This window comes from Chrysemys picta, chromosome 7 (genome assembly GCF_011386835.1).
Source record: "Chrysemys picta bellii isolate R12L10 chromosome 7, ASM1138683v2, whole genome shotgun sequence".
Lineage (NCBI taxonomy): Eukaryota > Metazoa > Chordata > Testudines > Emydidae > Chrysemys > Chrysemys picta.
Window position 1 is genome coordinate 53,063,289 of NC_088797.1, and position 209,867 is coordinate 53,273,155.

At 52.5% G+C, this 209,867-nt stretch overlaps 4 protein-coding genes across 23 annotated transcripts; 2 read left to right on the top strand and 2 right to left on the bottom strand.

Annotated features, from left to right (window-relative positions):
- Nucleotides 1-15,602: 15,602 nt before the first annotated feature.
- LOC135972864 (uncharacterized) lies at nucleotides 15,603-17,533 on the bottom strand. Its single transcript, XM_065553174.1, has 2 exons — nucleotides 16,845-17,533; nucleotides 15,603-16,234 (listed from the first exon to the last, which is right to left on the bottom strand). The coding sequence occupies exons 1-2, from the start codon at nucleotides 17,383-17,385 to the stop codon at nucleotides 15,732-15,734; spliced, it is 1,044 nt and encodes a 347-aa protein (XP_065409246.1). The 5' UTR covers nucleotides 17,386-17,533; the 3' UTR covers nucleotides 15,603-15,731.
- Nucleotides 17,534-43,179: 25,646 nt separating this feature from the next.
- GMPPB (GDP-mannose pyrophosphorylase B) lies at nucleotides 43,180-70,302 on the top strand. Of its 3 annotated transcripts, XM_065553173.1 has the most exons (12): nucleotides 43,180-45,454; nucleotides 45,536-45,616; nucleotides 45,878-45,926; nucleotides 46,189-46,331; nucleotides 47,975-48,133; nucleotides 48,545-48,623; nucleotides 48,896-49,023; nucleotides 61,164-61,346; nucleotides 62,014-65,788; nucleotides 68,841-69,144; nucleotides 69,252-69,394; nucleotides 69,506-70,302. In XM_065553173.1, exons 1-9 carry the CDS (start codon nucleotides 45,326-45,328, stop codon nucleotides 62,143-62,145), a joined length of 1,083 nt encoding a protein of 360 aa, XP_065409245.1. In that variant the 5' UTR covers nucleotides 43,180-45,325; the 3' UTR covers nucleotides 62,146-65,788; nucleotides 68,841-69,144; nucleotides 69,252-69,394; nucleotides 69,506-70,302. The 3 variants fall into 3 exon arrangements, with proteins under 3 accessions (XP_065409245.1, XP_023967381.1, XP_005279714.1); XM_024111613.3 differs by lacking the exons at nucleotides 61,164-61,346; nucleotides 62,014-65,788; nucleotides 68,841-69,144; XM_005279657.5 differs by lacking the exons at nucleotides 61,164-61,346; nucleotides 68,841-69,144; nucleotides 69,252-69,394; nucleotides 69,506-70,302 and having other exon boundaries at nucleotides 62,014-62,445.
- Nucleotides 57,585-201,579, bottom strand: RNF123 (ring finger protein 123). 18 transcript variants are annotated; one of them, XM_065553156.1, is made up of 41 exons: nucleotides 201,441-201,579; nucleotides 193,815-193,955; nucleotides 192,885-192,969; nucleotides 190,432-190,511; nucleotides 189,370-189,467; nucleotides 187,848-187,902; nucleotides 187,416-187,501; nucleotides 186,361-186,447; nucleotides 184,100-184,167; nucleotides 179,700-179,825; nucleotides 178,860-178,974; nucleotides 166,327-166,431; nucleotides 165,089-165,214; nucleotides 162,224-162,316; nucleotides 150,339-150,412; nucleotides 149,666-149,783; nucleotides 147,100-147,199; nucleotides 146,693-146,754; nucleotides 145,644-145,715; nucleotides 144,162-144,282; nucleotides 142,149-142,250; nucleotides 132,624-132,730; nucleotides 132,038-132,230; nucleotides 131,685-131,795; nucleotides 130,832-130,977; nucleotides 129,163-129,246; nucleotides 128,210-128,317; nucleotides 126,324-126,501; nucleotides 124,723-124,797; nucleotides 123,947-124,034; nucleotides 123,527-123,614; nucleotides 123,233-123,317; nucleotides 119,460-119,599; nucleotides 119,086-119,274; nucleotides 116,178-116,253; nucleotides 114,857-114,941; nucleotides 74,332-74,474; nucleotides 64,789-64,883; nucleotides 64,020-64,105; nucleotides 63,452-63,622; nucleotides 57,585-57,819 (listed from the first exon to the last, which is right to left on the bottom strand). In XM_065553156.1, the coding sequence occupies exons 2-40, from the start codon at nucleotides 193,894-193,896 to the stop codon at nucleotides 63,523-63,525; spliced, it is 4,032 nt and encodes a 1,343-aa protein (XP_065409228.1). In that variant the 5' UTR covers nucleotides 193,897-193,955; nucleotides 201,441-201,579; the 3' UTR covers nucleotides 57,585-57,819; nucleotides 63,452-63,522. The 18 variants fall into 18 exon arrangements, with proteins under 18 accessions (XP_065409228.1, XP_065409232.1, XP_065409230.1 ...); XM_065553160.1 differs by lacking the exon at nucleotides 131,685-131,795 and having other exon boundaries at nucleotides 119,086-119,265; nucleotides 130,832-130,974; XM_065553158.1 differs by lacking the exon at nucleotides 131,685-131,795 and having other exon boundaries at nucleotides 130,832-130,974.
- On the top strand, nucleotides 89,114-93,177 carry AMIGO3 (adhesion molecule with Ig like domain 3). Its single transcript, XM_042845356.2, has one exon. The coding sequence runs from the start codon at nucleotides 89,992-89,994 to the stop codon at nucleotides 91,519-91,521; it is 1,530 nt and encodes a 509-aa protein (XP_042701290.1). The 5' UTR covers nucleotides 89,114-89,991; the 3' UTR covers nucleotides 91,522-93,177.
- Nucleotides 201,580-209,867: the final 8,288 nt, after the last annotated feature.

Sequence of the window (209,867 nt, forward strand, 5' to 3'; positions counted from 1 at the left end):
CCTTCCACACCATGCACTTCCCGCAGTGAGTCCACCCGGGCAGGGCTCCTGAGGAAGCCAGAGAGCCCTGGACCCCAACTCCACAGTCAGACGTGACTCTCGGCCAGACAGCAAAACAGAAGGTTTATTAGTCGACAGGAACACAACGTAGAACAGAGCTTGCTAGCACAGAAATCCGTGACTTTCAGCCAAGTCCGTTTTGGGAATCCTGGGCCAGATGCCCTGGATTTCCCCTCTTCCAGTCTCCAGCTACCTGACCTCAGAAAACTCCCTGTTGCTCCTCCCCTTTCTCATTGTCTCGCTTCCTAGACAAAATGTGTCACCTGGTTCCATCCCCCCTCCTGCGTCTCAGGTTACATAGGTGCAAACAACTGGGCAGCTTCACCTGCCCTGAGGGCCTCTGCAAAAATCACACACCCAATTTCCACCACATAAGTATTGGTACAGTACACTGGGAAACTAAGGTACACACAGTATTAGTATAGGACAGTAAGACTCACATGCAACATAACAAGATGAAGAAAACCCCACTTTATCACATCTCTCCCCCCTCCGAGACCGAACTGAGCGGGGCCATTTTAACCAGTGGCCTGGGGAAGTTCTGGTCCCCTGCTCCGGGACAAAGCATGGGCTAGAACGTTGACACTCCCCTTAAAATGGACCACCTCCATCTCATAATCCTGAAGCTGGAGACTCCACCTCAGGAGCTTGGCATTGGCCCCTTTCATCTGGTGCAGCCACATCAGGAGAGAATGGTCAGTGTACACGGTGAAGCGCTGCCCAAATAGATATAGCTGCAGCTTTTTAAGGGCCTGCCAGACATTCCTTTTTTATGGCTGCATAGCTTCCTGCTTAGGTACAACCTGCATTAGCACTGCACCCAACCCTGTGTTTGAGGCGTTGGTGAACACCAAAAAGGGCTTGTCAGAGTCTGGGTTTACCAGCACCGGGCCCTTGACTAGAGTCTCCTTCAGAGCACAGAGAGCCCTCTGGCACTGCTTGATCCAGACCACCTTATCTGGCTAATCCTTCTTATATAGCTCAGTGATGGGGGCGGCTATGGAGCTAAAGTAGGGCACGACCCTCTGGTAGTAGCATGCCATCCCACTGAAAGCCTGGACCTGCTTCTTAGTCTGGGGAGCGGTCCAATCTCTGATCACCTCCACCTTGGCTGGCTCTGGATTTAGGCAGCCGTTCCCCACCTTATGGCCCAGGTGTGACATCGCTGACATCCCCACCTTGTGCTTGCCAGCTTTTATAGTCAGACCTGCATCCCGGAGCTGGTCCAGCACTTGTTTAACCTGGGACACATGGTCTTCCCAGGTCTGTCTAAAAACACAGATATCAATATACACCAGGGCAAAATTCTCCATCTCCTTGAGTAACTGGTCCACCAGGTGCTGGAAGGTGGCAGCTGACCCCTTTAGGTCAAAAAGTAGGACCAGGAACTCATATAACCCCAGAGGGGTGATAAAAGCAGATTTCAGCCAGGCATCCAGAGCCAAAGGAACTTGCCAGTAGCCCTTGGTGAGATCCATAATAGTGAGATAACGAGGGCCCCCCCAGCTTGTCTAAGAGCTCGTGAGGCCTAGGCATGGGGTAGGCATCAAATTTGGTGATGGCATTAACCTCCCGTAATCCCCACAAAACCGGATTAGTCGATCCTTCTTGGGGACCAACACCACGGAAGAGGCCCAAGGGCTGGAGGATAGCTGGATCACCCCTAAAGCCAGCATGTCCTTGACCTCTCTCTCCAGGTCCTGGGCTGTTTTTCCAGTGACCCTGAAAGGGGAGCATCTTACTGGAGGGTCGGCTCCTGTCTCCACCTGGAGGACAGCCGGGTTAGTGAGCCCAGGACGGTTGGAGAACAGCTGCTGCTAGGAACACAGTACCCCTTGGATCTCTGCCTGCTGTGCAAGGGTTTGCTGGTCAGGGAGGGGAATTGATTCCAGCGAAGGGTCGGCCCCTGTCTCAGGGAATAGATCCACCAAGGGATCATCTCCCTGCTCCTCCCACTGGCCACACACGGCCAGTACCAAATTCTCCATGTCAAAATACGGCTTCATCATGTTGACACGGTACACCTGGTGGCTGTGAGCCCAATTAGACAGTTCGATTACATAGTTCACCTCATTCAGCTGCTTGATGACCTTAAAGGGCCCATCCAGGGCAGCTTGTAGTTTGTTCTTTCTCACGGGAATGAGAACCATCCACTGGTCCCCAGTGGCATAGGAGCGGGCATGTGCTGAGCGGTCATACCAGACCTTCTTCTGCCCTTGGGCCCTGGCTAGATTCGTCCTGGCCAAGTCCACGAGCTCAGTGAGCTTTTCCCGGAAAGTCAGGATATACTCCACCACTGATTCTCCCCTTGGGGAGGCCTTCCCCTCCCATTCTATCCCTCATCAAGTCCAGGGGTTCCCTCACTTTCCTCCCATACAGCAACTTGAAAGGAGAGAACCTGGTTGATTCCTGGGGCACTTCCCAGTACGCGAACAACAGGTGGGGTAACTACTTGTCCCAGTCCTATGGGTGCCGGTGTGATTAAGTGGGGATTTTCCCTTATTATGTTGTATGTGAGCCTTACTGTTTTGCATGAATGCTGTGTGTGCCACAGTTTCCCTGTGTATTGCACCAATGTCTAGCTGGTGGGAATAACAGTGTGTGACTTTTGCGGGTGGCTGATTCAGCTACCTGCACGGATGCTATGACTGTGGGGAGCTGAGAGAGCACAGGCTTGTGAATCTGTGACCACTTGGGAACAGCATGGGGATGGCCTATAACCACCTCCTTAAGAAGGACATTGTAGAGCTGAGCAGAGAGAGAGCTGCGCATTGGAAAGCTCACTAAGGCACAGCTGATTGCTCAGTTGGAAGAGGAGGATCGCTCTAAGGAGCCTGTTCCTGACCCAGCTGGGGCCGCAAGAGAGGCTGGGAGCAACTGGGTGTCCCAGAGACCCATGTTCCTGACCAGCCGGGGGTCTCCACTGGGTTCCCCGGCGGTGAATCTGAGACCGATGGAAGGAGTCAGAGGACCGTGAGAGACAAGGAAGGCATTAAGCAGAACAGCAGGAGAGCCAGCAGCAGCATGAACTGGCGATGGTTGAGCTGAGAGGCAGAAGACTCCGTCCAGGGATGAGTGGGGATGGACCTCAGGGCACCAATTCCACAAGGAACCTCAATACTAAATTGCTGCCCCAGGTTAAGGAGGGGGAAGATCTAGATGCCTGTCTCGCAGCCTTTGGGAAGGCTGGCAATCGGAACCAGGCTGGCCCTGTGGAAAGGCTCCGGTGTCTAGCCCCCTTCCTGGGTCACATGGCCATGGAGCTGTTCAGCCAGATGAGCGGGGTGGCAGACAGGCTCCCACTCCTGGCCCCAGCACATATTTCTACATGGACTCTTCTGGGCTCAGGCCCCTCGAACCCCCAGTGAGAGCGGAAGATAGTGGTCAATGGGGAGACATTCGTGGGGTGGCGAGATCCTGGGACAGAAAGAATCGGGTGGTGCAGCCTCACCAGATGCTGAGGGGCTGTGTGATCTGGGTGAAGGTCCCAGGAATGAAGCCTTTCGCCCTGCCTTTGTCCTAGATCCTGTGCACACACAGGAAGGGTTGGGCTGGCTGGTAGTTGGGGTTCTCCAAGATATCAGTGTGACGGGTTGGATCACAGAAATCCCCTTGGGTTGCCAACTGAGGTGCCAGAGTACTTCTGCCCCTGCTTTCCCTGCCAGCTTGGGACTCCAGCACCGTCTTGTTGAGCCAGACACACCAATCCACTCCAACGCAGACCCAGGGTCTGAACCACATGCCCCAAAACTGCAAATTTAACTGAATGCAATTTACAGAAGTGATCTTGTCTTTGACACTCAGATGACCAACTCCCAATGGGGTCCAAATCCCAAATAAATCCGTTTTATAAGCTTTGTACAGGGTAAACTCATAAATTGTTTGCCCTCTATAACACTGATAGAGAGTTATGCCCAGCTGTTTGCGCGCGCCCCCCCCCCCCCCTCCCGGTTATTAATACATACTCTGGGTTAATTAATAAGTAAAAAAGTGATTTTAGTAAATACAGAAAGTAGGATTTAAGGGTTCCAAGTAGTAATAGGCAGAACAAAGTGAATTACCAAGAAAAATAAAATAAAACACGCAAGCCTAAGCCTAGTATAGTAATAAACTGAATACAGATTAAAATCTCACCCTCAGAGCTGTTTTCAATAAATTTCTTTCACAGACTGGATGCCTTCCTAATCTGGGCACAATCCTTTCCTCTGGTCCAGCCCTTGTTCCAGCTCAGGTGGTAGCTAGGGGATTTCTCATGATGGCTCCCTAATTTGTTCTGTTCCACCCACTTATACGTCTTTTGCATAAGGCAGGAATCCTTTGTCCCTCTCTGGGTTCCCACTCCCTCTTTCTCAATGGAAAAAGCACCAGGTTAAAGATGGATTCCAGTTCAGGTGACATGAGCATATGTCTTCATTACCCACTTGCCAGCACACAGGTATACAGGAAGACTTGCAAGTAAACAGAGCCATCTACAGTCAATTATCCTGGTTAATGGGAGCCCTCAAGATTCCAAACCACTATTAATGGCCCACACTTTGAGGGCCTATTGTAATTATGCAGAGTTATTTCATATTTCTAGTTTCAGGTAGAAGAGTTGATACATTTATACAAATAGGATAAACACACTCAGTAGATTATAAACTTTGTAATGATATCCTACAAGAGACTTTTTGCATGAAGCATATTTTAGTTGCATTATGTTCACACTCATCAGCATACTTTCATAAAATCATATAGAGTGTAACGTCACAATCGACTGTGACCTCCTGTTGGGGATTGACTGTCTATATTTGGGACAGGATCCAGGCCCTGCTCCTGTAATGACCGAGGATTTGAATTTGAATCCAGGGAACCAATTAGCTGAGATTGAACCAGTCAGTGAAAATGGAAATGATCTGGCTGGCAGGGACAAAGGAGCTGCTAAGCTCAGGATACTTGCCTGTCTGTAACCAGAGCCCTGGAGCTGAGTGGGACAGAGAGATGCTCCCCGCTCCCCTGCACACGGAGGTGGCTCACGCTGGCTCTGCTGCTGTGAGCATAGCAGCGGGCTTGCTGTCTGCCATCACTGGGACAGCAGGGGCAAAGCTGAGCCCAGGGGGATCGGTAACCCCAGCTGAGTGTGGAGAACCACTGCCAGAGAGGGACAGCTGCCAACCAGGGCTGCCTTGTCCAGAGGTGCAAAAGGCCAGGGACACGGGTAAAGCAGCCTTGAGACACCAGCCTGTCATAGAGGAGCCTTTTCAGAAGGTGGCCCTGACTTGGGGATGGACGAATGTCTGGTGCCTGCCCATGCTAGGCCTGATGAGATCCTAGACTAGTTGGTAGGGACTCAGTACCCCATGACCAGGGATTTCACCAAAAGCTATTGGTGCCTTTCAATCCAGATGCCAGATTGAAACCTGTTTTTGTCACCCCTTTGGGGCTGTACAAGTCCCTGGTCCTACCTTTCAGCCTCAAGGAGGCACTGGTCACCTACCAGCGCCAGGTGGATCAGTTACTGAGGGGGATGGAGAGTTTTACCCTAGTGGACATTGATGATATTTGTGCCGTTAGCCAGACCTGGGACAACCATGTGTCCCAGGTAAAGTGGGGGCTGAGTTGCCTCCGGGATACAGGGCTGACTGTAAAAGCTGGGACGTTCAAAGTGGGGATGGCAGAGGGGTTGTACCTAGACCACAAGGTGGGGAGCGGCTGCCTAAAGCCAGAGCCGACCAAGGTGGGGGCAATCAGAGACTGGCCTGCTCCCCAGACTAAGAAACTGGCCCAGGCCTTTATTGGGATGGTGGGGCACTATCGGAGGTTTGTGCCCCACTTTAGCTCTGTGTCAGCTGTCATCACTGAGCTATGCAAGAAAGATAAGCCAGACAAGCTGGTCTGGTCTGGGCAGTGCCAGAGGGCTCTCTGCACACTGAAGGAGGATCTGGTCAAGGGCCTGGTACTGCAAAACCCAGACTTTGACAAGCCCTTTATGGTGTTCACCAATGCCCATGGGCTGGGTGCGGTGCCGAGGGGAAGAAACCACCCATCATGTACCTGAGCAGGAAGCTGCTGCCCCGGGAGCAGATCGATGCAGCCATAGAGAAGGAATGCCTGGCCGTGGAGTGAGCTCTTAAAATGCTGCAGCCGGATCTATTTGAGCGGCGCTTCACTGTGTACACGTGGCTACACCAGATGAGAGGGGCCAATGCCGAGCTCCTGAGGTGGAGTCTGTCCTTCCAGGATTATGAGATGGAGGTTGTCCATGGTAAGGGGAGTGCGCCTTGGGAGGCATCCCAAACTTGTGTAACAGGGCCTTTTTGAACAGTTCATAGTGCCCTGCCTCCACATTCGGCTGTACATCCCTACAGCTTTGGGGGTCCAGTAAAGGGGTGAGAAACCGGAGCTTGTCTGCAGGGTCAACTCTGTGCAGCCCATAGGCCTTCTCAAAAGTCATCAGGAATTCATCTATGTCCTCCCCTTCCTTAAGTTGGGACAGGATGCTCTTATCAAAGTTCCATGTAGTCCTGGGTCCCCCCTCACTCACTGCAGCAGGGAGCTTGGCCGTGAGGATCCCCTGCTGGTCATGGGGGTCACGGTGTCCCTGGGGTTCGCCTGGTGGCTTCTAGCCCCTCCCCAGCCATAGGTAGGAGGGGCCTAGGAGTGCCCTCAACAGCACTCTGACCACTCCCAGCCGGGACAGACAGACACCAGTACTGGCACTGCATCTGCCAGGCTGCTTTCCTCAGGGACAGGGATCAGCTCCTCTGCGAGATCCTCCTGCTCCAGCTGAGCAATCAGCTGTGCTTTGATGATCTTCCCTTTGTGAAGCCCCTGCTCCTTGCACAGCTCTACAAGGTCCCTCTTAAGGGGATGGTTATACATCTCCCTGCTGTTCCCAAGTTGTTGTGGACTCGCCGGCCTGCGTGCTCTCAGGTCCCCACCATTTCCAGGAAGAACTCCTTCTGTGCCAGCCTTTCTCCAGGTCACCACCTCTCTCCCAGGGTCAAGCCACAGACTCCTCTGCCCCTAAAACCACTTGCTGCAGTCCCCATCGGGACCCCATTACTGCAACAATCCTTCTCGCTGGTCACACACTCCCAGGGGTTAAGCATAGCTCCTCTGCCTCCTGAAACCATTGAGTATATTAGCTTTTTGTACATCCTCTGTTACTAGGTTGCCTCCCTCATTCAGTAAGTGGCCCACACTTTCCTTGACTTTCTTCTTGTTGCTAACATACTTGAAGAAACCCTTCTTGTTACCCTTAACATCTCTTGCTAGCTGAAACTCCAAGTGTGATTTGGCCTTCCTGATTTCACTCCTGCATGCCTGAGCAATATTTTTATACTCCTCCCTGGTCATTTGTCCAATCTTCCACTTCTTGTAAGCTTCTTTTTTGCGTTTAAGGTCAGCAAGGATTTCACTGTTAAGCCAAGCTGGTCGCCTGTCATATTTACTATTCTTTCTACACATTGGGATGTTTTTTTCCTGCAACCTCAATAAGGATTCTTTAAAATACAGCCAGCTCTCCTGGACCCCTTTGCCCTTCATGTTATTCTCCCAGGGGATCCTGCCCATCAGTTCCCTGAGGGAGTCAAAGTCTGCTTTTCTGAAGTCCAGGGTCCATATTCTGCTGCTCTCCTTTCTTCCTTGTGTCAGGATCCTGAACTGGACCATCTCATGGTCACTGCCTCCCAGGTTCCCATCCACTTTTGCTTCCCCTACTAATTCTTCCCTGTTTGTGAGCAGCAGGTCTAGAAGAGCTCTGCCCCTAGTTGGTTCCTCCAGCACTTGCACCAGGAAATTGTCCCCTACAATTTCCAAAAACTTCCTGGATTGTCTGTGCACTGCTGTATTGCTCTCCCAGCAGATAACAGGGTGATTAAAGTCTCCCATGAGAACCAGGGCCTGCGATCTAGTAACATTTGCTAGTTGCCGGAAGAAAGCCTTGTCCACCTCATCCCCTGGGTCTGGTAGTCTATAGCAGACTCCCACCACAACATCACCCTTGTTGCTCACACTTCTAAACTTAATCCAGAGAGACTCAGGTTTTTCTGCAGTTTCATACCGGAGCTCTGAGCAGTCATACTCCTCTCTTACTTACAATGCAACTCCCGCACCTTTTCTGCCCTGCCTGTCCTTCCTGAACAGTTTGTATCCATCCATGACAGTACTCCAATCATGTGAGTTATCCCACCAAGTCTCTGTTATTCCAATGACATCATAGTTCCTTGACTGGGCCAGGACTTCTAGTTCTCCCTGCTTGTTTCCCAGGCTTCTTGCATTTGTGTATAGGCACTTAAGATAACTAGCTGATTGTCCCGCTTTCTCGGTCTGAGACAGGAGTCCTCCCTCTTGCACTCTCCTGCTCGTGCTTCCTCACGGTATCCCAATTCCCCACTTACCTCAGGGCTTTGGTCTCCTTTCCCCCGGTGAACCTAGTTTAAAGCCCTCCTCACTAGGTTAAGCCAGCCTGCTTGCGAAGATGTTCTTCCCTCTCTTCGTTTGGTGGAGCCTGTCTCTGCCTAGCACGCCCCCTTCTTGGAACACCATCCCATGGTCGAAGAATCCAAAGCCTTCTCTCCAACACCACCTGCGTAGCCATTCGTTGACTTCCACAATTCGACAGTCTCTTTAAAAGTTGTGGTAATCTGTATCTGAACTGTTTAATGGATAAATTAGCCTGTGCTAATTGCCATGATGTTTGGGAGAAGGGAGGTTAAGCCTATTGTTTTCTCAGGCCAAAAGCATATATGTATAAAAACCCTGGGACACAATCCTCCTTCATCTCAAGAAGATCTGCTTTGGGTTTCAAGAAGGGGAAACCCTGAGCCATAAGGATTGAGATCCCCAGTCACTGACTGGAGTCACCCTGAATATGGACATTGGACTATAATCTGTGGGCTATTTCTAAAAGGACTTTTGGCAACTACAAACTCATCTCTGCTATGTATTTGTATATTGATCTTTTAACCAACACACACACACTCTCTCTCTCTCTCTCTCTCTCTCTCTCTCTTTTTTTAATAAATTTTAGTTTAGTTAATAAAAATTGGCTATAAGCGTGTATTTTGGGTAAGATCTAAGTTCTAATTGAACCTGGGTGTGTGGCTGATCCTTTGGGGTTGGAAGAACCTTTTATTTTATATGATGAGATGAGATTTTCATTAATCATCATCATATCTGACAGGTGTGTCTGGACAGAGGCCTGAGGCTGGGTACTTTAAGGAAACTGCTTTATTTGGACTTCAGAGTAACCAGTGAGGTACTATAGAAGCTGTTTTGTACTGGCTCGGTAAATCTAAGTATTGGAATATCCACCAGTGTTTGGGGTTTGTCTGCCCCGTTCTGTTTGCAGTTCACCCTAATTGAGTGACCTCAGCTGGCTCCCATGGGCGGCATTGTCACACATGACTCTCAGCCAGCCAGTAAAACAGAAGGTTTATTAGTCGACAGGAACACAGCATAGATCAGCGCTTACTTGCACAGAAATCAGTGCCTTTCAGCCAAGTCCATCTTGGGAATCCTGGGCCAAACGCTCTGGATTCCCCCTCTTCCAGTCCCCCCATGCAGACTGCCAGCTTCCAGCGACCCGACCTCAGACACTCCCTGTTGCTCTGATACCAGTGAGCTCTGTGTTCGTGGGGAACCAGGGTGCAGTATCTAGCCTGTCTGACTCATGAAAGACACCCCCACACACAACAGTCCCTGCTTGAACCAAAACCGACCAGAGAAAAGGCTTGCAGAAATCAGTGAAGGGCATTGGGAGACACATCTAGGCCCCTCCTGACAAGGGTGACAACATTAAGACATCTCCATTAGCATACAGAATGGAGAACAAAGATTACCGCACGGAACTCTGGGACCAGAAAAGCAGGGAAGCACTGCATCATGGGGGAATCTCTGCTCCAGATGTTAATGAACCTATGCCTGCACACACCCAGCTCAGCAGTTATCAGATTAATTCTAATAATGAATCCTTGATTGATATCCAAAATGCTGAAGCAGCCTAATTGCATTGTGAGCTCCCTGGAAGAAAACACCACCCATAGCCAAGAGTGATCAGCTCCTATTGTCTAGCCTAAAGAAAACTCTGGGGTCATCAGTTTACCCATAAACAAATCTAGTGTTCTCTCTTGAACCGTTGTATTTTCTCTACAAAAACCCCTACCTATGCCCACCTAACACTTGCGCGTTATAGCGCAATAAAGCCGCCAAGAGCGCTCTACCTCACTCCCCGTCCACACTGGCAAGGCACGTAAAGCACTCTGACTCCATGACTGGAGCGCTCCTGGTACTCTACCTCCCCGAGAGGAATAATGTTCGTTATGCTCTCGCTGGAGCACTGCGGTGCCAGTGTGGACACCTAATGCGCTCTGATTGGCCTCTGGAAGTGTCCCACAATGCCTGTTCTAGCCACTCTGGTCATCACTTTTGAACTCTGCTGCCCTGTCCTCAAGTGACCAAGCGTCAGACCCACCCTTTAAATTCCCTGGGAATTTTGAAAATCCCCTTCCTGCTTGCTCAGCTAGGCGTGGAGTGCTCTCAGCACATTTTTCCATGTGGACACGCCTCCACGCGCCAGGTGATCCCCAGTATGGAGCAATGGCGAGGTGCTTGACCTCATCAGTGTTTGGGGGGAGGAAGCTGTGCAGTCCCAGCTGCGCTCCAGCCGTAGGAATTACGTTACCTTTGAGCACATATCAAGGGCCATGATGGACAGGGGCCATGACCGGGATGCGGTGCAGTGTCGTGTTAAAGTAAAGGAGCTGCAGAATGCCTACCGCAAAGCCCACGAGGCAAACCGCCGCTCCGGTGCTGCCCCTGCAACCTGCAAATTCTACAAAGAGCTGGACGCGATACTTGGGGGCAATCCCACCTCCACTGCAACGACCACCATGGACACTTCCGAGTCCAGCACAGCAATGGGGGGGCAGAGGAGGAGGAGGAAAGCGTGAGCGATAGTGGTGAGGCGGGGGGAGACACCCCGGAATCCCTAGATGCATGCAGACAGGAGCTCTTCTCGAGCCAGGAGGAAGGCACCCAGTCGCAGCATCCAGTGCTTGGGGAAGGACAAGCAAGAGAGGACGTTCCTGGTAAGCGGCTTTCTTTTGGGGAAGGAAGTTTTTAGGTACGGGCTCTTTGGGCAAGGAGGGGGGAGCATTTCTGCCCACAGGCAAGCTGCATATGGGCCGGGGCAGAAGCCGCATTGTAGTAGAAGACCCTCCCTTGCTTCCCTGGTCACCCTCAGCAGCGAGATAACTTCCAGGACTAACACCTGTGGCGAATGTTGGGACAGTGTTCAGTGTAGGTGCCCCCTGCAGCTATTGGCTCTCCCCAAGGCACAGAAACCCAGAGGACAGTGCAGCCATGAAACAATCAGTCCCCATGGACCCTGTGCTTACTCACCATTTCTGGGGCTCCCGTAGGTTATGTGCGCTCATTTTGGGACAGGCAAAGTATGTTTTTGTGATTGCCCTCCTTAAGTGCGGGGGAATCATTGCTCTGTCTGGTGTGTACAATGCTGCTTCTGTTAAGTGTTGCATTTTGCCTGTATAGGTGCAACCTTGAGATCTCAGCCATCATTCTTATCACCGGACTTAAGAAGAGGCCGCGTAAAAGCAAAGAAGACATGCTGCAAGAAGTCATGCAGCAGTCCTCGAAAGGCACAGAAGTGGAGGGAGAGCGAAAGGAGGATCCGCCAGGAAAACGTGACACACCAGCGGCAAAGCATGGAACGGCTGATTAGCATAATGGAGCGGCAAACGGAATCTATCCAGGCATTCATCGCCATGCAGGTGGAACACTACTGCGTTCACGGCCCCCCCCCCCCCGCAACCCTTGTCCCAAAACTCTTCCCCTTGTGCCCCCATGTCCCCTCCAACCCACTTTCCCCAACATCCGGGTTCTTACCACCCCCAGCTGCCTCCTACACCCGTAGCTTCACCACCCACCCACGAAAACTACGACCCTCATTCACTGCATTCAACCCTCCTCAACATGCCTTATAGCCATCCTGAAGTGCAGCACTCAGTGCACAGCATGCCAGACAGGATTCAAGAGTATGAAATCAGGACATACTCAAGCCTATGAGTGAACCAGTCCCCACCCCACCCCCTTTCCCTTTTGGTATTTCTGCGTTACTTTGTTTTTTTTTTCTTTTTTCAATAAATGAATTTTCTTTTCAATAAATGGAGTTTTTTACTTTGACAACATACTTTATTAGTGCATAATGCAAAATATACCTTAGCCCAGGAAAGCAACAAGCACTGCAAGTTAGTGTACCAAACACAGCCACTGCACTTAACTCCCGTGCAGAGCACCAGCCATTACTGGTGGCTTTCAGCCTCAAATTGCTCCCTCAAGGCATCCCTAATCCTTGCAGCCCCACGCTGGGCCCCTCTAATAGCCCTGCTCTCTGGCTGTGCAAATTCAGCCTCCAGGTGTTGAACGTCTGAGGCTCATGCCTTGAGTGAAGCTTTCACCCTTCCCTTCACAAATATTATGGAGGGTACAGCACACGGATATAACCGTGGGAATGCTGTCTTCGGCCAAGTCCAACTTCCCATAAAAAGAGTGCCAGCAGCCCTTCAAACGGCCAAAAGCACACGCCACAGTCATTCGGCACCTGCTCAGCCTGTAGTTGAACCGTTCCTGGCTGCTGTTCAGGCTCCCTGTGTATGGTTTCATGAGCCATGGCATAAATGGTAAGCAGGGTCTCCAAGGATCACAATGGGCATTTCGACTTCCCCTACGGTGATCCTCTGGTCTGGGAAAAAAGTCCCGACTTGCAGCTTCTTGAAGAGGCCAGCGTTCCGAAAGATGCGTGCGTCATGCACCTTTCCGGGCCAGCCTGCGTTAATGTCAATGAAATGACCACGGTGATCCACAAGCGCCTGGAGAACCATGGAGAAATACCCCTTTCGGTTAACGTACTCGGAGGCTAGGTGGGCTGGTGCAAGAATAGGCATATACATCCCATCTAAGCCCAGGGTTTTCAGTTTAATCTTTGGGGGGACCATTCTGTGTGACAGTTGTTTGTGTTTCTCCCTGATGCACAGCCACCTTTCTTGATTTTAATTCCCTGTACCTGTACGCCATGTCGTCACTCGGCCCGCCCTCCCTCCTTCCCCTAGTCCATCAGATACTACGTTTGCGCCACAGCTCATAGAGCCGAAAAGCGCCTTTCGCGCCTTTTCTTTGAATTCTGGGTTGAGATCTCAATGCCCGGATGATGCAAAACAGTGTCGCGGGCGGTTCTGGGTACATGTCGTCAGGCCCCTCCCCCCTCGTCACAGCAACGGCAGACAATAGATTCGCGCCTTTTTACCTGGGTTGCCTGTGCAGACAACATACCACGGCAAGCATGGAGCCCGCTCAGCTCAGCTGAGCTCACCGTCACCATATGTCCTCTGGGTGCCGGCAGACGTGGGACTGCATTGCTACACAGCAGCAGCTGCTAACTGCCTTTTGGCGGTAGACGGTGTAGCATGAGTGATAGCCATGGGGCTGGCAGCCGTAGGGCTGCATTGCACCAGCCCCTTGCCAGGAGATGGTATATTGTGACTGGTACCCATCGTCGTCGTACTGGTGTGGCTGTCAATCATGGCCACCTGGGCAGACATGCTACTGTTTCGATGATGATGGTTACCAGTCGTAATATACTATTTTCTGCCAATTGCCCAATATTGTCTGCTAAGCACCCAGAAGAGGCCGAGGGCAATGCTGGGTGCTGGCGGACGTGGGTCTGGCAGATGTGGGGCTGCATTGCTACACAGCAGCAGCCCCTTGCCTTTTGGCAGATGATGGTATATTATGATTGGTACCCATCGTCATCATACTGGAGAGGCTATCACTCATGCTGCACCGTCGGCTGCCAGCTTAAGATGTAAAAAATAGATTTGTTCTGTATTCATTTGCTTCCCCTTCCTCCATGAAATCAATGGCCTGCTAAGCCCACGGTTTTCAGTTTAATCTTTGGGGGGACCATTCTGTGTGACAGTTGTTTGTGTTTCTCCCTGTTCCTGTACCTGTACACCATGTCGTCACTCGGCTCTCCCTCCCTCCCTCCCTCCTTCTCCTGGTCCATCAGATACTACTTTCGCGCCTTTTTTCAGACCAGGCGCTATAGCTAGCACTGGGATCATGGAGCCCGCTCAGATCACCGCGGCAATTATGAGCACTATGAACACCACGCGCATTGTCCTGGAGTATATGCAGAGCCAGGACATGCCAAGGCGAAACCCGGACCAGGCGAGGAGGCGATTGCAGCGCGGCGACGAGAGTGATGAGGAAATTGACATGGACATAGACCTCTCACAAGGCACAGGCCCCAGCAATGTGGAAATCATGGTGTCACTGGGGCAGGTTCATTCCGTGGAAGGCCGATTCTGGGCCCGGGAAACAAGCACAGACTGGTGGGACCGCATCGTGCTGCAGGTATGGGACGATTCCCAGTGGCTGCGAAACTTTCGCATGCGTAAGGGCACTTTCATGGAACTTTGTGACTTGCTTTCCCCTGCCCTGAAACGGCAGGATACCAGGATGAGAGCAGCCCTCACAGTTGAGAAGCGAGTGGCGATAGCCCTGTGGAAGCTTGCAACGCCAGACAGCTACCGGTCAGTCGGGAATCAATTTGGAGTGGGCAAATCTACGGTGGGGGCTGCTGTGATCCAATTTGCCAGGGCAATGAAAGACCTGGTGATAGCAAGGGTAGTGACTCTGGGCAACGTGCAGTCAATAGTGGATGGTTTTGCTGAAATGGGATTCCCAAACTGTGGCGGGGCCATAGGCGGAACCCATATCCCTATCTTGTCACCGGAGCACCAAGCCACCGACTACGTAAACCGCAAGGGGTACTTTTCAATGCTGCTGCAAGCCCTGGTGGATCACAAGGGACGTTTCACCAACATCAACGTGGGATGGCTGGGAAAGGTACATGATGCTTGCGTCTTCAGGAACTCTGCTCTGTTTCGAAAGCTGGAGGAAGGGACTTTCTTCCCGGATCAGAAAGTGACCATTGGTGATGTTGAAATGCCTATCGTGATCCTTGGGGACCCAGCCTACCCCTTAATGCCATGGCTCATGAAGCCGTACACAGGCAGCCTGGACAGGAGTCAGGACCTGTTCAACTACAGGCTGAGCAAGTGACGAATGGTGGTGGAATGTGCATTTGGACGTTTAAAAGCACGCTGGCGCAGCTTACTGACTCGCTCAGACCTCAGCGAAAAGAATATCCCCATTGTTATTGCTGCTTGCTGTGCGCTCCACAATATCTGTGAGAGTAAGGGGGAGACATTTATGGCGGGGTGGGAGGTTGAGGCAACTCGCCTGGCCGCTGATTACGCGCAGCCAGACACCAGGGCGGTTAGAGGAGCACAGCAGGGCACGGTGCGCATCAGAGAAGCTTTGAAAACGAGTTTTGTGACTGGCCAGGCTACTGTGTGAAACTTCTGTTTGTTTCTCCTTGATGAACCCTCCAAACCCCCCCCCCCGACCCAGTTCACTCTACTTCCCTGTAAACCAACCACCCCACCCCACCCTCCCCTCCCGCTTGCAGAGGCAATAAAGTCATTGTTTTTTCACATTCATGCATTTTTTATTAGTTCCTCACAGAAGTAGGGGGATAATTGCCAAGGTAGCCTGGGATGGGTGGGGGAGGAGGGATGGAAAAGGACACACTGCATTTTAAAACTTTAACTCTTATTGAAGGCCAGCCTTCTGATGCTTGGGCGATCATCTGGGGTGGAGTGACTGGGTGGACGGAGGCCCCCCCACCGTGTTCTTGGGCGTCTTGGTGAGGAGGCTATGGAACTTGGGGAGGAGGGCTGTTGGTTACACAGGGGCTGTAGCAGCGGTCTCTGCTCCTGCTGCTTTTCCTGCATATCAACCATACGCTCGAGCATATCAGTTTGATGCTCCAGCAGACGGAGCATTGCCTCTTGCCGTCTGTCTGCAAGCTGACGCCACCTATCGTCTTCAGCCCGCCACTTGCTCTGTTCATCCCGCGATTCAGCCCGCCACCTCTCCTCTCGTTCATATTGGGCTTTTCTCATCTCCGACACTGACTGCCTCCACGCATTCTGCTGTGCTCTATCAGCGTGGGCGGACATCTGCAGCTCCGTGAACATATCGTCCCTCGTCCTACGTTTTCTCTTTCTAATGTTCACGAGCCTCTGCGAAGGAGAAACATTTGCAGCTGGTGGAGGAGAAGGGAGAGGTGGTTAAAAAAGACACATTTTAGAGAACAATGGGTACACTCTTTCATTACAAGGTCGCATATTTCGGCTTGCAGGCAGCCATGGTAGGCCACAGTGTTTTGGCTTTTTTAACCTTCTTAACATGCGGTAAAGGTTGCAAACAGCAGCGCATTTCCCATATCAAGGATGAATTGGGTTGTCCATTTAAAATGGGGTTTCAATGTAAAAGGAGGGGGCTGCGGTTTCCCGGTTAACATGCGGCACAAACACAAGTAAACCACCACCACCACCACCCCCCCCCCACACACACACACAATTCTCTGGGATGATCACTTCACCCCTCCCCCCACCGCGTGGTTAACAGCGGGGAACATTTCTGGTCAGAAGAGCAGGAACGGGCGCCTCTGAATGTCCCCTTAATAAAATCACCCCATTTCAACCAGGAGAGCTTTCTGGAGATGTCCCTGGAGGATTTCCGCTCCATCCCCATACACGTTAACAGACTTTTCCAGTAGATGTACTGGCCGCGATTGCCAGGGCAAAGTAATCATTAAACACGCTTGCTTTTTTTTTTGTAATGTTTACAAATAGTTACAAAGTTACACTCACCAGAGGTCTCCTGTGTGCCCTGAGGGTCTTGGGTGAGTTCGGGGGTTACTGGTTCCAGGTCCAGGGTCACAAACATATCCTGGCTGTTGGGGAAACCGGTTTCTCCGCTTCCTTGCTGCTGTGAGCTACCTACAGTACCTCCATCGTCATCTTCCTCGTTCCCCGAACCGTCTTCCCTGTGTGTTTCTCCAGTGAGAGAGTCATAGCACACGGTTGGGGTAGTGGTGGCTGCACCCCCTAGGATCGCATGCAGCTCCGCGTAGTAGCGGCAAGTTTGCGGCTCTGCCCCGGACCTTCCGTTTGCTTCTCTGGCTTTGTGGTAAGCTTGCCGTAGCTCCTTAATTTTCACGCGGCACTGCTGTGTGTCCCTGTTATGGCCTCGGTCCTTCATGGCCTTGGAGATCTTTTCTAATACTTTTCCATTTCTTTTACTGCTACGGAGTTCAGCTATCACTGCTTCATCTCCCCATATGGCGAGCAGATCTCGTACCTCCCGTTCGGTCCATGCTGGAGCTCTTTTGCGATCCTGGGAGGACTCCATCACGGTTACCTGTGCTGATGAGCTCTGCGTGGTCACCTGTGCTCTCCATGCTGGGCAAACAGGAAATGAAATTCAAACCTTCGCGGGTCTTTTCCTGTCTACCTGGTCAGTGCATCTGAGTTGAGAGTGCTGTCCAGAGCGGTCACAATGAAGCACTGTGGGATAGCTCCCAGAGGCCAATAACGTCGAATTCCGTCCACACTACCCCAATTCCGACCCGCAAAGGCCGGTTTTATCGCTAATCCCCTCGTCGGAGGTGGTGTAAAGAAACCGGTTTAAAGGACCCTTTAAATCGAAAGAAAGGGCTTCGTTGTGTGGACGTGTCCAGGCTTAATTCGGTTTAACGCTGCTAAAGTCGACCTAAACCTGTAGTGTAGACCAGGCCTCAGTGTTAGTTTCCCAAACCCAAAAGCGGCGTTCCACGGTGGAGAGCATGTCCGTGAACGAGACAAGCAATTTCATGTCTTATGTGTTACGTGACTCGATATCATCGTCGGACTCCTCACTGTCACTTTGGATCTTAAGCAGTAACTTGCATGTTCCGCAGCAGTCCGGGCTCCATTCCCACAGACCGAAAGAGAAGACAAAGCGCGCTCTGCACAGAAACCGTTGAAAGATGGCGCCAAATGTGGACAGAAACACAGGGATTGCTGGGGTGCAAAGTGATGCATCACAGGGTGTTGGGACAGGATCCAGAATGCCCCAGACCCCACGCCCCCTTCCCGCAAGCCACAGCGCCAGAATGGGAAGAGGTGCTCGGTGGGATAGCCGCCAATAATGCACCGCTCCAAATGCCGCTTCAAGTGCCGTGACTGTGGAATGCTTTCCCTGGTGCACTCTACGAAGGCTGGTTTAACCCAAAGCGCTCTACAGCTGCAAGTGTAGCCATGGCCTAAGTGTTCTGATGCATAGACCCAAACTCTGCATCAGTTCCATTGGGACTCCATCTCCTGACTGATCATGCTGGGGGCTCTGCTTGTCTCCAGCACTCAGGACCCTGAGCTACCACCATCATCTGGCAACCCCGACCAATTCAAGATTCAGGGAGCAGTGAGATCCTCTTCTTTCTCTCACTTTGTTTTCTTTCTATATTAGGTATTAACCTTTAATAATATATGTTGGTTTAGCCCTTCTTGTGTAGTGATCACTGTTATTCAATAAATAAGTTTTATGGTTAAGCTGGTTGCTTCTCTCTCTCTCTGAACTTTACTCTTTTGTGTTTTTAGCTTCCCCCATTTACGCTACAGCAATGCTTCTTTTACCTAAGCTAAAGATCCCTGCAGCGCCCAAAATACTGTGGGGTTTGCTCATCAAGTAGTTTACTGTCAGTACAATTGTGATGTGAGAGTGGGGATAGGGACATGCTGAATCTCTGACACATAAGAGTGGCAGCTTGAAAGTGCTGCTTGACCCAGTCCATTGAGCCCTGGGGCATAGAAGGGGATCAGATTGAAAGCGCTGATTGACCCGGTCCTCTCAGGGTGTGTGTGTGTGTGTGTGTGTGTGTGTGTGTGTGTGTGTGTGTGTGTTCGTTCATTTGTTTCTGGGGCTGGAGAAACCCAACCCTAGGGAACCTAGGTCCCACAGGATAGCTCCATTGGGAGGGGACTTGCAGCAGGGAGAAGTAGAGCTCCATATGAAAACACCCATGAGCCAAGCAAAACATTGATAGAATTACAGACCCCTCCCCCCCCAAACAGTAACCCAAATAAAGGAGTATACCCCAAAGTAATGGGCACATCTGATAACAAAAACGCGGGAAATACATGAGCCTAATCACATGGTAATTGTTGAGTAATTGCTGTGGAGTAGGGAAGCTGAGGCACGGATCTGAGAAAGCTTTCTTTCTTTTCCTTTTTCAGACCAAGCTCCTTTAGCAAGGTCTGTCTCTCATACACTATTTGGTAACCTTCTGTTAAGAATCGTGCTTAGAATACCTGTAGAACTGTGTAATAAGGAAATAGAGATGGCTGAAAAAGACCTTTTTGCTGCTCGCTTCAGACAGGAGAAAACCAACAGGTTAGAGAGATGGGTAATGAAGAAGGGGAAATGCCCTTGGGAAAGGGGGTGTTTTAAGGGTGTGAATCCCTGACTGAAGCTAGTCTGAGCTTTGAATATTGCACAACCTTTAAGCCACGTGGGAGTGCAAAGGATGCAGCTGCTGCATAGACATTATTTTATGCATGTCTGGACATGGTTGAAATGGTAAAGAGAGGGCAGGAACTAGAGCTTGAGAAAAAAACAGTTACAACAGCATTTGAATAAATGTGAGACAGACGGTGTGAATTGATAGCAGAAAAGCTCAGAATGGTGACCGTACTTAAGGATATTCAAGAGGAGAGAGACAAGGCAAGCAGGAATGCAGAACAGTATAGGAAAGAGTTAACACACACAAAAGTTCTGTTAGAAGAAGCAAGAGCTGCAACTCGCTTCTTGGCAGAAGAGAACATGGAAGCAAAGGCAGCAGCAGACCATCAGGAGTGTGAGGCAAAGATTAGTAAATTGCATGCGCAACTTAGTGCCCATAAGGAGGTGGTAGTAACTGTAAGGTTAAGAGAGGATTGTGATTTGGAGCCCCCTGGGAAAATAAAGATACCCCCTGATGCTGTCCCCAAAAATCCATTTAACCCCGATTGGCCACACATGCATAATGTTGTCCCTGTTTCCACAAGGGAGGTTAAACACAGTTGCAGGAGCCGATCTTCCCACAACAGAGCTGGCCACGGACGTAGTAAGGTGGTCTCCTAGTTAAGCCAAGGCTATTGCTGAGAGACTGGGGCCCCTGAACCGTAACACAGACGTTGCATGGCTGGCCAGTGTTTGGCAAATGTACCCCTCTGCCAATGGCATGGACTTAACCCAATTGGCTCAGTTATGTGCCTCACCTTGTGATGCAGAGGCTCTAGACATAGGCATAGATTCTTGGGAACGGACTGCCACTGGACCCCGGGAATGGATGATGAGTGCTCTTAAAATATTACTGCCTGTATCTTCCTTTAAAAAACTGTATATATAATGGAAGAGCAGAAACCAGGAGAGGCCCCAGAAGCTTACCTAAAAAGACAGGTCAGCAAAAGGACTACCTCAGAGCCCGTGCAGGCTATCACATTTACAAATAATGGTCCTCGCTCTGCCAGGTGCCCTCCCAATCCTAATTCCCCTACCTCCCACAACCCTGGGGAGCGCCGACCCAAGAAGACCCTTAGGGTACGTCTTTACTTACCGGAGGGTCCGGCGGCAGGCAATCGATGTTCTGGGATAGATTTATCGCGTCTGGTTAAGACGCGATAAATCGATCCCGGATCGAGCCCGGAAGTGCTCGCCGTCGACGCCGGTACTCCAGCTCGCCAAGAGGAGTACGCGGCATCGACGGGGGAGCCTTCCTGCCGCGTCTGGACCCGCGGTAAGTTCGGACTAAGGTACTTCGAATTCAGCTACGTTATTAACGTAGCTGAATTTGCGTACCTTAGTCCGAAGTGGGGGCTTAGTGGGGACCAGGCCTTAGGAACATGATTTGGAAGGAGCTGGTGAATTTAGGGGAGGATAAGGGAAAATATGATCGCCAGCCCCTCAGCATCCTGATTAATGCTTTGTCTCAGGTCATGCGGAAAATGGGAGTTAATGCAGTGAGCTCCCACACAACCCACTGCCCCGGTATGGAATGCATCCCCCACTCCCACTCCCTGTCAAAGCCAGATCCCTGTCCCCTCCTCTGAGTGGAGTCTCTGGGAGTCTGACGATCAGTAGGGGTGCCCGGTTCCCCACGGGACTCTCCAGCAGATCGCAAGATGTCAGTACGACGCATGGAGGAGACCCATTGTGAGGGCTATAGTGGGGAACCCAGGGATGTTAGCCCAATTGATAGCGGACAGGATCTCCGAAGGGAGACCCACCACTAAACAGGTTCAGCTCAGCGGGTATGAGGGAGAAACTGTCTCCAATGATTTGTCTCTTGGGAGTGGCGATTTGCCTGTTAAAAAAGCCATCCCAATCTCCCAGTGTTTGTCTGTGAACAGCTATGTGGTCTGTGACAAGGGGGAGGGAAGGTCAAACTGTTTGTCTAGTCAGAAAAGCAGTTTAACTGCTGGGGGAGAAAATGTCTCCAGTGTTCTGTCTCTGGAGCAGGCAGAAAGTACCTCTCAGTTTACGCTGACTGAGGATTTGTCAGTTGTGCCAGATGTGGTTCTGAACTCAACTAAAACCCAGGAAGGAAGTATTCCTAAGCCTGTGTCTGTTGGGGATAATGACTTGCCCATGAAGGGAGCTACCCCAATCTCCAAACGCTTGTCTGGGAGCAAAGGCGGGGAAATGCCAAACGTTGTGTATGTTAAGAATGGCAGTTTATCTGCTGGGGGAGAGTTTGTCTCCAATCTTCTGTCTGAGAAGCAGATAGAATTTGCGTCTCAGCTTATGCTGATTGAGGATATGTCAGTTGTCTCAGAAGTCATTCTGGACTCAACTGAAACCCAGAAAGATGCTCAGCAAGATGTTTGTGTAGATCAACCTGTGATGGGTTAGATCACAGAACACCCTCCCCCCCCGCGCTTGGGAGCTGCCACTGGATGTGCCAAGACTACTTCTGCCCCTGCTTTCCTGCCCTGTCAGCTTAGGACTTCAGTGCCCTGCCTGGTTTGAGCCAGACTCACTAGTCTGCTGCAAACCCAGACCCAGGACTGAACCATGTCCCTAAGCTGCACACTTTACTGAAAGCAGCTTACAGACGTGTTCCTGCCTTTAACACTCAGCTGCCCCAATGGGGGGTCTAAACCCAAATAAATCCATTTTACTCATAACTCATAAATTGTTCACCCTCTATAACACTGATAGATATGCACAGCTGTTTGCCCACCCAAGTGAGTGGGTTAATTAATAAGTAAAAAGGAATTTTACTAAATATAGAAAGTAGGATTTAAGTGGTTCAGACACTTGGTAACAGACAGAAAAAAGTAAGTCACCAAGCAACATAAAATAAAAACGCAACTCTATGTCTAATCAAACTGAATACAGATAATCTCACCCTTAGAGATGCTTCAGTAAGTTTTTTTCTTCAGACTGGACACTTCCAGGCCTGGGCACAATTCTTTCCCCTGGTACAGCTCTTGTTCCAGCTCAGGTGGCAGCTAGGGGATTCCTCATGATGGCTCTCCCCTCTGTTTTGTTCCACACATTTATATATCTGTAACCCTTCTGCCCCTCTGAGTTGGCAGCAACAAGGGACAGGTTCAGTATCTAGGGGTTCCGTTTCAATAATGCAATGCAACGGTGGCTCGAGCCCCCACCCAGTGACCTGGGACAATTACATACCACCCCCCCGGGCACCTCTAGGAGGCAATACTTCCCCTCTCGCAAGCATGGCGTCTGAGTGTAGCAAAAAGCCTTTTAATAAAGGAGGGAAACAATGAGGCATTATGTTGGGGAAACACCACAAACAGGATTCATAATACAAACCATGAGCAAAAGACCCACCTCCAAGTAAGTTTGGCAGTGTCCTTTTCCCCTCAGGGTCTTAAGTCCAATCACCCCAAAGTCCAACAACCCAAACGTCTCTGTCCCTGGTCAGTGCCGCCCCAGTGTTCAAAAGTTTATCTGCAGAGTTTTACCGCCCCCCCAGCCTGGGTGGAAATGGGGGGGGGCACATGGGGTGTTAAGGGGCACCTTATGTGGTCCGGGGTCGACTGCCCCACCTCTCCGTGGAGTTCTGCTGCAGCCTTCACCACAAATGGCTCCGCTCCACCAGCCATCCCGTGAGCCACTCCAACTGTCCCACAAACTGCTCCGCTCTGCTAGCCACTTAGCAATATATCTTCAGGCTCCCCCACTAGTTAACACAGCACTCAGTGATCTCAGCTCACTAATTTTAGCTTTTAGTGATTTCAGCTTATAGTAGGTGCCCCAGTGTTGGTGCACCATTAGCCCAAAGTGAATTCAGCTCAGCAGTCTCTAGCTAGACTCTTAATGGAATCAAAATCCTTCCTTGCAATTAACTGGGTTTTGGAACCCATGTCCCTTGTCTAGCGAGTACTACTTAGCTGATGGTGAGACCCTCTGTCATAAAACAGTTTCATTGTCCTTGATTCACATAATCAAGGTAACAACACTTTATTCCTCCTACCCCAATAACAGAGAAACTGGGGCTCACACAGCAGCCAAAGTGACCATTTTCGGCTGCCCTGGGCTCATGCTAGGTGGGGTGGGTGTGACTATGTAAACAAGATCATCCCCTGAAGTTCTTTTCCACACTCGCCACAATTCACCCCCAGATATCAGGGTAGAGCTCATCCTGATTCTGCTTACATATCTTTTGCATAAGGCGGGAATCTTTTGTCCCTCTGGGTCCCCCCCCCTCCGCTTTTCTCAATGGAAAAGCACCAGGTTAAAGATGCATTTCAGTTCAGGTGACATTATCACATATCACTGTAAGACTTCATTACCCCTTACCAGCACACACGTATACAGGAAGACTTACTGGTAAAACAGAGCCATCTGCAGTCAATTGTCCTGGTTAATGGGAGTCATCAAGATTCCAAACCACCATTAATGGCCCACACTTTGCATAATTACAATTGGCCCTCAGAGTTATATTTCATATTTCTAGGTTCAGATACAAGAGTGGTACATTTATACAAATAGGATGATCACACTCAGTAGATTATAAGCTTTGTAATATTACCTTACAAGAGATCTTTTGCATGAAGCATATTCCAGTTACATTATATTCACTCATTAGCATATATTTATAAAATCATATAGAGTGCAACGTCACAAAACCCCTAGTTAAAAAGGGAAAAGACAAAATTTCTGGGGAAAATGAAATGTTGCCTAAAAGTGCTCCTGAAGGAATAAAATCTCATGCTAGCTTTTGCAAGCAGTTTGCTGTAACTGAAGGGTGTGGAAGTGAGTTAGCTCAGAATGAGTCATTGCCTGTAGCAAGCAACAGTGTAGGTGCTGAGAAATTTGGTTCAGTTTCTAGCTGCCAAAGTTTCTCAACTGTGTATAAATCCACTGACTTTGTTTTAGAAAGCTCCGGGGTGGAAGCCATACTAAAATCAACACTAAACGAACACTGCCTCTGTCACTGCTAAGCAGCTCTTTACACACACCTGCAATGGCTGCTGCTCTACTGTGAATCAGGCTAGCCTGAGTGTTTGTCATGTAGAAATCCTTAATGGGAAAAGTGGGAAACCCTGGCAGAAATGGTTTCATTCTGCACAGCTCAAAGAATGGAAGGATAAACCACCTGCCCCTCAAGACTGTTTTCTCCATCCTGTCGGCCACCCTTCTTGGCCGGCTTTGAGCCGTTGGAAAATATGCATCGAGGGGGCTGGTCAGTGCCTACTCTGATGTTAAGACGGGAAAAGTCCAGAAAAGTCCTTGACTTATTATGGCCACCCTTACGTAGGTCACTACTTCATGTTCACCCTGTAATATTGGTCCCAGAGTCTCCCAGTATGTACGGGGGGAGTGTGGGAAGTTTTTCCTCTCTTCTCTGTCCCCTCACAGGTGCCGTACATGAGACATGACATCCACCCTGGTGCACCAGCACCCTGCTGTTCTTAAGTGGCTGGAGTCTGATGCTGTCCAGGCTCTATGCTGTACTTGTGAGCCTTCTGAACCTCTGGAGGTGCTTGCCAGCTGGAGCCAAGGATGCAAAATAGCTGTGCCACATGCATGGATTCTATGGAAATGGGAGCAACCCCCTGGCCCTGCAGAGTCACTACCAGTATGAACAGGACAAGCACACCCAGTGACAGCCTCCTGGGTGGTGAAAGGTGCAGGGTAGCCCTGGTTTCCTCTGCTGTTTGGGGAATAACCTACGTGTCATCATTGTCATTGGAACTCAGACATCTCTGTTACCCAGAGATGAACTGCAGTTGTCTCGGATCACGCCAGCAGGCAAAAATATCACATGATTCCTCGTAAACTGGGAACTGCTGAACTGGACTTTATCTGGACATGACCTGACTCAGCAAGGTCTCCCAGACTGGGTGATTCCATTACAGGGCACATACTGTGACAAGCTCATGCCAGCAATTTGGTTCAAATTCTATGAGCATATTGCATTTCAGGGGGATTTCATTTGTACAGAGTAGAATTGGGCCAACAACAAAAAACAATTTTAAATTTCAACCTCTGATCACAAATCTTGCTCCCCTCTGACGTTTAAGAGACCAAATTTCAGGACCCCATGTGTTGAAATTGAATCAACAAGAACATTTGGTTCTTCAACCTCAGACTTCTCTAGAGGAGGTTCAAATTCATTTAGAAGGCATGAATATCTCTCACATAGCACTTGCATGTGCTCCCTTGATTGGAACTAGCCATAAGGGTTGGGCTGAATGAGTAACCTGGGAATAAGTCTCATTGTTGCTTCGATGTTATCCAGGAAGAGGGGTCTGTTATTGTCTATGTTGGTAAAGCATGTGTGTGTGTAAAGACAAGATGTAATGTTGTATTGATTAATGGACATTGGGTCCAACCCATGGTGCCTGACGTTAATCGCAGTTTCTGTAATGTAACAACCATTATTAGTTGTGATATTAAGTTCACTGTGCCTATATGGACTGAACAATATTTGAAAGCCTACCCTGAGTTCTACAAGGAGGTTCCCCCATTTCACTGGGAATGGGTCTCACTGCCATTAAGGGACTATTAACTCATCCCTCTTTACAAGCTGAGCTGCAAAGGTTCAGAACTTTGGGGGAGAATGGCAAACTCAAGATTCAACACCACAATCAGGAGATCTCTAGGCTTGCTGACACAGTTAAAAACACAGGCCATCATGCCTGGTGGGAGACTTTGCTTGGGTGGAGCCCCTCTGCAACAGGTCTTTTGAATATCATGCTTCACCCCATTGTGGTGATCATTGGTTTCCAAATTATAATAGCCATTGATATGGTTCTGCTGGTTTGTTGGATACGACAGATGCAGCGGCTGCAATCGATGGAAGATCAGACCCAGTACCACGGAGTAAGGATGTGATGGGGACAGTCGCTCAACACAAGCACCCCATCAGCGGGAGGACATGATACCAGTCAGCTCTGTGTTCTTGGGGAACCAGGGTGCAGTATCTAGCCTGTCTGACTCATGAAAGACACTCCCCACACCAGTCTCTCCTTGAACCAAAACTGATCAGAGAAAAGGCTTGCAGAGAGCAGTGAAGGGTGTTTGGAGACACACCTAGACCCCTCCTGACAAGGGTGACAACATTAAGACATCTCCATTTGCATAAAGAATGGAGAACAGAGACATCTCCCCTAGCCTCTAGTCCTAGCCCAGTGCTGAATCTGTGACACATAAGGGTGGCAGCTTGAAAGTGCTGCTTGACCCAGTCCGTTGAGCCCAGGAGCATATAAGGGGGTCAACTTGAAAGTGCTGATTGACCTGCAAGGCCGGCTTTAGGAAGTGCGGGGCCCGCTTCAAATACCCAGTGGCGGTCTGGGTCTTTGGCGGCACTTCAGCGGCGGGTCCTTCACACGCTCCGGATCTTCCACGGCAGTGAAGGACCCGCCAACAAAATGCCACCGAGGACCCGGAGCAAGTGAAGGACCCGCCACCGAAGTGCCGCCACAGACCCGGACCATCACCGGGTGAGTAAAAATTAAAAAGCTAGGTGCTCTTCTTTAAGGCGCGGGGCCCTCTTAGGTGCAGGCATGGGGCCCTCTTAGGTGCAGGGCCCGATTCGGGGGAATTGGCCTAAAGCCGGCCCTGTTGACCCAGTCCGCTCAGACTTGCTCTGTTAATGTATGTGTGGGTGTGCATGTGTTCATCCAGTTCTGGGGCTGGAGGAATCCAGCCCTTGGGAACCTAGGTCCTGCAGGATAGCCCCATTGGGAGGGGACTTGCATAAGGGAGAAGTAGAGTTCCATATTAAAACACACATGACACAAGCAGTACATTGAACAGGAGTACTTGTGGCACCTTAGAGACTAACAAATTTATTAGAGCATAAGCTTTCGTGGACTACAGCCCACGTCTTCGGATGCATATAGAGTGAAACATATATTGAGGAGATATATATATACACACATATGTATATATGTATATATGCGTGTATATATATATACCCTCAATATATGTTTCACTCTATATGCATCCAAAGAAGTGGGCTGTAGTCCACGAAAGCTTATGCTCTCATAAATTTGTTAGTCTCTAAGGTGCCACAAGTACTCCTCTTCTTTTTGCAGATACAGAATAACACGGCTGCTACTCTGAAGCAGTACATTGATAGAATTACAGAAACACAACCCCGCCCCGCCCCGCCCGCCCCCCGCAGAAGGGTAACCCAAATAAATGAGCATACCCCAAAGTAATGGGCAAATCTGGTAACACTCCTCTTTGCTTCCCGGACAAAAGGTGTCACCTGGTCCCATCCCCCCTCCTGGGTCTCAGGTTACATACGTGTAAACAGCTGGGCAGCTTCACCTCAACAAAAATCACATACCCAATTCCCACCACGTAAATATTGGTACAGTACACTGGGAAACTAAGGTACACACAGTAAGACTCACATGCAATATAACAAGATGAATAAAACCCCACTTTGTCACATCTCTCCTCCTCCGAGACCGAACTGAGTGGGGCCAATTTAGCCAGTGGCCTGAGGAAGTTCAGGCCCCACTCTCCGGGACAAAGCATCGGCAAGAACGTTGGCACTCCCCTTAACATGAATCACCTCCATCTCATAATCCTGAAGCTGGAGACTCCACCTCAGGAGCTTGGCATTGGCCCCTTTCATCTGGTGCATCAATGTCAGGGGCGAATGGTTGGTGTACACGGTGTGGAAACAGGGTTAAACGACTTAAATATAGGCCTCTCAGTTCTACGAAACAGAGCAACTGTCATGCTAAGTCTTAGCCTAATATCGCGGGACCTGTAGAAGCAGAGCTCACGTCAGAAACGGGTGGGACGACAGCAGAGTAGAGGCAGCGTGACCCAGCCTTGAGATAGCAATGTTTTGAGAACAGAAGTGAGAAAATACAGGAATGGGCAGGACATAACATAAACAAACTGCAGATGTTTTTAATTAATGCATATCACTAAAATGTATAAATGCTTGTGTGATATTGCTTGTACTTTGAAGAAACTGAGGCAGAGATGCCCTCTGTCAGCTGTGTTCTTCCCTTGCAATTGCATGTCCTGAATAAAGATGTCTCTGATTTTTTCCCTCCAACCTGAGACTGGAGTTCGTTTTGTCCACAAGGGTGAAGCGCCGCCCAAATAGATATGCCTGCAACTTTTTTTTACGGGCCCGATGGCATTTCTTTTTTATGGCTGCATAGTTCCGCTCCTGAGGCAGCAGCTTCCTGCTCAGGTACACAATGGGCTGTCTCACACCCTTTCCGTCAACCTACATTAGCACTGCACCCAGCCCTGTGTCTGAGGCATTGGTGAACACCATAAAGGGCTTTTCACCAGGTGCTGGAAGGTGGCAGGTGCCCCCTTTAGGTCAAAAAGTAGGACCAGGAACTCACATAACCCCAGTGGGGTGATAAAAGCAGATTTCAGCCAGGCAGCCAGCGCCAAAGGTACTTACCAGTAGCCCTTGGTGAGAGCCATAGTAGTGAGATAACGAAACCCCCCACCCCAGCTTGTCTAACAGCTCGGGAGGCCTAGGCATGGGGTAGGCATCAAATTTCGTGATGGCATTAACCTCCGGTAATCCCCACAACACCGAATTAGTCGATCCTTCTTGGGGACCAACACCACGGAAGAAGCCCAAGGGCTGGAGGATAGCTGGATCACCCCTAAAGCCAGCATGTCCTTGACCTCTCTCTCCAGGTCCTGGGATGTTTTTCCAGTGACCCTGAAAGGGGAGCATCTTACAGGAGGATCGGCTCCTGTCTCCACCTGGAGGACAGCCGGGTTAGTGAGCCCAGGCCGGTTGGAGAACAGCTGGTGGTAGGAACACAGTGCGCCTTGGATCGCTGCCTGCTGTGCAAGGGTTTGCTGGTCAGGGAGGGGAATTGATTCCAGCGAAGGGTCGGCCCCTGAATAGATCCACCAAGGGATCATCTCCCTGCTCCTCCCACCGGCCACACACGGCCAGTACCAAATGATCCATGTCAAAATACGGCTTCATCATGTTGACATGGTACACCCGGTGGCTGTGAGCCCAATTAGACAGTTCCACTACATAGTTCACCTCATTCAGCTGCTTCATGACCTTAAAGGGCCCATAGCAGGCAGCTTGTAGTTTTTTCTTTCTCACGGGAATGAGAACCATCCACTGGTCCCCAGTGGCATAGGAGCGGGCATGTGCTGAGCGGTCGTACCAGACCTTCTTCTGCCCTTGGGCCCTGGCTAGATTCGCCCTGGCCAAGTCCACGAGCTCAGTGAGCTTTTCCCGGAAAGTCAGGACATACTCCACCACTGATTCTCCCCTTGAGGAGGCCTTCCCCTCCCATTCTATCCCTCATCAAGTCCAGGGGTTCCCTCACTCTCCTCCCATACCGCAACTTGAAAGGAGAGAACTTGGTTGATTCCTGGGGCATTTCCCAGTACGCGAACAACAGGTGGGGTAACTACTTGTCCCAGTCCTATGGGTGCCGGTGTGATTAAGTGGGGATTTTCCCTATTAAGTTGTATGTGAGCCTTACTGTTTTGCATGAATGCTGTGTGTGCCTCAGTTTCCCTGTGTATTGCACCAATGTCTAGCTGGTGGGAATAACAGTGTCTGACTTTTGAGGGTGTCTGAGTCAGCTGCCTGCACGGATGCTATGACTGCCCCCTTCGTAACCTGATACCCAGGAGAGGGATTCAACCGGGTGACTCTTGGCCAAGGAAGTGAGAGAGAGAGGCCGGAGGAGGAGCAACGAGCAGGGCACGGGCAAGGCAGCTGGAAGCAAGTTGGTCTTGACTGCCGTGGGGCGCAGGGGGAGGACCAGAGCTCTGGCTCTGGGCTCCCCTCCCCGCAAGATGGACTTGTCTGAAAGTCACTGAGTTCCATGCTAACAAGTTCTGTTCTACGCTGTGTTCCTGTTTGTTTTACCAGCTTGCCGAGAGTCAGGTCTGACTGCGGAGTTGGAGTGCAGGGCCCTCTGCCTTTCCAGGAGCCCCGTTTGGGCAGACTTGCTGCAGGAAGCACACAGTGTGGAAGGGGATGCTGAATGCTCCGAGGTCAGACCCAGGAAAGTCGAAGCTGTGTAAGCTTCCTGCCCTTGAGACACTATGTTCAAAGAGAGGAGGCATGCTCCCCCAGAATCCTGACTGCCTTCATATGGAGGAGTTCCAGAGCATCGCCCCAGTGACTCCGTGACAACTGCTGGCAGTGGTGGGATAAACTGCACCCCCGAGGGCAGAGCATCCTGCAGTAAGTGACTCGGGAGCACTAAAACAAAGGGGGATTAGCGAGAGACAGGCATGCTGAAGGCTCCAAGAGGTGAGGTTCCAGGAGGCGGAGGAGCCTATGGCTTAACCTCGCGAGAGAGTGGACACCGCCCCCCCCCGAGAAGGGCTGTCACACTGAAGGGGTTCCTCCCAGGAATCGTGGGGAGCTGAGAGACCACAGGCTTGTGAGTCTACGACCACTTGGGAACAGCATGGAGATGGCCTATAACCACCTCCTACAAAAAAGGACATTGTAGAGCTGAGCAGAGAGAGAGAGATGCGCATTGGAAAGCTCACTAAGGCACAGCTGATTGCTCAGTTGGAAGAGGAGGATCGTTCTAAGGAGCCTGACCCAGCTGGAGCCGCAAGAGAGGCTGGGAGCAGCTGGGTGTCCCAGAGACCCATGTTCTTGACCAGCCGGGGGTCTCCACTGGGTTCCCCGTCGGTGAATCTGAGACCGATGGAAGGAGTCAGAGGACCGTGAGAGACAAGGAAGGCATTAAGCAGAACAGCAGGAGAGACAGCAGCAGCATGAACTGGCGATGGTTGAGCTGAGAGGCAGAAGACTCCGTCCAGGGATGAGTGGGGATGGACCTCAGGGCACCAATTCCACAAGGAACCTCAATACCAAATTGCTGCCCCAGGTTAAAGAGGGGAAAGATCTAGATGCCTGTCTCGCAGCCTTTGGGAAGGCTGGCAATCGGAACCAGGCTGGCCCTGCGGAAAGGCTCCAGTGTCTAGCCACCTTCCTGGGTCACTTGGCCATGGAGCTGTTCAGCCACATGAGCGGGGTGGCAGACAGGCTCCCACTCCTGGCCCCAGCACATATTTCTACATGGACTCTTCTGGGCTCAGGCCCCTCGACACCCCCCCCCCCCCGCAGTGAGAGCGGAAGGTAGTGGTCAATGGGGAGACATTCGTGGGGTGGCGAGATCCTGGGACAGAGAGAATCGGGTGGTGCAGCCTCACCAGATGCTGAGGGGGCTGTGTGATCTGGGTAAAGGTCCCAGGAATGAAGCCTCTCGCCCTGCCTTTGGCCTAGATCCTGTGCTCACAGAGGAGGGGTTGGGCTGGCTGGTAGTTGGGGTTCTCCAAGACATCAGTGTGACGGGTTGGATCACAGAAACCCCCTTGGGGTTGCCAACTTAGGTGCCAAGACTACTTCGGCCCCCGCTTTCCCTGCCAGCTTGGGACTCCAGCATCCTGTCTTATTGAGCCAGACACACCAATCCACTCCAACGCAGAGCCAGGGTCTGAACCACATGCCCCGAAACTGCAAATTTAACTGAATGCAATTTACAGAAGTGATCTTGTCTTTGACACTCAGATGACCAACTCTCAATGGGGTCCAAACCCCACATAATTCCGTTTTATAAGCTTTATACAGGGTAAACTCAGAAATTGTTTGCCCTGATAACACTGATAGACAGATATGCACAGCTGTTTGCGCCTCCCCCAACCCGGTTATTAGGACACACTCTGGGTTAATTAATAAGTAAAAAGTGATTTTATTGAATACAGAAAGTAGGATTTAAGTGGTTCCAAGCAGTAACAGGCAGAACAAAGTCAATTACCAAGCAAAATAAAATAAAACTCTAAGCCTAGTATAGTAATAAAACTGAATACGGATAAAATCTCACCCTCAGAACTGTTCGCAAAAAATTTATTTCACAGACTGGATGCCTTCCAAATCTGGGCACAATCCTTTCCTCTGGTCCAGCCCGTATTCCAGCTCAGGTGGTAGCAAGGGGATTTCTCATGATGGCTCCCTAATTTGTTCTGTTCCACCCACTTATACGTCTTTTACATAAGGCAAGAATCCTTTTTCCCTCTCTGGGTTCCCACTTCCTCTTTCTCAATGGAAAAGCACCAGGTTAAAGATGGATTCCAGTTCAGGTGACATGAGTGTATGTCTTCATTACCCACTTGCCAGCACACAGGTATACAGGAATACTTGCAAGTAAAACAAAGCCAACTACAGTCAATTATCCTGTTTAATGACAGCCATCAAGATTCCAAACCACTATTAATGGCCCACACTTTGAGGGCCTATTGTAATTATGCAGAGTTATATTTCATATTTCTAGTTTCAGATAGAAGAGTGATACATTTATACAAATAGGATAAACACACTCAGTAGATTATAAGCTTTGTAATGATACCCTACAAGAGACTTTTTGCATGAAGCATATTTTAGTTGCATTATGTTCACACTCATCAGCATACTTTCATAAAATCATATAGAGTGCAACGTCACAATCGGCTGTGACCTACTGTTGGAGGATGACTGTGTCTATTTGGGACAGGATCCAGGCCCTGCTCCTGTAATGACCGAGGATTTGAATTTTAATCCAGGGAACCAATCATGAGTGGTGCAGAGAAAGTGAATGAGGACAAGTTATTTATTTGTTCCCATAATATAAGAACTGGGGCCACCAAATGAAATTAATGGGCAGCATCCTTAAAACAAATCAAAGGAAGTATTTCTTCACACAGCGCACAGTCAACCTGTGGAACTCCTTGCCTGAGGAGGTCGTGAAGACTAGGACTATAACAGGTTTAAAAGTGAACTAGATAAATTCATGGAGATTAAGTCCATTAATGGCTATTAGCTAGGATGGGTAAGGAATGGTGTCCCTAGCCTCTGTTTGTCAGAGGGTGGAGCTGGATGGCAGGAGAGCGATCAAGTGATCACTACCTGTTAGATTCACTCCCTCTGGGGCACCTGGTATTGGGCACTGTCGGTAGACAGGATACTGGGCTGATGGGTCTGACCCAGTACGGCTATTCCTATGTTCTTAAACTCCTAGCCTCCCCCCCCCCCGCCCCAGTCCTGCCCTCGCACGGCTCCACCAGGCTAGAGAATCCCCTCGCCTCTGCCCACAGCCTGCCCTGGCACGGCACCCCTGCGTTAGAGAAACACCTCGCCTCCCCCATCCCAGCACAGTGATCTGTTAGATCACTCTAATCCTTGACTCTGGGAACCAGACTTACCCTGCTCTGCTGTGAGAACCCCCACTTCTGGGCTGTTCACACACAGCCTCTGGCATGTAAGCTGCTCCCAGCTACTTGCAACCGAATTACACTAACCAATATCTCCTAGGAACCGCCGTCTTGTAGTGTCCAGTTATGCCCGCTGGACGCTGCAAGCTTATAAGTGTTGGTCAATTTATCAAAGAAATTTATATACTCCAGGCTTGTTATCCGAAGACGAGTCTCTGACATGCTTCAAACCAAACGCACTGCTTCAGATAGAATAAAACAAACTACAAAAGATAGATTTTAAGTGATTATAGGTCAAAGCACAAGTCAGATTTGGTCAAATGAAATAAAAGCAAAATGGATTTTAAGCTGATTTTAACACTTTCACACCTGCCTCCTTAGTTCACTGCACGACAGTTAGGGTATGTCTACACTACGGGATTAATCCGAATTTATATAATTCGAATTTGGGAAACAGATTGTATAAAGTCGAAATCAGTGACTATTTCAAAGGCAGTTTGTGTTATAGTTCTCTTGGCATCCAGCCATTAAGGCCATGCGGCATCATGCCTCAATTTCCTCATCACCCAAGAAACCAGGTTTGTTATGGTGTCTCTGCTGTGGTAAGCTTTAAGTCTGTTTACAGGTATTAACTGAAAAGTAGCATTATCATAAGGTTTAACATCCATGGCAAAATTCTTAGCACCAAAACTTAACATTGATACCAAAATGTTTATCACAGATCTGCATTTGCAAGTATCTTTATAATACCATGCCCTTTGTTCAGATATTCTAGTTTGAGGTTAGTTTGTTCATTACAACATGTCCTTTGACCAGGGGCGGCTCTAGGCACCAGCAAATCAAGCACGTGCTTGGGGCAGCCCATTTGCAGGGGCGGCAGGGATCCAGCATGGGAGCTGAGAACCAACAGGGGGCCCTGGGAGCTGTAGTTCCTTGGTTAGCTCCTTGCCTATAGAGCCAGCCCTGGAGCAGGGAAAGAACTACATTTCCCAGCATTCCCTTGGCCACTACCAACAGGAAAGAGGGGGAGGGAGTGAGGTAGCTGAGACCTCATGCGGCAGTGAATGGAGAGCTGCACTCTGAAGGGTAGGGATACCATATTTTAACATTCAAAAAATAGGACACTCCCCGGGGAGGGAGGGTAGCCCCACCCTGCCCCCATCTACTCCCTCTGACTGCCCCCCACAGAAACCCCAACCCATCCAACTCCTCCTGCTCCCTGTCCCCTGATCACCCCCTCCCGGGACCCCTGCCCCAACTGCGCCCCAGGATCCCACCCCCTATCTAAGCTTCCCTTCTCCTTGTCCCCAACTGGTCCCTCCTGAGACCCTCCCCCAACTTCCCCCCAGGACCCCCACCCCCTACCTGTCCCCTGACAAACTCCCGGGACTCCCATGCTTATCCAACCGCTGCCTGTCCCCTGACTGCCCCCGCAAACTCCTGACCCATCTAACCCCCCCCTTCTCCCTGCCTCTGACTGCCCCCCGAACCTCCGCCCCATCCACCCCTCCTGCCCCCTTACTGTGCCACTCAGACCAGCGTGTCTGGCTCCATGCAGCGCTAGACCCACTGCTGCATATATGCTGCCGTGCTCCCCCGCAGAGCCACAGCCCTCTCCCCCCACCCCCCAGCACCTGCCTTCCAGATTTGAACACCTCAAAATTCAGGAGTGCTCAAGCTCAGTTTGGGCGGGTGTTACTTCATTTCTCCCAAATCAAATATACTGATCCACTGTAACTTGCTGTAGAAAAAGTAGGATAAAATTGAGCAAGAAATGCTTCCCAGTGGTTATTAGGACTGGAATTGGTATTTTCAACAGCCATTGCCTTTTTTGTTTGTTTGTTTGTTTAAAAGGAAGACAGTGATATTGCATTGGCAAATTCCCCATAGAAAGAAAGAGAGGAACAAAAGAATAATAAAAGGCACCTCAACTTTTCTTCATTTATGTAGGACAGTCTTATAATATGCATCCAGATAGCCTCCAATCACACAAGCTGAAAATTGTTCCACTTTACTGCAGTTCTGTAACCATATGGGAACCAATCCTGTCTGTGTTCTGTGCACATCTAAAATTCCTGCTGAATGACCTGCCATGGGAGCGAGTTACCAGTGACCCAGGGCTGCAGCGGAAGGAGGGTGCACGTGGGGGGTGGAAGAGAGCCCAGGGCTGGGGCGGCAGGGGGGGGTCCAGCGAGGAGCCCAAGGCTGGGACGGGGGGCAGCCAAAATTTTTTTTGCTTGGGGCGGCAAAAAACCTAGAGCCGGCCCTGCCTTTGACGCTCTCCCATGTAATCAGTCACTGACTTTTCTTTCCCTCCAGTGTTCCCCTGTGTGGGGGCTCTTAATTTAATCATGTTTCTATAATGGAACCAGATTGCTGGCACTTAATATTAAAAAAATCGTAGAGCAGTTTTTAAAGTAAGGGCCGGGAGAAAGCCGACAGGTGCGGAGGAGCACATGGTTTGGACATCCCTTAGGGGACGATCTATTAATCTCTATGTCCTAGTCAGGACAAGAGGAAGGAAAATGATAAAATACACGTAGGGTCTGATCAGAAACAGTCCAATAAAAAAAGAGTCCCATTCAATTACATCATGTAATGGCACACAGCTAAAAGGAGAAAAGTTTTTGAAGTGCTTACTGTATATACTCATTTGTAAGTCAAATATTTTTGGTAAAAAAGTAATGCATCAAAGAGCAGGGGTTGGCTTATAAACGGGTCTACACCAAAATTTGATGATTTTAAACTCTATAAAATCATTGAATTGACTATCTAATACATTGTCGTTTTGTTTACCTGGAGCGTCTACAAGCATGAAGCCCCTCAGCTCCCTGTGGCCACAGGTCTCCGTTCCCAGCCAATGGGAGCTGTGGGAAGTGGCGCGCAGCTCCCATTGTCTGGGAACAGCGAACTGTGGCCACAGGGAACTGAGGGGCTCCATGCCTGCAGACGCTCCAAGTAAACAAAACATCAGCAGCTTACCCTGATGGGCCAGGAGCAAAAGTTTGCCAACCCCTGAAATAAAGGGTCATACAGTTTTTGCTATTTTTACCTAACCATCTTTGGGGGAGTCAGCTTATAAACGAACGAGCTAATGAACGAGTATATACGGTATATACCAATGCTAGAAGTCTAAATAATAAAATGGGTGAACTAGAGTGCCGGGTATTGATATAATAGACATCACAGAAACTTGGGGAATGAGGATAATCAGTGGGATACAGTAATACCAGGGTATAAAATATATTCGAAGGAAAGAACAGGTCGTGTTGGTGGGGGAATGGTAAAAATCGTAAATGAATAAAACTGTACCATAGAATCTCTATGGATAGAAATTCCTTGCTCTAATAATAAGAATATTAGCGACCACCTGACCAGGACTGTGATAGTGACTGTGAAATGCTCAGGGAGATTAGAGAGGCTATTAAAATAAAAAAAACTCAATAATGGGTGATTTAAATTATCCTCATATTAACTGGGTACATGTCACCTCAGGACTGGATGCATAGAGAAAGTTTCTTGACAACTTAAATGACTGCTTCTGGTCCTGGAACCTACCAGAGGAGAGGCAATTCTTTATTTAGTCCTAAATGGAGCACAGCATCTGGTCCAAGGGGTGATTTTAGCTGGACCGCTTGCTAATAGTGACCAAAATAGAATTAAATGTAATATCCCTGTGGCATAAAAAACATGACAGTGAACCAACATTGTAACATTTAATTTCAGAAAGGGGAACTACACAAAAATGAGGAGAAAGTTAAACAGAAATTAAAGATACAGTGCCAAAAGTGAAATCTCTGCAAGCTGCGTGGGAACTGTCATAACTATAAAGGGAAGGGTAACAGCTCTCCTGTGTACAGTATTCTAAAATCCCTCCTGGCCAGAGACTCCAAAATCCTTTTACCTGTAAAGGGTTAAGAAGCTCAGGTAACCTGGCTGACACCTGACCCAAAGGACCAATAAGGGGACAAGATACTTTCAAATCTTGGGAGAGGGGGGGGAAGGCTTTTGTTTGTGCTCTTTGTTTGGGAAGTTGTTCACTCTTGGGACTGAGAGGGACCAGACATCAATTCAGGTTCTCCACATCTTTCTAAACAAGTCTCTCATATTTCAAACTTGTAAGTAAACAGCCAGACAAGGCGTGTTAGTTTTTACTTTGTTTTCTCAACTTGTAAATGTACCTTTTACTAGAGTGTTTATCTCTGTTTGTTGTACTTTGAACCTGAGGCTAGAGGGGGTCCTCTGAGTTCTTTAAGTTTGATTACCCTGTAAAGTTATTTTCCATACTGATTTTACAGAGATGATTTTTACCTTTTTTCTTTAATTAAAAGCCTTCTTTTTAAGAACCTGATTGATTTCTCCTTGTTTTAAGATCCAAGAGGTTGGATCTTGATCCACCAGGAGTTGGTGGGAGGAAGGAGGGGAATGGTTAATTTCTCCTTGGTTTAAGATCCAAGTGGTTTGGATCTGTATTCACCAGGGAATGGGTGAAGAGTTTCTCAAGGCTTCCCAGGGAAGGGAATCCACTTGGGAATGGTGGCAGCAGACCAGATCTAAGCTGGTAGTTAACCGTAGCAGTTTTGATGCAGGCCTCCACATTTGTACCCTAAAGTTCAGAGTGGGGAAGCAGCCTTGACAGGAACTGTCCCAGATTGAGGTATCATTAGAGGCGGTTTTGGAACAAATGGATAAATTAAACAGCAATAAGTCACCAGGACCAGATGATATTCACCCAAGAGTTCTGAAGGAACTCAAATGTAAAATTGCAGAACTACTAACCTATAATTTAAATCAGCTTCTGTACAAGATTACTGGAGGATAGCGAATGTGACGCCAATTTTTAAAAAGAGCTCCAGCGGTGATCCCAGCAATTACAGGCCGGTAAACCTGACTTCAGTACTGGGCAAACTGGTTGAAACTATAATAAAAAACAATATTGTCAGACATATAGATGAACATAATTTGTTGAAGAAGAGTCAACATGATTTTAGCGACAAAAAGTCCTGTGTCACCTTATAGACTAACAAACGTATTGATGCATCCGACAAAGTGGGTATTCACCCTCAAAAGTTTATGCGTCTGTTAGTCTATAAGGTGACACAGGACTCTTTGTCGCTTTTTACAGATCTAGACTAACACGGCTACCCCTCTGATATTTGATAACATGGTTTTAGTAAAGGGAAATCATGCCTCACCAATCTACTAGAATTCTTTGAGCGGGTCAACAAGCATGTGGATCAAGGGGATCCAGTGGATATAGTGTACTTAGATTTTCAGAAAGCCTTTGACAAGGTCCCTCACCAAAGGCTCTTACACAAAGTAAGCTGCCATGGGTTAAGAGGGAAGGTGCTCTCATGGATTGGTAACTGGTTAAAAGATAGGAAACAAAGGGTAGGTATAAATGGTCAGTTTTCAGAATGGAGAGAGGTAAATAGTGGTGTCCCCCAGGGGTCTGTTCTGGGACCAGTCCTATTCAATATATTCATAAATAATCTGGAAAAAGGGGTAAACAATGAGGTGGCAAAATTTGCAGATGATACAAAATTACTAAAGATAGTTAAGACCCAGGCAGACTGCGAAGAGGTTTTCCAACTACAAAAGGATCTCTCAAAACCGGGTGACTGGGCAACAAAATGGCAAATGACATTCAATGTTGATAAATGCAAAGTATAGCACATTGGAAAGTATAATCTCAACTATACATATAAAATGATGGGGTCTAAATTAGCTGTTACCACTCAAGAAAGTGATTTTGGAGTCATTGTAGATAGTTCTCCAAAAACATCAATGTGCAGCAGCAGTCAAAAAAAACAAACAGAATGCTGGGACTAATTAAGAAAGGATAGATAATAGGACAGAAAATATCGTGTTGCTTCTATATAAATCCATGGTATGCCCACATCTTGAATTTTGTGTGCAGATGTGGTCGCCCCATCTCAAAAAAGATATATTGGAATTGGACTAGGTTCAGAAAAGGGCAACAAAAATGATTAGGATATGGAACAGCTTCCGTATGAGGAGAGATTAATAAGACAGGGACTTTTCAGCTTGGAAAAGAGATGGCTAAGGGGATATATGATTGAGGTCTATAAAATCATTGGTGTAGAGAAAGTAGCTAAGGAAGTGTTGTTTACTACATCGCATAACACAAGAACTAGGGGTCACCAAATGAAATTAATAGGCGGCAGGTTTAAAACAAATAAAAGGAAGTATTTCTTCACACAACGCACAGTCAACCTGTGGAACTCCTTGCCAGAGGATGCGGTGAAGGCCAAGACCCTAACAGGGTTCAAAAAAGAACTAGATAAATTCATGGAGGATAGGTCCATCAATGGCTATTAGTCAGGATGGGCAGGAATGGTGTTCCTAGCCTCTGTTTGCCAGAAGCTGGGAATGAGCGACAGGGGATGGATCACGTGATGATTACCTGTTCTGTTCATTCCCTCTGGAGCACCTGCACTGGCCACTGTCAGAAGACAGGATACTGGGCTAGAGGGACCTTTGGTCTGACCCACTAGGCCCATTCTTACGTTCTTATGAATTTTGGTGCCTCAGGATCTGGCAAAATAGGTGTTGAGGGGGATCCTGCACATTGGCTGGCCCTTTGGGGAGCGGTCTCCCAACACCAGGACTGTACATATGCAGAAAATCCAGCTCCCCTTTTGGGGTAACCCTGTGTTTCCCCCTCCCAGCACTGAGTCTTTCCATGCTCCCTAGAACTCTGTGATCTGTGTTCTCTGGGCTAGGTATGTTTGCCCTTTGATCAGATGCACCTGTTCCCAGCAGCTTTTCCATAACTGCTCTCTGTCTCTCCCCAGCCTGGAGGAAAACACCCCCTTCTCTGTCATTTGTTCTCACAAACTACCACCTGGCAATTTCCTGGTATCAGCTCTGCTATCCCTGGCGTTGAAGCTGCATCTTGATGTAAAGAGACACAGTTACTTTCCAAAAACTTATCAGAAATAGCATCCTGAAAAACTGGGACCTGGATTGGGGTACCCTCCATCACCCCTCCAGGAAGTCAGTCACACAGTACCCTCTCAAACACTGGGTCATGGGCTGAGTGCCTGGGTGCACAGATGCTGACTCAGCCACTCTGTCCTGGGCATCCTCTCCCAAATGACCAGTGAGGAGACATTCCTGTACCCCCACTATTCCTTCCCCAGTTTCCTCCTCTAGGCCTCCTCCTAAGACACATTTCTCTGTGCTCCCTAAGAAGGGTTCTATCCCTTGTTCAGCTAAAAAACTCTACCAGCTAACAACTGTGACAGTTTCCTTAATCACTGACACCACCTCTCCCGCCCCTGTGGGCATGTTGCCTTCTGCTGGAAAGGAGCTAGTCTCAGCCCCTCCCATACTTGGAAACACACTGCTTCCCTGTGTTACAGAGTCACAGGAATCCTCACCCACCTCAGTGGTTTCTGAGGTTCCCTGCCCCTTCTCTGGGCCACATTTCTCTGTGCTCCTTAAATCCAGTTTTATCTCTGGTTCAGCTGCGACCTGCTGGCAGCTAACAACCTGGACAGTCCTCTCCCTGGCAGGCATTACACTCCCATCCCTTCCTGATGTGGTGTTACCTCCTGCTGCAGTGCAGGAGTTGGTCTCTACCACCCTCCCACCTGGAAGCATGTGGCTTCTCCCTGCTGCAGAAGAATCAAGGAGACTCTCTCCCATTCTCTCAGCAGTTCCTGAGACCTTACCCTTTCCCTCGGGGGTCCTGGCATAGAACTCCCTACTGCTGCAGGCAAATACTTTAACCTGAGCTACACAGAAAAAATAATTATCAAGGAGCAGGTTGACTAGGAGGTGTTCCATTACCCCCCCAGTCAAAAAACTTTCCAAACCTTCCCACACCACATGGATTTTAGCTAGTGGCATGAGAAATCTGCTTTCACCCACCCCCACAATCTCTGCCATTTGGCCAGGTAGCATACTGGCCTTTGGGACCACACTCTGCTTAACCAGAGAGATCTGGGTCCCTGTAACCCTCTGCCTCAAGTATTCCCTGCCATTAATTTGGACAACCTTAACAAGCTCCATATCTGGTTCTGCAGAGGCTAATCGCACAAAAACAATATGATAGGTTTCGATTGCTTGGGGGGTTTCTGTGCTGAGGACAGCAGAACTAACGAGCTATTGGATTCCTCCTAGCACAGGGCATATATTCCTCAGGTGATAAATGGAATTATACTGATAGCACCTTTTGGGCTCTTCTGCTTTTACAGGGGATTTGGGACAGGAGTTACCAGTAGAGGGATGTTTTTGGGTAAGAGAATGTTTAGGCTCCCAACCCCCTTCTCTCTTCTCAGGGGCAAAATGGGATCTACCCTTCCCACCAGTTTTAAACCCCTCTTTCTGTGGCCTGCCCTCAATAGACGCCCGAGTCTGTTCAGAGCCATCAGCTAAAAAAGCCATCTCAACCACAGTCTTTACATCTTGGTCCCATAGACACTGCTTTACTTCAGCTGTACATATGCTTAAGAAATGCTCTTAAGCAACAAGATCAAGCATTTCTTTAAAACTTGCCCTCTTTACCCCTCACCCATTTTCCCAACAAAGCTTTCATGTTGTTTACATATTCCTCATTACTCATCCTAATAACCCTTTTAAGATTCCTAAATTTAATTCTATATGATTAGGGGGTAATCTGAAAACTTCGAAAAATAGTATCTTTAAATTGACAATAGTCTAAAGCAGTGGTCCCCAGCCTTTTCTGTGGGGTGGGCGCCAGATGACTAGCCGCCAAGGACCATGGCTGCCGGACAAGCAGCTGCTGAAATGCCGCCATGAAGCGGCAATGTCAAGAGGCATCGCCACCGAAATGCCGCCGTGAAGCAGCGTCATCAAGAGGCGTGGCCACCAAAATTCAGCGGCATTTCAGTGGTAGCACTTCTTGACGTTGCCACTTCTCGGCGGCCAGTACATGGGCGCACATGGATGCCCCAGCAGGCGCCATGGTGCCCGCAGGCACCGTGTTGGGGACCCCTGGTCTAAAGCATCCTCAATAGGCATTCCATTTAATACATTTCAAGATTTACCAGTTAATTTTGCAATCAGAGAAGGAACGCTCTTATCATCACGGATTTCATGTATTACACACAGCCTTTCAAAGGTAGTCAGATATTCAGTAATATCATCATCCTCACTGTATGCAGGACACAAGTGTTCCCATTTGCGGATTTCTGGAGTGATGGAAGTCGTTCGGACCAGGGGGTTCTGGTTCTGCTTCTCTAGCAGGTCCAGCTGGTCTTTTCTTTCTCCTCTCTCTTTCTTCTGTAACCCTTCTGTGAGGCCGAGTTGACAGCAGCAAGGGCCGGGTTCAGGACATAGGGGGTCCCTTTCAACAATACAATGCAAAACCAGCTCGAGCCCCGACCCAGTGACCTGGGAAAATTACACAGACACCTCTGGGTGCCTCAAAGAGGCAATACTTCCCCTCTCGCAAGCACAGAGTCTCGGTGTAGCAAAAATCTTTAATAACATGAGGTAAACAACACAGCATTAAATTGGGAAAATACCATACCTAGGGTTCATAAACACAAACCATGAACCCGAAGACCCACCCCCCAAGCAGATTGGACCATGTCCCTTCCCTTTGGTTCTTGAGTCCAATAACCCAGTCACCCCCCCCCCCCAGTTTCTGCCCTTAGTCAATGCAGCCCCTCCAAAGTACAGAAGTTCCTCCGCTGAGTCTACCTCCCAGCATAGGTGGAAGGGGGGGGTATTGTTGGTGTCATTAGGCATAACCCTAGGTAACTCAGGAGGGTGGAAGACCTCGAGTGTCAATGAAGCCTTCCTGCACTAGGCCTAAATGAACCAAAGTCCTTCCATGTTTAAACTCTAATCGACCTTAAAAGCCAGATGCAGAAATTGGAATGTGTAACAGCCAGTTATCAGGTGCAGCACCGCTCATACCGATGCTAAGCGGTAATAATGAGGCCTGCATACTTCTGGCTGAAAGGCAAAATAACAAATCAAAGGAAAGGGACAAGATAATAATTCAAAGAGAAGTTAAAACAAGCTGGACTTATAGCCGTCAAGATGATTTAACTGCTTAAATGTAATTGCTTGCTACTTGCTTAATGTAAACTATTATAGGAGGAAGGGGGGGAAGGGGGAAAGAAGGGAAAAGCTTAGCTGCAAAATGTATAAAAAGAGAAAAGCTGCTTATGATGGTGTGCTTGATCTGAGACGTGCCCGTCTCCTTGCACCGCTTTGAGATCTCAAATAAACTTTGACTGCTTCTCCACCCTGTTGTGTTCATTGGCGCGAAGCACATGGGGCAACAAACCCCGCTGTTGCTTTCCTTGGGCACTCTGTGCTGGCAACAGTCTGGGGCACCTTATGTGCTCCGTTGCTCATGTTGACGGTCAATTGGCATGCCTCTCCGTGGGGTTCTGCTGAAGTCTTCACCACAAGCCGCTCCTCTCTGCCAGCCGTCCCGTTAGCCACTCACCAATATATCTTCAGGCTCCCCCGCTACTTAACACAGCGCTCAGGGATTTCAGCTCTTAGTAAGTTTAGCTCTTTAGTGATTTCAGCTGGTAGTAGGGGAGCCTCAGTGCTGGTGCACCACTAGCCCAAAGTAGGTCTAATACTTAGACCTGGGTATTGTGATTTCAGCTCTGCAGCATGTAACAATATTCCTAATGAAGTCAAAATTAGCTCTGTTATTACACAGTGGAGAGAGGAGGAGTCAAAGTGGCATTTAGGGCCCTCAGAAGGGGCCTACACTACCAGATACAAATACCTGTCCCCAGCCTCTCTCAATTCACTGGATTTTGGAACCCATGTCCCTTGTCTAGCAAGAGCTACTTAGTTGACTGCAAGTCCCTCCATCATAAAGTGCCAACTACAGTTCTACTGTCCTTCCCACAGCAGCTAAAGTGACCATTTGGGCCAACAGTCCCATCAGGCTAGGCAGGGTGGGTGTGCCCATGCAAACAAGATCAGCCCCTGAAGTCCTTTTCCACAGCTCACCACCAGATGTCAGGGTAGAGCCCATTCTGACTCTGCTTACACTTCCATAGCTCTTCTGTGTGCAGCCTGCTCTCTAGCCCTGCCCTGGCACAGCCATCCTGTGCTAGAGAAATACCTCACCTCCTGCACCCTATCCTGGCACACTGCCACCAGGGCCGGAGGCTAGAGCGGGGCCGAGGCCTGGAGGCTGCCCCCTGGAGCTGCTTGGCGGGGTGCCGCCTGCCCTATCTACGAGCAGCACGGGACACCGCTCTGACGGAACCAGCCAGCACCAGTACGCGAGAGGCGGGCTCCTGAGATGTGATTGTTCCTGCGCCAGACCGTCGCCCCCCGCGCGGGAGTCGCTGCTGTGACGTCTGCGGTTACTATGGCAATGCCGTTGCGTGCTGTGTGATTGGCCGGCGGGGTGGAGGGACACGTCTGCCGCTCGGATTGGTGCGCGGCCCAGCCTGGGCTTCCCCCGCCTGAGGGGCGCGGCGGAGCCGGACAGGTGATGAGGCCTGTGAATGAGCGCGGGCTGGGCCGGGCAGTCGGAGTGACGGTCGGACAGGGGGCGGGACCCGGAAAGGGAGCGGAGCAGGTTCTGACCCCCCGCGCGCCGGCCTGACGTGGCGGCTTCCCGCACAGGGCGATGAAGGCGCTGATCCTGGTGGGCGGCTACGGCACCCGGCTGCGGCCGTTGACGCTCAGCACCCCGAAGCCGCTGGTGGAGTTCTGCAACAAGCCCATATTGCTGCACCAGCTGGAGGCTCTGCGCCAGGTAGGGTCGGCCCGGGCCCCGAACCCCGCCCCGGCGGCTCCCAGGCCCCCGCCGCTAACGCACTTTCCCCTTCCCCGGCAGGCGGGCGTCGATCACGTGATCCTGGCTGTCAGCTACATGTCTGAGGTGCTGGAGGGGGCGATGCGGGAGCAGGAACAGCGGGTGAGACCGGGCCGCGGGGGAGCTATCGGGTCACAGCGCGGGGCGGGGGCTACGTGGGCGGGTTAGGGGCGGGGCTGGGCGGGTGGGAGCATGTGGAAGGGGCGGGGGTTGGTTAGCTAGGTGGGGGAGGGGTGGGGCTATGTGTGGGGACAAGGGGGTCATGTGGGAGGGGCAGAGCAGCATGGCATTGGGGTCATGTTGGGAGGCAGCAAATGGGGTGCAGTGCATCCTCCTGACCCTGGATTCTGTTATCTTTCTCAGCTAGACATTCGCATCTCCCTGTCCCATGAGAAGGAGCCACTGGGCACAGGTGAGTCTGTGTCCATCCCACATGCTCAGTTGGCCCCCTACAGGGTTGGCCGAGGGGCCTGACTACCTGCTCATGCAGTTTACAGGGATGGGGTGAGGCTTCTCATTCCAACGCCACCCCTGCTTGCATAAAACTGAAGCTAAGCGGCTGGCTCAGCACAGGGTAGAGCCTGTGCTTGCTGGCAGCTGTTGTATCCACCTTGGGGAGCAGCAGGTGGCCTTTCCCCCCTGCCAGCTCTCTCTGAGCCATGTTCCCTCCACAGCGGGGCCCCTGGCGCTGGCCCGGGAGCTGCTGACTGAGAGCTCGGAGCCTTTCTTCGTCCTTAATAGCGACGTGATCTGCGACTTCCCCTTCACAGACATGGTGCGCTTCCACAAGCACCACGGCAAGGAGGGCTCCATCGTGGTGAGTGCCTAGGGCTGGCTCCAGGGGGTCGGAACAGGACTGGCTCCTGCCACCCCCTACTGACTTGGCGTACTACACTGCACTTGTTCCTGGGTTTTTATGGGCACAGTCAGGAGTACTAGATTCTGTGTAAAAATGGGGGGCTATGCCCCTCACCCCCAGACCCCCTCCCTGGCCCTGCTTGAAGCTGGAGCTGGGCCGGGATAAGAGCTGCCCAGGCCGCTGTGGGGATCCCAGGACCCTCCACCTGCCCTGGGTGGGGGGCCAGGGGGCCCAAGAGCAGCCCCCAGCCTGTATTCCTGCCCCTAGAGGTGCGCCACCCAGACTAGGTGGAGGGTCTGAGGTTCCCCACAGTTGCCCAGGCTCCCTGGGCAGCTGTTACCATGGCCTGGCTCTGGCTTCTGGCCTGGCCAGGGAGTGAGCATGGGGCAGGGCTCCTTGGTGAAATGTGAGGGGCTAAGGCCCACCTCAGTTCCCCCCCTGGGAAGAGGCTGGTGCTACTGGCAGGGGCAACGCTTTGTGGTGGGGGGGACTGATCACCTTATTAGCTCCCCGGGCATGAAGCACAGCCCTGCCGCTGCCTCTATGACCCTTCCCCAGGGGCGGCAAGTTGTATGGGGGGGGCCTGGCTCCACCAATGTTTGGGGCTGGGTCTCTGCCCCCACCCCCGCTTGCCACCCCCCGCGCACCTCCCCCGAGCGTCCCGGCCTGCCCTGGGCTGCTGGTGGCTGCTCCGCACTGCGCTTCCTCGCTGGCCGCAGCCAGCTACAAGGGAGTGGTGCCGGGGGCAGGCTGAGGGGGCTGCTGTGCCGGAGGAAGGGAGGAGGCACATGACAGCCCCCCTCCTGGCAGGCAACTCTGAGTTGACTCCAGGGTGGGCGGGGGGACTTATCCTGGCTGGACCTTCTGAGCAACAGCTTGGGGGAGCTTGGGTGTGTCGGGCTGAGTTGGGTGAGTATTGGGCTGGGGAGGGGGCCCCCTCCCTCAGAGCCTGCTGCTGCCGGCAGGGAGAGGGCTGGGGGAAGTCCTCTCTGGCCCCCTGCTCTAGCCCCGGGGCAGCCTGCCTGCTGCACCCCAAACTACTCATCCCCGGCCCAGCTCCGCACCCCAACCCTCTCTCCCAGCCTAAAGCCTGCACGCAGCACCCAAACCCCCTCCCAGAGCCCGCACCCAACACCCAAACCTCCTCCTGCACCCCCTCCTACACCCCAACCTCCTGCCCTGCCCAAAGCCTGCCCCCAGCAGCCAAACTCCATCCTAGAGCCCGCACTCCTCCTGCACCCAAGCTTCCTCCTAGAGCCTGCATCCCAAACCCTCTCCTGCACCCAAACTCTCTCCCAAAGCCTTAGGCAGATGTGCGTGTTGGGGTGGGGCGGCGGACTTGGTCCCTTTCTGGGCACCACCAAAAGTTATACAAACCTGCTGCTCCTGCCCTCGCCGTGCCTCCGAAATGGTCCCTTATGTTGTTTGGCAGCTGGCAGAAATGGGACTTCTGGCAGTGCAATCCTGGCCAAGTCCTTGCCCCATGTCTCAGTTTCCCTGTCTGTAAAAAGGGGCCTGGCAGTGACTGGCCTGGCAGAACCCACCTGGTCTTCCCTCAGTCATTCCACAGGGAGGTGTCTTGCAGTAACTTTGCCCTGCAGGTGACAAAGGTGGAGGAGCCCTCCAAGTACGGGGTGGTGGTGTGCGAAGCTGAGACAGGACGCATCCACCGGTTCGTGGAGAAACCCCAGGTGTTTGTCTCAAATAAGATAAATGCCGGCATGTACATCTTCAACCCCAGCCTCTTGCACAGGATCCAGGTAGGGAGCTGGCCAGCTGTGGGCCCAGCCTTCAGCAGGGAGAGCGATGGCTGGGGGTGGGAGGGAGGGATGCATGTCTCCTGGTCCGCACCTCCTCCCTCCCCGGGTTTGTGTGCATGTGTAGCAGAGGGCAGGTGGAGGCTGAGTGTTGGGCTGGGGGTTTTCCAGGAGACAGAGGAGGCTGTGGAAGGGGAGGGATTCCCAGCAGTTGGGGCACTGAGCTGGAGTTGGAGCCAGGGGGGATGGAGGCAGAGATCAGGTCCATCCAGGAGCACTCATGACCATCTGTAATCTCTAGGCTGCATGTAGATTTAACAGCCACGTGCTTGCAGGGCATTGTGGGAACTGGGAGGCTGTGCACTCAGGGTTGGAGGAGATGCCCCTGACTGGGCCCTGTGTGTCTGTCTGTAGCTGCGGCCCACCTCCATAGAGAAGGAGATTTTCCCGGTGATGGCTCAGGATGCGGAGCTCTATGCTATGGAGCTGCAGGGTAAGGGACCCCGCTGAGACCCCTTCCCAGCCCCGGAGTAAAGGGGACATCCATCTCCCCACCCTCTGCTCCCCCTCTCTGCCCCAGCACAAAGGAATCCTCCTGCCCCAAGTCTGTGTGCCTCTTGTGCCGGTGGCATCAAGTGGGTATATGAGCTGCCTCCTCTGGGCTCATCCAGGAGGATGTGGGGGAATCTCCTGTGCTTATTGCGGGGGCTTGGCCTGTCCCTGTTGCCCTCCCCGTAGGCTGAGAGTGCTGCTCTGTCCCTGCAGGCTTCTGGATGGACATTGGGCAGCCCAAGGACTTTTTGACGGGCATGTGCATGTTCCTGCAGTCGCTGAAGGTCCAGCACCCAGAGAGGCTGCACGCGGGCCCTGGCTTTGTGGGGAACGTGCTGGTGGTGAGTGCCTATGCTTCTCTGCCCAGCGGTGTGCTTGGGCTGCTGCTTCCTTCCTGACATGAGTGGGTGTAGATGCACCCCCAGTGTGACACCCCGTGGTGGACTTGCAGTACTCCGGTCACCCTGCTGCTGGCCTCCCCCCGTTCCCTGGGAGCTGAGCTGGCTCATGTGGCTCCTGTAGCGGGCCGTGGGCTTTGGCTTGCTGAGCCCTGCTGCTGTCTGCTAGGAAATTCAGACTCGGGACACTAACTAGCACTGGCCTCCAACCTGTGCACCCCATGTGGGACCCCAGCAGGCCTGCTATGGCCAGCCCACCCAGGTCCCTCATCCCATTGGGCCTGGACCCTCCCAGAGAGTGTGGGCTGCCTGGACCCTGTCTGAGGAAGCTGAGATAGGGGCCTTGCTGTTCTGACAACAGCCTGGGCTAGTCCTGGCCAAGGGGCTATCTAGGCTCAGGCTTTCCAGCCCAAGGAAAGGGGCTGACTGTAATTCTCTCCCTTGGGCAGTGCCTAAGGCCCAGCCCACAGCGAGGGAGTGAAAAGAACAGAACGTAAGAACGGCCACACTAGGTCAGACCAAAGGTCTAGCTACTCCAGTGTCCTGTCTTCCGACAATGGCCAATGCCAGGTGCTTCAGAGGGGGTGAGCAGAAAAAGATGGTTACTCACCGTTGTAACTGTTGTTCTTCGAGATGTGTTGCTCATATCCATTCCATTAGGTGTGCGCGCGCCGCGTGCACGATCGTCGGAAAATTTTCTACCCTAGCAACACCGGCGGGTCGGCTGTGGAGCCCCCTAGAGTGGCGCCTTCATGGCGCTGAATATATACCCCAGCCGACCCGGCGCCCCCTCAGTTCCTTCTTGCCGGCTACTCCGACAGTGGGGAAGGGGGGCGGGTTTGGAATGGATATGAGCAACACATCTCGAAGAACAACAGTTACAACGGTGAGTAACCGTCTTTTCTTCTTCGAGTGCTTGCTCATATCCATTCCATTAGGTGACTCCCAAGCCCAACTTAGGTGGTGGGGTCGGAGTGAGACATTGCTGTGTGCAAAACCGCTGATCCGAAGGCAGCATCGTCCCTGGACTGCTGCACTAGTGCATAGTGAGCTGTAAACGTGTGGACTGATGACCAAACCGCCGCTCTACAAATGTCCTGGATCGGAACTTGCGCCAGGAAAGCAGTCGAGGAAGCTTGGGCCCTCGTGGAGTGAGCGGTGAGGTGCGGTGCTGAGACACCTGCCAGGTCATAGCAAGTCCGGATGCAAGACGTAATCCAGGAGGATAGGCGTTGTGAGGAGACCGGTGAGCCTTTCATTCGGTCGGCCACTGCAACGAAGAGTTGCGTCGTCTTTCTAAATTGCCTTGTGCGGTCAATATAGAAGGCCAGGGCCCTGCGTACGTCCAGAGAATGCAAACGTTGATCCTGGCGAGTAGCATGTGGTTTAGGGTGAAAGACCGGGAGAAATATATCCTGGTTGATATGAAAAGGAGAAACCACCTTAGGGAGAAAGGCAGGATGTGGACGAAGCTGCACTTTATCCTTATGGAAAACTGTGTAAGGGGGCTCGGATGTAAGCGCCCTGAGTTCAGAAACGCGCCTTGCTGAGGTGATGGCTACGAGGAAGGCTGTCTTCCAGGATAGGTACAAAAGTGAACAGGTGGCCAGTGGCTCGAATGGAGGACCTGTGAGCTTGGAGAGAACCAGGTTGAGGTCCCACGTCGGAACGGGTTGATGTTGTTGTGGGTACATCCGGTCTAAGCCCTTGAGGAATCTAACGACCATCGGGTTAGAGAATACCGAGGACGCGAGTTCCCCTGGGTGAAAGGCTGATATAGCGGCCAGGTGAACTCTAATTGAAGATATCGCCAACCCCTGCTGTTTTAGGGAGAGGAGATATTCCAATATGAGAGGAATAGGTGCCTGTAACGGGGACGTGGCTCGTTGTTCGCACCAACAGGAGAACCGCTTCCACTTGGCCAAGTATGTGGTCCGTGTTGAGGGCTTCCTACTGCTCAGCAGAATCTGTTGGACCGAGTGCGAGCATTGTTGCTCTGCCTGGGTGAACCATGGAGCAACCACGCCGTGAGGTGGAGTGATTGCAGGTCGGGGTGACGCAGCCGGCCGTGGTCCTGAGAGATGAGATCTGGACATAATGGAAGCGGGATCGGTGTCTGAACCGAGAGTTCCAACAGCGTGGTGTACCAATGTTGTCTCGGCCACGCTGGAGCGATCAGAATAACCTGTGCCTGGTCTCTGCGCAATTTGAGCAGTACTTTGTGGACCAGAGGAAACGGAGGGAAGGCATAAAACAGGTGGTCTTTCCAGGGAAGGAGCTCGACCTTGCAGGGAGCAGAACACGTGGCACTTCCTGTTGTCTCGAGATGCAAACAGGTCTATCTGGGGAAACCCCCACTTCTGGAAAACGGAATGTATGATGTCCGGACGGATAGACCACTCGTGCGTTTGAAAGGACCTGCTGAGTCGGTCCGCTAAAGTGTTCTGGACTCCAGGGAGGAACGATGCCGTGAGATGGATTGAGTGGGCGATGCAGAAGTCCCACAGGCGAATGGCCTCTTGGCATAGAATTGACGAATGTGCTCCTCCTTGCTTGTTGATGTAAAACATGGCCGTGGTGTTGTCGATGAGAACTAACACACAGCGGCCACGTAGGAGATTGAGAAATGCCTGGCACGCCAGGCGCACCGCCATCAGTTCCCGAACATTGATGTGCAGGGCTAGCTGAGGTGCAGTCCACAGGCCCTGGGTATGGTGCTCGTTGAGATGGGCGCCCCAACCCAGAGATGAAGCGTCTGTGACCAGGTGCAGAGAGGGTTGTGGGGCGTGAAACGGCATCCCCTCGCAAACTACATTGTGATCTAGCCACCATGTGAGGGAGGTCAGGACCGAGTTCGGGACCGTGACCACCATGTTCAGGCTGTCCCGATGTGGGCGGTATATCGATGACACCCAGGTCTGGAGTGGGTGAAGCCGAAGTCTGGCATGCTTGGTTACGTACGTGCAGGAAGCCATATGACCCAGCAGGGTAAGGCACGACCTCACCGTGGTAGTTGGGAAGGCCTTGAGCCCTTGAATGAGGCTCGTGATGGTGCAAAAGCGGTTGTCTGGCAGGATGGCTTGTGCACGTCTGGAGTCTAGGACTGCGCCGATGAATTCTATTCTCTGGGTAGGTTCTAGAGTGGATTTGTCCTTGTTGAGTAGGATGCCCAACTCGTTGAATGTGTGCACTATTATGTGGACGTGAGCTCGAACTTGCTCTTTGGTGCGACCGCGTACCAGCCAGTCGTCTAGGTACGGGAACACCTGTATCCCTTGCCGACGAAGGTACGCTGCCACGACAGCCATACATTTCGTGAACACTCTTGGGGCCGAGGATAGGCCGAAGGGAAGGACTGCAAATTGGTAGTGCACCTTGCTTACCACGAATCGCAGGAAGCGTCTGTGAGGCGGGTAAATTGCAATATGAAAGTATGCGTCTTTCATGTCGAGGGCGGCGAACCAGTCTCCAGGATCGAGGGAAGGGATAATGGCCCCCAAAGAGACCATGCGGAACTTCAACTTTACTACGAATTTGTTGAGTCCGCGCAAGTCCAAGATGGGTCGCAGACCTCCTTTGGACTTGGGAATGAGGAAGTAACGGGAATAAAATCCCCTGCCCCTTAACTCCACTGGAACCTCCTCTATGGCCCCCATAGCAAGGAGCGTAGAAACCTCCTGTATAAGAAGTTGCTCGTGAGAAGGGTCCCTGAAGAGGGAAGGGGGGGAGGAGGGGGGGATTGAAGAAAACTGGATAGCGTATCCCCTCTCCACCGTGCGAAGGACCCAACGGTCCGAAGTTATAAGGGACCAAGCACGGTGGAAATGGGAAAGGCGATCCCGAAAGGAGGGGGCTGGATCCTGGGGGATGACTGGGGCGCCGTCCTCGACCGCACCTTCAAAAGTTCTGCCTGGGGCCTGAAGGTGGTCTAGGTGGCCCCTGGTTCTGACCGGGTTGAGGGCCGGTCCACCTTCTTCTACCACCTCGCCCTCGCCTCCGGGCCGAGTCCTGTCTCTGACGAGGTGGGGGGGGGGGTAGAAGCGCTGAGGCTGAGGCCTAAATGGCCTGCGCTGAGGGCCCGCAACATGCATCCCCAGGGAACGCATGATTGTCCTGGAGTCCTTGAGGCTCTGCATGCGAGAGTCCGTCTTCTCCGAGAACAACCCCTGTCCTTCGAAGGGCAGATCCTGCAGGGTTTGCTGCAGTTCCTGAGGCAAACCCGAAACCTGGAGCCAGGAGATCCTCCGCATAGCGATACCTGAGGCCAGGGTTCTCACAGCAGAGTCCGCTATGTCCAAGGAGGCCTGTAAGGAGGTCCGAGCCACCTTCTTACCCTCCTCTACCAGGGCTCCAAACTCCTCCCTGGACTCTTGGGGAACCAATTCCTTGAACTTCCCCCTAGAGTTCCAGGAGTTAAAGTTGTAGCGGCTCAAGAGCGCCTGCTGGTTAGCCGCTCTAAGTTGCAGCCCTCCGGCTGAATAGACTTTACGGCCAAACAAATCGAGGCGCTTAGCCTCCTTTGATTTGGGCGCTGCGGCCTGCTGACCGTGGCGCTCCCTTGCGTTCACTGATGCCACCACCAGTGAACACGGCTGGGGGTGGGTATACAAGTACCCGTAGTCTTTGGAAGGAACAAAGTATTTCCTTTCCACCCCTCTCGCTGTGGGTGGGATAGAGGCAGGAGTTTGCCATATCGTAGTTGCATTCGCCTGGATCGTGCGAATCAGGGGTAACGCCACCCTCGATGGGGCATCCGCCGCGAGGATATTCACGATGGGGTCCTGCACCTCCACTATCTCCTCCGCCTGCAGGTCCATATTACGGGCCACCCTACGTAGGAGATCCTGGTGAGCCCGAAGATCTATTGGAGGTGGACCTGTGCACGATGTGCCCGCCACTGCCTCATCCGGAGAGGAAGAGGAAGATGCCTCCGGTGGTACAGGATCCAAGGGAGGGTCCTGGTCTCCCTGCTCCTGGGCCGGAGCATCACCTGCGCTTGGGTCCAGGACGTCAGGTGGTGCGGACACGGAAGCCTCCATGCCCCCTGGCGGAGGCCGAGAGATGGTGGACTCCGGGGCCCTTCTAACGGAGTGGCCCGAGCGAGAGGTCGAAGCTATTGGAGCCCCTTGCGCCTGATGGTACGCCCACGGGGTCCAGAACGACCAGTGAGATGGGCCATGAGTATGGTCCTCTATCTCCTGCCAATGGCCTAAGTCCTGTTCCTCGGCTTGCCCCTGAGGGGGGTATGCCGATCTCGATAGGTCCTCAGAGGAGCGAGACACAGATCTCGATGGCCATGGCGGTGCCGAGTGCGTCGAGACGAATCCCGTGGGCTGCGGTGCCGCACGGTGCCGGTCCGGAGATGTTCTATCTCCACGCGGTGCCGGCGACCGGTGCCGGGACCGCGACCGGTGCCGATGACCTCGCCGGTGCCGGGAGTCGGATCTGGACCTCGACGATGACCTGGAGTAGGCCCGGTGCCGGGAGCGGCCTCTCGACGTCGAGCGTCGATCGTAGCGGTGCCGAGAACTACGTCTCGATGTTGATCGGTGCCGACGATCATAGCGGTGCCGAGACGTAGAGCGGTGCCGCGACGAAGATCTTGGCCGCGAGTACGACCGGTGCCGAGGTGATATTCGGCGCCGGGACTGCGAGCGGCGTGGGGACCTGCTTCGGGACCTGGACCGGTGCCGTGGTTCCAGCCCTTGCGATGGAGGGCGCATCAAGGCAGGTTTCCCCCTAGACTGGACCGGACGAGTCAACGGTGCCGGCGGTTGAGGCGGTGCCGGCTCCGTGAGAGCTATTAAGTCTCTCGCCGCCGCGAAGGTCTCTGGAGTCGACGGGAGGCACTGTATCACCGCCGGTCTCGGTGGAGACGCTATCTGCACCGGACTCAACGGCCTCGGAGCCGGAGTCGACGGTGCTGGAGGCACCTGTTTCCGGTGCTCCACAGGCGGACGCGGCTCTACCCCCGGCACTGGGGGAGCCAGCGTCTTCGGCACGGAGGTCCCCGTCTTATGGGCTTTTTTATGCCCCGGGGATAATGACCGGCGCCGAGGCACTTGTTGTGCTTGCGGTGCCGACGAGGTCCGGTGCCGGGGAGGCTTGTCCGACGCCACTCGCGTGGTCGGAATGGCCGGTGCCGCCGGGGCACTGCGCACCGAGGTGCTAGGTGCCGGGGCCTGACTCGTTGATGGAGCGTCCGGGGTAAGTGCCGCCTCCATAAGGAGTTGCCGGAGCCGAAAGTCCTGCTCCTTCTTGGTCCTTGGTCTGAAGGCCTTACAGATCTTGCACTTATCTGTTTGATGGGACTCTCCCAGGCACTTCAGACAGGAGTCGTGCGGGTCGCTCGTGGGCATAGGCTTAGCGCAGGAGGCGCACTGCTTGAAGCCGGGAGCGTTGGGCATGAGCCCGGCCCCGCGGCCGGGGGAGAAAGGGGGAGACAACCCCCTTAATCCCCTTGAACTATTATAACAACTAGTAACAAATGAACAATTTTTTAAAAACTATTTAACTATAAACAACTAGAACTATAACTAATAACTGTGAATAACTAACTAAGCTAGGGAGAGTGGAGAACAGCTATGCCGCGCTCCACAGTTCCAACGACCGTCAGGGGCGGTAAGAAGGAACTGAGGGGGCGCCGGGTCGGCTGGGGTATATATTCAGCGCCATGAAGGCGCCACTCTAGGGGGCTCCACAGCCGACCCGCCGGTGTTGCTAGGGTAGAAAATTTTCCGACGATCGTGCACGCGGCGCGCGCACACCTAATGGAATGGATATGAGCAAGCACTCGAAGAAGAAAGGGCTGTTATCAAGTGATCCATCCCGTTGTCCAGTCCCAGCTTCTGGCAATCAGAGGCTAGGGACACCTGGTGCTTGGGTTGCATCACTGACCATCTTGGCTAATAGCCACTGATGAACCAATCCTCCAAGAACTGATCTCATTCTTTTTTGGAACTCAGTTATAGTTTTGGCCTTGCCAGGGGATGTTGTGAATGAGTTTCCCCAGGTTGACTGTGCATTGCGTGAAGAATGTTTGTTTTAAACCTGCTGTCTATTCATTTCATTGGGTGACCCCTGGTTCTTGTGTTATGTGAAGGGGTAAATAACACTTCCATATCCACCTTTTCCACACCAGCCATGATTTTATAAACCTCCATCATATCATCCCTTAGAGGTCTCTTTTGCAAGCTGATCAGTCCCAGTCTTTTTAATCTGTTCCTATGGAAGCTGTTCCATACCCCTAATAATTTTTGTTGCCCTTCTCTGAACCTTTTCCAATTCTAATATATCTTTTTTGACATGGGGCAACCAGAATACACATACTGTTCAAAGTGTGGACGTACCATGGCTTCATATAGTGGCATATATTTCTGACTTATTATCTATCCCTTTTCTAATGATTCCCAACATTCTGTTCACTTTCTTGACTGCCGCTGCACATTGAGTGGATGTTTTCAGAGAACTATCCACAGTGACTCCAACATCTCTTTCTTGAGTGGGAACAGCTAACTTAGACCCCATTATTTTGTATGTATAGTTGGGATTATGTTTTCCAATGTGCATTACTTTGCATTTGTCAACATTTAATTTCATCTGCCATTTTGTTGTCCAGTCACCCAGTTGTAGGAGATCCCTTTGTAACTCTTTGCAGTCTGCTTTGTACTTAACTATCTTAAATAATTTTGCATCATCTATAAACTTTGCCACCTCACTGTTTACCCCTTTTCCAGATAATTTACAAATATATTGACTAGCACTGGTCCCAGTACAGATTTTCAGGGGACCCTGCTATTTACCTCTGCCCACTGTGAAAACTGACATTAATTCCTTCTCTGTTTCCTGTTAACTAATTATTGATCAATGAGGACCTTCCCTCTTATCCCATGACAACTTATTTTCCTTAAGAGCCTTTGGTGAGGGACCTTGTCAAAGGCTTTCTGAAAGTCCAAGTGCTCCTTTGGCACCTTGATGACCTAGTGGCCCACTGATTGTTTGGAAGGCTTCCTGCTTCTGATGAGCTTAAAGGATTTTTTACTGGCAGTTTTTCTCTTTTGCTAATTACTTTTCAAATTCTTTTTTCAGCTGTCTAACTCATTAATTCCTTCTTAAGCACCTGGCATTGGCCACTGTTTACAGACAGGATACTAGGTTAAATGAACCGTTGGTCTGATTCAGTATGGTTGTTCTTATGTTAATTATAATTTTATACTTCACTTGCCAGAGTTTAGGCTCCTATTTTCCTCAGTAGGATTTGACTTCTAATTTATAAAGCATGCCTTTTTGCCTCTAACCACCTCTTTTACTCTGTTGGTTAGCCATGTAGTATTTTTTTGTTCCTCTTACTACAGTAACTCCTCGCTTAATGTTGTAGTTATGTTCCTGAAAAATGCAACTTTAAGCAAATCCAATTTCCTCATAAGAATTAATGTAAATAAGGGGGGTTAGGTTCCAGGGAAATTTTTCACCAGACAAAAAAGTATATACACACATACACAGTATAAGTTTTAAACAAACAATTTAATACTGTACACAGAGCAATGGTGATTGTGAAGCTTGGTTGAGGTGGTGAAGTCAGAGGATGAGATATTTCCCAGGGAATGCCTTTCTGTTAAATGATGAACTAGCACTTGGCTGAGCCCTCAAGGGTTAACACGTTGTTAATGTAGCCTCACACTCTACAAGGCAGCACAGATGGAGGGAGGGGAGACAGCATGGCAGACAGAGACACATACCCTGTGTGTGGAAAAGAGAGAGAGAGATGTGCATTGCCCCATTAATTATGCTGACCCCACTCTAAGTACATTGCCTTTTTAAGTATATCAGCAAGTTGAGACAGCAGCTGCGGCCAGCACGCTCTCTCCGTCCTGTTCCCACCCTGCTCTACATGGAGAAGGGGTAAGCGGGGGTCAGGAGCAAGGGGAAGGGGAACACCCTGACGTTAGCGTCCCTTCTTTCCCCCCCCCCCGCCCCCACACAGGAAGCAGGAGGCTCCCGGGAGCAGCTCCAAGGTAGAGGGCAGGAGCAGCACATGGCAGTGAGGGGAGGGACAGCTGAACTGCTGGCAATTGATAGCCTGCTGGGCAGCTGCCGCACAGGGAACTTACGGGAGAGGGGAGCTGATGGGGGGGCTGCCGGTCCACCCTGGTTCCAAGCCCCCACCAGCTAGCTCCAATGGGCTACTCTTTCTGCAAGCGGTGGACAAAGCAGGCGGCTGCCAAACAACATAAGGGACCATTGCGCAACTTTAAACGAGCATGTTCCCTAATTGATCAGCAACAAAACAACGTTAACCGGGATGACTTTAAGTGAGGAGTTACTGTATTTTTTTTATTTGTGGTATACATTTAAGCCTCTAATATGGTGCTTTAAAGCGTTTCCATGCAGTTTGCAGGCATTTTACTACTGAGATTGTTAGTTTTAATTTCTGTTTAACTAGCTTCCTCATTTTTGTGTAATTCCCCCTTTTTTTAAAGTTAAATGCTACTATGATGAGTTCCTTTGATATTTCCCCCCACCCCCCAGATGTTAAATTTAATTACATTATTGACACTCTCTCACCAAGCGGTTCAACTATATTCACTTCTAATCTCTGTCACTATCCTGGTCAGGTGGTATATTCCTACTGCTATATTCTTATTATTCAAGCATGGAATTTCTATCCACAGCAAATCTGTGGTGCTGTTTGATTAGTTTAAGATTTTTACAAGTTTCACTCTGTTTTCTTTCACACTCCTCCACTAGCATGACCTGCTCTGTCATTACAACATATATAGGATCTTGGTATTACTGTGTCCCATTGGTTATCATCATTTAACACTAGGCACTCAAGTTCTCCCATCTTAGTATTTAGACTTCTTGCATTTGTATACAAGCACATATAAAACTGGTCAATATTTGGTTGTCTGCCTTTGTGATATAATTGAATGGGACTCTTTCATTTGACTGTTTCTCTTCAGTTCCTACTTGCACTTTATCAACTTTTGTACTCGCCTCTTTACTAGGGCATAGAGAATCCTCATTAGTAGATCCTCCCCTAAGGGATGTGGCTGCCTAAACCACGCACTCCTCTGCACCTGTCAGCTTTCCCTCAGCCCTTAGATTAAAAACTCCTTTGCAACCTTTTTAATTTGACATGCCAGCAATCTGGTTCTGTTTGGGTTAGGTGGAGCCCCTCCCTCTGGTATTGGCTTCTTCTTTCCTTAATAAACCTAAGCCCCTCTTCCTAACACCATTGTCTCATCTACGCAATGAGACCTTGCAGTTCTGCCTGTCTGGACCTGCACATGGAATTGTAAGCATTTCAGTGTAATAGAGCAGTTCCCTATTCCTGGACTCTAGCCTCTTACCTAGCAGTCTACATTTGGCCCCCAGGACCTCACCTGCCTTCCCCTATGTCACTGGTACCTAGATGTAGCATGACCACTGGCCCCTCCCAAGCACTGCAAATACATCTGACTAGATGTCTTGAGAGCTGCAACCTTTGCACCTGGCAGGTAATTCACCAGGCGGTTCTCACAAACCAACCTGTTTTTCTAATAATTGAATCCCCCATTACTATTAGCTGTCTCTTCCTAATTAGTGGAGTCCTCTTCCCTGGAAGGGTGTCCTCAGTGTAAGATGAGGGTCCTAAGTAAGGGTTTATTGCCTTCCACTCCAGCTTGATGCTCTCTTTCCCTGAGACCTTCATCCTCCTCAGAAGCCCCGAGGCTGTCAGACCAAGGGTGGGCCCGCTCTGCTGTGTCCCAGAAAGTCTTGACGTTGTACCGTTCTGTCTCCCTTAGCTCCGTCGGTTCAGCTACTCTAGTCTCTGAGGGCCAGGAGCTGCTTGCAGCCATGTGCCCATGAGGCAGGTAATCATCCATCCTACATTCAGTGCAATAAACTGGAGAGCCCCTGCTCTGCTGCTGGACTTGTTCTCTTGCCTGCAGTATTTGTACTCTTGGAGCCTGTGGTGGGAGAGGGGAGTCTTTCTTGGCCTAACTTTAGGGAATAGAAAGTGTATCTGGCTCTCTCACTCACTCTAACCTCCCCTCGTTGCTTTGGCACTGGCTTTTCAACCCCTGTCTACCCGAGTAGCTGTGCCTTCTGGTTAAGGGTTCAAGACTTAGGGATCAAAGCTCTCAGCTAACCTCAGCACATGGTCCTCAACCAGCCCACACTATACACTTCAGTCAAACAGGCCCATAGCAAGTACACACCATACTCATCCCAAGGGTCAGGGAGAGCTCTGTGGAGTGCTACAAACTTGCAGCCTTGCTGGCTGAGCAGGTCCCAGAAAGGTGAGGGATGGTTATAAAGAGTAGCCCTAGAGCTGTGCTGTCATTGGGGTCCTGAGGAGGCCTCTGACCCACAGCACTCTGAGCGTGGCTGAGCACTGCAGCTCCCCCCCCAAACAGTCTGTATGGGCTGGCCCCTTCTGAGGGCACAGGCAATTGCAAGCATCTGTAACAGCACTTCCCTTAGAGGTAGCTACCCCCTCTCATGCAGGACTCTGTGACAAGGCGTGGTTATGTAGGGACAGGATGACCCTGGGATTGCCTATTGGGAAGGGGGGAGCCTGGGGTGGAGGCTCCTCTCTCTCGCCTACCTGCAACAGTGTGGGTTACAGTGAGCTCAGCAACTGACCTGAGGAGCAGGCCCTTGCTGGGCTACCAGGTCTGGCATCTGTGCCTAAGTACTGGCGGATGCAGCATTTTTGGGGGTGCAGGCAGGCTCTCATCTCTGTGGGAGAGCTATGGGGCCTCCTCTAGCAGAGCAGGCTGGGAGTGTGACTCCTTTGGGCTGGTATCTCCTAGCACAGGGCTGCCTTGAACCAGGGAGCTCCCTGCTGCTGGGTGAGGGTCCCCTATGCTGATAGTGAATCAGCTAGGACTTGGGTCCATGGCTCTCCTTGCTTAGCCATCTGCTCTGTTCTCAAAGGGCAGCCCCTCCAGCCAGCCATTCATCTGAAGGCATACATGTCAGGCCTTGGCCAGACACCCCTAGCACCATGAGGGCTGGAGCAGTGGGGATTGGTGCCAGGGCAGGCAGCTGCCCCTGTAGTGTGGGCCCACACCCACCTCGCTCTTCCTTTCCAGGACCCAAGTGCTCAGATCGGTGAGAACTGCACAATTGGCCCCAATGTCACCATTGGGGCTGGGGTGGTGGTGGAGGATGGGGTACGGATCAAGCGCTGCACCATCCTGAAAGGCTCCCGTATCCGCTCTCACTCCTGGCTAGAGTCCTGCATTGTTGGCTGGCTGTCGTCTGTTGGCCAGTGGGTGAGTTACCTAGTAGACAGGCGCATGCCTGCAGCAGGGCCCAGCAGCCAGGGGGCTGGCTGTGTCTCTATCACAGACACTTGCTGGTTAGTTGACTCTACACATGGCTGCTAGTGCTCCCTGGTGAGTCATGGCTGTGACCATTTTCTTTTGGGGGGCATTGGAGGGGCCCACGCCTGGCTGGCTTGGGGGTGCCAAGGCCCACAGTGGCAGCAATGCCCAGGACACAGTCCCTTCCTGCACAAGAACAGAGGTGGCAGCTGGCATCTGTATCCTCACCTCCACCTCTGGGATGGAGAATCTGGCTTTAGGACAGGCTGGAGTTAGAGAGACCAGATTCCAGTTCATCCCTCCTCTGTGAGCAGGCATGGGAGGGGCTTGGCAGCTTGAAAGGGCCTGGCTGCTCCCAGCCCTGAGAATGGGTGGGGGGGCACTGTTGCTGTGCCTGGCTGCAGTGGGGGAGGTCCTATCTCTCCTCCAGCCTTTGGCCCCAGCTTGTCATGGGGGAAGGGGCCCAAGCAGGAGAGGCAGCTCAGAGTTGGGGGGCTGAAGCACTGGGCATAAGGCAAGTCCACCCACATACCCAAGCTGTGGAAGACATGCTGCCTCTGATGCAGGGAGCATGTATGTGGTGGGGCCTGGCTGACAGGCGGCCTGTCTTGGTTAGGTGCGGATGGAGAACGTGACAGTGTTGGGCGAGGATGTCATCGTCAATGACGAGCTCTATCTCAACGGGGCCAACGTGCTGCCACACAAGTCCATTGCCGAGTCGGTGCCAGAGCCTCGTATCATCATGTAGCTGCTGGGCCAGGCCAGCTCCCCTGCTACTGAACTGTTAACACTTTGGTTCCTGGAGCAGAGCCCTGCACACAGGGTGGGGGCGGTATGGGAACTGGCTCTGCTGGCACAGCATGGAGCAGTACTGGGCCCTCATGGGCTGCTGTTGGGAGGGGGGGAAGGGAGCTCCATGGTGGAGCAGCAGAAAGCAGGGAGCCACAGCTGCGACATGCGTGTCTTGGGTGCTGGTAGGAGCCAGGTGTGCCACTGAGGGCCAGGCCTACAGGGCCCCACCCAATACAATTACACTGTCTAAAAGCGCGGAATGGCCTCATGTCACCTTCTTGCTGTGGCTGGTCCTGTGGCCCCTGCCCTCCCCATATTGCCCCTGTGCTCCCCATATCACTCCTGGGTGTCTCCATCCCTGAGGCAGGTGCCCTGGCCCAGCTGCTCTTAGATCCACAGGCCTTGCGTTCCCATCTGTTGCACACACAAGATGCCACCCCATAAGGAAGAATAATTTAATGCTCTTGTGCAGAGAATTGACCCCAGCTGGGGCAGGTAACACAGCACCCGATGCACAACACAGAGCAATCCCACAGGGCTGGTCACAAATCACACTCTACTGCTAGTCCCACCCCACCTGCAGCAGAGCTCAAGCATTAGCCTCTCCCCCAGCTGAGAGACCTAGGCCAAGGATTCTGCACCAAGCAGCAGGGATCCCCACCCCCGCTGCCAGCTAGCACATGCTCCTGCAGCTGTAGGGCAAGGTGCCACATACTTCTCCCCCACCAGGCTGAAGCTGGGGGACTGCAGGCTACCAGACCCCAGCCAATTACTGCCCCTCAGAGAACTCAACCACGAGGGTCCAGGCCTAGTCCAAGCCAGCTGTGACCAGCCTCTGCTCTGTCTAGCTTAGCACAGAAGCAGTAGCTCTCCGCAGTCTGGCTGCCCAGTACCCAGAGCTTGGGCCAAAGCGTGCCCCACCCCCAGCAAAGGGAAGCTGGCAGTGGCCCATCGCAGCAGCACACAGGTTCACATATGAACGAACGCTCCATAGAAAATGGCAACAGCAGCAGGACAGGCCCTGAGGTCAGCCAGGCTCCTGCAGGCCGTGGCTGAGACTCCAGTAGGTACATGCTGGCATTAGCCTCACCGGGGAAAGGCATCGCCCCTCAGCCCTTACTGCTCAGGCCTCCCCCTGACCTGTTGAACAGACTGAGCCCAGCCTTGGCTCAGACAGGGCAAAAGCAGCACCTCCACCATCTGCTGGTGGCCCTCATGCTTGTGAGCAAGGGGGCTGGGCTGTGGAAGGGCCCACAACTAACCAGAGCTGGGCAACCCACTTCTGGAGGCTGAGGGAAAGGAGCCTCAGCAGCCTGCAGGGTCAATCCCCCCACTAGGAGCTGCCTGGCTTGGTGAAGTCATCCACGCCTGTGATGGTGGCCTTGCAGAAGAAGCAGTCCTTGTTGTTCATCAGGTGCTGGTTGATGCAGGCTCTGAAAAGACAAAGCTTGTACCATGAGGGAGCTGTGCCCAGCCCTGCACCCAAGCACTCCCAGGCAAAGTGCTTCCCTTGAGCAGTGGAGCCCACGACTGCACCCCTGCTCTGTCACCCTGCAGCGAGGCCTGGAGCCCCAGTGTGGTGAGGGATGGGGGCTGGCCCTCTCCCCAGGGGAGCCCCTCCCAGCACATGCAAAAAGGTCCAAGAGCTTCCATGGAGCATGAGCCAGGTCCTTGGGCTCCAGACGCAGGTAGTCTTTACCAGTAGAGGGGTTCAAGGGGAGCAGAGAAGCAGAGCTCTCCCTAGCTCCTAGCCTGTAGGGCTGAGCAGACTCCCTTGTTCCTGGCCCCCAGCAGGGAGGGAAAGGGCAGAGGGCCACCGCAGTTACTCACTTGCAGGACTTGTGGGAGCATGGCCTGAAGATGGCTGAGATCGGGTGTGCGTAGCAGATGGGGCACAGGTCCTCCTCACTGGTAGGCTGCAAAGACAATCACCCGGCCTTGATTAGCAGGTGAAGGCACCCACACACACCCCAGTGGTTGCCTCCTGCCAGACAGCAGCACTGGGGGTGCTGCACCAAGCAGCCTGAGCCCAGCCCTCCTGTCCCTTGTAGCCCAGGCTGGCAGCTGCCCCTTGGTTGCTCAGGCTTGTGTCCTGTGCAGTACCCCTGGGCCAGGGCAGTGGGACACAGCCTTGTGCAGTCTCACCCAGTGTGGCAGGGATTTAATCCTGGAGATACTCAGACTACCTGGGGACTCCCAGTCGCACCTCACACCCCAGGTTTGGCCAAACGAGCCTCTGCCCGGGGGAGTTTTCCCAGCCAGCCCTCACTCCGACATGCCCACTGTGCAGCAGGGCAGCAACCCCCCCACCCTGTGTGGCCAGTTCCCAATGGTTCCAGCTGCCAGGCATAGAGAAGTGGGTACATGTAGCATTCAGCAGAGCGCTGGGTACACAGCTGGCTGGGCTGTGCAGTGTGTGGCCGAGCCAAGCAGCCTGTGCGAAGCCAGCCCCCCGGCTGCCCAGGCTGAACCCTCCCAAGTCACCATCTGAGCTGGCATGACGGGTTCCCCCACTCCACCACAGGAAGGGTACTCTCCCCCGCCCCTCCCCGCAAGACTGCTGGTTTCTGGGCTGGGTGCATACCAGGCAGGGACTCACCAGCATGGAGGCAGCTGCCTGCTTTGACTCTTCACTCAGGTGGCCCAGCATCCGCTCCACCTTGGCCAGCTCCTCCTGGCTGATGTAGTCGGTGTCTGTGGAGAGAAGGGCTGAAGTGAAAGGGAAGAGAGCACCAGAGCTGGCACCAAACGGGAGGGTGGTACTTGTGGGGCACACAGCACAGCTCTTCATGCCAGGACACCCCACTGGCTGAGGGCTGCCCACGAATGGTAAACTGCAGCTGTGTTGGCTGGACAGAACCATGGCCCTGTGTGAACTGCAATGTGTCCCCACAGGCAGGCACACGATGAGCCGGAGGGGGTGTCCAGGATCCCGGCAGCATAGGAGACAAGCAGAGCGCTGGTCATGCCTCTCCCTGCCTGCAGGGCAAGGCCAGAGAGAGACTGTCACCTGCTCTCTACCAGCAGCTGTGTGCATGCATTAGAGCCTGCCTGGAAGCCACTGGTGGGCAAGCAGCATTGAGTGGGGTTTGGAGAGGGCACTGAGGGTCAGAGGGCCCGAAGGTGGCATCCAAACAAATAGGTTGGGCTGGGGGGAGCTAGGGAGGACCAAGATGGCAACAGGCCTAGGCCAGCAGGGATGTGAGGGGGCAGATCCTGGGAGAGGCTGCAGTGTCAAGGCCTAGGGCAATGAAGGGATAGTGTGTGAAGGGGGCACCAAAGCTGTGTGATGGGGGGCTGGGCAACCCTGACAAGACAAGAGAGGTTGGAGGCACACAGTGTTTGAGGGACCCTGGGCCAGCCATGCCGTTTCCAAAGGGGGCAGGGAAAATTCCTCAAAGATTATTTCCTTTCTGCTAGCTAGCAGCATCTCCTCTCACTGCAGCTCTCGGAGCTGGATCAGCATGCTGTGGCCATGCCCCCTCTGCTCCCGCTTGCTGCCAGAGGAATATTTCCAAGCGGTAAAACTGGAACAGCGTTAACAAATATTCCAGAGATAATGACATTATGTACATTGAACCAAGGAAGACAATCCTATGGTAAATATTCCACTTAGTATCCAACTCTGGCTCCTGAGCCATCCAGGGTGGGGACAACTGTGGGAGACGATGCTAGCAGAAAGCAAGTTATTTCTACAAAATTTTCTGTTCTGCAGCCCAGTGTCTCCCACAGTTCTGGCTGTCTGGAAAGTAGTGAGCAGATGTAGGGAGGGTTATGAAACAAAAGTTTGATAGGAAAGTATCCCCTACCCCTTTTGTGAACTTGCTCAAAAGTCTGTACTATTTCTGAGCCACTGCCTGCAGCACCATTCTGCCACAGGAGCCTCTGCAGAAGACAGAAGGCCCACCCTGTGGAGCTTAATGAAGGGGTTAGCTGTAGACCAAGTGGCCACTTTGTAAATTTCCAAAGCACTTGCTTATCTCTCCCATGAGGCTGCTAAGGATCTCATGGAGTGCACCTTGATCCCTTCTGGGACTGGAGCCTCTGAGGATTCAGGATTCCACAATACATAGTCTGATCCACCTAGCAATGGAGGACTTCGAAGCTCTGATTCTCTGGCATTTCGAGTAGGACGACACAAATTTGGAGCCCGATCTTCTTGTGGATTCTGCACATTTGAGAGATTTTCAAAGCTCTTCTGACATTCCAGGTCTACAACATCTTTGCCATTGGATATTGTAGTTTTAGACAGAACAAAGGAAGCACAGCCTCTTGGGAAGTGTGGAAGGAGGAATTTACCTTAGCAAGAAAGGATGCTGGTGTCCCAAGCCCGACCTTGACCTGATGGAACACCCAGTAAGGCTCACATGTGGATAAGGCTGCCAGCTCCGACACTTGCCTGGCAGACATGACAGTTACTAAGAACAAGTCTTAAGGATAAATGAAAGGCCGACACTGGAGTCAGAAGCTCAAAGGGATGGCTGGCAGGGCCCTCAAAACTAGCAGTAGGTCCCATGCTGGGAAGACTGGCCTGGCTGCTGATCTGGCTAATCGGACTGCTAGAAGGAATCTGGCTACCTATGGATGGTCTGCAAGGAGGGCAAGGATCCTACAAATAGCACAATATTAAGAGCAGACACCTGACATGAAATGCAACAGAAGGTCCTGTGGCACCTTTAAGACTAACAGAAGTATTGGGAGCATAAGCTTTCGTGGGTAAGAACCTCACTTCTTCAGATGCAAGTAATGGAAATTTCCAGAGGCAGGTATAATCAGTACGGAGATAACGAGGTTAGTTCAATCAGGGAGGGTGAGGTGCTCTGCTAGCATTTGAGGTGTGAACACCAAGGGAGGAGAAACGGCTTCTGTAGTTTGATAGCCATTCACAGTCTTTGTTTAATCCTGCTTTGATGGTGTCAAATTTGCAAATGAACTGGAGCTCAGCAGTTTCTCTTTGGAGTCTGGTCCTGAAGTTTTTTTGCTGTAAGATGGCTACCTTTACATCTGCTATTGTGTGGCCAGGGAGGTTGAAGTGTTCTCCTAGAGGTTTTTGTATATTGCCATTCGTGATATCTGACTTGTGTCCATTTATCCTCTTGCGTAGTGACTGTCCAGTTTGGCCAATGTACATAGCAGAGGGGCATTGCTGGCACATGATGGCATATATAACATTGGTGGACGTGTAGGTGAATGAGCCGGTGATGTTGTAGCTGATCTGGTTAGGTCCTGTGATGGTGTTGCTGGTGTAGATATGTGGGCAGAGTTGGCATCGAGGTTTGTTGCATGGGTTGGTTCCTGAGTTAGAGTTGTTATGGTGCGGTGCGTGGTTGCTGGTGAGAATATGCTTAAGGTTGGCGGGTTGTCTGTGGGCGAGGACTGGCCTGCCTCCCAAGGTCTGTGAAAGTGAGGGATCATTGTCCAGGATGGGTTGTAGATCACTGATGATGCGTTGGAGAGGTTTAAGCTGAGGACTGTAGGTGATGGCCAGTGGAGTTCTGTTGGTTTCTTTTTTGGGCCTGTCTTGTAGCAGGAGGCTTCTGGGTACACGTCTGGCTCTGTTGATTTGTTTCTCTATTTCCTTGTGTGGGTATCGTAGTTTTGAGAATGCTTGGTGAAGATCTTGTAGGTGTTGGTCTCTGTCTGAGGGGTTGGAGCAGATGCGGTTGTACCTCAGCGCTTGGCTGTAGACGATGGATCGTGTGGTGTGTCCGGGGTGGAAGCTGGAGGCATGAAGGTAAGAGTAGCGGTCGGTGGGTTTTTGGTATAGGGTGGTGTTAATGTGGCCATCGCTTATTTGTACTGTGGTGTCTAGGAAGTGGACCTCCCGTGTAGATTGGTCCAGGCTGAGGTTGATGGTGGGGTGGAAGCTGTTGAAATCATGGTGGAATTCTTCCAGGGTCTCCTTCCCATGGGTCCAGATGATGAAGATGTCATCAGTGTAGCATAGGTAGAGAAGGGGCGTGAGTGGACGAGAGCTGAGGAAGCGTTGTTCCAGTTCTAGCTGAAGAACAGGACCTTTGAAAGGATGTCTGGTCTCCACAGAACCTGGAGTGGGAGTTCCAGGTTCAGCTCTATCAGGTCTGAGAACCAAGGTCTCCTTGGCCAATGAGGAGTTATAAGAATTACTGTCTCCTGCTCTCGTTTTATTTTCTGAATCACCTTCCTCAGTAGCAGAAAAGGTGGAAACGAATCAAGTAGGCCCTATGGCCAACTGTGCGATCAGGCATCTGTGCCCATGACTCCGGGGTCTGCTTCACTTGTGAAGTATTTTGGCTTCTTTGCATTTGTATGATTCACAAATGGGAAGGGAGGCAGAACGTCTGAATGGTGAGTCCTGATTCAGGCATCATTTAGAGTTTTTGACCCTGCGCCTGGTGAGACCATCTGCCCTTTTGTGGTTCAGGTCCACTTTGATGTGGATCACCCTGAGGAAACGGCAGAACTGTTCCATCCACCTCACTATTTCCATTGCTTCCACACTTAGTGCTGGACGCCTTGTTCCCCATTGGCTGTTTAAATACGCAAACGTAGTCATGTTGTCGGATTGAACCAGGACATGGTTCCCCCTTAGAGTGAGCTGGAACCTTTGCAGAGCTAGCTGGACAGCTCTCAGCTCTAGGAGGTTTATGCAGTTTTGCCTTTTTCTCCTAGCTCCAGAGGCCCTGTGCTGTTTGGGTCTTCAAGTGAGCTCCCCAGCCCTCCAAGCTGGCCTTGGTTGCGAGGATTAAAGGATCTGGAAGGCAGATGGACATACCTTTGCAGGCATTATCATGGGCTGACCACCATTGTAAGGTGTTAAATACCTATGTTGGAACCCCTACTTGATCTTTCATGTGTTCCAGGGAATGGTCCCACACCTTTAGTATGAAGGCTTGAAGACGTCTGATGAGCGATTGTGCCCATGGAGTGATGCCTATGCACAGTACCATGAGTCCTAGCACAGCACAGTGCTATGGTAGGCCTGCTGCATCTCTGGAGCAAGATAATACATTTCTGGATTTTCTGAAACCTTTCTAATGATGGGTAGACCTTTGCTATCAAGGTGTCTATTTCTGCCCCCAGGTGGTTATTCTGTTGGATGGAACCAGAGACCTTTTCTTGGCACTGATGATGAAGCCGTGCCCCTGGAGGAGATTCAACATCCAAGATGTGGTCCTCTCCACCGCTGGAGTTCTGATTGGGATGTTGTCGAGAATAGAGTACAGGTGAGTTCTTTGCAACCTGAGTCTGGCTATTACCACCATCTGTGTAAAACCCTGGGGGCCAAAGACAGGCCAACCAGGAGCATTCAGTACTCATAACGTTTCCTGCTGTAGGTGAACCTCAGAAGTCTGTGGTGGCATGATCGGATGGGGATATGGAGATATGCGTCTGCAAGAGGTACTGAAGTCAAGAAGTCCCTCTGGACAGGGAGGACACTGTACAGGCCAGGGTCTCCATCAGAAACATTGTTTTCTTCATCCACTTGTTCAGCCTTTTGAGGTTGAGAATGGCTCTGATACCCACCATGTGCTTCTGCACAATGAAGAAGATGGAGTACAACCCGGCAAATCTTTTTCTGAGGGAACAGTCTTGGTCATGCCAATATCCAGAAGATGAAATATTTCATTCTGGATCAAATTGTTTTTTACAGGGTTGTTGAAACTAAGTGACTGGATGAAGAATGGATGGGGTAGAGGCCACAGTTCGAGGGACTATCCCTGACTCACTATCACCCTGATTAACTTCTCTGTGGTTAAAGAAAAACATTCTTCTAGAAAGTGGGGAATTCTGCCCCCTCGCTTCTCCCCTCGCTTGTCATAAATTGGATTTTAGGGGAGCTGAGGTCCCTCTGGACTTTCCCCATGGATTTTGACCCTACTGTTTTCCCTTGGGGAACCTGCTGTCCCTTCACAGGTATCTCTGTGAGGACAAGTAGCGAAAGGCCAGACTTCCACCTTAATTTAATTGACTCGTTAGCACTGACCCCCCATTTGGTAAGGCAACTCCCATCTTTTCATATGCTGTGTATTTATACCGTTCTACTGTATTTTCCACTCCATGCATCTGATGAAGTAGGTTTTAGCCCATGAAAGCTTATGCCCAAATAAATTTGTTAGTCTCTAAGATGCCACAAGGACTCCTCGTTGTTTTTGCTGATACAGACTAACACGGCTACCACTCTGAAACCTGTTGCTAGAGAGACATTCATCAAAATGGAGCCAAAGTCAGGGTGATCTCTCTCCTTAAGGGCTTTGTGATCTCCCAGCCAGGAGAGATGCTCTTGCAACGCAGGCAGCTGCTCCCAGGGATGGTCGGAAAGTGGCAGAGGAGGTTTCAAAGCCTTGTTTGAGAATGACCTCCAACCGTATCCTTGGGGAGGGACGCTACAGCAGCGTCAGCCTTTGGTATCTCAGCATTGGAGCCCTTTGGGTCTGGAATGTTATGGACCCTGACATTGCTCTTGTTAACATGCTGGCCCTTACCTAGCTTATCCCACTCACCCTACTCACCTCCTGGAAGGAGGAATGAAGGGGTATCACCGCCACTGGGAAGGGTTTTGAGGGAAGACATTGACTCCAAGGCACACTCTCAGGAGCCTGCTGAGGTTGTGTTTGAATCATGCGGATAACCTTGCTGCACATGGCTTGACATTTCTCTAGGAGAAAAAGCCTTTGCTGAGTTTCTCCCCCAGCCTGTTTGGAGTCAGCACCAGACAGCTTGTCTTCCGCAGGGGAGCGGGGGGGGGGGGGGGGGGAATTGGAGGACTCAGACCTCCTGGATTTTGTGTGCCTTCTTTCCCCTTTCAGATTTTTTCATCTTTTTTGCAAACTTTGGGAGCATAGAAACTGCTGCGGCTTTGGGGAGGCCACCTATGGCTTGTCTTCCTTAGGGCCTGGAGCTCCCTCAAGAGGTCTGGCTCTGAAACCTCCCCCATTGGGTCCCACTCCCCCTAGATGGGGGGCTGGGGAACTAGTCAGGGCCCACCTGGACAGCTCGGGAGGGAGGGGGCTGATTAGAAGCCCTGCTTCTTTCCCCAGGGTGCTCATGACCCACTTTACGACTTGCAGGGAGACAGAGGACACTTGTGGCCCTGCAATCCTCCCCTCTTAGTTCTCCAGGAGGCCCCTGGGACTTATCCCCTTAGTCAAGTGGTCAGGGTTCTCCTTGCTTCTGGAGCCTCTCCCTGTTCTGCACTGGGGTTCCTGGTCCATTTTCCCCCGTTGGACTCGCAGCTGCCTTGGTGGGTAGGGACCCCACTTGCCTGCCCGAATTGTAGCCCCTGGACCTAACAGAATTGGGTGCAGGCGGGGCACAACTCATCGTCTGCCAAGCCTGGGAAGACTGCCTCGCAAATTGAGCACTGCTTGGATTTGACTCAGTGCTCTCTTGGCTGCTTGTCTGTGCCTGTAAGGGACAGAGGAGCAAGCAGGGAAACACTGCAGCCGAGGGTCAGGAAGGGTTAACCACCCACGTAGGAGGAATGCCCAGGAGGGAGAACCCTGCTCCCCACTGCCCAAAGAACAAGGCAGAAAAGTTAAAATAGAAGAAGGAGTAAGGGCAGGAGCAAAAGGAACAGTCACTGTCTGCTGCCACAGAGGCAGAGAATGCGGCAGCAAGTGGGAACATGGGGGGCATGACCAGAACGTCTGGCACCAAAATGCTGATCCACCTCTATGCGCTGCAGAGAGATGAGAGCGGCCAAGATGTCCAGAGCTGGGGGAGATGCTGGACTGCAGAACAGAGCTCCACAGCACCCAGTCACTGTGCTAGAACCACAGTGCCACAGGGAGGGGAGCAGAGCCTGAGCACTCAGCGTTCACTACGCAGAAGGGCTTGGGCAGGGCATGCCCACAGGTACTGGGATCCAAGTGGTGAGTGACTGAGCCGAGCACAGCGTGCTCTGAGAGATGTTCTGGGAAGCTAATTAGCAGCACATACCTGTGCATAAGGAGAGGTGCCCAGAGCCATGCACGAGCACATGCCACCTGGCCACTGCATCTCCAGCACACCTTCCCTCTGCAGCACTAGGAGACAATACCTAGCACTGCCAGGCAGAGCTCAGTGAACACCCCCACACTAAGGGGACCCACACCAGATGCAGCCTACAGGGCCTTACTAGACACCAGCACGGGGGAGGCTGTTCCCTGTCCCTGGCTCTGAGCTTCACTAACGTGCAAGTGGCCAGCTACCCAAGGCCATCTCCACATATCAGGCAATGACCCATAGGTTGAGTGCCCACCCTGCTGTGGCACTAGGAGACCACTGTGGACTCTCAGCTGTAACGAGAGCAGTGCTCAGCCAGCTGGGGCAGAAAGCAGCAACACAGGCATCCTGAAGACCAACAGAGCCAACCCCAGGCCAGCTTGCAGCAGGGCCAGACCCTTTCCCCTGGGCAGGGACTCCTGTCTCAGCAGTGGTGGGAAGCTCCAGCCTGCTCCCAAGATGCGTGCCTGCCCAGAGGGACCAGCAGTCTGGGCAGGGCAGGTGCTCAGAGCTGCTCTGTGCTGGCAGAGTGGGGACTCCAGCTGCTTCCTGGCACGCCCCCCCCCCTTCCCCCTTGCAGCATAGTGCTGTGGCACAGCCTTACTGCCGGGAGCAAAGAGGACAGCGCAGCCTTTCCCTTCTCCAATGGGCACCACAGCACCTGGGCTGTGAGCCATCCTCAGCTGGGCCACCTGGAGCTCCAGCCAGAGGACACCATGACTGCCCTGTCCCTCCTATGACTAGGGGGGATTATCTGTCATTTTTATGAAGCCTATGCATGCCTCAGTTTCCCTCTTATTTTGCAAGTCTACCCAGTGTGGATGTGGGATGGGGCAGGGGACTGTTCGCTCTCGGGGCAGGCTGAAGGAATGGTATGAATGGCACCTAGCTGTCTGAGCTGGGATGCTTCACTTGGAAAAAAATGGCTTGAGGCCGACCCCGTATCAAGGGCAAATCTCAGAAGACAAATGGCAAAGCCAGTCCCCCAGGACATGGACCCCTATTGACCAGCAGCCTGGAGGAAGCTGGATTCCCCTCCTCAGGCCCCAGCCTGAGCACAAAGGCTGGGAGGTGTGAGGTGGGGGGATAGGAGCTGGCTGCTGGAAGGAATTGGGGCGCTTGCCTGGGAACTGATCAAGAAGTCAGAGACACAGAGCCTGAACCATGGGATTCATGACAGCATGGCTGGGCCCTGGCTACCTAGATGGGACTTGGGCTGGGCGTTACCCGTCAGCTCCCTGGGCTCCCCTCAGACTCCCTGATTCTGTAGTCAGGTGACTAGTAAATGGTCGCCTGGCTAGGAACAGACTGCAGGTGTTGTTGCAGATACTCTGAGCACTGTGCCCTGGAGGGGACAGTACAAGCCTCCGGTAGGGGTCTGGTTAGGCTGGACTCGCTGCAGGGAGCCACCCAGAGAACCAGAGATCGCTGGTGCTGATGGCCCAGGCATGGAGGCCATGGGCCTGTCCCAGTGGAACTATGTGGGGCCTGGCACACTAGAGGGGACACTCCCAGGAGACTGGTGAGAGGCCAGGGGGCATAGACCAGGCCCTGTGACTCCATGACACCTCCACCCTGCCAGGGACCAACAGGCACTGCTGAGACATGCCTTTAGTGCCCTGGGAGCTGCCACCTCTCTGTCATCCCTCCATTTTGCTTCATTCCCCTGGTACTGAGAGAAGACTGGAGGGGCTGTGGACATGGCCGTGGGGGTGGGCCTCGATCCTGGGGTAGGACAGGGCAGCTGGCAAAGACTCTCTCTCCTCTCTTGCCAGAAGGTGCCTGGGAAAAGCAGACTCTGAGGGGGAGCTCTGTGCCGGGACCCAGGTGCACCCACATTGCTCCCTGGCACCGAGCTCTGCCTCGGCTCACTGTCCTGCCATGAGGTGTGCACACAGTGCCCATGGAGGAGCAGCATCCTTCGTGGCCCATCCCCTGCTGGCTACAGGCTGCCGTGGGAATCTCTCCCTGCCAAGTTGAGTCTCTTACACAAATGGGGAGAAGACCCAGCTGGAAAACCCAACCCCATGTTGCTTCCCAGGGCGGGGGAGGGCCTGGCCCCAGGGGGCCAGTCTGCCTCTGAGGAGGACCGAGCTCCAGTGCCCAGAGCTGGCCCAGCCAGATGCCCCAAGGGGACACCCCCATGGCCCTCGCCTGGTGGGGTGCAGACACTTACAGGTGTGCAGGGAGAAATGTCTCTTGTCTGCAGAGGGAGGCGTGGCTGCCAGTGCTGATGGCTCTGCATGGCCCAGCAGGTACTGGATGGAGCAGAGCTGGAAGCAGGGGTCTGCCAGGAGCACAGCTGTCGCACGCTTGGCCCTGCAAATAAACACACAAGATCAGGCCTCTATGCTCCATGGAGAGCAAGGGCAGGGCGCTGGGAATCGAATCACAGCAGCCAGCTGCTTCTTAGACTCCAGGGAAGAGCTGAGCTGACCTGGAGCCCTGCACCACAGGTCATTAGCCAGGGCTGACCCTCCCACCAATACCAGTGGGGCACTGGGACCAGACTTCTGCTGGGCGAGGACTATGTGACAGCACGGGTTTGCCCTGGCATTGAGGCCAGCACCTCCAGAACCCCAGAGTAACCGACAGCCTGGCTGATCCTGCCAGGTGCTTGACCACCTTGGGCCAGGGCACTGCCAGCAGCAGAGCTCTCAGTTCCAGGAGCTGACAGCTGCGGCAGCGCCTCATGCAACCCATAGGTCAGGGAGCCAGGCAGGAGAGGGCAGCCTGTGAAGGACTAGCCAAATCACCCCAGCACACTAGATAAAGGCTCCCTGCTCAGGCAGAAAGGGCTGCGGGCTCTTTGGAAGGACCCAATCGAGTGCTGGCTGGAGGAAAGAGTAACTGCAGATAAGGAATCAGGTCCCTTGAAGCCCACCAGGGGCAGCCCTGCCCCATTGCATGTGGCTGAGCCCCAGATCTGTTGGCTCCAGTCCCTGCTTCACACTGACTCTAATAGAGGCCAGGGCAGTGCAAGGTGCTAAGCTCCCAGGGCCCAGTGAACAGCCTGGGGAGCAGAAGGTGTTCCGCGGGTAGAAGGGGCAGTTACTTACCTGTAACTGGAAGTTCTTCGAGATGGGTGGTTCCTGTCTGTACTCCACTGAGGGCAACATGCATGCGCTGTGCACCCACAGCCAGAGCTTTTCAAAGTAGTACCGTCTGTCAGACTGCATTGTGTTGTCCCGGGGGTTCGCCCACAGAGTGGGGTGAACCAACCACATCTCCAGTTCCTTCTCCACTGCAGATCTACAGATTCGCAGCGGAGGGGAAGGAGGGTGGATTTGGAATACAGGTAGGGACCACACATCTTGAAAAACCTCCAGTTACAGGTAAGTAACCTCCCCTTCGAGTGTTGGTCCCTATTGTATTCCACTGAGGGGGGAGTAACAAGCAGTATGCAGGTAGGAGGAAGGTGTGAGGAAGAAGACGAAACTGTGGAACGGAGGGCTGCCGCACCGAACGAGGCGTCCGTCACAGAATCATGCACTAGAGCATAGTAAGAAGAAAAGGTTGGAACCAAACTCCATGTGGCCGCCTTACAGGTATCTGTGAGGGGGAACATCATGGAGTGCAGCAGCAGCTCTCGTGGAATGGGCCTCTATCCTGCCTGCTGGGGACTGTCCTGAAAATTGATAGAGCGTAATGCATCCTGAGACCCACTTGGAGAGTCTCTGGGGTGAGACGGCCTGCTCTTTAATTCTCTGCTATGGCAACAAATAGTCTGAGAGACTTCCAGATGGCTTTGTCCTTTGCCGGTAAATGGTCAGGGCCCTACGTACATCGAGGAAGTGGAGTCGTCCTTCTGCACTGGAGGCGTGTGGTTTGGGGAAGAAAACGGGCAGGTGTATGGGTTGGTTGAGATGGAAACAGGAAACCATCTTTGGTAGGAACTTCAGATGCAAGTGCAGGGAGACATTGTCCTTCTGGAATGTGGCCACCATAGCCCCCAGTTCACCACCCTCCTCGCTAAAGTCATGGAGACAAGGAAAGCGACCTTCATGGAGAGGTGAGACAGAGAGCAGGAAGCCAGAGGTTCAAAGGGAGAGTTCTTTAACAGGTTGAGATCTCACTAGGGAGCAATAGGCTGAATGGGCAGGTATTTACATAAAAGGCCATTTCAGATTGAGCAGTCAAGGGATAGGTAAATATCGAATGCCCCTCCACTGGCGGGTGGAAGGCGCTAATGGCTGCTCCACTCACCCTGCTGGAATTGAGAGCGAGTCCCAAGATCTTTAAATAGAGGAAATAGTCTAAGAGCATCAGGATGCCCACAGCTTCGGGGGCAAGACCTTGTTCTTGTGCCCTGGAAGTGAAATGTGCCCATTTAGCCTGATAGGAGTATCTCAGAGTCCTTCTGGCTTCTGGAGAGGAAGTCTTACTAGCAACGAACATTCTTGTATTAACAGAGGTGTCTATCCAAAAACCAAGCTGTCACGTGGAAGTCCACGGATTGGGGTGCCTGAGTCTGCCACTGTATTGTGCTAGCAGTTCCAGAAACACCTGGACCAGGAGTGGAGGATGTTTCGACATGCAGAGAAGACCAAATTTACAAGGCCAGAATGGAGCAATCAGAATGACTGTCACTCTCTCCCGGTGGAGTTTGTGGAGGATGCAGGGTAAGAGTGGGAAGGGGGAAATGGCATAGTTCAGCTGGTCTGACCAATCAACGACCGGACTGTTTCCCAGTGAGTAGGCACCAAGTCGCCTTCTTGAGCAATATTGGGTGCACTTGGTGTTGGCGTGGGATGCAAAGAGGTCCCTGATTGGCATCTCCCGAAGATGTCCGTAATTACCATGTCATGCAACTCCCATTCATGGCTGGTTGCAAAGTTCCTGCTGAGAGCATCAGCAATCACATTCTGGGTGCCAGGCAGGTAGGCTGCCAACAAAAGGATATGGTGTGCGATAGTACACCTATGGAAATGGTGTACCATTTACATACACAGCATTGGGGGATCTTGTGCCCCCTTGTTTATGTAGTATACTGTGGTGGTGTTGTCCAACATGACGAGGACATAATGATAACAGATAGCTGGTGAGAACACATGGCATACTTTGCGCACCGCCCAAAGTTCCAGTATGTTTATGTGCATCCTGGGCCTCTTGCATGGTCCAGGTGCCTTGTGTCATGTGATCTCCCATGTGAGCACCCCCGCTTGTGAGGATAGAAAGGAGGACATCCCAGAGCAGACTTGTAGTGGATCTGTCCACCAACAAAGTGAAGAGATGACCTCCCGTGGAAAGCTGAGTATGATGGCCATGATTTGGTGCATAGGGGAGTAGACTTTTTGCAGCCATAGTTGTAGACAGCAAAGGCACAGACGTATGTGCATGCCTCCATGTGCCCTAGGTAGGAAAGGCAGGTCCTGGCTGAGACTGAAGGGTTGTCAGTCATTAGGGCAATCTGGTCCAGTAGGCTCTGGAACCTGTCCCTTGGCAGATAAGCACATGTGGAGGCGACGTTGATGCATGCTCCTATGAATTCCAGGGACTGTGTACGGTGCAAAATTGATTTTTCAATATTGACGCTCACTCCTAGAGAGGAGAGGAGTAGAAGAAGCCGGGAAGTCAATTTTCAAGCTTCCTCTTTGGACTGCGCTGCCAGCAATCAGTCGTCCAGGTAGGGGAAGACAAGGACTCCTTGATTTCGGTCTTGATGCAGCAGATGAGCTGCTACCACAGAGAAAATCTTTGTGAAGACTTGTGGGGCAGTGGTAAGTCCAAACAGGAGTGTCACGGAGTCACCGGGGTGATGCTCTGGAACTACTCCATATGAAACTAGCCAGGACTCTGGGGAAGCATGCCTCCTCTCTCTGAGCATACTGTCTCCAGGGCAAGAAGGTTACACAGCTTGGATCTTCCTGGGTCTGACCTCGGAGCATTCAGCATCCCCTTCCACACCGTGCACTTCCTGCAGCTAGTCCACCCGGGCAAGGCTCCCTGGGAAGCCAGAGGGCCCTGCACGCCAACTCCGCAGTCAGACATGACTCTCAGACAGCCGGTAAAACAGAAGGTTCATTAGTCGACAGGAACATAGCGTAGGACAGAACTTGTTAGCACAGAAATCAGTGACTTTCAGCCAAGTCCATCTTGGGGGAGGGGAGCCCAGAGCCAGGGCTCTGACCATCCCCCAAGCCAACCGAGACTGACTCATTTCCAGCTGCCTGGCCCCTGCCCTGCCTGTTGCTCCTCCTCTAGCCTTTGTCTCACTTCCTGGGTCAAAAGTCACCCGGTCACATCCCCCTCCTGGGTCTCAGGTTATGAAGGGGCAGCCATGGCATCCAGGCAGGCAGCTGGAGCAGCCCCCACAAAAGTCACACATCCTTATTCCCACCACCTAGACATTGGTGCAATACACAGGGAAACTGAGGCACACACCACATTCATGCAAAACAGTAAGACTCACACAGGCTCACATACAACATAGCAAGGGAAAATTCCCACTATGCCACAAGGAGTACCCTGTATTGGAAGTGTCAAGGCCCCACCTTGAACCTCAGGAACCGTCTGTGGGTCGTGTATATGTCAATATGGAAGTAGCCATCCTGCTTATCAAAAGCCTTTTTCTGGTGGGGGAATGATGGCTGCAAGTGTGACCATGTGGAATTTTGGCTTCTGAATGGAATGGTTGAGGTGGCGGAGATCCAAGATCTCCATCCCCCATTCTTTTTGGGTACCAGGAAATAGTTGGAGTAGAATCCTGTGCCGTGGAGGGGTGTAGGGACTGGCTCCACTGCTCCTCTCTGCAGGAGGGAGTCCATCTCTAGGGTAAGAATGCTATTGTGAGAGTAATTCCTGAGACGGGATTGAGACATGGGATGTGGAGGAGGCATCATCATGAACTTAATGGTAGAACCATGTCAAATGACATCCAGGCCCCCCTGGTCCGTTATCACTCTCCTTGCAGGCAGAATTGGAGACAACCCCCAAAAAGGGGTGGTTGGCAAAAGCATTGGTGTACAGAGTGGTTGATGGTTCTCTAGTCGCACTCAGAAATATCACTTTCGTGATGACCGAGTGTGTTGTGCAGAGGTCTGCATTGTCAGAACAGACAGACAGATTCTGTGGGCCTTAGGCCGTTTCTAAGGAGGTTCGTAGGTTGGAGAAGTGAGGGGTTCTGTAGTGCTGTGTAGGTGGCAGGCAATAACATTTTTGCTTTGGTGCCAGTGTATATATGCCTAAGGATTGTAAGGTGGCTCTAGTGTCTTTTCAGTGAGTATAAGGAATCATCCATCCATCATCCAAGAGAGGTGATTCGTCAAAGAGGAAGTCCTCGATTATATTCTGTACCTCTCTAGGGAAACCAGAGGAATGTAACCACGATTCCCTCCTCATGAGGATTCCAGTCACCAATACTTGCGAGGACATGTCCGCTGAATCAGCTACAGCCTGGACTATGGATCTGGTGACCAACTTGCCTTCCTGTAAAACTGCTTGGAATCAGGAATGATCCTGCTGAGGTAACTTATCTTACCTCCGTCCATAGTTAATGAAGTCATATTTGGCCATCAGTGCCAGTAGTCAGAGATCTGGAACTGTAGTCCAGCTGAGATGAGCTTTCGACCCATAAGGGCCAGTCTCTTGCCCTCCCTGTCTGCTAGGGTGGAGCATGAGTGTTGCTGCTTGTCCCATTCCGATAGGGCCTGGATCACCAAGGAGTTAGGTGGAGGGTGTGAAATCAAAAATTCAAATCCCTTGGGAGGGAGAGGGGGAGTAGTATCTTTTCTCAGCCCCCTTCGGAGCGGGGATGCATGTGGCCAGGATATGCCACACTGTGCATGCCGGTTAAAGAATGGCATCATTGATCTGGAAGGCCACCCTTCCTGGTACCAATGCATGCAGAATGTCTCGTAACTGGTACTGGCTGTCCTGCACCTCTTCTAGTGTGATCTCAAGAGCACTGGCTATACTCTGTAGTCGCTCTTGAAATGGATTATAGTCATCTGGCATCTGGGGATGGCAAAGAAATCTCTCCGGATCAGTCAGTGCCGGGCTCATCAGTGCATCGTCTAACCCAGGTTCCGAATGCCTACTCAAAGGTTGGGGAGGTGAAAGAGGAGCATCCCCCCATGCTGAATGGGATGGTTCTGATGCCATGAGCTCCAATATAGCCAACCTGGTTGATCCTGCTGCTATTGTGTTGGTGCCCAACGAGCCGGGTACCAGTGGCTCCTGGGGTATGAAAGGAGGGAACTGCCACAGTGCCGCCAACACCCTCCAATAGTCAGGTCTCTGGAATGGAAGTGGTGGACCATGCTGAACATCCAAATCCTGAGACTCAGAGGAACCGGACTCTTGTACAAACAGTGGTGCCGACGGAGCTATCAGAACAGGATGTGTTAAAGGGGTACAGCCAGCAGGTGATAGATCTAATGTGGGAGATAGGGCCCTCTGAGCAGGTGAGTCCACCAGAACACGCAGAGACCTCACTCTTTCCAGGGCAAACAGATCATGAGGCCCAGGAGCACTTTTGAGTCTTCACGGAGTTAATGGTACCCAGTCTATGAATGGAACTGGGACTGGTAAAGGGGTCTGTCTCAGAACCGATGATTCATGGGGCACTGGCAGAGCTGAAGCAGGAGGGGCACATCGGTCCAGCAGATGGTGCAGATCCGGGAAATGGTGCAGCCTCATGTCAGTCTTGTGAGCCTTAAACGCATCACTCCTCCATGGCTGGAATTAGTGGACAGTGCAGAGTCTTCCTTGGATTTGGAGAAAGACTTACTGCCATGCATATGCACATACTTCTGAGGCTCATGGCTAGGTCCTGGCACAGGGTCTGTAGCACTGGTACCAGTGGAGCTCCACGGTAGAGGGAGTGCTCAGATTGTTCAGGCCGATGTACAGGGGAGTTTGCCAGCCAGAGACTGACTGTGGCCCCCTGGAGACCTCCATGAGGTGCTTCTTGAGGTGAAGGGCTCAGCCTTCCCACATAAGGGCAGGGAAGGAGAGGCAGATACTGCACCTGGATGTGGGTTGGGCATCCGCCAAGCAGTACAGGCAGCGTTGGTGCTCATTGCTGATGGAAAATGAGCGAGGCAAGGAAGCACAGACTGAATCCCAGCATCTTTGGCATAATCCAGTTCCCAGATCTAAGTGCTGGGGGTGGGGAGAATTGTTTGGCAGGAAACCCCCACAGCTGTGTCCCAAATCTAGGATGACTAGACGTCCCGTTTTTAAAGGGACAGTCCCATATTTAAATCCTCCTGCAGGTGTCCTGACTTTTTCTTAAAAACAAGCAAATTGTCCCGTATTTTCTGTCTCCTTCCCTCCTCCCCCCCCCCCCCCAAAATCACTACCAGCCAATCCTGATGCTGGCTGGATCCCTGCTCACCAGTTACCCACCCACCAGCAGTGAGTGGGGGGATCCAGTGACCAACGAGGGGGGTGGGTGTGCGAGGCTGGTAATGGGGCAAAGGTGCAGCACACAGGGCCAGCCACTCCCCCTGCTGGTCAGTCAGCGCAGCCCCTCGCTGCATGCCAGCTCTCGGCCAGCAGGGCCCTGCCCCCCATCCCATTTCCAGATGGAACTGGCTGCGTGCTGCAGCAGCTGGTGAGTGTGGGAAGGTGCCAGGCAGTGGCTAGTTATGTGTCGCCTCTGCTGCCCACCCATCAGCCCTTTACATGCTCCCCCTCTCACTGTCCTCTCCCTGCTTTGCCCCTTCGCCCCCCCAAGCCCTGCTGCTCTGTCATATCCCCCCCAGCAGGGCACATCCCACTCCCAGCGCTATGCTGAGAACCAGCCCCTTGTCTGAGTGCTCAGCTCACTGACAGCCTGGCCGGCAGGCTCCTTTCTTCCCCCACTGCCTCTGGCTGGGCCAGCACCCTGGGAAAGCCCAAGACCCTCCAGCCCGGGGTGCTGGCCAGGAGGAGCCATGTCCTGCATGTACCAAAGCTCCACACAGAGCTGGCACAGGGAAGCCTCTCCATCCCTCAGCTAAGCTCTGGAGTAGCGGGGGGAGGAGGGAAGGGGGAGCGGGGGGGGGAGAAAAGAGAAAGATTTCCAGCCTGTTCATACCCCGACCCTGCAGGCTCCATAGCAGCTCCCGGGGGAGAGGCTTAGCACCCTCTTCACCTGCACCCCCCGCCCTGTGTCCTGCCCCCAGGGAGCACAGGGCTGCTCTGTCCCCTAGGCATCCTCCCCTGCTTAGTCCCCTCTCTGGCCTGGTTCACTGAAGCCCCTGCAGTCAGGTACCCTGGGCCCTGGTGCACAATGCATCCTTAGGGCTTAACCCCTTCCTGCCCATACTGTAGCTGGAAGAAGCTGGGTTACGTCACTGGCCATCAACAGCCTGGAGATGTTAGCTGCCTTTCGATACTGTGTGGACAGGAAGGTACAAGCTGCTTCTAGCCACATGGGGGAGGTGTAGGGAGAAGAGATGAGTTCTGCAAAGACATGGTCCAAATCATCCCACTCCCCACCCCCACCCTGTGTCTGGAAGCAGCTCCCATTCCTTCCCTCCCGCACAGTGACAAAAGGCTGCTACAGGCCCCATTCTGGGGGGCGGGGGAATGTGACCCTGAGTGCCCCCCCATGTGTTGCCTTGGGAAGACGCAGTGCCAGGTACAAGGAGAGGCGGGTCAATCCTGGGGGCCCAGCCAGGCATGGAGGGCAGAGAGGCCAGGAAGGTAGGGTTATAGGAGGGGTATAGGAGTGTGTGTGTGTGTGTCACTCTCCCCATATGAACCCTAAAGTCTTAAAGATAAGAAAGTAAATAAAAAGAATCCAACTACGCAGTATTTCTTTTTACCAGGGGCTTAGTCAACTTGATGTTAATTTGAACTTTTGTACTGCATAGTTCTGTTTGATTGCCATTGAACTTGCCTGAATACAAGTAATTTTACCAGTTGTCCCATATTCAGCATAGGGAAATATGGTCACCTGACCCAAGTCCTTAATCTTATCAAGCTTCTAGGAACTAGAAAATTACTGCAAAAAAACCCCAAAATCCTATGAACAAGAATAAAAACTTTTCAGAAAAGTTTGGAAAATACATCATCAAGGAGAAGAAGACAGCAGAAGCTCTGACTTGGATCTTGCGGTGGTAAGAAGCAACTGGAGATGCAGTCAGTCCACCCCACCCTTTATTGCCTCAGGCAAGACCACAAGGCAATGTAAGGGTGCATACCCTTTGAAAAGCTCCAGGTGCACAGCTTATGCACATTACCTTTAGTGAAATACAACAGGGACCATCGCTCAAAGAAGAGCCCAGTGTGGTGACTAACGAGGAGACAGGGACACTGACTGCTGCACTCCACTTACAGAGGAGACCTTGGCCTCATGCCCTGTAGCAAGGCGCCAGAAGCACAGACGCAGCACGTCCAATGCCTCTGTCTGCACAGGGTCCCTCTCCCACCAGCTCACTAACCCAGTGGAGGACCCTGCAGACAATTCTACTGCCTCCTGCTGCCTCCTCTAGTTTTGGAAAGAGCTAAGACTACAGTGGTGCTCACAGCCTGGACAAGATGCATGGAATCACACCTGGCCATCGCCTGTGAAAGCAAGGTCAGAGCCTTGTCATCCGGGGCCTGGAGCCATTCTGCTTAGTGCAGGCCAGCTACTCCTAGCAGCTTGTCATTAAGGGGGGAGTGCTGACACTGAGCTGGTGTGTAGCAATGGGACAGTCAGCGTGTAGGTCTGCCACCTCGCTACCTTCCCAGTAGCCTGAAATGGAGCTTACAGCAGGGGAACTGAGCTGAGCGCCGCAACAACACAACTACTGCCAGGTCCCAAAGCATGGCCACAAGCATATACAAAGCTGCCAATTTCCCCATCTCCAGGGTGTGGACTCCCAGCCTCAAGGGTTGCACCTGAGTATGGAACCTGACCCCAGTGCCTCCCCCAAAGGCTGGTGCAGTGTGCATTGTGGCATGGTGCCAGCAGCAGGGGGCCTAGCATTATTACACACTGCTCCCTTGGCCTCCAGAGCCTGCTCAGTCTAGGGAATGAGCCTGGGGCCAGAAGCCAAAGAATTACAACCCCACAGGTCTTCTGGTGGAGGAAGTGTCCCAGTAAATGTCCAGAGGGACAGAGCGCCTTCTGGTAGGAGGTTCCCAGACACTGCCTGCAAACTGATCACAGGGCACTGTCCATGGATCTGGTGCTGACTAACCCCATCAGCTTCCAAAGAGCTAGGAACTGCCCTGACCCCAGCCCAGTGCTGGGATGATTTAGAGGAAAGCTTCTAGATAACAAAGCGTCCATGGGGATAAGTACACATCTTCCCTAATTGTGAGCTCAACTGTGAAAAGTGAGTGAAAGTCTCTCAAGGGTCACACCACCTGTCACAATAAACACTGATGGGGAAGGTCCAAAGGGGAGACGGACTGAGTTAATCCTACAGCTATAACAACAAGGACTGTGGTAAGTTCATGCCTGGTGAACAGAGGTGTGGAACCAGAAATCAGTCCAGCTCAACTCACTTCTCATTGTTCCCAAAAGGCCCATTGGTACCATCTTTAATATCACCTAAGAGATTTCAGACAAGGGGGTTTCCCCTCTAAAACCACTCTCTAGCCAAAGGGAAAGGGAACATAGGATGTTGTTACAATTACTTTCCATTTCACATGCATCAGCTGGTTTTCCCTCTTTTCTGTATTGTTAATACAAGATTACAGAGCTATTTGCTGGGGTGTTTGCCCTGGGGCTGAGCAGGCTGAGGTCTCTGGATCCCAAACCTCAGACCTTGTTTAACAGTTTAATGCTGGACTGGGACTGGGTCACGTTAACACTTTCATCCCCATGTAAATTAATACAACAGGTCTAGCCTTCACATTAGGTTGCGCCTCAACCTTGCAAAATGCAATCAGACCCAAGGGTCACATTTTCCAAGCAATCACAGAACTATCACCCCTCTGCAGCCACCGGGCCCGAGACAGCTATCCATGCTGCAGCCAGGGAGTCTCAGAGCTGCCCTGCAGGAAGCAGCTGTCCTGGGACAGGGGCAGAGCAGCTACCTTTCAAAAGTAAGTGGTTCCAAGTCTGTCCCATTCCTTGCAACTCCCCTGCAGGTTCTGCTCTCCACCACCAGCTCTGAAGGGAAGGGCTCGGGGCTTAACCTGCTCCCTGTCCAAAAACACTGCCCTTCCCAGCAGGGATCAATCATTCCTGCAAACGTTCACTGCAGCCCCTTGGTCCTGTATCTTTCAGCCGCCTGAATCAATAGGGCAACAGCAAAGGCAGGTGATGTCAAGCTCCGAACCTTGGCAGCCTCACGCTGGGTCTCCAGGAAGGATTTACAGAAAGGCTCTGCAGCAGACAGCAGTTAATGACCCTAGTTCAACTCCCCTCCCCAGAAGTAAAGCCAAATCACCAGCTGGCAGTGTGCCAGGGAGCACCAGCCAGGACAGACAGGTCCCAACTCGTTTTCATGGCGAGTGGTGGATTGCACAGAGCCTGCTCAGCAAGCACAGAAACATGCCACGCTGCCACCAAGGCAGCTCTCCAAGGCCAGGCAAGTAGCACGCTGGCCTGATGGGCGGGTAAATGCTGAGACAGATTAAGGGGAACCTTTTAAACCCCTCTGAACCAGAATGGCATTAATGCCCCCATTGCCTGTGACCCACAGGCCCCACCTTAGCAGCTCCAGCCACCCAGTGCTCTTTGGCAAATGCACCAGGAACAGGTGCTCTGTTTCCTGAGTAGCTGCCTCTGGTCTCCAGCAGGGCCACCTGGGGGATGGGATGCTGCCAGCTGGCAAAAGAGGGGCTCATGGGTATGGCAGTGAAGCCAGTGCTGGTTCCCATGTGCAGGGTTATATGTGCTGCTCCTCGATTCCTGGGTGTAGCCAAGGGGGACAGTTCCTGCTCCCCAGCCTCGTAGGCTGGGTGTGCTGGGGCAGCCCACCAAAGGAAATGCTTTCCCGTCTCTTCCCTGGGGCTCCCAATGGGACAGGGATGAAGGAGGGGGCTGGGAAGGACAACTGCAGCAGCCTCCTCGTGAGTGCTGAAAGGCGATGCTCTCTGCCAGAGCACAGCATCAGCACAGCGGCTCTGCAGGCAGCTCAAGGTCACATTCAGGAGACACCGATACCTCCTCCTGGCCTGGTATCCTGGCACGGAGTCCTTCACTGGAGTGGCCTTTCCTGCCCAGCCTTCTTCAATTGGCCAGCTGATCTGAGCCTGAGCCCAGGGTCACGCTGCTGGGTTTGTGAGATCCACAGCACAGCCCTGCCAGGGGCTCCGCTATGGGCACAGCACCTGCAGATTGCTGCTGCTGCCGCCTGGCCCATGGACCCAGAAGATAATGAAAAGGGGGCAAGTAACCAACCACCCTGCCTGTGGGTGCAGCCTCCACTTGATGGACACTGGCAGCTCGCAAGCACAACTGCAGCAACACCCTGCTGCAGCACTAAGTGCTGACCCTGCCCATTCACCCAGAGCGGCAAGCAGCTCCAGACAGACTCCAACTCTTTGGGGCTGGGGCAGTGGAAAGGATAAGGCACCCTTACCCTCCGTGGTGCTATGGAGCTGATCTTGGTTCGCCGGTCCAGGTGACCCCAGAGCACATGTGCTCAGTTCACAGGCAGCCCTGTACCCTCTGCCCTGGCTCCAAGGCTGGCTCCTAGCATGTTCCCATGCCACGCTGCACATGAGACTGTCAGGGCTGGCACAACAGGACCATGTAACATGGCAACCTCTTGCTCTTTGTGGCTCTGCTTCCAGAGGGTGGAGAAGGTGATGGAGAGGAGGGAATAGCCCAACATGGCTCCTGCCAAGGCAGCCATTACAGGGATCATTCTGCATGGACCCCTTGGCTGACAGGTGCCCATTGAGGGGCCCAATCCATTCAGCATCCTGCCTGGCCCTGGGAGCACTCTGCCTGTGCAGGGCCCAGAGACTCCACCCAGCCTGCCCATTGGCCTTGGAGTCCTCTGTCCTAGTGCCACCTAGCCAAGCCCCTTCAGCCCAGCTCACCAGCCCTTGTCCCTCTCCCCTCAGGCCCTGGTGTGAGCAAGCTCTAAGGCATGCTATCACCCTCCCTCAGCTGGCCACGGCCAGGTCTTGGCACCCATCAGAAGAGGGGACAAAGTCACAGGCTGATCTTAGGTGCTTACACATCTCACACGGCGGTGGTGCTGCATGGACACAGCCCTGTGCACATTCACAGGCTGCTCGGGGTCTGACGACACCCATGTAACGTAACACAGCAGAACCTTCTGCTATCCCTTGTGTGGCAGCAAAGCAGACATCAGGGTGCCCGAGCCTGTGGGCACTGGGGACAGGTGCCTGTGCCCTATCTTTAGGGCACCTCAGGAGGGCATGTGTGCAGAGAGCTCCCCGCCATGCTGACACCCCAAGGGGAAGCTCCCCCTTGCTGTGAGCTAACAGCCCTCACACCTAGGAGCTGCAGCAGCAGCCAAATTAGCTATTTGCTGCCCTAAAGGAAACCAGTCACCCAGCCTTGATTTCCATGTCTCCAATAAAGCAGCCCAGTTTGTCAGCATTGCACTCTTGCACCTGATGCGCTGCACTGCTTTCGCCTGCCCTAGCCAGCCTCTGCTCACAGCTAGTGCCCGTCACTGCAGAGGGGCAGGGGCACTCACACACAGCACCCTCCTGGCCACCCCCCACGTGCAGGAGAGAGGTAGCCCCATCACAAGCACTCCCAGCCCACCGGCCCCTTCTGTCCCCTTGCCCCCAGTGCAGAGAGCTGACAGGCAATGGGAGGTGCCAGGCCGGGCAGCATGAAAGGACAGGTTCTTCTCCCACCACCTAATCCAGGAATGAGCAAGGGAAGCAAGACACACGATTGACCAAAGAGAGCAGGGGGTAGGTGATTTAAAAGGCCACAAGCCACACTGGTCTCATCAAAATCTGAACTCTATCGTCTGCAAATTCAGGTCCATTTCTCTCTCTCCCCACTCTGCCCTCCAAAACAGGACCCTCCCCTTCCCCACCTCAGACACGCCAACATGCTTCAATTCTCTCTCCAGGGACAAGGCGAATGCCACGGCCCGGGCCCAGCCCTACAGCAGCAAACCACCCTCCACGTGCCATGGGGAGAATGAGAAGTGGGATTTCAGGAGGGAACAAGGGGCTCGCTGTTTGCGGGCCCCAAGCAGCAGAGAGAGGTCTGTTTTGAAAGCCAGGGCTGGAGCTAGGAGAGGGCCCATGCCCCCAGCACAGACCAAGGCAGGGCGGTTGGAACAGAGCAGGAAGAACACACAATGCAGGAGGCTGCTCTGTGGAGCAGTCACCAACAAGCTGATTCAAAGGCCGGGGCTTCCAGTGGCTGCTCACAATTAGGGTCTGCAGCCGGCCCAAGCCCTTCCTGAGGCAAACTCAGACATGCAACACACCTCTATGCTAATTAGGGGAAACAGCTGCCAAGCCTCCTGCTCTGTTCTGCTGTCCCTGGGGAGGGTGCAGCACAAAGGATATCCTGGCTGCTCCCTTGATCCCAGCATGCGACAGAGAGCGGCCTATGCTCAGTAGCCATGTCTGCCAGAGGACAGCAGTCCCTGCGGCTGGAGGCAGAGTGGGGACTGTTTCAAAACAGCACCAGGGGCCTCACTCACCACATCAAAGGCACAGGGAGCTGGACTGCATGCACCATGTAGGAAACCTCCCCGCCAGCTTTGTCTGGCATGTAGGCTTCCACATGACAGACAGCTGGGGCTAGAGGACTAGGCAGAGTGCTGGGGTCTAGTCCTGAGACCACCACAGACAGAGATTGGGGGTAAGTCACGCCACACCTCCGTGCCTCAGTTTCCCCATCAGTGAACTGGTGGGGACACTGAATCCCCTCCCAGGGCGACAGCAGAGCACTGGACTGGCAGTGCCATTCTGTCCCTCACTCTGCCACTGACTTGCTGTGAACTTGGGCAAGTCCCTTCCCCTTTGGAGTGCCCATTCCCCATCCCACTGTTCTTGCAGCGCCTAACACGCGGGGGAGGCACCCCACAGCAAGGAGCAGTGGCCCCTGGGAATTGGTGAGCACCAAGCATTGCCTGGGCCCCAAGACTAGCAGCGGAGACTTCCCGTGGCAGTTGGCCGCTCTGCTCCCCACCACTTCCCCTTGGAAATAAAATCTCCCGCTGCAGCTTCTGCAATCGCTCAGTGCTTCGCAACAGCCTTCGCAGGGCTGTGCTGCCCACTAGTGATACGATGGGGGAACAACGCGCCATTCAGAAATTTCCTCCTTCCTCCACCCCCCCCGACTCCCTCCTACGCGAACCAATCGGCTTGCCCCTGCCCACCAGGCGCCGCCCCCATGCTTGCCGGCTGCTGGTAAATAGCGGCCGCAGCAGCGGGCGGGCGTGACTCCGCCAGGACTCCGGGAAGGGCTCTGCCAGGGCACGACCCAGCCCCCGCTCACTCCTCGGTTGTTCCGCAGCTGGGCTCCCGGCCGGGGCGTGCCACAGGGCTCAGCCAGGAGGCGAGCACTGACTCATGGAAACTTTGGGCTCCAGGGACCCCGGCTCAGAGGCAGGGACTCGGATGTTCTCAGGAGGTGCCAGCAGTCCCGAAGCCAGACCCTGGCCTTCATCTGCCCCTCTGCCAGGACCCCTAGAGCCAGCCAGGGTCCATGAGAGGCTGCCCTAATCCCCAGTGCAGCAGGACAGAGCTGGGCTGTTTTTCTTTAACTCTTTTCAAGCCTTGGACCTTTCCTTGGGACTCGTCTCCTACCTGTGTGTCCTGGACTATTACAGGATTGCCTGGCGGCCGAGAACACCCAAAGCTCTCCTTGCAGAGCAGTGCTTCCCGGTTAACTGACGCTGCAGCATGCTCACTCTAACGGTGCCTGGTGAGCCTTTGCTCAGGCCAGACTTACCCTAGGATAGTGCCTCTCCATGCTGCTGGGTGCTCAGCAGGACCTTACGGCCACATGATGAATGCACAGGCATTGGCCCACACTCTCTGGAAATGCCTGGGAAAGCTGCTGGTGATCCTAGAGTTGTCTGTTCTAGGCAACTTCTTAAACACATCGGCCATCCCCCACAGATGCCCCCTTGTCTGCATATGTACCTCGGACCTTCTGAGCTGTGCCAAGCAAGGTCTCCAGCAGGTGCCAGTTGCACTTCCGCCCACAGCTACCACCTTAGATCTCAGCCACAACGCCCTCTTCCAGCTTCACAACCATTGGCTGGCAGCCCTACCACGCCTCCAGGCCCTCCGCATCAGTCACAATCGAATCATGGACCTCTCGCCTCAAGCGTTCCACAATGCCACAGACTTGAGACACCTAGACATGTCCTCCAATTACCTGCATGCCATCGAGAAGCACTACTTTGAAGCACTGGTGCACCTCGAGGAGCTCCTGCTCTACAACAACTGGATTGTACAGGTAGATGAACAAGCCTTCCTCAGGCTAAGCAGCTTGCAGAAGGTCTACCTAAGTTGGAATAACCTAACCCGATTCCCCTTCAGCTCCATGCAGGGGCTTAGCCACCCTAACCTAACGACCCTGGACCTCTCCACCAATAACCTGAACAGAATCCCAATTGAGGAGGTCACAGCCTTGCCTGTGTACATCAGAAATGGCTTGTACCTGCACAACAATCCAGTGAGGTGTGATTGCTCGCTCTACCAGATGTTCAAGCAGTGGCAGCAGCGGCACCTCAGCTCAGTGCAGGATTTCCTAGAGGAACACACATGTATGGTGTTTGACAACACGGCACGATCCTTAGTCAGGTTCCTCAAGTACAACAAGATCTTTGAGAATTGCTCCCTGAGCCAGGGCTCACCTGGCACCTCAGACGTGCATGCCACGGTGCTCGTAGGAGAGACTCTGCTAATCAACTGCAACACGAGCACGCACGACACATTTGCCACCTACATGTGGATCTCGCCCCGCCACGAGCCCATCATGCACCCTGGAAATAGCAATCGCACACTTAAAGTTTACCACAATGGGAGCCTGAAGATCATCGCAGCCAAGCCTTGGCACTCTGGGGTGTATGTGTGCATGGCTATTGGCAAGCACCACCAGCTCAACAAGACTCACGAGGTCAACGTGACCATCCACTATCCCATGCTGGATGGGGAGTCTTTCAGCACCGGCCTCACAACCCTCCTCGGGTGCATAGTGAGCCTTGTGCTAGTTCTCATGTACTTGTACCTCACTCCGTGCCACTGCTTCCAGTGCTGCAAGAAAGTCGCTGCTCCTAGCCCTCCCCAGGAATGCAGCGCTCAATCCTCCATCCTGAGTACCACCCCCCCAGCCAGGCCCAGCCGGAAGATCAGCACCAGCAAGCACGTGGTGTTCCTTGAGCCCATCAAGGAAGTGCACAATGGTAAGATCAGGCTGGCTGCCAACAAGGACGTCACTGACACCAAGAATCCCAAGCTCCTGCAGCTCAAGTTGGACTCAGAATCCGTTAGTTCCATCTTCTCAGACACTCCCATCACGTCCTAGGAGGTAGGCGGGCTGGGGAGCAGAAATGGGCGGGGGGAAGCACCAGTCTCCCAGGAGATGAAATTGGTGTGTGTTGGGTCGCTAGCAGCCACCGCTGGGGAGGGAGAAAGGGGCACCATGCTGAGATGCAATCTGCCGTGCAGAAGAGCTGCATTTTCTTGTACTTGTTACTCCTAGAGGGAGGATTATGATGCATCCTTATAAGGCTCCAGCTACTTCCAGGCTCCACTGCCACATTGTAAAACAACCCAGGGGAGAGAGAAGATAAGAATAGCCCCCATGATTGCAGTCTGATGGCCTCGGCCTCTCCTCTTCATTGTGGTTAAAGGCAGGCAGGTCACCCCAAAAACAAAGCTTAGCTTTTATGAGATCAAATGCTCTTTGAAGGATCACAAGTGACTGCATCCTGTTCTGCACCACCCAGACAATATGGTGTAGCAGAGGGTTCTCCTCACTTTAGATTGTTGTCAATGGAACAGGGACAATTTTTTCCGAGTGCTGTCCAGTGGCTGATTCAAGAGAAGCCCATTGGGTAGCTCCTGGCTCTATTGAGCAGCCTGTCTAGCTAGGACTGCAGCTTTGACCTTCGGGATGATGCACATTGGCTAATTAACATCCTTACAGATTTGTCTTTCCAGAACGCCCTAGCGGTGGCACAAGACTGGGCAACCCTTCTGCCTCCCACCTCTCTCTCACCCCCCCCCCCTTCACATGTCTAACACTGGACGCAGGGAAACATGCATGGCTGAGCCCTCCACTTCCAACCAGTCCTAGACTTCCTTGAATAGTGCACTGCAGGGTTTAGCACTCTCCTGGGCAAGGCTGAGCCCAACTTGACCACTTGCCCTCTAGGCATGTACAGAGAGCACCGTAAGTGCTGGAGACTGTCAGCTAGACTTTTGCTTGACCTAGCTTAGTGAGTTGTTTGCTTTAATTACAAAGCCACATGGCCAGCCCAGTGTACTGGGCTTCTTTACTAGTGAGAACTCTTCTCCAGCCTATAGTCTCCAATAGCACTAGGGCACCTGCATTGCTACACTAGAATTCTGCTAGCTCAGGACAGTAGCAGCAGCAAACAAGTCAGTACAGACTATATGCCCTAGAGAAGGAGAGCAGCATGCGCCATCCCCAGAGCACAGGGGTAAGGAGAACATTCTCCTGGCACAGGCTGATGCTGCCTACTACATACAACTAACCCACTGCCAGCTCCTTCAACCAGCTGGCCCTAGAATTAGGGAAGTGCTGCCTAGTTTGTGTGTGGTCTTAGTGAGGAGGGGAATTTCACTGGGATCTTCACTGGACAAAGCCATTCAGTGAAGTAAACAATGCAATTACTCCCCTCCTCTGCTACACACAAGCAGCTGTAAGCAGTTGAGTTCAGAAATGTAATAGATTGTGATTGCACATAGTGTGATATTAATGACCCAACCCTGCACTGCTCCATGCTCCCCCTGTAACAGAAGGAGCAGTTCCTACATGCACCATCATCTCCCTGGGCGCTCTCTCCTTGAGCAGGGCAGACCTGCTGCTAGGCTGTTTAGATAATAACCCAATAGTGTATCCAGGATTGGGACTAAAACTCTCTCTCACTTTCTTGCACCATAAATTCTCTAGTTACATTGAAATAAAAAATGCCTATTTTTTTTTTAAACTCAACTTGGTCCAAGAGTCTCTTTGCCCTTGTGTGGGGCCTGGAATGGAGCCCACCTCAGCCTGTCCCCACCGCCCCTGGTATCTGTCAGCAGGACAAACCTCTCTACCCAGGACCACTGCCCACGTCCTGTCCTAACAGAGGGGGCTGGCATTCCTGCTGCCCCTGCACAGGGGGCCAGGCCATTGCTCCCTGACAGCAGCCTCAGCATCTGGCCAGGTGCTGCCATCAGACGAGATTTAGGTTTGCCTCCAAGTGGCAGGGGTGTCAGTGGGCAAAGCCAAAGCTGTTCAAAAGGGAGCCTGCTGCACGAGCAGCACACAGACAGGCGCCAACCAGGTTAACAGAGCATGGCTCTGCAGAGCAGGCAGGAGCAGGGGCAGTAGGTGAATGGGAACCCTGCTGCACTGGCCAGTCCTAGGAGGTTGCATGGAGAGTTACGCAGAGCCGGAACAGCCTTCTCCACAACAGGCTCCAGCAGCCTCTCTCTCCATGGACTTTGATGGCACACCCAGGCATTCAGCGAGCTGCATTAAATGCCCATGCAGAAGTGCCACAGCCTGGCACAGCTAACAGGCTGTGAACCAAGCACCTGTCAGTGGCTTAGCCTGTGCTGGATGCAGGCACCCTGGTGCTGCAGGCACAGGAGCCAGTGCTGGCCTGCCCGGCACATGCCTGGGCACCCAGCTGAGAGAAGCAGCAGCACATCCTGCAGAGTAACTGCAAACAGCTCAAGCCGGCTGGTCCCAGCAGGGGTCAGCCTGGCCCTGGGGAGAAGCTAATGGAGCTGTGTCTGGGAGCAGCATGAGGGATGGACTCCCACTGCCCCAGAATGCCCCACACACAGTGCTGGCTCACAGATCTGCTCCCAGCCTTGTCCCTCCCTAGACATGGGATCTGGCTCTGAACTCAGGAGCAGCACAGCCACTGGGGGTGGGCAGGGGAGAGCTCTTGGTCAGGTGCATGATGGTGGTGAGGGATCCCTCACATAGAAACTGCCAGCCTGGGGATTGTAACAGCTCCACCACTGAACACAAACACCCAGATCTCAAGCAGCTCTGCACCACTTCACACCCCACCCTCGCCTGCTGGGCTCTGGTGCCCAGCCCCAAGATCTCAGTCCAGCTCCACGAGGGTCTGGACTTGCACTGAGCAGACTCAGCCACTCTCTGCAGAGCTGGGAGAGTACCTGAGGCAGAAGCCCATGGGGGGGTAAGGGGCGGAGGAGGTACACACTGCAGCCCCCTTCGTGGGAATACAGCCTCTGAGCTGCCAACCCCAGTTCTCACCCGCCTGCCGCCTCTGCAGGAGGGGAGCTCCCACATCACAGAGCCTAGGGGGCTGAGCGGGCCTAGGAGTGCCCCCCAGCTCCCTCTGCTCCAGCCCCAGGAGAGCAGTGCCACCGCCCCCCTAGGGACCAACAAACACAATCCAACCACTTCACTCTCCTCAATGCCCCCACCCCACCACCCTGAGCCCCCTGCCCCATTGCTCCCCCACAACACTACCCTGAGCCCCCTGCCCCAACACCCCCCACTTCATCCCTCCACAAAATTCCCAACCCCCTTCAACACCACCTTGAGCCCCCCATCTCCCCTCAACAGCCTGAGCTCCCTGCCCCATCACTCCCCCAACATCCTCTGCCCCATCCCCCCACAATATCCCCATCCCCCTACAATTCCACCCTGAGCCCGCTACCCCATCCCCTATCCCACCCTGTGCCCCCTGACCTATTGCTCCACAACCCCCCCAGCACCCCATCCCTCTTCATCACCCCATGCTCCCTGCCCTATCCTTCCCCCCCAACACCCTGCACCTCATCCCTCCCCAATGCCCTGAGCCCCCATCCCTCCACAACGCATAACTCCCCCCCCCTCCCCGCATACCCACCCACGCACGCACAGCCTTAGGGCAAAGACACTCGAGCAGGCCTCCCAGTGTGCTGGCTCCCCCATGCCCCACCCACAGCAGCTTGTGGGCCACAGGGCCAGTTACATTCCAGCTTCTCCAGCTGCAGAGCGCTCTGGCACCTGGCATAGGTGCCCTGAGCTGCCACCCGTCCCCCACGGGCAGGCCACCCCCTATCCCCAAGTCCTGCCTGTCTACGCTGCTTCCCAAGCAGCACGCTAACCCGGAGCCCAGCCCCCTCATGCTGGGGAAGTGTCCCCAGGGGACTCTCTCCGGGGTTCACATTCACAGCCTGCCATGTCAACAAGCCTCATCCCTTGCTGGGTGCAAAACACCCCATCCTGCTCTGGATCCCAGACGCCTTCTGGGAGCTGTGTCCAGGACGTGACAAGCTACATGAGCCTGAACGCCTGCTTCCCGCACCCAAGGGCCCTGTCTGGTCTCATTAGCGCTCTGCTGCTGCTGGCTAACAGGCTCGTCCCCACACACACAGCTGGCCGGAGGTGTGCGCACACGGATGCTGCATGAAAGACAGCCACGGTGTCAGCGGCTCTCAGTGCCAGCACACGCAGCAGGGGCAATGGTCAAATGTGGGCATGCAGCACAGACCCTCAGGAGAGCTAGGGGGCCTCACCTCCACTCCAGCCAGAGCTGGGGAAAGGGGCAGTCATAGAATCATAGAATATCAGGGTTGGAAGGGACCTCAGGAGGTCATTTAGTCCAACTCCCTGCTCAAAGCAGGACCAATCCCCAACTAAATCATCCCAGCCAGGGCTTTGTCAAGCCTGACCTTAAAAACCTCTAAGGAAGGAGATTCCACCCCCTCCCTAGGTAACCCATTCCAGTGCTTCACCACACTCCTACTGAAAAAGTTTTTCCTAATATCCAACCTAAACCTCCCCCACTGCAACTTGAGACCATTACTCCTGCACACGGGCAGGGAGCGCACAGAGGTTGTACTGTCCCTGGGGCTCTCATGTTCGGGGGAGGGGATTTTCACTCACCCCAGCACCCAGAAGCCTTTCCACCCCTGTGTGTTTCAGGTGCCCAGCCGTAACTCCTGCTCTGAGTGCCTGGCAGGGGGTGCTGCAGGGCCCTAGAGGGGTGTAGACAGCAAGGCTGGGTTCATGCCTGTAGCCTTTGTGGAGCTTTGCGCAGGAATCAGCCGGTTACTAACGTCCGGCAGCATCTTGCACAGCACTCAGCCTCTTCCCTGACAGTCCATTCAGCCTCACCCCAGCAGCCCAACGGGACGGATGGAGACACTGAAGCAGAGACTTGGTTAACTGCAGCAACTCCACGGCAGAGCCAGGAACAAAACCTAGCGCCCTCCCCGCACAGCCATCCTGCTTGCTCCAGGGAAGGAAACAGACCAACAGCAGCAACCAGACCCCAGAAGGAGTGGGAAATCTCTGCTAGGATTCCTCCCCCACTGATTTCTAAACTCGACACCTCCCATCTCCACTTAGAATGCCCATGCACCAGGCAGCATGGAGGAGCTCAGGTGCTCCTGCACCTCCACCCCCCACAGTAGACACAGGGAGACCCGGGATGCAGCTCAGTCTCACTCTGACCACCGACTCATTTTACAGTTGCTCTAGGTCTGTCGACACAGCGTCAGGGAGGTGCCAGTGGGTGCTCTGCACCCACCAATTTTTCTCCGTGGGTGCTCCAGCCGTGGAGCACCCACGGAGTTGGCACCTATGGGCTGGAGCCCAGGCTATGGGACCCTCCCCCAGCAGGGTCCCAGAGCCCAGGCTCCCATCCAAGCCCGCATGTCTACACCACTGTTTTGCAGCCCAAGCCCCAGTCAGATGTAGACAGACCGTTTTCTCATGAGAAGGCAGTGGGCAGCTAGGGGATGGGCACAGCACATGGCAGGGAGGCAGGTTGCAGGAAGGGAGTAGCAACATGAGGGGTACATGTGTGCTGGGATCAGCTGCCCCTTGCTCACAGCTATACCAACATTAGCTACCTCCCTACAATGAGCTATTATTCATGGACCCCCTCACACCCCAACGGGCACTCATCAAAGAGATGGGCCATGCCATGACCAAGTGTGGGAAGCTCTGGTCTGAGCGGGGCCGCCATCCTGAGAGCTTTGCTTGGGGGAAGCCAGCTGTGTGCCCGTGCACTATCATACAGAAAGGTCTAAGGCCGAGGCTAAATCCTTCCCAGGGCACTGGGGCACAGGCTAGCCTCAGCATCCATCCCCTTCTGGAAACAATCCCAGGGCACGCCTGGGGCACGAGTTGGCCAGTCAGAACGGTGGCACAGGACTGCATGCAACCAGGGGATGAATGCTCTGGGAGGAGCCGAGGGCAGCCTGGATGCAGGGCATGGTCCGGGAGGAGCTGCTTCCAGCGCTGTGGGCCAAGGCAGGGGCCAAGCTCACACTAGTCCCTGCTGCCGTGCTCAGTGCAATGGCCAGCACAGCCCAGCATTGACGGCCAAGTCCTGGCAGAAAGGCTCTTATGCTATGTCAGTCAGACATGGTGCCCACCTGGGTCCAGCACGAGGGGTGGGAGGATCTGCCAGGGCAGCCAGGAGAGCAGACTAGGAGAGCAAGAATCCCACAGCAGACGCCCTCTCCCTACTCCCAGCACAGTGCCCAGGCGACATGTCTTAGTCCTGACTGTTCTGTTGCGGGGAGGGGGGAGGAGAGTGCTTTGCAGTTCCGTGGGGTAGAGAGGACTCACCCTGCCTCCTGCCCAACAAGGCTTTGCTCTGGTTTGTGCTTTCCCTGTGCTCTGATCTCCCTGGTGCTGCTGGAGATCTCCTTGGAGGAGCAGAGAACTGAGGTGGGAGTCCCCGGAGCCTATGCGTGGAGACAGCTGCCTCCCAGGCAGTGGAGTTAAATGGGTGAGAAGAACCCAGACAAGAATCCCTCCTCCTCTCCAGTAATGTGATCTCATTGCCTGTCCCCCACCCCACCCAGCTGGGCAGAGCAGGGCCAGGCCAGCCATGGAAGAAATAAGGAGACCAAGGTTGTTTCAATCACACACACACCCATCAGGCCAGCCTCCCACATCACAGGCCCCTTGCATTATGGGCGCATCAGCTTTAATTCTCTGACCAGGCGCTTCCCTCAGCGTAAGGAGGCGGGGCAGCGCAGGGTGCCAGGCTCACATCCCTGCAGGATTCCAGGGGGAGCCAAACTGCTCCTGCCTGGTGGGGCTGCAGGGCTATGCCCTGAGGAGGAGCCCAGGGACACACACATGACAGCTGAGGGAGCAGGACAGAGCGTTGCAGCCTGCTGCCCCATGGGAGCGTTCACTCTAGGCTCTGACCAGCCATCCCCTCTCCACAGCAGCCCAGTGCCAGCCTGGCTGCTCCAGGGGGCTCTCTGAAGCTGGCTGTGCACAGGAAAGCCCTGCTGCCATTGCACAGCTGCCTCTCTCGGGGAAGGCCCAAGTCGGGGGGTCCAGCGCCCACACTGCCTCTGTCTCAGCTCCTGCAGGGGGGAAGAGGGTACTCAAAGCACAGAGGCTCATTGAAGCCACTCAGGTCTCTTAGCAGGGATCAGACTAGCAATGAAGACCACAGTCCTGGACCCAGCCTCCCTACTGAGGGCTGTCCTCCTGGAACACACCATCCTCTCTCAGCAAACCCACTCAGGGCCCTGATCAGGTGGCTGGGAGCAGCCTGCTGAGCCTCCCGGGGGCTGGCATTTCGGGTCCTAGCTGCTAGATCACTATGGTACATTGGGAGCTGCCACCCCTGGCTGTGCTCTGGGAAAGCACACAGGCCCACTGAGCTACTGCTGCTGTGTGGGCTGGATCCATAACACACAGGGCTGTGCCCCATTCAGCCTGTCCTTGGGCAGACATCACAGCCCGGGCTGTGTACAGCAACGGAGGGTATCAAACTTGTCCTGAGTCCATGCAAAGTTCTGCCAGGTCTGCACTTGCCAGAAAATCCAGGATGCCACAGCCTGGATCCCTGCTCCTGCCACTCACTAGTCCCAGCATGTGTTTGGTTGGGGGAGACAGGCTCTGAGCCACCTCCTCTGAGCCCTGCACAGCTCAGCTGGCCAAGCGGCTCTGCACCCACTCAGTTAGTGGGATGCCAGCACAGCACAGAGGAGCAGAGAGCGGGACGCAGGCACTGGGGCTAACGCACCTCCCAACGTCAGTAGGTGTTGGGCACCACTCATTTCCCTGGTTCAACAAGGCCTTTGGCTGAGCCACGTAGGTCCTGATCTTCACCAAGCACTTACTGTTCTTGCTACAAACCACCAAAGTCAAAGGCAGCTGGGTTGCCAGCAGGTTGCTGGAGGGAGACTACTCCTGACTGGCATTTAGAGAGCACTTGCCACTCTCCCATGAGTCAGTAACCTCAGCACCACCAGGGACTACAGCTAGGCTGATGCTAGAGCAGTCACCTGAAGACCAAGGGAGCAGCTCAGCTCCTGGCAGCCAGCTAGCCCATCTGCAGAGCCCCGGCAGGGCTGGCGCCCACAGCACATTACCTCAGGCTGGGGCAAGGCTAGTTTTAAGGGTCTGGGCAATGGGGCTTTTACTCCACAACCTGTTCTGACATGTGCCTTGTGCACTATGATTATCCATGTGGGATCCCCATCCTATAAAGGGATGAATCTGTAATTATGGTTGCGTTGCGGATGGGTGGAAGAAAAAAAACTCCTTCTAACAGATGATCTGGTTTCATCCACCATATGAGAGGCTCTGACTTTTGGTAGGACTGTTACCCTGTCATTCATGTTGTCCTTGTCCAGTGTGTAAACAGACCGAAGCCAGGCCTGCAGGCAACAAAGGTGGAGTCTGGCAAACGGTGTCACACACGTACATGCCACCATGCAGCCTAGTAGGGAAAGGCAGATCCTGATTGTGGCAAGAAGTCAGAGGGTGACTTGGTTTAATCAGACCGTACACAGCCTGAACTCTGTTTATAGGCAGGAAGGCTTCTCCTGAGGATGTCTCTAGGGTCGCTCCTATGAAATCTATAGTCCTCAGAGTCAAAGTGAGAATTTATTTGTTTATGCAGATCCCCAGTGATCCCAGAAGGTGGAGCAAGAACAGGATAGCCAACCAGGCCACCTGGCTTGAGCTGCCCATTAGTAACCAATCGTTCACATACAGGAAAAAAGTGCGGCTGTTGCATCTCATCTGGGAGAAGACTCACCATTGAGAAGACTCTTGCAAAGACCCTAAGTGCTGTTGTCAGCCCAAATGGGATTGCTCTGGACTGGCAGCGCTCTTGCCTTACCATGAATCTGAGAAACCTTCTGTAGGACTAGTGAAAATCCACATGAAAGTAAGGATCTTTCATGTTGAGGGCCACAAACTGCAGGGAGGGAATTACAGATGCCAGTGTTGCCCTGCAAAATTTTGATTTGTGAATAAAGACATTTAGGTGGCATAGATCAAGAATTGGTCTCTATCCTCCATTTTGGGGGGAACTCAAATATGGGGAGTAGAACTCCTTTCCTTGATGTTGGAGTGACACCTGCTCTACCACCTAACTCTGAAACAGGAAGACCCCACCTCCTGATTAAGGATGTCCTTGTGAGAGTGGTCCCTGCAAAGGGGCGGGGAAGGGGGTGTGTGGTGAGAAGGTGAGAGAAACTCAACTGCTGGCATATACAATTAAAAAGGTTATAGAGGATTTTTTTAAACTAAGGGCTGGGGGAAAGCTGACTGGTGTAGAGGAGTACATGGTTTGGGCAGAGCCATCCCTTAGTGATTAATTTATTAAAGGGGGAAATTCTATATCCTAGTAAAGTGTATGAAAAAAGTTGTAAAGTACAGCTAGTGAGGAACAGCCAGATGAAACAGTGTCCCATTTAAATATAACACATGAAGGCAAGCAACTGAATGTTGACAAAATATACAAGTGCTTATACAGAAATGCTAGAAGTCTAAATACTAAGATCGGTGAACTACAGTACCTGGCATTACATAAGGATACTGATGTAACAGGCATCACAGAAACTTGGTGGAATGAGGATAGTCAATGGGACATGGTAATACGGAGTATTCATAGATTCATAGATTATAGGACTGGAAGGGACCTCGAGAGGTCATCGAGTCCAGTCCCCTGCCCGCATGGCAGGACCAAATACTGTCTAGACCATCCCTGATAGACATTTATCTAACCTACTCTTAAATATCTCCAGAGACGGAGATTCCACAACCTCCCTAGGCAATTTGTTCCAGTGTTTAACCACCCTGACAGTTAGGAACTTTTTCCTAATGTCCAACCTAGACCTCCCTTGCTGCAGTTTAAACCCATTGTTTCTGGTTCTATCCTTAGAGGCTAAGGTGAACAAGTTCTCTCCCTCCTCCTTATGACACCCTTTTAGATACCTGTAAACTGCTATCATGTCCCCTCTCAGTCTTCTCTTTTCCAAACTAAACAAACCCAATTCTTTCAGCCTTCCTTCATAGGTCATGTTCTCAAGACCTTTAATCATTCTTGTTGCTCTTCTTTGGACCCTTTCCAATTTCTCCACATCTTTTTTAAAATGCGGCGCCCAGAACTGGACACAATACTCCAGCTGAGGCCTAACCAGAGCAGAGTAGAGCGGAAGAATGACTTCTCATGTCTTGCTCACAACACACCTATATAATATATACAAGAATGTATAATATATACAAGAATGAGAGTAGGTTGTGCTGGTAGGAGAGTGGCACTGTATGTGAAAGAAAGCCTACAAAAGCAAAAATTGAAACACTATGGGAGTTCAACTATCCTCACATTGACTGGGTAAATGTTACCTACAGAGAGAAAATTTCAAGACACCATCAATGACTGCTTCTTGGAGCAGCTAGTCCTGGAACCCACAAGAGGAGAGGCAATTCTTGATTTAATCTTAAGTGGAACACAGGATCTGGTCCAAGAGGTAACTATAGCTAAACTCTCCCACGAGTAATAGTGACCACATGTAATTAAAATTTAACATCCCAGTAGAGGGGATAATACCAAAAAACCCAAAGACAGTAACATTTAACTTTAAAAAGGGGAACCACATAAAAATGAGGACATTTGTTGGATGGGAATTAAAAGGAGTTGTCACAAGGTTTAAATGCCTGCAGGTAGCATGGGTACTAATTAAATCACAATAATAAAGGAACAGACTAAAAGACTAAGAGGACCAAAAGAATGCCACAATGGCTAAACAGCATAGTAATGGAGGCCAGGTAAAAAGGCAAACTTTAAAATTTGGAAGTCAAAACCTAATGAGGAGAATAGGAAGGAGCACAAACTCCGACAAGTTAAATGTAAGAAGGCAGGCCAAGAAAAAAAAAATCTGAGAAATAATTTGCTAAAGATGCAAAAAAAATAGTAAGAATTTTTTTAAATGCATCAGAACTTGTAGCTAGACAAATTCAGACTGGAAATAAGGCATGCATTTTTAACAGTGAGAGCAATTAACCACTGGGACAATGTACCAAGGGTCGTGGTGGATTCTCCATCACCAGCAATTTTTAAATCAAGATTGGATTAAAAAAAAATCTGCTCTAGGAATTATTGTGGGGCAGTTCTCTGGCCTGTGTTATATAGGAGGCCAGACTAGATCTCAAATTGTCTGTTCTGACCTTGGAGTCTATGAATCTATCTAAAAGCAGGAAGCCTGTCAAACAGGGCAGTGGGGCCACTAGATGACAAAGGTGTTAAAGGAGCACCCAAGGAAGACAAGGCCATTACAAAAAAGCTAAATGAATTCTTTGCCTTTGTGGTCACTGTGGAGGATGTGGGGGAGATAACCACATCAGCACTATTCTTTCTGAGAGACAAATCTGAAGTACTGTCCCATATTGATGTGTCACTAGAATACGGTTTTAGAACAAATTGATATATTAAACAATAAGAAGTCACCAGGACCAGATGGGATTCACCCAAGAGTTTTAAACGAACTCAAATATGAAATTACAGAACTACTAAGTGTGGTATGTAACCTATCACTTGAACCAATTACTGGAAGATAGCTAATGTAATGCTGATTTTTAAAAAGGCTCCAGAGGCAATCCCGGCACTATATCCAGGATTTTATATATATATATTTAATTACAGGCCAGTAAGCCTAACTTCTGTAGCCGGCACATTGGTAGAAACGATAGGAAAGAACAGAACGATCAGACACGTAGATGAACATGATTTGTTCAGGAAGAGTCAACATGGCTTTTGTAAAGGGAAATCATGCCTCACCAATCTATTAGAATTCTTTGAGTGTGTCAATAAACATGTGAATAAGGGTGATCCAGTGGATATAGTGCATCTTCAGAAAGCCTTTGACAAAAACCCTCACCAAAGTTGCTTAAGGAAATTAAGCAATAACGGGATAACAGGGAAGGTCCCCTCATCGATCAGTAACTGGTTAAAACACAGGAAACAAAAAGGTAGGAATAAATGGTCAGTTTTCACAATGGACAGAGGTAAACAGCGGGGTCCCCCAGGGATCCATACTGGGACCTGTCCTGCTCAACATATTCATTAGTGAACTGGAAACGGGAGTGAACAGAAGTCTCAAAGTTTTCAGATGATACAAAATTACTCAAAATAGTCAAGCTGCCTGAACAGTTACAAAGGGGTCTCACAAAACTGGGCAACAAAATGGCAGATGAAATTCAGTGTTGATAATTGCAAAGTAATGCACACTGGAAAAAATAATCCCAACTACACATATATAATGATGGGCTCTAAATTAGCTATTACCACTCAAGAAAGAACTTGGGAGTCATCATGGATAGCTTTCTGAAAACTTCAGCTCAGTGTGCAGAAGCAGTCAAACAGGCTAACAGAATGATAGAAACTATTAGGAAAAGGATGGAAAACCAGAAAATATAAAGCCACTATAAAAATACATGGTGCGCCCACACCTGGAATAATGATGTTCTGGTTGCCCCATCTCAAAAAGGATGTAATGGAACTGGAAAAGGTTCAGAGAAGGGCAAGAAAGATAATCAAGGGAATGGAACAGCTTCCATACAAGGAGAGACTAAGAAGATTCGCGCTGTTCAGCTTAGAAAGGAGATGATTAAGGGGTGATAGGATAGACTGGTGTGAAAAAAGTGAAAAGAGAAGTGTAATTTATTTGCCCTTTCCCACAATACTAAAAACCAGGGGTCACCCAAGTTTAATACAAACAAGAGGATGTACTTTTTCCACACAATGCACAGTTAACCTGCGGAACTCATTGCTATGGAATGTTGTAAAGGCCAAAAGTATGACTGGGTTCAAAAAAGAACTAGATAAATTCAGGGAGGATAGGTCCATTAATGGCAATTAGCCAAGGTGGTCAGGGATGTAACCCCTTACTCAGCGGGAACATAAATGTCTGACTGTCAGAAGCAAGGAAGGGAACATAGGGATGGATCTCTCTAAAAATTGCCTTGTTCCGCTCACTCCCCCTTAAGCTCTGTTACTAGCCTCTGTTGGAGACAGGACACCGGGCATGGCATCAATACTTGTGGGGCTGGGCAGTGGCCGTAGAGGTGAAAGAAGCCATGTATTAGGGTCTCTGAATTCTGCTTGCATAGTGGCTCATAAGGGCACTAGTGCTGAAAGGTCTGTGGGGGAAAATCTGGGTCTAAGTTTGCTTGTGGTGTCTTCTCTTCGAGGATGAAGTGTAAATACCTAGGAAGTAGAGGGTTGTCTTTGAGTCCTTAAGAGAGCATACTGACCTCTCATTGAAGACATTAGACTTATCATTCAGAACCTTCCCTTTGACATGCTGAACCTTCCTGGGGAACCACAAAAAATGCAGCCACAATTCATGCCTCATGACTACCGCTGTGGTGATGGCTCTCCACTGCCTCTTGGAGTGATGTCTTAGCCACCAATCTGCCTATATCAATGAGGGCTTGGAACTGAGCTCTGTCTTCCTGAGGAAGTTTGTCTCTGAATTCCAGAAATTTAGAATAATTTGCAAAGTGGTACTTTGTTAATAACTGGTAGTTAGCAACATTGAATTGGAGAGTAACTGATGAAAATATTTTCCTCCCAAGAGGTCAAGATATTTAGCACCCTTGTCAGTTGGGGTGGTCTTGGGGTGCTGTGCTCTGGACCTCCCTGTAGCTGCCTGCAACACTCAGGAGTTGGGCGCTGGATGAGTAAATAAAATCTCTGCCCCTTTAGCTGGCATGAAATATCATTTTTCAGTCCTCTTTGGGGTAGGGACACAGGAGGCAGGGATGTGCCACATAGACCTGGTGGATTTCCAAATGGTCTCATTCACTGGAAGGACCACCCTAGTAGGACCAGAGGGCTGAAGGATGTTCGGTAAACTATGCTGTGTGTTCTAGACCTCCTTGATATATCTGAAGCTCGCTTGCTGCCCTCTGTAACAGCTCCTGGTACTGCGCGTGGTCGTTGGAGAGGCAAGGGGAGGATGGAGCAATTACCTTATCCGGTGAGGAGATTGACACACCCCAGCCTCCTCTGTGCCTCCTATGGGTTCCGTCTGGGCTCATTTCCCTCACGGGGAGGCTCGTCTGGAGCATTGGATTTGCTCAATGAAAAGGTAGGGTCCTGCTCTACCAGTGGTGCCATTGGTAGCGGTGGGAGGATACTCCAGCTTGTGGACGTAGAAGGGGAAGACTCTTTTCTTTAATGTGGGTTTTTTGAGGGTAGAAATGTCTCTAAGTACAACTGAACCCCATAGAACAGGAGACTTTGGATAGGGCAGAGCAAAAATATCCTGTGAGATAAAGGTTTAAGTCCTTTATGGTATTTTGGGAGTCCTAGGGAGGGGACTAGTGGATCTGGGGTGTCCAGTGATCTGGTGCTAAGAGGATCCCACACAGAATGGGGTCCAGTATGGAGCTCCCAGACCAGATGGTACCGATATTTTGGTCTGTGGGACGGAACCAGGACTGATACCATTGGATCCTTTTTCCTTCACACCTTTCCTTCTTGGACAGAAGGTTTGTGTGGGCCTAATTCCTTAGGACCCACAAATGAAGACTCACCTGAATTTGAGCATGAAGGAGAGGGATGCTCTCTCTTAGAAGCAGATCTGGACAGTAACCTGTCCTTATGTTTATATTCATGTCCCCTACTCTTGGGAGAGGGTTTCTTAAGACTATGTGTTTTGGCCTCTACTCCAGAGCTCATGCTCAGAGAGACGCTGCTCACAGTCTGAGGCTGGTGTACGGGGCGTCTCCCCAGCCCAGATCCGAATAGAACCGTTTGGCCTGCTCTGTGAGGGCTTCCACAGATGGAGCTCTCATCCCTCATGAGCATGAGGAGGGAAGGAGCGTCAGATGCTGCACTTGGCGGTGACATAAGCCTCCCCAAGGCAGTGCTGGGGTTTGTTGCTGACGGAGAAGGAACAGGGGCAGGAGACAGTTCTTAAACCCTTGGACACTTGGCATAGTCCTCCTTCGTGGGAAGAAGCTCCCAAAGTGGGGAAAACTGAACTAACTATACTGACTATAGAAACAATAGAAGACAAACTAAGTTTAAACTTACTAAAAATTATTTATAATATAAATTTACAGGTATTAAAGTAGAGTAAGATTGTAATGGACACAGAATTCTGACTCAGGCCACATGGCAATAAGAAGGAACTGGAGAGGCGTCGGTCTGTGCCAGCCTTTATGCCCTCGGTTGGGAGCAAGAGGAGACAACTGTGCATGCATGGATCAATGGACCCTACATGCTACAAATCTCTGATCTGAGGTACGTGAGCACATGCATACCCATATGTGGAATACACATGGGGACCAGCACTCGAAGAATAATGGAGTCTAATACACTTGGACTCCAGTAAAGCATTTGACACAGTACCACATGGGAAATTATTAGTTAAATGAGAGAAGATGGGGGATCAGCACAAGCATTGGAAAGCCAATAAGGAACTGGCTAAGGAGAGAAGGCAACGGGCCATGCTGAAAGGAGAACTATTGGACTGGAGGGAGGTTACCAGTGGAGCCATGAAAGCCAAATTCTCTCTCACACTTAAAAAACACAAGTAGTGCAGCTGCCTCAGCTCCACCCCTTTGCACTCTGGCTCAGACTCTCTGGAGCAGAGACTGTCCTGTCCATCTCCCACCTGGGCAGATGCCACCTCACCAATGCCCGGGGAGCTGGCTCCTGCCTCTTTCTGATGCAAGCTCCTAGTTTGCGGGGCTAGCTCCAGCTGTTCTTGCCAGTGGGAGGGCAGCTCTGCCCCTCAATCAAACCCAGACCCTATGGCTGCCTCTCGTGACACGCCAGCAATGGCTGCTGACACACAGCGCACCCCTTGAGAAGAGAATTGGATAGCCAGTGCCTGAAAAGCCCCAACCATGCCCGCATCCCCCATCTGTGCTGACTGGCACTACAGCACCCAGGCCAGCTCTGCCCAGGGTATCGCAACACTTGTTAGCCCTCCTGAGGGGCGGATGCCAGCTTTCTTGCCAAGGGATGGGGGAGCCTTGAAGGGCTTTCTGGAGGTTAGACAGACCCACCCCAAGCAAGCCGGGGACACCTTAGTTCTCTTCATCCTGGCTGCACCTGTGTGTTCCCAGAGGTGCTGGAGCTTTTGGGGGTAGGGGGAGCCAATCCCCAGCACAGCAAAGGCTGGGCAGCTAGGAGCAGGGCTTATCTGTCAAGGCTCAGATCTCCTCCAGGGCTCCCCATGCTCCCTAGGGCTGCAGCTGGGCAGGAAGGCAGCCCAGAGAGCATCGTTGCCTCAGCATCTGCACAGTCTCAGTGGGGCGTGTGCAGGGACACACACAGATGCAGAAGAGCTCACAACAGCCTGAACACAATCGGTGCAAGCAAAGGCCAGGGAGCTACGGTGCAGCTGCGGAGTCGCCTCTGCAATCCACCTCCTAGGAGGGCAGGGCAGGGAGAGATGCTGCAGCCCAGCAAGTAGCGTTTCTGGCTAACTCCTGCAGGGGGCGCTGAGTGCTCTGCTGCACCACCCATGTCCCTCAAAATGCTGTGCCACAGAGACCCCCAGCTGGGGCCAGTGCTGGGCCCACCAACAGCCCTGCCATCTGGGAGGGGCAAGGGGACCTGTTCATCCCCCTTCCAGAATTCCCATAGCAGAGCTGCCAGGCAGCTGCCCCCAGCGCATCTCCTTCATGCTGGGATGGCACCACCATGCCCAGAGGCATCCCTAGGGGCACGGCTCTATTTATCAGGGAACTTTGGTAAGGAACATGATACAACTTGTGTCCCATCACATGGGTGCCAGAAATCCATCCAAAGTCAGAGGGGAATGAGAACCAGAGCCCAGGGGAAATGAGAAAACTAGCAACCCCAGCCTGCCTACAGGCAGGGTGAGCACCCAGATCCAGGGCCTCTATAAAGCCCAGTTGTGGGGGAGGGGGAGAGAGGAGGAGGAAGGAGGTGGGAAGTGCAAGCACCCACGGCCAGGTGTCTGGGCAGCTTGTGGTGATCCACACAGCACTGAGAAGGAAGCTCTCCTGGCTCTTGCCAGTGTCATTACACAAGCTCTACCTTCTGTCAATGCTATTCCTCTCAGTTCCCTCCAAGGGCTGCTCAGTAGAACATCGGTTCAGTTACTCAGCAGACACACACAGGCATGAGACTGCCACAGGCTCAGCGGCTTGGACCAACACTTGGGGCTGTTCTGCCTCCTGGCCCCCACACTGCAAGTCCATGTGTGTCTAGGACCTGGCTCCAAATCAGCCAATGGGACCCCTACCCGTGCCTCTCCCCATGCTATTGCTGCCCGGCACTCCAGCTCTGGACCAGGCTGCCCATGGCACTGAGTCCGAGCTCTGGGACAGACTCATGGTGGCCAGCAGCACGCCAAGGTGGGAACAGCGGGAGATGGTGATGCCCAGGATGGGGGCCCTGAAGCACACCACCCACCTGCCCTGCACCAATATGCCAGCCGAAAGAAAAGCAGGAGCTATCAACATGTGCGAATGGCAGCTGCTGTCATGCCAGCCAGGCCTATTCCAGTTCCTGGAAGTAGCTCTGCCTAGCGTGGGGAAGGGCATATGGCCTGGCACCGGAAGCCGTGCTGGAGAGACAGATACATGCCAGGGTGCTCAGCTTCTCAGCCCCTGATTCAGAGTTAAGGGGAGGGTGCGGGTCAGCTAGCCACTGCTGCCTAACGGGCACAGATGCTGCTGGCACTCAGCATTGCAAACCAATGCAGCAGGGAATCTCTGCAACAGTCTCACTCCACGCGGAGCAGCCACCTCCCCAACTGGGTGGAGCGGGACTCCTATGGGCCAGGCAACAGAAGTCATATGGTCTATACCAGGTGGTGCGCTGGCCCCTGTTGGACACCAGAGCATGGCTTCTCACCAGCACAGGCAGCTGTTGGAGACCCGGGTTCAGGGACTCATTGGCTTCGTTAAGAGTCCCTGATCTCCGCCGCTTGGTGCCAGCTCCCTGCCTCCAGCCCCATCCCTTGCCAGGCTGCCACCGAGGGAAAGGAAACAAGGCACCCCGACACCAGCCTGTGGCCCATTCCCTCTGCTGTCCCACTATGGGAGAGGGTCTGAACTGGCAGGGCAGGGGAGTCAGGTGTGGCAGGGCCCTTCCCTAAAGTTGCTCCAGGAGGCATTACATTTAATCCCTTACCACTGGCCCACTGCGGGCAGCCCTGCTGCGGCCAGCCCTACCTGTCAATTGTTCTCATTAGTACATTTCTGTGCTAGTGAAAACAGATCAACAATAACTAGAACCAAGCCCAAGGCAGGGGCGCACCGAGCAGGGCTCCCCACAGCTCTGCTGACAAATCCTGGCCTGGCATTGCAGTCTCTGCTATTCTAGCCTGGGCGTCCCCCAACACAGCTGTCAGTGCCCCTCAATCCAACTCTCAGCCCCCCACTACTCTTCTGTTCTGCCGAGCAGCAAAATGCTGGTGCTAAACTTGACATCCAGGAGGGATTACATGGGGCCAAACTCAGCTTCCCTAGTGATTTCAAGCAAACTGGAATCCAGGTCTCCAAAGTGATAAAAGTGGCCTGCCCAGCCAAAGCAGAGAGGTAAAGCACTGGGACTTGTGCCCCAGTCAAACAAGCCCCCGATTCTCTTTGCAGAGAATGCTCCCCACACTTGAACACCGGTAGTTAGAGCCATCCCTTTCTACTTCCCCCTCCGGGAAGCATTGGGAAGTCATGTGGTAACAACGACCCAGGGAGAGCTGTATAATGAGCAGTAGGACAGGGTGTGATGGGAGAGCTATGACTCAGCACAATTAACACCAGCGTGACCGGAGGTATTAAATACTGCAGTGCTTCTCTCGAGCCCACTCTGTCCAACCCTGAAATAGGATGATGATCAGTGCAGGTCCTCTCATCAGCTCTGCTGGGGAAACGCTCCTCTCTTGGCTCCAGGGGGCTCGTCCCACCAGAAAAGGTCTGTAATGAGATGCCTTGTCGCCTCCTGCCCCATGGCAATGTGTTGCTGGGGTAACTGGACTGTTCTCTGATGCTACACTCAGACACCAGCTGAGTCTGCCTGGCTCCAGGCCCCTTCCTGTCAGGCACCTTCTGAACTCTCCTCTCACTTGGCCACTACACCACCTCCAGCTCAGGGCAATTCAGTCATGGGAGTGGGGTCCAGGCCCCTGTACTCCAAGAGGAGCCAAAGCATGGGCCAGAGTGCAACAGCGGCCCATTGAGTATTCCTGCCCTGGCTGCAGCCGCCTGAGCTCTGAAACAGGAGAGTGCCAGCCCAGGAATCTCCCCTGCAAACAAGCGAGTGCAGGGTTTTATGGATCAAACAACAGGCAAACAAAATCACGCAGCGATGGAAGAGCTCTATTAGGTCCCTCTGGGCCTGGCCAGGTCTAGCCTAACCATAAATGCCCCAAGCAACAGGGCTCCAATCCCAGCCCTGGGGGAGATGTTTTCCTGACTAAACAAGCCACAGTGCAAGGAACTTTCCCTGATATTTTCAGGAGCACAGGAATTGCCAGATGGGATCAGAGCTTAGGTCCATGCCGCCCAGGAAGCTGCTGCCTCCATGCAGGGACGCCTTGGGGGGTGGATTGCAGTCGCTGTGTTTTGCTCACTGCCCTGCCACATGGCAATCCCGTCTGAGCTGCTAGCCACTGCCCCCAAGGGCATCTGGATACTCCTGTTCCAACCATGAGGTTTAACTCAGATGTGCACTGTTCAGGGGGTCGGGGTGGGGTGGGGGGCGGCGCTTGCCTCACTGCTTGGAATATGATGCCTGCCCTTCCAAGGGTTAGTAGTGTCCATGGTCGGGGTTGCTGCTCACCCTTCTTTCTGACAGCCAGCAAGGGAGAGGAAGAGGGGGCCCAAGAAGGGGCCTGCCGAGGTTCCACAGCTTGGAAGCCTTGCTGATTTTCACGTCAGAACTGCTTGGTTCACATAAGGACAGAGATGGGTTTTACCAAGTGCCAACCCACAGCCTTGCCAGCTGCCGAGCGTTGAGCTGGGATCTCACATGTCCCCTTATGGAGGCTCCGCTGGGCCTCTGCATACCCCTAACACCACGCTCTTCGTGCTGCCCTCCCAGAGTTCGCATGGGTCTGATTGCGGGCACAAAGGAAAGCCTTTGCCCCTCCCTCTGGCTGACAGGTCCAGCAACCTGAATAGGAGCAGGAGCTGTGGAGGCCACGGCAGGGAGGTGCCCCCGGAGCTCACTCCCCATCACAGTGCTGAGCCCCTTCCAAAGGGAGAGCTGCCAGCAACAACAAGCAGTTCTGGGAAGTCTATGGGAGAGAAAAGCCTGTTTGCATTTGCAAAGCAGAAAAGGCCACTGATTAGTGACCTTGCGCTGAACACTTGGCACAGTCATGCTCAGGGCTGTGTGACTGGTGCAGGGACCGCAGGAGACAGGATATAATTAGATGCATTTGTGTACATCTTTGAGTCCTTGAGAGAAGGATCAGAGCGAGTCTGACTGCAGGGCTGAGCGGCCCAGCCAGATGGAGCTCTGCTCTCTGCAAAGCCAGGGACTAACTTGTTCCACATGCACAGAGGGAAAGTGGGATGCGGAGGATGGGGACTGGGGGCTCCCAGCAGGGGACGAGGCAGAGCCGGAGGCAGAAGGCATTCGGGGAGAATGCACGTGCGTTTACAGACAAAGCCAAGCGGATCTTAGCTAGCCTGAGCAGCCCACATGGACATGGGCTGGGCTCTCAGCAGGAAGCACACATATATACCCAGAGCCTGTAGGACATGCATTCAGCCTGCACCACGGCCCCTGGGCGTTCTGAGACAAGAAGGAGCAGAGGGTGTCCTGCCTGGCAGGACCGTGCTGCTCCCCTTCCCTGGACAGGGCTTGTCCATGCTGTTGGCCTCATGGATATGGCCTTGAGCACAGCAGTGTGCTTGGGCACAGCGCAGCCTGAAAGAGGGCAACAACTGTTGCTGCCATGACACTCAGCCACCTGGCCAGTGAAATCACTCATGAATTTGCCAGCCCCTTCCCCACAGTAAGCTCCATGCATGGTGATTTCAGGGGGCACCTAGTTCAGAGGCCCCTTTGCTCATAGGCTGCTGCAGTGGACTACAGGCATTTGTGTCACTTCCTTACACCACAGCGACACAAGGACAGCAAGGATTTGACACCTTCCCCTCCTGCCGTGGGGCAGGAGCAGGACACTGGGAGCTGCTCCCGGCTACGTCTGGGATCTCCATAGTTCCCAGGTGTCCCTCCAGCCCCTGCCTACCTCACACACAGCCAATGCAAGCCCTCATCCACCCAGAACACCCCTGGGAGAGCTGGCCCTGCCTCGCAGCAGTGCTGGCCAGGATGGGGACTGGAGAGAAGTGGCCACGCCAGGATCTGTGACTGATGTGAGGCAAGGCAAGGGCCAGGCCCCCTGCCTGGCCAGGTGAGCTCAATCTGTATGTGCCCAGTGCTAGGCAGCCCACCTGGAGCCTGGAAGGGCAGCTCACCACCCTGGCACTAACAAGCCGCCAGCCCAGAGCCAACTGAGGGAGGCAGAAGGTTGCACATGGAAAAGTCGAGGGTCGCATGGCACCACCCTGCCATTTCCTATAGTAACAGCACATCAAGGCTTTGGGACCCCGGAAGGCAGAGCTGTTCTCCTGACTCACCTAGGCTGCCAAAGCAGGCTCCATCTCAGCCACACAAAGGGCTGAGTCTCCTGCCAGGACACCCTGAGAACAGTCAGCTTAGAAAGGCAGTTAGCGCATGGGGTAGACGACTAACCTGGGATACAGGAGACCCGGGTTCCGTTCCCTACTCTGCAACTGGCTCCCTGGTCTCAGCAAGTCACTCGGGCTCTCCAGCCATCAACTGCCATCTGTAGAGCAGGATAGGAGCCCTGCCCTGCCCCAGTGAGGCTGGGGAGTGATACGTGAGCTGGAGTGGCCCCCAGACGCTACGGCGATGAGGGCCACGAAGTATTTTACACAGCTGGTTCTAGAAGTGTACACGTGTGTGTGCAGCCCTGCCTGAGGGCTAAACTGCCACCAGTTAAGAAGAAAGGCAACACCCCAGACAGCAGCACAGTGGAGGTGATGCACCAGCAGGCTGGGCAGGTGTCTGCTCGCTGCTGCCATGGGACACAGGCCAATCTGAAAAGGAGCGGGGTGTACGGAGCAGTGGGGGCGCTGCGGCAGGAGGACAGCAGGGCTAGCTCTGTGCTCAAGGGAGCACGCCTGCCCCCTACATGGCTAGGCAGGCACAGTGGTGAGCTGGAGCCGGTTCGCACTGGTTTGCAAGAACCGGTTGTTAAATTTAGAAGCTGGTGTAGAACCGGTTCCTAAAGGGGCGGACGGGTGAGCAAACTCCGGTCCGCGGGCCACATCCGGCTCGCCTGAGCTCCCAGCTGGGGAAGCTCCCCCAGCCCCTCTCCCGCTCTCCCACCTCCCCCTCGCAGAGCCCCAGCATGATGTGCCACCAGCACTCTGGGCAGCTCTGCAGCTCCTGCCACTTTGAGCGGCATGGTAAGGGGGTGGGGCTGCGAGCTCCAGCGGACGCGCGCATCCTTATACAGCAGCATGGTAAGGGGGCCAGGCCAGGAGGAGGGGTTGGATAAGGAGCAGTTGGAGGGGGTAGAGGCTCTGGGGGTGGTGGTCAGGGGACGGGGAACGGGGGTTGGGTAGGCGTGGGAGTTCTGGGGGTCTGTTGGGGTGGTGGTGGATGGGGTCAGGGCAGTCAGAGGACAGGGAGCGGGAGGGGTCCTGGGGGGCAGTTAGGGTGGGGGGGGGTCTCGTCTCGGGAGGGCGTGGTCAGGGGACAAGGAGCAGGGGAGGATTGATGGGTTGCAGGTTCTGAGGGGGGCAGTCGGGGGCAGGACATGGGTTGGAGTCCAATGGGGGGGGGGGGGGGGAGAAGGAGAGAGACAGGCACGTGCGGCTTGTACTCACTGCGCAGTTCCCTACCGGGTCTCCTTCCGTCTCCTAGGCCTGCCCGCCCAGTGATGAGCTCCCAAAATCCTAAGAACCGGTTCCCTATCGGGTCCTCGACGGTACTTTGGTGGCGGGGTGTGTGTGTGTCTTCACTTGCTCCGGGTTTTCGGCGCCATTTCAGCGGCAGGTACTTCACCCGGAGCGAGTGAAGACACCGCCCCCCAGCCGCTAAAGTGCCGCTGAGGAACCGGTAGGGAACTGGTTCTTAGGATTTTGGAAGCTCATCACTGGGCAGCCAGGCCTAGGAGACTAAAGAAGTCTCAGCAGAGCCGAGGCAGGGCAGAGCAGCAGTTGGGCCAGTACAGAGGGAATGAAGTGAACGTGTTGTCCAGCCCACCTTGTGGGGCAGATATGTTGGCCCTAGCGACCAGCACACACCCGGCAGGGACTCCCATCCCCAGGCTCTGAAGGGCTGAGTCCATCTCCAGCTACACTACAGCACAGCCTCATGGCGACACTGCCTCTTGCAGGAGGAGTCACTCACCCTTGGAAGTCAGTGTCCATGAGGAGTCGGACCAGAATCCCCGTCACAGCCACAAGGATTGGATAATGATCCACGCTCTCTAGCCCTGGGGGACAGAGCAAAGCCAGAGCAATGACCATGGCTGGGAAGGCCAGGCCGTACCCCACCCCAGCACCTGCCCGGCTCTGTACCCACAGCCTGACAGCCATCCTTCTGTTTGCAGCAGCTCACCTCAGCTTCACCCATGGCTGCGCTGGGGGAGCCTTGGGCCAGAGGCGCTGCCTCCTCCTCCCCCAAACCACATAAGCACCTTTCACATGACCCTGGTCGCAGGCATCTCCCCATGGCCAGCAGTGATTTCTCCAAAGCCTCAGGAAAGAGGGGCTCCCCCCGACCCTGGGGCTGGTGCCCTGCCCTGGTGTGATATGGGGGGGGGGGCGCTGACTGGAGCCTTCCCACGGGGAGTGTAGATGATCTGTGTCTCAAGGAAACAGGGGATATTGATGAGACATCATTCCCTGAGGAGAGAGAGGTTGACTCAGCAGTACCACATGGCCCAGGGGCTTCGCCTCCAGTTACTTCCCAGCAGCATGCTGGTTAATCTGCTGGCTATGCTTCAGCCGTCCCCTGGCAATGCAAGTGGTGAGATAGTCTGCGATGCAGGGACAGCAGGTGGCTGCTAGCACAGCACTGTCCTTCCCCAAATCCAGCCGCGCAGCCCAAGGACAGACTCAGCAACGCGTAACTAGACAAGGACTTCTGCCCGTGCCAGGGAAGGGCATGCAGGGAGATCAGCCTCCATTCTACAGGCACCTCCCATCCCACAGGCACCTCCCATCCCAGCTCCCTTTCCAGTTCCCTAGAGTGCCCACATGGCAGCAGTTTAACAGCTGCTCAGAGTTTGGTGCCTGGAGACCCCAGAGGCCAGGACCCAAAGGGGAAGTGAGGGAGACAGAGACACCTGCGGTAGGACAGAGGGTCTCATGGAAACAGCCAAGGAATCGGGAGTGAGCACAATGCTCAGAAGTCCTGTTTACAGCTCCTAGAGCCTGTCCTGCAAGTACCCATGCTTGGGTTGGCAGGTCACCCTTCTGTCTGACTCAGAAGAAGAATGCCCCCTGCTATATCCCTAGCCCGCGGCACCTGAGGTTCCCGGCACATAGCCCAGCACCCAATGACAGCCCCAGAAGATCACAGACCGGGCCTATCTCTGCAAAGCACTCACACAGCCAAATCACTCCATTGGCAAGGGGGAGCACCTGAATCCCCTGGGCCCCCCGCACAGCCACCAGTGAGTTCCTGACAAGCAAGGAGGCAGCCAGGCCCAACAAGGGTGACTCACCTGGCAGCCGGAGGTTGACCACTCTGTCGAACAGGTTCCGCTCGGCTGTCACCCGATTCAGCACCTGGTTCAACAGCTGTGCGGGGACAAGAGAGATGTCAGGAGAGATTGTTCCTATCTCCTGAACAGGGAGCCCGCCTGAACAGGACGGAGCAGCCCCTTTCCAGCTGTCAGTCCCAGCCCCAAGTCAACATGTCTCCCTCAGAGAGCACACCTGCCACGTGCAGGGCCTTGGCAGGAGATAGCCCCTCTTCCACTAGCTACTCCTGAACCTCCCGCCAGCCAGACAAGAGGCATCTGGCTGAACGCATCCCATGGATTGCTAAGGATCCACACCGCAGAGCACAACAACAGAGCTGACTGCAGCCCTCCCATCCCTACCAGGGCGATGCCTGGGGGAACTGCAGCTCCCAGCTTGCAGCATTCCATCAGGAGCGGACAGTGCAGCTGCACTGCATGGGACAGCAGCAGCAGTGCAACACTCCCTCTTTGGGTGCACACTGACTCCCAGCAGGCCACATGCACCTCAGCAGGGCGCGCAGTGCAGGTAGCCCCTGGTGGGCAATGGGCCACAGTCTGCAGCGGTGAGAGGCTGAACACATGGGCAGTCACACCGGCTGCATTCCAGGCTGCAGTCAGTCCGAAGGAAGCTCTCACCAAGGAGAAGCTACAGTCCCAGGCCACATCGTGGCCAATGGCAGAACTAGTCAGAGTGGGCCAACCAAGTGCCAGCTGTGAGCAGGGCTGGGTGTAGGCGCTTGCTGGCTAACAGCTGCCAATGGCCTGAGGAGCTCTCTGCTGAGCCCAGGATCTAACAGGACTAGCACTGCTGGTCCCCAAGCACAGCAAGGAACAGCTCAGGCCCAGGAGGCTGCTGAGCAATCACATACAACCAAGCTCCACCCAGACGAGCAGCAGACTTCTGCCTTGCCTGGCAGTGAAACTGAATGTTGTTAGGCTCCAGGGTGAACCCCCACTGGGACAGCTGAGGCTCTGGGCGTGCCCTTTCCAGCACACAGCCCACCTCAGCTCACTCAGCACGCCTGCTCTGCTGCCATCATGGCTACTCTTCTTTCAGCTGAAAGCAAATCCCTGGTGCAGCCAAGTAGGGCCGGCTCCAGCGGGACCCCCATGGCACAGGGCAGGTCTGGTGCCAGCACCACCTGGGCACCAGTGCTCCCTGTCTGCAGCAGGGTGAGCCACGGGAGCAGACAGGCCCACTCTCACTCTCCCCCCCCCCATCCCTCACCCTGCCCTACCTGCATCTGTATAACCCCCTTCACTGTCTGTGTCCCCTCTCAAGGCAGCGAGGCCCCACCCTGGCTACATACCCTCTGACCCTGCCAGCATACCCTCTTGTGGTCTATCCTGGGACACAGGCATGGCACACAACAGCATGCCTGGGGAATGCTGCTGGTGGTGCTCCCCTCTCCTGTACTGCACCCCTCCTGCAGCCCCCCGATTACAACCCCGAGCATACAGGAAGCGAGGGGCATGCCACTGCGCTCCAGCAGGTGGCTGGGCTCGGAGCTGTGCTGCCAGCTCAGCTGGCCAATGTGGGCCCCAGGGGGCTTGTACCTAGTCACTCCTGGCACAGCATCCTCTGCATGGAACCCTGGCCAGATGACATGGCCTTGCCCAAAGCAACCTCTCCGAGAGTGGAGACACAGAAGAGAGCCTTAGGACCTAGTGCAGCCTTGGGCCTAGCAGGCCAGGGAACATCACCTCGCAATTCCAGCCAATGACTGGTGACTGGCCAGAGCAGAGCTCTGGGAAAGACGTTCAGTCTTGATTTACAGATTCCCAGGACGGAGAATCCCCCCAGCCCAGGCAATCTGCTCTGAGGGACTAGGGCCTCACTCAGACAGCTGGGATCATGCTTCGTTTGATCTTTGCCAAATTCAGCTCCCTGTCCTGGCTCGTGCTCTGCCTTTGGCTGCTGGACGTCAGAGCCCTCTGCTCACAGCCACATTCTCCCTGCAGAGGAACTTGGCCTGGGGTCAAGTCACCTTTTACTCCTCATTTCAATAAGCTGCTAGTGCAGCTGCTCTGCACACCAAAGGGGACTTGTAAAACCAAGCATTATGTCAGTTCAAGGCTACCTGCGGATGCGGACTGCAGAAGGGAAGTTGCTAAACTGACTTTAGTTATACTAGTTTTAGCCACAGGGCTGTGGCTGGCGATGGAGGTGCCAGGGTTGGAATAGCAGTGGGTCATGATTAAGGAGCAAGGGCAGAGCTGGGGAGGAGGAAATCCCAGAACAGCAACAGCAGGGGGCTGCAGGTCAGTCACCGGGGGCACTGGCAGAGCTGAGAAGGGCTGGAAGCTAGGGACTGGAACAGCAGAGGGCTGTCGATTAGGATTGAAGGGCATTGGCACAGCAAGAGTGTGCGCCCAGGTCTGGAATACCCAACCAACTTGATTTCAGGTTCAAAGTAAGGCCAGCTATCCCCTCCCCTGCTTCCCTTGGGTTCACAGCAAGCAGATGAATGCATCTCCTCTCTCTCAGGGCTTTGTACAACTGCCATCGCCGCATGATTTGAGCGGCTACCATGTGAAAGCCACTGGCACAGGGAGGTCCTCAGTGTGCAGTCCAGAGCGTTCATCTCGTCTCCCTCATGGGGCTGCAGTGAGTTCTGCCTGGGACGGGTTTCTGTGGGGTAGGGGGCTGATGAGGTGCCTGCTGGAAAAGCTTAATCACACAGGAGGGCTTGGCAGCGCCTAGAGTCAGCCAGATTTCTCCCACAATAGCTGCCCGCAGGTGCATCAGCCTGAGAAACTGATGCTGGATCCCGGGGTTGGTAGTTTTAACAGGGACACCCGGGAAGGGGGCTATTTATTCATGCCATCCTGCCCCCAGCAGGGGGTGCTCTCGCCTGCTCCATCGGCTCCCAGCATGGGGATGTACCTGGGCAAGTCTCCTGAGCAGCAGCTCCGAGGAGGGGCGGCTCCAGTCGAGGAAAATCTCGGGGGCCAGTGTGACGGTCATTTCCAGCACCCTGAGCAGGCTCACGGACAAGTCGAAGCACGTCGCGCACACCTTCAGCTGACGGCTGTCCACAAAGTTCCTCTCCAGGCGCTCTGCTGCCTGCTGGATCTGCCCGGGCACAGCTCAGTACAGGGCCTTGAAAGGAACAGAGGCCTCCACCCGCTCATGCACCCATCAGGGCTGTGCTGCTGGACTCCGTAGGCAGGCTGCCCTGGCCTGGCTCCCAGAACCCACCCCTGCATAGCCTGCTGGGGTCCCCGCTAGGTGCCGTCCAGCCAAGCCCCGGCACTCACCTCCTGGATCATGCCAATGAATTCCGAGAAGGCCCAGTTGAGCTGGTTGAGGACGCTGTTGAGGAAGCTGGGTGCCATGTCGCAGTCACTGCACAGCAGATCGGCCATGTGCCGCTGCAGAAGGGTGGAGGGGCACGGCTCTAGGACCAAAGGGCAGAAGCATCAAGGGCAGACCCAGCACTGGGGCAGGGGGCAGCCTGGAATGCCCAGCTCAGGGAGGCGGGCAGCTGGGGTAAGCAGAGGCCTGGTGCCATGCAGCACTTTAAGGCCAGGCAGGAGACTGAGCATGAAGCCCCTCGTGCCTGGCTGCTGGACAGTGAGTAGAGATGGCAGGTGCCCTGCAAGGCTAGGTGCACAGACTATTCTGAGCAGAGCTTGCCCGTGGGCTGCCAGCACTGCCCTGCATAAACTGGGCCACAGCTGTGCACCGTCGCGGCTCTTGCTCCCTTCCTTCCTCCCAGGGGAACAGCAGCCCTGCAGCCAAGTGCTAACCAAGCCTCTCGTGCTCGGCTCCAGAAAGTCCCAGACCAGCTCAGCAGTAACTCTCCTGATGCCAGCATCTCAGTCGCTGCCCCGCGCTCAGACACCCACCCCCTCACGTGGGCCCTGGTCTGCCCGGCTGCACTCAGAAGGCCAGTGAGGAAGGTGTTAATAATAATAATTAATGGAGATATCCTATCTCCTAGAACTGGAAAGGACCTTGAAAGGTCATCGAGTCCAGCCCCCTGCCTTCACTAGCAGGACCAAGTACTAATTTTGCCCCAGATCCCTAAGTGGCCCCCTCAAGGATTGAACTCACAACCCTGTGTTTAGCAGGCCAATGCTCAAACCACTGAGCTATCCCTTACCCCAAGTGTTCCCTCCCTAAGATGGGGCAGAGCCCTCCCCCAGGGCTGCACTCCCGCGGCCCAGGCAGGCTGCTGCAGAGAACCTAAGGCCGTTTCTTGGCACTCCCACCATTGCTCCCCGGCTCAGCCCTCTCGGCGTTGGCAGCCCCCGGGACAAACACACTGGGGCCCAATGTGGCTCAGCCAGCGTCCCTCCCTGGCACAGTTGGGGCTCGGGCCTAGGTACTGCCCAACAGGGAAGGGGAAGGGAGAGGAACGGACACTGCACCACAGCCCCTAATCACTGCCACAGCCGCAGGGCCCAGCACTGAGCCATGCCTGCTACAGCAGGAGAGCTGTCATGTTCCTGCGTGTGGGGCAGAGCCCCGGCAGGGAAAGCAGATAACAGCAGCTCCCTGCAGCTGCAGCGCAGTGCCCCCGCATGTCCTGCTGAGTGGAGCCACCCTGCTCTCAGCAGCCAGAGCCCCGCTCCCAGGAGGGACTGACTGGCGCCAACAGTGACCCTGGGACTGGCTCAGACAAGGAGCAGCAGGGCCTGAAGCTTCCTGGCCCTTGCCCTCCCGCTTGCAGCAGAGAGCCCGCATGCTGCAGACCAGGGCACTCTTCCCTGCCCTCCTGAGGGATGGAAGGGTGCCTGGCCTGGCAGCGCGCTGCTCCTCTGAACACTCCCTCCTGCCTCTAGCAAGGGCCAAGATGCCCAGGTCTAAGGGAGGTGGGCCTGCTTTCCAGGGCCACCAGGCCGGAAGGGAGCAAGGGCTGTGCCAGCATGGACTGCCTGCATGGACTCCCAATGGCTCAAGCTGCTTGGGGGGCGCCTCTGGCAGTTGGACCTGGTGCTCTGGGGTGGGGGAGCAGCACTTCCATCAAGCCGCCCCTGAGACACAGCCCATGCAAATGGGAACTGCATTGGAATCAACCCCTTGTACCCCTGCCCCACGCAGGCAGGGGGCAGGACCCAAGGGCACCTCTGTGGAACGTGCTCCCTTGCAATTAGAGCAGCATTCATTATTGGTTCAGGGGCTGCACAGACCAGCAGTGCCAGGAGCCAGGCCCATTCCTCTGCCTGCTCAGACCTTTCCCAATCAGATGCAGGGGCACCCAGGAGCAGAGCCACACCACCGCTGCCCCTGGGGGTGCAGCAAGCGTGCCACACAGCTGCCAGCACGGGACATGGGGATGTTGCCATGGCGCTCTCTAGCCCGCAGGCCAAGGCAGAGGCTGGTGCAGCTCATACCCAGCATCTGCCAGCTCTGTCCACCCTCCAGTCACAGCAACTCCCCCATCTCTCAGGCAGGAGGCAGCCGCCCTGCTCCATGAGTCACAAAGCCACCCCTATGGTGATGGCAGCCCTAGGTGAGTGGCTCCCCTCTGCACAGCTGCAGCAGGGGCTCAGGGCACTGGCATGAGCTGCCCCCTCTCCCTGGCACAGACCTGAGATGAAGGCCAAGGAGCTCCTCCCCCGCCAGGGCTCCCACCAGGACTGGAGTGGGTGGGGGGAGGGCCAGAGGCACACCTGGAGGGGAAGCACCACCAGGGGACTAAGAGCTACTGCACCACCACACAAGACAGGGCCGAGCAAACAGCTAACTTACGCTGGAGGCTAGCAACAGACAGATCTCCTGAGCCCCCAAGAGAGAGAGAGAGAGAGACAGACAAGAGAGTGGCATTACAGAGGGGGCAGTGCCGCCTGGGTGCAGTACCTACGGCTGCAGGGCCCTACACCCACACCCAGAGCGGCGCGCCAGCTGCTGACCTGGCATCACCAGAGCTCTCCACCGGATGAGAGCGAGGCCCAGCATCTCGTGCACGCACGCACACACACCCACCCCCACCGGAGGCCCAGCAGCTTGTATGCGCACACACTCCCCCCCCGCCCCCCCCTCCAGAGCCCAGCTGCACATGCGCCCCAAGACCCAGCGGCTTGTGTGCGCGTGTACACACACACACACGCACGCCCCCAAGGCCCAGTGGCCCTCACACAGCTCCACGTAGGGAGCAGAGCTCCAGGGGCTGAGCAGCAAAGGGAACAGACAAAGGGAGGACAAAGGAAGATGCCACAGTCACTCCTCTATTAACCAGCACCCTGCGTGGGCATGCCAGGCGCCTGGGTGGCCGTGTGACATTTGGATTTGTTTGTTGTTCTGTGGCCTCCACTGCCACTAGTGCAGCTGGTTTGCCCAGGGCTTGGGTGGAGACGGGGCGCTTGGGAACAGCATGGCCTGCTTACAGAACTTGCTGGCTCCCCAGTGAACAGACCAAGACTGGCCCTTCCAACTCCCGGTTGGCTGGAGACAGGGCGACACGGCTCCAGTCACTGCTGCAGCAAAGCCGGCTGCGGCCAGCTGCCCTGGCCCCCGCTGCTGTCCACAAGCAAGGCCCCAGGCCACAACAGCACAAGAGTGCGATGGAACAAGGGCACCAGGGTATGGAGAAGGGAACAGGCCCCACTCAGGCTTCTGCCTTCGTATGCTCCCTGGTGTCCCAAGAAGCCTCTGCTCACGCCTCCTCCATCACCTGCTGAAGAACCCCTGGCTCAGCATTTGCACACTGCTGGGGCTGTTCCCAGCACCCCCGGCTGGGCCTGCTGGACACATCCCTGGTTCCCCACCAGTAGGGCACCGCTAGATCCCGGCACCAGACCCCACTCCCCCATACCGCCCCCAATGCTGTGAGCACCTTGGCACCAGACCCCACTCTCCCCTCAGGCTGTGAGTGCCCCAGCATGAGACCCTGCCCCCCCACACACTGCTCCCAATGCCGCAAGCGTCTTGCACCAGACCCCACTCTCCCCCTCCACAGCCGCAATTGCCCTGGCGCCAGATCCCAGCCTCCCCCCCAATGTTGTGAGCGCTCCAGCACCAGACACCCCCACCCCCGCAATGTTGTGAGCGCCCCGGCGCAAGACCCTGCCCCAACCCCACTCACTCTGCAGGCTGGGGAGATTGGCATCCTCGGGCTTGGTTTTCAGCAGGTGCGGGAGCCGCGTGTACCTGTATCCAAACCCACAGCCCTGCAATGGGGGAGACAAGGGAAAGGTTAGGGCAGGGCTCCCCAGGCCACCACGGCAGAGCGCTGAGCTGTGCCAGGCAGGCTGAAGGGGACACCGCAGGTGCTGCCCAGCCTGCCAGGGAGAGGGCTGAGACCTCTAGCCTGCAGCTGAGTGATGGCCCCAGAGGCATGGGACTAGGCTGCTGGCAGCGACAGGTAGTGGGACCTTACCCGCCACAGCCGAACAAGGATCCAGTTGGTCTGCGCCCATGGCCGCTGCTCGTAGGGAGCCAGCAGGTTCCTCATCATGGATATTCGCCTACCAGATGGAAGGGACAGGTTGGCAGCCAGGAATATAGGGAGGGCAGGGTGGCACATTCGGGGCTCCTAGGGGGAAGGGAGAATGGCAGGGCACCAATGTCTGTAGGGCCAGCACACCCGGGGGACGGGTTAAAATTAAGCTATATCTTCCCATCCCCAGCTAGTCTGCAGCTGATCTACCCCAGCAGCCATAATCACTGCTACTGCCCTTAGCCCAGCCTGCTCCAGCCCAGGGACCTCTCAGCCCCATTGTCCTGACACCCACTCTTACAGTCCCAGCTCCTTTGCCCCAGCTCCCCATGGCAGTTCAGGGTGCGGGTCGCGACTTACTGTTCCTCTGGGATCCTCTCCACGGCCCGCAGCGAGTGTGGGTAGCAGACGTAGCTGGCCAGCGCCTGCATCAGAGAGTCCCGGATGTCTGGGGGCAGATGAGAAGGGCTAGGCTGATGCAGCAGGGCCAGGCCCATGGCTGAGCAGTGCAGGGAGCCAGGGAAGGGACTGGCCTCCGGCAGAAGGGACAAGTGGCATTTTAAATGGTACAATCCGGGGGCTAGCTAGGGCCCTAGTAACACAGGCAACGGGTCCCCCCCCTGCCAGGCCAAGGGCCAAGCTTGGAGCCACCTCAGGCCTTCTCCAGTCACAGGGGAACTGCCTAGTCCCTGCTCATCTCTGCCCATCACCTGCACAACGGGGAGGTCATGGATTCCCCTACCCCATGCAGCTGGGAAATGCAAGACCTCTCTGAGAAATGGCCAGTCTGCGCCCAGCCAAGACTCCAGGGATGGTGCTGAGAACCTCCAGGCAGCTGCCCAGGGTTTGCCATCGGCAGAGGAGCCCACCCAGGAGAGCCCACCCCATGCCAGTAGCTAGGACTCTCTGCCCCCCTTCCCTTCCCCTACTAATGCAATAACCTCAGCAATTGCTAGGAAAGCCACCCCAGGGTGCCCAGCAGCCCTGACACAACCAGCCTGCCCCCTTTGCTGCACTCCAGCAGTCCCTTGCTGCTCCAGGGCAGGGTCTGGCAGCAAGCTGGGGGCTGGTCATTGCCTGGCCCTCACCCCCAACAGGCAGAGCAGTCACCAGTCACCCCAAGAGAGCAGCCTCACCAGTGCCGACGATCCTGGAGTCAGCAAAGTGCTTGGCCAGGATGGCAGCAAGACGCGTCAGAGTCTCTTCATAGCCTGCAAGGAAAGGGATTGAGCAGGTGGAGAGGGGCACAGTCCCATGCCCTCAGGCAGCCACGGGAACCACCCCTGCTGCGGAGCTGGGCGGCAGAGTCGGTTCCTATGTAATATAACTAAGTCTTACCCATGTGGGGCAGCGATAACCATGGGAACAGTAACTGACAGGGCATCTCTGCCTGAGTCTGCAGAGAGCCTGACATCATCGCTCTGAGGGGGCCGTTTTGAGTCAGCCTCCCCGGATGTAGCGGCTGCCAGGTGCCTGGAGAATTCAGCAAAAGGCCAGCCATGCAAATAACCAACAGTTCCAAGTCTTAGCTGCGCATATGGGGATGAGGGGTGCTGGACATAGGGAAGCCCCAGCACAGCAGGGAAGGACAGGAGGCAGCTCCGGGATGCTCAGGATAGCACTCCTGAGCCCAACTGCCCCTTCGAGCTGGGAACACAAAGGGTATGGCTCCTGCAGCTGGCTCAGCAATGCAGCCCTGAGTGGCCCATGTGCTCAAGGGATACAGTTAGGAGCAATGTAACATTGTGCTACACGCTGCTAGAAAACACTGCCAGGGTGGGCCCCCACTGGGGATGCTGGACACTGCCATTCTCTGCCTCAGGGTTTGAACCCTTCAGGAGCAGGGCTCTGGCTCCATGGCACACCAGGCTGGGCTGGATAAGAGGAGCTGGCAGGTCTGGGAGTCCCTTCAATCAGCTGTACACACAGGGCCATTTTGGAGTAGCACTTCGGCAGCAGTGGGCCAGCCAGGCCAGGCACTGCACTCGCTGACAGAGCCCAGGCCAGCGTCGCCCTCAGACCTTCTCACTCCCCAGTAGGCACAGCCCTCATCCTAGGGGGATGCCCACATCGGCCCCATGCTGCCTCTCGCTGGGAGAGAAGCAGTGTATCACCCACCTGCCTGCCCACCCTCCTTCCCTCCTCAAAGAGCAAGCAGATTTTCACTCAAACCCGCCAGAACAACACACTAAACGGCCTCCTCCCTGACATAGGAGCACCTGGCACAGAACCAGGGGGTGCTGGAGCAGGCTTGGGCAGCCTGGCTCTCAGACCCAAAGGACTCAGCAGGGAGGCTTGCATTGCCATTGGCTACGCAAAGAGCCAGGAGTAGCCCCCCCCCACCCCAGTCACCATTGTGGCAAGCTAGACACCCACAGGGCAAACTCCACAACACACTGCAGGAGCAGGGGCAGCATACAATAAAGGCAACACAATGGCCAAAGACAGCCTGGTCTCCTGGCTGCCTGCAGGTCCCCAAATGCCGCAGGCAGAGGGCGAGCAGGTGACCAAGCCCAGGAAATCCCAATGGGCCCCTCTGGAACTCCAGTCTAACTCAACAAGCTGCACCCCCCCCCCAGGAAATGGCCAGCACTCGGTGCAGAGATGAGCACATGGCAGGGGAAGCAACCCCACCGTCTCCTGGGAGCTCGCAGCCAGGGCGCAGCTTTGTCCTGCCCAGCACCATGCCCAGCCCAGCATAAGTCAGCAGTGATGGCAGCGCGAGCCCCCTCCTCACCGGGTAGCTCCTCCATGCTATGGACAGGGCTGAAGTAGTTCTTCAGCGCGCTGTAGCTGTTCATGGCCACACTGAGGTAGAACTCCGGCATGAAGGCGAAGAGTGAGCCCGTCCTGTCCCCGTGCTCAATGGTGCGGATGCACACTCGCAGCAACCAGTATATGTCCTGCATCTTCTCCTGCCGGGGAGAACACAGCCACGAAAGACTCAGCTTCCACCCCAGGCAGGCCAGAAAAGGTTCTAGGCAACATACCAAAGTGACTGTTGCTGTGGGCATGAAGGATAAGAGGCTGAAAACTGAGTGGAGAACCCCAGCACCATGCCATGTGGATAGCCACGGGCAGCTCAACCCAAAGCAGCTTTGAACCAGAGAATGGAAGCTAAGCGTGAAAGAAGAAAGCAGAGTGCTGTCATCTTGGACTCCAACTCAGACAACACCTGGATGCATCTGTAAAACTTCTAGCAAGCTGCGTCACCCTTAAATTGGGCTGGTCAGCCATAAGCAGATTCAGCAGGCATCTAACTAGACCTTTTACGCGTACACCATGACACAGTGGATCAACAGCTGCCTAGACAATAACTATAACAATAAATGTTCATGGGAAAACATTCAAAAGAGAAAGAAAAGGACTGGGTTTGTTCAAGCAAAAAGCCCTACTGGTATAACTCAAGGACTGGGTTAGGATCATGCCTGGCAAACAAAAGAGGAATGGGACCATAAGTTAGTAACCCAAAACCGGTGTCGAGAATTAGGCCCAATGGTAAAAAATAATGAGGGAAGGTGCTATTTTGCCCATTACTTTTTTTGAGGTTCCTTAAAAGACTTTTGGGGACAAACGAAAAAGCTGCCGAACAACAAATGCTAGCTGGGAGATGGACTGCCCAAAAGTAGTGAGCCGTCACCCTCACAATTTCCAGGGCCTCCAGGAGCCACCACTGGGCCTTTACTGTCCGAATTCTGAAAAATGTTCTGACCAGACTGGGTCAGAGAAAGGGAGCCAAAACACATCGCTGTCTCCACCAGTTCCAGCTAAACCCCAATCACCCCCTGGGATGAAGATATTGGTGCTTGTCTCTTCCCCCTCCTCCCCCCTGCTTTACGTTTTCCTAGCCCTCTTTTTCCTTCGGTCTAAGGACCATATGCTCTGCAACACTGCTGTAAGCCTGTAACCAAAAACACAGCTAAAAGCAATTCCCTGGACAGACCTGTGCAGGGACAAGTTGCCAAGTGCAGAAGTGGCTGATCAGACCACATGCTGAGCCCGTGTTTCTCCATCAATGAGGGTGCAAGTCAGAGCCAGCCCCGGAGACAGAAGCTGCATTTTCATTTTGTGTTTTTTTCCCCTTTTCATGTGCTTGTCTCGCTCTGTTTTGTAGGAAAGGGGACTGAACTTTAACAGCAGTGGCAGCTCCAGCCCATTCCAACTCACTGTTTCTCTTTTCCCCAAAGAGAATAGCTAGTACCATCTTTACTTCCACCTAAGGCTTAGTCCCGGGGGAGGGGTTACTGAGAAAGGCTCTACAGCTCAAAGGGGGGGAATGAGGGTAGGAGAAGAAATATTGTTACAATGAAAGCCCCACTTAACTTCACATTTCCAGTATTTTAACTGGGTTTCCTTCTTTTTCTAGATCTTTACTGAAATGCTGACTGGTTTGTAATGGTGCATTTGCCATGGTACTAGCTGGCTGAGGTCTCTGCTCACCCCGCCCCAAATTAACATTAAAGAGTTTTAAACAGGAACAGTGGCAGGGTCACGTTTACCCCTGGGACTCTCTGGGCCCATGTAGTCCATCAAAATCAAAACCACAGCTCAGAATTTCACAGGGGTCAGGCTGAACCACTGCCCACCTTCCCCCAGGCTCCTCTCACCACGCGCTTCTCTCACCTTGGAGTAGATGGTGACGTTGATCCAGGCTAGCCGGCGACTCAGGTGGTTGAGTTTCTCTGAGAAAACCTTCTGGCTTTTCACCAGCTCCTCGTAGATGTCCCTCCTCTGAAAGAAGCATAGCAGGTGTGAGGAGCCCCTCCCTGACCGGACAGGCACGGTGCAGAGCAGAATGGACAGGACACAAGAGGTTCCCCCTTCTATGGTTTGCAAGGGAGGACAGATGGGCCGGAGTCTAGTCTTGCCCAGCCAAGAGGCATCCATGTGAAGGCTGGGGGAGTGGAAGCCAGAAGCAGAGCAACGCCCAGGTGGGATCCATCGCTGCCCTGACCAGCAAGAACCCCAGGACCAGGAACCTTGGCCAGGTATTAGCCCCTAGGTGTCCAAGTGCTTTCAAATCACCTGCTCTAAGAGGTGGCCTTTGTAGGACTGGTCAGATGGAGTTACCCTCCACCTGCAGGAGCCCTGAGCCAGAAACCATTCTGGGCATTTCCTGTCTGGTTTCTTGGTGGCACCACCAGCCAGGTGTCCTTCCACTAAGCCCCAGTGCTGCATGTGGCGGTGCCCAGCCCCAAAAGCTGGGGGTGGGAGGCAACTATGCCATGGGCTGGGTTTGGAGGGTTATTTTATTTAATACTCTTGGGGATAGAAACTCTACACCCTGTAACAGACCAGTCTGGTGCACCTGTCCCATGAGGTAGGGCCCTCAGCCTGCGAGCCCCAGAGGTAAATGGAGAGCAACGCCCGTGCTTTTGTTCCTCCTGGCCTGCTGCTGGGGCCTGCACTCTAGGGGAGCAGCAACTGGACCACACAGTGCACATGCCCCTCCTCCCTGCCAGCCTCCTGGCAGCCCCCGGCTTGAGCTATCCTCCGGCAGAGCCCTTTGCCACAGGGTTCTGCCAAGGTTACAAAGATGGAAGTTGGGGGGGGGGTCTACCGGAGGGACTCCTTACCCTCTTTGGACATCGGCTAATCTTCTCCTCTGTGTCCTTCAGTGCCAGGGCATATTCGTTTACATCATCGGACACACCCACCATCTGAAAGGCAAGAGGGGACCAGTGATGCCAGCACAGAGCTTTTCCAGAATGGTCAAGAGCAGCCCGACCCCGGAGAGCAGCAACTCGGACAGCATCGTGGAGCTCCGGTCCCCTGGCTGGGCTGCTCTCAGCAGCCTGACCCCTGAGAGCAGCAAACCATCCATAGACTCATAGAATATCAGGGTTGGAAGGGACCTCAGGAGGTCATCTAGTCCAACCCCCTGCTCAAAGCAGGACCAATCCCCAACTAAATCATCCCAGCCAGGGCTTTGTCAAGCCTGACCTTAAAAACCTCCAAGAAAGGAGATTCTACCCCCTCCCTAGGTAACCCATTCCAGTGCTTCATCACCCTCCTAGTGAAAAAGTTTTTCCTAATATCCAACCTAAACCTCCCCCACTGCAACTTGAGACCATTACTCCTTGTTCTGTCATCAGGTACCACTGAGAACAGTCTAGATCCAACCTCTTTGGAACCCCCTTTCAGGTAGTTGAAAGCAGCTATCAAATCCCTCCTCATTCTTCTCTTCCCGTTCCGCCGGCCAGAGCGCCGGGAGCCAGCCCACGGCCCCGTTCCGCCAGCCGGAGCGCCAGGAGCCAGCCCATGGCCCCGTTCCACCGGCACCACTTTTGGGGAATACGGTCAGGGGAAGTGGCCGCTTCCCCTGAACCCCACTAGCTACGCTACTGGTTGGATATTAGGAAAAACTTTTTCACTAAGAGGGTGGTGAAGCACTGGAATAGGTTACCTAGGGAGGGGGTGGAATCTCCTTCCTTAGAGGTTTTTAAGGTCAGGCTTGACAAAGCCCTGGCTGGGATGAGTTAGTGGGGAATTGGTCCTGCTCTGAGCAGGGGGTTGGACTAGATGACCCTTCCAACCCCGATATTCTATGATTCTAAGCCAGGGGGTCAGAAGGCTGGAGCTGTTGTGATTTGCTCTCACAGCAGATACAGGAGCAATTCCTCCTCATCAAACCCAGCCACTTGCTCAAACATAGCGAACGCTAAAGGACCAAAAGTAAGACCTATGCTAGCTTGTAATACTCTATGCTATGCTAGTAGTGAGCCCTGCGCTGTCCTGGATTGAACTGGGTGGACTGAGCACAGACGTCCAGATCCCAACGTGCCCTGGGCTGCTCAGGTGAACAGCCATCTGGCCCAGCATCCCTGTGCTCTAGGCCCCAGCATGCTCCTGTTACTCAGTTCCCATTCTCCAGGAAAGGGATTCAGCCCTACCGCTAATGGGGGGGAGGGGGGAGGGAGGAGAAGAGGGCTGGAGATCAGGGACTCAGCTGCAACCTCCAGTGACACTGAAGCATAGCAAATGCAATTTGGAACAGGATCTGCAGTCCCTACTGGAGACACATGGTCCCCTCCTGCCAGAGCCATCACCCCGGGATGAGTGCAACAACAAAAGAAACAGGGCTGTGCCACAAACAGACGTGCACACCAGCCAAGGTGGCCCTCCCTCTCTGGTGGCTCGATGGGCACAAGGGAGCTGGCTCACTGCAAGGACCCATGGGCGCCGGCCCGAGTGTGGGGCAGCACGACAAGGGCTGTGACCTTCTCCCCTATGGATCATGCTCACCTTACCAAGCTGCTGGTGGACGCTGAGGTTGTACATCATCACTATTCCATCCAGGATCTCCAGAAGGGAGTTCTCAGTGATTGACTGCTCCGGCTCCTCGGGGGGTCTCCCCAGTAACAGACCCTCATTTCCATGGCTGCCTTCTACTGCAACCCAGAAGAGTTTTCTCAGCAGCATCACTGGCAGTGCGAGGCCTGCACGCCTCCCAGACAATGCATCGCCCCAGTGTGCAGTGTTCTCAGGGACCATGCCCATAGCACAGCTCCCTCCCCCTCCATGCCTTTCCCCAGCCCTCGTTCCCTCTCTACAAGTCTGGGGGCCTCACACAAAAGGGCCAAGCTGGCTCTCAGAGTGTGAGCAGTGCTCCTGTCTGACATGCTACTGCAGTCCGGCCCTGCGCACAGCCCCTATCCTCCCCAGGCCAAGGAGGGAAGTGCCTGGCAAACACTCATTGAGCAGAACGGTGTGAGCCTCCAACCCTTCCCACTGCATGCTGGGAAAGGACTGGGCACAACTGGGGCATTCCAGGCACTGCCAGGCAAATGAGCCAAACCCAACAGCTTCTGCCAAAATCAGAGTGAGACTAAGATCATCAAGAGTTGGCAGGGCCGGGAACTCAGCCCCAAGGTCTGCGTTACATGCCATTAGTCCACAGTGCTGAGTGCCTCAGATTACAGACTTGGGCCCCACCACCTGGGCTCTAACCTGCCCACATGTGAGCCCCAAGCCCCACCGCCTGGCCTGCCCCTGCACTGCAGCAGCTGGGGCTGAGTCCTCAGCCACCGGGCTCACCTCCTCGCCTTTGGGTAGGCAACCGGATGATTTTTAAAGAAAATACAGGCACTTTGATAACCTGCTTCAGGAGAGACTTCACCAGCCCAGACTGCCTGCGCCAGGACCAGCGCTGCCGTGACCAGCGCTGCCATGACCAGCGCACGGACGCACCCCGGCTCTCCTGCAGCTCCTGCAAGCAGGGCCATGCCCAAGTCATTGCTAGCCCCCAGCACCTCCAGGCTTTGAGCAACATACACTGAGCTCACCAGCTGAGCGACAACTCCTCAGTCAGACAGTGAGCAATTGCTGTCACCCTTTCTCAGCTAGGCTCAGGGCTGATCCATTCCCCGGGGACTGGCTGGGCCTTTTCCTTTGCCTGCTTCCCCCACCTCTACCTGACACCTTGGCAAGCATGCAGTGGGAACTACTCACTGTCATCCTCTGTCCGCTGCTCCACACTCAGCGTGCGTGCTTTCATCTTCTCCAGGGTGCCCAGGGACCGCCGCGGGTTCATCAGGCTGACGGCAGCTGTACTGAGGAAGCGGTTGGCACGGCCCAGGGTGGGTGAGCTGAGCCAACTGGGCCTGGCAAGGGCACCACCAATGGCCAGTGCTGCAACTGGGCGCTGAGACATAGAAGGTCAGAAATGTAAGCAGCTCCATTCGTTAGGCTGACCTCTGACTCCAAGCCCTCCATCTCCAAGGGTCGCAACTGTGCCAGCCCAAAGCTTCCCTAGCTTCCCAGGGCTAATGTGACAGACGCCAGCTTGCTCCCTCCCTCCCTGCCGCAACTGGGCTGGCTGTGTAGGACCAACAGGATGCAGCACCCTGCTCCAGCCACACAGGGAGCAGAATCGCCTTTACGGGTACTTCTCTGATGGCAGCAACACTTGAACACTGGACACCGGAAGCCGCCAGGCTCACTCAGCAGGGACTGGAGCAGTAGGGCCAAGTCCCCTCTCTTCCCCATCATGTGGCTTCTCTAGCCGCTGCTGGGGGCACATGCCCACGGGGCCCACCTGGGCTGTGGACGTTGCAGACTCCTCATCCTCATCCAGGTCGTCCATGGTCACAGCCTGCAGCTCCGCAGGATCAATCAGGATATTTGCTTTCAAAGCCAGGTCATCTGCGTGAAAGGAGCCATGGGATCAGGGTTCGCTGTGGACCCGCTCTCTTGGAGCGCAAAATGGCACACGGCCAGCCCCAGAGGGTATGGGGAGGGAGACACTGACGCTGTCCCAGTGAAGTCACAGCTTCTGGTCCCTTTGCTCTCCCCACCCCTGTCATTTCACGTGAGCCTACGCTCCTCTCCACTACTCCCTAGCTGGGCTAGCACTGTCCAAGTCTGCTACACCAGAAGCAGGGCTGGTGCTGCCATCACACATCCCTGGCACAACCCCACTATGACAATAGCAACGCTGCAGAACTGGAGACAGCCCCGGCTCTGCCCACTGCGGCACCCCCGTGAGAGGCCATGGGCAGGCTCCAGGGACCAGACATGCCTGAGCTGGAGGAATGAGCCAGAGCTGCAGAGCAAGCAGAAGGGGCACTCCTGGGAGATGGAGCAGTACCCCCAGCCGGGGCACACACCAGGGCACTGTTCTGCACCATCTAACCTGGGGAAGATACTGTCCATTACTGCAACGCTGCCTGCACAGCGAGATCCCAGCACCCCCATTCCAACTCCCCAGGTGGCACTTGTGTCCCACAGTGCACAAACAGCTGTGGGAAAGCCAGAAAGCTAAACCAAGGCAATAGTACTGCCAGCCTGGCATGCAGGTAGGCCACGCTGTGGGTCCAGGTTCCTCCGTTGCTGCCCAGGTTTCACAGCAAGGCAATGCCCACCATTGCTGAGCATGAAGTGAACTATCCCTCGACATGGTAAGCTCCCTCGTGCTGACAGGGTAAGTGTTGGGGGTGCTCAGGCATCATAGCAATGGGGCCAGAGCCCAGACATCCCCCAGCAAGCCCCTCCTCCCTCCACTGGGTCCAGTGCCCTTCCCCTCCTCCCCAATCCTGGAATCCCCTGCTCTCCCCTTTGAGTCCCTCAGGCCCCTCCATCTTCCCTTCCCCAGAGTCTCCCTCACCTCTCCTTCAGGTTCTCCCTGCACCTTGAGGGCTCCCACCCCCTTCCATCCTTCAGTCTGTTAGCCACCAGTCCCTCCAACCTGGGCATGGCCCCCTCCATGGGGCTATCGTTGTCCCCCCTCTCCCTACCCCCAAACCTCTCTATCAATCAATCAATCCTCATATTAACCCCTTACCAGGAAGGGCACCATTTAAAATAACACAGTAGGAAAGGGAAGCATGCAAAGCAGCTAGGGCAAAATGACACAGCAGACTCCACCTAGGGGTGCCTAGATTCCCAGGCCACTAGGGACCATTGTGCTCACCTAGTCTGACCCCTGGTAGAGCACAGGCCAGAGACCGGCCCCACAAGCATTCCTGCAGTGGAGCTTTTAGAGAAAAGACGGTTACTCACCGTTGTAACTGTTGTTCTTCGAGATGTGTTGCTCATATCCATTCCAATTAGGTGTGCGTGCGCCGCGTGCACGATCGTCGGAGAATTTTCTACCCTAGCAACACCGGCGGGTCGGCTGTGGAGCCCCCTAGAGTGGCGCCTTCATGGCGCTGGATATATACCCCAGCCGACCCGGCGCCCCCTCAGTTCCTTCTTGCCGGCTACTCCGACAGTGGGGAAGGGGGGCGGGTTTGGAATGGATATGAGCAACACATCTCAAAGAACAACAGTTACAACGGTGAGTAACCGTCTTTTCTTCTTCGAGTGCTTGCTCATATCGATTCCAATTAGGTGACTCCCAAGCCCAACTTAGGTGGTGGGGTCGGAGTGAGACATTGCTGTGTGCAAAACCGCTGATCCGAATGCAGCATCGTCCCTGGACTGCTGCACTAGTGCATAGTGAGCTGTAAATGTGTGGACTGATGACCAAACTGCCGCTCTACAAATATCCTGGATCGGAACTTGCGCCAGGAAAGCAGTCGAGGAAGCTTGGGCCCTCGTGGTGTGAGCGGTGAGGTGCGGTGTTGAGACACCTGCCAGGTCATAGCAAGTCCGGATGCAAGACGTAATCCAGGAGGATAGGCGTTGTGAGGAGACCGGTAAGCCTTTCATTCGGTCGGCCACTGCAACAAAGAGTTGCGTCGTCTTTCTAAAGTGTCTTGTGCGGTCAATATAGAAAGCTAGGGCCCTGCGTACGTCCAGAGAATGCAAACGCTGGTCATGGCGAGTAGCATGTGGTTTAGGATGGAAGACCGGGGGAAATATATCCTGATTGATGTGAAATGGAGAGATCACCTTAGGAAGAAAGGCAGGATGTGGACGAAGCTGCACTTTATCCTTATGGAAAACTGTGTAAGGGGGCTCGGATGTAAGCGCCCTGAGTTCAGAAACGTGCCTTGCTGAGGTGATGGCTACGAGGAAGGCTGTCTTCCAGGATAGGTACAGAAGTGAACAGGTGGCCAGTGGCTCGAATGGAGGACCTGTGAGCTTGGAGAGAACCAGGTTGAGATCCCACGTCGGAACAGGTTGACGCTGTTGTGGGTACATCCGGTCCAAGCCCTTGAGGAACCTAACGACCATCGGGTTAGAGAATACCGAGGACGCGAGTTCCCCTGGGTGAAAAGCCGATATGGCGGCCAGGTGAACTCTAATTGAAGATATCGCCAAACCCTGCTGTTTTAGAGAGAGGAGATATTCCAATATGAGAGGAATAGGTGCCTGCAATGGGGACATGGCTCGTTGTTCGCACCAACAGGAGAACCGCTTCCACTTGGCCAAGTACGTGGTCCGTGTTGAAGGCTTCCTACTGCTCAGCAGAATCTGTTGGACAGAGTGCGAGCATTGTTGCTCTGCCTGGGTGAACCATGGAGCAACCACGCCGTGAGGTGGAGCGATTGCAGGTCGGGGTGACGCAGTCGGCCGTGGTCTTGAGAGATGAGATCTGGACATAATGGGAGCGGGATCAGTGTCTGAACCGAGAGCTCTAACAGTGTGGTGTACCAGTGTTGTCTCGGCCACGCTGGAGCGACCAGAATTACTTGTGCCTGGTCTCTGCGTAATTTGAGCAGCACCTTGTGGACCAGAGGAAATGGAGGGAAGGCATAAAACAGGTGGTCTTTCCAGGGGAGGAGAAACGCATCCGAGAGAGAGCCCGGAGCTCGTCCTTGTAGGGAGCAGAACACGTGGCACTTTCTGTTGGCTCGAGATGCAAACAGGTCTATCTGGGGAAACCCCCACTTCTGGAAAACGGAATATATGATGTCCGGACGGATAGACCACTCGTGCGTCTGAAAGGACCTGCTGAGTCGGTCCGCTAAAGTGTTCTGGACTCCAGGGAGGAACGATGCCGTGAGATGGATTGAGTGGGCGATGCAGAAGTCCCATAGGCGAATCGCCTCTTGGCATAGAGTCGACGAACGTGCTCCTCCTTGCCTGTTGATGTAAAACATGGCCGTGGTGTTGTCGATGAGAACTAACACACAGCGGCCACGTAGGAGAGTGAGAAATGCCTGGCACGCCAGGCGCACCGCCATCAGTTCCCGAACATTGATGTGCAGGGCTAGCTGGGGTGCAGTCCACAGGCCCTGGGTATGGTGTTCGTTGAGATGGGCACCCCAACCCAGCGATGATGCGTCTGTGACCAGGTGCAGAGAGGGTTGTGGGGCGTGAAATGGCATCCCCTCGCAAACCACATTGTGATCTAGCCACCAGGTGAGGGAGGTCAGGACCGAGTTCGGGACCGTGACCACCATGTTCAGGCTGTCCCGATGTGGGCGGTATACCGATGACACCCAGGTCTGGAGTGGGCGAAGCCGAAGTCTGGCATGCCTGGTTACGTACGTGCAAGAAGCCATGTGACCCAGCAGGGTAAGGCATGACCTCACCATGGTAGTTGGGAAGGCCCTCAGCCCTTGAATGAGGCACGTGACGGTATGAAAGCGATTGTCTGGTAGGACAGCTTGTGCGCGTCCGGAGTCCAGGACTGCGCCGATAAATTCTATTCTCTGGGTAGGCTCTAGAGTGGATTTGTCCTTGTTGAGTAGGATGCCCAACTCGTTGAATGTGTGCACTATTATGTGGACATGAGCTCGAACTTGCTCTTTGGTGCGACCGCGTACCAACCAGTCGTCTAGGTACGGGAACACCTGTATCCCTTGTCGGCGGAGGTATGCTGCCACGACAGCCATACATTTCGTAAACACTCTTGGGGCCGAGGATAGGCCGAAGGGAAGGACTGCAAATTGATAGTGCACCTTGCTTACCACGAATCGCAGGAAGCGCCTGTGAGGCGGGTAAATTGCAATATGAAAGTATGCGTCTTTCATGTCGAGGGCGGCGAACCAGTCTCCAGGATCAAGGGAAGGGATAATGGCCCCCAAAGAGACCATGCGGAACTTCAACTTTACTACGAATTTGTTGAGTCCGCGCAAGTCTAAGATGGGTCGCAGACCCCCTTTGGACTTGGGGATCAGGAAGTAGCGGGAATAAAATCCCCTGCCCCTTAACTCTAATGGAACCTCCTCTATGGCCCCCATAGATAGGAGCGTAGAAACCTCCTGTATAAGAAGTTGCTCGTGAGAAGGGTCCCTGAAGAGGGACGGGGAGGGGGGGTGGGAGGGGGGGGATGAAGAAAACTGGATACCGTATCCCCTCTCCACCGTGCGAAGGACCCAACGGTCCGAGGTTATAAGGGACCAAGCACGGTGGAAGTGGGAGAGGCGATCCCGAAAGGAGGGGGCTGGATCCTGGGGGATGACTGGGGCGCCGTCCTAGACCGCACCTTCAAAAGTTCTGCCTGGGGCCTGAGGGTGGCCTTGGTGACCCCTGGTTCTGACCGGGTTGAGGGCCGGTCCACCTTCTTCTACCACCTCGCCCCCGCCTCCTGGCAGAGTCCTGTCTCTGACGAGGTGGGGGGGGTAGAAACGCTGAGGCTGGGGCCTAAATGGTCTGCGCTGAGGACCCGCAACATGCATCCCCAGGGAGTGCATTATTGTTCTGGAGTCCTTGAGGCTCTGCAGACGAGAGTCCGTCTTATCGGAGAACAACCCATGTCCCTCAAAGGGCAAATCCTGCAGGGTTTGCTGCAGTTCCGGAGGCAAACCCGAAACTTGGAGCCAGGAGATCCTCCGCATAGCGATACCTGACGCCAGGGTTCTCGCAGCCGAGTCTGCTATATCCAAGGAGGCCTGTAAGGAGGTCCGAGCCACCTTCTTACCTTCCTCGACTAAGGCCCCGAACTCTCCCCTGGAGTCTTGGGGGACCAATTCCTTGAACTTCCCCATAGAGTTCCAGGAATTAAAGCTATAACGGCTCAGGAGAGCCTGCTGGTTAGCCGCTCTGAGTTGTAACCCTCCGGCTGAATAAACCTTACGGCCAAACAAATCGAGGCGCTTAGCTTCCTTCGATTTGGGCGCTGCGGCCTGTTGACCATGGCGCTCCCTTGCATTCACTGATGACACCACCAGTGAACACGGCTGGGGATGAGTATACAGGTACTCATAGTCCTTTGAGGGGACAAAGTACTTTCTTTCCACCCCTCTGGCTGTGGGTGGGATAGAGGCAGGAGTTTGCCATATCGTAGTGGCGTTAGCCTGGATCGTGCGGATCAGAGGTAACACCACTCTGGATGGGGCATCCGCCGAGAGGATGTTTACAATGGGGTCCTGCACCTCCACTATCTCCTCCGCTTGTAGGTCCATATTACGCGCCACCCTACGTAATAGGTCCTGGTGCGCCCGAAGATCTATCGGGGGTGGACCTGTGCACGACGTGCCCGCCACTGCCTCATCTGGGGAGGATGAGGAAGATGCCTCAGGTGGTAAGGGATCCAAGGGTGGGTCCTGGTCTACTGGTTCCTGGAGCGGAGCATCACCTGCCCCTGGGTCCAGGACGTCAGGTGGTGTGGGCACGGAAGCCTCCATGCCCCCTGGAGGAGGGCGAGAAATGGTGGACTCTGGGGCCCTTCGCTCAGAGTGCCCCGAGCGAGAGGCTGAAGGTGGTGGAGCCCCTTGAGATTGGTGGTACGCCCACGGGGTCCAGAATGACCAGTGAGAAGGACCGTGAGCAGGGTCCTCCGCTATCTCCTGCCAGTGGCCCATGTCCTGTTCCTCGGCCTGCCCCTGAGGGGGGTATGCCGATCTCGATGCCCCATCGGAGGAGCGAGACACCGATCTCGAGGGCCATGGCGGTGCCGACCGCGCCGAGATGAGCTCCGGGGGATATGGTGCCGCACGGTGCCGGTCTGGAGACGTTCTGTCTCTATGCGGTGCCGGTGAGCGGTGCCGAGATCGTGATCGGTGCCGATGACCGCGTCGGTGCCGAGAGTCGGACCTGGACCTGGATGGCGATCTCGAGTAGGCCCGGTGCCGAGAGCGGCCCCTCGACGTCGAGCGTCGCTCGTAGCGGTGCCGAGAACTACGTCTCGATGTCGAACGGTACCGACGATCATAGCGGTGCCGGGACGTAGAACGGTGCCGCGACGATGATCTTAGCCGCGAGTACGACCGGTGCCGAGGTGATATACGGCGCCGGGACTGCGAGCGGCGTGGGGACCTGCTTCGGGACCTGGAACGGTGCCGTGGTTCCAGCCCTTGAGATGGAGGGCGCATCAAGGCAGGTTTCCCCCTGGATTGCACCGGACGAGGGGCCAACGGTGCCGACGGTGCCGGTGGTTGGGGCGGTGCCGGCTCCGTGAGAGCAATCAAGTCTCTCGCCGTCGCGAAGGTCTCTGGGGTCGACGGGAGGCACGGTACCAACGCCGGTCGTGGTGGTGATCCTGTCTGCACCGGACTCAACGGCCTCGGAGCTGGAGTCGACGGTGCCGGAGGCACCTGTTTTTGGTGCTCCGTCGGCGGACGCGGCTCTACCCCCGGCACCGGGGGGGCCGGCGTCTTAGGGACGGCAGTCTCCTGCGCCTTACGGGATTTTTTATGTCCCGGCGATAACTATCGGCGCCGAGACACTTGCGGTGGGTGCGGTGCCGAAGGGGTCCGGTGCCGTGGAGGCTTGTCCGACGCCACTCGCGGTGTCGGGATAGTCGGTGCCGCTGGGGCACTGCGCACCGAGGCGCTTGGCGCTGGGGCTTGACGCGCCGATGGAGCGTCCGGGCTAAGTGCCGCCTCCATAAGGAGTTGCCGAAGCCGAAAGTCCCGCTCCTTCTTGGTTCTCGGGCTGAAGGCCTTACAGATCTTACACTTATCTGTTTGATGGGACTCTCCCAGACACTTCAGACACGAGTCGTGCGGGTCACTTGTGGGCATAGGCTTAGCGCAGGACGCGCACTGCTTAAAGCCGGGAGCCTTGGGCATGAGCCCGGCCACGCGCCGGGGGAAAAAGGGGGAGAACAACCCCCTTAATCCCCTTTAACTATACAACAACTGTTAATAAAGTAATTTAAACAACTATCTAACCATATACAACTAGAACTATAACTATAACCATCTATAAACGGAATAAGCTAGGGAGAGTGGAGAACAGCTATGCCGCGCTCCACAGTTCCAACAACCGTCAGGGGCGGTAAGAAGGAACTGAGGGGGCGCCGGGTCGGCTGGGGTATATATCCAGCGCCATGAAGGCGCCACTCTAGGGGGCTCCACAGCCGACCCGCCGGTGTTGCTAGGGTAGAAAATTCTCCGACGATCGTGCACACGGCACGCGCACACCTAATTGGAATCGATATGAGCAAGCACTCAAAGAAGAAACAGCCAATCCAGAGTTAAAAATTGTTAGAGATTATGGAGAATCCACCATGCCCCTGGGTAAGTTGTTCCAATAGTTAATTATCCTCACTGTTAAAAATGTAGGCCTGATTTCCAGTCTGAATTTGTCTAACTTCAGCTTCCAGCCATTGGATTGTGTCAGACCTTTCTCTGCTAGACGGCAGAGCCCATTGTTAAATATTTGTTCCCCATGTAAGTACTGATAGATTGTGGTCAAGTCAACCTTTAACCTTCTCTCTGTTAAGTTAAATAGATTGAGCTCCTTCAGTGTCTCACTAGAAGGCAGGTTTTCCAATCCTTTCATCATTTTTGTGACTTCTCTGACCCCTCTCCAGTTTATCCACATCCTTCTTGAATTGTGGACACCAGAACTGGACACAGGATTCCAGCAGTGGTTGCACCAGTGCCAAATCCAGAGGTAAAATAACCTCTATTCCTACTGAGATTCCCATTTATGCATCCCAGAATCTCATTAGCTCTTCTGGCCACAGAGTCAGACTGGGAGCTCCTGTTCACCTGATTATCCACCACGACCACCAAAGATTTTTCAGAGTCACTGCTTCCCAGAAGAGTGTCCCCCAGCCTGTACATACAGCCTACATTCTTTGTTCCCAGACGCATACATTTACATTGAGCCATATTAAAACACATCTTGTTTGCCTGAGCCCAGTTTATCAAGCAATCCAGACTGCTCTGTACCAGTGACCTGTCCTCTTCATTATTTACCACTCCACCAATTTTTATGTTATGTACAAAAGTATTAGTAATGATTTTATGTCTTCTTCCAGGTCATTGATAAAAATGTTAAATAGCGTAGGGCCAAGAACAGACCCTTGTAGGACCCCACTGGAAACACACTGGCTCAACGATGATTCCCCATATGCAGTTACATTTTGAGACCTATCAGTTAGCTAGTTTTTAATCCATTAAGGTATACCATGTTAATTTTATATCATTCTAATTTTTTTTTTTAAATTAAAATGACATGGTACCAAGTCAAACATCTTACTGAAGTCCACATATATTACATCAACACTAGTAAATTTATCAATCAAACTCGTAATCTCATCAAAGAGATATTTTAAGTTCCTTAAATACACATTGATTTGCATTAATTATATTACCCTCCTTTAATTCTTTATTAATTGAGTCCTGTATCTGCTGCTCCATTCTCTTGCTAGGGATTGATGTCAGATTGACAAGCCCACAATTAGTCAGGTCATCCCATTTATCCTTTTTGAAAATTGGCACATTAGCTTTCTTTCACTCTTCTAGAACTTCCCCAGTACTCCAAGACACATTGAAAATTAACATGAATGGTCCAGCAAGCTCCTCACCCAGCTCTTTTAAACTCTTGGATGCAAGTTATTTGGACCTGCTGATTTACAAATGTCTGTTTATGCATCCCAGGATCTATTTAACATCCTCCCAAGATACCAATAGAATAGAAAGTGTTCTCATCGCCATATGAGACTGCATTATCTGTTTTTTTTCCCCTAAATACAGATCAGAAATATTTATTGAACACGTCTGCCTTTTCTGCATTACTATTGATGATAATCTGGCCAACGGACAGCCCTCTCCTTGTAGTCAGAATGCCAGCCCCTCCCTCCCCAGGTGCCCAGAAACCAACCCCTTCCCACTGCAGTTAAAGGACAAGGAGATGCCCATTACTCCCTAAGCTACCACAGACTGCATTGCCCTCAACCTCCTCCTTGCCCTTCCCCGCGATTTAGACCAAGATCTCTGAAGGGTAGGACTCCACACCATGCCAGTAAAGTGAAGCGATCCGATCCAGCACTCACCTTTCAGAGTCTTCTTGAGATGAGACAGGAGTCCACCAAGTCGCTGCAGGTCAAAGTAATCCACCTTCCCATTATAGAAGAGCTGAGGAGGAACATATGCCTCTGGCAGGAAGGGAACAGAGAGATTTATGGCAAGCGTCCCAGGCTGTGGCCCAGCTAACACAAAGAGACAGAGAGCACTAAGCACTGGCCCCAGCCTGGGGAGCCAGACAGCCCTGCAGATGTGTCACAAATCCACTCTGGAAGAGTTGGTTTCCAGAGAGGAACACACCCACACGTGCACAGAGCCAGGGCACTCAGAGCCCTGACTGGCCACACACTGCTCCCCTGCAGGTGCCTTGTCCTCGACAGCCTACTCATTCCACGAGTGGGGCAGGTGTCCACCCAGTTCCTAGCAACACACTCCAACCACCAAGCCACACAGTGGGGTGCTCCTGACCAATTCCAGGCTGGACAGAGCTGGGAGGCGGGGCTAAGGCTGGAATAGCAGGGTGCGGCAGGCCAGGACTGACGGGAATAGATGATGCTGGGATAGAGGGTGTAAAAGCAGCTAGCACAGGCCCCACTGGCCAGATAGTGCTGTTCATCCTGCACTTCAGGGCTCTGACAAGCCCATCCACTCCCCTCGGAGGGCTGGTCTGTGTGAGGAACCTGAGTGGCAGAGCTACGGAGTCATGTCCTCAGAAGGACCATTCCGAAACAGTGAGTGTGCACAGTGGCGTTACCTGGGTGGAGCACTATCCCACATTAGCAATGCCAGTAACCTCCCAGGTGTTGCCAAGTCCCAAGTGCAGTGGTACAGTTCATTATGCCGTACCAGTAAGATATTTACAGCTGGTACTGCATACCGGAAAGACAGAGGAGGAACCCACCCCCAGCCCCGCCCCCTGCCCTTCCACGTAGCTGCATCTCCTCCTTCTGTATAGCAGCCCCGCCGGAGGACAGGGCTGGGGGTGGTACAGCTGCCGGAGGAGCTGCCAGCGTTCTGTTCCTTTCCCTGCTGGGAACCGCAGCAGGGAAAAGGAACTGAACGCCATCAGCTCCTCCCGCGTGGCTGTACCGCCACCAGCCATGCCCCCTCCCAGCCCCGTCCTCTGGCGGGGCTGCTGTACAGACCCCAGGCTGGACGACTCAGGAGATGCAGCTGCGTGGAAGGGCTGGGGGCAGTACAGCAGCCATGCCGGAGGAGCTGCCAGCAGGGGGCTGCCCAGCGGCCCCACGTTCTTCTGCTTCTTTCGCTGCTGCAGTTCCAGAAAGCCCTGATCCCCTAGGAACCACAGCAGTGAAAGGAGAATGCCGGCAGCTTACTCCAGTGCGGCTGTACTGCCCCTAGCCCTTCCACACAGTTGCATCTCCTTAGTCTTCCTGACTGGGGTCTGTACGGGTCTGTCACATCTTATGGGCATTTAACATGTGCAAATTCAGCTTTATGCGGTCGGAAAAAAACAAAACAAAAACAAAAAAGAAAAATAACAATTTAAAATACTGTTCCTGTAGTGCAGGCAATTCCGCCCGCCATTACACTCAATGTAATTTTGACTATACACGGTTTTCACTTTACGCGCTGACCGCAGAATGTAACCCCAGCGTAAAATGAGACAGACCTGTACAGCAGAAGCCTCCAGTGCAGCAGGAGGAGGACAGAACCGCCCCGCCCCCGGTAATGTGGGATGGATGTGGATCATGGGGAAGGGATGGGGAGAGCATGGGGCCCTGGGCTGGGAGTGGGTCAGGGAGGAGTCATGTGGGAGGTCACGTGCCCCCCCCCCTTTTGTGTCCCTCCCATAAGTGCAGCGTACCAGCAAAAAATGATTTCTACTTGCACCACTGCCCAAGTGTAAAGGTTCCCAGGCTGCAGGGTCATGAAAGGTCACTGGCTCCTGAACGGAGCTCAAGTGTCCAACCTCCTGGAAAACAGCAGCCAGGCCCCATCCCGTTCCCACCCCCAGTGTAGCGGGCTCTCCACGGCAACGCCGCTCCCCTGCTGATTGCTGGAGCATAGAGAGGCCTTACCCTCACTGTTCAGGGCTGCAGGAGCCTTGGCCTTGTGCCCGTCCCAGTAGCAGCGCAAGGTGGAGATGAGTCGATGCAGGAAGCAGACCATGTATTCTGGCGGGCACAGTACAGTCAGGTTCTGGAGGGGGCGGCAGAGCGGACAGTGAGGGAGGGTCACACTTGGCAGTCACAGCAGCAGCACGGCTTGGACTTTCTGCTCCCAGCCCCACTCTGTACACTCTGCTGTCTTGCAGACTGCGTGGAGCATTGGCCGCAGAGCCCAGCCCCAGCACACAGCACCTCCCCAAGAAGGCAGCAGCCTCTCGCAGTGCCCCTCCCCATGGCATCGCCAGGTGGCATCACAAAATTGAGTGTTGGGCCAGCCCGCTGGCCTGAAGGCATGCTAGCAGACAAACGTTTGAACGCCAGCTGGGCACTCTCAGTGGCAGAGAAGGCAAGCTGCTAAATAACGTAACCATGCAGTGGGGAAGAGCACAAATACCTAGCACAGAGTTAGCTGTGACCACTAGCATCACGGAGACCTTCAACAGCAGCAAGTGAAGCAGGCTGCCAGCTGGGGTTCCCTGGAGCTAGGGCTGCACTGGCTTTCTCCCAAATTTCCCACCATTGCACTAACTGTGGAGCAGCTCCACCACCGGCAGCAGCGAGAAAGCACTAACCCTAGCACCCTGGCTAGTCACTGATATCTTGTCCCCAGAGATGCTCTGACCAGGGTTAAGCGCCAATGCTCCACCTACACTAGTATCCCCCACAGCTACTGTAGTGGGACTGCACTGGGGCCTGTGCAGCCATGAGATCAGAGGGGAAGGCTGGGGCAGACACAGGCTGTGTCCCAAGATGACAATCCCTTCTGGGTGCTGAGCCTATGAGGGTATCACAAACAGCCTCTTGCAAGAACCAGGCAGCTTTGTATCATTGACAGCGGCACAATTCCCTTCACTACCCTCGAGTGGGTCCAGCCTGGGAAGGTGAGGACAGCGGCAGCATCACAGCAGGGCCGCGAGCACCTCCAGCTATCACCATGCTGTCTGCCTTCCAACAGCACCTGCCCAACAGACCCAACATGCCCCTAACGGCGTGTTGCTCTCAGTGCCTGAGTGAAGGTAGGGTCATATTCTCCCTGTGAGGGGCTAGCAATGGGGTCCTAAAGGGATGAGAACCTTGGCTGGGAGAGGGGTTAAAACATTTGGCTTCTTCCTCCCCACAGCCTGCCTCAACCCCAGCACCCGTCCCGCCCCAGTGCATGCTGCGTGCGCAAGCCACACTCTGGAGGACAGCACGCCTGGCAGTTACAGGGGGAAGAGCTGAATCCCCTGGGTTCTATCCCCTGGACAGTCACTGTGCCAATCCTTTCCTGTGCCAAGAGGGCCCAGTGCAGCCACGCAGCCAGCTCATATTGGTGCAGGGCTGGGCTGCCCAGTCTGGAGGCACTGGAGAACAACACTGGCCCCTCACAGGAGGGCTGGCGCCACGACTTACCCCTCGGTTGCTAGCATTTTCCTGAAGGAACTTGCGGAATTTGTTCAGGAAGATGTATCTGGAGGCTTCCCCCTGCCAGGAGAAAGAACAGCGGTGCTTACCCAGCTGTGAGAATCCCCTGTGCTCTTCTCTCTGCTTTGGGACTGCTCTGCTCACCTGGCCCAAAATTCACCCCCAGAAACCCCTTGGGAATCAAGTGCCACACAGGCCTTGGCAAAACCCTCTGCACAAGGGCCAGTTTCATCTTTGGGGACCTTTTAAGTCTTCTCGTGCTAGTCTTCATGCCCGGTACACTCCACTTCTCCCTCCCAGCTCCCCTTCTGGCCTGCACCAAGGCAGACCAAGCTATTCCCACTGCAGACATGCATCCCGCACCACTGGCACCAATGTCCTGAGAACAACACTTGGTCCCTCCCCACGGAGCCAGTGACCTATGGACAGCTATGTTCTGTTGCCATTTAGACAGCAATTTAACAAGTGCCACTAAGTAACCTGGGAGCTAGGCTTAGCAGGGCCAGTACCCACTCCACCTTCCTGCCAATATCATCAGTGCCTCCTGATGTGAGTGCGGGTTAGTCAGTAGGACCCTGCTGGGATCTGCCAGTGTGGCCAGTTATTGTGAACACAGTATGCAATGCACATGTGCAGAGGCTTTTAGAGGCCACATACCAACGGGGTGCAGGCTAACATATCACTAGAATCCCACAGAGGAAGGAAATTCAGCACGAGGGAAGAGCTCTGGTTTCTGTGTTGGACACCAAGGGCCAAAGCAGGTGACTCACAGAATGAGAAAATGCAGTTCAGAGATCCTCCACTCCCCCTTAACACAGAGTCCACGGCTCAGGGAGCAATGCAGCTTGCCTGCACAGATCAACACGGACCGCTGCCCTCTCCAAGGCTGCCTCTCCGCATCCAAGACTGGGGGTGCTTGGTATGGTATGGCAGAAGTAGCCCTGGGTGGGGAAAGGCTGAGCAGCTCTGCCTTGAAAGCCCTGCAGTCCGTGGATGCCGCATTAGAGGGGCCCACAAGGTGTTTCCATTCTACTTACCCCTCCTCGGTCTTTGTTGTTCAGAAGCAGCTTCAGGATCTGAACCTGGAGTTCTTCCACCACTGAGAAAGGGACACACAAGTCAGCCATCAGAGGAAGTGCCCTGAGAGCTCAGAGCCCATTCACCCCCATGCCACGGGCAGAGACTGCCCCCCAGGAGTCAGGAAGGCATGCTCAGGCCAGCACGGCACTGTCCATGGCTGCTGGGCCCTCTCGGCCTGGCCCCCGGCTCCCACTGCGCGGCCATGGGAACACTGACCAGTTCGGCACACATGGGCGCGCAGCTGTCTCCTCGCTGCCAAGGGCACTTGGAGGCAGCTCAGATACCTGTTCTGTGATGATGTGAGTGCATTTCGCCACACGGCTCTACAAGGCGCTGGTCCCCCAGTAGTGACCCCCTCACAGACCTTCAATGCGTTTTTTGAGCCGCTGGCAGCCTCTGTCATATGCCCGCCGGCGCAGCCTCTCCTCAGCACTCTCCTCCTTCACCTCCTTGCTCTCCTTGCCCTGGGGTGAGAGGGTGGTCGACAGTTAACCCCAGCCCAGGACCGGCACACCAAGCCCAGCACCACAGAGGGACAGCGGCATTTCCTCCCCAGGGAGAGCGAGCGGCCTGGCAGCTGGCGGCCAAGCTGGGAGCCCTCCCTGGAGTGTCACAGGTCCCCCATTAGACACGGGAGCCAGGAAGGAGCCACCCTGCTCAGAGCCACGCCCCTGCCACAGTGCCAGACCTCTGAGGGGTGGAGAGCAACTGGACAACCCCGCAGAATTGCAACAACAACTTGGGAGGGAAGCCCTGACCCTTACCCTCCTGTAAGGTATACCTGCCCCCACCCCGCAGCAGCACACAACCCAGGTCAGACCGTGACAGATGGCAGTGGAGGGGTTGGGAGCCCTTGGCGCACAGAGGATACAGCACAGATCTGCCAGTTCTCATGTGAGAACAGCCAGGGGGTTCCCCTGCCTACCCAGCCAGTGGACTGCACCTCAAAGTGTCAAGAGGTCAGCAAGGGAACAGGGCTGCCACCCCCTGCAATCCTCTCCAACGTTCTTCAGATACTGAACTAGGAGCCTACAAGCAGCACTGAGCTGGGGGGCTGGCAGCTGCTGAGTCCCACTGGGCTGGGAGAAGGAAGCAGCAGCTGCCTTGTTAGAGCCCTGCTTTTAGTGCCTTGTCCCGCAGAGTGACCCAGCTCTGTCTCTTCTCCCCCCCCCCCCCCCCCGCGAAACACCATTCCTTTCCCAGGAGCCCCCAGCCTCATCTCCCTAGTTAATCTCGCTCTCTCTCCAGCTCAGGGTGCTTTTGACACATCATCTACATATCAGACTCAGCCAAGCCCACCCCACTTCACCCCAGCAGACAGACACCCCACCCAGCTTGTCCCCAGCAGCTGACAGCAGGAGACAGCAGACAGCAGCTCAGTCACTGTGAGCTATTTTAACCTCCATAGAGAATGCCCTGCCAGCATCCTGCTGGGGCTCCTCTGTCGATCGCAGCTGCATGCCAGGCAGAGAGAGGCAGCTCTGGGAGCTAACAGCCCCCAGTCCCTACCTAGAAGCCAGTCAGCAGCCAGTGCAGCTCCTTGGCACAGGGTCACAGCAAGGTACTCACTGCCCTTAACCCCAGAGACAGCAGGGGCTAGTGGGCAGCACTGGACCTTCCTCCCAAAACCACCTCCTCCCCAGCCACCACACTCCTGCCCATCACTTGGGCCCGTAACCAGGTCGCTCGCTGACTCCGCCTCTTACTGGACCCAGCATTCAGGCCATGTCCAAACCCTGATGCTTCCTCTTCACACTCTGCCACACCCAGAGTATCGCTCCTTGGTGCTGCCACCTCCTCCTGGCTGGCTCTGGCCCCTCACTCCCCTGGGCTCCATGCAGAGCAGGCAGCTCAGTCACCTTCCTGACTCACTGCTCTTCCCTCTCACCCCTACCAAACCCTGCACGCCCCAGTCATCTCCACATCCAACATGGCTCATCACCTCCCCAGCAGTGTACAGGGGCGTCAACCTGCCTCCACTCCACCAACATCCCCAGCCTTCATCACCCACCTGTCAGCTCCTCCCACACCTCACAGAAGCCCCAGCCAGCCACTGCCTTTACCCCCTCAAAACTGCACCTTTCGCGTCTCCACACCACTGTGGTGCTGCAAGAACCGGCCTGGGGATGCCACTCAATAGGTGCTGTGCTGGGACTCTCCCTCGCTCCCCCCCACCCCCCGCAACCTTTCAAACAAAGGCCCAACTACGAACGGGACCATCCCTACCACGCCTAAGTCGCTCAGGCAACTCTCCAGCCCCAGCGCCTGGCTCGTCCGTGCCCGGCAGACTGAGCTCTCCAGATAGGGACCGTGTTTGTACAGCGCTGGCACAATGGGCCCCAACAGGGCCCTGAGGTGCTGCCAGAACGTGTCAATAACAATGCAACGACCTGGGACCCAGGAACTGGGTTCTATCCCCAGGACTGCCATGCTGTCGCTGGGCCAGTCCCTGGCTCTGTCAAACGGGAGGATACCAACCTTTGGTGTCAAGTGCTCTGATCATGGAGGAGGATTGCTACCCATCGTTCTGACTCCACACCCTTGAACACCACACTGCAGCAGTCTGGTCTGGAGGGGACAGAGGTCCCCACATAGAAAGAAATGGCCACAACATCCGGGCCAGACACAGCTGAAAACCCATCCCAGTCGGCATGGCTACCTGGCTATCTAACCCAGCCACAAAGTGCAAGCATGTCCCAGATAATGGGGCACCCCGTAGCAGGAGGCAGCTATGCCTTTCCCAGCCTGCCACCATCATGCCTGCCTCAGGTCTCAGCCAGACACCAGGTGAAGCAGTCAGCTTCACCTACTTAGCCAGCTGGCAGCACAGCTAGGCCTTCACTCTATGATCGCACACACACACACACACACACCCTACTGGGCAGGCCAGGCATCTTTCCCACTCCCAGCAGAGGCATGTCATTGCACACCTCTTTGGTGAAGCGGTTTGGCCACCAGGTGGTGGGGATGAGCTCCTGCAGGCCAGCCTCCTCCACACGCAGGGGGCTCTTGATGTAGAAGAACACCACTGAGCGGAGTAAGTCGAAGCTGTGCGGGAGTTAAGTGAGAAGCCCAGCAGCTCAGCTGGGAGCACGCACAGGAGGTCAGCCATACAAAGAGCCCCAGAGGAGGGAAAAGCAACCCCACCGCTAAGATGGGGTTAGAGGTTAGGCACCTTTCCAAACAAACTCTTGAATCCATCTTCATGAGGTGCTTGGAAACTGGGGGGATCCCACTGAAACGGACAGGCTGGGTGCCGGGGGGGGGGGGGGGGGGGGGGGCTGATTGCTGTGAAAGCTGCTTTGGTGAATTCTCTGTGGTTTCACTCCATGAGTCGGCTAACGGATATAGAGTGTGGGGTTTGCATAGACAGAGAGAAGCAGGGCATGGGACAGGAGAAAGAACGCAACAGGATGCAGCACAGTCTGGAGAGCTCCCCTCCCTTCTTCAAAAGTGAGGTTCCATGGAGAATGGTACCAGCCATTCCTGCAGATACAAGAAGGCCCCAGCATGACTCGCCTCAGAACACAGGGCACCCAGGGAGAGGAAACTGACTGGATTTTCTAGAGGGTATGTCGGAATGGGAGTAAATGCAAAAGATACAGGACATTGTTGAGCAGATATTTCCTGGACTTCTCGTGCTTCAGGACTGCAATGGTGAGCCGGAGGTAATGGATCTGGGGAGAGAGATAAAACAGAGTCAACAGGAAAAGCTGTATCCCAGGGAAGCGACAAGGGTTCAGTTACCAATACAAGTACACCCGGAACAAAGAGCTGCCACGTTTCAAGTCAGCAACTCAAGAGACTGACTGAGCTCTCTGAGTCGATTTGGCTTAACAGAGACACGGTTCAGGGGTGACTTGGGAAACAAATATTTAACAATATATTCTTCAATCTAGCCACAAAAGGTAAGATCTAGTGACTGGAAGCTGAAGCTAAATAAATTCAGACTGGAAATAAGGAGTAAATTTTTAACAGTGAGGTAATTAACCATTGGAACAATTTACCAAGGGTCATGCTGGATTCTCCATCACTGGCAATTTTTCAATCAAAAGGAGAAGTTACTTACCTGTAACAGGAGATTCTTTGAGATGGATGGTCCCTGTCTGTTTTCCACTGAGGGCGATGCACATGTGCACAGAGCTGTAGCTTTCAAAGTAGCTCTGTTCGCATGCGCATTGCCCTCAGTGGAAAATTTACTCCTTATTTCCAGTCTGAATTTATCTAGCTTCAGCTTCCAGTCACTAGATCTTACCTTTTGTGGCTAGATTGAAGAACATATTGTTAAATATTTGTTTCCCAAGTCACCCCTGAACCGTGTCTGTGTTAAGCCAAATAGATTCAGAGAGCTCCGTCAGTCTCTTCACGCTCCTGGCTCCTTATGGGTTCGCGTCTTCGGTTCTTTTTCCACCACAGATCTACAGATCCGCAGTGGAGGGGAAGGAGGGTGGGTTTGGAGTACAGGTAGGGACCATACATCTCAAAGAAACCCCAGTTACAAGTAACTTCCCATTCTCCTCCCTAGAAGTGAGCATCCACATCGAAAAATCGACTTTGCATCCTACACAATCCCTAGAATTCATAGGAGCACACATTGATGAGGCCTCCTGTGCTTATCTGCCAAAAGACAAGATTCCTGAGCTTACTGCTCACCTTAGTGACCTCCAGCCCTTCAATATCAGCCAGAACTTGCCTTTCCCTCCTTGGTCAGATGGCAGTGTGCACATATGTCATGCCCTTCACTCATCTGTGGTTCTGATGTCTCCAGCTCTGGCTACAGGGAGTTTACTCCCCCATGCACCAGTCCATGGACACCCGGTGGAACTGTGGAGTCCTCTCTTCCCTCCGATGGTGGACAAACCCATTCCATGTTTGCTCCAGAATGCCCTTTCTTCCATCCTTGCCAAGCGTTATAATTATAACAGATGTGTCGCTCGAAGGCTGGGGCACCCACATGACATAAGGCACTTGGAACGTTCAGGAAACCAGGGTGCACATCAACATCCGGGAACCTTGTATGGTACACAAGGCGTGCCATGTGTCCTTAACAGCTGTCTGTTTTTTTCATGTCAGACAACATCACTGCGGTTTTGCCACTGTGGAAATGGTGCATTTCACATCATATCCTCCTGTCGGCAGCCTACCTACCGTGAACCCAGAATGTACTTGCCAATGCTCTCAGCAGGAACTTGTGTAACTCCCATTCGTGGTCAGTTGCAAACTGATAGTTGCAGACATCTTCGGCCACTGGGGAACCCATCAGGGACCTCTTTGCATCTCACACCAATACCAAGTATTGTTTGAGGGGAGGACTCAGTACCCACTCGTAGAAGGACACCCTGATCATCAACTGGTCAGACCAGATCAACTATGCCTTCCTTCCATTAATGTCCCTGCCAGGCATTCTATACAATCTCAGATGGGAGGGGGTGATGGTCATCCTGATCACCCCATATTGGCCTCACCAGTTGTGGTTTCCTCCTCTTCTCCACATGTCAGTGTTCATCACTCCCAATGTTCCTGCAACTACTCAGGCAACACAACTGTGGACTCAGACACCCTGATCTGAGGGCGCTCCACCTGACAGCATGGTATTCGGATGGATGCCTCCGCTAACACACAAATGCTCGCAGGCGGTTTGAGAAATTCTCTCCAATAGCAGAGGTAGTTCCACAAGGTAGTCCTATCAGGCCAAATGGGCTTGTTTCATTACCTGGGCCCAACATAGAGGTCTTGCCCCAGAGGCCATGGGCATCTGCTCTTTCTAAAGACCTAGGGGCTCATTCTCAACTCCATCAAAATGCATGTAGCAGCCATTAGTGCCTTCCACCCTCCCATGGATGGACATTCTGTCTTCACCCGCCCCTTAACTGCCAGGTTCTGGAAGGGCCTTGTATGCAAATACCCACCCATCCAGGCTGTTGCTCCTCAATTTAGTCCTCCCATCATTAATGAACTTCCCCTTTGAACCTTTGGCCTCCTGCCCCCTTTCTCTTCTTTCTATGGAAGTCATCTTTCTGATCGCCATTATCTCTGCAAGGAGGGTTAATGAACTGGGTTAAGGGGCTATGCTAGCAACCCGTCCTTTCACCACATTCCATAAGGACAGGGTCTCACCTGCATCCCAGGTTCCTACCAAAGCTCGTTTTCCGTTTCCACCTCAACCAACCCATACACTTGCCCATTTTCTTCCCCAAAGCACACGCCTCCAGTGCAGAATGACAACTCAACTCCCTCGATGTACGTAGGGCCCTGGCCATTTACCTGCAAAGGACAAAGCCATTCCGGAAGTCTCCCAGACTATGTGTTGCCATACCAGAGAGAATTGAAGAGCAGGCCATCTCCCACCAGAGACACTCGAAGTGGGTCTCAGAGTGCATTACGCTCTGCTATCAATTATTGGGATGGTCCCCAGCAGGTGGGATGGGGCACATTCCACAAGAGCGCAGGCATTAGCTGCTGCAGCGCTCCATGACGTGCCCCATCACAGATATATGTAAGGCGGTCACATGGAGTTCGGTACCCGCCTTTTCTTCTCTCTATGCCCTAGTGCATGATTCTGTGACAGACGCCTCTTTCGGCATGGCGGCCCTCCGTTCCACAATTCCATCATCTTCTTTACATCCTCCTCCTACCTACATACTGCTTGTTAATCCTCCTCAGTTGAATACAATAAGGACCAATACTTGAAGAAGCTGGGATGCTGACACTCTAGTTTCTGTTCTGGATCGCCCGTCAGACAATTGGCTGCTAGGTAAGGGAAGACAAGGATTCCTCGTGGTCAGAAATAAGCTGCTACCACAGAGAAAACCTTTGTGAAGACTCATGAGGAAATGATAAGTCCAAATGGGAGACCTCTGTATTGAAAGTGCCGAGGACCCACCATGAACCTCAGGAATAGTCTGTGGGTTGCATGTACGTTGATATGGAAGCAAGCATCCTGCAAATCGCGTGTCATAAACTACATACCTTTTTATAGTGAGGGAATGATTGCCGAAAGCATACCATGTGGAACTTTGGTTTCCAAATGTATTGGTTGAGGCATTAGAGATCCAAGATTGGTCTCCATCTTCCCGTCTTCTTGGGTACGAAGAAATAGTTGGAGTAGAACCCTGTGCCTTGGAGGGGTGTAGGAACTGGCTCCACCACTCCTCTTTGCAGGAGGGAGTCCACCTCTAGGGCAAGAAAACTGTCATGAGAATGATCCTTGGAACAGGAGCGGGGTGGGGGACGTAGCATCATAAGCTTAATAGTGTAGCTGCACCGAAAGACATTCAGAACCCACCTGTCCATTGTAATCCCGCTCCATGCTGGCAAAAAGAGTTTGAGACTGCCCACAAAAGGAGTGACTGGCAAGGCCAGTGTGTGCAGTGTGGATAATGGGTCTCTGGTCATAATCAGAAATACTGTTTACACACAGACTGAGTGTGTTGTATGGAGGACTGCGCTGTCGAAACAGATGGACGGGGTCTGTGAACCTTGGGGCGTTTGTGTGTAGGTTTGTAGGCCCGTTGGTGGTAAAATTGGGGAGTTCTGTAACATTGCGTGGCAGTGGGCAATACAGCTTTCACTTTGATGCGGACGTGTAAATGACTAATGATCACAAGGTGGCTCTAGAATCTTTCTGCGAGTGCAACGAGTCATCCATCTTTTGATTGAACAGGTGTGACTCGTCAAAAGGGACATCTTTGATCGTGTTCTGCACTTCTCTATGGAAGCCAGAGGAGTTGAATCAGGATTCCCTCCTCATGACAATTCCAGTTGCCAAAATGCACGAGGATGTGTCTGCTGAATCAACCATGGCCTGAAGTATGGACATAGCTATCAACCTGCCTTCCTCTAGACTAGCTTGGTGTGATGGGTTCGGTCAAAGAGATCCCCTTGGGACTGTCATCCAATGTGTTGAAATTACCTCTGAGCCTGTTTTCCCTACCAGCTTGGGACTCCAGAACCCTGCCTTGTTGAGTCAGACACGCTAGCCTGCTGCAACACAGACCCAGGGTCTGGGACATGCCCCCAAAGCTTCAGACTAACTAAAAACAGCTCAGCAGGTTACCTGTCTCCAGCACCCAGACACCCAGCTCCCAATGGGATCCAAACCCCAAATAAATCCGTTTAATCTGTATAATGCTTATACAGGGTAAATTCATAAATTGTCTGCCCTCTATAACACTGATAGAGAGATATGCACAGCTGTTTGCTCCCCCAGGTATTAATATCTTACTAATAAACAAAAGTGATTTTATTAAGTATAAAAAGTAGCATTTAAGTGGTTTCAAGTAATAACAGCCAGGACAAAGTAAGTCACAAAGCAAAATAAAACAAAACACATAAGTCTAAGCCTAATATATTAAGAAACTGATTACACCCGTAGGCCTGGTCTACACTACGGGTTTAGGTCGACTTTAGCAGCGTTAAATCGAATTAAGCCTGGACACGTCCACACGACGAAGCCCTTTCTTTCGACTTAAAGGGTCCTTTAAACCGGTTTCTTTACACCACCTCCGACGAGGGGATTAGCAATAAAACCGGCCTTTGCGGGTCGGAATTAGGGTAGTGTGGATGGAATTCGACGTTATTGGCCTCTGGGAGCTATCCCACAGTGCTTCATTGTGACCGCTCTGGACAGCACTCTCAACTCAGATGCACTGACCAGGTAGACAGGAAAAGACCCGCGAACGTTTGAATTTCATTTCCTGTTTGCTCAGCGTGGAGAGCACAGGTGACCACGCAGAGCTCATCAGCACAGGTAACCGTGATGGAGTCCCAGGATCGCAAAAGAGCTCCAGCATGGACCGAACGGGAGCTACGGGATCTGCTCACCATATGGGGAGATGAATCAGTGCTAGCTGAACTCCGTAGCAGTAAAAGAAATGGCAAAGTATTAGAAAAGGTCTCCAAGGCCATGAAGGACCGAGGCCATAACAGAGACACACAGCAGTGCCGCGTGAAAATTAAGGAGCTACGGCAAGCCTACCACAAAGCCAGAGAAGCAAACGGAAGGTCCGGGGCAGAGCCGCAAACTTGCCGCTTCTACGCGGAGCTGCATGCCATTCTAGGGGGTGCAGCCACCACTACCCCAACCGTGTGCTATGACTCCGTCAATGGAGAAACACACAGGGATGACGGTTCGGGGAACGAGGAAGATGAGGATGGAGGTACTGTAGGTAGCTCACAGCAGCAAGAAAGCGGAGAAACCGGTTTCCCCAACAGCCAGGATATGTTTGTGACCCTGGACCTGGAACCAGTAACCCCCAAACTCACCCAAGACCCTCAGGGCACACAGGAGACCTCTGGTGAGTGTACCTTTGTAAATATTTGTAAACATTACACATGGTTTAAAAGCAAGCGTGTTTAATGATTAATTTTCCCTGGCAATCGTGGCCAGTACATCTACTGGAAATGTCTGTTAACGTGTATGGGGATGGAGCGGAAATCCTCCAGGGACATCTCCAGAAAGCTCTCCTTCATGTACTCCAGGCCAGTAGCACGTAGTCTGGAATCATTGCATAACAAAGCATGGCAGTGTATGGTCCCGGTGTTTGCTGGCATGCAGACAATATCCATTCCTTATCTCTCTTTGTTATCCTCAGGAGAGTGATATCATTCACGGTCACCTGGTTGAAATGGGGTGATTTTATTAAGGGGACATTCAGAGGCGCCCGTTCCTGCTCTTCTGAACAGAAATGTTCCCCGCTGTTAACCACGCGGTGGGGGGAGGGGTGAAGTGATCATCCCAGAGAATCGGGGGGGGGGGGGGGGTTTACTTGGGTTTGTGCCGCATGTTAACCGGGAAACCGCAGCCCCTCCTTTTACATTGAAAACCCATTTTAAATGGACAACCCAATTCATCCTTGATATGGGAAATGCGCTGCTGTTTGAAACCTTTCCCGCATGTTAAGAAGGTTAAAAAAGCCAAAACACTGTGGCCTACCATGGCTGCCTGCAAGCCGAAATATGCGACCTTGTAATGAAAGAGTGTACCCATTGTTCTCTAAAATGTGTCTTTTTTAACCACCTCTCCCTTCTCCTCCACCAGCTGCAAATGTTTCTCCTTCGCAGAGGCTAGTGAACATTAGAAAGAGAAAACGTAGGACGCGGGACAATATGTTCACGGAGCTGCAGATGTCCTCCCACGCTGATAGAGCACAGCAGAATGCGTGGAGGCAGTCAATGTCGGACATGAGAAAAGCACAATATGAACGAGAGGAGAGGTGGCGGGCTGAATGGCGGGATGAAAAGAGCAAGTGGCGGGCTGAAGACGATAGGTGGCGTCAGCTTGCAGACAGACGGCAAGAGTCAATGCTCTGTCTGCTGGAGCATCAAACTGATATGCTCGAGCGTATGGTTGAGCTGCAGGAAAGGCAACAGGAGCAGAGACCGCCGCTACAGCCCCTGTTTAACCAACAGCCCTCCTCCCCAAGTTCCATAGCCTCCTCACCCAGATGCCCAAGAACACGGTGGGGGGGCCTCCGTCCACCCAGTCACTCCACCCCAGATGATCGCCCAAGCATCAGAAGGCTGCCCTTCAATAAGACTTAAAGTTTTAAAATGCAGTGTGTCCTTTTCCATCCCTCCTCCCCCACCCATCCCAGGCTACCTTGGCAATTATCCCCCTACTTTTGTGAGGAACTAATAAAGAATGCATGAATGTGAAAAAAAAATGACTTTATTGCCTCTGCAAGCGGTGCTCGAATTGGGGAGGGGAGGGTGGGGTGGGGTGGTTGGTTTACAGGGAAGTAGAGTGAACCGGGTCGGGGGGGGGGGTTGGAGGGTTCATCAAGGAGAAACAAAACAGAAGTTTCACACAGTAGCCTGGCCAGTCACAAAACTCGTTTTCAAAGCTTCTCTGATGCGCACCGCGCCGTGCTGTGCTCCTCTAACCGCCCTGGTGTCTGGCTGCGCGTAATCAGCGGCCAGGCGAGTTGCCTCAACCTCCCACCCCGCCATAAAGGTCTCCCCCTTACTCTCACAGATATTGTGGAGCGCACAGCAAGCAGCAATAACAATGGGGATATTCTTTTCGCTGAGGTCTGAGCGAGTCAGTAAGCTGCGCCAGCGCGCTTTTAAACGTCCAAATGCACATTCCACCACCATTCGGCACTTGCTCAGCCTGTAGTTGAACAGGTCCTGACTCCTGTCCAGGCTGCCTGTGTACGGCTTCATGAGCCATGGCATTAAGGGGTAGGCTGGGTCCCCAAGGATCACGATAGGCATTTCAACATCCCCAACGGTTACTTTCTGGTCCGGGAAGAAAGTCCCTTCCTCCAGCTTTCGAAACAGAGCAGAGTTCCTGAAGACGCGAGCATCATGTACCTTTCCCGGCCATCCCACGTTGATGTTGGTGAAACGTCCCTTGTGATCCACCAGGGCTTGCAGCAGCATTGAAAAGTACCCCTTGCGGTTTACGTAGTCGGTGGCTTGGTGCTCCGGTGACAAGATAGGGATATGGATTCCGTCTATGGCCCCGCCACAGTTTGGGAATCCCATTTCAGCAAAACCATCCACTATTGACTGCACGTTGCCCAGAGTCACTACCCTTGCTATCACCAGGTCTTTCATTGCCCTGGCAAATTGGATCACAGCAGCCCCCACCGTAGATTTGCCCACTCCAAATTGATTCCCGACTGACCGGTAGCTGTCTGGCGTTGCAAGCTTCCACAGGGCTATCGCCACTCGCTTCTCAACTGTGAGGGCTGCTCTCATCTTGGTATCCTGGCGTTTCAGGGCAGAGGAAAGCAAGTCACAAAGTTCCATGAAAGTGGCCTTACGCATGCGAAAGTTTCGCAGCCACTGGGAATCGTCCCATACCTGCAGCACGATGCGGTCCCACCAGTCTGTGCTTGTTTCCCGGGCCCAGAATCGGCGTTCCACGGCATGAACCTGGCCCCAGTGACACCATGATTTCCAAATTGCTGGGGCCTGTGCCTTGTGAGAGGTCTATGTCCATGTCAATTTCCTCATCACTCTCTTCACCGCGCTGCAATCGCCTCCTCGGCTGGTCCGGGTTTCGCCTTGGCATGTCCTGGCTCTGCATATACTCCAGGACAATGCGCGTGGTGTTCATAGTGCTCATAATTGCCGCGGTGATCTGAGCGGGCTCCATGATCCCAGTGCTAGCTATGGCGCCTGGTCAGAAAAAAGGCGCGAAACTAGTATCTGATGGACCAGGAGAAGGAGGGAGGGCGGGAGGACCGAGTGACGACATGGCGTACAGGTACAGGAACAGGGAATTAAAATCAAGAAAGGTGGCTGTGCATCAGGGAGAAACACAAACAACTGTCACACAGAATGGTCCCCCCAAAGATTAAACTGAAAACCCTGGGCTTAGCAGGCCGTTGATTTCACGGAGGAAGGGGAAGCAAATGAATACAGAACAAATCTATTTTTTACATCTTAAGCTGGCAGCCAACGGTGCAGCATGAGTGATAGCCTCTGCAGTATGACGACGACGGTTACCAATCGTAATATACCATCGTCTACCAAAAGGCAAGGGGCTGCTGCTGTGTAGCAATGCAGCCCCACGTCTGCCAGCCCCACGTCTGCCAGCACCCAGATCGCCCTCGGCCTCTTCTGGGTGCTTAGCAGACAATACTGGGCAATTGGCAGAAAATACTATACTACGACTGGTAGCCATCATCATCGAGACAGTAGCATGTCTGCACAGGTGGCCATGATTGACAGCCACTGCAGTACGACGACGACGGATACCAGTCATAATATACCATCTCCTACCAAAGGGCAAGGGGCTGGTGCAATGCAGCCCTACGGCTGCCAGCCCCACGGCTATTACTCATGCTACACCGTCTACCGCCAAAAGGCAGTTAGCAGCTGCTGCTGTGTAGCAATGCAGTCCCACGTCTGCCGGCACCCAGAGGACATATGGTGACGGTGAGCTCAGCTGAGCTGAGCGGGCTCCATGCTTGCCGTGGTATGTTGTCTGCACAGGTAACCCAGGTAAAAAGGCGCGAATCTATTGTCTGCCGTTGCTGTGACGGGGGGGGAGGGGCCTGACGACATGTACCCAGAACCTCCCGCGACACTGTTTTGCATCATCCGGGCATTGGGATCTCAACCCAGAATTCCAAGGGGCGGCGGAGACTGCGGGAACTGTGGGATAGCTGTGGAATAGCTACCCATAGTGCAATGCTTCGGAAGTCGACGCTAGCCTCGTACTGTGGACGCGGTCCGCCGACTAGAGCACTTAGAGCATTTTATGTGGGGACACACACAATCGGCTGTATACAACCGATTTCTATAAAACCGGCTTCTATAAATTCGAACTAATTTCGTAGTGTAGACATACCCTTAGAGATGTTCCAATAAGCTTCTTTCACAGACTAGACTCCGTCCTAGTCTGGGCCTAATCCCTTCCTCTGGTACAGTCTTTGTTAGATCCAGCAGACATCTCAGGTGGTAAGCAGGGGTTCTCTCGTGACTAGCAGCCCCTTTTGTCTTGTTTCACCCCCTTTTATAGCTTTGGCACAAGGCGGGAATCTTTTGTCTGTGCTTGTTTCCCTTGGGAAAAATTGAGCTCCCTATGGGAAAACTCCAGCAGGAACCATCCTTCTACTGATGCTCAATCAATGAGAAACCTACCAGACCCTAACACTGTCTAGGAGGATGTGAGTATGACTGTCGCTATAATTTATGCATGGATATATTTAGGATTTATATATGCTTGGATAGTCATAACTTTGCAGTAACTATAATAAAATTGATAAAAGATATTGGACATTGTTCTTGTGAGTGTATGGGTTACTTTCCTTGATCTTCATATATTCCTAGAAGCTCTAGATATGAAACAAGTGGCAGAGGTACCTCTGTTGAACTTGAGACTTTAGCCACCAGAACATAACCCACAGTGGTGTCATACATCATCACTAAATGTACTTTAAATAACATAAAAGGCTACACGTCAGAACCATCTGATAGTCATGTTTTTGGAACAGGAGCAGCAGGCCATGGGTAATGTCCGGATCCCCAGACTCAGAGGAAGAACCAGAATCTTGCACCAATGGCAGTGCCAACAGAGCCGACAGAATGGGGTGTGTTACATGAACATTGCCAGGTGGCGGCAGATCAGATGCAGGGGACAGAGTTCCCTTGGTAGATAAGAGTACCAGAGCACGTAGAGACGTCATCCTTTCCAGGGTGAACAATTCATGAGGCCCGGGAGCATCTCCAAGTCTCCCCAGAGTCAGCAGTACCAGGTCTATGGATGGGACTGGAGCTGGTAACAGGCCCTATCTCAGGACCAGAAATTCACTGGAACCGATGCCAGGGTGTGGGGGTCCATAACCAGTACCAGCAGATCCAGCGAACAATGCAGTCTTTTGTCGGTCTTGTGGGCCTTGGAGCATGGTGCTCTCCCTTGGCCGGAATTCATGGATGGCACAGTCTCTCTCTTAGATCTGGAGGGAGACTTACTTCCATGCTTATGTGCATGCTTCCGTAATTCATAGCTAGGCCCCACTGCGGGGTCCATAATACTGATACCAGCAACGTTATATTGGGGCTCCGTGGTAAGAAGTGCACTCATGGATTGTTCAGGGCGGTGTATGACCGAGGGGAGAGAGGGTGTTGGGGGGCTTGTTCCCCGGCCAGGATCCAACTGCCGCCCTGTGGCAACCTCCATGAGGTGCTTCTTAAGGTGGAGGGCTCTGCCTTCCTGTGTGTGGCAGGGAAGGAGAGAGAGATCCTGCACCTGGCCATGGTGTGGGCGTCCCCCAAACAGTACAGACAGCGTTGATGCACACTGTTGAGGGAGAACAAAATGAGGGTAGGAAGCGCAGACTTGGGTGGGGAGGATCGTTTGGCAGGAAAGGCCAAAGCGGCATCCCAAAAGAAAGTTACTACCAAAAACCATGGAAGATCCTGACTTCGTTCAATACCCAGATGCAGATGCTGGGGTGGGGGTGTTGGGGACTGTTTGGCTGAAAACCACTGGAGCAGCATCCCCAGTCCTTAGCCCTACGAAACCTTGAGAAACAAAACTATTACACAAAACATTCAAATTCCTAAGTAAAGAATAAAAACAGTTTTCCAGGAAATGTGTCACCAAGGACAGCAGAAACTCCGACTCAGACCATGCAGTGGTAAGAAGAAACTGAAGATGCAGTCATCTGCCCTTTATTGCCTCAGGCAAAGCCACGAAGCAACACAGAGGCGCATGCGCGGACTGACAAACACTACTACTTTGAAAAGTTCTGGTTCCAGGAGCACGTGCATTACCCTCAATGGAATACAATAGGGACCATCACTGAAATGGTTTAGATGTTCTTCTGAGAGACCTCCGTTAGGTGTTATTTTGGGGCAGGTCTCTGGCCCATGTTATCCAGGAAGTCACCCTAGATGAGCACAGTGGTCCCTTCTGGTGCAGAAATCTGTCTGACTCCAGACTACTCCCTGCGTTGGGACACTTGAAGCCAGGGCAGGATGAATCCTTGGCTAGTCATTGTTCTCGGGCACTCTCAGTTACCACTCACCTGTAAACCCAGGTCTGGGATGATGGGAGAGAACCTGTAAGCCCGGAGCAGGGACATCAGCAGCTGCTTGAGGCATTCATGCACCTCGTAATCCTGAGAAAGAGTAAGAGAAAGACTCAACAGAAATCGACATCTGGGGGGATGTGGGGAGGGCTGGAAGGTGTGCATTTCAGAAATAACCAAATCAGGACCAAGAGAGGCATCGCCTCTGGCTGAACACATGGAAATGGTGTTTGCCTAGGCAGGAAAGAGTGGAGTCCCCTGGGTTGTATGTGACCCCATACTGCAGCCGGACACTAGTGATATGAACCAGGCATCTCACAGTACAGAGCACATGTAGGCATTACCTTCCCTCCTGGCTTTTGCTTAGTCATAACATAAGAGTTCTAGAAAGAGAGGGCCCGATTCTCAGATTCACACTCCTCCCTGCCCCAAGATTTCCCTGCATAGGAGGAACCCCCAGATGGCCAAGAGCTGGGATAGCAGCGCCTACATCCATGCCAGGGCATGCCAGGGCATTCTAACACATCAACAGTCTGCAGCTATTGGAACCAGCCAGCAGCAGCCCTCAGGTACAAACCAGCCCCTGAATCAAGGAATACAAAGCCACCTCTGGCCCAGCATAGCCCCAGTGGTGCCAGAACCAGGGGACCAGAAGGCCACGGCCCTCCCACTTTTTGAAAGTGGACTTTTCACCACAGGCCTCCCCGCCCGGCCAGGCCAGCAGCTGGAGCCTGGCCGGGGAGCCTGGGCTGTGTGGGGCGCTGCGGACCCTCCACTTGCCTGGGGTGGGACGGCTGAGATCAGTCCCCAGCCCGTGTCCCCACCCCCCAGACCTTCCACCCAGGGCAGGTGGAGGGTCCGTGCTGCGGCTCCCCACAGCTGCCTGGCTGTGGCTCCAAGGCCCGGGCCCCAGCCGGAGCCAGGTCAGGGAGAGCTGCACAGGCAGCTGTGGGGAATCGCAAACCCTCCACCTGCCCTGGGGGCCCACGGGGTGGGGCCAGGGGCTGCTCTTGGCCCTATCACCCCAGGCAGGTGGAGGGTCCGCGGCTCCTGGCCTGCTTTGGCTTGGCCAGGGCCTGGTGCAGAAGGGGCCAAGGAGGGAGCGGGGGGCTCTCCCCCACCAGCACTTTTGGGAAGGTCCCGCCCCTGCTGCATGGCCCCACCAGACCCCATCACCTATTATAGATCCAGCAGACACCTGGGAAGTTCTGTTCTGCAGCCCTCACCAGGCTGCAAGTCCCATTCCCTAGAGACAGTCCAACAATGGACTTTATGAAGAGGGAGGAGGGTTAGTTTCTGGAAGCTGACCTGCACTCAAGCACTCTGAACCCACCCACCTGATGGGCAGTCTGGCACTCTGCCTCTGACACAGCATCGGCAGCAGAGAGTAATAGCTGTCTAATACCAGAGTGAACATTGAAACAAGTCATCTCCTAGACACCATGTGGCCCAGGTTCTGTTGGCGAAGAGCCCAGAAAGCCAATGCAGCTCCCCGGGTCCATACCAGACCGAAAGGTACCTCTAGGTACCTCTCAGGACTTCATCCTGCCAGGGCTTCTGATTTCACTCCTGGAGGACAGCAATGAGAGAGAGAGAGGGAGGAAGAGGGGGAGGCAGGGGCCAATCTGTCACCTGAGCTATGGGCCAGCAAGCGTCCAGAACATGCTAGGGGAGATTTCACTGCAGCATCTGACCCATGGTGATGAGGGCTAGTAGCAGCCATCTGCTAGCCAGGTGCAACCACAGGGGTGGGCAATACCCTGGAACTCCTGCAAGCCTAGGGTGACCAGATAGCAAGTGTAAAAAAATCAGGACAGGGGGTGGGGATAATAGGTGCCTATATTAGAAAAAGCCCCCAAAATCGGGACTCCCTATAAAATTGGGACATCTGGACACCCTATGCAAGCCTGACCCCAGCTACCCAAGAGTGTCTCTTCCCTACAGCTCCTGGAGCAGTTAGATCAGCCGCCAGGCTGTTTCTGCCAGTTCTGGGTTTAGACCCACCAGGGTACTCTCAGCAGGGGGTTCCCAGGAGACGCCTGCCAAAGCCCAGCTCAGACACCTCCCAGGAAGGGGCACAACCTCCTGGCCTGGCTGAGCCTGGGCTGTATTTCATTAACCCAGTACTAAGAGGGCAATGGCGTGACACTAGTTGCCACTGCAGCCAATGCAACGTCATGGTCTATAACATTTCCCAGGTAGCCCTGGCCGCTCCAATGAAGAGAACTTTATAATTACAGAAGTATTACTAAATAGTAGTTATTTTCAAAGAGTTTTAATCAAGAGTAACAGTTTTACTGTCACACAAGCAGGAAGTTAAATAATTAACATCTGTGTTTATTTACAGTTAAGGAAGCTAGAAAAGTCCGATTCTGAAATCGCTTTTCAGAGGTCAAGAATATCAAACTCTTTCCTCCTCTCTTCCCAGTTCCCTAGTAGCAGCTCGGTCTTTCCCTCTCCACAAGGGACAGTTGTTAACACTGAAAGGACCTGGTCACTGGGTTTTGGGTGGGGGGAGAAACTCACTATGGCCAGCAATTTCTAATTATCAATCTAGTTCTTCCCAGCTCCCTCCCTGCAGTCACTGTAGCCAGGGCCTGGCGTGCTGAGAACAGCCAGTGCCAGGGCACCAGATGCTGGTACTGCATTCTTAAGGGAGTACAGCTGGCAGGCAAAGCTGCTTTGGGGGATGGTGGCAAGAAACCAACTCAACTGTTAAACCATGCCAGTGCAGAGTGCAGACAAGATGGGCAAATGGGGAAGCCCAACACCCAGCCGAGATCCTGACACCTGCCCATTGTTACAGAGAACCAAGGGGATGCAGAGTTAAAAGAGAGAGGGGGAAGTGCCTGAGCAACTCACCTCCATGAGAAGCCACATGAGATCCAGTAGCTGCTGGATGAGAGGATGTGCTTCCACAGCCCCTCCCTGCTCCAGAATGCTCAGCAGGAAGTTCATGAGCACATCTTCCACCAGGTACACTTTGCACTGCAAACAGAAAGCCTGTGGTCAGCAGCTCTAGCCAGCAGCAGCACCAAACAGCAGCAGAGGACGGGTTCTCAGCACTAGACAGAGGGTCTAGGCTCAGGTGGAAAGCTGTAGATTTGCTGGGAGCCAGCATCAGGTAGGAACGGTGACTTACTGCTGCCCATGGGATATTCCTGTTACAGCAGAGTGAAGATGACACGTCTGGCAGCAATGCCCGGCTCGGTGCCATGAACAGCCCAGCCCACTTCAGGAGTACACGGAAACCGTACCATTTCTGACAAGTGCCAGGCAAAAGTGGGCCACAGTAGATGTGAAAGCAAGAAAGCAGAGCCTGACTACCAAACTCAGGGTACAAAGGGCTCCAAAAGAGTGTCCCCTGCAGCCCATTAACCCATAGGTGGCAACTCTATGGGTGCTCCGGGGCTGGAGCACCCACAGAAAAAAATTGATGGGTGCTGCAGCTCCCCATGGCCCCGCCCCACCCCCCTGCCCCAGCTTACCTCCACCTCCTCCACGAGCACGCCGCCATGTCCTGCTTCTGCCCCCTCCCTCCCAGCGCTTGTGCCGCGAAACAGCCGATTCATGGGGCAGGGAGGGAGGGAGGGGGAATGCAGCGCACTGGGGGAAGAAGCGGGGCTGGGGCGGGGATTTGGGGAAGGGATCCAATGGGGCAGGGAGGGGGTGGAGTTAGGGTAGGGACTTTGGGGATGGAGTTGGAATGGGGGCAGGGGGCACGGGCGCCCACTGGCGCCGGAGAAAGTTGGCGCCTATGCATTAACTCCCTGCAATGCAGCACCAATCTCACCCCTATCACCACCACTCTGCAGTTCACTGACCAGATAGCAAGCACACACCCTGGTAAACACAAAGCCTCCACACTAGCTCTGCAACATCACTCTCTCAGTCAGGCTGTAGCAGGAGCTGCCACCCCATGGGAGAGGGGCCATTCATGACTTGGGACTACCTGACAAATAACTCTAGGCCTATGAGTTCTCCGATACCAGAGCATGTCACCTCTCCTGCCTGAGCAGGCAGCTATGAAAACCAAGGAGGAGTTGTGGGTCCCCCTCCCTGCAAGCACTGGGGGGAGCACATGCACATCCAGCACTCACCATGAGAGGGGCAAAGTGGTTAAAGATGTGTGCCAGGGTGATCAGCACCGTGGGCTCTCCTTGCAGCTGCCACATCGACGTGTCCTTCTCCACCAACTTCCCCTCCTGCAAAACCAATCCCAGGAGACATAAGGCTCTGAGCAACCCCAATCCCGCCTGCAGCGCCATCATCAGACGCACGATTGAAGGAGGGGGCAGCACTCCCTGCCTCTGCAGAGAGGACAGCAGCACAGGGGATGTCCCTGAAGGGATGCCCAAAGACATGCACATCCCCCACGCCCCATAAGGCGGCTTTCAGCAGGGATGCCATTATAGAACTCAGCATCCAAAACGCCACAATGCCGAAACAGCCTTTGGGGGGTGAGTTCTAGTTCAGCCAGGCCCGACACCAGATGTCAGGCAAAACCCATTCCATAAACCTGCATCCCCAGGACAGCCTGACGGTGCACGCTTAGAAACAGAAATGCATGTTACTGCACTGCTATATGAAACCCCCACCCCATTCATTTTCTCCATACCCCCCCTCCCCCTAAAGTGCATTTTCCCTCCTCTCCCACCATCCACACTCAGAGGAGGTGAGAGAGAGGCCTGCAGGCCTGAGGCTCAACTCCCAGCACTGGAAGGAATTTTCCAAGATACAGACAGCTGTGGGGGTGCCAGGAGTGCTCTGAGCCCACCAGGCAGTGCTGGCTCAGCGGCTGCATCTCCAGGTGCTGCCTGGTACAGCTGGGCGCCAGGCCCACAGTTATGTTTGTTTCACCCCCTGTTGCTCAGCTGTTGGGGAAGGGACCAATCAGGAGACAGTGGGTGGAATGCAGGCATGGGGATGTATGAGAGTTCATTACGTCTCAGATGCTAGGACAGGGGTTCTCAAACTGGGGGTCATGAGGTTATTACATGCAGGGTCGCAAGCTGTCAGCCTCCTCCCCAAACCCCGCTTTGCCTCCAGCATTTATAATGGTGTTAAATATAAAAAAGTGTTTTTACTTTATAAGGTGGGGGGGGGGTCACACTCATAGGCTTGCTCTGTGAAAGGGGTCACCAGTACAAAAGTTTGAGAACCACTGTGCTAGGACAAAAGAAGGCACAAGAATTTACAGGGATGGTGACTAGAGTGCACTAGCCTTTCCCACCATGCCATGGGACATGCTCAGCTCTTCAAGTTACTGCATGTGTGCATCCCACTCACAGTGTCCGTGTGCCCAGCACAGGAGCTCAGAATGTTTTCACCAGCAGTGTGTGTGTGGGGGGGGGGGGGGGAAGAGAGAGAGAGAGAGAGAGAGAGTCATACACACACCCTGCATGGCCTCACACGCCCACTCCTCTGAGGTCATCAAGGGCACAGCAACCCCAGTGGCCACTCCGTTCCTTCTAACCATCTCAGGCAGGAAGTGGGAACAACCGTGTTGCTCCCTAGTAATCTTGTTACTTGGTCATTAGACTGGCAGTTGGTAGTTAATTCGTTCCTGGGTAGTAGTTAGTTTGGTCGCAGATAGTGTGCTTCTTTCTGTTTCAGTTAGCTTGTCAACAGTAGGGTTAAAAAAGCAGCAGCTTATGGAGAAGCAGAGGCATCATTCCTCTGATCACTGCCAGCAGCAGCGGTGAAGTAAGGGTGGCATAGTATTCCTAGCCTTACTTGTGTGCTGCTGCTGGTGCCGCGCAGCACTGTCTTCAGAGCTGGGTACCAGGCCAGGAACCACCCCTCCCCGGCCACCCAGCTCTGACTGCAGCAGAGAAGGATGGCAATACTACAAACCTACCCCCTCCCAATAGCCTTGCAACCCCCTTTTGGGTCAAGACCCCCAGTTTGAGAAATGCTGACAAAAGGGCATTCCACATGTATATTTCACCATTTTTAAATACATATTCATTGTTTGTTACAACACTGTGAAATTTAAGATTCAAATATCTGAAACCATGAAATTCAAGATTTTAAAAATGCTATGACAGTGAAATTTACCAAAATGGACCGTGAATTTGGTAGGGCCCTACCTATAGTAGAGAGCAGCATATCTGTAGTCCGTGCTCCTGCATCAGCTGGCTGAACTGTATTGATGATACTTTCAGTTGTGGCCCCTGGCCACACTATCGCTCAGCCTCAATGCTTCTCTGTCTAACTCTCCCACAGAACCTGACTCAGCTCCCTGCCGTAACATGCACTGGGAAATGATGAAAGCCCTGGGGAATCATGGGAGAAGTCACACCTTAACAGCCCTTTGGGAAAAATCACTGAAGGAGCCATGGTGCATGCCCTAACGCCAAGCTGCTGCCAAATGCCTGGCTGAACTAGGACAGCAGGGGGGATGGGTTAGACTGCCCCCAGGCTGGAGTGACTTAGGATGACAGGAGGGGGAGCAGGAGAAGGGAGGGGAGATGGGCTAGGCTGCCATGCTTTGGAGTGAACTAGGGTAGCAGGGGATGGGGGATGAGCTAAGCCACCACGCATTGGGGCAAATAAGGATGGGGGGGGGGGATGGGCTAAGCTGCCGTGTGCAGGGGTGAACTGGGACTTTAACACACACCAGCACATGCCCTGGTTAAGCTGCACATTTCACAGAGCAGTTTAGACAAGAGTTCAGAACATGATTAGTGCTCTTTTCCCTCTCCCCACGTGCAGGGCAGAATGGCCTTAGATACCGTAAGGCACAGTCACTACAGAAACCAATGGTACCCAAGATCCAGAGTGAGGAGAGCACCCATAGATCCAGAGACTCCAAGGCCAGAAGGGACCACTGTGCTCATCTAGTCTGATCTCCTGTGTAACCCAGGCCAGAGCCCTGCTCCACAATAATTCCTAGAGCAGAGCTTTTAGAAAACCATCTAGCCTAGATTGTAAAATTGTCAGTGATGGAGAATCCACCACAACTCTTGATACATTGTTCCAATTATTAGTTAGCCTCACTGTTAAAGTTTACACCTTATTTCCAGTCTGAATTTCTCCAGCTTCAGCTTCCAGCCACTGGCTCATGTTAGACCTTCTTCTGCTAGATTGAGGAATCCATTATCCAATATTTGCTTTTCAGCTGGTACTTACACACTGAAATCAAGTCTGAATGGACCAAGCTATGAGTCTCATTATAAGGCAGGTTTTCCAATCCTTTAATCATTCTTAGGACTCTTCTCTGACTCCTCTCCAATTTATCAACATCCTTCTTGAATTGTGGACACCAGAACTGGACACAGTATTCCCACAGCGGTCACACCAGTGCCAAAAACAGAGATAAAATAACCTCTCTGCTCCTACTGGAGATTCATCCATTTATGCATCCAAGAATCACATTAGCCCTTCTAGCCGCAGCATCGCACTTGGAACTCATGTTCAGATGATTATCCACCATGACCCCCATAACTTTTGCAATATCACTGCTTCCCTGAATAGTCCCGTCCTGTAAGTTTGACCTCCCCCTGCTTTGCAGGGAGTGCAGCACTTGTATCCAGCACTGGTCACGCCAGAGCACACCAAGAAACTCCCCCTTCTGACCTACATTCTTGGCTCCCAGCTGTATACATTTACACTTAGCTGTGTCAGAACACAGTGTTTGCTTGCACCCAGTTTGCCGAGCCATCCAGTTGGCTCTGTCAGTGACGTGTTGTGACAAAATGGGAATTGTCCATAACATTGTATGGATGATGTGCCTGCCAGGGACTTACCTGACTAGGGCTTGCCAACTAGTGGGTGCAGAAGGGTTAAAATGCTCCTGGGGCAAAGCAGAAGGCATGAAGTTTTTGGATTACCTGTCTGGGGTGGGATGAATTGGCCGTTAAAGACAGGATGAAAGCGACCCATCTCAATTGAGGGTCCAAAAGACAAATGGGAATGTCACTGGCCAGGCCATTCACACCTAGCAACCACCAACCAGAAGCAAGATTCCCCCGGCCACACCCACCTCTCTGCTGGGAAGCAGAGAGTTGGAGAACAATGGGGAAAAGTGGCAGGTAGCTATGTTAAGAGCTGGCCTTTGGAGAGACAAAGAGCTCGCACCTGGACTGACTTCAATGTCTGAGGCTTTTTTCTGCAGCCATATTAGGAGAGCAGCAGCCATGAGCCAAGAAGCAGAAAGTCACATCCTCACATTCCATCTAAATTACATTAAAACAATGAAATATCAGGCTATTAAGAAGGCCATCTTGTCCTAATAGCACCCACCATCACCAGATAAAGAAACATCTTCAGATCCTTAAAGAAAACTGTGTTTGATAGTTGCGATTATGAAATCTATACTTCTACTGTTTGGCCTTTATGGTCCCTACTTCTCTATTGTTGATCTGTAAGGTTTCTGTCTGGTTCTTTGATTTTTTTCTGTCTGTTGCATAATTAATTTTACAAGATTTAAATCAACTAAGGTGGTGGGGTCTGGTTGGTTACAGAATTATTTCACAATATGTTAGGATTGGTCAAAGAATTATCTTGTAATATTGTAGTAAAATGATTGGTTAAGGGACAGCTAAGCAGGACTCAAATTTCACAATATAAACTGGGGTCCAAAAGGAAGTTCTTGGGAACCAACTTCAGGATGCAGCCCCAGATCAGAGCTGCCAGACCTCAACATCCTGCCAGCCATATCATGCAGAAGCTGGAGTCCCCAGATGACCTGATCCTGACTGGCCACCAGGAAAAGTTCATTTGCCTTATTAGGAGCATTGATTATTACACCCTGAGCCCTAGGAATGGGGTATGGATGGGTGCCTCAATTAAGAGGGTTATGCCTTGAGCCCTAGGAACAGGATAAATGTGGGTGCCCTAGACAAACAAGAGGGAAAGAAAAAAAAAAGGACAGAGCCAACATGCATTCTACGGGCAGCTTGACTGGGTAGAGCCCTGGCTTTCAGCAGTATGGACTGTCTGAACCTTGGTTTCCCTCTACTAGCATCAGGACTTTCATATTCTGTAGGCCAGATGACTACTAAAGCATTACCTTGTTTTTGAAAAAGTTGTCTGGTGTCACTGCAAATACCTACAGAGAGCACTGCTCCCTGAGGGGTACCATACAGACCTCCCACAGGAGTCTGGCTCGGCTGGATTTGCTGCAGGGAGCCATGGAAAGAGACAGAAATTGCTGCTAGGGGCAGACAGCTCAGAGTTGTGGAGGCCATAGGCCTGACCTGTTGAACTGTGTGGACCCTTGAGGTCTGGAACATTAAAGAGTCACTCCAGGCTGGGGCACAGACCAAACCCTGTGAATCTGACACACCTGTCCTCTTCATTATTTACTACTCCCCCAACCTGCCTGCACTTCCTATCCCAACAGGTTCTAACTGAGCAAGTTTCTAAACTAAGCGAGGTAGGAAAGATTTGTGGTGTGCTTTCAATCATGACCAGGGCTAGATCCAAGTTCTGCCCTCTGTGGGAAAGCAGAAGGCCAAGCCCACCGTGGGATAAAGCAAGTGTTTCCAGCCTGGATGATGATGAGGCAGCCTCATAAGTGTCACTGCTAGAGAAGCATTCTCTAGCTACCGTCAGCAATGGTTATTTTCATCTCCCTCTCTTGCCTGATGCTGGATGCCAGGGATGAGAATACAGATTCTCTAAGATGTGCCCACACTGCTGCCATGAGGGGCATGTCAAAAATTGGACTAGTAGAGTTGAGATCGAGTGAGAGTTAAATATGCAAAACAACAGAGGGTCCTGTGGCACCTTTGAGACTAACAGAAGTACTGGGAGCATAAGCTTTCGTGGGTAAGAACCTCACTTCTTCAGATGCAAGCGAAGAAGTGAGGTTCTTACCCACGAAAGCTTATGCTCCCAGTACTTCTGTTAGTCTCAAAGGTGCCACAGGACCCTCTGTTGCTTTTTACAGATTCAGACTAACACGGCTACCCCTCTGATACTTGACATATGCAAAACAGTTTCACACAGCTGCAAAAATAAATACATTCTGTGGTTATGACCATACAAGCTATAAATTCAGTCTCCCTTGGTGGATCGCATCGATGGGAACTCTCACTGCTGAAAGCTGTGATACAAGAAATATTTTGTTGGTGAGAGACAAGCTTTTGAGCTTCACAGAATTTCTTTAAGTCTGGAAAAGGTAACCAGAGTATCACAACTAAATACAAGCTGGGACAGATTGTTAATGCATAAGAGATTAACACAATGCAAGAAACTACTTAAAATGAACAGGGCAATTAACATCCTTGCAGTCATGGGACAAAGGAGGATTACAAGGTTACAAGCTGTTGTAATGAGACAAAGCCGGGCTCTCTGGTGAGCCCATGATTTTTAGGCCATGTCTATGCTACACAAGTTACATTAGTATAAGCCACAGCAGTTAGTGTATAGTTTATGCGTGTGCATACTTGGTTCCTTGTGTCAGCGCTGAGCATACTCACCAGGAGTGTTGTGTCAAGGCACAATGTGATGCACTATGAGCAAGTATCCCAGTGTGCAATCCACCACTGTCTACAAGTGTCTTTTGGGAAGTTTTGGCAATGCATACTGAGGCAGGAAAGAGACGTGCAGGGATGACTGCGAACAAGGGGTTAACTTCACAGCTTGCAACTGTCTCCACCACATAATGTCATCTATATCCCATAATTTCTGCATTTGTTTAAAAAATCCTATGAACCTATGCTGCCCTCCTGGCTATCCGCCATCTGACAGCAGTATGGAGCCTGCCCAGCTCTGCGCTATTGTCATAAGCATTGCAAGTACAGGATGAACTATCCTCTGGCATTTCCAGAGCCACAAGAACCACCAAATCAGTGGAGAACGTGCTGATTTCTTGGAAGATGGATTGCCAATTCAAGGTGGTAGGTGGAGTTCACAGAGGAGCTGCAGATGATGGAGTGCTGTTTCTGGGCCCAAGGAATGAGCACTGACTGATGGGATCACATCATCATGCAGGCTTGGGATGACAAGGAGTGGCTGGAGAGCACTGAAAGGTGCTACCTGGCCCTGCTGTTTGGGTGCCTGTTAGGAATTGTATGCTGCTTCGTGCACATATTAATTTTGCAGCACTTGCTGTACATTTGATTATTACAGTTTTTGTCACTGACCCGATGAGCTGTGTCCCACTGTACAGTAACAAGTGGAACAGGAGTACTTGTGGCACCTCAGAGACGAACAAGTTTATTTGAGCATAAGCTTTCGTGGGCTACAGCCCACTTCTTCAGATATATAGAATGGAAGTCTTCTTATCAAACTGTCTGTACTGGGCTATCTTGATTATCACTTCAAAAGTTTTTTTCTCTAACTTAATTGGCCTCTCAGAGTTGGTAAGACAACTCCCACCTTTTCATGCTCTCTGTATATGTGTGTGTGTGTGTGTGTGTATATATATCTCCATCCTCAATATATGTTCCAGTCTATGCATCCGAAGTGGGCTGTAGCCCACGAAAGCTTATGCTCAAATAAATTTGTTAGTTTCTAAGGTGCCACAAGTACTCTTGTTCTTTTTGCAGATACAGACTAACACAGCTGCTACTCTGAAACCAGTAACAAGTGGGTGCTTTCAGAACTGCTAGGCAGGCTGTAAGCATATGTTGTGAACTTATGAAGATGAATTATTTTCCAGACAGGATTTTATTCAGTCAGAAACCCAGTGCAAAGAAATCTGTGCCATTTAAAAGCAAATACACTAAAAACTTAATAAATTAATGGAACAAAACTTAAGGGGAAAGAACATTCATGTCCATTTTACCTACACCTACAGCAACCGTGGCTATCACAGGTCAGTGCACATGAAGCCGAGGTTGTCCTTAATGTCCGTCGGGGTGGAGTGGTAGGGTAGGGATTCAGCCCCTGATGTCATGTGGAATATTGGGGGATGTCAGGAGGTGCTGCAGTGGAGTTCTCCATTGACTGCAAAGGGAGACGAACCCCGGATTGTTGAACCTGTAGGTCCACAAAAGGCTGCAGCACCTATATTTGCTGCCAGAGAAGCCCATTGCATCCGGGTGCATCTCCCTCTCCTTTTCCTGATGGGACTCCTGGGACTTTCCTTCCTTCTCCAGGCTGTCTGCAGTGTTCACCCTCCAGGCCCTGTGCTCACACTCTGATACAGCACTGGCTTGCAGGATCTCACTGAACATGCCATTCCAGATCCTCCTTTCCTCTCACCTAGCTCAGGTGTCCCGCAGGCATGGAATGGGAACCCCACAAGGCGACAATGGCAGCAGAGGCAGATAACACACACAAGTACCACTGTTGATATAGTCCCAATGGAAAGTGAACATTAAGCTTCAGAAATCCCTTCTCTTGCTCCCCTAAAGCTTTAAACAAGAATGTCTGTGCTTATTGACACTTCTGCTTTGGAGTGCTTGTGCACGACTCCCCACTCAGCACCAGCCACGGTGAGCACGGCTCGCAAGGGGTGAGCGAAATGCGGAGTGAACTGCTTGGCTCCATGAAACCGAGTACAGGGCAATGGCATTCAATACTGGCAGTTTTCCAGATACAACAGTGATTTTAGCAGATCTCTCACTCCTGAGGCTAACAAAAGGCACAGAGCACAGCTGCTGTTAGCATCACAAAGCCACCCAGACCCAGATAGAATCATTAGGGATGGAAGAGACTTCAGGAGGTCATCTAGTCCAACCCTCTACTCAAAGCAGGACCAACCAAACTATAACAACCCAGCCAGGACTTCGTCAAGCCAGGCCTTAAAAACCTCTAAGGAAGGAGATTTCCACCACCTCCCTAGGTAAACCATTCCAGTGCTTCACCACCCTCCTAGTGAAATAGTTTTTCCTATTATGCAACTGAGACCTCCTGCACTGCAACTTGAGAACATTGCTCCTTGTTCTGTCATCTGCCAACACTGAGAACAGCCTAGCTCCATCATCTTTGGAACCCCCCTTCAGGTAGTTGAAGGCTGCTATCAAATCCCCCCTCACTCTTCTCTTCTGCAGACTAAATAAGCCCAGTTCCTTCAGCTGCTCCTCATAAGGTCATGTGCCCCAGCCCCCTAATCATTTTCATTGCCCTCCGCTGGACACTCTCCAATTTGTCCACATCCTTTCTGTAGTAGGGAGCCCAAAACTGGACGCAATACTCCAGATGTGGCCTCACCAGTGCTGAATAAAGGGGAATAACCACTTCCCTCAATCTGCTGGCAATGCTCCTACTAATGCAGCCCAATATGCCGTTAGCCATCCTGGCAACAAGGGCACACTGCTGACTCATATCCAGCTTCTCATCCACTGTAATCCCCAGATCCTTTTCTGCAGAACTGCTGCTTAGCCAGTCGGTCCCCAGCCGGTAGCAGTGCATGGGATTCTTCTGTCCTAAGTACAGGACTCTGCTCTTGCCCTTGTTGAACCTCATCAGATTTCTTTTGGCCCAATCCTCCAATTTGTCTAGATCACTCTGGATCGTATCCCTACCCTAGAGCATATCTACCTCTCCCCCCAGCTTAGTGTCATCGGAAAACTTGCTGAGGGTGTAATCCAGTGGTTCTCAAACTTTTGTACTGGTGATCCCTTTCACATAGCAAGCCCCTGAGTGCAACCCCCCTTATAAATTAAAAACACTTTAAAATATATTTAACACCATTATAAATACTGGACGCAAAGCGGGGTTTGGGGTGGAGGCTGACAGCTCACAACCCCCCATATAACCACCTCACAACCCCCTCCCTGAGAGGTCCCAACCCCCAGTTTGAGAACCCCTGGTGTAATCCATCCCATCATCCAGATCATTACATAAAGATGCTGAACAAAACTGGCTCCAGGACAGACCCCTAGGGCACTCCGCTTGATACTGGCTGCCAACTAGACATCGAGCCGTTGATCACTACCTGTTGAGCCCGATGATCTAGCCAGATTTCTATCCACCTTATAGTCCATCCATCCAATCCATACTTCTTTAATTTGCTGGCAAGAATACTGTAGGAAACCATATCAAAAGCTTTGCTAAAGTCAAGGTATATCACGTCCACTGCTTTCCCCATATTCACAGAGCCAGTTATCTCACCACAGAAGGCAATCAGGTTGGTCAGGTATGACTTGCCCTTGATGAATCCATGTTGACTGTTCCTGATCACCTTCCTCTCCTCCAAGTGCTTCAAAATGGATTCCTTGAGGACCTGCTCCATGATTTTTCCAGGGACTGAGGTGAGGCTGACCAGTCTGTAGTTCCCGGATTCTCCTTCTTCCCTTTTTTAAAGATGGGCACTATATTTGCCTTGTTCCAATCGTCCAGGACCTCCCCCGATCACCACGAGTTTTCAAAGATAATGGCCAATGGCTCTGCAATCACATCAGCCAACTCCCTCGGGTGCATTGCATCCAGCCCCATGGACTTGTGCATGTCCAGCTTTTCTAAATAGTCCTGAACCTGTTCTTTCACCACTGAGGGCTGCTCACCTTCTCTCCATACTGTGCTGCCCAGTGCAGTAGTCTGGGAGCTGACCTAGTCTGTGAAGACTGAGGCAAATGAACAGTGCCTGCTGAAATTATTGCTGAGTGCAGTGGGAAGTGTCCTACCGAGGAGGAAGTAATAAGGCCGTCATCCCTAGAAACCTTTGGGAGAGCATTGCAGAGAACCTCCATGAAAGTTTCACCAAAATCTCTCAGGAAGATTCAAGGAACATCCCTGTGTACATAAACTGCTTGGTGTGCCCTCCCACCACCCTTGCTTAACTCTACAGGGCACTGAAAAGCAGATGATAATGCTACCTCTTTGTTCCACCGCTACCTCTTCTTGTACAAGTAAATTAATGAAAAGTTGATAGTTGTGTCCTTTTAAGATGGGAGCACCATCGGTATAGCATTGTAATGGGAAATACAATTACACACTTATCTGAGATTCCTTCCCCTACACATCAGGCTCGCCCATGCTCAAAAGCTGGGACTGCAGTGGAATCTCAAACAGGTCCTGGCTCGTGGCATATCTGGACCCCCGAGTCACACATTCCCCATCCTCTTCTTCCTCCACCTCCTCACTGTTCACGCCAGGGGCCTAAGGCTCAGGCTCCTTGGAGGTATCCCTGATGGTCTGTGGGGTGGTGATGGGGTCTCCGCAGAGTATGGCATGCGTCTCTTTGTAAAAGCGGCAGGTCTACAGCTTGGCAATGGATTGACTGTTGGCCTCCCTGGCCTTCTGATACACCTGTTGCATTCTTACACTTTCACACAGCATGGTGCTGGTCCCTGTCATACCCCTTCTCCTGCATCCCCCATACAATCTGCTCATGGATGTCCAGATTTCTACTACTGGTCCGTAGCTGTGCCTGCAGAACCTTTTCTCCCCACAGGCCCAGGAATCCAATAGCTCCTGTCTACTCCAAGCCAGAGTGCCTGGAGCACGTAGCTGGCATGATGAGTTGGGCAGTCGTACACAATAGAGAGCTGCTCGATGTGCTCGTCAAGACAATCAAGAAAAGACATTTCAAAAATTCACACGGCTTTAAAAATGTAGTGGGGGGCCTTCCGGTCTCTGTGACCCCTGGGCAGTGGAGTTCACAATCATGACCAGAGCAGTCAGTGTCAGGCATTGTGGGACGGCTGCTGAAGGACTGTTAGGGTAGACATAAGTAATGCAGTGTCTACATTCATGCTGCAGCCACCTCCATACATCGACCATGGCTTGGTGCCCCTTGGGGAAGTGGTGATGCTGTGTTGCTGTAACAGGGTGCTTCCATCAGTAGGACACACGCTTAAGGGTAGACACATGCACAACTAGGTCAACACAAGGCAGCTTAAATGACCCAACTTTGCATGTAGACCAGGACTTTGAGTCCAGCAGAGTTATGAATTTATGTTCCCAAGCTCATTTTTTGAAGGTGTTGTGCAGGTTTCCTTTGAGGATGAGGACTGAGAGGTCAGACATTGAGAGATCGCTTTGGGAAAGGCATTCCCCACAAGTGCGAGGGTGTTTTGATCTTTTATCACTTTTCTGTGCAAGCTTGCCACATTGGTGTTGTGGAGCATTTGATGCATGGGATGAGGTATACCACAGGTTGTGATAGTCATATGTAGGACCCATGGATCCTAAAAAGTGTTATGGGGGTACTGATCATCTTAACGGTGGAGCTATGTCTGAAGTTTTGCATCCTTTATTCTGCCAGAGTCTGGTGCCTCTGAGTTTGTGGGTCCTGGTCTGTGGGGAGCTCGCTTCTGATACTGTAGAGGTATTAATTGACCAGTTTGTTTAAAGTGGTTTCTTGCAATGTGTGTTAACACCTCATGTTTAATCTGTTCCACCTTGTATTTAGCTGCGACACTGAGGACCTTTCCCAGACCTGAAGAACTCCTCTGTGCAGTTCTAAAACTTCTCTCTTACTGGACCAGCTTCTGTTGGTGGAAGAGACATGACCTCACTCACCTTGTGTCTCTAATGTCCTGGGACCAACATGGCTACAACACCACTGCAAACAAAAAATATTTTAAACAAGCTAGAGATGACCTATTGCAACTTTTGAGTGATAGGCAATTAGGAGTCACCAAGTCACAGGAGCCCCCACAAACACATACCCCTGAAGGTAGAGAGTATCCTCAGAGTTTTAAGAGATTTTAAAGTGCCAGGCAGAGGGAAGGCAGCAGCACAAATTTCCTAGAATCTTAGCCTCACTAACCTGATGATGCCAACTTACCAACACGTCTATCCCAATGTGAATAACGTTCTTCAGATAGCCCAACAGCTTGTGAGCTTCCACCAGGTCCATGCTGGGCGGGTCCTGCAGGGGGCGATATCCCTCCACCGGATAAGTGCTGGAGTGTTAAGAAAAGTCTACTAGCCAGAACACAACAGAAGACCTGTCCCACTGGCTCCGCAAGGAGACTGCCATGCATGTGCTGTATTATACAGTCCATATAGTCTCTGGTCAGAGCTTGAGGCCACCCCATGCTTGCAAGTCTGTGTGCCAAGCAGGACACAGACATTCCAAGAGGCCACAAGGAAGTACAAGTATTTCAGACTTCGCTCTTCTGCATCTCAGTGACTGAGATCACCTCTGGGCTCCTCAGACCCGAGAGCCACACAGCTATGGGCTGCCATTCCCAACCCTCTCACCAATGTGTGAGGCAGTTTTGCCATGCCAGGAGATATATTAGAGCACCCTCAGCCCAGAGTGGAGGATGGGAAGGGCCCATAGCAAAAGGGGCCCACACTCCTGGCCCCTTTGGGACTTCTACACTTAGAGTAAGATACAGTGAAGGGGTCTTGGCACTCAAGACCAGTCAGCCTACAGCTGAGACAGCATTATACCCACTTCACTTGAGAGCAAAGTGGAACACCCCCAGTACAGGAGAAGGCCCTTCGTATTGCCACCCCTGCTTAACTTCCCACCCTAGGGGCGGCGAAGAGCGCATCTGAGCAGGATGAGCAAGGGCAGGATCATGGATTGCAGAGTTTGGCTGTGCACTCAGCACCCCTCACCCAGAATGGTCTAGGTGCCAGCTGTTCTTCCCCCAGGCTTACTGTGAAAGGATATCGGAGTGGGCGGCTGCCGAAGTTAAAAGCGACTGATTCTTTAAAGGAGAGGCTGATAGCGGGGAAATACGCCATGCCAGCTCCCCTGGTGATGTTATCGAAAGCTGTTCCCAGAGACACACCATTCCTGAAAGAAGAGACAGCCTCCATGGGGCTTAACTAGCCTGGAAGAGGTTAGTGGTTGATCCATCTCAGAGACCATGTTTGGAGGAGGAGGCAATAGACCAGAGACTTCTCTTATTTACTGTGATCACACAGCAAGGGGGAGATGTGCACTGGCAGATACGGAAATCACCACCAAGCACCAGGGGCCCATGAATCCATACCAGACATGCGCTCCAGAATCTCATTCAGAAAATGAGCCTTTTTAGTGCTGAGGTAACCCTGAAAACATGAACGGAATATGTAGCAATAATGGTATCCAATACACCACAGATAACACTCAGCGGGTGTGATTTGCCCTGTTCATCTATGTCAGGGCCCTGCAGATCTCCGATTCCTCAGCCACAGCATTCAACTTGCAGCACAGGGTAAATTCCACAGCTGATCAGGCTGCCCACATCCTGTTTCCTGTCCCCCTGCCTGGCTGGGACCTGCCTGCAGCTGCCTCTTGGTCACCAGTGTATGCTCCCTGCACAGATCTATGGTGCCAGGCAATGGAGGGGAGGGGGGTCAGAGACGTAGAACTGGAGCCAAGGAGCCGCAAGTGCAGCTAGAGCAGCAAGGCAGCTGCAGATGAGCTGCTGATGCTGGCTACAAGCTGCCCCATTTCCAACACAGATTGGCAGGCCTGGGCATAATAGGTGCTGCCAAGGTCCCTGCAGTCAGCAAGCACAACAAGAACCCAGCATCAAAATCAAGCAAGTTATGTTGAAGAGGATTTTCTCCAGAGCCATGGCTGTGGGCCTGGGGGGTGGGAACGTGAGGGATGTCACAGACAGACCATGTTAGCACTGCTATGGAATTCAGTCCCATTGTGCTGCAGAGTGCTTGTGCCATGCCACCAGCACTAAGCCCACAGGACATGTGCAGGGGCCTGGCCTGGGACAGGCATTGCAGGGTAACACTTTGCTAACCGGTTTAGCAAGGAAAACCAAAAACAGACACGCCTGGGTGAAGGACGTTTCCCCCCCCCATGAACTCTCAACATCAGCCCCTCCATAGGCTTTACTTTTCAGGGCCAGAAAGTGCTCTGTGCTTTGCCCACCAGGTCCAACAGCAATGTGTTCTCATGGTGCTGCTCCCAGTTCCCAGCAGGAGGAAGCAAACCCTGGTGCCAATGTAATTAGGAGGGAGGGGCCATGAGCTGTTCCCATTCCGACTGGGAAGCTAAGGGCTTGTCTACACAGTCCCTCATGTGGACTACAGGGGTGCAAACTGCAGCATGCACTGAAGTGCTGTGATGTAACTGCACTGGACACTGCTGACGTGAACTTAGTCCTGCCATGAGTGCGGGGGACTGGACTAGATAACCTCTCGAAGTCCCTTCCAGTCCTATGCTTCCATTATTCCATTTCACATTAACGTAGTCTTGTGTGTACAGAGCAAACTAGGCACCTTGCAGTTCATGCCAGCAGCGTCCACACCGCAGCTACAGTGCAGTACTTTGGTGGACACTGCAGTTCACACACCTGCAGTCTGTACTACTGTGCAGCCTTAGAGCATCTTCTCCACAAAGCACCTGCATTCAGTCCTTGCCGTGCATCAGAAACGCCCATCACTTTCTGGACTCCCCTCCCTTGGCCGGCACCCAGCAGCAGTTTGCTCCACACCGGAGATTCCCATTCCCTGGAGAGAATACTGCCACACTCCACTGGGCCTGTTTTGCCAATCAACCAGCTGTCATAGAGCCAAGCCCAGCAACCCCCAGCTTGCCCTGGCCCCGGAGAAAATGCCTCACACTCAACGGGAACAGGAGTGCAGGCTGTTACACTTTAAGTGCCCCAGAAGGGGGAGCTCATCTACCCTTCGTCACATAGCTGCCTGGGATTGAGTTTAAAGGTGACCTTCAAGAGATTTTTTTTTTCCCAAGAGATTATCCATTGGAAAGCAGCAAAAAAGGCCCAAAGGCAGCTTGCAAGGGTTCCCCCACCACCACCCCTCCCCCAGACAAGATGGCTGGGGGTGTGGGTGGCATATTTGGAACTCTCACCCTTTAAACAGAGAGCTGGGGATAGACTTTTTAACAAAGTCACTGAAGATAAACAGCTGTTCAATTTACAGCAGCATTAGACAGTCTGACTGGAGCTCCCTTTCCTCACTCACTCAACTTTCACTCTCCGGCGTCATGCACTATTATTTTACTAGCTCTCCAGCCCCAGAGTCTTCCAAGCTAGACATGAATGGAATTTCTCATGGAAAACACAAGCAGAAAAAAAAAAAGTGTTTCTAAAGACACTTTTCAGGCTTTCTGTAGCCACTAGACAGTGCAAAGAACAAGCCCCATTCGCAGTCTGCTTTGCAGCTCCCTTTAACAGCTAATTCCAGCACTCACCTACATCTAGTTCTCTAGCTTTGTACCAGCCTTTTAGAAGTTTAAAACCAAGATCTGATGCAGATTTGCCCTTCCCATTAGCACAGTCCCTCTGCTCACCACTTTGCGTGCCTGCAGCAGCTCTGCATCTGTCAGACAGCTACTGCTGCAGGGGAGTCCATGGAATGGGGCAGGGGGAGTTTTCACAAGTGCAATATTGCGATGGTGCAGAACTCCATGCAACGCCTCAGACACCTGACCCAGAGCCCTGAGTGATTCCCCACCACGCCTAGCCTGCGTAGTGGCACTCCCCCACTCCTGAGGGCACAGCCTGAACCCCTGGGCTGCTTTAAGCTGTCTTCACTACAAAGTTAACCTGGCTCCCAGGTACAAACAAACCTCTGACCTACATTTGACAGAGCTTTCAACCCAGACCAGCTAGCTCATCTGGGGCTATAGGCTAAAGCCCAGGTGCTGCTTTCACTTGGGCTTGTACCCCATCCAGTTTGCAGTAAGGAAGCAGGTTCATGCCAATAGTACTCCAATACCTTCCCACAATTCCTCATGTGCCCAGGACAGACAAGTTCTCCCATGACTCACTGCAAAACGATCAGAGCATCTCAGCTTACTGCAGTGCTAAGAACCATGGGATATGCCCCCAGTAGTCCTAGCAACACACTCGGAGGAGTGCAGCACCAGTGTGGACCAGTGTTCCCTCTAATTTTCCCCTCCACACATGTGCGGAACGAATTTTGTTATGTGCACCAATATGGAGGTGATGTGTCACAAAATTCACATGGTGGGGGTGGGGCCAAGGGGCTCAGAGTGTGGGGGCTCCAGCTGGGGTTGCAGGCTCTGGGGTGGGGCCAGGAATGAGGAGTTTCGGGTGCAGGACAGGCTGCCCCAGAGCTACAGCAGGGAAAGAGGACTTCCCCCAGCTCTCTCTCCCTGCATCAGCACCTGGGCTGGGGAGAATAGGCACCTCTCCACCAGCTGCGGCAGGCCCGGGGCTGGGCTGGGGCCGGTGGGGAGGGGCACCTCTCCCCCGGTCACAGTAGGCCCGGGTCAGCGGGGAGAGGTGCCTCTCCCCCGGTCGCAGCAGGCCCGGGGCCAGGGTCAGTGGGGAGGGGTGCCTCTCCCCCAGCGACAGCAGGCCCAGGGCTGGGGAAGAGGCATCTCTCCCTGCCACAGCCCTGAGTGCCTGCACGGCACTTAATAGGCTGCTGTGCGACTGCGCAGCTTAGAGGGAACTTAGGTGTGGACCCAATAACTTGACCAGGTATTCGCAGTGTGGCTGCTCACATCTGGGCTAGGTTAACCCAAGCACCATTCACCTGTGTTAGCTCTGCACCAAAAACAGATCCTTTAAGTCAGGGGTCAGCAACCTTTCAGAAGTGGTGTGCTGAGTCTTCATTTATTCACTTTAATTTAAGGTTTCGCGTGCCAGTAATACATTTTAACGTTTTTAGAAGGTCTCTTTCTATAAGTCTATAATATATAACTAAACTATGTTGTATGTAAAGTAAATAAGGTTTTTAAAATGTTTAAGAGGCTTCATTTAAAATTAAATTAAAATGCAGAGCCCCCTGGACCGGTGGCCAGGACCCGGGCAGTGTGAGTGCCACTGCAAATCAGCTCGCGTGCCGCCTTTGGCACGCGTGCCATAGGTTGCCTACCCGTGCTTTAAGTCATGCTCAGAAGTAAACCATTTGCGTTCCATGACTATTAGGAGCCAGGGAGAAAGGGTAAGTACCCTACCAAGCTGCTACTTTGGCCAAGGATTCAGCCATGGGAGTACAATATTCCTGGCGGTTGCCAGGAGGAGCTCAACCAAGGCCTGGCAGCATCTGTTGAGAATAGAGGAAAGAGGAATATTTACACTAAGCAGGGCTAGTCAATGCAGCAGGGAGCCCTGCAAAGATGCTTACAGGCAGAAAGCAATGGTCCCCTCATCCAGGTCTATCAGACAGCTGACGATGTCTCCTGCCGCCCAGGACTGCAGAAAGAGAAGGAAAAGGTTTAGAGGCTTATCCAGGTGTTTGACCAGCTTCCCATTAGATATTCCCAAACCAGAGCAGGACCAGATACCTATCCCAGACTCTTGGACTGGGAAGAGAAGAGAAGAACTGGCCAAAACATGGGGTTTATGGGAAATTTTGCGTTTTTGCAATTTGGTTTCATTACAAAAAGGAATGAATCAAAATTCGTGTAAGTGTCCCATGAACCAGAAATCCGCCCCACACACACCCCAAATTGATTTCAGTAACATGGACACGTTTCCAAAACAAACACTAGTGTCAGTTTAGGGAGCCCACTGCCCATGAGTCTGGAAGCCCTGAGCGTCCCTGGCCCAGGGCAGTCCACATGGCAGTGCTGTCACAGATCCCAAGAAAGTCTCAGGGCTTCCAAGCTCCTGGTTTCTCAGCAGGCAGTTTGGGAAGCCCTGTAAGTCTGGGCTCAATCCAAGGTTCTCAGGAGCTTCCAGGGCCCCTGGAGCCACCCCCAGTTAGAGTCAGGGCTCCCCGCTCCACAGCAGGGGCCCTGGAAGCTCTGGCAAAGCCAGGCTGCCCTAGAGTCAGACACCATGGAAAACTGGGGTCCATCACCTCAGGATAGTCTGTACAGTGGGAGGCTCTGCCTCCCAGAGCTGGTGGGGGACCAGGCACTGTGCTCCCAGGCACTATGTCTCAGCAGCCCCCCGGAAAAGCTTGTGTCAATTTCACTTGCAGAAAGCAAAGATGTCAAGAGACTTCCAAAGACAAAACACACCCAAGCACCTGTGGGTGAACACTTTTCCCAAAGTGATCACTCTATATCCGACCTCTCAGTCCTCATCCTCAAAGAAGCACAATTCCCTCAAAAGACAAGCCTGGGAGCTTAAATTCATAACTTTGCTAAGCTCTAAAAATCATGGGCTGAATAGAGATACTGGATTTATGGCTTATTACAATAATCTATAACCCACTACCAACCTCCCCCAGCTGCTCCCCATGCCCTTCCTTTCCTCCCTATGAATGGAGGGCTGTTAACAGGCCACTTCACCTTGAATGGTCCCTTGAAATGCGTTAAACTACTTCAATAATCTGTTCCACCTTGTATTTAGCTGTGGCACTTGGAGTACATTTCACAGACCTGAGAAGCATGTCTCAGTCCGCCACAGAAATTGGTCAATAAGAGATATGACCTCACTCACCTTAGAATCATAGAATCATTGTCTCTCTAAGACTGAGCCTTGCAGACAGGCACAGCCAGGAGCACTCATTCTGACTTTCCTGACAGAAATCAGAAGTTTTCACAGTGAAGATTTCAGTTTTGCAAAGAGAACAATTTGGGTTGTTTTCCAACAACCTTTTTTGGCCAAGTCTAGTGAGAAAAGCACGGGACTTCTCCTTCCCACAGAAGCTCACACAGCATCGTCAGCCACCTCTGCACAGTTGTGCACACAACACTCAGAGGCTCTCCTTGTTGGCCATCACTAGGTTTATGCGTAGGACCATGACTGTGTCAGACCCACAAACCCAGTAGAATTAGCCACAGGGCAGCAGCATTGTTTAACAAGGAGCAATCCAAATGGTGCCCTCCCAAGAGCAGTAACAGCGCCAAGCTGAGGTTCATTCCCATCAGCAGCTGCTCAGTGAACTGAACTAAACTAGATGGCCAAGCAGCTAGGTCTGAATACGTAGGTGCTGTAAGGGTGCAATGTGCTACCAGGAGCACAGGTCAGTGATCATCAGGCTGCCTGCATCCCCAAGCTCACCTGGGGCTGGCCCCTTGTTTCACCAATCCACTCGGGAGTGTTTTACAAAGTTCAGGGAACCACCTTCTTCCTTCCCTTTTAAAGGGAACATGGCTCTGCTAGCTCTTCTCTTCCCCTGCCCAAAGGAAAGAGCAGCTCATTCCCAGCTGACATTCACAAAGACGATGATGGGGTTCAGTGTGGTTTGAGAGCAGCACTGCCTCTCGGGGCTCTGCTAACTGCTGCACACCCTCCTGCAGAGCCTGCTCCTCTCAACACCTCTGTGTCACTGCCGATGCCAATTAAGGCTTCTGCAGAGCTCATCACTGCAGCTGGGGAATGCTAGACCCGGCAATCACAGTGCTCCACTAGCGACCTAACCTGTGACCTGGTGGGAAGGCCCAAGAGCAAAGGGGAGCTCCCTCTTGGGAGCCACTGAGCGCAGGCACTTACTTTACCATAGTTGGTGGTGGTGACATTCCACTTGCGCACCCTGTTTCCATCATATGCATACGAATCCGGAGTGTCTCCAACCCCCTCCTGTGTAGAGAGGAGGCTAAGAGTAGAGTCAAGCTGTCTGGGGGCAAGGAGCCCATCCCAAGCACCTCACACCCAGAGGGGCAGCCACTGCAATGGGAGCAAAGCCATGGGGCAGAGAAAATGGGCTTTCTGGCGCTCAGCAGCATGAGCACTCTGCTGGGGGAAGGAGAAGAGCGTTGGACCATAATTCTAGTAATTGACACACACACAGCCCCCAGATCTGTAGTCTAACACAGAGCATCACCTGTGATCCTCCCAGGGCAGCAGCAGATTGCTCTCTACACTCCCACAGCGCCTTCAAAGATCCTGTTACCCAGTGGCACTTGCACTCCCACTTCCTATGCCTTTTTACAGACCACCACCCCACTGACCTTCAACCCAAAAAAAAAGAACAGGAGCAAACCACACACCCAACACTCTAGCCAGTGAGACACCACCAGCTGCTCCCCGTCCCCCCTGCCAATCACACATCAACATTCAAGGACAAACTGAAAACAGGCAGGCCAGACTCCAAGTGAAACAAACAGCCCCCAAATGCCTGGCAAAAGTTACAGGCTTTGCTTATGCCAGCCTGAGAAGCCATGTAGCATTTTTTGGCAAGAACCATGTTGAGGCTCAGATGCCACCACTGTTCCCATCAGCCCTGTATATCATGCTAACAGGGTGCCAGAGGAGAGAGCAGCAGGGAGCCCTATGTATCCTGAGATGCAGCGTTTGCTGTCCCCAGTTGTGTATCCAGCATGAGCCCATAACACACGGGTACAGTGCAGGTGTCCTCCAAATCCCTCTAGTCTGCAAATGCAGCAGAAACCGCTTTTATGAGGTCTTTATTATTTTATGAAGATGTGACATTTACAGTGTACAAACTGTGCTGGGAAGCAGCTTTAGTGCACCAAGACAACAGAACACGCCCCCCCACCTCAGCATGCAGGCCAGGAACAGGCTGCAGAGCTGTGCAGTTACAGTACCTCCTGATTAAACCTGCAGTTGAGAGTGCACCAGCCAATCTGCATGAGCCCTTGGGAGGAGATGAGCACCTCGTAGATCCATTTCCCTGTAAGAGAGAGGAGAAGAGCAGGGATGACAGAGCCAAACAGCACAGGCTAAAAACTCAGTGCAACAGAAGAGCAGGCAGCTACACTGCCACTGCAGGAGAGGATGTGATGTCCGGGGGGACCTTAAAGTCAAGCCCAACCCCCTCTGCCAACTCCTCCCATTTGGTATCAGACAATGGCTTCCCTCCCTTCCATCCCCACAGACCAAGTGGAAGGATTGGGGTTTTAAAGGCTTGATGAGGCTGCAGCATATCACAAACACCCTTGCCTCTCCAGCTGGGTAACCTGCAACTCCCTTCTGCCATGGCAGGCTCTCTAGCCACACCATCCACTCACTGCACTTACCTTTATACACGCAGGTTGTGGCCCTGATGGAGCCAAAGTTGCTGTGGCCAATCACCTGAACCAAGGAACAAACAAGGGAGATTTGTACAGCTGAGGCAGGCCCATAGATTCCCCCAGCCCAGGCCCCACCACTGGCACTTCCCACTGCATGCAGCCCAAGTCACAGGGGAGACTTTTCCATCATAAGTCAGGGAGACAGTTGCTATCAAAGGAAGCATATCAATTCCCAGGATCTTCAGGTAGCTCCAGACTGTTTGCTGCTGGATTGCATACATCCCATAACGCATGGTGTTTGCAAATACGTTAGGAGCTTAGTAGGAGCTCAGCAGCACCAGGAGGGCCCAGCAGCAGCAGCCACCACCAAGTAAATATAGCTTGCTGCAGGTGCTGCTGAGAGTACAAGGAGGAGCGGGAGAAATGTCTGGATCCTAGATAAGCCATGTGAAGCTAGGATGAAGTCACAGGTTCAGTATAGACAGCCTGGAGACAAGGATTAGTGAGTATTTATTAGGGTTCCCACCGGGTTCTTTCCGGACACTGAGAAATGACAACCCATGCTCTAAGGGACTCCTGATTTCAGGGCAGACAAGGAGATGGGGGTTCAGGGAGTGACAGGCAATTTACACACACATCAGTTTGACAACGCACTCTAGATCCAGGGGAGGATAGAGATGGGGCGGTGGTGGGCAAAGCAAGAAGGGCCGAGAAGGAAGAACAACAAGAGATTGAGATAGAGGTGTAAGCATGGGGCAAGGGACATAAGGGGGCAGTGAGGGGCAGGATCGTTGAAGGCAGGTGGAGAATCTGCTAGATCCCAGCAGTCTGGGCCAGTTTGCTCTTTCAATGAGTGTGCTGGGGGAGAAAAGGCTGCAGTAAGTGGAGGCAGTAGGGCTCAATGGGGGGGGGGGTGGCAGTGGGTGGCAGGAAGCAGGGCTGCTTGGCCAATGGGGTAGAGCAAGTGAAGGAGGAGAGAACAAGTCAGTGCAGTGTTGGGGGCTCCCACAGAACCATGGCAGGAGCAGGGGGAATGGATGTTGGGAGTGAACCAGGGAGTGAGAATGGACAACAGGCTAGTGAAGGGAACGATGAGGGAACTGCCTGGCCCCTGCTGACCAGAGACCTCTGGTTACCCAACGGCCCTGCATGCTGCTTTTGATCTTTCACTGACTGAACCTGCAGCACCTGGGTATCACAGAATACAGGCTAAATGCAATGCAACCTCGAGGTGACTTCAAAAAACAATTGAGAACCACCTCAGAATCTCATACAGACTATGCAATAATACCAGAGCAGGAGCAGCTTGCCCAAAATGCAGTTTGAAGGCAGTGCCAGAACTCCTCCTCTTGGAGAATCTGTTTCATTCAGGAGTATTACAGCCTCCCAGAGCATCATTTAACACACCAAAATGGCGGCAGGGGGATTTGCTCTGAAGAACATATTGCAAGAGGACAACACAGGCCTGAAGAGAGACCTTTAAATCCCCATGGGCCATTCCACACACAGTGCTCCTTGTCACACTCACCCCAAGTAGGTCATCATCAACCAGGAGGAGTCCCTCAAAACCACTGATGTGGTCCAACACCACAGTAGAGGGACCAAGTCGCCCCTCTAATATCTGATCTGAAATGAGAGTGGCATGAAAGCCAGTCAGAGCAGCAGAGAAAGACACGTGGCACTTGTAGTACAAGAGTTTCATGGACGCCATGGTATAGACTAGAAAAGAACACCTGGATTCTGCAGCTGAGGAGGAGCAGTAGAACAGAGTTATAGCATCAGATTATCAGCACTTCCAGGAGGCAGCGGGCTCAGGGTGGAATTTAAACAGAAGTTCTCAAAGCAATGCACGATGTTTTAGCCATGCAGCACCCAAGTCACATGCCCAGTCTCATATAGCACCTTGAAAATTTATCCCAACAGTTTCAGTAGCTTCAAAACAGTCTGGAGGCCATCAAAGCTAAACCCCAAGCCAAACATTAGACCAAACATTCCCATCTAGTGGTAGCAAGACACTCACACTGTAGATATAGGCTCATGACTAGATACATGAAGAGGCAAAGCATCACCTCTTATGGACTGTGCTTTAATGACTGGGGGAGGGAACAAATGCCTCAGATCATGGCAGGTAAAAGCGTGGGGCTGAGGAAATTCAACAACAGTAGAGGAATGCATCAGAAGAATAAGCCACAGAGACTATCAACAAGCCTGCCTATTCCATTGAAGAATGGGACACTCCAGCTATTCTGCAGTATGAAATCTCAGCAGCAAGAGCTTGCTATATCATTGCTAAGGAGATGTCTCCAACACACCTGCCCAAACAAGAGTTCACTGCATAATGAGTTTGTCCATTCTTTGGAGCAAGCACCCCACTATCCATCTGGAAACATGGTTGTTACAACTAAGAACTGATCTGTTGCAGGGTTAGCCCACAAGTGCTTAGAATCCAGGAGTTAAATAGATGATGAATCAGAACATAGGAAAGCAAGAACCAAGCTCATTTAGGAATCAGTCTCCCATGAGACTGATTCTTCTCCCAATAAGGCACACAAGGAAGCTCCAAGAGGAGCAGACACCCAATATCTCCTACCTCGACTGTCCTCCGCACCACTGTCCTCTGCCAGCAATTTGTCGAGGTGCTCCTGCAGGTTCTGGAATGTCAGTGGCTTCCTGGGAATAAAGAAGAGAGCCCTTCAAAACTCAGTGTGTCACCAAGGTTTAACGAGTTCACACCTTGGGTAGCTTGTAAGCCAGAGCTGCCTGACTGTCCCCCGCATTGTCCTTTGCTGCTATTTATAGTAAAGCTCACAGTAATAAGTTCCACTTATCTGTGTTACATATCATTAATGGAAGGAACTTGAGGCAGACAGGCATGCTAGGATCAAAGGCTGAGACATATGAAGAAGAACAGTGTTTGCAGAGAAATAAGCTAAATTACCAAAGGCCCTCAAGTCTTGGTGCTGATCAGCTGAAGTCAGAAGCAATTCCATGGAGAGTACTGTGAAACTGGCCAACTGTATTACTATTACCACAGTGCCTAAAGCCCCATTCATGGACCAGGAACACATTGTGTTAGGTGCTGTACAAACAGAGCAAAAGGACAGTCCTTGGCCCAGAGAGCTGACAATCTAAATATAAAACGAGAGACAATGTAGACAGACAGATGGGGGCGCTCAAGGAAACAGTATTGGACAGCATGACAGGAATTGGTCTTGGCGCACCTGCAGGAGGGCTTTGAAGGAGGATAATGAGATAGCTGTGCGGATGTTTAAAGGGAGCTCCACCCAAGCACAGTACAGACCACTACCAGAGAGCACAGCAGCCTAGAAGATCTGCTTCAATATGGCAAGTTCCATTAGCCAAGAGCTCTGTTTGTCTGCACCTGAGTTGAGATGGTAATGTACTGGGATCAGGCAACAGCCTTCCACTTCTCAGTTAAGTCCAGGGAAGCAGAGAGGAGAAAACCAAACAGAAGCCAGTTTGTTGGACCAATCATCCTTTCCTGGTCATCAGCCCCTATGCCCTTAAGGCTCCAGTCATCAAACAAAAGAATTGGAGTTTTGAAAACTGACATGCTGGTGCAAATGGAATATTCCAAGGCATGCTGCTGGAAAGTTTGTGGTAAAGTAACATGAGACAGTCCTCCCTCCTCCCCCCATAACCTCAGCTTACCAACAGCCAAGAGGGCCCAGTGTTATTTTTAGAGGTGATGACAGATCAGATGTGAGCTCAGAATCTAAGCATAGTGGGAGGAATGTGACCCCCAGCGCCTTTTAAACACAGCCAGACAGAAAGAGGAACATTTCACCAGAGGGGCTCCACACCATTCCAACTGCAACTGTACCCACCCCGAGCCTACAGGCCTTCCAGTGGCAAAGCTGAACACAAGAGTTACGCAACAAGACGCCCCAGGATTCTGACCCATGGAATGTGAAGCAGAGTTGAAAGCATAAAAAGAATTTCAATGCCACAGCTTGGTGTCTAACTTTACTTTTGCCCTGCACAAGCAATTTCCTTCAGATGACACCTAATAATAAAGATACCAAGTATCAGAGAGATAGCCGTGTTAGTCTGTATCCACAAAAACGAGGAGTCTGATGGCACCTTAAAGACTAACAGACTTATTTGGGCATAAGCTTTCGTGGGTAAAAAAGGCCAATTTAGTCAGGGTGGATGGACAATTCATTTGCAAACGTACACCATCAATTTGAACTTGAATAGGGACTGGGAGTGGATGTCTCTCTACAAAAGCAATTTTCCCTCTCTTCGTATTGACACCTCCTCATCAATTATTGTGAGTGGACCACATCCACCCTGACTAAATTGGCCTTCAACATTGGTTCTCCACTTATAAGGTAACTCCCTTCTTTTCATGTGCCAATATATATTTATGCCTGTATCTGTAATTTTCACTCCATGCATCTGAAGAAGTGGGTTTTTTACCCACGAAAGCTTATGCCCAAATAAGTCTGTTAGTCTTTAAGGTGCCACCAGACTCCTCGTTGTTTTAGTAATAAAGAGGTCACCATACAGTGCTCCCAAGACTGAGACAACAGAAGAAATATTACTGTCATAAGAAGTGTCTCTGTATTACACATGACAATAGTAGCATTGTGTCTAGTTTACAGGGCACTGACTGCCCAATTTTCACAAATGCTTACACAACATTTCTGCAGCACTTGTCACTGCATAAGCAAACTGGGCAAGCATGTGCATGATTGATCAGGTAGATGCATAGCTGGCCCTAAGTACATGCAACCACTACATTTACTGTACATCTCCAAGCAACTTAGGCCTGCAATTACATGTGCACAATTCTATAAGTCAGGCACTGGAAGTCTAATTGTGAGTGCCATTAAAGAAGAGACTTCTGTAATACAATGCACTTCCACTGGCTTGTTTTTCCCTAATGCCAGCATCACAGAGAGGCTTTGTTACTGACTGACTCTGGAAAGGATCTCCCAGTCCGACACGTCATGACGTGTCCGGAGGAAGGCAGGTGCAGCTTCACTCGCCATGTAAGAGTTAGAAGGCAACCAGTACCTGTAAGCAGCTGCAGGCTGGATCCCATCAGCACTGGGAAAGATGCGGTGCAGATAGTCATTCAGCAGCTTGCTGTTCACTATCCCTGTAATGAACAGCAAAAGAAAGATAAGCAATGGGAAGTCAGGAAGAACACCTCAGAAATATCAACTGCACCTCCTTTGCTATGGTACATTCACAGCCCAGCTTGTCGCACATTAACTTGCCATACAGACAAGCCCTTACACTCTACTTCACCAAAAGGAAAATCATCTGCAAACACTGGCACAGCTTCTTACTTCAAGGCCTCTGATGCTGCACCCAGAAACACTGGACTTATAAATGGGAAGATGAGTTCCTGGTGGATATATAAGCTGCCCAGAAAGGGGTTCAGATGAAAACTATAATCCCCTGCAGCCTCAAAGTACTGCACAAGCAGCTCCCCAAGTCAGAAGGGGTGAAGACAAGGAGTCTGAGGCATCACGCTTTTGCCGCAGGTAGAGAAGCTGCATGCAGAGGAAAACCACTGTGGCAAGGGAGTCTTGGACACAGACAAGAGGGAGAAGCTCTTAGAGCAGTGAAAAGGGCCCCCAACTCCAGAAGACAAAACCCCTCTGGGCTCTTAGGAAGGGTTTGGGTCTTGTCTGCCCTAGAATTTTGCCCAACTGCAGCCCCCAGTGCAGCTGCACTGGGGCAACAAGTAAGTTCACTGCCATTGGCACCAGGACAGCTTGTCCCTGCCCAAAAGTGGGGTAAGATGCCCCAGTGCAAATTGCAGCTACTCTTGTCACACTGGGGAGGTGGCAGTGGTACGGCAGCACTAAAGGGTGGAAGTGGGGAAAATCCTCAGTGTCAACTAGAAACTGCTAACTGGCTTTTGTGAAGAACTCAGCCTAGGAAACAGGTGTGCCAGCCTACCCGCACATCTACACACTATGCAAGGGCACGTACCTGTGACCTTGGGCTTCTCAGACTCATTGCTTAGCCTGTAGTTCCTCCGGGAAAAGGCAGTCCCAGCACCTCTCGACGTCATTCTTCACAGCTGTGTGAACCACCACGGAGGCCGAAGTTGAAACAGGAAGGCACACCAGTCTGTCATTAGGAGCAAGGAGACTTGTTGGTGAGAAAGGTCCCTTAGCTCTTGCCCATCATTATGAATCAGAGGCAAGTACAGACTGTCACTTAGGTTTCCCTGGCTTTAGAAGTGCCCAACATGGCACTGAACGTGTACATGATGATGTCAGTCAATTAACAGGGTCCCTGCCCGAAGAGCTTGCCATCCAACCAGGGAAGTTAACTGGAGTAGGCTGCCAGCCCCACCCTCAGTCTCACCTGAGGCCTGGGGGAGTGGGAGACAAGGCAATCATAACACATTGTAATTCAGCGATACCCAGCACCTGACCCAGGTCATGCGACTCAGCGCCTGCATGCACCAGATAGTGCCCTCGACCCCCATGGGCTCTACGGCCACCAAAGAGCTTAGGCTGCCCCACACCTAGTACCACTGCGCAGAAACTGGGCAGCAGCAGTACATCAGTGCCCAGCATAGACACGCCTCATTAGAGAAGGGGCTCAGGGACAGCCATGTGGAACAAATACCAACCTAGCAGTTCCCACACTCATCCTGACAATACCCCACATGCCCGCAGAGATAGGAATAGACTGACACCTCATTCTTCTGTTTGACAAGTTGTACAAGAGGGATGGCGGAAGACAGAGAGAGGCCTGAACCAGACAAAAGCAGAACCACATTGCTTACAAAGCAGAGGAGCCATAGAGCACCCAAGGGGTTTTTACAGGGACAGCAACTAATTTGGCTGGAAGTGAATGAGCTACTGGTGAAGCAGTTTTCAAGGTGAAAACCTAGCATAACCTGAATATTTCTGATTGAGTTCTAGTAATATTGGGAACAGAGTACTACCTCAGAGCTACCCACAGGTACCCAAGTTCTCACCCTGAGCAGATCACCGGCAGAAAGCACGGTTCTCTAGACATCACCCATGTTGTTTAAAGGCTGCTGCTAAGGACAGCAGATGTGTCAGTTGCCAGTTGTGTTCTGGCTCACAAGTGCTGTGCATCTACTGTTTGTTAGCAAACACTCTATTGAAAATCACTACAATCCTCCCACAAGTCCTTTGGAGAACAGCTGTCTGATCAACTTCAGTGTGTTCCCTGCTCGGAAGAAAAGGAGCAGACAGGAAGCAGGCAGTGCAAAGCAAGTGCCTGCACCCAGTGGAAACAGCACCAAGTAAAGTGCGGGTGGAGACTAGGGCAGCTCAGAGGAAAAATTGAGACCCAAGTCAACAATTTAAGTACCGCAGGAAGCCCATTGGTGGGAGGAGGTAAGTTGGGACTGCTAGGCCAACAGGCAGCAAAGGAAGAAACAAGGGATTGTAGAGAGAAAACAGGATTTCTTCCAATTCCACCAGAGCAATGGAGCAATCCCTACTGCACAATTGCCCTGAACTGTTGTGATGGTGGGGCACTCTCTCACCTCTCCAGTGGAGTGTAATGAAAAACAAAATTATGGGAACAACTCAAAGTTAGGATATACTAACCCCCCAGAATAGCTTTCATCTGAGAGCCGGACAAGAACCCAACAATGAAAGCAACACACAACACACGTGTGTTCTATAATAGCCACAATGATCTTGGCAATCTGGAGAAAGTCTGAATTAAACAGATTGAAATTCAATTAGGACAAACGCAAAATACTCCACTTCAGAAGGAATAATCAACTGTGCAAATACAAAATGGTAAATGACTGCCTAGGAAGAAGTACTGCAGAGAAGGATGGGGTGGTTATAGCACATCACAGACTAAACAGGAGTCAACAGTGTAATACTGTTGCAAAAAAAATAATCATCATCATCATTCTGGGATGTTGTGAGGATGTGAGAATTTTCGGTAATTTTTATGAATCTTTGTGTGCCTCAGTTTCTCCTATACATAGTAGTGATACCCAGTGGGTGGGAAAGGACTGTTTGCTCTCAAGGCAGGTTAAGTGACTCAGGTACAATATGAATGTTGCCTATCTGTCAGACTAAATGAGTCATTGGGAAAAGCCTGGCCAAGAAAACAATAGCAAACCAGTCACCAGGACATCAATGTCTAGCAACCAACAACCCAGAAGGAGATAGATTTCCCCACCTCTCAGTAGGAAAACTGAGTAACATCCCCCAGCTTGAGAACAAAGGCCGGGAGATGTGAGGTGGCGGGGAATAGGACCTGGCTGCTGGAAGGAGTTGGGACTCTCACCTGGGAACTGACCAAAGAGGTCAGACAGAGAGAGAGAGCGCTTGTCTGGGATCTGACTAATCAGAATGGACTTGGGCTATGCTTTAACTTTCAGTTCTCTTAGCTACTCTAAGGACTTCCTAAGCTGAGTTCCAGTTGACTAATAAACCTGACTGTTTTGACAACGGTGTTGAAGTGTCACTGCAAATGTTTGGAGAGGCACATGAATCCCTAAAGAATGTACAAGTCTCTACCGGGGTCCATCTCATGTGAACTAGCTTTAACAGAGCTTACGGGGTGAGGTAGGAGTGCTGGAGCACCAGCAGTTCAGTCTAAAGAGTCCAATCCTGTGCAGGATGGGTGAGGCCCTAGGGGGTCCGGCATACTGAAGAGGTTCCTCCTAGAGCAGGGGTGGGCAAATGTTTTGACCTAAGGGCCACATCTGGGAATAGAAATTGTATGGCGGGCCATGAATGCTCAGAAAATTGGGGTTGGAGTGCGGGAGGGGGTGCAGGCTCTGGGTGGGGCCAGAAATAAGGACTTCAGAATGCAGGAGGGGGCTCTGAGCTGGAGAGTGGGGTGCAGAGGGGAGGGGAGAGTTCCGGCTCGGGGTGTGGGCTCTGGGGTGGGGCTGGGGATGAGGAGTTTGGGGTGTAGGAGGGTGCTCTGGGCTGGGATTGAGGGGTTTGGAGGGCGGGAGGGGGTCAGAGCTGGGGCAGGAGGTTGGGGTGCAGGAAGCGGCGCAGGCTCCAGCTGGGGTTGTGGGCTCTGGGGTGGGGCTGAGGATGAGGAGTTTGGGTTACAGGAGGGTGCTCCGGCCTGGGATCAAGGGTTCAGAGGGTGGGAAGGGGATCAGGGACAGGGCAGGGTGTTGGGGCGTTGGGAGAGGCTCAGGGGTGCAGGCTCCGGGCGGCGCTTACCTCAAGCAGCTCCCGGAAGCAGGGGCATATCCCTTCTCCGACTCCTACACGAAGGCACGGCCAGACGGCTCTGCACACCGCCCCGCAAGCACCACCCCTGCAGCTCCCATTGGAGCGCCAGAGTGGGGCCATGCAGCTGCTTCCGGAAGCCACGTGGAGCGGCCCCCGACCCTGCTCCCCGGTTGGAGTGCTAGAGGGGGGCCATGCCACAGCTTCCCAGAGCCACGTGGAGTGGCCCCCAACTCCTCAGCTGGAGTGCCAAGTGGGGCAAGCCCCAGACCCCACTCCCCAGTGGAAGCTTGAGGGCCAGCTTAAAACGGCTGGCGGACTGTAGTTTGCCCACCCCTGTCCTACAGCGTGTCCCAAAACTAGGGACAAGCACCAATCCTGTGGATCCGTGACAGCTGTATTAGTAGGAGTGTTGTAAACAAAACACAAGAAATAATTCTTCGACTCCACTCAGAGCTGATAAGGCCTCAACTGTAGTATTGTGTCCAGTTCTGGGCACGACACTTCAAGGAAGATATGGACAAATTGGAGAAAGCCCAGAGGAAAGCACCAATAATGATCAACAGTCTAGAAAACACGACCTATGACAAGAGATTGAAAAAACTGGGTTTGTTTAGTCTGGAGAAGAGAAGACTGAGCGAGAACATAACAGTCTTCAAGTACATAAAAGGTTGTCATTAAAAGGAGAGTGATAATTTGTTCTCCTTAGCCACTGAGGATATGGAAAGAAGCAACGGGCTTAAATTGCAACAAAGGAGGTTTAGGTTGGACATTAGGAAAAACTTCCTAACTGTCAGGGTAATTAAACACCGGAACAAATTGCCTAGGGAGGTTGTGGAATATCTGTCAGTGGATATTTTTAAGAAGAGGTTAGACATCTGTCAGGGATGGTCCAGAATATAATACTAAGCCCTGCCTCAGTGCAGGGGACTGGACTAGACATATCAAGATCCCTTCCAGTTCCATGTTTTACCCTTAAAGCTAGTTGCTATGTTGCATGTGCAGTTTTAAAAAAGTTGTTTGGGAACAGTCAACAAGCATGACACTTTACTTTAGCTTCAGAAAAAATAGCTGTGAAAACCAGGTAAAGGCAGGTTAATACAACACCTTGAGGTGTATTATGAGATAGGGAACTCAGTTTACCCTTCTCAAAACTGTACTTATTTTAACCTGCCAGAACACTTTAAAACAGCTAAAAAAACCCAGCAGAACAGGGACCAATGTATAGCACTTCGGATTTTCTAAAGAATTTTGACAGAGTCCCCAACAAGCTTTAAGAAAAATGATAGCAACAGCATGAAAGGTGAACCGCTGCCACTGCAATTAATTTAACAACTGCTTAATGCAAAAGGAAGCAAGGCACAGGGATAGAGGGCCAATTCTCAGTATGGAAAGATTAGAAGCTGGGTACTTATGGATTAGTGCTAGAGCTGGTGAGGTCCAAGATATTTGATAACTATCTGGGAGAGGAGATGGAGTGGTTTGTAGCAATCTACCAAAGGCACATGTTGACTTTGGTTAGCATATACTAGGAAAAACAGTGAGGAGTGCCACAAAGGCCAAACAGAAGTAGCAGCAAAAGAGAAGAAGTTGTTCAGTGAAGGCATGTAAAAGGTCATAATGCACATAGGAAACAAACAAGTTCTGTAAAATCTGTAAATTCTCAGGAAAGAAATTGGTGACTAGTGGAGACATCTGTTCAGTACACAACAGCATTCACAAGACAGTAAATTTTTAGGCTGTTTTACGAGATAAAGTATAATGATGCCCACACAAGTGTGTCCTTACCACAGCCTCTCTCACTACTATACCCCCCTCATCTAGTGACCTCCAGCGTGTGAGGAATGATCCACTTGTCTTACCTCTATTTTGTCCCTCACTTCATGAGGCCAGTTTCATCAACTAGATGATCAGAGCAGGCAGTTCTGAGATCAGCCCACTTTACTGCCCTTATTGCCACTATAATAGCCATAAACAAAAGCTTGTGCTTAAAAGGGACTAAGACTCGGTACACATGATATCCCTTCTACTGCAAACCCTAAAAAGCAAGTTATGGAACAGCTCTTATCTGGACCAAACTACCCATGTAGCACCACTTTCAGAGAAAGCAACAGGCTCCATACCACACTAAACCTCCTACTGACTCCAAATAATGAAACACGCTACACAGCACACTCACCTCCCTCACAGGTTACAACAAAGCCTGGAGTACCTGCTGTTGCCATACTATGCATTCTGTATTTATGGGGAATGGGAAGGCTGCAATTAAGGTTTTGCTCAATATTATTAGGGCTTCTTATGGGCCACAGGAGAACAGCATTCCTTTTTTCCAGTGCCCTCTTAAAACATGTTTATCTTTTCATACAGTAAGAAAATAGTCTTAAAACCAGGTGTTATAGTGAAAAGCCATTCTAATCTACATTCCAGTGGCTTGTATCACACACTGGCTCTCAAGCTCCAAAACTGCCAGAGGCTTTAGGAAAATGGAGGCCACTTCTCTTGACAACAGCCTGTAGCTTCAGTCCTCTTGGAAACAAAGGCCCCCACTCCAGTTAAACTGCAACCATTTTTACTAAGAGTATAAGTAATTTCTGTCCATGGTAAGTTATATGAACTGACAGTCATTTCAAGGAAAGGAAAATTGTAATATAACGGGCAAGACAGAAAGACAAACTTTGCTTACCTTACAACCCAATCTTTTAAGCGTATGTCTACATTATAAGCACTACACTGGCACAGCTACTATGCCACTGTAGCTCTGTAGTGTAGACACTTATTACAGTGACTAAAGGGGTTTTTCTGTTCTTGTAGTACAGTTTCTCTCAACCTGGAGATTGCAGGAGTTTTAAAGGGGTCGCAAGCAAGGCCGGAGTAAGACTTGCAGGGGACCAGAGCAGAAACTAAAGAGTGGGATCCCACAGAAGGCACGTGCAATGGTCTCTGGGAGCAGAGCCAACACTGGATGCGGAAGCATTGACACTGACCCACGGGCTGGGTGGCCCACACCCTGGGCCCACGCCAAAGCCCCGCCTGGGGCTGAAGCATGTAACTTAGCTTTATGGGGCCCCATGTGGCATGGGGCCTTGCTTGCCAGCCCTAAGTATTAATCATAATTTACTTAATGATATTTAAGGACAAGGGTCACAATTTGGGGGGGGGGGGAAGGGAGAGGGCAGGGTGACCAGCACAAAAAGGTTGAGACACACTGCTGTAGCATTGACCTGGCTGCGACCACAGTGGTTAGGTCAACCCAAGTGCCAGCGCGAAATTTTTCACAGCCCTGAGCCATGTAGCTAGTTTGACGTAAATTTTAGGTGTAGACCAGGCCTCAGCATACATTTGAGGAATGCTGGCAACAAGCTTCAACTATACAGAAAGCCAGCCCTTTGTTAGCAAGAAAGAGAGGAACAACAGGTCAAATGCTGGAGAAAGTTCTTAAAAAGCCCACTTTTAATTAATTTTCACAAATAAACTCAGATTTAGTTAATCTGTCAGAAAATTCATGTTTTACCTAAAGATCATTGCTGCACACTGGGGGATTATACAACACACTTTTCATGCAGAACAAAGTGAATGAATGCCTGAAGTGAAAGGTATCAGGGGGTAGCCGTCAAGTATCAAGTGTCAGTATATAATGCCTGCATCTGTAACTTTCACTCTATGCATCCAAAGAAGTGAGGTTCTTACCCACGAAAGCTTATGCCCAAATAAATCTGTTAGTCTTTAAGGTGCCACCAGACTCTTTGTTGTTTTTGAAGTGAAAGGGGGAACCCCAGAGGTGCTACCACATGCATACTAGAGCCATCTCTTTGGGCCTGCAGCACAGCAAAGCTGACTGCAGAAGATGGACTTGGGCTCCAAGGCCCACAGGCTGCTTGCACTAGTTGTGGATACATCTGTCCTAGCCCCCAGGCAAGCAGCTCTACACCCAGCACAGCGGTCACTTAGTCCCCATCACCCTGAATAATCTACCGCGGTTCTCCTGCTCCCAGAAGGCACAGGCTCCCTGCTGAACTACCCTAGGCTTCAGCTGGGTGCAAAGGTAACTCACCAATCTCACTGCTTTTATTTTGAGGGAGCCCATGGGCTTTTAGTCTAGGAACACCCACTTCCCATCAGGGCCCCTGCTCCCACCACCAGCCCCCGACCCACCCACTCCCACCCAGGCCCCCCCACCAGCTCCCATCCCCGCCCAAGGACACCCCCCCACACACACACACATACACACACCAGCCCCTAATCCATCCACTCCCGCCCAGAACCCCCTCCCCTCAGTTCCAGCCCCCGACCGTCCGCTCCCACCCAGGGGCAGCCCCCCACCGGTCCCAGCCCCCGACACACCCAGGAGCTACAACGCCCACAGCCCAGGGCGCTCGGGAACCGGGCTCGGGCCAGGCCCGCAGACACTCACCCGCCCGCGCCCCTCAGTCACAACAACCACCCGGCTACGGACGGAGCCCCGTCAGGGACACTGCGGCCGGGGCGGGGCCGCGCCACAGGCCCCGCCTCTCCGCGCGGACAGCCTGATTGGCGGAACCGACAGCTCCCCGTGGGCGGAGCTCTGGGCTGGGCTGGCGGCGCAGCGCCCCCTGCTGGGGGAGAGCGCCGGCTCAGCCTTAGCGCCTGGTGTCTCGCGAGTGCCCGGGAGCTGCGGGATCTCGGCTTCTCAGTGCCGTGCTGAACCTGGAGGGGCCCCGGTCGGTGCAGCACGGAGCGGCCCTGCAGCAGGCCCGGAGCTGGGTCCGGGTCCGTTGGGGGGCGCGCTGTCAGATCTGGGGGCCAGGGATGTGGAGATTGCGGGCTCCCTTATCTGCATATTATGTTAGCTTATCTATATAAAATATAGCCAGCCTTCACAGGCTCCACCAATATTTAGGAACATGGGCCTAGCTCCACCAATGTTTGGGCTTATATTTAATCAGAGCCATCCCGTCCAGAGGACAGACTGGGCACGTGGGGTCCAGGGAAGCCTGGGGGCTAGCAGGGGGCCTGGCGACAGCAGGAGCAAGCGACCTGGCCCCACCCCGCCCCTGGCCCCAAGCCCTTGCTCCACTTCTTTCCTGCTTCTGCTGCCTCCCCCAAGTAACGCTGGGAGCCAGCAGGGCGGGCTGGGGCCAGGTCGCTGGCTGCTGCCAGCGCCAGGCGCCCCTGCTAACCCTTCCGGGCAACCCTGAACCCCACACACCCCTGAAACACAGGGGCCCACAAAGCAATTGTCAACATGGTTTCTGTAAAGGGAAATCGTGTCTTACTAATCTATTAGAGTTCTTTGAAGAGGTCAACAAATATGTGGACAAGGGGGATCCAGTGGACATAGTGTACTTAGATTTCCAGAAAGCCTTTGACAAGGTCCCTCACAAAGGCTCTTAAATAAAGTAAGTTGTCATGAGATAAAAGGGAAGGTCCTTTCATGGATTGAGAACTGGTTAAAAGACCGGGAACAAAGGGTAGGAATTAATGGTAAATTCTCAGAATGGAGAGGGGTAACTGGTGGTGTTCCCCAAGGGTCAGTCCTCCGACCAATCCTATTCAACTTATTTATAAATAATCTGGAGAAAGGGGTAAACAGTGAGGTGGCAAAGTTTGCAGACAATACTAAACTGCTCAAGATAGTTAAGACCAAAGCAGACTGTGCTGAACTTCAAAAAATCTCACAAAACTAAGTGATTGGGCAACAAAATGGCAAATGAAATTTAATGTGGATAAATGTAAAGTAATGCACATAGGAAAAAATAACCCCAACTATACATACAATATGATGGGGGCTAATTTAGCTACAAGTCAGGAAAAAGATCTTGGAGTCATTGTGGATAGTTCTCTGAAGATGTCCGCGCAGTGTGCAGAGGCGATCAAAAAAGCAAACAGGATGTTAGGGATCATTAAAAAGGGATAGAGAATAAGACTGAGAATATATTATTGCCCTTATATAAATCAATGGTACGCCCACATCTCGAATACTGCGTACAGATGTAGTCTCCTCATCTAAAAAAAGATATACTGGCACTAGAAAAGGTTCAGAAAAGGGCAACTAAAATGATTAGGGGTTTGGAACGGGTCCCATATGAGGAGAGCTTAAAGAGGTTAGGACTCTTCAGACTAAGGGGTAATATGATAGAGGTATATAAAATCATGAGTGATGTGGAGAAAGTGGATAAGGAAAAGTTATTTACTTATTCCCATAATACAAGAACTAGGGGTCAACAAATGAAATTAATAGGGAGCAGGTTTAAAACAAATACAAGGAAGTTCTTCTTCACGCAGCGCACAGTCAACTTGTGGAACTCCTTACCTGAGGTGGTTGTGAAGGCTAGGACTATAACAACGTTTAAAAGAGAACTGGATAAATTCATGGTGGTTAAGTCCATTAATGGCTATTAGCCAGGATGGGTAAGGAATGGTGTCCCTAGCCTCTATTTGTCAGAGGATGGAGATGGATGGCAGGAGAGAGATCACTTGACCATTACCTGTTGGTCCACTCCCTCTGGGGCACCTGGCATTGGCCACTGTCGGTAGACAGGATACTGGGCTAGATGGACCTTTGGTCTGACCCGGTACGGCTGTTCTTCATAGATTCATAGATTATAGGACTGGAAGGGACCTCGAGAGGTCATCGAGTCCAGTCCCCTGCCCGCATGGCAGGACCAAATACTGTCTAGACCATCCCTGATAGACATTTATCTAACCTACTCTTAAATATCTCCAGAGACGGAGATTCCACAACCTCCCTAGGCAATTTGTTCCAGTGTTTAACCACCCTGACAGTTAGGAACTTTTTCCTAATGTCCAACCTAGACCTCCCTTGCTGCAGTTTAAACCCATTGTTTCTGGTTCTCTCCCTCCTCCTTATGACACCCTTTTAGATACCTGTAAACTGCTATCATGTCCCCTCTCAGTCTTCTCTTTTCCAAACTAAACAAACCCAATTCTTTCAGCCTTCCTTCATAGGTCATGTTCTCAAGACCTTTAATCATTCTTGTTGCTCTTCTTTGGACCCTTTCCAATTTCTCCACATCTTTTTTAAAATGCGGCGCCCAGAACTGGACACAATACTCCAGCTGAGGCCTAACCAGAGCAGAGTAGAGCGGAAGAATGACTTCTCGTGTCTTGCTCACAACACACCTGTTAATACATCCCAGAATCATGTTTGCTTTTTTTGCAACAGCATCACACTGTTGACTCATATTTAGCTTGTGGTCCACTATAATCCCTAGATCCCTTTCTGCCGTACTCCTACCTAGACAGTCTTTTCCCATTCTGTATGTGTGAAATTGATTTTTCCTTCCTAAGTGGAGCACTTTGCATTTGTCTTTGTTAAACTTCATCCTGTTTAACTCAGACCATTTCTCCAATTTGTCCAGATCATTTTGAATTATGACCCTGTCCTCCAAAGTAGTTGCAATCCCTCCCAGTTTAGTATCATCCGCAAACTTAATAAGCGTACTTTCTATGCCAATATCTAAGTCGTTGATGAAGATATTGAACAGAGCCGGTCCCAAAACAGACCCCTGCAGTACCCCACTCGTTATGCCTTTCCAGCAGGATTGGGAACCATTAATAACAACTCTCTGAGTACGGTTATCCAGCCAGTTATGCACCCATCTTATAGTAGCCCCATCTAAACTGTATTTGCCTAGTTCATCGATAAGAATATCATGCGAGACCGTATCAAATGCCTTACTAAAGTCTAGGTATACCACATCCACCGCTTCACCCTTATCCACAAGGCTCGTTATCCTATCAAAGAAAGCTATCAGATTGGTTTGACATGATTTGTTCTTCACAAATCCATGCTGGCTGTTCCCTATCACCTTACCACCTTCCAAGTGTTTGCAGATGATTTCCTTAATTACTTGCTCCATTATCTTCCCTGGCACAGAAGTTAAACTAACTGGTCTGTAGTTTCCTGGGTTGTTTTTATTTCCCTTTTTATAGATGGGCACTATATTTGCCCTTTTCCAGTCTTCTGGAATCTCTCCCGTCTCCCATGACTTTCCAAAGATAATAGCTAGAGGCTCAGATACCTCCTCTATTAGCTCCTTGAGTATTCTAGGATGCATTTCATCAGGCCCGGGTGACTTGCAGGCATCTAACTTTTCTAAGTGATTTTTAACTTGTTCTTTTTTTATTTTATCCGCTAAACCTACCCCCTTCCCATTAGTATTCACTATGTTAGGCATTCCTTCAGACTTCTCGGTGAAGACCGAAACAAAGAAGTCATTAAGCATCTCTGCCATTTCCAAGTTTCCTGTTACTCCCTCTTCACTAAGCAGTGGGCCTACCCTGTCTTTGGTCTTCCTCTTATGTTCTTATGTCCTATGGACGGGACGCTCTGCTTCAACCTGTTCTGGGCACCACCAAAAATTATACAAACCTGTCGCCCATGCCCATGCAGGCAGGGATTTCCCTACACCCCTCTGAATTTCCCCAACACCCCCCTAATGGTCAACTGGTCACATGCATTGTTACCAATTGAGTCATTGGTTGGAAATTGTAATTGAAATATAAACATTAATACACACTTTAAAAGCATATACAGTGTATGATAAAATACTTGTACCTGGAAAAGTGTAATAGGTTTGAAAAGTATGAACAAAGACTAGCATCTTGTCTTCATGCAGCTGTTGTTTTTTCTGACAATGTTGGCAGATTTGTTTCGACAATGTTGGCCAACCTTATAATTTCAAATTATAATTTGTAAGCAATGTCTGAATGAGCTCTTCCCTGACAGCTAGTGATGAGCCAAGGGAGGGAGGGAAGGCTTTAGGACCAGACTGTATTTACATGAACTCACCTACTGTACCTAGGTATCCAGCAGACAGAGCTTGTGTTGTCCAAGTGATCAGTTTTGGCTGGTGTTGGGTTAAAAATGACTTTAGTATTGAATGTGGGGGTCATGGAATGTTGTTACCCTTATTGTATGAGTAAAAGACAGCAGAACTATACTTAGCCTGTCCTGATTGAGGGGGTCACCCTCAATGCTTAATTTTTGCCAGGGCTGAGCCTAGCACCTCTAGGCTTGGCAGTTCATAGCCCTGGGACCTCTGGGCTTGCTGCATCAGTTACAAAAGTAAAAAACTTGCTTGAGCCCTGGCACCTCTTTCATTACAAATTAAGCACTGGTCACCCTTAACTGAACAGCACTCACTAAGCAAGGTGTGATGTTGCACCCCATAAGGCTTTATGGAAATTTGCTTATAAATGTATATATGACAAAACTAGAATATGTTTTATGCTACTTATGCCATATAACATATCTCTGTGAAGGTTATGATCTGCTGAATCTATTCCTCCTATTTGTATGCATGTATCATTTTTGTGTTCGAAGTTATGAATATTGGCTGTGTACTTGCTTGATTTCTAAGTAGCCTTAATAAAGCATTTGGTCAGCTTCTTGAGAAAGGAATGTGCAAGTTAAGAGCCCAATCAAGAAGCACTTAATGGACAATGGATCTTGGAAGGCTCCAATCCACATAAGAAGTCTACTTGAGGACGTTCAAGGCAGCATGTGAACCATGGCTGCTACCTGTAAGTTCTGAGTCATGCATGGACATGTGACTTGCCCATGTGACTCCAAAACTCCATCTTGGAGCTGGACTTTGCATAGGAGAGAGGAGGGGGGTCTCCACCCACAAGAGAAAGTCTGTTTAAACCCTTGGGAGACCCCTCCATTTTGTCTTCAGCTGACTCAAGAAATAGCCTCTCCACCCCCAAGGATACCTGAGAGAAACTGGAACAAAGGACAGTAACTACAGGGGGTGTGATTGCTGGACCCAGACTAGAAGGAGACTGGTCTGTAAAAGGAAGCTTACTGGAACACCTCTGAGGGTGAGGTTTTAGCTGTATTCAGTTTTATTACTGTATTAGGCTTAGGGCATGGCTACACTTGCAGACATAGAGCGCTTTGAGTTAAACCAGCCTTCGGAGAGCGCAGTAGGGAAAGTGCTGCAGTCTGTCCACACTGACAGCTTCAAGCACACTGGCATGGCCACATTTGCGGCACTTGCAGCCGCATTGGGAGCGGTGCATTATGGGCAGCTATCCCAGCATGCAAGTGACTGCAACATGCTTTTCAAATGGGGGTGGTGGGGTGGAGTGTGACAGGGAGTATGTTGTGTGTATGTGGGGAGAGAGAGACTGGGTTTTTGGAGGTCTGAGAGCATGTCAGCATGCTGTCTTGTAAGTTCAGACAGCAGAAGGCCCCCTCTCTCCCCCCACCTCTCTCTCTCTCACACAGCATTCCACAGTAATGGTTGATTTGTCTCGGAGCAGATAAGCAGCCGGCTGTCAGAAACAGAGCTTTCAAAGGGCACTTCCGCATTCCTGCAGCAATTCAAAACAATGACAAAAGTGGCCACTTGACTTAAGTGGATTATGGGACGTTTTCGGAGGCTGATCAGAGCGCAGTAATGCAACACCTCGTTCACACTGGCGCCGCAGCGCTCCAGCGGGAGCGCTGCAAACATTATTCCTCTCGCCGAGGTGGAGTACCAGGAATGCTCTAGCCACGGAGTCAGAGCGCTCTATGTGCCTTGCCAGTGTGCACGGGGAGTGAGTTAGTGCGCATGGGGCTCCTTTATTGTACAGTAACTCACAAGTGTAGCCAAGCCCTTAGACTTGCATATTTTGTTTTATTTTACTTGGTAATTCATTTTGTTCTGTCTGTTACTAATTGGAACTACTTAAATCCTACTTTCTGTATTTAATAAAATCACTTTTTACTTATTAATTAACCTAGAGTATGTATTAATACCAGGGGGAGGGGGCAAATAGCTGTGCATATCTCTCTATCAGTGTTATAGAGGGTGAACAATTAATGAATTTACCCTGTATAACCTTTATACAGGGTAAAACGGATTTATTTGGGGTTGGACCCCATTGGGAGTTGGGCATCTGAGTGTTAAAGACAGGAACACTTCTTAAGCTGCTTTCAATTAAGCTTACAGCTGTTAGGGGATGTGGTTCAGACCTGGGTCTGGGTTTGCAGCAGGCTAGCAGGGTTGGCTCAAATCAGGCAGGGCACTGAAGTCCCAAGCTTCCAGGGCAGGAAAGCAGGGGCAGAAGTAGTCTTGGCACATCAGTTGGCAGCCCCAAGGGGGTTTCTCTGATCCAACCCATCACACTAGGGGTTTGGATGGCAGATCCCAGTGGAGAGAGAGATGGGGGGGACGGGACACAGGGGTTTTGCTTGGTGGTGTGGGCTGTGCCTTAGGGCACATCTACACTGTCAAAGTTACAGCACTGCTCAGAGAGCGCTGAAGAAAAAACGCTGTTGTGTGTTCACACTGACAGCTGCCTGCACAATAGTGTGTTGACATTTGCGGCGCTATTCAGAGCAATGCACTCTGGGCAGCTATCCCACAGAGCACCTCTTTCTCTTTTGCCGCTAAGACTTGTGGGAAGGCAGAAGGGGTCGCGGGGCATTCTGGGTCCTGTCCCAATGCCCTGTGATGCATTGCTTCGCATCCCAGCAATCCCTGTGCTTCCGTCTGCATTTGGCACCATCTTTCAACTGTTTGTGTACTGCGTGCCCTGCTCTGCCTCTTTCTGGCTGCAGGAATGGATCCCGAGCTGTTGACCAGAATGCTGCTCGTACTGACCAACATGTCACAAGTGGCAGTGAAGTTATTCCTTAAACTACAAAGGCAAGAGGAGTGCGACACTGATCTCACCACACGTAGTAGCTATGATACGAGAATGCTTGTGGCATTCATGGAGGTGCTGACCACAATGGAGTGCTGCTTTTGAGCTCGGGAAACAAGCACTGAATGGTGGGATCGCATCGTGATGCACATCTGGGATGACGATCAGTGGCTGCAGAACTTTCACATGAGGAAAGCGGAAGCCACATTCATGGGACTGTGTGATGAGCTCGCCCCAGCCCTGCGGCACAAGGACACGTGAATGAGAGCTGCCCTGTCACTGGAGAAGCACATGGCGATTGCACTGTGGAAGCTGGCTACTCCAGACTGCTACCGATAGGTCACTACCCAGTTCAGAATGGGAAAGTCGACCATTGGAGTCGTGTTGATGGAAGTGGGCAGGGCCATTAATTGCATCCTGCTTCAAAAGACCGTGACTCTGGGCAATGTGCGTGAGATTGTGGATGGCTTTGCATAAATGGGCTTCCCTAACTGCGGAGGGGCGCTAGATGGCATGCACATTCCAATTCTGGCACCAGACCACCTAACCACCGAGTACATTAATCCCAAAGGATATTTCTCAATGGTTCTCCAGGCGCTTGTGGATAACCGTGGGCGTTTCACAGACATTAACGCAGACTGGTCTGGAAAGGTGCATGACGCATGCATCTTTCAGAACACTGGCCTGTTCAAGAAGCTGTAAGAAGGGACTTTCTTCCCGGACCAGAAGATCACCATAGGGGAAGTCGAAATGCCCATTGTGATCCTGGGAGACCCCGCCTACCCCTACTGCCGTGGCTCATGAAGCCTTACACAGGGCAACTTGACAGCCACAAGGAGCAGTTCAACAACAGGCTAAGCAAGTGCAGAATGACTGTGGAGTGTGCATTTGGCTGTTTAAAATCCCACTGGCGATGTCTGTATGGGAAGCTGGACGTGGCTGATGACAATACTCCTATGATTATAGCCGCATCTGTATGCTCCATAATATTTGTGAAGGGAAGGGTGAAAGCTTCACTCAGGGCTGGACCACAGAGGCTCAGCGCCTGGAGGCTGAGTTTGAACAGCCAGAGACCAAGGCTATTAGAAGGGCACAGCGCGGGGCCATAAGGATCAGGGATGCTTTGGGGCAGCAATTAGAAACTGAAAGCCACTAATATTTGTTGCTATGCTCAGGATTGCAGTGCTTGTGATACTAG

What these genes read in the sequence shown, in the direction of transcription:
- LOC135972864 (XM_065553174.1), bottom strand. Translation starts at nt 17,385, where the DNA reads ATGGAGTCCTCCCAGGATCGCAAAAGAGCTCCAGCATGGACCGAACGG. An exon ending in GGGCACACAGGAGACCTCTG is followed by an intron (nt 16,235 to 16,844) that starts GTGAGTGTAACT and finishes CTCCTCCACCAG; the next exon opens with CTGCAAATGTTTCTCCTTCG.
- AMIGO3 (XM_042845356.2), top strand. Translation starts at nt 89,992, where the DNA reads ATGATGAATGCACAGGCATTGGCCCACACTCTCTGGAAATGCCTGGGA.
- RNF123 (XM_065553150.1), bottom strand. Translation starts at nt 193,896, where the DNA reads ATGACGTCGAGAGGTGCTGGGACTGCCTTTTCCCGGAGGAACTACAGG. An exon ending in TGAGAAGCCCAAGGTCACAG is followed by an intron (nt 192,970 to 193,814) that starts GTACGTGCCCTT and finishes TGTTCATTACAG; the next exon opens with GGATAGTGAACAGCAAGCTG. An exon ending in TGAAGTCTCTCCTGAAGCAG is followed by an intron (nt 130,978 to 131,684) that starts GTTATCAAAGTG and finishes TCTGGGTTGCAG; the next exon opens with TAGAAGGCAGCCATGGAAAT.
- GMPPB (XM_065553173.1), top strand. Translation starts at nt 45,326, where the DNA reads ATGAAGGCGCTGATCCTGGTGGGCGGCTACGGCACCCGGCTGCGGCCG. An exon ending in TGCGGGAGCAGGAACAGCGG is followed by an intron (nt 45,617 to 45,877) that starts GTGAGACCGGGC and finishes TATCTTTCTCAG; the next exon opens with CTAGACATTCGCATCTCCCT. An exon ending in TGTCGTCTGTTGGCCAGTGG is followed by an intron (nt 61,347 to 62,013) that starts GTGAGTTACCTA and finishes TGTCTTGGTTAG; the next exon opens with GTGCGGATGGAGAACGTGAC.